Source organism: Nesoenas mayeri (assembly GCF_963082525.1).
Source record: "Nesoenas mayeri genome assembly, chromosome: 1".
NCBI classification, from domain to species: domain Eukaryota; kingdom Metazoa; phylum Chordata; class Aves; order Columbiformes; family Columbidae; genus Nesoenas; species Nesoenas mayeri.
Genome location: NC_137541.1, coordinates 54,162,099 through 54,450,456, shown reverse-complemented (window position 1 = coordinate 54,450,456; position 288,358 = coordinate 54,162,099). Strand labels below are relative to the sequence as shown.

Below are 288,358 nucleotides of genomic sequence, written 5' to 3'. Positions count from 1 at the left end.
TTAATAAAAAACGCGGGAGAAGGCAGCTCAGGGTGAATGAGTCATAAATAAGGGAAGGTTTGAAGCAGGACAGGGCAAAAATAATGTGTTCAAAAGATCTGGACCCGCAGAACTTCAGTGAGCTGACTTCAGTGTTTCCGGTCCCTGAGGTGGCAATAGCCCAGGTTAATAGAGGAAGGGAGCTATGGTGAGTTCCTCTGTCCTGCTACTCAGACGGAATTGCATCACTCTATCCTTCATTTTAGGATTATTGTTGAGCCCTTCATTCATTCCCATCCTTCTCATCAACAGGCATAAAAGACCCGCAGCAGTACAAGCAGTGTGCTTTGCTGCATGCATGTACCACACAAAACAGTGGTCCTGTGCTCAGTGGGGAGACATTACAGCATGACCACATAAAACATCCTTAGAAGCAGGACTTACATCTGTACTGCTCCCCTGGCCAACCCCCTCCTTCCAGAGTGGAGGCTGGGGCACAAACTGCAAGGACTACAGTCCACCAGTTCTCATAGAACCACATGATTTCTACATGAAATTATGTATTACTTACTGTTTTCTGAACTGCAAGAAGTAGGTAGTGATGCAAGGTGAGGCTTCCTTCACTACACCTTATGTAGAATTTCAGTCTATGCAAGTTCACAGGTAAATCCTGTGTTAGGACTAAACCAAGGATTGATCACCATTATGCCCTTATCTGGTACTTCCACTTCCTGCATTGCTCACTTGAGTTTCTGACAAATTATCAAAATTGGCTACAGGCATGATTCATGTGCTGTAACACAACCTGATTAATCAGTCAAAAAGGATATAGTGATTTTTCACTAAAACAATTTTTTCTAATTGGGTCATAGTCTTTTTAATTTTTTTTTTTCTCTACATGATGTGTTATGAAAAAAGTTCCAATCAGTTTAAAATTCTTCATCCTGGAAAACTGACCTACCTCCTAAAATTATTTTCATGCAAGTTACAATACAGAAACCAAAACCAAACCAAACAAAAAATAACAGTGAAACAGAGATCTTTTGCATAAGTTTGTCTTAAATGTAGATGTGATTTTTTGGCACTCCTGGGTGTGACATCAACTTTAAGCTTCATTTGGGCCCTTGTCATAGCATAAAATGCTCCATAGTCCTGACTTCCTATGAAGAGCAGCTTCTCTTAATTCATTGTTTTTTGGATCATATACATGCATACACAACTGAAGATTTTGCTGCATTTATGGGACTGATGAAAATCAGAAGCTATAAGTCAAGCAGACACGAAAAGGTGCAGTTTAGGGTAAAATCTGAAGTTTTCTTCAAAAGTTAACTGTACCCAGATGTCAGCTCTGGATTAAAGAATGTGTGCTACCAACTGGAAAATGTACATCCTCACATTCCTGAAAGATAGGTATATATAAAAGGAAACACTTTTTTGCCACAGAGTTAATTGCAGATGCTTCCAACCAGGTTGAAATACCTGTGTAGCCAACACACCAGCTAGCATCCTGAATCAGGCAAAGCAGCTAGTTAGCTCGGGGGACCCTTTGTCAGAGAAGCTATACGGGTCGTGACTCCAGTGCAAATATATTTAGAGTTACTCCAGGTGCCTTTGTAGAGGTGGATGCAGTTGTAATACCAGCTAGTGATCTTGCAGTGCAGTGTAATTTGGAGTAGTCATGGGTTACAGACACCCAGCCTGCTATTGTGAGAGAGGTCCATTGCACTACTACACTGGTCAGTGTAAACCTACTCCTTAAGGATCATCTCCTGCAAAAGCAGAGTCCAGATGATAGACTGAATAACTTCAGAAAGAATTTTATCCAAATGTTTTAGTATACCACAATAAGATCACTTAAAACCCTGCTGGAAAACAAGGAAAGAGTATTTCTGAGATGGGGATGCTCAGCTGTTGCAGGATTTTGGACAGTTTCACATTAGTCCCTAGTCCTACTTACACATTAGCTCAGGCAACAACCCCCTTTTTGATACTGGTTCCTTACTGCATATGTGTGCATCATGTTTAGGTTATGTTAATTAAATATTTAATGAAGCTTTAGTATTTCTGGAGAAAGGAGGCAAACTAGTTCTTTACCTGTTGAATACCTAGTTTTTGGGTAGATTTTTGCCCTTTCCTGAAGTACTGAAGATTTGTCACAGAGAAAGGATAGAGAAAATGAGGTGCACAATTACTCTTCAGTATTACGGCTTCAGGAGTATTTTTCCAGCATGTTTTGTTTATTATTATTGTCAGTTTCAGGGTCAGAAGCAAATTTTCCACTAGCTGCTATTGTCAATGACTATTTTTGACTTTCTCTAAAGACAAGGGCTTGGCCTATTTCTAAGGCTTGCTTGATTTCACCCCATATGACTTTCCCTGTATTTTTTCTTTTTCCTGTGACATAAAATAGCTGTGGCTTTTGACTTATACTTTAGGTCTGAGTTGGCCATAGGCTACTAGGAGTGTTTTGGGCAATGATGTGAAGAAGAGATGTTCTGCAGGGCTTTTCATTAGAACATCTGATGCATGGTTGCCTGTGAGGAGAGGAGGAATTCAGGGTTTGTGTATGATGGTTTGTGATAAATTTTCTTCTTCCAAGTGTCTTGTGTGATGCACTTATATCATAAGGTAAAGGGTAGACAAAAGCCACCTTGAACATTTGGCCCAGAACTATTTTGACAAAAAAATGTTGAGTGGGGTCCAGCTCATTAGAAGTCACACCTTTGAGGTGCACTTCAAGCATACTTCACTTTTGTCATAAAGGAGCAAAATCCAGCTAGGACATCCAGTAGAGCTGACAACACCTCACCTATGTGAAAATTTGACTTGTTAACTGTCTCTTTTCCTGTCCTGGTCTCTGTTACTCTGAGGCAGGTTCAAGCAGAGCTCTTTTCTTTGTGGTATGTGAAACATGCACTCCATGCCCCTCAGCGTGGCCCTTGCTCCTCTACAGCAGGAGCCAGCAGCAGCAGGCAGAGCTTCTGGGCTCCTACCTGAAGTGTGTAGATAAGGCAGACGAAGGAAGGGTCTGGGGAGCCCTTGCCATGCTCAGAAAACACCAGGTTTATTGTAATGTGACTGTTGCCATGGTGTATTATTTTCTTTCCCTTTCTTCTCATTCTCTCAGTGCTATTTATTTCTTCTTGCCTCAGAAAAGGCTCTTCTCCTCACTCGTCTTTTCTTCAGAGAAAAGATAAGAGCAAATGAGAGAGGAGGCAGAGAAAACCAGCAAGAAAATGCCAGTAAGCCATGGGAGGGCTGAGAGGAGTCAAACCAACTCCTGTTCCCTCGGTTGTCTGTCTGTATGTATGCAACAGTCCACCAGAGTCCACCAGGCCTGTTTTTGGTTTGTTTGGGTTTTTTTGTTTGTTTGTTGTTGTTGTTGTTGTTGTTGTTTTGTTTTGTTTTGTTTTATTTTGTTTTGTTTTGTTTTTCTGGGTACTTCATGTTCACTTAAGGTTGAAATTTGAATCTGAAATGATAACGAACAAGTTGGTCTGGAAGACTTCATAACTACATCAAAAACATAGTAGTGGAGGAGAGTAAAACAGAGCATCTTCTATTAAATTATAACCTGAGGCTGCTGAATCCCTATAAGACAATATGTGAATCAGTCGAATGAGCCCAAGTGAGTGAAGAGAGAGATTCATTAGCCAAAGAAACAGCCACTATCAAGCTACTGGAAAGCCGTCCTGCCAATGAATGTTATAATGAAGTTTTCAGACTTTTAAATTAATCGAAAATATAAAGTAATGAAGTAAGCAGTGTGCAAAATTCACAAAAGGCAAATTATTAAATGTGCACATGTGAACAAAAACCACATTATTTCTCCATCTTTCACCTTTCCTTTGCTGCTTCACTTTTCTTTTGCCTTCTTTGTGATCTCCTCCCACTGGCTCAAGCCAGTGTCACAATTAACAGAGACTCTTGCTTCGAAATGCTATTGATGGGTATCCCATGACTCCTGGGGACTTGTGTACCCCCTGGGGTTACACTGGCCAGGCTGCACACCCTATAAGACAGGCACTTATTGAAGGGGAAAACCATCACACCACACTTCAGCGCCCATCCTCCACTCCAGCTGAAAGTACCCCATTTCAGAGTAATGTCTTCTAATAGTGTGAATAAAACAATAACTTAATCCTTCCCTCAGGAGAATTACATAAGTATATTCAGCAGTAGTTTACCCTTAGGCAAAAGGATGATAGCACTGAAAAAAAAATAAAATAAAATAAAATCAACGTGAACAAATCAGAGTAACAGTCTCTTATAAGAACATTAACACAAATAGCAAAAAAAAACTCCTACAAATAATTTAGAATATAATTAAGGCCATTAAGGAAACATGCACTATATTAAAGCACATATTTATGCTTCTCCCTACACTCTGTTGTTTTTCTTATTTCTGTAGGGAATACTATCTTTACCTACCCCTTGCATAACGTCTGCTGCCAGAGCTTATGCAAGGGCAGCCAGGGACATGAACGGACTTCAGCTGATGGTATCTTTGTCCCTAATGGAGAAGCAAGAAGCACACCATTCCAGCTTGCTGCTGGCAGCAAAAAGGGCACACCTAGATTTAGATATACATCTTCCTGTCAGTAGAAGATAAGCTCTCTTCTTGCAAAAAGGAAACTTTCTTCCCTAAGCAAATATTATTTAACTTTCTATCAGTCTATAGCACTGTGGAAAATGTTTCATTAAGACAGGCAGTGAATTGTTACTCTCCCTGTGTCAACACAAAGAGAGTTATGCAGCCTGATTCCACAGAGCCCAGATGTGAGCTAAGCATGGATAATTCTGATACAGATACTACAGATGAGCCTGAATAATTTGAGAAGGGAATTTAAAAAACAAGGCCAGTTGCCTGCTTGCCTAGCAGAGACATCTGCCTAGAGCATTAATGGGACAATGATTAGTGTGTGCGAGTGCAGGGCATAAGCAAGCTATGTCACCATTCACAAATGTGAGTTATAACGTATGGGCCATCATCATACAAGAAGGTAGACTTGATGTCTTTGAACTCTGGACACAAAACAGATAACAGGAATAAGCCTGTTATATGCTGATACTCTGTTCCCTGCTATACTGCTGAAGCAAAGCAAGCTGGAGAAATGTTTTTAGTATTAGTTCTCCTCTGTGGCTTGATGGTGGTGCTTCCTGGACTGTAAAAGAGGCAGACCTTGAAAACAAAGAGCAAATAGGTATTTTCACAACTGGAGGAATCACTTTTATCCAGCTTTGATTCTGAGCAACATTAAGAAAAAACTACTACTTTCATTTGGTGCCCAGACTTGGACGGTGATCAAGAAATATCTGATTTCTTCTAGTGACCCTAAAAATTGTAATAGTTTACTGATTTTGCTGAAAGGGCTATTCTGATAGGTCGTGCTTCATTGTCTAGGGACATCCTCAACATTGGTATCAGGAAAACTAATCTCTTCTCCAGTCTGGCAATAGGGAAATACCTGTCAATTTCAGGAAACTCTAAATTGCTAATGGCCACCTAACTGTATTTTATTTTACTACATAGTTACAATTTGGCCTTCCACGTTATTCCTCTAATCAAACACCTTGTGTCCTTGGGCCTGCAAAGTGAGCCTTCAAGAAATCCAGGCAAGTGATAGGAGCACTTCTACATCAGCAACCAAGTGGGATTTACATCTTTAACAGATGCAGAAGCAAACCCAGAAGTATCAAATAACTGCCGGAAGAAAAAGGGATGGCAAACATGAAGTTGCCTCTGGCTCAGAAATGGCATATTTACATACCGTCGCAGCAGTGTGAAAAACAATGAGGATCAGGATCCTTTCTGTTGTTCAGAGAGACTTGGGGCAGTGAGGGTTGTAGAAGTGAAACTCCAATGGCACAGCACAGCAACATGTTCTGGGTCCTGGCACAAGGAACTCTTAGGTCACAGGTCTTGTAAACAGCAGTAGGAGACTGAGCACTTAATGGACTGGTAAGTCACTCATCACATATATTGACAGCATTGACTTTATTGAAGATCACTTTATGTATGGGTTTCTTTTGCCCAAGGCATTAGGATGCACCGGACTCAGGGTTTAACTAGTTATTAATTTATTTCTAACAGTGATTTTGGTTCTGACTGACTATTATTTCTTAAACTTTGAAATTGGCACCACTTTTGGATCTTCAACTTCCTTTAAAAAAGGCTTGTTTTGTTGGCATCACAATACATTTTTCAGTATTTCTCCTTCTGTGAGGAGTAGAATACACCTTAACTCACTTCTGGATGCACTCCGTCAGTGTTCTTTGGTTGAAGCGTGAAAAGAATTTAAGCCATTATCAGTTTTGCTGCAGAGAAAGCAAGCATCTGACAGGCATTTTATTCCATACTCAATTTAGAGCATTAGCACAACAAATAAATGACTGATAAAAATAAGCAATTCTACAAAACCGATACAGGGTCATATTTACTCATTCTGCACAGTTTATTTTTCTACAGGAATACAGAGAGTATCTCTTTTAACTGCTTTTCCAGATTAGGCAGGTCATCACTGTATTACTTATAAATAAAAACTTGCTCAGCTTTCCATTTCTTTCTTTATTTCTAATTTTTGCTGAGTAGAACTGTAGTAATTGGATTCTTTCATTCCTCCTCCTACATCATCCTGGGTCAAACAAACTCAGTGATTAAAGTGAAATGGAGCAAGTAATGGATGAAGCATCGGATTCAGCACAAACCTACTGATTTGAACTCCTTTGCTGTACAGTGTATCCCTCCCACCACTGCAGGAGGGCTTGAAGTTTGCTGTTGTACAGAACAGCTATGAAATTTGGCTCCTGAGACAATTACACTTCACCGTGTTTATAATTTATCCACCACGGGCAATAACATCCACACGCAAGCTAAGGGCTTATCCACTTGAGAAATGAGGTGAATTGCAATGTCCAAGGCACTTTGTTTGAAAAAACCTTTAAAGTTCCCAAAAGGTCTTCTTAATCTACCCTTCACTACAATGGCAGATTGTTTCTCCCTGTGGTGGTGTTCAGTCTCCGGAAGTAAAAATCTCACTTATACTGGGACACTGGAGAAGTTCTCTTGCACAGGTTTGGATTCTTACGTTCCAGGCAGAGCATGCCTTCACAAATACTGTGTAAGAGGTTCATTTAAGACAATGTGTAAAAAAATGTAAAAATAATGGGTTCAGATTATGCTATTTTTGCAGGAGATTTTGCAGCTTCCTGCCTACTTGTATTGGATGCTTTAGAGAAGGGCAGGCTGCAGCATCAGCAGCTGGAACGGATGGGCTCTGAGCAACCTGATCTAGTTGAAGATGTCCCTGATCATTGTAGAGGGTTGGACTAGATGGCATTTGAAGGTCCCTTCCAACTCAAACTGTTCTATGATTCTATGATTCAGAGGCCCTTCAGGGTGCTCCAGCTGTCACGTTCCCCAGCAGTCGTAGACATCAGTTGGTGAATTAGGGAGTTTCCACAGTAACAATCTGGGAGTAACACAAATGTCACAGGTCCTTTCCCTTCTCTGTACAGAAATTGTTCATGTCACAATTCCTTGAGTTATGTACAGCTGCTCTAGCCCCAGAGCCTGGCCAGGAGAAGTACCATGTCTGAAGGCTTAAGGATGGTGGGGAAATAAAAACATAGGAATACTGTGATGCAAGTCTGCTTTTGTGCTATTTCTTTCTTATTCTTCCATCTCTGTACAGCTCTGTTGGATACACAGGATAGAATCTCTGTCTCAGTATTTATTGCTATCTCACCTCTTCCACAAAACAAAACAAAAGGAAAAGAACATAACAACAACAAAAACAAACAAACAAAAACAACAACAGAAGATGAACTCTCAATTTGCCCCTGGTTTCTTAACTGTAGGAAAACAGCTGCTTATGGATTTAGTCTTTAGTTCTTTTGGTCCACTAACAGGATCTTTCCAGGACACATGCCAGCTCTTCTCTATCTGCATTCTGCTATTTGTGAGAGCCCTGTGACCTTGGATGCTACAGGACTGAGAGTACTTCTGTGAAAACTTCACCTTTTTCAAGTACTTTACCAACTCTGGATATCGAATAACATAACAAAGTGCCCAAAATAGCATACATCCCAGATCAGAGCCAGCATTTACTAACGGCTCAACACAATTAAGAATTTGAGTGACGTCCTTTGATAAATGATTTTCTTTTGATGCAGTACCCAGAAAATGCAATGAATGACAGTACATTGTAAGGGGGCCTTTGCTGCTCAAAAAGTTACATTATCTGTATTTTAGCTATTTGTTTTTCTCCCACAGGAAAAGGTATAAACACTAATGAATGAGGATTGTCAGCTGCAAGAAACCCAAGTCCTATTTTTGGATGAGCAGGTCAAAGCTCTTCTCCAAAAGCTCAAAACATTGCATGTTATAAACTTATTTCTCACCAAAAAGGTAGTTGGGGAGCTCTAGATATCTCTCTTTTCAAAAAAAAAGAAATCCTTAGGTGCCCAAAGGTCTAAGCATATCCAGAAACACCTCAGTGCTGAAGGATTTTGTCTTCAAAGTACTGAAAAAATACTTTTATTCAGTCATTACTAAATATAAAGCTCATAAACATTAATAGGAGCAGGCACTGAAGCCCAGGTCTCATCACTTCCAAATGAGTGCCCAAACCACAAGGATAAAAAGCTACTTTCCCCCTTGCTTTTTGTCTCCAGTGCATCCACACACATGATGTACAGTAATCCACCATACATGAAGCAATTAACAGGAGGGAAATCCTGAGAGAAGCCTGTGATGTTGCGGTTACAGAGTGCTTTTGGAAGGCGGTAAACATGAGACTGAATCCTAATGCACAAAAAAACCCTAATGGAAATCCAGTCTCCCACGTTCCACTGTCATGACTACTGACCAGTTAGTTCCTAAAGAATCATCACCAGTTTGGAGGAAAAAGCCTTAGGAACCCAATTGCGTCATGTCTTATGAATCTTGAATGAAGTGCCAGAATAAGGGCCCTTATATTGAATAATACTAAGATCCACTTCTCTCCTCATATTTCCTCCTCTCTGGTTAATGCAGCTCTGCACTTCTATGCTGGCTACCCCCTGCAGGGACAGGCACCCCAGCTCAGCAGGGGCCATGGGTGCTGGTGCACGGCCAAGTGCCTAAAATATGGATGCTGCAACACAAAGTAATGCCAGCTCCATTCTGCTTAATGGGTAGAGCTCTGAGGCACAAATCCTAGATCCCCAGATATTTCAGCACCTTAACAATTCAAGCAGTACGTCTCAGCATTGACACCAGTGCGGCAATTGTAAAGGAATTTTTCTTCAGGGGAAGAGAAGTTACCTCACATTTGTCAGGGGTGTCACATAGAAGAAGTGAGGGTACAATAAGTGTTAGTGGGAGCTTGTTACCGTAGAGTAACTGATTTGTATCTGAAAGGTTTGATTTTAGAGTTTTCAACAGAGATCAAAAAGGCTTAGTCACAGAGTTATTTATTTTCCATTTTCAGGGAAAGCACACAAAGTGAGAACCTTCAATGCTGCTACCAATGCAGCCTAAGAATTCAATCTTAAGAATAAATGACTTTCCAAATTTATTATTGCACAGAGAGTTTTCACATTATTGATTCCAATGAATCTGGAAGTTTTTGGAAAGCATGTTGACTTTTATCAGTTTTCATCACTAGGGAAAGCAAAAGAAATCTAAACTTTGAGATTTTTTTTTTATTTAATATCACTAAAGAGTGACTAAATTCTGTTTTCTGTCCATGGCCTGAATTGTCCACCACTTTTGTACTATATTCAGCTTTTTATTATTGTTTATGATATTATTTTAGGGGAAAATATCTGAAAAAAAAGCATACTATAAAAATATTTTAATAGGTATCTACTTTTTCTTAAGTACATTTGTGTCTTTGCAGAGATTTAAACATGTATGCATAGTTATACTGTTGATGTTCAAGTAATAAATACATACAATCACATTGAGTATTATGTATCAGTCAGTATTTAGAAGAAATGGTGTTTGATTTTGGCAACATTTTCTGTTTATCCAGGTGAGAATGACAATTGCGTGCTAGGTTAAGCAAAGTAAACATGTTTCCTTAGACTATTTTGCTCTCCAGACTTCATTAAAATTGAGTTAATAAACATATGTGAGAACAGTGTCCCTTCTTCAGATCAAGGGAGACTATGGGCATTGTCAGATACATGTCATGGAGACTCAGTTTTCCACGAGCGCCCAGCTGAGCCCTCCCTTGCTCACCCCACCACAGTAGAGGTCCCAGCACATCCATGAAGCTTCCAGCTTCTTCAACAATCCAGACCAGCTCTGGAGAGGGGTATAGAGCTGCCAGGTATTTGCACATAGGTCCTCTGCAGCAGCCAAGCCAAAGGAAGGACCGACCCTGTCATTCAAAGAAATGCACAATCACAGCAAAGACCTCTCCATAGCAGGAAACCTAACACTGCTCAACCTGAAGCCAGAGGAATGTTTCCAAAGCAGCTGCTGTCCCAGCCTTAGTGGGTTGAATTGTGGCACCAGATCACCATCACCACCTCCTGAGGGCTCTTGTGACACTCCAAGAGATAAGACAAGAAAGGAGAAGAAAACTTTGATTTTCCATTCTTTCATCTCAAATCTACTTCTTGCTTTTCTCTCTCTTCTTTTACTTTTGAAATTAAACTCTTCTGACATGCAAGGTGGGTACCTTTTATTGCTACATCACTGAAAGTTTTATGATTCAGGTTTCTGAACCCAGTTTGTGTCTCCTTCTGAGAGAGGTATTACTAGCCTTTGTGATAACTGAAGGACAGATCTTCACAGGGAAAGGAATATAAAATATTTACAGCATTGTGCTCTTTTTTATTTTTTCCTCAAAAAATAATGAAACTAATGACTTGCAATTTAAAAAAAAAAAAAAAAAAAAGTTAGCACTCAGCATTCCTAGCCATACTGATGGAGATGAATTAATACTTCTTTTAGAGCCTAGCTTCCATCTGTTACATCTGTTCGTGTCTCTTCTGCAGAGGGTTATTAAAATCAATGTTATTACACTTTATTTTACTTTGTTTTCCCTCCAGTTATTTATTGTCTGGAGTAAGTGTGCTTAAGAATCATCAAAAGAGAAATAACCAAGAAGGTTTATCTTTGTCTGATAGTACCCTAATAGAACGTGTCTGCAGCTCTATGAAATTCAACTGAGTTTTGCTGAACTTTGTGAATGGAAAATTCAGTGTTGACTTTGGCACAAAATATTCCAGCATCCCCTTTATCATCATCACCATGTCTAACATCACATCATCACAGGATCTCCCTTCTTCCACTCCTGCTCTGTATACCATTGGATTTTAGTTAAAGATCATGCATTTAATAGCAAAGAGATCAAATATATTCACACCCAAAGTAAGCTGAAACTAGTGATACTATAATATAAAAGCAGTTTTAAGGAGTGAATTCTGGTTTATGTTCTGTTGTATTAATAAACTATGGTTGATATGAGATGGTACACAAGCAGTAAGTGATCTAGCTAAACAAATTACATTATGCAGTCTAAATCGTTAAAGGAAAATGTAGCTATTTGCATCACTTAAAAAGTTATCTGCTACTATGTTTCATTTCTGTGACAGGAAGATATTTATACGCTTTACTGATGCAAGCTAGTTTTCCATTCCCCTAAAATGTAAAGAGGCTCCAAAATGTGACAATCAACCACTGTACCTGGATAATTATTAAAACAATGACTGTTTTTAATTTCCCCAGTTGTACAGGATGTCATTTCCAACCAGCTAACTAAGCTTATACTAATGAGGTCAACTTAGAGGTAGGACACTGTAAGGGTACAGATTCACTATTAGCCTCTGTGTACAGCATTGGAAAGGGCGAGCACTGGAAAGCAATACTGTGGGTGTTCTAGCTCCTGAAACACAAGTGAGAAAATAAGGCCCTTACTGGATGTACTGAGAGCAATAATTATTTTACAGTTTTGCTCCATTTCAGGAGTCCTTCCAAAATTTGTTACAGGCCATTTACCAGTAATATGCAGAACTAAGAAACATATTTTAAAATACTGTCAGGCACAACTAAGAGGATAACACCTGTGAGCTGAATCTAAACAAGAGACCTTGGCTGACTAACCTTAGACATTTAGACACAGATCTCAGACCTTTATAGCACCTCTGCCAGGTTCTGACAAGCCAGAAACATGCGTTCACCAGGGAGTCGTTAAGGATCTACTCTAGGTGAACCTGCTTTAGCAGGTGGGTTGGACTAGATGATCTCCAGAGGCCCATTCCAAACCCAACCATTCTGTGACTCTGTGATTCTGTGAACACACCAGTTACTTGGTATTGCAAAGTGTCTTAATGTTCCTCCCAGACAGCTTTAAGAAGAAAAACTAACTCCTTGTCAAATTTTTAAAATGGGATTTTTATTTGTCTTTTTTTTAACTCCGGCAAACAGTTCAACACTGTTGCTCCCAAAGAAATGGAAAAGACAAGATCATTTTCTGCAAGTGCTTGTGACTTGAATGGCTAAAGAGCAGGGAAAACATTCAAATGCTCTGACATCTCCATAAACACTCGCCAGTTGCCTTCTCCAGCAGCTGGATTTTGTGAATCTCAGTTTATGTACCCTTACAGTTGACTTTCTAAGCTCTGAATTGTCAGTGCTGCTAGATGGCTACAAAGCTAAAAGATGCTATGTTATGATACGTTGCAACACCCACATCTTCTTTATGGATCCTCTGTGATTTCTGTCACAGTCTTCAAGTGGTCCAACAGCTCTACTTGGACAACACAAACCCCTCAGTTTAGGAGGGTATTTCCATGCTTGTTGGCAGAGACTCTTCTGTCAGCCTCTGTTCTCTGTGTTGAACTGCTCCTGTCTCCTCTGTCATCTGGGCACTGCCTCCACACAACGAAATTTATTAGCAACCTTAACATGTGCTCATTGTGAAGCAGTCACATATGTCATTGGCCTGTTAGCTAGTTCAGCTTACGAGTCTATCTGACTGGAGAATCACAGTAGTGTTGAGAAGGCCATAATACATATTGTTAATATATGGGAAAGTTTCCTGATGGAGAGAAAATAATTAATGTGGCAATTACTCTTGAATTCACCTTTCTTTTTTTTTTGTGTGAACTAATTGTGCTGACTGATCTAATGTGGACTTAGTAAGAACTTTCCTCTCGACTGCTTCTTGGAAGCAATCACCATTAGAGGAGCAACACTAGCACTGTGAAAGCACAAGTACAACCTGCTCCACTGTTTTGACGTCCCTTCCATAAAGAACCAAAACATATAAATATTATTTCCCAAAAAGGAATTCAGCTGTCACAGAAGAGTAGGGAAGATACAAGGGAAATTTAAAAGGGCATAGTGAGAACTAAGGAAAGAAAACTGAGGCAAGAGTCTACTCAGAATACTTTTTGGAATTCAAGGACAAGTCAAGAGCCTAAATAGATCTTTGGATCTCGGCCCTAGAGTACTGAAAACAAAGGTGAGAATGAAGATAGGATTGTAAATGGGCAAGTTGAATACAGAAGCCTTATTTTGATGTACAATATGCAAGAGCATGCTTGCAGGCAGTGGGACAAGAGCCAGCAGAGTTGAAGGTGAGGCTGAGATAATGAGAACAAAAGGAGGAAAGAAAGCTTGAGATAGCAGGGACTGAAGGAGTGAGAGGCAGATAATAGTCTTCAGACCTCAGAATAAGAGACAGGCTGTGACAGGGAAGGAGAAATTAATGGTGGGGCAGCAAAAGGATGGAGAGGGCAGAAAGTCTAGTTGGACTCATTTTCGTAAGAGATGACGAAGAAATATGAGGGGGAGGCAATACAGTCTAGCAGCAATGATAGGAATATTGTCAGCAAAGCAATAGAGCGAATTTGTCAGAGAAGATATTTTCTTATAATTTACAGTATCAATATATAATCTCTATCATAATCATTAGAAACAACAGTAGAAAACAATTCACCTCTAAATATCTGACAGTCAAATTAATTCTTGATGAAGATGTGCCCAGAGACAGTTACATACACAATGAATTCCAATGTTTTCTTGCCGTTAGGAAAGAATGACATTAACTGAAACACAAAAATTACTGTTTGACTGGCAACACCTGCAGCTTTTTTTGCAATTCTACATTTCAAATTGTTATACATTTTAATGTCATTTCAGAATTAAATTTTAATTCCATAAAGGAGAAGTGGCGGCTGCAATCAGAAAAAAGAAAGGGATCATATAGACAGTATAGGTCATCATAGCATGCACATCAGACTGGATTGTGGTAAAGGAGGGGAAGAAGAAAATCTGAGGGTGTGGGGTTTTTTTCCCTCCGTAAGTAAAAACTATACCTGAAAGTTCATTAAATGAAACTACTTTTGAGAATCCTTATAGAAAAATAGGTTGAAGGTATTCACAGCTATATACTCAAATAAAAATTTTAAAAATAACTGTTACTCATTTGGGAAAAGGGCAAATTTTCTCTTAAAGAAGGAGGTAGATTTTCAGGCAGCACTGTGTAATCACTTCTGGGGAGGAAAAATGGAAAAACAGATGTCTTTCTGGAGTTATCACACCCAAAATCACCAATTCCAATCAAATGTCATACAGTCCCAGGTCAAGGCTATGGTCTCAAAGGAGGATGTGCTGCAAGCTTCACTCACTCAGCTGCACATAGGGGTATTAAGAAATCAACTGGAAAAGCCAGGGTGACAGCACTGCCCAAGCAATGGACTTTCCACTGAAGGTGGAGCTTCATTCTCATTGTTCCTTGCTCCCTGCTCCTTTGGCTTCTTCCCCAGCCCAACTAACCTCCTGAAACACAGAAAGCTCCTTCAGTTCTTCCCAGCGGTCTGTAGGACCTCAGCTTCCTCGGCACAGACATATCATCTTCCAGGCTAAATTGTCACATGCAAAGCTCCATTTTTTTCTGACTAATCCTCCTCTGCTTCAAAGGACCACTAGGGGTGGAGAAATGGTGTGAATAACAAGCAACACAGTCCCCCTCATTGTCCACATTTCAGGACAGTAGCAAAGCCATTGCTGTTCATTTTCATGAAGGAAGGAAGATTAACACAAACCTGCAAGATCTGCCTCATATTTACATGCAGAGATTTCAGAAGACAGCCTCTCTTATCATACATCAAGGTTTATTTTCCATTCAGAACACTACAATTACAGAACATGATCATAAAATGATTGTGCTTAGGTATGATTCAAGCAGGAATCTCTTTTACATTATATTCTGTGATCAGATGTGAGCTGAAGACGTATTCCCACGCACTGAAAGTAGGAAGCACAAGGGATTTTTTATCTTCGGATTTACATGCTGCACAAAAGCAGTCTCCATACGAAGTGAGACATTGCTTGTCATCACCATCCCAGTAAGTTTTCTCAAGCTCAAGTTTTTGTCACCAGAATTTATGCAAGCTTTAATTGTTTACTATTACCTTTCTATCTGTTCCTCCTCTATCTGCTCCCTACTCTCCTACTTCCAGATCTTTCATCTCTCTGTCTCATTACACACCTCCACAATTTGCCCTCTGGTCTTACTGTTACCAGCCCAAGTTATTTCATCCAGTGTTGTTTTTCAGTAGGAAATTCCCCCCAAAGTGCCTTGGGGTGACTGCAAAGAACTCTTGGTCATATTAAGACCTTAGTAGATGACCGGGTTGTTTTGATAATCCCATAACCTACTTGTCTGCATTTAGTCTAAATATCTCATTACAAACCCAGGAGCATACAGGCACATCTGTCCCAAGAAATTCGCTGTGTCATGGAGTCATGTCACCCTTACCAAGATGAAGTTGATTTGATAAATGCACTCTTAACAGGGCAACTCCATTCAGGAATATGACCACAGGCCCTGGGGACAGTATCATCCCCTGAGCATGACACTCCACCAGGATCTAGCGTAGCAGTGCCACCTCCTGCCTGAGACACCCTGCCTGATGCTGGGTCAGGGGTGACTGCCCAGTGCTGCCTCACACCAGGCATGCTTCCCAAATCATCATTTGAAGTCAGTAGCACTCAGGTTTATAATTCACTCAGGCATTTCAGAAAACCTTATGTCCTCTTCTTTGTCCATCAATATTCACATTATGATGCCTGTAAATATAGTTGAAAACACTCAGTTCTCTTTTGTTCATATTTGATGTCTTTAAGGACAAAAATTTGTCCACTGACTAAAGTGCAGACTTCACTTCCTTAAAACACAGAAAATTGCACCAAAGAAAAAAGAGGGTCTCTCTCTTCTCTTTGCCCCTCCTACCCCAAGAATTGCCTTCTCCCAGGCATGGAGGCATTTAAACTTCTCAGTTAAATGGATGTAAATTTAATATTTTTTTTCTTAACATAAAACGAACTAATATTTTTTTCCTTTCTTCCCTCATGAGATATTAACTGTGCTTCTCTGACCTTTTACCAAAAAGGATGAATAGTAATAGTTTTTAAAATCCAGAAGACACTTTATATGGAAGATTTGAACACAAACTGCTAAAGTCTGGTGAAATTGTAAACCATCAAAAAGAACATTAACAACTTAAAGCATAGATTAGATTTTTTCCAGATTCAGTGTCATGGTCCTAAATGAGACCATGGTAACTAAATGAGCTTCCAGAAGCTCAAGAGAAATATAACTCTTGAAGGTCACAAGCCTGAGGAAAGCAAGGCTTACACACAAAAGATCCATCAGGAAAGCTTGGGAACTATGTTAAAAGGCAGAGTTCCTCTAGCTGTGAATATACTGTGGAATGAGAGAGGAAAAAAATAAAAACAAAACAAAACCAAGCAAACAAACAAACACACACACACACACACACCCCCTGCACAAAAAAAAAAAAAAAGGAGGAACGTAACAGTTTTAACATAGACCAGGGATAAAAACACTGGAGGTGAAATCCTGGCTCCTGTCAGGTTGGATATTGACTTCAGTGACTTGAGGCTTCATTCTGCATCTGCACCACAAGGAAGGGAAAGAAGCATCTGCTTGATTCCTTGAACTGTTCTCCTTCAAGCTGTGTTTTGTTTGCTTCTGCTTTGATCTTTGCATCAATTGCATGTTCAATGGAAGCTGCTTCTCCTTTGTTTCATTTCATAATCAGCAGTACCCAGTCGCTGCAGAGCTCAGCAGAGAGGGAGAGAGCGAGGCCAGCAGTTGGGCGCCTGCTCCTCCTGGGCTCTTTGGAGAGCTCAGAAAAGCTTTTGAGGTTGCTGTAGCCCTGTGGAATAAAGATAAACATTAGGCAACTGTTATCGTAGAGGAAGGGGCTTGAGGAGATTATGAAGAACAAATAACATAACACAGCGTTACTTCAAAAAATGCAAACCCAAAGTGCAGCTCCCAGTGCAGCACCCGTACAAGAAAGCCTTTTTTGTCTTGAGGTGTGCAGGCAGCGCAGGAGCTGTGCTATCATCTCATACCACCTTGCATGGAAGAAATGGAAGGCTGTAAGTCCCAGCTGCCCTTACACAGAGTTGCAGGGTAGCTGGGGGCTCCCTGGGAGGGAGGGCGCTACACCCAGAAGGTGCAAAGAGCTACATGCTGGCTCTTCCCAGGTCTGGCAACGTGCACAAGGTGGGCAGCCTCAATGGCCAGAGTGCTTCAGCACTGTGCTCCCCAGACCCCAGCAGCAGCAGGTTGGGGTGAGGTGCTGGTACCCATGCACAGTTGGGTGGTGCCAATTGAGGGTAAACAACAAGAGTGGGGTAGGAAGGAGTGAAACGTGCACTTTTCATTTCTAAAAGCAAGACTAGGAGGAAGCTGAAAAGGGTTATATCAAGCTTATACATCAGGAAGAGCCTTTAGACAATAATGGTGATTGGTGTAATGATTTCTCTGGGAGAGCAGTTGCAGCCCACTTGCTAGAGACCATTAAAAAGTGGCATGGGGCCACTTGCATGTAGTTTAAAGTAATGGGTGAGATGGCTCCAGAAGGGTTTGTACCTACATGAGCAGCGGCCTGGGTGGACTCTGGCCTCTGAAAGTCACTGAAAAGTTGTTATACACTTCTACAGATCCCAGTCCCACCACAGTAACCTCTACTAATAACATCAGTATAACGTCCCAATATCTATTTAGTCTTTACATGATAATGAGCCTAAACAGGCAACCTGGTATTTACCCAAAAGTCCCACTGATTTCAGTAGCAGCTGGGATTGCTCAGCAGCTCTGAAAATCAGGCTACTTACACTTAGCTATTTAAATATGGAGTTAGAAACCTAATTTTAGATGTTAAAATGTGAAAATTTTGGCCCTAATAGTCTGTCTCAATTCTTTTTCCACCACTTTCAGCAAAATTTTGAGGAAAATACGAATATTATGAAAAAATTGTGAGATTATCTTTTTCTTCTCAGATGATTGTATTCAAGTATCTCTTTGATGACTTCTTAAAATAGCTGTAACTTCCAAATTGGTGCATTCAAATTAACTTTAACCATATACAACTGGTTATATTAAGGAAAAAACAATCAGTATGCAAAGGGTTTTTTCACCAAGTTTAATCTCAGAAAGTTTTATTTTATTTTATGGAGAAGAAAAGTTTGACCAGGGCTCCAGGCAATGAAAGTATATCTATTAACTTTCAAAAAGGAAATGTACCATTATCATTTCTTTTTTCCAGAAGTTATAAGACCAGTCACACTGTGATGCAGGTACTTGGTCTAATTATCCTTTTATTTTTTTTTTTCCTCTGGTAACTTAACTTTATTACATGTCAGAAGATATTTTTAACACAATAATCCAACTGAATTGTTGAGGCCCACTTCTTCACCCCTGCAGCTTGACAGAAATTACATATAAATACCCTGAAAGAGTGATACCCTTTATTAAATGAATCATCTGTGCTACAGTACAATTTTTACTTGATGTTCCTGTGCTTGTGGTCCCAGTCAAGAAGCACCTTGTTTATGTGGCTGGAACACCTCACCTGACCGAACAGACATATGACTCCCTGAAAATCCTCTGAGTTGTTGTGGCTTTTGTGAGTGAGCTGTGACAGTGCAAAACATTCTTTAACATCTCTTGGTCCTCTGCTAGAGATTCCCACAGTGCCAGCTGGTGAGACTGTGTACATGAACCCTACCTGCTGGACCCACAGCTTTATGACTGTTCATGGGGCCTGTCTATTTTATTGGTCATGTACGTGAACCACTTTTTCTTTACTTACTGTGTGTAGGGACCCTGTATGCTTTAGTGAGAAGTCAGGCAGCTAAGCTTAAGCTTATCATTATGGGCAGTCAAACTCAGGCTGCTCAATGGCCAAAGGGGAGAGGGGTGCCCATTGCTGTTCTCCCTACTCTGCTCTGCTGGGGGAAGCTGGGCTGGGTGACTTCCAACAGAAGCTGGTAACGTGCAGACCTCAGGCAATAAGGTTTTAAACCACCACAGCTGCTTGGTATGTAAACACATCATACTGATGCCTTTAATAAAGGAACAACTACCACCAATCAGAAGCCTTATATCTTTTTCCTTTGGTCTTTCTACCTCTTTCAAATTTGCTATTCCCCCTACAGCGATTGTTGTTTCTTTATTCTTTTTTTGTTCTCTTTCCTGTTTTTCTCCCGTGATGTCTCATCAATCAACAATTCTTTCCCTGTAGATCCTTCACCTTCTTCCTCTCTCTCAAATGGATTTTCCATTTCATCATACCTCTTATTCATCTAAGTCTAACATTACTCTAGGGCTTCCTTATGCAAGAAGCATGAAAGCTACACTCCCTGATCGACTTTCTTTAAAAATTATACATTTTCAGCCTGAGACTACCCTGGCTATGTACCCCAGGGTATCTTTGTAAACTGAATGCTGATCAGAGCCTTTCATACAGCTGCGTATATATGATCAGTCACACAGTAGCACTGGTGCAAGTAGTGCATGGATCCAGAATGGGAGAGCTGCACATGGCCGGGGATGAGCTGGGAAGGGAAGGAGGGAAGGAGGAAGGAATGGAGAGATGTGGTTTGTATTTTAAGAATCTTTGTTGCCCATTCAAAGAAGCAGGATAACCTAAAGTCTTTCTTGTGAGACAGAAAGGAAGAAAAGCATAGGTGGGATGAAGCAGGCAAAGATACATTTCAGCTATATATCCAAATACACGTAGATCTTTACCTAAATTAAACAGAGGCCAAGGATCCTCAGTAGTTCCCGAGTCACTCCAGTTATCAGTTGAATATTTCCAAGGTCACATTTGAAAGAATATTTTCTGTGGTGGGGCAGTCGGAGAGCAGCTTACATTTTAAATTAAATTCCTCCACATGCAGTTTTTTTGGGAAGCTGAGCTTTTTATTAGCAACTCTGGTTTTTTGCCAAACAAAATACTTTTCATTGTATTTTTCTAACTTCCTTTCTCTCTCACTGCCTTTCTCCTGTTTTCTGCCTTGCAATAATTGTTCAGGATCTCTGACACTAATTTGTTTAACAAATAGAGACAGCTCTGACCTGTCTGCTTAGCATATTTAAGCGATAATATCCATAAAAATTTGGCACAGGAAGTAAAGTTATGCAAAAGCTGTTTATGCTGAAATCAAACTGCAAGAGGTACAGATTTCATGCTTATATTTTGCACTGAGAACATACAGAACAATTAGGAAAGGTCATGTAACTGTTTCCCAAGCACATTGAATATGGGATTGCCACCGGTAGAAAAGAGAGCCCAATGTGATTCCTTTTCTCAGGGAAAGATTTTTTTTTAATATTTGACAACTGTTGTTTTTTGTTCAAATATGTATTTAGGGAATATGCATGATTGTGTATTTTTTAATGAAACAAAATAGAATTTATGTGAAGCTGCTCTACTTTGATGGATATAAATGCTATCATTTATGGGAACTAGACAAAGTATTCACACAGTATGAGATGGTTTGCACTGTAGGCCTATTGGATACAAATTGTGAAAGAGTATATATAAAAGGACAAGACTTCTGGCTGCCCACAGGAGTGAAATTGATAGCAGACCTGCAGGTTCCTTGTACTGGAGCTATAGGACTGCTCAAAGGCCTCAATTATTCCTTTTCTATTTACAGAAAACCAAAGTCATCCACTTAACCAATCCCTACAGTATCCTCTGTCTTATTCAAGCTGCCAGATGTCAGCAAACTACCAGTATGATAAGAAACAAGAGCTCAACCTTAGGCCAAACTCAGCCTGTGAGTTTCCCAGATGTACTGACTGCGGTCACAAAGCTTCAGTTGTTTTAGACTCACGAAGTGTTGCAAGTGCAACAAGTACCACTCTGCCACTCATCCACCCCTTCATCCCCACCAGCATCCATCAAAGTTTTATTCATACCCATCTCCAACATAACGCTGAACGAATGTGGAACAGAACAACTCCATTTGATATCACCAGACATGCTGTAGTCTCACTTCTTCAACATTGTCATAGAGGTACTCAGTAAGTGAAGCCAGATTCGGTGACCTGGTTGTTAACTCAGGAACCGCCTCTGGTCTCTCTCAATTCAAAGGTGATCAGGTCTTGAAAGAGCAAACATGGGGATGATGATAACCTGGTATGGTATTGAAAGTGCAGAAGCATCTCTTGCTAAACAGTAGCCCTGAAGCCCGGAGAGTTCCATAGGGGAGAGATATATGTGTACAGAGATAAACAAAATTTATTTGGGGACAGGATTATCAGAAAAATTTAACTCAAGCTCTTATTAAACAACCTGTAAACCTGCCTATTTACAAAGCAGGCTTTTAAAAACAGAAAGCAGAAATGCAAAATGTAACCACCAAACCTCCAAAAGTATTTTCCTCAATGACAAATTGCTTTAGACCATTCCTCCTTTTATAACCCAGCAAGCAATATACAGAAAAATTCGAATTGTAGCCCTTGATGCCAGAGCAGTATCCTGCCAGGTAGCATCCTGCATTCCTTTGCTGTCTACCCAGCAGAGTTGCTGACAATTGCCTTAAAATGTTTCAGAGGCATTTTGGCACAGGCAGGCTTTTTTACAGGAGAAGATGAGACCAGAGGTGGAGTAGCACCATCCTTCCAAAGACTTCTAGCCAGCAGCTGTTCCTCTTTGGAACGAAAAGGGGATGGTTTGCTGACAAGCCAAATGATGGCTGCGGTGGCTGCTGCCTGAAGCCCTTACAATAGGATTAATTGTGTGCAGTGAAAAGGGTTTGAATGTGAGCAGATAGGAGTGAACATGCATAAGAATGCTGGTGTTATGCTTTCTGCTATTGAAACAGCAGCTAGTGAGGAGCAGCTGTGGTTATCTAAAAACACTCGTGCATGGAAGAATAATTTTTCTTCCAAAATCTGAAAGAAACTAATGATGAATCATAGGTCGGGCTATAAATAAAACATGACTATGGATTTGCAGACCCAGAAACATTCTCATTAGAGAACGTTGTTTTTAGGGCCAAATTGCCTCGTTTCTTATTTTTTTTTTTAGTCTATCAGAATCATTTTGGAATAATTACTTCCATGATGTCAAATCCTTCGTAATGCGCAGCAGAGTTTGTTGCATGACATGTGACAAGTATTAAGGATAAGCAAATGAGCCTGGCTAAGTATCTGCTAATCAGCATGACTCACCAGCCTGATATACATTCACAAGTTTACATCCTCTTTCTATAGATAATAAATGAGAGAAGGGAAGAACTGCCAGTTCTCAGCTTTCCTTGTGCTGAAGAGCTGAACCTCGTCTTCCAGACTGAAAGGACAAAGGTGCTTTCTGTGTCTGGTGAACAAGAAAGATAGGGAAAAAACTTAACAATACACTAATGACTACTAGTAATAATTATTGGTAGTTATAGTTAACAATAGCACATATTCTGACTACAGAACACCAAATTATGTGAAAAAAACTCTGAAATATATGGGAATAATTACAAAGATTGGGATAGATGGAACCTGAAATTCATCATACTTTGTAGAATGTGGTACCTAGATGGTAAATGACTGAAATCCCGTCCACTGCATGCATGCTCGTCTTGTACGGGACTCGGAAGCAAGGGACTCAGAAACAATTTAATAATATTTTGAAGATAGGCCCTGATAATTGTATTGTACCATAATTTGTATAGACATCTTATTGCCCTCAAAGGGCCACTGAATTCCACGAGACAGCATATATGTATGGGTATCTGCATATTCAGGTCTTACTGCAGCACAGGATGGTTGCAAATAAAAAGATGTGTTCAGACATCACATTTTATTTGAATGTACAAATTTAAGCCTCAAAATAAAGTTCAGTTGGTTCTCAATTTCTTTGGTATTCCAGTCTTGCTTCAATGGGTTCCATCGGTTGTGGCATGTAGCAGTAAAAGCACATCAGTTTATAAAATCAGCAGCCTTTCCTATGTTTTTGCAGGTGAGCACAACTACGCTTTTTTCCTGAGAAGTTCTTTAATGTCATATTCAGCCCTTCATCTTTTCCCAGTTCCAAATATGCCTTTGTCTATAAAAGAGATTAATAAGGGATTATTAAACTGAACTGAAAATTTGGGTGTCCTCAGGAGTGTTAATATATAAACTATTTACATGTAATTGGGCAGTTCACCAAATGTGCAGTTACACATGCTTATTTAGTTAAGAAATATTAAAACTAGCTCTTCCTATTATTACATTCTCTTTGCTTTTATTATATTTTTAAACGTGTAATATTTTTCAACACTTCATATGTCAACAAGTAAATTAGATTAATTGAACTTGTCAGCAGCCTCTTGCAATTAAGCTTCAATTAAAATGAAGATATTTCATATTGATACATTCACTTCATTTGTTTACAAACATCATAGCCTCACTACGCTACATTTCAAAGGGTATGGAGATTTTCTGGTTTGAAATTAATGGTGAAACCCTCTTTTGAGTTTTCTTCATAGATAAAATTGACTGCTTCACAGTTCTCCCATACCATAAGACTACTGGGCAGGCATCCTTCTGTTCAAACAGTGTAATCCCTGTGCCACAGCAGGTAATACATTCTCAACTACAACCTTTCTTTTATGCGTGGACTATCTCCATTGAGAAGAGCCTGCAGCTCAGGAGCAGCAACCAGCACATGAGCTGAATGTTTAAGCTCCTGTGAGGGATGAAAACGTGAGAGATGTGCTTATTCTGATTCAAAAATCCTCTGTACCTGGATGGTCTTCCTATCTTATTAAAGAAATTTTGTGTCCTCAGTAGAATTCCCACAGACTGACATGGACTTTTTGGCACAGTGGGATTCTGTTGTCCATTAGTGCTAAAACAGGACTCTTCAGTTAACAAATTATTGCTAGGTGTCTGGGCACATGCAATAATTGCAGTTTTCTCTTAGTCAGCTATTAAATTTTGCTGTTTATCAAAACTGCTTTACTGGGGTTTGCACGTCTCTTTTTTTTTTCCTATTCTTCTTTTGTATTTATTCAAACCCTCACTCAGAGAGCTTCCTAACTCCCTGCGTAGTTTGTGTTTCCTCATATCACTCCCTTTCTCTTTGATTATTTGCACCTACTACCGGAAGCTGATGGCATAAAACCACTTATGTTGTCATCTGAAGCGTAAGTGAGATATATAGCATAGACTCTCTGAGTCAAAAAAATACGAGGTTTGCTCCACTGGGATCCTATACAGCATTCAGATTCAATCTACTAGCTTGCCATATGGATAAGCCCTGCTTAAAGAGATACCATCTGTCTAACTATATCCAGACATGTGTTCATACTTTCTATTTTAAGCATTTTCTCCTAATTTTTAATGCTGTTCCTCTTTCAGCATTAAATTGGTCACCTGATCAGTTATAGTAGGTTTTATGAATTAGCCAGACCCTGGGTGTGTTTTGCCAATAATGCTGCTGCACACTGATGGCAGAAACCCTTCTTGAAAGGTGCAGGCAGCTACCATCCCTCTGTCTACTGACCACTCTGCAGCTGCAACTCTCCTGATTTAGGTGAGTCAGGAGAAGATGAGATTAGTGGTCTAAGTTCAGAATTCATATTCCATGAGCCAAAGTGAATGTTTCGAAGGTAGACAGGAGGCAGCCTCTCTCTCCTACAGTTTGTGAGATTAATTTGTTTTTTAAAATAAATGTATTAATTTATTCCCCCTTTTTACTTTTACAAAATATATTAGAGAGTATTTTTGTTGAGTAGTAAATTACTTTCAAATCACCAAAATGAATAAAATTATTGTGAGTGATCCACATCATGGATTGGTTTGGAGTCCTGAAGCCATATGCCACACCTTCTCAGTATAGAGTTGTCCCTTGAGAGAAACGCTGACCTCTATTGTGAAACTCCCAATGATTTCAAATGAAGCCAGCATTTTACCTGCTATTCCATCAGAATTTGCCAGACAAAATACTGGCCTTTTACTGTTTTAAAAGTATAATTTAATTCAGTTTCCACATGTCCCATGACAGTATTTCTATTACACTGCAGGCTGAGCAGGGCTTCCTAACAGAGTTTAAGACAAGCCTTTCATGCTTTTTCATGTTGTTTTTAGAGAACAGACTGTAAACAGGGAGTTTTCATTTTATCAGTCAGTCTTTGAGAAGGCAGTCAATGGAAGAATTGATGATCATGACATAAATTCAAAGATAATGAAATGGTAAAGAACAGAATTTGGCTTGATAGACATGTTTCACTGCCATCGGCGGAAAGACAAAACACAGGATTTGTATTATAAAGAGCAAAATCTAGGTTGGATGGGCACAGACAGCAGCACTACAGAGATCTCCAGGAACAAACACATACACTGAGCAAGACTGGCGACTTGTTAAAAAAATTCCAATCAGATTTCTTCAGTGAGAAAATAAAAATAAAACACATGCATACTTGTATCTTAATAGCTGCATAGACATATCTAAACATATAGAAATTGTCTGAAATCATCCATATTGCACTGAATTTTAAGTAACTTAATTCTGAATGTGTTCAGATACTTCAGAGGACAGCAATGCTGCTAGAATAATGGTGGGTAACTAACAGCATAGCAATTGTCTTTTTAGGATGAACATGGGTTTGGTGATGGAGTAGCAGAGATCTTTAGGAACCTACATGGAAGAGAAACAAAATATCCACAGGTCAGTTTAAATGTTAAAATGCATTTAAGATCTTCTAAGTAATAGGATTACTTTCTAACTCACCTAAACTGAGTGAAATCTTTAGGTCATCTATCAGCTTGAATATTACCAGAAGAAAGACAGAAAACTGTTCTTTATTTTTAATTTCAGGTGTTTGTGTTAAATTTTTTTAAACTCAAAAACTTTGTATTTTCCAGCCATTAGTCTACATTTTAAAAATCTTTTAAGGAATCAAACAACATCTTAAAAATTCTGGGGCTCGGCAGTAATTTAGAGGGAAGAAAAATAAAAATAATGTGAGAGCACATATATTGACTTTGTTTCCATCTCTTTGAACTATTGTGTTTGGAGTATCTTGTTAAATCTTTCAAAAGCAGATAAACCAGTGATCTCACACTTTGGTGTTCAGATGTTTTGCTATACACATCTCATCATCTTTATACAAAAAATTCCAACAGAGATCATTGAAGTTAATAAAAGGCATAGAGACTTTGTGATTAACTCCAATATGCAATATGGTATCAAAATGCTACCACCAAATAAGACTATTGCATCTATATTTCTGAGAGTAAAAAGTATCAAGACACTGACAAATGTTATACACAGCTCCATTAATTAAAACACGATAATTTTGCCTGGATAGAATAATGATGATGATGGGTGGAATTAAGTGTGTGATTAAGAATCAATTTCCTTACACTTGAGAAGTCTCAGACAGGCACTTAAGCTCCAGAAGTCATTTACAGTGCAAAGAAACCCGCCTGTGCACCGAATGGGTGACCATTTGCCCTGTTGCACCTCAGCCTGGTACCAACAACTAGACAGGTTCTCCGCAGCCCATCAAGAGAGAGTGCAAACAGACCCTAGAGGATTCTGAATTCTGATTTCAGGGACAGATCTGGCATTCTAATGATTTACTAGGCTGGAATTTTGTAAAGCACGTTTGGGGCATAGTCGTCCTGTCTGTGTATCTTTACCTCAGTGCAGCTATACCATGTAGATAGCTGCCTCATGATTATGTATCTGAAATATTTCAAAAAAATGAACACATTCCTAAACTGTTCCACAGTGTGAAATCTTGCAGGCTGCAAAAAGACATTTGCCCAGACCACAGGGAGATGATGCAGAAGACATGAATATATTCTAGGCTTGAACCCTACTCCTGGATTCCTTGACCTTTTGAGATGCACACACCTGTTGCCATGGTTTTCAGCACCAGTTGCATCTTTGCCTCATATTTGTCTTTTTCAGGTATATCTTTTGTATAACTGGATTCTGGATCCTTGTTCTGGACAGAGTTGTGGGTTCTAGAAAGTTGCTTGGACTCTTCCCCAACCACACTTGGCCAACTAAATTTGATCCTAGCAAGTGTTCTGCACACAACAATGCTATATTTTTAGCAGTGTTGTTGACACCGAAATACTTTACTGAAATGGTAAATTTTACATCAGGACAGATCCGTCTGAAGCAGAATGTAAAATTCATTGGCCCTTGTCAAAAATACACACCTTGCCTGAGCCCACCATGCCACCTCATCTCTTTGTTACAGAATCCATGAAAAAAAGCATAGAGTAGAATGTCTTTTTTCTCCTTCTGAATTACTTCATCTTATATCACTAATTAAAAACTTACAGTGAGTCAAACCATCATTTTTTTTTGCCTTAAGAATTTTCTGCATTAACTTCACAGAGAATTAGGCAAGACAAATATCAAGATTTATTGGCAAAGAGATCTCAGCCTATGAATTCTCACTGAACAGATCACAAATCTTCCAGTTCACCAGGAAGATCTCAGATTCCTTATAGTTACACTCAGTGTAAGCAAGGTCAAAATTTAGCTGACTCCCTTTTCCAGTTCTTTTTTGAAAATCGTTATAAATTAGAAATTAAATTACAAGTCTCATAAATATGTTATTTACCTGCTGACAGGTAGTTTAGTCAGGATTTGCTATATTGCATTAAGATATTACTAATTCAGGAATTAGAGCTACAAAAATATGAGTGGCTAGGAACTCAACATCATCAGTTAGTCTCCAGACGTGGAAGAAATGTAACTACTTCTACATTCATACAGTCTTAAAATTCCATTCAGCTCTTTGAAGGCAACCACGAGGCCAACGAGGCACCCAATGAAAAAGACTTTGACACTCCTGTTGTAAGAGAAGGGTCAAATATCTAAAAGACAATTCAGCAACTTATCTGATATGTTCACACTCAAGAGAAAACTGATTTCATATGTACATAGTGATCTGCTGTGAAACTGAAATGACTCATTTACATGCAAAGATTGCAAAGTTCTAGGGGTGTGCCAAAACCTTTCTCTGAATTCATCATTGGAGTCGATAAGGAGGGCTGTAGTCTTCTGAACAAATAGAAATGTGAGCAGGCCAAAGGAACAGAAAAAAAAAAAGGGGGGGGGGGGTGGGGCGGGAAGGCACACCATATTCTGAATCCCTGTCAAAACAGGCATTCTTTCAGGGCATGTTAACTTATTTGGTTGATCAGATATTTTTGATTGACAGGACTGAAATAAAAAGCCTGAAGTGTTGTTGATACTTTTTGCAGTAAAACAGCTGTATTAAATTATGTTTCCTTCTTTTTGTCAACAAGTTGGCAGGGTGTACGCAACATGTCAGCTCTGTAATGACAGTACTACTTTAAACCGCAGTTGGAAGAACCTAGTATGAGTGCTTAGTTTTGTGAACAGGTATGTCTAATAAGGAAAAATATAACCAGTTGTGAAGATGGTGGGTAATGTGTGTCAAAATGATACTTCAGTCTTATAATAGTCAATGTCTAGCTCTATCCAGATATTAGCTGGTAAGGAGGCACATCCACCGTCTGAGTCATAAACTCCTGCACTTAGGTGTTAACAGAGATCCCATTCCCGCAATGTTTTCAAGTAGGCACCTTGTTCCCTGCCACCTGGCTGTTAATGATGGAAACAGTATATGCACCATACGCTTGCTGAGGCACTTCAGAATAACTCTGTTGGTCCTGGCCCAAAACAAGGAATCAAAAGCCATGACAGAAATGTAGAAGAGCAACCAAAAACTTTGTTTTAAAAGAAGCTTGACTTTAGTACAATTTACTTTTGAGGAAAGTTTTTGAGCTGGGTCTTATGAAATCATTTTGTGTCTCCTACTCAGATAGTTTTGTCCATTTTACTCTATCCTAATGCCTACAGAACTGCTTTCAGCTCTCAGGAGTACCCAGTTACAACTATACCTAACCTAATGGTTTCTAGGCTTTGAAAATTATGTTCTCAGACACTATTTGCAAGACCCAACTCTTAAGCTGCAGTCCCATAGGCTAAATACCTCTTTTGAACCCAATGATGTGACTCTCTGCAAGATGTTGCTGGTCTCAAAACCACATATCAGGATTAACACTTAAGAGAATGGCAGAGCAAGGGACTTTGCTCATTCTCAGTGAGAAGAGGGTGAGGGAGCTCACAAGCAATACAGCCCTGCCATTCTGGTGGCAGCCCAGGTAGAAAGTACAATAGTGGCAGCTGAACAGTGAGCATGAAGGATGAACACCGGTTTTGCCACACAACCATAGTGACAACAGAGAAGGTGTCTGCTGTGACACCAATGCAGAAGGTTGCTGTATCTGTTTCTGAAGAGAAAACCTTCTCCACCATCGATGGCATAGAGGAGTTAAAGAAAAGGATGGCATGAGATAAACAGTCTGCCAGTCAGAATATTTTAGTCAGAATTTTTTTTTCCTAGGTAAGTAGTATTCACACCCACAGTGAAATGTTTTTAGTATGTGTCAGTATTGACAGCCTTTCATTTAGGAAAAAAAATCTTGTGATATAGAAATGCCCGGTTTTAACATTTTTAAAAAACAATGTTGAAAAGCTGTTTTAAAGTAAAAATTAATATAATCATACTTTCATGAAAAGGTGAAATTTGAAATGGAATGTTTTATCTCCCCAAATCAAACCCAAACAGTCTAGCTCATTTAATACAGTTTTTGGGATGGTTGTTGCTCTTCTCCTACTTCAGAACAAGTGAAACATTCAGAAAACTAGAATTTTGAATGGAAATACATTCCAAATTCAATTATTCAGCTTACAATGCAAATCTGACAACCACTTGCATTTGTGCATACATTAGCATAGGTTTGCACATATTCCACACATATATCTGGAAATATTTTGATATTGCTAAAGTAATTTTATCTTCTGATAGACTATTCTAATCTTCCTTCCTGAATTATTTGGGAATAGGAAATATTATGTCATTATCTGAATTTTCTCATTAAATGTATATCCCATGTTTTAGATAATGCATTTGGAATTTTGCTGTACTTTTCAAAGCAACTGTGTACACCAGGGTCTCTTTATTTTTTTCCCTAGAAAAGGCACAAGTTAATTTATAATAATAGAGGGTAAATGTGCCTATGGCGGGTTAGCCTTGGCTGACACCTAAACACCCATCCAGGCACTCACCCCACCTCTTCATGAGGTGGGGGAGAAAATAAGAAAAACAAGAGCAAGAAAACTCATCAGTCAAGATAAACACAGGGAGTTAACTTATCAATTACTATCAAAGCAGACTCAACTTGGGGAAAATTAATTTAATTTGTTTCCAACAAAAATAAAAATGTAATTACTAATTCAGGTAATGGGAAGCGAAAAAAACAAACATCAAAAAAAACAAGTTTATTTCCTCCTTTTTCAGATCTAGGTTCACTTCTCCCTCCCTTGCTGTAACCAGCATGGATCTAGGGTATTTTGGTCAGTACACAGAAGTTTCTCTCTGCTATTCCTTCCTTCTCATACTTTTCCTCTGCTCCAGTACAGATGGAGCTGTACAGATACTGCAAGGGGTATCTCCTCTGGCAGTACGTCTAACATATAGCTGGAAAAACACACAATACACTGGGTGAGCAACTGGCTGATGATCTGGGCTCAAAGGGTTCTAGAAAATGGGATCATGTCAGGCTGAAGAACTGTCACTAGAGGGATTCTGCAGGGATCCATCTTAGGGCCAGCATTCTTCAATGTCTTCATAAATTACTTGGACCCAGGACTTGAGGAAATACTAAGAAAGTTTGCTGATGACTCAAAACTGGGAGGACCTGTCAACACATTCAAGGGCAGAGAGGCCCTACAGAGGGATTTGGACAAAACAGAGAACTGGGCAATTCACAGCGGCATGAAGTTTAACAATAGCAAGTGCTGGATTTTGTACCTGGGACGCAGCAACCAGGGAGGACAAGATGCTGGAAAGCAGCTCTGCAGAGAGGGATCTGGGGGTTCTGGTCAACATCAAGTTGAATATGAGCCAACAGTCTCCTGGCAGCAAAGAGGACCAACCATGTCCTGGGCTGCAACAAGCACAGCATTGCCAGAGAGGGAGGTGATTGTCCTGCTCTGTTCTGCACTGGTGCAACCTCACCTGGAGCACTGGGCGCAGTTCTGGGTGCTACAGTACAAAAAAGATATAAAGCTACTGGAAAGTGTCCAGAAGAGGGCTATGAAGCTGGTGAAGGGTTTGGAGAGGAAGCCATATGGGGAGCAGCTAAAGTCACTTGTTTTGTTCAGCCTGGAGTAGAGGAGACTGAGTCAAGACATCATCATGGTCTACAGCTTCCTCACAAGGGAAGCAGGAAGAGTAGGCACTGATCTCTTCTCTGTGGTTACCAGACTGATGATCAGAGCAAATGTTCTGCCCATGCTCCATTTTTCCCCAACCAAGCTCCCTATTTGAGGAATCAGGAAGCTCTCCCCAGGGGAAACACCATAAATAACCATCTGACTGTTGGTCAGCTCTAAGAAAATGGATTACAGGTATTTGTGGTGCATTTCTATACTGCTGTGCTAAGAACAGCTGATTTAAATGTGCACTGAAGCTCCCACTTGTAGACATGTTCCCTCAGGTAAACTAAATCCTATTTTTCTGTTTCATTCCAATATCTAGCATTGCTTTTGAAGGTCCTGATGGATTCTTCCTTCTTCTTCATTCTCAGTCTACCAAGTTCAGAAAATCTATAAACTTTTGAAGTCTAGGTTTTATTTCCTCTTTCAGTGACTTTGGTCTCTTTAGTGACCAATGACAGAACCTGAGGGAGTGGCAGGAAGATGTGCCAGGGGAGGTTTAGGTTGGACATGAGGAAAAGGTTCTTCCCCCAGAGGGTGGTGTAGCACTGGAACAGCCTCCCCAGGGAGGTGTCATGGCCCCAAGCCTGACACTGTTCAAGATGAGACTGAACAACACCCTCAGACACATGATGTGAACTGTGGGGTTGTCATATGCAGGGACAGGAGCTGGACTTGATGACCCTTGTGGGTCCCTTCTAACTGGACATTCTATGATTCTACCTGGAGCACCTCCTCCTATGACCTCCATTGTTCCCTCCACTTTTTCCCACTATTTTTGTTGCCTTCTTCTCTCTAAATAGCATTCTGCCCTCTCTTAAATATTTTTTCCCAGAGGCACCACCAGCTTGACTGACAGGCTCAGCCATGTCCTGCCAGCAGGTTCATTGGAGGCAACTGCAACCACCTGTGTCCAGCATGGGGTAGCCCCTTGTCTCTTCTCACAAAGGCCACCACACCTGCAGCTCCCCTGGTGCAAGCACCTTGGCACCTACTCCCAATACGGTACCTCATTTCAATCTGAGTTGTCGTATCAGTGAGATCCAGCTCACTTTAACCATTTAGAAGTTTGTCTGCAGAAAATACTCTTCTTTATTATGATAATAACATCTTCAGAGGACAATCCACTCCATCTTTCTGAAGTGTTTCAGGATGGTACATCCCAGCTTCTGGAGCTACCTGTTTCTTGAGATGAAGAAATCACAGAGGCCAAACCTTTTTTCACTGTTGGTTGAGAAGAGCCTCCTCCCTCACCACAGCTGTCCAGCCTCTCCCTCTCTCCAGGAAACAACTTATAAAGAGCAGTTCTGGCCTCCAAATGTAGAAATTATTTCATTTCATCTGGGGAATTATCTTATTATCAACCGTCAAAAGCTCAGACGTGATGGAAGCTAGTCAACTCATCTACTCTACAGCTGATGGAGGAGAATCAGGCACTTTGAAGAACAATGTGACCTACAAACTTTAAACCCTTTTCTTTAGATGGAAGATTTCACTCTCCTGAACTATGAACTCTTTCCCTTGCCTGTAGAGGGGATATTGGTGACTGATATGATTAAACACCTCTTCTTCAGCCATCTTATCCTAAATAACCTTCAAGACCATATGCTGAAATTAATGCATGTGTCTCTTTCTGTATCAGTCTTTGTAGTTGTACCTGAATGCTGTTATTTACAGAAGAGTCTGACAGGCAAAGAAGAAAAGTATTAAATAGAAGAAAAAACAAAACAAAAAAAAAACAAAACACTATAACAAACAGAGAAGGAAAGCCAGTTAAATAACCTGTAGTCTGCAGGTTATAGACTCACAGCAAGCCCCTCTGCCTTCCTGCAAGTCCCTGCCATCATGCAAGAAATACAGATTAGAGCAGGCCCTCTTCAAATCTGACGTTTTGTGCCTAATGCAAAAACTCAGTCTGGAGAACTCAAAAAATTCACATATTGTACCTCTGTGTTTGCTTAATCACTGGTCTTTATATGTAACAGTTAAATTTATTCAGCAGTTTACAGTTTAGATATCCTATCATCCTCTTGTAGTCTGTTGAATATGCTTGACTGAAGCTGGAGCGATACACAATCTTAAATAAAACTATTGACGTGTATCAGAGCATCTGGAAGACCTTTGCAAGGGATGCACTACTTAAAAAGATGTAAAATCTATGGCTGAGTCTCTTTCTCCACCTATATACATATTCTACTGTCATTTTTAATAACCTGGATTTTGACGAAGGAGGGCATTAAATACTCCAAAGCTCTCCTGTCAGTGTACATTAAGGCTCTGCATTGTGTTAACCCAATACCTGATGACACAGCTTTCACAGTTTCAGAGAAAAGTGTTGAGTTGCCCCAATTTCAATTACAGCTGATAATGATAAATGGCAATGGAGTTGTTTCCAAATGCTCCATTTTTTCTGAAGAGATAAATTCACAAAGCTTGTCATCCCAACTGCTGCTCAGTTAGCTTTCAGCTTTTCAGTATTTCAAGGCAAATTCACATGAATTGGCTTTCAACATGTTTACTTACAATGTATCCTGAGAAATGTATTCATTTTTAGTGAAGTTCCTGTTATTCCCATCAGGTTTAATACTATATTTTGTAACTTAAATCTCTCATGATTAGCAAGAGCTACAATTTTCACAATTCAAAATGCATTGCATTTCTCTATACCTACATATTAGCCCACCTGTAAGATACCAGCAGTATTTTCTCTATTGTTCTGTAAATATCTCTCCCACTATACATCTGAAGTAGTCAAATGTTTAAACTATAATAAGCTTTGCCCACCTAGCAGGCCCAACTAATAGTCTTGATGTTCCTCCTGTGCTCTTATTCTAGTCAAACACAAACAAGAATATTGATCAGTATATTTTAAACAACAAAAAATGAAAATCACTTCAGCAGGTGTGTAACTTCTACAGGTTTGTGTAATTTATCCTCTGCAATTTATTCTCTGCGGTTTCTTGTGGTTGTCACCAGCTGCCCCAAGTGGTGAAATCAGTGTTCCCCCATAGGTATCTGCTTTTGAAAAAACACCCACAGGCTCTACCCCTTTTAAAAATACCTTCTATTCAGCAGCCAAAGAATGTGTCACTTCTCAAAATCTTGGCTTATGCATTAGTTTTTTTGGGTTATGTAAATTACAGTTCCCCACAGAGATTGCTCAGGGTGGTTCCTGTGCCTTAGTGCACTGTGCCTGCTGGTGACCAGCAGAACTACACAAATCATGGGTGGAAACTTAGTGACTGCTGCTTTCCCACCTGATTCTGTCTAGTGGTGACCCACAGGACTGTACAAGTAAAGGGTGAAAGCCCAATGACTGGTTTTTTTGTGGTTTTTTGTGGTTTTTTTTCCCTGATGGTGTTACTTCTTGATTCACACTGTGGTTTCACTCAGATGCACAATCTCTTCTTATTTCTTATTACACAGCATTTCTGTAGGCCGATAGCAGCTGCTGGGTATTTTCTATGCCAAAGAGGATCATAGCACTGATGGGAAGAGTGTGATTCTTACAAAATAAATGAGACATTACATAAATAAAATGCTTTTAAAGCCTCCAGGCTGTAAGGTGCTATCCAAATGAGACAGTATCGCCTACTGCCTCATGTGCTGCTTAAAAAAATCCGGGTTAAGTGTCAGTTTAGATGTGCATTTCAATTAGGGTTAATAGTTCCACAGTCTATGACTCATGCAAAAACATTTGTCTGGGGGCGAGGCAAGACACACGTGAATTTTGCCTACAAGAGAGATGTGTTTGAGGGGAGTATTTTGCTTGAACAAAAGGACTTAGAAATTCTTTGCCTGTTTGAATAACTTACTTACTCAAGCACCTAAAAGTTATTTTTCAGAGTTCTTCCAAAGTACAATTAAAATAAGGTGGTAAAAACTGTAGCTCTAGTTAGAAGATTAGGCTTGGGATCCACTATTTTTCCTTTGGACCTGCATGTTATGTGTTCTTTCTTAAATCCTTCAGGTTTACTTTTTTGTTGTTGATGGTCATGGTTTTGATTTTTTTGTTCTCACTGAATGGCTTTCTCATTCTCATGTCAGGAGTTTACTTTGATGTGTGTAAACCCCTTGATTACTGTACTTCAATAGTAAGTGATCAGGGAGACAGAACTGCCAAAGAATGGGGCACCAGAGCAAACAGCAGTGCTTATCTCCCTCTGAAAATAATTTTGTAGTATAGGCATTAAAGATGCTGTGTGAGAATTTAGAGACAGATCCTGGAAACCTCGGTCAAGCATTTAAACATATCTAAATATGTGGGCCTTGGTGCTGTTTCTTAGGTACCAGCAACATGTGTTGTTTTAAACTTTGTAAGTGTAATGAAGAAATCCTGTACTTTGAAGGACAGGCAAGAGGTGACACTGTCAGGAGGAGGTGCTGAGTGCTGGGTGCCAGCTGAGCAACTACTATGACAAAAGCATTTATTTCCTTTCCCTGACTAATACAATCAGGTTGTCATTATGATGGAAGACTTAAATATACCTAACATTTTATGAAGAGATGTCCATGGTAGCAATAGCCTTCAAAGTGGGTTGATATTTCTATCATCTTCAAAGGAATCTAAAGTAAAATAGCATTCATTTCTGTGAATTACACAAAGTGGAACCATGAAGTACAGTAAAAATGAAAGTCTGTGGGTAAATGAAAAAGCACAGGGGCTGTGTTAAGGAAGATTATTGTTAAAGCAGTCATGAGCCAGAAGCAAAAACAAACCTGTGTTCAGCCTGATCTCAGGGCTGCTACTGATCCAAGAAGAGGCCAGGAGAAATGCTCACTCAGTAGAAAAAGGCTGTAAGAATTAATTAGCAAGGAAAGCTTTTGTTATTGATGTTTTTTTGGTGGAAATGTATGGGACAGAGACCTGAAAGGGCTCTCACGGCATTTTGTCCTGCTGTCGCAAACAACTGCATGACTTTGCTTCCAGGAAGGTGCTCTCATTAACAGCAAGCGGTAGTGGGGCTGTTGGCATTTCCCCCAGGAAGAATATAAGCCAGTCAATTCTTTTTTTGCTAAGGAAGTATTTGGGTTTCTGCAAAACGTGCTTCTTTTCACTCAGCTGGAAAGTAGCTTTGCAGAAAAGGACCTGGGGGTCACGGTGAACACCAAGCTGAACATGAGTCAGCAACATACCCCTCCTGCAAAGGCAGTTAATAGTGTCCTGGTCTTCATTAGGAGGAGTGTTGACAGCAAATTGAGGGAGGTGATCCTTCCCCTCTACTCACTACTGGAGAGACTAAACCTGGAGTGTCAGGTCTAGTTCTTGCCTCTCGGTAAACAAGAGTCTAACAAAGGGTCAAAAAGACGATTAAGGGACTGAAGTATCTCTCCCATGAGGAAAGACTGAGACAGCTGATTCAGCCTGAAGAGGAGAAGGTTCAGGAGGATCTTGTTGATGTGTGTAAATACCTGATGAGGAGTAAGTAAACAGGGCAGAGCCAGACTCTGTGGTGCTCAGTAACAGGACAAGAAGCAACAAGCACAGAGTGAAACATAGGAGGTTCCCTTTGAACATCAGGAAACATTTTTATACTGTGAGGGTAACAGAGCACTGGCACAGGTTGCCCAGAGATTGTGGAGTCTCAATCCTAGGAGATATTCAAAAGCCATTTGGAGATGGTCCTGGGCAACCAGCTCTAGGTGGTTCTGCTTGAGCATGGGAGTTGAAGGAGATGACTTCCAGAGGTCCATTCCAACTTCAACCATTCTGTGATTCAATTAAAATGTAAGGTAAAAAAGAATTCAAAGCATTGCCTAATTTTATAAAAGAGGAAAGTTGTTTTTCATCTGGCAGTAGTGATTACATCTTGATTTTTACCTTCTTCACATAATCTCCACAGGACTTCAGCACAACATATCTACCCTCTGCCTCCGCCAGCATGCAACATCTGTTGCAAAAACTTAACACAACACTTAAACAACCCTAGAATGACAAACAACTGACAACTAAATAGATGCATCCAAATCCCATGTACTTCATAACAACACTACTGCAGTTTTGGGGAGAACTGAAAAATACCCTTTTCCTTAATGTATTATGAAAAAAAAAAAAAAAATAGAATTATCTGACTGAAAGCCTCTAATTTCCGTGGAAAGATAGAGGGAGGCAGGTATGACCATGTGAAGGAGTCAATCATTTTGGCAAGGATATTAAGTATTATGGAGCAGGTCTGAAATATAGAAGCAAAGTGAATCCCCAGGTTACATTAGGGCAACATATTTAGTGTGCCAGTCTGGACTCTAGTGCACCAGCTCTCTGGTGCTGTTACATCAGCTCACAGTTTCAAAGTAAAAAAACCCATACATAATTTTCCAGGTTGCTCACAGCAGCACAGACACATCAAAGGATGCTTTTAATCTGTTCTGGTGTTTGCTACTCCTGGGAGAAGAAACCACTTCATTCAGAGTTAGAAAATATGGCTGGAACCAAGTGGCTTCATTGTGCGGTTCTCCAGAACGATTGCTATTGCAGCTTGTTAGACAGTGACCCTAATTTCCAGGAAAAGGAACAAGAGTGTAGAAGATTCATGCAGTACTGTATTGATCTGCCTTGCAAATTTGAATTTCCCTTCTCATCACTTCATTTACATTCCCCATGTCTTCTGGTGCCTTGATTCATTAATGCTCCAGTATAGACCTGTCCATTCTTAAGGAAAACTGACAGTACAGGCTGGATTTAATTCACTCAGTAGCGACAGAAAAAAAAAAAAAAAAGTCATAAATCCTTCATAACAGGCTTCTTCCCACACTTTTAACTGTATTCTAACAATGTAAATCATTATTGCATATATCAGCTGAGGTTTTGTTGGTTTGTTTGTTTGTTTTAATTGAATTTTAGTGAGAAACTTGCAATTCAAATAGATTGATGAATATTTAGAAATGTACACAAACCACAAACAAAAATTTAACTCTCTCTCCCTTGGCATTCCAGCTTGGGTTTCTAAACTGGCACCAGCAACCTGCTTCAAACACTTCAGCAGTACTTGATTGCCTCCTTCTTTTTAGTAAAAATAGCAAACCTGAAGTTTTTAATAATATTTGTTTCATCTAGACATCACATTATTTTGCATTGCATTTTATCTACTTAAAACCACTTAAAATTAACCAACCAAAGACTTTTGGCAGTAGAATTTTTATGAGCAACACCAACTCCATCCACATCAAGTATTATTAAACTTATGTATTATTCTATTTGATTTTAAAAGTTTGGTTAGGTGGCAAATTCATTTACCAAAATTTTAAGTCAAAGTACTTTGAGTTAGAATTAATTACATTCAAGACAGCACGTCTAACACTGAAGAGAAAAGCCCAGATAGAGCAATGAAGTGACATTTAATAATTAAATCAAAATAATTCCATTCCATTCCATTGTCTGCTAAAAGGAAAGATTTTCCACTTTTATTCTGGGGTGGTTTTACCTGGTATAGTTAAAGAAAAAAAGTTAGTTCATATCCTGCTGCTATGACCTATCACTGTTTAACTGCAGGGCAACAATAAACTGTGGCAGATGCTCTCTGTTAGCCTTCTCCTTACCCCCCTCCCCCCCATCCCTCCCACCGAGGAAAGGTAATAGGAAGAAAAGAGAAAGGGACTTGCAAGTTGGAAAAAGTTTAAAATGTTTTACTAATGGTAATAATAAAATAGAGAAAATAATACAAAATATACAAAACCAACCTTGAATTTCCCGTCTCTGCACTACTTCAGCAGCTGCAAGGCAGGCATCCAGAAGTCCTGGACTGAACTCTGAAGTCAGCTGGAATGGGATTTGGGATTCACTGGAACCAGGCCTCAGATTGCAGGGACGTCAGGCAGGGTCCTCTTCAGATGCCAGCCATAGTCGAAGAGAGTGAGAGTCTCATGATCTCCCACTTTTATAGGATGTATGACGAGTATGGGATGGAATACTCAGTTTGTCAATTTTAGTCACCTGTTCTGTTCACCCCTCCTTGAAATTACATCCCTCTCACTTATGGGACGTGCAAAATTTATCAGCAACCTTGTATACCATTGCTTCTGTTTACAAAAACATGTAGCCAACTTCAGAAAAGTGCAGTTACTTAGAAGAACTTTGGTGAAAGGCAAATTCATTAAAAGATAAACTGGTCTTGTTCTTAACAAAACCAGGACACTACCCAAAGCAAAGTAATGCTTGATACAGCCTGCCTTCAAAGAGACAATGTAATTTTGTGCAAGGTTCTCTTTTTGGAAAGGAGAGTTATGTCTGACAGTGTTGGAAAATATCAAAAAATACTTGCTCAGTGTAATTCAATGTTATGATTCCATATTGCCACTGGTCAGGTTGTTGAACAGCAAAGCAAACTATGTCAATGTTCTGGTTGAATTGCCTTATCTTGCCATGAGAAATGTTTTCTTTTTTGAAGCACTTATCCTCAGCATAGTTAAAGTCTGACAACACTGATAGTTACAGTAAGTATTACCTTCTACTGGTGAAACCACCTACTGTGCCTGAAGCAACAGTATGGAGTTTGGGAGGCTTTTCTTTCATTAAAACATTTTGGCCAAGAGAGCCACATCGATCATTCTGGAGGTTCTTCAGCCAACACTGTGGCCTTTCTTCAACATCAGACCAGATATGCATTTGTAGGCTAGTTGAATACAGACAATCCCCATTACAAAGGCAGAGAATTCTTGCTTTAAATGAGACAAAACACATAAAAATTAGAAAAAAAAAAATCTAGAGGCCTTACTATTTTTACTGCTTATGTAAGTGATCGTGCAGCCTGGGTGTCTATTTTCCTGCTCTGTGTGTGGTTTGGGAAGTTCCAAGAACTTCTGTAGCCAACTTCAAAACACAAATCAGGGGGAAAAGGCCATCAACATTGTCCAACATAAAAGTTTTGGGACCTCAAAGGGTTCAGGATTCAAAAGCTGTTGAACAATGCAGGTGCTAGAAGTAGGATGACATTTCAGGCCTGCTTACTGCCTTCTTCTACCACAGCAGCCGTACTGAAAAATTTGGCAATTCTTTGCTAATGGGACTTTTCTGGCAACTGTAACCATATTTGCAGGTAGCAGAAATCAGTAATCTCCTGGAAGGAAGGCAACTGGCCCTAGGACTTGTTGGGAAGGTTTGATAACAACCTGTTCTAACTATTCAGTTAATTAAGTGAATGAAGAAAGATCTCTGTAGATTATCATCTCCACAGATTTTGGTGCAGAGAATACTTATGGAATAAATAGAATATATTTTTCTATTTTATTTAAAATTCTTTCTGACTTGGTCTTTGCCATTGTAGCTGACATTAAAATCCACTCTGCATAAAGTCTTCCACAGAGGTCATATTTCAGTTACAACAATGCATTTGATACCCATAGATGAAACCATATAGTTGTGTTTCATTAACTGACATGCAACATTAAATTCCACAGAACAATAATTTCTGTATAAGAACAGGGCACAATGACAAAATATCAAAGGTCTGACACATATCATAGAGCAATGTAGTCTTTCAACTGCACTGCAGTGAATGATTTATTAATTAATGTATCGAAATGTTACACCTGCTACATATCATCTTTATTATCCTTCAGTTTCTACAAATGATGTTTCATAGAGATCGCAGAATCAACCACTCCTGTATCAGTATTATTAAGAATAAGTATTGTTATTATTATTGATATCATATTGATAAAGAATTTTACACACTTTTCAGTTTATTTGGATTTGCTTTTACAGAGGGACAGAAATCTCACCAGACCTCGCAACTGGGAAAATTAATAAAATAAAAGGGCATTTTCTTAACGTGTTCCCTTCAAATTTGCTGCTAAAATAAAAATTTGAATTTGAGAACATTTGAGCCATCAGGCATAAGGATATTGCTTGCTTGGTAGTATTCAGAAGCAGCTTTTTCAGTTTTGAAAACACAGGCTTTTACATAGGAACACTAGATTTCAGTAGAAAGCCAATTCTTTCCTGACGCTGCCTTGTTTTTTTTTTCCTGTGTAGATTTTGTTTCTCCTAATTATCTCAGTCTTTTTGGTTTTATTTATTTCAAAGTAATTGTCCTTTCATCTTCAAAACTGCTCTCCTCCATGTGTGTTTCCGTGAAAGCCCATTTACTCTCATCAAACTCCACAGGAACTTTACTACACTTCCATATCACTGTGAGTTTTTCTTTTTGCTTTATTATCCCTTTTTTTGTCTCACAGTACTTCGCTTTCTCTCCTCATGTCTCAGTTACTCTGTAGGTAAGTCTTCCCAACAGCTTGTCATTGTTTAGCAAATGCTATGTTAATGCACTTTATTTTTGACATCACTGATTCTCCAGATTTTGTTTCCCCACTGCAGTTGTGAATAACTGTGAATCCATGAAGAGATCTCTTTCTGATCCACTTTCTGATACGAGAGCTATACCACCCTTGTACAGCCTTGTTCACTCTTCAGAAAGAGACCATAAAATATAGTTTGCTCAAGAGAAAAAAGGTGGGTGATCTGGTTAAGTTGCTGCTTCCCCAATTAGACTAATCTTCCAGGATCCAAAATAAGCATTTGCATTTAGAAGCCCTATAGCCTGCAGCTTTAGTTTAATCAAATAAGAGCTGCTCCTGCCATTTGTTTCCACTCTAGAAAGTGTTTTACTCCTCAAAAAAATGCAGGAATATTAATCTGTGTCATTCTACAAGGGTGGCTTGCAGTCAGTTTCTAAGCATTGGTTAACACAAGTTCTGTCATTCACTGGGGAATGCACATTTCCAGCTTGTCATACAGATGAGCCAAAGGTGAAAAGAAAATAGCAGAAAAATTACACTGCCATAACAGAAAATTATGATGCATGACCAGAAGAGATAAAAAATTGCAGACTAAAACTAAAAAGTCTTTTCAAAGTAGTTGCAATTAGCTGAACTTAATTGCTGCATGTGAACACCAGACATCAGCCTTGTGTTAATAATACCGGGTTTCAGTCACCATCAGGAAGGGAATTTTAGCTTATTATTTTCCTCAAATATATGAATGGTGCACATTAACCCTTTATATTTTGTTTTCTGATATTAATAGTACTATTAAAATAACACCTGCATTAGCCTATTGGATGCCATCTATTCCTCTGCTTGAATAACAATCTAACTCGGAGTACTATATGATTTCATTGTGCTTCAGCATGAGGAAAAAAAACTCATTTGTTCTCAGTTTCACCACCCAGGAAAAACAAAAAATGTATTTAAATAATTTGTGTTAGCCCTGCATTTAAAAACTGTGCCCAATGTCTGTGTTTTTATACCACTCCCAAGCCTACCCTATCAAGATGCCCTTGTACAACTCAATGACAATCATCTCTCATGTGGTGGTAGTGCCAATACAGAAGTATCTTGAGTCAGAGCAGTAAGATGGGAATCTGTGTTTCTGAGAAAGAGACTTTGATTGTGAACATCAGAAAAAACAGTGACTTCAATATCATGGATCAAAACTTAATGAAGATGTATGCTAGAATTAAATCAGATTTCATTATGGCTTTTTGAGCTGTTCCTCTAGAGACTACTGCTGTGGTTGTCACTCATCTTGTTTCTGACAGATGAAGCATATCAGAAAACTCTTGTGTTGTTAGAGATTGTTTTGATGATGGCAGTGAAGACATCTAACTTGGTGGAGAGTAATCTGGTTGGCAAGTTTGATTCCAGAAAAGAGAAAGAAGATGTAAACTGAACCCTAGGGCAATGATACACTCAAATCACTTATGGAGAAAGAAGGACTTAGAATTGTTCTTCCACAATCTCAAGACTAAACAAAGGAGAAATTTCACCAAAACATTTCAGAAGCATCTTCCAAAAGAAGAACAGACAACCATCAGTTAAATACTTGCAGATCACCTTGGAACCTAATGAACTTCAGGAAAAAATACATACATCCTTGCTAAATTATTCTGACTGCAATATGAAAGTTGTGATAAAATGCTATATTTCAGGAATCCAACCTTAAAATACTATCTTGTAAGGAAACAAACTTCAGCTCACAATAGAAAAACCTCTGACGTGTCACCAATGACTATTTATTAACTTAAACATATAGGTAGATATACAGACCCTCTCTCTGTTGTAGCATTATACTATGTCTGAATATTTTGGGTGTTTTCTGGTAATTCTTGCTTCTGAAATAATGCAAATAACCACAAACTCCATTTTATCATCTAGCCTTCCTTGCTGCAAAGAAAACCTGGAAAATCCATGAGTGTTTAAATAGCTAGGGAAAAATTAGAAGCTAATGCATTTATTGTTTTGAAATCCTATTTTTTAAGACATCCTTAAATTGATTTGGATTCTGATAGATTAGTTCTGAATATCTGGCTTATTTAACCCCAGTACTAATACATACCTTGATGTAGCAATAGACAACAATGATTTAAAATGTTATCACTCCTCTCTGACGTATGTTTTATTCCAGCAGGACAGTCGGCAGTAGAAAAGATATATGATCACTCCTTTAGCAAAGTCAAACACCTCAGAGGACAACTCAGGCCATCAGAGTCTGCACAGAAATGATTGACAAGTGCTCGCATGGCCACAGACTGCGCTGCAGGCACAATAAGCACCATCAGAGGAACAGGAATAAGCAGCTGCAGGGTGCAAGTGTCAGAAAGCACCTCTTTGCTGTGTTGATGCTGTTGTAAGCCCAAAATGAAGCACGAAAATATGCACAGAAATAAAACCAAGGTACCAGGATTTGCATGAGGTTTGTTTATCTTGGTGCTGACCTGCTTATCTTTAACTTGCTTAAGGATATAGAAAGCAATATTCAGAAGAGAGCTTATTTCTGAGAATAATGTGGTTTTATGTGCTCCTCCAGTTAATGACATTCCTGTTTAATGCTATGTACAATGCCATGAAAACTACGTAGTGGTAAAGAAGCCTAAATCTCTGAATGCTGATAAAGGAAACAGTGGAAATTTTAATATCTGAACTTGTACTGAGCAATTTCACTAGTCCAAGCTGCATTTCAATGCTGGACAGCAAAGTTGCTTCTGCTACCAAAAAGTCATCTTTCTATTCTTGTTCAAAAAAATCATTGACTGCATGATTGAAAAAATTTATTGGAAAACATTTAATACCTCCTTAGGTATTTATATTGTCATTTTCAGACAGTTTGGCAAGACTGATTTCTCAGTGGAGTAGGACAAGAGGCATTTTCCTCCAATAAACTCTCTGCAGGAGCTGAAAATAAAGACACTAAAAGGTGTGAAGAGCTCATCAGTACAGACAGATTAACTTGCATGACAGAATTAAACAGTTGGGCATAGCAGGCATGGGAAACTCTTTGCCATTGTCTGCTTGTCTTCAGTATCACTGCCCTAAGTAGTCAGTGGCTGATTCAGTTTTGAAGTGTTTTCCATGTATGTAATGAACTGTAGTGATGGTTAATGAAGTTGGACACCTAACTGTCACCATCAAAAAGTCAGACATCTGGTCTAAGGTACACATGTCTGCTCTCTAAATTCAATTAAATCACATGTAAAAGCAGATCATCCTGTTTAGCTTAGACTCTTACCTTAGGGAAGGAGTGTATTACCCACAAGAGATGTCTATCTCCATAAAGTCTAAGGAAAGTCTTAATAAATGGGCAAGGCATTACACTTTCTTTTTCATTTTCTAGTATTATTTAACTCATTATTATGGATTGGCTTACTTTCATGGCTTTCAATATTCAAGCTTGGTAACTTGCTTGAGGTTTTTTGTTTGGTGGTTGTTGTTTGTTTGTTTGTTTGTTTGAAAGGAACGTATTTAAGGTGTCCTTTACTTCAAAATTCACAGTTAAATTTTGCTGAAACTGGATATAATGATGTCCTTCATTGATGGGAAACACTTTCTCCAATAGATAGCAATGTAATATGACTTAAGTGCCTGCTTAAACAAAAAGGACTGAAAAATGGCTGTAATCAGTTGACCTTCATTGCCATTATTTTGATTTTTGACCAAATCTAGATAAAACTTACTAAGGGAATGAGGAAACAGGTGAAAGGAACACTTAACTATAACAATCAGCTTAACATTGAGATGAAAAGTAATACAAAAATCAGGATTATAAAGTTCAGAATAAGAACCGCCAACTACCTTGTATTTTGTCATTTAGAAGAACGGTTCTGCAACACCGTCATGTTTCAAGAACCATAACTCAGTCAGGAGAAGCCTGCCCAAGTTTGACATAGATTTAAAATGCAGAGGCATCATTTCACAGCTTGACTTGAAATTTGGTAAACTGCAGAAGCAATCTGTCATATTCCTTCTTGTCATAGACGTTTTTGCTGGGATTTCATAAGCATGATGAATGCTTGAAGAGTAATGAAGGGAAGGATTTACTTTGTAGCCACTCCCGTTCAGACTTGACTTAGTAGATTCTCAAAACCAGTGTATTTTCAGTAGGCTGCATGTATAAGCTATATAATAAACACCCCTAACTCCCTCCCTACCTTCTCTTCAGCCTTCATAAATGCTTCTTTTCACCCTAGAAAACTTGACATTTCCTCTCCCAAATAAATTGCTACACCTTATGTATGTGTTCAGCAAAGCTGGCAAAAAGGACAGCAGCTGGATAACAGACTGTGAGCTATGTATGCTATGCAAAAGCGACTACACAAAAGGGAATGTAAGTACAGAGGCACAAGTGAAGATCTTTGACTGTGCTCTTTCTGCAATAAGAAGAAGCCTGTGAGAAGGGAACCCTGCAGACCCCAGGCAGAGAACAGCCCTCTGGCCAGGACAGTTGGCCAGAGCAGTGACCATCACAGTGACTAAGGCTCTGCTTGCCCACATCTCATGGGTGCTCCATCCTACAAACCTTAGCCCAGACAGGCTGTAGGTTGGCTTCTCTTCATGCTGAAACAGCTCCCAGTTGTGATAATGGTACCTAGTTGAAAACATGGAGTTTGGAACAAATTCTCCCAATTGGAATTTCACTGGGCAGACAACCTTGATGGAAAAATAACCCCCTGAAATACCAATGTCCATGTTCCTAAATAGTGTAAACAAAATGTGTAGGAATCAGCTATGACTCTTCATACGGTTCGTGACCTTTCCTGTGACGTGTGCTTGGAAACCAATAGTTGCTGCTAGCTATAAAATAAAACTTTTTGAGTTTTTCAGAAGGTAAAAGTGATTCATTTTACTAAGTCTAGTTTTGTCTTTTTTATTTTATAGTTATGATTCCATCTTGAAAGATATAAACTTTGAAAAGTTCAGCTAATTTGTTTTCAACCGGCAACCATATTTTACATTTGAAACCCACTGGCTTGTTGTGACTTGTCAATGAAATAATGTGTAATACTCTTTCTTCATAAAAGTTTAATATGGACTGTTTATCATGACAGTCTGTATTCTGCTTAACGGCACCCAGATGAGTGAGGGCTCCCAATCTAGACATTAAAAATAACAAGGTTTTTCTGTGACTTTGTTTCTTTAAGTGGTCCCAAAAGTCTCACTGTGAAATTAGAAACTATAGATCTAGTAAGAAGCTCAATTTGAACTCCGGCTTTTTCCACGTGTAAAAGAATTCAAATAACATTAGTTCATGGTTTCCAAAATCAAATGACTGCAGAAGATATGCTATTATCTAAGGTATCCCCATGCTGACACCTGGAAGATAGTGAAGCTGAGGACTCCGACTGTGCTCTCACAAGGTAGTAGCTCACTAGTTTTTTGCAGGTTTTTTGCAAGTTTGCATTTGACCTAACACTAACTGGTATTACCTCTTTCAAAAAAAAAAAAAACATCCTGAATCTTACATGAAAGTTTTCCTCATAACATCTTAAAGCAGTTTACAAAGGGGATCAAAATCAATATCTCTATTTTATACAGATATAGTAAATTAAGGCCTGAGATACCTAGGCTGTGTAACTGGACAGCTCAAGGTCGACACAGACTTCCTGAGCATTCAAGTTCTGGTTAGACAAACCTGAAAAGCAGAGTTAGCAGTGTTACAAATTACCACCCCTTGGCTGGAAATCCACAACTCTCACCTGAGGCACTGGATCTGTCTATACTTTGCCCACAGCCCATTTCCATGCTTGATAAAACAGGTTAAATAGCTGGCAGTTAGGATGGCTGGGGCACGGAGAATCATAACTTTCAGCTGAGGAGGCAGAAAGTTGACTAAAAGCAGTAACTCCATGACTTGGTGCTTCTTGGCCTTCCTGTGCTCCAGATGTCCCATGGTTTCAGCATGCACCCAGAGCACTGCCTGCCCCACACACTCTGCCCCCAGCTCTGCCCCGGCATGGATGGCACAGTCCACCTCCAGCTCCCTGGGTTGTTGGTTTTTTTTCTATTAACACTTCAAGGTCTGGGTTGTATGCAGTGTCTTGGGTAACAACAAATCCCTTCCTTTTCCTAGACAGGCTTTTCTGACAAGATTCAGCTCCAGGCACATAAATACATGTATCTATATGTAAGCTAGGTGTCTTAGCTCCCAGGATAGCCAGTGAAGAAAAGACAGTCAATGGATCCTATGTTGTAGGGCACCTTTTCAGATGGGTTTAACTGCTGCAACTTAACCTTCTGGTGTCATCAGAGATGTCCTTTTGTGGCTGCCTTGCCTTCAGCAGCCACTACAGGGGACCTGATGTCCCTTTTAGCTTCTGTGACATATCTGATAGTCCCACAGAGATGTCTAGGTTCCTCAAAGGCGTTGTAAGTGACATTTGAATCATGCCCTTGGTTTCCTTTGGAGAGAACTGAATCATTCTCTAGGCTCCACTTACTGCTGACTAGCTCCTAATCAAGTAGCGTAGGAGTCCCAACACCCCGCTCATATGCAAATGCCATGTGAAACCCAGCTTTCTTCTACCTTTTCTAACTCTCACTGCTCTGTTATCTTTACTGAGTCACATACTTGGACTTTGTTTCATTTATTCTTCTGCTGTGTTAGGTGAGTCAAATATGGCTGCTTTATTTTGAAAGAAATTTCAAGCTTCTTGAAAATATTTTTTCCAAAGGTTAATAGGACCTCATAGAAGCTATTTGAAGTTATGACAATAGCTTGCTAGGACTTCATTTACAGTGTTCATATTTCCTTCTTAGGTAAAGGCTTTGTCTCCTGGTCTCTTGGTTCAAGATGTCTGCTTCTTCTGTTGAGCTGTAACACTCTGCTTTCCAAGCCTAATGCTTTTAACTCCCACCATTTTGTTTGTTTGGTTGGTTTGTTGGTTTTATTTTGTCTTGTTTTTTTCACAGTGAAAAGATGAAACTCTTTGTACTGCCTGTAGGAGTACATTCAGAAAGCTTATGTAACTCCTTACCATACCCTGTTCCTGGGTCAGGATGCTATTGCTTACACCAGTGCTCCAGTCTTTTTTTGAAACACTGAGAGAAATGCAGTGTGGGACCCTTATCACCATTTTAGCTCATCCTGAAGCTTAGCTCCATGTCAGAGTATTGATCACAGGAACGGGGACTGTTTCACTGCAGCTGGACAACCAGAGCCAAGGTAGAGCCAAGAGCTGTTGATGTTGACAATCTGTCCCACCTCTAGGTTGAGTGGTTTTCTCCTGACAAACTTTGCAGCAGAGTTCTTTTTTTTGTTTTTCAGCTAAGTTGTTTACTTTCCTTAATTTTAAAGCAATGTTTTCTTCCCTGACTGACTTTAGTGTCTGTTAGCAGTAGAAAACCTGGAAATAGATGACCATGACAGCAGGGTGTGTTATGTGCTATGTCCCAGGCCCCAGAAGAATTTATGCATCTGAGAATCCAGCACTCATGCTCGGTCCTTGATCTCTGGCTCTGAATCCTGAGATAACATCAGGAACACATCTCTTATTAAAAACAAACAAACAAAAAAAAAACCCACAAAAATGTCGTTTAGTCATTGCAGCTTCAAGGAGAATAGTTTAGACACATAATCCCCATGTAATCAATACAGGAATCTAAGTCAAGCCAAAGGCAGGTCAAACCTCCAGCTAGAGAGAGCACCAAAAGGAGAGGAGGAGCGATTACCCCATTTCTCCTGCTGCATCCACTTCCTGCATATGGGTAGCATTTCTGAAAATATAAATTGACCCTTACAACTGGGAAATCATCCTCCCTGCTCCACCTTTCCAGCTCCAAAGAGAAAGCCCCAAAGTGGAGGTGGTCAGCAACACTAAGGCAGGGCTGAAGTGTCCAAAAAAGGGGGCAAAACTCTTACTGTGGCAACAGCAGTTCATTCAAACCGTAGTTGAATGAGGATGTCCTGTTTGAGGCTGGTTATGCTCCCCATCCTCGGTTCCTCAAGGGACTCTCTGAGTAATGGGGAAGCTTTTCTTTCTTTGTCTTTTACTCCTCTCTGCTCTTTATTCAGGGAAGTAGAAAGACACTGAGCTGTGAGCAGGCATCCCTGTTATACCTAAGGGCCCAAATCTGCCAATATGGCCCAGGTAGGAAGCACAAAAGGGACATTCTGCCAGCATGAAATATTCACGCTCGTCAGAAGAGATGTTCAATGCCAAACCCAGTCCCTTGGGGTCCCCAAGCACTCTCTCAACAGAAAAGTCTCTGTGTGGAAAGAAAAGGACAAGAGTTTGGGTTCAGTACTAAAAGGCACTGCAAAGCTACTCTTGTCTCCCTATAAGGAGTAAGGACTTCTACTGCACCTTTCATGGGCAAACAGGAACCTTTATCTCTGCAAGAGGCACCTCTGCTACCCAGAACCTCTAGGGACACTTGACCTGCTCCTGAGCTGAATTACAGAGTCTGAGGTGGTACAAAGAGATTTTCAAAGTTAGCTAAGAAGCTAGAAGCACTTGCCCTCAAGCACAAGCAAATCTCCCCTATCCTTCTTGAGTACCAGATTTTCACTTATACCAATACTGCTATTTTCAGAGGACAGACAGAGCACATTAAAACCAGCTCTGTCACTCTGAAGGAGGAAAGGGGTTGTACGGAGGGTTTTGGAGAGAGGGAGGTCTGAAGAGTCAGAGGGGATCAGAACATGTGTTGTGGCTACATCTTTGGTCTGTCTCTCTGCCTTCTCATGGTGGAGAGAGGGAGGGATTTTCAGAAATCCCTCTGGATATGACTTGCAACTCATCATCCTTAAGCTCATAAATGAGTATTCAGAAAGCTTCCATTTTTTCATGTATTTTTAATAAGATGAGTGAATTATGTTTCTGCAAAAAAATGTGACTTCAGTTAGAGGTCCTTAATTCCAGTATCAACAGATTTTCCTTTAAAATCATTGGACAGACTCCTTGTGATTTTTGGACCTGTAACCTGCAGCATATTTTTTACTCTTCCTTCACCAAAGAAGTAGGTAAGAACTGACTCTGTGGCTAGAGGTGGGAATGCAGAGTTTAACGGCAGGTTGGGTTTCCTGTGATATACTCTGTGCGAGCCCTGTTATTGTTCTTAATTATTACTCAACACAATTTAGAAGATAAATGACAGTAATCTACATTTCCTCTAAAACTATTATCATTCTACTATGGCACTAAAATTCAGCTGCCCTCAAGAAATGTTTCAATAGGAACCTCCATATATAATACATGTGTTCAATTTATTATTAATTTACTTCAATCTGAATCGCAAATTCAACATGATGTCTGAATATTTTCATACTCATTCTGTTCTGTGTCAGCTCTTATAACATGTTCATCATCATAGCATCTGAGCAACAGACAGAGAGCACATTAAGCAATGGACTTCAAAAATCAGTCACACACTGTTTAGCTTCTCAGCTTTGCCCCAGAGGTAGAGTCTGGACCATGTGGAACATTCAGTTTTGATAGCGTTTTGGTTTTTTTTTTTTTTAGTTTGGTCTGATGTGGGTGTTCTTTTTATATATTTGTATTTGCACCAGTCAAAGCAATGATTCTTAACATCAGAGCATGTAATGGTCAGGTTCCTGCACAACCGTCTTGGCTCAGCCATCAGGAAAGGTCCGTGCCCACAATAGACAAGCCTCACTTCTGTGACAGAGAAAGCACCAGTCATCCCTTGGCAGTTATCAGTGTTGGTCTTGATCCCAGCATGTCAGAATGTTTTGTAGATATTGTGGGTGAAGTTTTGAAATAAAGATTAAAGTCTAGCAATTAGGTCCTATGACCTAATCTCATCTGCATGCTGAGCTGCGGCAGTGGTACCCTGAGCCTGGCTGCAGAGCAGGATTGGCAGAGCAGCAGGTGAACTGTATGCTGCTCACATAAAAGTGTTTCACCTTAGGTTACCCAACAGCCAGGACTGGGGAACATCCACAGATGAGGGATCCTGTAGTGATGACAGTGTCCCAAATATGATCACTCCATATAGAACCCCAGGAGACACACAGCATGCTGTTAGCAACTTGTCTGCATCCCTCTTTCAGACAGCCAGGCACTATCTCATGGGCACACAGCAAAAGCCAGACTCCATCAGGCTAATACCAGTCCTCAAGTGTCTTTCGTCTGATGAGCCAGCATCAGACAGTTTTGGTTGGAAAGTTAAGCTTTCTCACCAGGCGAAACTGTTTCTAAAGCCCCTTGAGTCCCTTCCCAGCACTACCCATTTGCTCCTGAGGAAAAGAGTTCTAATAACCCCTTTACCACCTGGTGGGGATAACGACTGTGCCACTGGGCATGCAGAGCCAGCGGGACCATTAAGCTCAGATCACTGGGATTTCAACAAGACTCTTTGGGAAGTTGAGAACAGGAGGAAATGAAGCCAGAAGCAACTCAGATGCCACATAGTGTCATTTCGCTTTGCAGAAGTCTAAAGAGGAGCTACCAGGAAGTGTAGATTTTAGAAGTGGTTAGTTCTTTCTGGGAGCACAGGGTATTTTGCTGTTAATGTAAATACTCCATTTACGACTGTCATCTTGTTATCCAGGTCCTGCATGTTGTTCAAAGGCACCCTTCAGTATACTTCCTCAGGCAGTCAGTAAAATACTGAAAATCCCACAAGCCAAGTTATGATTTACTACAAAAGCACAGACACTATATGCTATACACCAGCTGGAAGAAGTCCATAAGTACATCAAAGCATTCTTTTTGAAGTTATTTCTGAATATGAATGGCAAGCTAGTAATGCAATGATACTACTGAACAACTTCACATCCAACCATGGCAATGTGAGATTGCTTTACTTGAAAGGAACAATCTAGCCAAATTATCTTTCAAACCTCTGAAAAGAAAAAAAATATTTCATGTGAGTAAGCATTTCAGAAGAATGAGGCTGAGCCAAATAATCATCATGCCGACATTCATAAAATTCACTTTAATAAAGACCTCAGTGCATATTACAATATTAATGCAGCTATTAGAACTGGGAAACAGGCTGAGCCTAACATCTCCCAGCAAATCAGAAGCAGCATGAGAAGCCAATTCAAGTGCTCTGACTTGCAGGCTTCCTTTGCATCAGGTCATATCTCCTCTTCTAAAGACCTCCGTTACCATTTGTGCAGTATATCCCAAGGTGCTCCAAAGTGTGTTGCAAGCCCCAGAAACCAAAGAGAGGAAAGAACAGTAGTTTGCACCATAAGAGGCTGATCATGCAAGCAAGACGTGTATCTCTTTCTGCACGGTAGAGCAGCCAGGTTTCATCTGCCAGAAACCTCCCAGAACCAAGTCCTGGCCTGCATACCCTAAGTCAAGATCTCACCTGAGGCACAGCATCAGAAACAGATAGGAAGTGAAACTGAGAAGGGAGGAAAGAAGAATATGCTATTAGGAAGATAGTAATGCATTCTTTGCCACAGTGAACTGAGAATGGGTATATAGGAAAGCAGGTCTTGCTGAACAGCTGTTTGATAAATGCTAGAAAAAGAGTAAATTTTAAGAGACTATATTCCATGAAGAGGGTTTAATTCAGAAGGGTACTCTGCACAAGGCAGAGAAAGCACAGCAACAGCTTTTAGCTGCTGTAAAAATGAAGTTTGTCAGGAAAGAGATGGATCAGTGATCACAGCAGCAAACCAGAGACCCTGCAAGTTTCCCTTATGCCTGTCTGTGAGTAACAGGCTTTCCATGCCCGTGAATCCCCTGTGCCAGACAGTCAGCCATTCCCCAAAATAGGCCAGCCTGCTGATCACTTCTTTTCTACAAGCTGAATTTCTCTTTGTGGAAGCCAGCTGTCACTCAGGTGTTCTTAGTAAATTTGTAGTTCAGAGTGGTCTGAGTGTTTTAAAAATTTACTAATGCTCCATTTGTGTGAAATAGCTCTATGATTTCTAAGGAATTATATGGTAACTTATAAATATTTGATTAATGTGTTTGCTAAAATATTACCTCATCAGCTATTCTCTATGCTACACCCATACCAAGGTTTTAAGATCAAAGCAGGTGGAGGTTGCAAGGCCCTGATTTCAAAAGCATAATGTGGGGACAAGGAAGCTCAGGAAATGCTGAGGGGATGGGTGTTCGAGGGTATGTGTGACCCACTTTCATGTGCATAGAGACATCTTATTGCCCTTGAGATTTAACTGTACCTCCATCCCCAGAGCCGAGTGCATGAAGTCACCATTGCAAAATTGGGGAAGGGCTGAAACCTCCCACCTGTTGATCCACTCAAGACAGGGAAAGCAGCCGGCGTGCCTGAGGCAACTGTGTGGGCAGTCGTGGGGATTTACTGCTGGTTCCGGAATAAATAGACCCTCAGGCAACACTAACTAGTGTCTTGGAGGCTCTGGGGATTGGATGTAAGTGCTGATGGTGAAGTGGGTGAGTCAGGTGAGTACCTGAGTCTTTCTGTACACTGAGCTAAAACTGAGACCAGAAAGTGGTATGGAACAACACCCCAGAGCTGTGGGTTTTATAATTCATGTATAAAGGTATGAGATTTCCCAAGGGAAAAAATCTTACTGGACAGAACAGTACATACAATTATGCTAATGAATAACCCAAAGTTATGGGTTAATGCAGTCTCCAGAGCCATTAAACATTTAATACTGCTATTTCCAGGTTAATTTATGCTTGTTTCTTTTTTTTTCTTTTTTTTTTTTCTCCTACTCTCTGATTATTAGTAAGCAGAAGTGACAGTTGCCCTTGAAAGAAAGATTCAGTTTGAAGCTGCTAGAATTTTCCTGAACTGATTTAACATTTCCAGCAGATTTTTGTGAATGATCAGAAGGTGCTGAGTCACCTTACTGAAGAATTAGAAAAGGAAACAATCTTTAAGCAATATCTCTCAGAAATACCTTACAAGACCTTTATCTGTTCAAAAGGCACTATTTTGCAGTCTTTTGATCATAAAGGTGATTCACTAAGACACTTAAAGACATGGTTTAAATGCATCTAAAGTCAATGGGTCTTACACAAGTGCTTGCATATGAGTATACTTAACCACTCTACTGGAAAGGAATCTTTTCTCAGAATGAAGATTTTAGATATTATCCCTGACATTCTTCTAGGTGGTCGGCAATCATGACCAAGTGTTTCTGGCAGAAACATGAACTGTGTAAAGGACTTTTACATTCAACCTCAGAAACAGTTTGCTTCGAGTCAGAGCCAGTTAAACAATGAGCACGGCAAAATTTTAAGCTAAAAGATGAAGCAGACAACTTCCATATTCCTTGTCTGTGAGTAACTGAGGAGCAACATAGGGTCAGGAGCGCTGTGGACAAAGACAAAATCCATAGTGGAAAAATATAGAGGTTAAAATAGCCCTAAAAGACAAAAATATCTAGAAACACTTCACTACAATTTCCCAAGTGAGGAAAGATGCCAGAGGCTCTAAAGAGAGAGCTGAGTTATTTGAGGCTGATCTCCTTGCCCATATCAGCAGTGTAAGAGCAAATACTAGGGAGAGGCATTTGGTGGATTGGGGCGAAAGTCCAAGCAAAAGCTCAAGAAGTTGAAGGAGTCTCAAAGTTTTATGACAACAGAAAATAATGGTGAAAACTACAGGGTAGAAGAAGTTACAGTAAGAGGCTGGAGGAAACGTAACTGCATTATCTAAGTCCCCTGAACCACCTCATAGACCCATGTTGACTGATTTTATGAGATCTTTTGAGTGCCAGATAGACCTTTTAGCACTCACATGTGATTTGTAGATATACTATAAGTTCTCCATGGAGAGCTTGGCAACATTCACAACACTTAGTACAACTGGAGTTCAGCATCTTCCCAAGTACTGAAACATACGGATAACAAAGAGCTTTACTCATCAAATAAAAAATGCTGAGACATTTTCTAGGAAACCAGTATTACCAGGAAATGACCAAAGCATTGTCTGTTCCAAAGGGTAGGACCAGCTCCTGCACCTCCAGACACGTGGGAGCAGGAAATCCAAGAGGGGATCAGTGGTCACAGACACATCCATAACTCACGTGCAGCAAAAAAGGGCCACCACAAGACTGTCTCTACTGTCTGGTAAAAAGTGTACCAGAGCTCAACTAGTGAGTGCGGCTAAGGGTGAGGCTGACAGAAGGAAATTAAAGCAATTAGCACCCCCCTGAGATGCTACCCCAGGCATGTTCTCAGCCCCTCACATCAATGAGAGCTCTCAGTAGTGGAAGTTTTTTTGACTTTTTTTCTAGAAACAGAATGGTGCATCACTCTTAAATGCTTACAGAAAAAAATGCATTTAAAAAGCTATGTAAGGGTCATTCAGGGATTGAAACATTTCAGAGGTGAAATAGAGACTTTATAGATTGACCTCAGATGAACTGTGGCATTATGGAAAGTCTAAAGGTTTGTCATATGTGCCAAAGTACAAGACAAGTCAAGTGAAACAGCTCATGTTGATAGCACAGAAAAGGGAAGAACTTGCTGCCTGGAGCAAAGTAGGCATAATTTTTTTTTAATCTGGTAAAAAAAAATAAATACTTCTTGTTTAAATATAGCTTTAGAAACTAGCAGAATCTCCTTGCTAGGTCTCTTTTCATTTATTTTTTGAATGCATTTATTACAGTCATATCCATAAGAGTTGTTTGGTTTTGTTTTCAACAAATACTTCTGTGGTTGAATCTTAGTGGCACCTCAGTTTGAGTTAAATCAATTTTTGTGCAGATTGTGATATGAATTCAATGCACTATTTCAATCATCACAATAAGAACAAGCAAATTTAAGGAAAATGAATATTTACTGCACTGGCCTTTCAAGCAAAATGCAAAGTTGTGGATGCTTGTGGCTGTGGAAAAATCAACTTTTAATTGACATGTAGTAATGTTTATTCCAGAAATGTTAATCCACTAAGGGCCTGGGACAATGAAAGAAAAAATACCCTAGGATGTGATTGTTACAATCAATCACAGATTACCACAGGGATCACTCACAGATCCCATGGTCTCTACACTCACAATAAGCCACATTCAGATCTGCTTTCTTGTGTTAGGCAGTATTTCCTAATGACATCAATATGAACATTTTTAGAGCAGGAGCAAACTTACAAGAATAAGAATATGCTACAGAATGTATGTCAAAGATTTCATCCATAGACTCTAAATACATTAAAAAGTATTTATCTATCATTTTTTTCCCCAGGTTTATTCCAGGAAATCATTTTCTATATCTGTTTATATCCCCAAGAGCAGTAAGAAAGGATTAACTTCCAAGCTGAATTTTTAGCCTGAATTATTAGCTTTTTATTTATTGCTTTACTGTTTTTCACTTTCCAATCTGGACAGGTAATCTAGATTTTCTTTCATAGTTACATTTCTAGAACATTAATCTTCTCAGGGGCAGACTTTGGATGAGTGGATTACATTAAAACTTTGAGACTCAGCATGTTATTTTTCTCTTGCATCTTTTCTGGGTTTTAGGGATTTTTTTTTGGTTTTTTGGGGTTTTTTTCCTGCTCTGCACAAGGATACATTCATACTTCAAAGTTGCCTGACTCTTGGCACACTGTATATTAACTGATTGCTTCTGATATCTGCACGTGACAGCATTCACTAATGCTTTTTCCTGCAATTCTATTTTTTTTTATCTTTAGCTGCAGTCTTCTATTATAAGTAATAGATATTTACTTCATCTTGCATTAATATTCTTCATGTCTTTGCAATTTGAAAAGAAAATTTCACTGGGCCACTCTGTTTTGAAAATGTGAAAGCAGCTGCCATTTTGATGCTGTTTTGAGGAACAGAACAAAAACATGGTTGAGACCAACCTGCAAGCTGGTGTGTACTTTCACATGAGGTTTCTAGAGAAGTGACATTTCTAAACTTATCTTTCTGCTGCTGAGGAATATGGGAAATCTGGGCAACCCCTCAGTCTAACTGACGCTTTCAAAGCCATTTACACCCTTCTTCTAGTGGCCAAGAAAGCTATAGTTGCATAAAGTTTCCATGCTGAGAGGCAGAGTGAGACACAAAACCACATAAACTGATAAAGGATTGTTGTTCATATACTTCTTTTCTTTATTTCTTAGTTGTTCCTCCTGCAATTCAACTTTGTCGTGACCATGAGTATGATGGCAAGAATGTGAATCTTCTCACATCTGCAGTTAGAGGGCAAAGAGGGAAGTGAACCATGAGCATCCCATGCCGAAGGCAGGGACACTGTCTGGGTGGACCTTGATCTAATGTATTTATGCTGGTCCTCAAACTTTGCATTCAATGGAACAGTGTCAGCTCTCTACACTGGTCATGAGGTACCAAGTTTTGTTTTCATCAAACTGTAAATGAACTCTTGATGTAGCCAATTTGCATGAGGTATTGTTTATAAAGCTCTGAGAACAAACTGCACTGAGGTTTGGCAAATCTTTATCATCTTTTTCACAGGTAGATGGCTGAGTCTTTTCTTTTTTGCCCCTAGAATGCACAGGTAGCTTTGTCAACATTGCTGCATAACATCCTGACTGGGAAACAGCCCCAAATACGGTTGATCTGGGCTCTCTGTCCTGCCCTGCCAAGCACCCCGTCATCTCTCATCCCTTCTGTCAGTGTGTGATGAGCAAACACTGTATGTTTTCATAGAGCTAATACCACTTTCATCAGTACATTTCAATTCCTTATCTTGGAAAGGTGCTTCTAATCCTACATGGCAGGAAAAAATGTCTTCCCTAAAAAAAATGTTGACTATGATGTGAATAGAGTAACATATGAGACATTCAGTATTGGTGTCAGTTAGGAGTGCTTGAATAGTGTTCATATCAGTTAGGATTATTAGAATATTTTAATGACTACTGTAGGTTTTTTTGAAAAATGTTTGTGTGTGTCATACACTTGCAGCAGAGCAGAGCTCATCTCTCCACAGCACTCATAGTCTGCTCAGATCCAGCCTGTGCAGAGGGTCAGTGTGACAAGCAGGAGCATGTGAACCTTGAACTCCATGATCCTGAGGGTCTCTTCCAACCTAAATGATTCTATGAACCTCTGCACAGTTAAAGTAGGACCAATGTATGGAGCACTGCACTCTTCCTCTTCAGAACAATGCATGTGTCCCAATTGATGAGTCAAGGCTGACACACCAGAAACAGATTCAGCAAATATTTAGTGATATTAATGACAGCCGAACACAGTCTCAACCAAAAATACATACAGCATCTGAAAATAACTTTGTTGAAATGGAAGTTTGATGAAGACTTTTTATGTACTACTTTCAGCTTGCCATCATAGCTTCTTAAAAAGAGTTTGTGTTTATACCACCTTATAATGGCTTTCACTAAGTGTTTGATACACGAGGGAGGGAAGCAAAAAGGTTTAGAACCCATAACTCTGGAACCACCCACACAACACGGTTGCTACCATTGCCTTTTTCATTATTGCCCATTAAAACATTGTGTTATTGCTTCTTTACTTGCGAGGAATTTTTTAGGGAAATCTATATCTCTCCAATGTATAGCAGCCTCTGTATTCCACAAAGGAAAGACATATTTCTTGACAGTGTCAAATATTAAAAGAAAGTAAAAGTTTGGGGTTTTTTTCTAGTTTTTATTTAAAGGGGAAAAAAAAAAAAACACCTGAGTGTGATCGTGTGATCAAGATGACAAAAATACAATATCAGATATTTGGGATTATTATTGAAAAGGATTACTTTCGTTATTATTGCAGTTTGATTGTTTATAAAGAGTACATAGGAATATCTCTGGTGAAAGACTCAGGAGACTAAAACTAAAGAAGTGCACTAATGGACATCCATTAGATTAAGTGAATTTTGCTTCTTTAGGTTATTTTTCTGGGATTTCCTTGTCAAAGTAATTTTTGGACAGCCATTATATTAAGCAGTGTTCCAAAGCTGCACAGTACTGCTTTGCAAGTATAGAATCTTTTTGCCCTTGCTTCTTTTTCTCTAGTAAAAAATAAAATTAAAAAAAAAAGTGCTGGGAAATTCATTTGTAATCCTGGTCCACAGAGGAGGTCTTCCAAAGGCAGAATAAGTTTGTCTGAATTAAAGCTGGTAGCTGGTAGTGAAGTGCCCATATGCTGAGGGCATGGAATCTGTAGGGTGCTGCCCAAGAGCCAACACATTGAGAGAGTATGTCCTGAACTGCAAATGCCTTTCCCCAGCAGGAGGAGATGTCCCCTACCATGGCTTCACTGGCTTGGGGCTCCAAGTAGTCTGATTTGGTGGCTCCAGCTGCCAGGCAGGGTTTTGCCTTCCCCATGCTTTCCAGGCAGCTGTGTATGATGTGATGGAAACCCATGACAAAACACACTAGACCAGACAGCTCTAAAAGTTCAGTGCTAAACTCTGAAATGTGCAGTTCATTTGCTTATGCACCTAAGCACATATGAGAATCCAGCACTCATGCTCAGTCCTTGATCTCTGATTTTGAATCCTGAGATGACATCAGGATCACATCTCTTATCAAAAAAAAAAAAAAAAAAAAAGGCAAATATTCTTATTAGTAGCATTAGTAAAACATTTTTCATTTTTTCCAACTCTCTTCTCTCTGTCCTTCTTTTCCTCCCGATCACCTGTCCTTAGTGGGAAGGGGGGGAGAGGGAAGGAGGGAGGAGAGGAGGAGAGGAGGTTAACAATACATCTGCCAGGGTTTTATTGTCATCCCACAATCTAAACCCTCGACAAGCACTCACGCTCAGTCCTTGATCTCTGGTTCTGAATCTTGAGATTACATCAGGAACACATCTCTTATTAAAAACAAAAAAACAAACAAAAAAAAGACAAATACACAAAAATGTGGTTTAGTCATTGCAGCTTCAAGGAAAGGAGTTTAGACACATAATCCTCATGTAATCAATACAGGAATCTAAGTCAAGCCAAAGGCAGGTCAAACCTCCAGCTAGAGAGAGCACCAAAAGGAGAAGAGGAGCGATTACCCCATTTCTCCTGCTGCTTCCACTTCCTGCATATGGGTAGCATTTCTGAAACTATAAATTGACCCTTACAACTGGGAAATCATCCTCCCTGCTCCACCTTTCCAGCTCCAAAGAGAAAGCCCCAAAGTGGAGGTGGTCAGCAACACTAAGGCAGGGCTGAAGTGTCCAAGAAAGAGGAGGCAAAACTCTTACTGTGGCAACAGCAGTTCATTCAACCATAGTTGAATGAGGATGTCCTGTTTGAGGCTGGTTATGCTCCCCATGCTCAGTTCCTCAAGGGACTCTCTGAGTGATGGGGCAACTTCTCTTTCTTTGTCTTTTTTGCTCCTCTCTGCACTATATTTAGGGAAATAGAAAGACACTGAGCTGTGAGCAGACATCCCTGTTATACCTAAGGGCCCAAATCTGCCAATATGGCCCAGGTAGGAAGCACAAAAGGGACATTCTGCCAGCATGAAATATTGTACCACTTGTTGCAATGTCTGATTAGGTGAATAAAAATTTCCTTTTTGAGGGGTCAGAGTTTCATTTTATTGCATGTCAGTGCATTGTGACAGAGGAACCAGAGGTCCCTGGAGCACCTGAGCCCTGACAGTGCCTCAGTGCTCACAGTCTCACTGCAGCCTTCTTGTCTGCAGCTCGTTGTGTAGCAATGTCAGGGAGGTTATCAGCCACCCTCCCGAGTGACCTGTGACCAAAGAGACAAGCAACTTCTTCACAAAGTTGTGTTTGACATGTGTACAAGGAAGGGCTTTTTCCAATTCTTGTCTTATCATCTTTTAATCCCATGTTCAACACGAGACTGAGAGGAAGCAGATGAGTGATATCCCCTTTTTTAAGACAAAAACAAGAAAAAGAAGAAAACAGAGACCCAGTCACTCAGCAGTCAAGCTAAGACAATGCAACAATTTAGTGGCTGGACTAACAGAGCTCTGCTTCCCATGTCCAGAGAAGATCCATTCAATCTGTCAGATACAGAGATATTTAGGAGCTTAAATGTCATTGATTTCAGTGAATCCCAGGGTCCTAATTGCTAGGTTCTCAGCTTTTATCTGTTGCTCTGTGCTGTTTCCTTTTCCTTTTCCTTAGCTAAAGAACAGACTAGCCTGATGTTTCCACCTGAGTGAACCCATGTGGACCTCCAGTAGGGCAGAACCTTGTAGGACAGTGCTGAAAATCCCCACTATAGCCAGGTACCACCTTTCTCCGGGGAGCTGGGACTTCTGAAGCAAAAGAAACGTGAAGTCAAACACTGGTAGGAGGGACAGCTCCTGAGCTTCTTCCTTGCACATTTGACAATAAGTCTGTTGTCCATAAAACATGTTACCTGAGATCCACAATGCAAATGAAAAGACAGAATTCCTCCTTTGCTTATATTCTGTTTGAATCCTTCGGGGGGGGGGAGGTGTTCAGTTATATTATTTTAGGGTGATTGTTAACAGAAACCTGTTTAAAGTTTAGGGTGATTGTTAACAGAAACCTGTTAAAGTTACGTAAAATTAATTCAGAAACATTGGTAGCCTTGTAATCCTGATGAGGCTAAAGACCACATATAGGTGTGAAACTGTGAACCAGCACTTACATTTCAACTTCAGCTGCCATACTTTTGATGTTTGCTTGAAACCGCCTCAAATTGGTCTTGAAAGAGAAAATGATGTTGCAAAAAAAAAAAAAAAAAAAAAAGGAAAAAAAATTCCTATTCAGAAGCTAAATTGGGTATTTAATACTGAGTAACTGGAGGCAGAAGCATCCAAGCAAATAAGCAAACCCTGCTATCACTTCAAAAGAAGTGCTATCACAACCAAAAGAAGCGGGTTCTGCAGAATATGTAAAAGTAGGAAAACTCATGGCTTTTGATATAGACTACTTAATAAGTAAAACGAGAAACAATAACAAAAAAAAAAACCCACAAACAAACAAACAAACAAACAAAACAGAAAAGCAAGTCGTTCAAAACTCCCCAAAAACTGATCACTACCATCTGACTGATGCCCAGCCAGACCCTGAGCAACAGCAACCCCAGTAGTCCCTCCCTTTCAGTTTTTTTCTGCTGAGCATGATATCACACAGTATGGAATACCCCTTTGCTCAGCTGGTTCAGCTGTTCTAGCTGTGTCTCTTCCCAGCTTCTTGTGCACTCCCAGTCTACTGGCTGGCAGGGTGGTGTAAGAAATGGAAAATGCATCGATCTTGTGTAAGCACTGGTCAGCGATAACTAAAACATCAGTGTGTTGCCAACACTATTTTGGTCACAAATCCAAAAAGTACCCCATATGAGCTGTTATGAAAAAAAGTTAACTCTATCCCAGAGAAAAAGAGTACAATTCCTTGTGCAAAATGCATAACAACTGTATAGGTAAGGGTCTAGAGTCCAGATCTAGCTCGCAGAGCCATTTAAAAAACCTTGGTCTTATGCTTGACCATACTGTTTTGGGGCTGGATATGGTGAACGATGTACTTGGTGTCACTTTCATGATGACACTACATTACATAGAGCATCAGTGAGTGTCAATGTTTACTGCAGGATGACAATAAACCATGGCAGATGCTCTCTGATAACCTCCTCCCTCCCCCCCAACCCTCCCCACTAAGGAAAGGCAATAGGAGGAAAAAGAGAGAGAGACTTGCAAGTTGAAAAAAGTTAAAAATGCTTTATTTATGCTACTAATAAAATAAAGAAAATAATACAAAATATACAAAACCAATCTTGAATTTCCCAGGGCAGCACAGCATTGCCCAGCGGAGCTGGCGTTGCTCCAGCAGCTGCAGAGCAGGCACCTGGAAGTCCTGGGCTGGATTCTGAAGTAAACCAGAACTGGATTCAGGGATTCAGGGTCTGGAACCTTGCCTCGGATAGCAGGCATGACAGGCAGGGTTTCTTTAGATGCCGGCCATAGTTGAAGAGAGCGAGACTCTCGTGATCTCCAACTTTGTAAGGTATACGATGTGTATGGGAAGGGATACTTAGCCAGTCAATTTTAGTCACCTGTTCTGTTCACTCCTCCTTGCAAATACAACCCTCTCACTTATGGGAGGTGCATTTTTATCAGTAAACTTGCATACTGTTTCTACGTTATCAGCTCCTGTCGGCAAAAACATGCAGCCAAACTCAGAAAAGTGCAGTTACTTAGAGGAACTTAGCTGAAAGAAAAATTCACTAGAAGAGAACCTGGTCTTGTTTTCAACAAAACCAGGACAGAAGAGAAGAAAAAAACCTCATCAAGGCTGGAAGTGCACAGTGTTTTCTCATTTTCCAGCTGTTAGGGATGCACAGAGGTGGGCAAGATGGGCCAAAAGAAGGCTGCAAGGCACCCAGGAGAGGGGGATCTCCCCCTACCCAGGGTACCCAAAGAATAAATATTTTCTAAATATTTTCTGTGCCAACATCCTGGGGGATGCTCTGTGTTTTCCCTTGATCTGTAGGAGCCCGATCAAGCCCTAAAACAGAAAATGTGATGACCAGGGAGGAATGAGGTACAGCTTTGTGGCAAAGGGCCCGATGCCTCTGGCTTTGAGTGGGAGGTGACACACAGTGGGCAAAGGTGCCTGCATCGCCCCATGCCTGTACCAAGGTCCCAGTGGCAGCTCTCGTCACTGACCTGCAGCTGCCTACCTCCTTCTCCAGCACAGCTCACTCACCCCCCATACACAACCAGAGCCCAGAGGGATGAGGACCAGCAGGATTTGGTCACTGAGACTGATTTGGACCGCTCACAGCATGTTCCATCTCCAACAGGTCCCTTGGATCTTGGTCCCGGCAGGCCAGAGCATAGACACAGGGACTATCCAGTGTACATTTGTCTCCCATCTCCACTTTCAGGGACAGGTGTGACCCTCCAACTCCACCCACCCACCCAATGGACAAAAACACAAATTCTTTTTCTACCTCTGGAAAAAAGAAGTCTATGACATTATCACTCACAGCTGAACTCCCAATGACACACTCCTGCAGGGAGATTTGGAGAAGATCCCCTTCCTCTCACCGCATTGTGCCACACAGTACAATTTACAGTTTATACTGAGCACATGATATTATAAAACATTGATATGTAGCATTATTCAAACATTCTTGGGATGATCTGACTATCTTGCAGAGGTGGAGGGGAGAGGGTTGCAAAGTGTTTGACCCTCACCACACAACTCTGCTTCCTTGCTTACATCTCTGCAAGGGAAGCCCACCACGGTGAGGAAAACACGCTCATTAAATCCTTGGGGCAAGAGGACACAGACCAGTGCTGCAACAGCATTGTGGCTGTTGCATAACACTGATTCTTGGTCATACAGCACATTCCAGATGACTTGCTAAAACTTCTGCTAGGGATCGCTCAGTTTAGCACGAGAGTTTGATGCTGTTACATGTAACCCACACAATGTTTCTGGGTCTCAAACAAGGCATTCAGCTGCAGGGGTGAAATCAGATCCAGGACCCAAGAGGGTGTCAGCAAAGCAAGTCTAACACCAGAGCTGTGCCCATGAGAGAATGTCCACGCTGCTCAGCAGGCTGGGATGGGATTTTTAGGGAGGCAGGGAATTAAATCCCAGTGCCAGCCATAGAGAGATGCTGACACCTCTCAGCTCTGCATGCTGAAACTTTATGGGGAGGCAAGGCCAGCCTCAGAGATCACCCCAAGGGCCTGCTGTGAAGTACAGACCATTAACCTGGAGCATCTCTGTCACTAAGCACATGTCTATCTGTACAAAACATCTCACCTTTCCATTTGGGCAAAGCATGTCACATGGTTTGTCTAGTGTTTTTAAATAGACATGGGCAACACAGGAATGACCGAATTGAAAAACTACCAGTTACTGCCTAAAGATTCAAATACAGATGAATGAAATGGGATTCCCAGTAATAAAGACAGTAGAAGTTTAGAAATTATTGCATATTTGAAGGGTACTGAGGACTATGAATAAAACCTAATGAACAGCTTTTTCTAAGACTAACATATAAAAACATTTTTTAAATTAAATTCTTCTAGTTATCTTTGAGGATTGTATATTCCGTTATATTAATATAGCTAATGCACCTATTTTCATTGTATTTATTTTCAGGTCTGAAGGAAATTTGGTATTACAGTAGGCTTTAAAAAAAAAGGGCAGAAAGAACCATGTCAGTATTTGTCATTATTTTTGATAAATTATGATATATTCAGCACTCCAGCCATTCTGCTCAGTACTATTATATTGATTGATAAATCAATAGTTCAGTGAATATGTGGATGGAAAATCTAATTTCTGAATTTGGTCTCTAAGCAATCATCTCCATCTGTTTTTTGGCATGTCCCTCTGCAGTGTCCCTGGCACTGGCCATATTCCGGTTGCAAACTGCTCTTCACTGACAGCTGTGCTGCTTTCAGACAGCACTTTGTGCTTCCAATATTTAATGTTCTCAACTGTGGTGGCCATACAAAACGAGCTACAGAGAATTGCAAATTCATTCCAAACTGGGCTGGATCAAACTGTATAAGGCAACTTCTTTAACAAGGTTTGGCCAGCTTCATGGGGAGACATAGTGTTGTACTCCTCTACTCTTGTGATTAAGGTCCAAATTCACTTACCTCTTCCCTTCCCAGCAGCTCTCATGCAGGTTACAGCTTCACTGTAATGAAGAGGCAGGCAAAGGAGGCAGATGGGTAAGTCCTGAACATAGGATGAGCAGGTTTGAAGCTAGGAAAGCTGCAGATAGTGGAAAGCAGTGAAGGTTTGTGCAAAGAAACCAAGGGGCATGATGTATATAGTGTGTTCAGAAGACTGCAGAAGGAAAAAAGGAGCAAAGGAGTAGCATGAACTCTGCTTAAAGCTTCTCAGATAGCCAAATGCTTTTCGAAGCATTTATTCTTAAAGTGCACCTGGAACACACATGATAGGATGCTTTCAGTCAAAGATGTATTTCTTGGAATAGAAAAAAAAAAAAAATAGAAGAAAGCTTGGGCACCAGTGTCAGGACATGTCAGTTCTACATTCATACCTGAGCATGAGCCACCTCCTGGGCAGCTTCTGATTGCACACTCGCTTCCTCTTCTGGGAAGAACAGAAGTGCTGAAAAAGTAACTGTTTCTGGGGAAGTGATTAGGAAATGTTAATGAAAGAGCCTTGTCAAGGCACATCTCCAAGAGCAAGTAAAGCACCTGGAGAAGCAGGCACTGGGGCAGGGGCACATTGTCTCTTTGCTGAGCCTCTGCCTCTGAGCCAGGGTGGACACAGGTCCAGCCACTTTTTCTGTCAACAGGCACAGAGATCAGTTTGATCCGTACTGAAAGAGGTATATCTCCTATATGGGTAAAAATCACTTTCTGGATGTCCTTGATCTACCTTCTTTACCTCTGGAGAAAGACAAGTGGTTTGCTTGGAGGATGCACCAGGCATGCATGGGATGAAGGTATTGCTGCACACCCCATGGGTGAGTTGGGTGCAGAGGTGACAATCACCTTCTCCTCCTCACCTTTGTATTGGGGGAGGAGGCTGGACCTTCCAGATGCAGCCTGAAGCCCCAGGCACTGGCACAGGCTGTTCTGCTGCAACAGCCACCGGAGGAGGGTGGAGAAAAGGTGAATGGGGCACAGATAAAAACTGTGGCTGCATATACTTATAGCTACTTGTATTCAAACCAGAAATAGTGACCACTGAGATGAAGCATGGGCAATTAATTTGTTGTTATTATTAACATCGTTATAATTGTTATCATAATTATCATTATTATTTCAGCTGAAATATGTTTGAATACTAAGATGTTAGTGATATATGTCCTGGAAACGTCCACAACATGAACCAGTTACTTCCCAAGACCTATTCTCACTTAACTAAGCCAAGGACAGTTTTGCCGTTCATTTCAGTGACGCCATTTCGTGCTGTGAACTTTTTCAGATAACGTACTGTACTGAGAAGACTCTTCAATAATTACAGATGGACCTATTAATTTTGCGTATAAGTTCTTCTCTGAGCTCAGTCATGGTGCTGTTAAGCTCTATAATTCTTCCATTATTCACAGATTTAAAGAAAACTTATGTAGGGTTAAGAAGGAGTTATAAACAACAGTAAATACATAAATTTTGTTGCTGTTATTTCCAACCAAAACTATGAAGAGGAATTTCAGAACTGGAAATGTTACAGTCAATGTCAAAACACTGACAGAGAGAAAGCTGCATATTTTTATTTGTGTGGTTGCAGTCACATGTGACCAATTTCCGTAAGAGTTAAAGAAAACTGCATCCTTCAGTGTTCCCTCTACCCCCTTTTCCAGTGTTCCAGTTCAGAAGAAACCTGGTTTATCATGTTGTCAATATGCAAAAAAGAAAAAAGAAAAAAAAGTGCTATTAAACAATGACATTGTTTTAAGAGTTTCAGAGTGACAAACACTGCATTGTACCAACAACATTCATAGGCATAGAGAAAATAAGATTTTCATAAAACCCTTGTGCTGTATTTAGCCACAAAGCAAGGAAATCCCTGTAAGAAACTGAAAATCTGTTCTATATTTAGTATCAGCCTAATAGGATAATGTGGCTACGGTTTATAATTCTCCACATTGATGAAGTTTCGCATTTCTTCACAGCAAAGGCCAGCCTTCTTAAATAAGTCTGATCTTGCTGCTTTTAAAAATAAGCTGTCTGAAGGTCAAGGGAAACAACTTTCACTTTCTTCATTATGTTCATTATCTTATGCAGGTCTAATGCTGCTTTGAGGATGCCAACACAAAATTGTCTGCTTTCTGTGTTTTAAAGAAAGGGTGCCTGTACCATTCTGCAAGACAAAGATAGATTACAGCTATCTATTACAGTCTCAGTATTTCCCAAGCAATATATTCGTATTACAGTTCATGTTTACAGTCCTATAGGAGTCACAACCATTCTATAGAGAAAACATGTAACTTAAAATAGTACTCTCTGACTTGCTCTAGCATCTTATCTCCAAATCCCATTTGGGAAGAAAACTGAGAGCTTCATGTGATAGTAAAATGCAGCAATGCTCTAAACAGATGAATAATATAGAATGAATATATCCTGAAAGTTTTAGTATAGGCTAGATGTGGCTCTGGTTTTAAACTGCTTTCTAGTCTTCCACCTGCAAATACTTCAGGAAATGTTAAATGAAATGCATAGCATTTTGGTGCTAAATTTTCAAAAATTGTCCACCTCCATTTTCTTTTTTTAAAATACGGTGGAATATTGCCACGTGTGAATATGAAGCTGTGAAAGTATGAATCTGAAATCTGTCAGCTGTTCATCAACATGCTCATGAGAAAAAAAATGCAAGCAACAGAAGGCTGGGTTTTGAGCAGGAGATTGCAGAGGGTGGGGAAAGCACATCTATTTTTCCAGAAGGCAGTGAGATGCTGCACTTAGACAACAGCTCAGGGTGCTTCTGCAGGTTGTGCCATGGAGCCGGGAGCTCTTCACCAATCACACCTCGCTGGGGTACACCATGGAGTTCCTTGTGGATCTGGTGTGTGACAGGCCTGCATCCCTGGGGCCAGGAATCAGGCACCTCTGTCATTTTAATGTGTCCCATGGATATTTAGTTAAGTAGGAGGGAAATGCTGGTAGTGGCAGAGCAGCTCAGTACTCAACGCCTAACACTAAGATCTCAGTATTTGACTGAGCCAACTCTCACCTTCAAGACACACTACTTTTTTTTTAAATAACTTGTTTCTTTAGAAATTAAATAACTAACAACTATTTCCAAGGGGGGGAAAAATCTATTATAAAATTATTAATATTTCTGATAACGTAAAACTGATAGAAACTTTTGTGCCTTTTTTTTTGTAATTTCTTCTCACTCGGTTAATATTCAAAGGATCTGTTATGGAATCGTTCAAACCACTGCTTGTAATACAGCATATTAATATATTCATTTTCTCTTTCTAGTAGCAGTTTTCCATTTCAATTTCCTTTATCTGACTTCTGCGTGATTTATTCTGATGATAAAATGTCCTCCTCTTTCATATGGTTTAATTCATTCATGACTTTGAAAATTCATATCTTCATATGAAATATGCTGGTAAGTTTGCTCATTTCAGATTGGCCCCTTCCCCCTCTAGTTTTCAATAACTCATCTGCACAGAAGCTTCCTTAAATTTCCTTCTCTTTTAACAGTTTTAATTTAATCCAGACGTTTTGTAAGAGAACTTTTAGGAACAATAATTGTTTCACACATGAAAAAGCACCCTGACACACAGCATAGTATTAATTATCATCAGCTGCATGTTGCTTAGCAACTCTGGCACCAGTTTACAGTACACACCTATAACACTTGTAATACAGTGTCTCAGCATTCACTGGAACAGCAAAGTTTTCTCAGTGCTGAAGGAGACCCAATAAGACCAACAACTACATTCAAAGTCCAAAGTTCACACAATGTGCTCATCTCCACAATATATCACAGATTTTGATCTCTGCACCCATCCTGCTGTTGCATGAGTTTATCTTTCAAAAAGATGCTCATTTTTGACATTTTGACATTATAACTTTAACAGGCAATCAAGCCTTTGGCCAATAGTCTTAATAGATGCATTGCTTCTAAACTCATTGCTTAACGCCTTATAGTTTTGACTTCTAACCCTCAAGTCTTACTTATACAAGGATTAAGTAAGGTTTTTTATTCTTAAAGCAGGCCCAGATATTCCCACAACTTCACCTCGGTGAGTATTTTACCTACAGAATACCCACACTCACACAAGTATCTTCCTCCTTGACCCAAAACTCCTTCCTCCAGGAACAGTTTTGCTTCTGCAGGGCTGGAGGCCTCTGGGTGCTCAGGTATATCTGCTCTGTGTAAGTACATCACACTGTGAGGACCCTTTTTATGAAAGACCATTACTTCTACTTATTTTTAAAGGATGATCAAAAAAAGAAGTGAATCTAAATGTGCTGTCTATCCTTCACATAATATCTGAGACCTAAGAACTGCCTTACCCTGAAGAGTGAAATCTAGGTTCAAAGTCTTTCTCAGTCTGAGAAAATTAAATCTGGGTGACCTACCTCCTATGAAAATTCACTTTCACCCCTTCTTGGGCCCTAAAGCAGAAGAACAGGAGGGGCAGCCTTTGAGGACTGGTGGTTAAGCCACCTCTTCCTCTTAGAACAACCGTGTTTGAGTGGTAGTCCCAAGACAAGTGAATAGTTAATGGGCTCACTATCAGATTGTGCTTCAGACGTGTTTTAAAAGAAAGCATTTAAGCATGGTGTTGGTTCTCTAGGGGAAAAAATAAGAGGCTGCAATCGGAACATTCTGGACTCAAGACGCTGTGTCTGTGGAGGTCCATCCAGGTTTAAATTCCTTACCATTCAGAGACAGTAGAAAATGTCAGACACCATCTGGCTGCCAGTGTTTTCTACAGCCTTGCACAGCACCCCACATCACATTGTCTGCATCCCATCTTGGGGTCCTCACTGTCTCCATGTAGCACTGAGGAAAGCCAGACACCTTCCCCTGGGTGCTTGGGGGGCAGACATCAGACCTGCATGATGGCAGTTAGCTATGAGCTTTGTCCTGCTTGACCACCACAACTCTTCTTCATGTGGATACTGCTCACAGGTCACAGTCCAATCAACTTTTAACCTTTGGGCAAAGTCAGCACCTTGCTATGTCACTATAACATATTTTCCAAAATTTGAATACCTCTTCATCCTGTTTTCTGGAATCTTTCTTACTTTCTAGCACCTTTTCCAGAATACTGTGGTAAGGGCCTCTCAGATCACGTAAACAGCTGTACTAGCTCGCTCACCCCTCTCAGACACTCTGCTCATGCATTCAGGAATTTCACTGGTTGCTCCAGATACAGTATTGGATTAGGAGTTTTAACCAACCATTTATCACCTCCTGTTCAGGTTGACTTCACACCAGGATGCAGTGAAACTGCTGGATGCAATAGAACTGCCTTGAGTCTGACAATATCTAGCCCAATCACAATTTCCGCATGAGGTTATTAAAAAGAAGGAAGATTTTCAATTGTTTTAGAAACCAGCTTATGCTAGTCTTTGAATTAGCTCCTCATGTACCCCGGTAAACTGGTTTGAGAACTGGGATGGCCAGTGGCAGGCAGGAGACCGATATAGCTAAAGAAAGCGCATGAGCCACTTTAGAAGTTATGTTCCAAGTTCCTCCCCAGGTCTTTTACCTTTTATTCTCCAATTCAGGTATTACATTTCCACTGGTTTCCACCAGGATCGTGCATGCACCTTGACATGTTCACAGAAGTTCCACGATACAGAGTTTCACAACTGGGACAGGTCCCTACAATCGGGACACCAGGGTGACAAAATAGATACTGGAGAATTTCCCGCTGAATAGGATGGAGAGAACATAATTACCACATCGTAGCACTACAATGCCTCCTAAACATAGAATAGACTAGATCCATTTACCACAAAAATCACAGAAAGTAACTAATTAAAGAATATCTCTTTTATGTAAAATATACATTTGTAGGATATAATTTTAATACATTTTTATATTTATTGATGTTGAGTTTGCAACACTGAATTAAAAAATCAAAAATAAAACCAAAATAGTCTTGCTGCCAGAATTTTATTTCTTCTTATGCTTATAGTTTGAGGTAACAATGAAAGAAGACTGTGTGCTGTGAGCAGTCAGTGATGTTTGTCTGCAGTCACATTTCTGTTATCAAAGTGAAAAGTAAACTTAAAACTTGGCATGTACACCAGAATTCATACAAATATAGATCATGGCAAACTGAGAAAGCAAGGACTTACGCAAACCTATTCTGTTGATATTTGTGACCTTTGCAAAATATACCATTATTATGCCAGAAGTCAAGACAGATGTAGTTTACATCACTATCATTATTAAATGTGTGTCTTTGATCCACAGCACAACTTACTGCAGGAACCAGGAAGAATATACACAGGGGTGTGGGTCTTTGCATGGAGGCTTAGCAATGATGACTTGAATTCAGCTTTTTTTTATATAGATAAAAACTGATATTCCATGCACATACATTTTATTTACAGCTGACTCATCAACAGTGACTAATCACCCCTTCCTCTGGCAGCAGTAATTACGAGCAGTCTTTAGTCTTCTTTAACAAGTTCTACTTCCCGTGTAAAGTCTCAGTGACCTCCTCAAGGCATGAGGTGTTTATCAGGGCCCATTCAGCAGCAGCAGTCTCTTTCCAGTACAGTCCTTGGTATGGCTAAATTCCATTGTCCCTTTTTCAGCAGTCAAAAATCCATGATAAATTCTGTACAACACTGTAGTTAATATAACAGCAGCACCAGATATTATATTAATTCCTTTGCTAAAAGCTGTTTGCAATTATCTCTCTATTGACAATATTTTACCAAAACTAAATCAATGTACATCTCTCAATATCATAAATGTATACTTTGATAAATACATTATTTTACAAGAATTCTGACATGCAGGTCATGCTATTGGGCTAGGCTATATACACAAGAACATGTTACATGGTCAACAATAAGTTATATTTCTTTTCCTAACAAAAAAAATAAAACATGACATTCAGGGATTATTCAAAAATATCAAGCATCTCTTAAGAATTAGGTTGTTATGGTCTTCCCCACATAGTTCTAAAACTCTACATTTTAGGGTAATTTTCCCTCACCAGCCCAGAACATCAAATCTGCCACTGCATTTGTCCTTTTGCATAAACAGAGGCTAATATTGAATGAAAAAGCCACTAGAGGAGATACAGTTTCAAAACTGTAATGAATGCTGGTTGCTAGGAGGAAGATTGATGCAACAGGCAACCGGTCAGTACTGTAAAGCCCCTACTAAATCCCACTTGAAAAATCTTCAGAGTGCTCACGAGTTAGTCTAGAGGACACTAACTTGCACTTCAAAAATATATATATTTGTATCTATACACATAAGTATAGTCCATATGAAAAAAGAGAAAAGGAGAAAAAAGTCCTTAGTTAACCTTAAAAGGGGGGCATTTTAACAGTATCTCTGTGCTTTATGGAGACAGATGGAGAATACAGTAGACAGGTTGCAAAACAGACAGACAAACAACATATAGGACAAAGCACCTCAAAAAACATTGACTGAAAAAATTTTTGAAGTTCATAAGCCAGAGGTATAAGGCTGGTCAAAAACCCAACTTGAGAAATACCGCCCTCTTACAGTGGTACAAAAAAAAAACGCCCCCAATAATCTTCTCAGTTTTACTTGGTAATCAACCTTTGAAAATGTTGAAGAACCCTGCAGTAGAGAAATTACTACAGTACCAAACAGCACTTGCTAGCTTAAAATTGCAAGTCTGGATGGCGTTTACCTTTCTTGCATGTTTTGTGCCTTCCCCAAGCCATTAAGAAAGAGATCTGGCTTCTGCTTGCGTGTAACCAGTAATGACAACCTCTTTGCAGTTATCTGTGTGCAAACAACCGGAGACATTCAGAACTCTGATACAACAATCCCATACCAAGGTCAGTTAATCACAAAATAAAGCCATTTATAAACAAGTAGATCGTTAAAAAATAAAAGAAAAAGGTTAAACAAAGAAAAACAATCCCACATGCAGACCAGTTTATCAGTGCTTTCATCTCAGCAGGATGGTACAATGTGAGAACACATATCCAGAGCCCTCTGTGGTCTCCGTGACTGGCAACACGGCTTCTCAGGTGATGGAGACAGGATGGTCCATGCAAATGAGCAGACCCAAGTCACATTGTTCACAATCAAGACACGATTCCAGACATCTTCAGAATGGATTAGAGTCACAAGAAATGGAGGTTCAATGGAGTGACTGATAATTAATTGGAAGCACATTATTTTAAGTAAATCTCCCTGAAAATATGCTTATTTATTGAATATACTGGCCAACGGCATCCACTACCTGTCCTTTTATTGCCACAGGAAAGTAAGACAATATAGTAGATAAAAAGAGAAGCACTACCTTAGGTAATCCTTAGAAGCCAAGATAAAAATCTTCAGCTACCCAAGTGGCATTGCTTACTACTGACAGTTATACCATGCAGGAGTTATACCATATTTGTGGAGCCTATGGTTAATGCTACATTTATTTCCCATATGTGGTAAACAGTATTTGAATTAATACTATGTAGCCGATTGATGCCATCTGGTTTACAAGATGGAAGGGATGGGAGACCGAGAGCGCCTTAGTGGACAAGGTGAGCTGTAGGGTGATGTTACTGGAGACAGTCGCAGAGCATTGCCTGTCAAGCCAGCTATGTTGTTTAAGCTTCGAGATTTTTCGTAGCCTTGTATGAGAAAATGCACAGACATCAGTTGAATTCAGCCAAAAAAAAAAAAAAAACAACAGACAAAGACAAACAATACAATGTCATGTAATCTAAGGAGCTATCTGGGCCTCACAGAGAATCTGCCTGCAAAATAACTCAGTGCTGAGACACATTACTACTGAAATATATTAATAAATAAAAATATTTACAAATTAATGTAGCTATTCTTTTCCAGAAAATTAAACAGACCACCATACGAGAGGTCTGAACTGCTCTTCCACTTTCCATCTTGCACTCAGTGCTGCTCTGTTGGCTTCAGCAGCATTGTACGGGGTGCAAGATAAAGAATCCCAACACAATTACTGGGTGAGCTGTCTGGTTAAGCATAATCAAAACCCCATTAAAACAGGCTATCAAAACACTTAGAATTACATAATCTCTGCTAAATCAAATCACTAATAAAGGATAATTTTTCTTTAAAAATAAATAAAACAAAAACAAGATAAAATTTCATACAGTATCTGTAAATCTCTTCTGCAGAGTGAATGATACTATGGGGAAGAAGCTCCATCTTCAGAAATATTAACCCTTAAGACTTTGTGGCTAATATTGAAGTATAATAAGACAGCAGATTTTGACATATTTGCAAATGCCTCCTGATTGACAAATTTAAAACACTGTATTTGTGCTCATTCTCCAGCTGACTAAAATGAAATAAACAGTATTAATCCACATATGCAAATAGTAAACAATTAATCATTAAGTGAGGCAACCACATATTGCTTCACAATTTGGAGGGAACATTGCACTTGCAGACATTTCTATTCACATACACTGTGAGCTTTAGCTACCTACTTTTTGCTACAGATATGTAGATTGTGTTCACTGTGTAGAGGCTATGCTATAAAAATATGTTATTCACTGCCTCACTGTCTCAATACTCAAATATTTTCAATAGAACCCAAATAATCCCACTTATGAAGAAAAGCATCAATCCATCAATCTGGAGAGAGATTTCGGAAAGGAAATACAATGAAGATGAAGCTGGACAGAACCTCCCTCCTCCAGTATGCAAATACGTGCTTCACTGTGAGCACGAGAAGTCCCATTGATTTCCATGGCACTACCTATTTCCTTGGAAACAAGTGTGTGCCTGAGTGTTTGTCAGGTTAAGACATTCCGGTATAATTTGCCTACAACAAAATACTAAGACTTTTCTTTCAGAAGCTATAAAATGTCAGTGACAATACAGCTAAACATTATATAGGATGTCACAAGGCCTTTTTTTTGGTCCTACTGAAACAGTTAACTGGCTCAAATTCCAGATGCCCAGATAATAGGCAGTTAACGGACAGTTGTTAGTATCTTCAGGAAAAACCATATCTTAGGTTCACTCCAAACAACAATTAACATATTTCTTACCTATTGAGAATTCTATACTATAAAACTATATTTAAAGGAAATGTATAACTTCATGTCTGCTAAAACTATGTACAATGTTATCTCCAGATTGCAAGGGCAGGCTACACTGCGATGCTTCACAGACTTTTGATACATTTCAAAAACAGCCTCCAGTTTCTGATTTTCTATCAGTATTTACACAGATTAGAGAGAATCATGCTTGAAAGGGGAATAAAAGGAAAGCACAAGGCTGGTGTATATATTTAACCTCCCCTGTAAACATAAAGCTTAAAAAAAAATAATAATCAGGTAGCTTTTTTTTCCATACAGAAACTAGAAAAAATTTTTTTTAAATATTTTTCCTTCTACTTTTGTAACGATGAAAACAAAGAACTGATAGAGGAAGATGGTAAAGATGATAAAGAAAGCAGGAACTTCTGAAAAATGAAAACCAGATACACAAAATGAATAGAGAGATGATCCAAAATCAGCACTTTCTAAGTATTTCCGTGGGATCTGGATCACCTCTGAATCAGTATCATTTTAGAGATGGACATAAGCTATTAACACAAAAAAGCTTAGAATAAATGATCATTGAACACAACAAAGAACCAATCTAGGAATGAACCAAACAAGAAGAACGTACCAAAACAATGAAAGGGAAAAAATAAAATTAAAAAGTAATAGACTTGATGTTTGAATTAAATTCAAGTATTCAAGACCATTTGGATGCTACTTGAAAATGTTTCCTGCTTATGAGCTAAGTTCCCTGCTCTGTATAAAATAAACTTCAAAGTCAGTGGCTAAAATATTCTAACCTAGACTAAGGTTATCACCAGAGCCAGCCAAAGAGCATATTTGTCATTGAGAAACTGTCAGTTCTGAACTCAAGACTCATTTTTCTAGTAAAAACTATGAAACATTTTTTTATTGAACTTACATTTTGAACTTAAAATGTCCACATGGTCTCAGCATAAAACAGGTTTTATTTTTATATGAATACGTCTTTAGTAGCTAATAGGTAACTTTTTTATTACTTCTGATCTAATTATGATTACTGCTAAGTGAACAGCACTCAAATGTTTATACTAAGATTTCTAAAAGAAGTCAAGAACCTTATCTTGCAAGATACCATGGTAATCTGCCTTATTCAGGTGTTTCTGACCTTCTCAAAAGACTGGACCTTTACCAGTAGAGATAATGTAAATAATCCTAGTCATTGAGAAGACAGTGAGATATACACTCAGAGGAAAGTGCCTTAAATCTGTGCAAAAACATGCTTGCAATGAAGTCCTATGCAATCTAAACATTATTTACAAATACCACACACATTTAACTCTGGTTGCATATCTGCCTTCACAGGTTCCATCTACTGAGCTCATGCTTTTGAAATGTAAAAAGACCATTCGCAGAATAACCCAAGAGAAGTCTTTTAATGTCTGTGGCTGGCTGGGACATCTATGTTTATGATACACAAAGCAAGAAATAAATAAATAAATAAATAAGGGCAGAAAAATCTCAGCCAAAAATGTTTGTCCAGTGTCACATGGCTACTGCAAATGAACTCTGAGGTGAACTGCACTTCAGCACTCAGGAATGTGAAAGCTGTTAGAATGATACAATTTGCAGAGAAACCAAAGCAATTCCTACCTAACGAAACAGCAAGACTACCACTGACATTGCTGATTTTGGATCTATGTCCTGAAGTTAGGTTTCCAGCTGCACCCAGATGTGGCCTAATGGGATAGCCCCACCATCAGTCACCTGGGTGATCCATATAATGACAGAAGCTTTGGCAAACTCTGCCTGGGAAATCCAATCCTGCTGAACAGTGAGTAATCAGATTTGAAGAGGCTGAGTAACTAGAAAGTCATTTTTAGCACCTGGCAAGATCAAGCATTGTTTATTGTATTTTAATTCTAGTTGGAGAAGACAGTCACTTTTTAGCATTAGTGGTGTGCTATAAAGAGGAAGTATTTTCTGGCATTTTAAACTCAAACTTTTATTTGAAATAAATCTAAATCTCATTATGTGCTGTCTTATGTTCAGAACTAAAAATGTTGCTTACTTGACATTTCAACCTTTTAATTGTAATTTATTCAGCTGTAATTTTTAACTAAGTTATTAAGTGCAGAACAAAGCTAATAAGTAATTAGGCTTTTAGAATGACAAATGATATTGAGTGATGAGTGGTTGAATAAGTGAGGTCTGAATTGCAGGCTTTTCCAATACAGGTAAAAGACAAATGTAGTCACAAGTGAAATGATGGTCCAACATCAAGCACATTTTTGTGAAGGCTAAAGGAGATGAGTGTTTCTAAGAGGAAATAAAGGAATAAAGAAAAAAAGATACATTGTGAGTACAGTGTTTCCTCTAAGAACATTGTGTACAACATTTTACTCTAAGTTTGCTTTTCACAAGCACATTGCTGAGTAAGCTTTTATGATCTAATGAAAGACATCCATACCTTTCCTGATCCCTCCATCAGTAGCACACGTGTAATCACCTGTTGTCAGTAGGAAACATGTTCCCCCTCTTCTGTTTTTGTCTCTGGTACTAGAGCGTCTGATTGGAGGGAGCCTTTCCCCAGGTGAGAGTGGCTGCTCACTTCCTGCACTGTCTTCACCTGATAACACTGGTTAAAGCACCATGCCCATTTACAGACAAGAATGAATGAGGAAATGAGACATCACAAAGAGCTTATGCTGAATGCTGGGTTTTCCCATCACTCAAAAAATAATTATAAGGTAAATCATTAGAAGAAAACAAGATTTCAGTTCACCATTAATCAGTACAAAATGACAAAAAGTATATTTTTTACTCAAGAACAAATGATATTTTGACTTTTCTGTTCTTTTAAATCTCATATAAAGTTATATTAAGCTAACATGAAATAAGAAATAATCAAATCGAGGCTCAGTTCGTTGCCTATTATGGACTGTAACTTTTCAGAGTACAGCCAGCCTTGGATATTTAAAACAAGTATTTATTTATTTTGGTTATCCTTTTTGTAAACAAGAGGTCAGTCATGTTAGTTATTGTTGCTTATAAATTGTCATTTAGCATATTTTAAAGACAACTCTGCCCCCAGAAGGGTCAAATTTTCAACTTTTGGCACTAAAACCTGTTTAATAACACACTTAGCTTTCATTTCTATACTTATCACACTTGCACGGCTTGTCATCATAAGTACCAAACATTAATGGTGTCTTTGGTCTGTGTAGTTTATTTTGTCAAACAGTGAAACTCTCACCTCTCTTGATTTGATACTCTCAAAGGAATCTCTTTTAAAATTATTTACTATTTCATATTCAGGCCACACTTAAAGAAAAAAAATCTCTGCTCAGTACAGCATATAAGAGGTAATGGCATGTTATTAACTTCAGATTTACCTTTGCATTTAAACCTAAGCATGTGTTTTTCTGAAGTGTTAATGCAATGGGCTGTATTCAGACTTGTTTTGCACAAAATTCCTCGTGATTCTAATAGCATTCTCTACCAGAAACAAAGCTACAATGCACAGTGTGAGCAGTGACACTACTGAAGAGAAAGGTAACATCTTAAAATGGCTCCTGTTGGCATATTCTAATGCAAGGATTTTGCCCTTTCTAACGTCAAGGATTATAGCACTTTGTAAATAAAGCTGCAGACACAGAAAAGTGTCTCTCTGCTCTGATCACACTGAGCCTCTTCCATTCTGGAGTATCTTTAGCAGGACCTGATACCATGAAAAAGCTGTTAGCATTAACACTTTAAAGATGTTGTCTAAAAGTGAGTATCAGTCAAAGCACTGTAAAACTATATTCCATCCTCAGTGTGCTCAGTGTGAGTCCTTTCGAGGGTTTCCATCCTCTTAAATATATTTAGGATGTTCAATAAGCTGTGTCAACTTTGTGAACACTCGGAGGCTGAAACTGAGCTTATTTGAACATAAATACTATTCAGTAACAGAGCAGCAGATAAAAGACTGATATTGTTCAGAGACTGACTTTCAAAACTCTTATTTTTAAAAAATAAACTTCAATTACTGAATGACACCAGTCATGTTGGTTTTGATGTTATTTTTTAGCAACTTTCCAACAGGAGTCTCATGACTGGTATGTGAGCTTTGTAACTAGACTGTGCTTGGTTTAAGAATAAACAACTTTAAGAAATAAACAAAAAATCCTTGCTGCTAAAAAAATAATTTTAGTTATACTGAAAGGTAAATTTTACTCTTTAATTTGAAGATACATGGGATATGGGGCATTGGCTTGGAAGGGCAGAGGCTGTCATTTGACATGCATTTTCACATTGATTAGCACAAAATACTCTCTATCCACCATCTGGAACTCTAACAAATAAGGTAATATAAATCATAAAAATCAACACTAATAACAATGATGTTGCTAGGGGCTGTCATTTTCATTTTTCTTGCCAAACTTTACATCATCTATTCTATTATCATTCAAATAATAGTAAATATCATGCAATGTTTCATCTAACACAGACGAAGGAGGTTCTTCTAGCCAGGGAAGCAGAATGCCAAATGGAAAGAAAACTAGAAAGATAATTTCTTCTTATTTCCTTTGAGTGCTGGGCTTTTGATGTAAAGCACCTGCTCCTTTTAAATGACTGCTTCTTTGTAGGATCTTGCTTAACAGGCCACGATGTGACACAGGCAAAGCTGACACGAGAGACAGACACTGAGGCAAAACACCATGGAGTCCAACAGGGTGGGACACGGTGGCTGCTCAAATAGTCACAGTCATGCAGAAAAACAAGAAACATCCATACGACGCAACAAACAACAGGCAAAAGAAAAGGTTGATATCATCAGCAGGAAAGCATTCTCAACAGAGCAAGCAAAACTGTATAGACCAGCTACATAGAGGTTTGGGAACATTGCTATACCTATTTTGTCCTCTATGAGACTGACACACGCAAACACTGGAGGGGAGAAGGGTGGGAGCTACGTCTTCTCCTGGCAGAAAGACTGGCTGCTTTCTGATCTCTACCAAACATACTGGTCTATAAAGTGTTTTCAGAGTACATGCATTTCCAGTGGGGTCCTACCTGATGATCTGTTGTGCTCCATCATCTGGTTTTCCTTGCCCAGGCAGATGTCACCCTGTGTGCTATTGCAGGCCATGTTCAAGTCTGTCTTGCAGAAGGTGGGTGAGCTGGCTTGAGGAGCAGGAGGGATGTGCTTCTTCCGCTTCCTTGGCAGTTTCTGCTTTGCCATGGCCAGGGAGTAGTACATCCCAAAATTGTTAACTATCACAGGCACAGGCATGGCTATGGTGAGTACCCCTGCCAGCGCACACAGAGCTCCCACCAGCATGCCTGACCAAGTCCGTGGATACATGTCCCCATATCCCAGGGTGGTCATGGTGACTACAGCCCACCAGAAGCCTATAGGGATATTTTTGAACTGTGTGTGCTCACTTGCTGATGGGTCATTAGGCTGGGCTCCCACCCTCTCTGCGTAGTAGATCATGGTGGCAAATATCAAAACACCGAGTGCCAGGAATATTATCAGCAGCAAAAATTCATTGGTGCTGGCTCGCAGAGTGTGGCCCAGCACCCTGAGTCCCACAAAGTGCCGAGTGAGCTTGAAGATTCGCAGGATCCTGACAAACCTTACCACCCTGAGGAAACCAAGCACATCCTTAGCAGCTTTGGACGAGAGCCCACTCAGGCCCACTTCTAGGTAAAAGGGCAGGATGGCCACAAAGTCAATGATATTCAAGAGGTTTTTGACGAATTCAAGTTTGTTGGGGGAAAAAATAACACGTACTAAAAATTCAAATGTAAACCACACCACGCAGACTCCTTCCACGTACGTCAGGGCAGGATCTGTCTCAATTTCGTACTGTAGCACAGTTTCTGTCCCATTGACAACCTGCTCAGTTTTGTTTATGATAGTATTGAAAGCCTCATGTGTTTCCAGGCAAAAGGTTGTGATCGAAACTAGAATGAAGAATAAAGAGGCAAAGGCGATGAACTGAAACAAAAAGAGGGAAAAGAGACATCAGAACCACACAGCTCTTCACATTAATTCTAACAACGCCAGTGATCATTGTAAGTCTTTTACTGATTCATCCCCAAATGATTCACAAATTCATATACATAAAACTTTGTACCTGAGCCAGAGGAGAGCAGCAGGCAGCTCACACACATAGGCCAGGAGTGTGGGAGCAGGGAATATCATGATTGTGGACACCGCGACAGGTTGCAACTCATTCAGAAAGTGGCACCGAATTCTTAAATCTGTTCTCAATCACCTGAATATCCTTCAGTTGACAAGGTACCTTACAAACAGCCCCCATACATACCAGCCACAGCAAAATTTAAGGCTCTCCACCTCTCACATAAAGAAGAGTGGAAAACCGCGCTGACCCTAATTGTCTTGAGATTATGGTTCAGGAACTCACACCTAGCCTGAAGGGCATCTCCAAAGGTCCTGGGAACAGATCCAAACAAAAGCTTTCATTTGGCTTTTCAATGATTCACAAAACAGTATATTCACTGATAGAAAATTCCTTCCATGTTACAGGTAGAGCTGATTGCACAGCTTTTTATGTTTGTGGCCATCCACCACTCATGTTCTCAGACAGGGCTCAAGAGTAAACCTAGTAGAACCTCTCTCACTGTGGTGAGAGTTGAAAATCCAGGATGATCTGAACAAACGAGGAGATACAAATGCATCTCTAGCAGGGGCACATGAACAGATAAAAATCAGTTAAATAACCTGCAGACAACCCTCACGAAGGATCATTAAGGACTTAAAAAAACATTTACTGCCTGATATTTAACTCAGTCATCCTAGTTAAACATTGAAGAAAACAGAACATCCAGGACAGGATCTCATAAGAATTAACACTGAGCCAAACAACTGGAGGGGGAGATAAACATTCTTATACCAAATAAAACACACTGAAAGAAGAAGTGTTTTGAGGGCAGTTGTTCCTTTGCTACAGCGCTTAACTTCTTTTAAACAACAGTACTGTACCACCATGTTAGCACTTTAACAGCGGTGGCTGGTACATGAATAGAGGATGTGCTTAAATGCCAGCGTTTATAATATATTATCAATGTGTTTGTTATTCTAGATTTTCAGCTTAATAGCCATTTTATAGCCAGTATTATTATACACGGGAGACAGAATAGCAGCCATAAGCAAGGATGCCTCTGTTTTGTCACTTTAATCCAGGCTACAACATTGCAGCAAAACTGGTTTTTTGTACTTCAGGTTTAAATGATCAAATTTCATATTAGCACTCAAATTTAGTATTCTGCACCACAGTAGTTCATTTGGACTGGTACAATACTGAATAGTTTCATTTTTCTAACACAGAACATTAGTTAGACAGCAAAATGTTGTCTCTGCAACTGGTAGAGAGAATTGCTTTTATTCTGAGAAACGAGTTTAAATTTGCAACGCGGTCCTGGCAAATTTATTTATATTCAGACTCACAAGATATATCTATCAAAAACCCCCATATATCTACCTATATCAGAGTTTTGAAGCTTGTTCATGGCTGCTTCTCCTCAATCAATGAAACAAAGTTATTATACCAAGCCCCTCCATTTCAAACGCTCTAATTCTGTTATCTTTCAGAAAGGACTGACTCAGGAACTCAACTGAACACTTATTATCCAGTTTGAACTTCTAGTCACGACCTAAGCAAACAGTCTTATGCTGTCTGGCTGATTTTTACCAAACAGGCTTTTCTGCCTTTGCCTTAACTACAAAATTGCTGCACGTTCATTACTCATTTCTCCCTGGCACCTGACACCAACATACTCCAAAAAACCTCAGTCTTGTGTGAGACAACTGGAGTCAGCAAATACAATCAGATTTATATTACCTAAGTGAATTAATCTCAGTAGACTGTTACAAAACCTCTCTGTAACATGGACAGAAAATTTATCAGATTCTAACCCACCAGTGGGCTAAGAATGACACTTGGGATGCTACTAGGTCAACCTACAGCATCTTTCTACACAGTGAAGGAGTGAAAAAGCAAACAAATCTGGGGAGTTTGAGGATCACTGGACCTAAGTCAGCACTATAGTTTGCAGTCTGTGTGGGAACTTTTGGGCAACCTCTCCGCTGAATTCAGGCAACTGTGAATGTTTTTTTTCTGAAAAGAACAGAAAATTACACTCAAACTAGACAAACTAAATTTTACCAACAACTCAGACATAATAGGGATTAAATGTGCATTCAATGGTGCAATTAATCTAATACTATCTAAATAATTAGCAGCTGTTTCTGGGCTGTATTTCAGAAAGAGAATCCATTCTGGTTCAAATCCTTTCTAAAAACATGCCAAATACCAAGGGATTAACTACAGGTAGAACTGCCTGACAAGCTATTTATTACTGCTTTGCTTAACATAAACACTGTGAAAGGCCACAGTGCACTTGGCACTCAGCACTTGGCAAAGCAGCTCAAGATTTTTAACTGTGCACCTACATTCAATGGTGCTTTATTATCCCTAAAGGAAAAAGACATTCAGTCATTTCCAAAATCTGCTGAGTATGCTACTCTTTTATCCAAAAGGCAATCACAAAGACAAGAAAAAAATATTAATCTGGTGACAGTTTTCTTGATGATCCTGCAATTTCCATTCATAGCAATGTAAAACAATGAGATGTACGCTTTTCATCATGCACATAATAGCGCATACATCACTGATTTTGGGAAAAGACACTTATTCCTTTTTTCTGTTGTCACATTTTGTTTTAAACTATAAACGCCTAGGATCAGGGCATTCTGGACAGAGTTTGCACAGCACCTAGCACAATGAAATTGCAAATTGAGCAATCTGTGGATTAACAGAAATTCTGTGCATCCAATGCCAGGTTTTACGTTGTACTTAGCTCTTTAAATGCCTTAAGAAATTAAAGCCACTTTAAAAGTAATGGCTGCAAATGACCTGAGAACAGTCTCATAGGCCATGTCTGGATTTCACAGTAGGAAAATGTACCTGGTCAGAGGATGCTGTGGTTACATCTCGTCTGCCTGCCCAAGTTCCCTCTCCAATGGAAACCAAGACATAGGATGGAGCCAGGGCCTGACTTCAGTTATTCTGAGGCTTACCAGCTTAGACACAGCCCAAATTAAACAGCAGCAGAGACAGAAATTGATCCCCATTCTCAGGTGTGTTATTCATATTCATAACAAGTTCAGACTCATACTACTCCATATTTAATATATACTTATTCTGTCCAACCCACATCCTTAAAACAGGCTATTTCTACATATTATTTAGTATTCCAACATGGACAGGTCATTGTCAGTGAACAGGCTAATACACAGTGAATTGCTGGTAGTCAAAGTCACCTTTACTTCTGGTTTCATGGTTAAGTTTTGAATAAAATCTCTCACAATATTTCAGTATTTTCCCAGAAAGAGCCTGTATCCTATCTGGATGCAACTTGTTCTGGGGTTGGATCTCAACACATCCTCCTTCAACTCCCCTCATTGTATAACGCATATTTTCTAACCTGAGTATTCAATAGCAACTTTTAAGGTTCAGTTAGTTCATTTGTGTTTCATTCCAGGACTTAGAAGGATTGCCCTTGACACGTTTGACTACAGAAAAAGAAAACTACTGAATATTTAATAAGCCCTTGGAAATACAACATTTAATATTCTCTAATGCAGGTACAGAAGTGCCTTTAAAGAAAAAAGACAACAATGATGCTTTAAATAAATATCTTCCTATGCATATTATGAAACTAGATACCTGCATGTTGCTGGAATTTAAAACAATTTAAAAAATAATCCTCACATCACATTTAGACTAAAAATACAACAATAGGAAGATGGGGACAGAAAAGAGATTGTGTGTTATTTCTTAAAACAGCTTTGACAGCTTGTCTGCTATTGAAACCAAAATCCTGGTTTCGTTACAAAAGATACGAGTTTACTGAACAACTGTTAACTTTTCCTGACAAAAACAAGAGAGGAGAAATTTCCAGAGTCATGAGTTCCTTGCTTTCCCATCAGACCATTTGTGCTAAGCAGAATCCTCAAAATAGAATAACTTTTCTGTTGGATGGCAAAATACTTAAAAGGGAAGCGGTATTTGTTTTTCTTAATATCATACTCAATTTGAAAAATAAAAAATAAATTTCCATACTTTGGAGCTGTAAAAAGCATTTCAAGTGACATGTGTTCACATCAGTTAGTTTAAGCTTCATCTTTCCATAGTTCAGAATATGATACAAATTATTTGAAAAAATAACTGATTCAGTTTCTTCCTCCTACTAAAAGCCTCTAACCACATAAGTAAGCTCATCTATGCATTAAAAATATCCACTCTCACTGACTGCAAAAATTTAGTTATATATATTTATTACAAAACTGTATTTTACAATTTTGATTCATATGTACTCTAAGACTCATTGATCAACACTATTCCTTAGAATAAGACAGTTACAAGTGGTTATATGAAAACTAAATATTCCCAACATAAACACTATAATCTGATATTGACTATTTTTCTCTCAAGGTTCAGGAGATAAACGTCTTTGTTCCTGTAAACCTTTCACATATTTGCCTTGTAATATTCTCCATAAGTCTTTCTTATTCTTCCAAGAATTCAAACACCCATTTACTTTCTAAATCTCCCTAGTTCTGTAGGAGTGGGACTCAGCCAAACAGGAAACAAAGCCAACGTCATGTACTGCTTCTAATCCGTCACAACTTGCAATGCTGATTTTTTTAATATAATTTTATAGCTGTTTAGTCATGTAAAACCAAAGTCTTAAAAAAAAAATCCCATAAAAATTCCAATAAATTTGAGGGATTTGGACATTCAATGAAACTATGACTCGACTATGGATGTTACTTAAGCAGAAAAAGAAACTATACTTGTAAAGTACACAGCATGCTTCACTTTAATGAGTATCAATTAACACTGGAATGAAATCACAGAATTAGACACCACTTCCAACTTTAAACAGAGTTATCTCTGAATTTAGATTTGACAGATTGCCCTCATGTATGGTTTTAACATGATGGATTTTTTCCCCTCTGTTTAATTTCATCTGGCTATCAAGAGACTGCAGAAGTCATAATGCGATTTCAGAATGAGCTCTTGTGATAATCAAACAGATCATCGGTCTCTTCATGACTCTATTCCTCAAAGTTGCTATTCTTCCTTAGCGATAACCTCCCCTTGGAAAATTATCATTTCATAGGAAAAAAAAAAAAAAAAAAAAAAAGAAGAAAAGGAAACTTCACATATGTTTTTATGGTGTAATGCCTTTTGAATGCATTGCGTTGGGGTATACTGAGTAAGAAACCAAATACCATTGTAGCTACTAACCAAACTACTGGCACTTGAAATATAAACTCAAGGCAAATATACCATCAGTTTTCTTCAACACTCATAAATCATAATCTCTCACATTATCACTCTCCAAAGATTAAAAAATATATTTTAAGTTAATCTTCAAGGGAAAAATAGGAATACGATACAAGAAGTGTCAGACATTAAAAAATTACCAATGCAATGTCTCTAAAAATCTGTAACTCATCCTCCTTCTGGGGAATAAGGTGGAATGTCAGCATTAAACATTTTTTATAATGCCTACATAAAGATTTAACAGCTCAACTTTAACATCCCAACTGAGAAACTCTATCCATTATAATTTCTCAAACATCAAGCCACAGTTGGTGGAATTCTCGCCAGTATTTTAGTTTTCATCTGAAAGACAAGTCTCCTGTTGTCAAATTCCCAGTACAGTTCCTCCTCATTTGTACTCTTTCATGATGACATTATTTCACACTCAGTTTAACCATTAACATTCTGCTACTACAACTCTAGTCACATTTGAATTAAAAAAATATATATATCAAAACACTTTTATTGGTATACTGTTTAAGAACAGCCTGTAAGTAATATGATAACATTATTTCACACTCAGTTTAACCATTAACATTCTGTTGCTACAACTCTAAACAGTCACATTTAAATGAAAAAATCTATATATCAATACACTTTTATTGGTATACTGTTTAAGAACAGCCTATAAGTAATATACTACACATAGATTTATAGTGAGGGAGTATCTACAGCTCAGAATGGCTACCATCTGTAGTAGTAGTTGTGGGAGCACAAATGTTTTCTTGCTTGCTCATTCTTTTCCCATTTGTTATAGTCTTACAAAGCAATTGTCTTTCATTACCAGTTGGAGCACCAATGAAGAGGTTATGAATGCCACTTTTCATATTCAGAAACACAGGTCCACAATTAAGTCTCTCTAACTCATCTGTCAGGTAAATCAGCAGTTTCACACCTTTTTAACCCAGATATATGTCTGACTCAACAGTTCTTAGGCATATCTACATTTTAAAGCAGATCACAGAGAAAACAAGAGTTACAAATGATGTTGTATTTTAATTGCATTTAAGTGAAGTATATCATCCCAAAGGATTCAAAACTGATTTACAAACCTACCCTGATACAGACACATGTTCTGCAGTTCAGCATGGAAATCTTTGCCTCTGCTAAGCAACTGGAGAGCATAGAATCATTTAGATTGGAAAAGATTATCGAGTCCAACTGTTAACCTAGCACTGCCAAGTCCTTCATTAATCCGTGTCCCTAAGTGCCACATCTGTGCATCTTTTAAACACCTCCAGGGATGACAACTCAACCACTTCCCTGGGAAGTCTGTTCCAATGTCTGACAACTCTTTCCATGAAAAAATATTTCCTAATATCCAATCTAAACCTCCTCTAACACAACTTGAGGCCATTTTCTCTCATCATACCACTTGCTACTTGGGAGAAGAGACCAACAAACTACAAACTCCTACTCCTTTCAGGTAGTTGTAGACAGTGATAAGGTCTCCCCTCAGCCTCCTTACTCCAGGCTAAACAGCCCCAGTTCCCTCAGCTGCTCCTCATTAGACTTGTGCTCCAGATCCCTCACCAGCTTTGTTGCCCTTCTCTGAACTCTCTCCAGCACCTCAATGTCTTTCTTGTAGTGAGGGGCCCAAAACTGAGCAAATTCATCTGATTTTGTTGTTCCCTTGAGCATCCAAGTCAAACATGTCACAACAACACACAAAATACATCCTACCACCTGTTTTTCACTCCTGAAGAGTCAGCAGAACTGCCTGAAAAGCAATTATGCTGCCTCCAAAAATTTCCTTTTCCCATCCATGTGAATTTATCAAGTTTGCTTTACTTGTGATCTTTCTGAGCTGTTGCTATCCCAACAATATTTTAAGTTTTACAGCCAGCTGTGCTGACTTGGCATTTATATTCTAGCAATCATTTTTTAAAAAGGAATCAGCAAGGCTCATTTTGACCCGGATTTATCAAAAAGATCTGCATGGTTACACAGACTGATAAGCAAACCATTGCCACTCATTCATTAAACATTGCTACAAATCTGTGCATTGAAACAGGCAAAATATTTCTAGTGGCTGCAAAAATGCAAAGGAAGCTCTTCCTGGAGTCAAGGCAAAGGTGAGAAAAATAGGAATTCTCAGTCCATATTCTGGGTCTAGTATCAGATATTTAGAGGCTTCTTATTACTAGAGAGTATCTTCCAAAAGGAAGCTGAAGTTCTCATGAGGGCTGAAGAAAGAAGATTTTGAAGGATCCATTTTAGCCAATGCCAAATTAACATGCTGAGTCAAATTAGCCTCTCTGTATGGTTTGTTTCCCTTTCTTAGGCTACATGCTGTTCACACCATTACAGCAGAGATTAGGCTCTGGGACCTGGCAACTTGAAATACTACACAGGCAGCCTCTTTCCTTCTGCACTTGATTTATCATGAAAAGGTTTCATTTGGCTCAGAGGGTCAAAACTGGAAAAAAAAATCTTCAGAATAATATTATTTATTATTAATAGACTTTCATATCCATGCAGACAAATGGAGAAAAGAGAGAAATTCTTAAAAAGACAAATTAATGAAAATTCTATTATTCTATTTGCCTAGTACATAAATCTCCTGTCCATTAAAATTACAGAAACATTTTCAGCCTTATCATCTCTGTCTCGCTTAAGCACTCAGGCTCATTTATGTCTACTTTTTCTCTCACTCAAACTAAGTGTGATGGCCTAATTTAGAATTACACTTGGGTGAATTTAGAAAACTTTATAATTTTGAGGCTTGGCATCCATTAAGATTTCTAATAGAGCCCATCTTATCTTTCACCAGAGGAAACTTATAACAAAACCATGTAACATGGTTTTTGTCATTCACAAACTATTCAAAACATACCGGAATTATTTACAAGTTTTCTGGGCTTATGTCTTTCCTGTACGACAGAACAAGACTTCTACTGCAAGTGCTGGAATAGAAATTGCCAAACTACTTCTTAAAAATTGAAGGGACACAGCCATTTACAAGGTATTTCAAAGTGTATGTAGACCCTTTAAAGAGCTGATTACTGGGTTTCTTTTGACTGGAAGCTCTCCCTTACCCTAATTAAGCAACATTAGTTTAATTTTTCATACCTACCCCACAGTAATATAATATAGTTGATATTAACGGTTACTCTTATTTCATCATTGTGAATTAGTTACAGGAAAACAAAACCACAAGTAATATACTACCTAGACTATGGCATTGTCTAAATCTTATTTTCTTGGTGTGGTAGTCTTAATGATGAGCTTCCAGCACAGCAGGTTTTGTGGAGTAACCTAGATTTAATAAAGGCAAATTATGAACCCAGAAAATTCATCCTATGGTTTATTACCAGAACTCTCACAGTTGCAATCTAGTAGACAAAACTTCTCTGCCATTTGCACTAACAGAGTAGCCAACAACAGGACTGGTTTAATCAACTCATAATACAGCACACAATGCAAGACTTGGCAGTCTCAAACTCCCTGGTTCTGAAGTGAAAAGCCTCTAGGGAGTAGAAATTTTTTTCCCCTTGTGTCCACAACTTGTTCCTTTCTGCATTTCCAGGGTGCCCCTGCCCTGGTATTGTCTCTTCCCTATCCTATACTCGTTTTCTCAGCCCCAGCTCTACGCCTCAGCTTTACAGTTGAATTCCAGACTTTCCTTCCTTCTTGTTCTGAGCAGCTTGTTCTTACCTTTTTGTATATCCATGTCATGTTTTCCAGTCACTCCTTATTTTCATATGCAGGTCTCTCTCCAGACTTGAGGTGCCTCCTCTCCTCCTGGGTCTTCCTCCAGCCTCAGCCTCCACTTCACATCCTACTCTGGCTCTTTGTCCCAGGCTGTTTGCTTAGCCAATTTTTCTTCCAGTCTCAGTCTCTGTATCTTTCTACCTCCCTCCACATTTCTAGAGAATATTCAAGCTCTGCTTCTCTGACTTAAATCACAACCAGCTCCCTTTTTCCCATCTCCAGAAGTAACTTCATCTTCCTTCTCCTCCAGCACTGATACCATCCCATAATCTCTGTTCCAGCCATTCTCAGGTATCTTTTCTGCTTCCATTCACCACCTCATCAGGATTTTTATGACAGCATACTCTCCCTTTACGGAGGACAGTATACTGTGTGAAGGGCACATATGCCTGCAAACTCATCTGTTTTTCCAACTGAATTACTGGTCTAATGAAAGATACTATTTCCTCCTTCAAACCTGGCCACACTTTGAGGCTGAAGGCTTCCTCCCACACATCAGCTAGATACCAGGAAGGCATAAGAGAGCCTGGGATAAATGCTGACCTTAATTAAACAAACCTACCATCTAATAAAATTAAAACAGTTCTTCTTCAAAGGAAGAGTTATGCCTTTCTATAGACAAAGGACTGGACAGTCTATAAAATAAAAACTTTTCCTAGACTAGGCAAGACAGTGTCCTTGCAATTTCTCCATGATTTCACAGGAGTCTCTGAAAAGCCTTTTAAGATTAAAAAAAAAAAAAAAAAAGAGAAATATCTAAACTGATGAACTGTGTACCCTAACACCCTGGTACAGCTGCAAGAGTGATGCACCTGGAGAACAGTTGGAGGTTAGAAGGGAGAGGGGGAAGGGTAAGGCTGTTAAAGCTCCTATGCATGATGTATGTGAGTACATTTCAAGCTCACAACACAATCACATAGATCAAAGCTAAATTTAGAGACAGTGAATTATTCATTGAAACAGTAGTCAGCTAAACTTATCTGAACTCTCAGGAACTGAATGCATCATCCCAGACAAGAGTAGTTCATACATACATATTGTTTTTTCAGATCCATCTTTTGGCTTCATGGTGCAAAAAAATCATATTGGTCAACTAGTTGCCCAGAATCTTGTTGAAGGTTTTCCTAAAGATGATAGGTAAAAAACTATACATAGCTTGCTTGCAGTTTTAATACATTAAAATTGAATTTACCCCTGTCTCCAGGGCTGCAGAAGTGACAGTTCAATTGGACTGAGAAAGGGAAGTTAAGAAAGAGAAAATCCACCAGTACGACAGTTATTAGGATACTCAGACATCTGTGACATTCAGATTTCATTCCTGCCCTGTTCAAAGCAGACACTTGAACTGAGATGAAAGATAGTTCAAGTCCTTTCACTAGATTCTGGGAGAAGCATGTTCAAGCATATGAAAAAGATTACACAAGTTTATGAGAGGGATTATATGACACTGGGCCTGTGATAATGCAGAATTGGACTGAAAGACCCAAGAGGCTCCTCCAGCCCTCTGTCCCCATGAATATTTCCAAATCCAATTTACACATTTATTTAATACATAGATTATGTTCTAAGCTATCACCATTGCAAGCATTAGCATTGAAGCCACGTATAGCACCGTTTCAAATGTATTCCTATTATTTAAAAGCATTTGCATTGCCAACTTTATTTAGCTTAAACATTTTCTTAGAGGGTTATCACCAGTTTGCCCTAGGGACTGACACTAATCCTTATACTCAGGGAAGGACTAATTAGCACAGCGACAAATACCAGTGCTGATGTGCACAGACCATCTTCCTGCTGAAGATTCCATTATCCAAGAGCTTGTTACTGATGAGAGGGAGCTTGTGAGCAGCACAAGGGAACCATATTGGTTTTGCCTTGTGACCTTAGGAGAAACAAGGAATGAATTCTTGTGTCTAATCTGTCAGTTCCCCATAGCGCATAGATCTTCAGAATGAATTGCTGAGATGGACAAGAGCATCCACCCCAAACCAGCAGGCTTCAGAAGCAGAAGCAACCTTCCTAACTTGCTGGGTAAATCTGCTGTCTGTCTGCTGCACTTTTGTTTTGTAGAACAACTACGTCTCTTTCAGAGGTATAATAGTTATTCAGAAAATAAATTCCTGTATCCTTTTCCTTGTGATTCTAAAACCCGTTTATCTATTTTTTAACTTACATTAATAGCTTACTTTTGAAAAATCAATAGCAGAATACACACAGTGGACCCATTCCAGGATCTTTTTGATTAAATTCTCCACACAAAGGGGCGTGGGAAGAAATATAAACCTGTGATAAACATTTGGATGTCTTGGATGGCTAAAATTCATCTGCAGGAAAGCAGCCACCAGTGTACTTTAATTATCATTTACATGTCAGAGTCAATACACCATTGAGTTGGTTGGGGCAGCTCTTGCTCCGTGCAACTAGGATTTTGAGCTATCTGAAGGAAAATAACCGCGTTGATTACAGTTTGGCTTGTTATCTTTACAACAATCCTCACAACATTGAAAGGCAATGGTTGTAACATGCAGTGGAAACTTTGCATTAAGGGAATACAATTCTCCAGAGGCAGTTTCTGTGGTGAAGATTAGAGTCAGGAAATCATGCAGTAAAGCAGGCCTTTGACATGACTTGAGATCTTGCTGCTCATTACACACAGAGTGGGAACTCTGGGGGAATGAATTGCCACCGCTGCCACTACCAGCCAGACTATATTCCTTGGAGACTGTTTGTGAATGTAATTTGCAAAAGGGGTGGCACACAATGCTGCACAGAGGCACGTTTGGCAGTTTCTATTTCCTGGTTAAAGTCTGCATGGGATATTTAGTGCTGGCATATGCCTTTCAAGACTTGGTTATGCCCATCTGTGTATGTTTCTTAAATAAGGAGCAAGTTGCTTGTACATGGATTTACAAGTGTTGTCACTGCTGAAATATGCATGTGACATACTAGCAGAGGTCAGTAACTGGTGATGTTTATGAAGTAACAAACTGGGCTTTGGGGAACTCTGTGTTTTTTATTTAGGGCTTTGAAGTCCTGATTTAAAAGGTAAGAAGTTATATTTGTTTACACATCACTGGCAGTCATACAACATCTTGACAATATGATGCATGCCAATAAAAACAACTTTATTTAACTATACAAGCAGAGAAGTCAGGTGGCAGGCTCAGCCTTCATTTCCAGCTTGTTTCTTCAGCTCTTTTTCATCAGTTCATCTACTTGCTTTTCTCTAACTATTCTTCAGTTTGAGACGTAGAATATGAAGATAAGCCATTTCATCACAAATTTTCCAGATGATTTGCTTCTTCAGGGTTTGAATGAAAGACTACTTCCCTGGTGTCTAATGAAATTCTCCCTGGTAACTTCTGGGGAAATGGAGAACAAAATGAAAAAATTAGCAGGATGTTTGTGGCAACTGTGTTCCTTACAGCTCCTAATTTGTAACAAAAACACTGTTACTCACTAACAACTCTTAGCGATTAAGACTCTCTGTCCCGTAAGAATTATAATAACTGCATTAAAATATCAGTCTTTATTCAAATAGGGTTGATATGGTTTTTTTGAAGGGACTTCAATTTGTTGGACTGAAGCTACTAGGGAAGATGATGTTCACTAAAATAGTCCAATATAAAGTTATCCCTTGCAGCATGCAGGATTACTTTGCCAAGGAAGAGCAAGAGACACATTAAGAGACTGGATCTGACAAATGTGGAAGACTGATGGAAAGAGAAGCAAACTCAGCAGGACATGGCAGAAAGAGGTCTTCTTTCTCCTCCATTTTAGAAATAAAAGGCTGCTTCTTCATTTAGTAAAGGATAGGCTATCATATAAATGTTATCCCAGCCAGTCAGGTATTTCCTTTGCCCTCAAGAGCTCAGAAAAGTATAATTCATGAGCAGGGTTTACCATGTCTGCTAAGTTTACCATATGTGTTATGCTTATAATGTATGATATTTCCAGTTAAAATACAGATTGCTTACACGTTATCATGTTTGACTTGCAGTTTTATAACAGGCACCTTTGGTGCATGTGTCTTAGTGCAATTATGAATTTGGTCCCTAGGGAGAGACAGGGAGCGACTGGAGTCAGATGAGCATGCTGCAGGACTCATATGAGGTACCAAGGTTCGGAGCAACATGTCCACTCAACAAACACAATAATGTTGGTACAAAGGAGATTTTTAGCATTACAGTAAACTACAGTAATCTTATTTCACAACAGCAGCAGTGACTACTGTCTGCAAATCCACTCACCCTCTTCCCTAGAGGAAACCAATGAAAAGCGAAGCTACTTACTAAATTAAAATTAATAATAAAGAAACTCACCTGTACAGGATATTTTTCATCCAACCAGCTCAAGTGCTCCAGAATGATCTGTGATACCATCTGTACTGCATGGGCTAGAATTTTGGATTCCAGGTGTCTCCAGTGCATCCTGATCCTGAGCTCAATGTCGTTTCACCACGGCAAGGGCAGGCGGCTCCAAGGCCACAATGCCGACCCAGACATCCCAGTGCCAAAAAAAGAGGACTATTTCTAGCTTCCTTATGTACAACAGAGGTGAAAATCATTGAAGTTCAGACAGAAATAACCTGTCTCTCACATGCTTCAAGGAGGATGGGTGCTTTCCAGACCTTCAGACCTCTCATTTTTCTGTTATTCCTCAATGCAATGAAAAATTCCTATACAGTGAATCCAGTTACAAGTCAGGATTTTTGGGTAAGTCTGTTGTGCTTTGCTTTGTTTTTACCTCTTGGTCCAAATATGCCCAGTTGTGCTTGTTGCGTTCACGTGAAGTTGAACCCTTGATTGAGGGCACGCTATCGGCACTGATACCACATACAGCAGTCCACAAAATCGGCGACCGATAACACTCCTTAGGAACTGCAAAACATGTCTATATTACTGAGAGCATTTGGAAGGATGGCATAGTGCATAGCACTTGAATCGGCAAATTCTTGTGTGGAAACAAAGCCCCCGTCTCAGGCCATGTGAGGGCCCACAACTACTACTACAGATGGTAGCCATTCTGAGCTGTAGATACTCCCTCACTATAAATCTATGTAGTAGGATTCAGGTTACCTGAGGGCAACCAGAGGCCCTCCAAACCTACACACTTGCATACAAAGAACACATTTCCATTACTATCTTCCTTTATGCTGAATGTGAATATTATGTTACCCTGTTTATAAAAATTAGTCTTAATACATGGATATGGCTCTTGTGTCTTTTAAAACTTTCCATGGCAGTCAATCTTCCAAGAACACTGAAAACTGTCAAACTTCTTCATTCTGTAAGTCTCAATATATTTCTGGCTGGGAGGACATAAAGGGGTGTTACACAAATTCTGGAAATGTTTCAGTTTGAAAAATCATAATATCTGGTCAGCTCTCTTCGTTCTAGCACACAATTTGCATGTTGTTATTTTAATTTCTAAAATAATGCAATCCAAGAGGTGAAAAGTTGCAGCTATTCACAGAAAAACTCTTCATGAAATTTTTATTAGGAACTCCAGTCTCTTCAAGTGAAAATATAATTTCTGCTCTCCCCTGCCTCTCTCCCACAAAAGAGGTTACCTACCAAAAGAGCCAGCAGCTGGGGGTTAAAACTCTCACATGTGAGGTGAAAAACATGTTAAATTGTCTAAGAAGTCAATGCATGCCACTAAATACAGCTTTAGATTGATGTGGAGTCCACCTTTTCTTGCCTTCCAAAGGGCTACACAACAGACTTCAAACCTCCAAAATTTCATGACATTTTTCTTCTCCAGTCATCCGTAACCATGATTTTATCACAGTTCCTAGTGGGTAACATTTTCTAACTGTAACACCCAAACATACTCTCTTTCCCTCTTTCTTTTCCTCTCCATCTCTTCTTTCTGCATCAAGTGCCGTCTGAAGTGACAGACAGGCAGACAATGTATCAGCATTTCCAAACCCTGCTGGGAAACACACTTGAAAGAAAAGTATCAAAACAGTCCAAAACCACACACAAAATATAATGACATGCAATTAATTAACCTGTCAAGAGAGAAGCAGACATTATTGTTCTGATGAGCTTTTTAGACTGGGTTGCTTCCTCTTGCCAGGTGCAGCTGCAGTGATAGCAGGGGTTGGAGGGGGAGCTTACAAAAATACTACACTGCCAACCCAGAACAAAAACTGGCCTTCAGACAAATGGCCTGGCCACACGCTCACTGAATGCAACAGCTTCTCTCCAGAAGAAATCAGACACAGAATGAGACAAAGCAATGGTGGGATGCTTTTTGGGGGGTTTTGGTGTGGTTTGGGTTTTTTGGGTTTTGGTGGTGGTGGTGGTGGTGGTTTTTTTTCGTTTTGCAGAGCAGGCATCAATACTATTTCTATTAAAAAAAAAAAAAAAAAAAAAAAAAAGTAATAAAAAGAGTGGCTGGAGCTCAACCAGAACCAAATATATGGATTTTTCAGGCTCAATCCTATGAAATACTGAGCACCTCCTGCAGTGACAACTGAGGATACTCAAAAGAGGGAGAGTGAAGCAGAACATAGGACTAGTCCAGTGGGGGCTGTTTACCCAGGGTCCCTGTAGGAAACATAAATACGAGAATCTGACTAAGCTGTTTAGCTTTATGGAAAATAAAAACCAGTAGAAATCTCAGTTTGTACATGCTGTTTCATCTGACACTCTTGGGCTTTTATCTGCATTTCTGTATGAGATTTATCCAAATTTTATGTTAGTGTTTCCAGAGCTCATGCCTTGCTGTCAGAGTTTTCTAGAACTTTTTTCATTTGATTAACGTTTCATCTACTGTTTCTTTGGTTATATAATATCCTAGTGAAGCTCTAACAGTTACCCACACTGCCAGTAACAGCTTTGTCTTTTGGCCCAATCTTTAAAAATTTTCTGGGATTCAGAAAATTCGCAATTAAATTGCTACCAATATTAGGAGGGCTTGTTGAACAGTTGCCATTGCACAAGTCTTCTTATTTTGGGGCCTTTCTTGTTCATAAGTTTACTGTAGTTTATTCATAAGGTAAATAAGTAGGAAATAGATAATCCTTCAGGTACAGATAATTGTAGTGCAACCATGGGAGGTTCTCTGAAATAAAAGATATTTATATATTATTCTTTTTTTTGTTTTTTATTTCAGATTTCATCCTTGAAATTTCAGCTGAATTTCAACAGGCATTTTGTGGAACAGATACACATTATAACCTGGGATCATAGTGTCAAAGTTAGATTCTGAAATTATGGATAGCAAGAATTTGGGAAGCAATAAATATTGTTTCTCTTAGAACACTACCAATATGAAACAGGTCTTGAGAGTACTTCTGTTAAAAAACAGGGTTATGGACACTTATGACCCCACCTGAAGGAAGTGAAGTCAGCTGAGATGGAATTTTGCTCACTGGGAATAGATCTATGTTTAAAATATAAAAAAAGCTTTATTGCTCATGTCGCTAGTAGGGCTTTCATTAAACATTTCAACTACTAGCACACTATTAACAGATATAATGCTCCAGATATGAAGTGATGAGCAACAGTGTGAAAATCTAAGTTTCACAGCTTCATATTCATTAACCGTTTTTTTTTCAAATGTATGAAAAATTATGCTGGATATGATCAGAAAAATAGTACTCCAATGACTATTATAAAATTCCTTTTTATCTACCACTTGCTAATGATCCCTGAGCATGAAGCAAGCTGAGAAGGTTTTTGTGCATTTGTAGATAGACCTGTGCCCACCCTAGAAGGACTGACTACTGATATATTACATTACTTGTTGTCACAAAACTATGACCCCATCGGATAACCAGAACAGGAAAATAGGAAGTCACTACCTATATCAGTTGAGTTAAAGTACTTTTCTTGGTTTATTTTATTTATCTGATAATAGTACTATGTGAAAATATGACTATATTTGTTTTCTACGGTTCTGTGTTATTGAAATATACACGTTGTAAGAAGCTAAAAAGGCTAGAATGTGACATTGCCATAACTGGTTTGGCATACAAGTTTCTTGCATTTTCCAAGGAAAGAATATAGGGTAGGTAAAAAACTTCCTTTTGAAAGTAAAATGAGACAAAATTCTGTGTAAATACAGCCAGACATTAAAACATTAGGAGGTTTGTTTGTTTGTTTGTTTGTTCTGCAGAAATGACAATTCATAAAATGGGTTGATGCAAGACATGGTCATATAAGATTTACACATATCAACAAATGCACACGGAGATCAGAAGCAGCCCATTCGAAAATTTAGGCCCATGAAAGATAATAGAAGGCAATAAGGCAATCCACATGCAACAGCAAGAGAAGAACATTTATCAGTTGAATGTGCACTTACAAGGTGCACTAGGGAGGCAGTAGGCCATTATATAAGACTTAATGTGGTACAGATGCACCCATCTGTGTGATAGAGCACAAGAAAAGATGTTTTTTCCCTCATTTCATTCAGATCCAGGCTGCCTGCAATGCTAGCTGGTATCAATGACACTCTTCCAAAAATATAAGCTGATTCAGGCTTGTACTCCCTTCAGTGGCTGATCATCACCAAACAAGACCTGATTACAAGTGCAGCTGCACTGGTGTAATGCTAGAATAACTTAGTATGACACAATGGAGTTTCATGCTGTTAGAATTGAGACCAGAAACAAACTCAGTGTTATAGAACTAGGGAAATCGGAGATTAAGTCAAAAATATGTAACCCAGCCTGGCAATGTCAGACCATCTAAGATGGTGACTGTGCAATTCTTTTGAAATCAATGTGAAGACACAGAGGTTTCAATGGGGCACGTGCTTAAGAATCTTGCTGATCCAGGAATAAACACATTGATTTTGGTAATATGATGTTGACTTTGTGTCTCCTGTGTGTTTGTGTAAACTCACTCAATGTTCACAGACTGCTGCTCTACCGTTCTGCAGCTACTAGGTGCAACAAATTTATAGAGAAGCAATAAAATAAACTCTGAAATCCACTGTTACATGATGCAAGACTTGGCTTGGGACAGGGACCTTAAGATCTTTCTTTTACAGAAATCTGGAAAGGCTCATGTAATTTAAAAGTGCCCAACAAATAAATCCACTGCAGGTTTGTAAGATATGCAGACATGCAGCAAGATGCTGGTCTATTAATCATAGATTAATATTCTCTCACACAATTACCCCAGAAGTAAACTTGAAATTAAGTTCATAATGGGGAAAGTGTATATGAAAAAGGCCCATTTCTCCTGTATGCCTGCTAAATTTCTCTATGAAGTTATTGGCACAGTAAAAATGTTGCTTAAACTAAATCTGAATTATATATATGCATCAAGTCATCAGCAACTCTTCATATACCAAACCAGTCAAATTGAAAGTCCTCAGTTGTCACTGTAAACCAGGCATGTATGGACAGGTTGGTATAAGGTCAGTAAAATTACCCAAAGTAATTCTAAGACTATGACACTGCCATTTTTAAAATTACCAGCTGGAATGACTTATAAAGTTGTTGCTATTTCCGAACTTCAGTTTCACAAAGGGACTCCTAATTTCTAATAATAGTTATATAATAGTTAATAATTACAGCAAATAAAGTAGCTGAGTACAAAAGAAGAAGTAAACAGAGCCTTATTCAACCTCTGGTAATATTCTTTTCTTAGATGCAAGCTAAATCAATGAAATGCCAGCAGAAATGTTTTGAATTAATGGCAGTCATCTGATTAGAAGCTTAATTTTGATCTTCAGCATGAATCTACTCTAAACCTCAGGCTAGATTTAAAAGCTTCCTATCATATGTGTGCTAACTAGCTCACAGAGGAGACAGGAGGAATTCCCAGGTTAGGAGGGAAAGGAAGGCTCACATACTGGATACAGAAAAATAAAACATTTTTTCAATAGTATCCTACTATTTTTTTTTTGCTAAATAAGTTACCTGCAAGTAAGGCAGTTTGATTTCATTCAAAGGCTTGCTGCCACCATGCAGTACTGAGGGAACACTTCTTCAGAATTTCCTTTTTCTCCAACACATGCAATTTGTACAGTTGGTTTAAGTCATGGATAAGAACACCATGAGATACAGGTTTAAATTTTCTTAAGTTCTTCCAGTCCTGGATGTGTAAGTGTTCTTGTGTGTGCATGTTTGTATATTCTGTGCAGTTCTTACATGTTTTACATTTTCAGCCCATTGTTAATCCAGAGAAAGCTCAGAGAAAATGTAATAACCCATTCTATGTTTTGACTACTGTAACAGAGATTTACTCAAAATCACTGAATGAGGAAATAAATCCTAGGCTTCAAAAGTTTGTTTATTTTCTTAACTTGGCAGGCTGAGAATGAAGTAAAGAAGAAGGAAGAATCTATCAGGACCTTCAAAAGCAATGCTAGATATTGGAATGAAACAGGAAAATAGGATTCAGGTTACCTGAGGAAACATGTCTGCGAGTGGGATCTGCAGTGCACCTTTAAATTAGCTGTTCTTAGCACAGCTGTATAGAAATGCACCACAAATAGCTGTAATCCATTTTCTTAGAGCTGACCTACAGTCAGATGGCTATTTATGGTGTTTCCCCTGGGAGGAGCACCCTGATTCCTCAAGTAGGCAGCTTGGTTGGGGAAAAATCGGACAGGGGTAGAATATTCGCTCTGATTATCAGTACCTATTTAACATAACGTGTTTTGGCAGTCATTCACGCCGCAGTCAAAAACAAGTTTTCCATAAACAGCTGCCACCTCCCACAGACAGACTAGGATGAGACATGTAGTTTAGACCCAGGCCACTAACCATACATACATCAGATCAGAGGCTTGTACCATTGCACAGGCATCTCCAAAGGTGGTGAGTGGCTGAAAATCTGTGAGGAAAGAGCTTGTCATAATTAGCATAGCTGAAGAACATGAAATGAAACAAGAGTTTCCTTCTGTCAGTGCAACGGCTTTGGGAATTGCTCTTGTACACTCAGCAAAAAAGGAAAGAGGGAAAGAGCTGCTGTTTAGAAGATGGGATCCTCCCCGGGCAAATATACATAGCTGAAAATATGCCATTGCTACTGGCTCCTCTGCAACTTCCACAGCATGCTAGTTCCTCTATTTAGGATGTTTTAAGAGTACATATAAAGAGAGACAATATTTTCACTAGGAACAATTAAAAAAATACATCTTCTTATCTTTAACCTGACCATGCCATAGGCAATTAATTTGTTTGCTTTCATAAAGAAAAGGTAAATAAACATGACATAAATATTTAATCTGAAATCTTTCCCACTTGCCAATATGTGGTTGGTTTCTCATAGCAACAACAGCCGTGCCATTGTCAACAATGGGCCACTTGAGTTACTGTGAGCCTGGACTAATTCCACGGAATGCAACAGTCCTACATCTGTCCTTCATCATAGCTGTTCCCCTGGTGCCAGCTGGAAAGGCTTGCTCATGGTACTTCTGTGAGCCAAGGGTCAGCAAACAGCCCTAATCACGACAATCCCTCCCACCTCCCCTGGCTCATCTCCCTTGGATGCTTTTCCTGCAGGGATGCAGGAACAAGTGGTGATGAACACAGATAGCTGTGTGCCCTCCAGAAAGCATTGAGCGGAAATAGCTCTGCGACAGTGAAAAACAGGGGGAACAGAAACCCAAGCTGCTTCAGCAATTTCAGAAGTTAGTCTAGATTCAAAGTGGTGTGTCAGGAGCAGCATCTGACCCACCATCTTCTCACTGTGTTGATATTATATCTTTTATCTTGTAGCCCCTACTGCATTTTCTCTTTTGGTAATCGGTCACGCAAAGTCACTGGTTTCATTCTGTGGATGCTCACGCCATTTATCAGTGAATCAATTTTCCACACATGACCTTCTCCTTAATATCTATTTGGCCTTGGTTAAACTCGAAATTAAAGATTCTTCCTTTATCAGTAATCTTTTTATATGCCACTTTTTTAGCATAATAGCACATAGTTAAGATGCCAGAAGTCAGTAAAAGCAGGTTTCACGCTCCATACTAGGTAGCTGTTTGTTTCTCAAGCTGACTTTAAATTTCACAGCTCAACTAATAATGCATGAGAACCGCTAAATGTGAGGAAAATTATAACAAACCGAACTATAATAGCTCATTATTGCAATTTATGTTGCCAGTGTCTGGGATCCTGTAAATATTACTGATCAAATCACTATTATTGCAAATAATTGCATGTAACACAGTGGATTATTCTCTCTTAATATTCAACTGCAAAAGAAACTGTCTATATAAATTATCCAGAGCATTCCAGGAGACAAGGATTTAATCAGAAATCAATCAGCATATATGCACTTTGAATTTAATAAAAAGAAACTGTCAGTGTAGGTAGAAAATTTCCCAAGTTAGATTTCACCATAGTTACTAGCCTTTTATAGGAATATGAAATATGATCTTAAAAATCCCGGTGACCAATTGAGTACATGTGTTGACTTGCCTTGAAAGATTAACTTAATTATGAGGAAAGGGGGGAAAAGAGCTGGTAGGATTGGTAGGATTTAAAACTCTTTGATGTATGTTTCTTAAGTGCTGAGATAGGGCAGTTGAAGCCACATATAATACTGTGAAAATGTGCTGTTTAATGCAAATGTCATGCACACATAATCTTTGAATAGAAAGTGTTATGAAATCCTTGACCAGGCTGGAAGTTATCTCAAAGAGGTCTTATTAAAATATGTTTTCTTACATCTTGTTATTATAGAATTAAAAAAAATCTCATCAAAGTTAGTGGAAATAAGCTCATGGGGAAAATGTATCACTTGCTCTTTTTTTTTTTTAAATGACACCTATGCATTTTCTATTTCTTCTTAGCTAATAAACTCCACTTCTCTTGGTCTCCAGGTTCATGAGACCACATTTAGAGGCCTTAGATACCACATGTGACTTACAATCCCCAAGCCCACCAAAAGTACAGTCTAAAAAACCTTCCTTATCTGTCACCGGAGCTTGGAGGTGCTCAAAGTTACCAGCAGACTTCCTAGTGTTTCTTCATATTTTTCTGGATAGCAGGAGATGTGTATTAAATCTGCCCTACCCAGAACAGCCCCATTTAGGGAATTTTAAGGGCTCTGTCCTGTTTAAGCTGACTGAGGCTCCAGAAAATATATATTCTCTCACATTTATAACGTGTCCTCATCGAACTCCTACCTTCTAGTCTCTTTTTATAGTTCACAGAGAAAATCAGGCAATTTAAAGCTACCAGTCATCTGACCCGTAAAGATGTCTCTTTTAGAACTGAACCACAGGACATTAAAGTGGGCATTTGCCTCCACTGATTATGAAAGGAAAACAGCGTGACTGAACTGTGTGGACACCAATGTTTGAGCAGGTGCCTCTCATCTTCACTTCTAATGCACTCAGAATACTAATACCATTGAAACAACTTGCAGATACTTTATGCATAGAGACTAGATTTCATAAAACAGTAGATTCGACAGTGATGGCAATTCTGGTCAGATCGGTTTCACATCACATGAGGAAAGCCTGAAATGCTGAATATGAGGTTTTACTTTAGAGAGAAAATTCAGAATTTTTAAATGTTTACTGCATTCTAAAATTTCACTAAAAAAACAAAACAAAACAAAAGTGAGGAGATAATTTCCCCCCTGAAATATTTGCTTATGGCTACACGGCATCACAGTTTTTACATGTCCCTGAATGTCCACTACATTTTTTTACTTTGAAATTAAAATGCTCATCTTGGATTCCAAAGCACAACAGAATAGTTTGTGCTTGTTGCATCTCAGGTCATTTGTAGCTGTAAAATTGTGTCATAAGAAAGAATTCTGCTAAGTCAGGAATTTAAAGGTATTGCAAAACAAGGGCATGTTTTAAAAGAGTTTTTCAAATGTATTGTTAAAGCCAGATCAGGAAATTTCTTAATTTTTAAAACATGTAAAAATGAGGAAGTGTGCTGTGATGATTTGCTAATGTTTGTAAGAAACACATTGTGGCCCAAGAAGAAAGTTTGCTATGTTGTTAAAAATTAAGAAACTGACAATTAATGGTGTCAAATGAGTTTACTTATAGGAGGTCAGAGTGATATTAATAGTTTCCCTCCCACCCTATGCTGTGGTTCCACAGCTATGTGTAGTATCCTCACTTGAAATTTATGTTACTTTTCAGAAGAATGACTCTAACTTACCAATACTGGCATCACATTTTCTGGTTTACCCAAACAGAGTTTAATCTGGTTACTTCCCACTCTGACTACTGAGCTACTAATGAAACCTAATCCAGCTCTGTGTAAATGTCACTGAATTCAAAGGTAAGAAGAGGAACTATAGACCATACAATTACTTTTATGAGGAAAAAAAAAAAAAAAAAAAAAGCTAAAAGCTCTCTCTTTCAAAGAGCTTTTTCATGTTTTCTCCGTCATATCAATGCTTTGAAAATATACGTTACACAGCTGCTATTACAACTACTGTATCTGAAAACAAGCTACTCAGGTTATCATAGAAAAAACTGATTCACAAAAAAACCTAAAGCACAATACTCCAGTCCTATAAAAAACACACTCTTGTATGTATTTATGAAATAGGTTCCCAAAATATATACACATAACTGGGATACAGAGTGGCTGACTGAGGCGGCTCATTAATATTCCACTTCATAATATTTGATGAATGAATCAAAAATATTCACAACCAACCTCCTGTTTTCTAGATGTGCCACCGTTGCTACATTTTCCTAAGCTAGATATATTTTACTGTGACATATTTTACATTTCTTGTTTCAGTTAAATAAGACACTATATGGTTCTAACAACGGAAAAAATAAACACATGAATGGAAAAGTGTCACCTCTTTTATATACTTACAACAGATGCATGATTACTGTGCTGTTTGGTGAACTCTAATATGTAAGAAATAGCAGAGCAGTATAAACTAAAATGACCAGATTCATAAGCATTAGAGATAGGCTTTAGGTGAAATATTGTCCCTATGGAGTGAAAAATTAAGTTTTCGAATTGCTGACCTTTAGAATTTCTGATAACGACATCTGTTCATACCTCTAGGTTTATAGCATATGAAAGAGAACTTTGACTTGTTGCCTGGCACATGCACCTTTAGCATCTATATTCTCTTTTTCATTCTGGAACAAACGAAATAAAAGAATAATAATTCAAGTTCAAAAGAAGTAGACCATTCATTGTAAATAGCTCTTTAAATCTTCAAAGCTTAGAAGTTATTATCGATTAGGAATCAGAAGCATTTAAATAATAAAATTCAAGTTAAAATTTTATATTTTTGCCAGCTTTTGAAGGCATTAGTTAACTTAATTATCTAATATTTAAATATGTTTTTCATATAATTAAAAAGGATCTGTGATAGTTTCCCTTTTATTTTTACATCCTCAGTCTATGCATACACAGACTGCATCTTCCTATGGAGTTATAGATGCAAGACAAAGCAAAGCAAAGAAAAACAAAAATACAATAAATGTTTCTTGCCTTGAAAGAGGAAAATCAAAGCAAAATTCAGTACCTGATGAACTCCCTTCCCTATTGCTTCAAAAGTAAGAGCACATCATGGAAGAAAGGGCTCTGTTTTCTCCTCTAATTCAGTCAGTAAGCCTCTCAAGAGGAAAGGATGTCTGACTTACGAACTAATGTCTCAGGAGTTCTCAGAATTCTTAAAGCATTTAGACACTTTCCTCTCTTTGTCCCATATCCCTGAACATCACATAATAAGGTTAAAAAACAGGCTGAATCTTGACAGGCAGGTTTATGTGTCAGTTAAACTGCTATGCCTTTCATTTCTTGCTTTTTGCATGGCAAAGGGGAATTAATTATCTATATCTTTAACGGTGTTAAAATGTGGTTAGAAACAATATGTGAAAAAATCAGCCAGAAGATAACATCAAGAATGCTTCTGTTCAGTGTTTTTAATTTTGCAATGTAAAAATGCTTGCTGTAGAGACCTAGAAGTGACTTCATTTTGGGGTTATATTTTTGTAGCACAATGGTGCAACATTGTTTGGTTTGACTTTTAAATTTGCTTTCAGGTATTGAAAAATTTTAAAGTTTAGTGGTATTAATTTTCATTTTAACTGTAAAGTTAATTTCCACTACATTTATCATAATTCCATGAAATTTCTTTCTAGGGAGGCTTTTCTTTACCTCCCATGTATAGATTGTCTTCACATGCTTACAAATATTCAACAACAATCAATAGACATAAGAAGGCTACGTGCCTTCCTTTCTTCAGAAAATAAATGTGCAAAACATGTTTTTGCCCTTTGAGACACCAAGAAGGCTTTATGAGCATGCTAAATGAACTAAGATCAGAAACATTCAGCTTAAATTTCCCATGAAGAGCTACTACATTCGCAACCCCTTTTTATTATCCTATTCTCACCTTTCTCAAGATTCATGAGGTTGAAGGTAGCATTTCTGACTGATCATCAAAAACAGTAGGGAGCCAATGGAAGTCTCTGTACTAGGAAGTCTCTGTACCTCACTATTCAAAGCTAAGAAGATGATCAAGAGAATGACCTCCCTGAACCTTCTCAGTTATTTTCAACTCTGCAAGTCAAAGGGGCAAATTTATTAGTTGGCAGACAGGTTATTTCTCCTCACCTTCAGGCACTTCCTTCTTAAAATGTAGTGGGGGTGGGGGGCAAGAGGGAAAAAGTAACTGTTTTCCTGACATTCAGCAAACACCTGTGTTTTACACAGTCCTCTCCATAACCATGTTGTCCTTGAATGTCTTCTCAATGAAACAGGGATAGTTGGTAGGTCAAAGAACTGCAAAGAGTAAAAGAAGGTCAGAAAAGCCAGGAACACGAAAAATTACAGCAAAAGGAGCACTGTCATGGAGAAGCAGGGTCTACCGAACAGAACAAGCTGTTCATGAGTGACTGTCATTAAAAAGTTAATCTAATGAGCAGCCTGTGCGCATGAGTGAAAAGCACATCTCATGAAACAAGTACATAGGATATGTGGGGCACATTTCAGCCCTTAAAACGCCTACATGAATGCCCATTGCATGCTTGCATCTGGCCCTCAGAGTACATTACTACAGTTGAATAAGATAATTCATAACTAACATTACTACTTCACAGTGCTTCACAGCATAGATGTGACATGGGCAAGATACTGTGACACCAACTGGAATACCTGACGTGAGAGACCACTGAGGTAGAGAAGTTGCCAGTCTAGGAACATACACTCCAGTAAGAGGCTGAAACTGAAGTTAGATGGACAACATAAATGAAAGATAAAATCAAAAGGAGGCAGGGAAACATTTCTAGCATTAACTATGGAGGTTACATACAAGGTACCATTTAGAGAGAGCTCCAAATGACAACAGATGGTGTTTACACAATTTCAATCCTACTTGACTCTTTTATGGATATATCACTTATCTATTGCTCCATTTGCCACGTAAACAAAGAATAAAGGAAGAAGTTTAAATACTTGCTTTGACTGTGCATTTTCTTTTTGGTATTGAAATGGTTGCTTTATGTAATTTTATACTTCAGTTGACTCACTATGATACTCATTATGGAATAATAAAACTATGAAAAAATTATTTATATAAAACATATAATACATTTATGCAACAGTCCCTTAAGACTCATACTTGGGGTTAGATATAAAATAAAATCATCTTTCTGTTTAGAAGGCTTTGGCAGAATTGTATTAAAGTCGTATAATTTCTTCTAAACTGTTTATTACTGCATCAATACACATGAAATCACAAAGGTTAAAATAGTATGTTTCTATTCTTTCCCCATACCCTCTGTTGAAAATTCTATAATGTGTATGTGAAAAAAATCATTTCAAATTACCATCTGTATATAGGCATATATGCATGCACATTTCAAATTTCCAGGAAAACTTGTTATATATGTTCTGGTATAATAAAATTTGCAATTCTACAACAGTTTTCTATATGAAGCAATTTTCCCTCTTTGCCTCTACCGTATTAGGACAGATCCCACAGTTTAAAATAAATGAATAAATAAATAAATAAATAAAAATAAAATAAACAACATGAAGACAGAAGAAGAAATGCTGCTTGCTGATATGAAATTACCAAAGAACATTGACTAAGATGGACCCATCTTAGTAGGATCCTAGTAGGATCACTTACTAGGGAGTTTCTGTGTATCCTCTGCAACATATACAGATAAAGGCAGTCTTCCTTCCCAGCAACTGATATCATAACATGTCAAAAAGTCTGATAATTGATTATGGAGAAGAAAATAAATAGGAATCTGGACAGGTTTCTTCACCTTCTTCTGTCGACGTGGAGAGAGTTGAATCCATGGGCTCTCTGCTGTGCTTCCAACAGGGAAGGGCGCATTCATCATCCCCTCACCTTGGACAGCAGCTCAAAGCCACGGTTTATTTTTAAACACTTTAATAATAGAAGGCTGAAATAACCTTCTGAGGTTTGAACGGGTCAGATCCAGCGCACACATCTGACAGCATGATAACTAACATGGCCTGCGCAGCTAGTAACCGTCAGAGATACTTTGAAGTAAACTTGATTGAAGCAGAGCAGCTGAGTGCTAGGTGCCTTTTGAAGGCAATCCCTCAGGCTGCGGCATCTCCCTCCTCCTCTGCCCAAAGCACCGTCTCAGAGAGCGGGCTCTGAAGCAGCTGCAGCTGAAGCACAGTTACTGTTAATTGTGGACAGAAAAGGCCATTTCTAGTGCCAGGGGAAGAGGAAAATCTCTGAAGTATCAGGCATGGGGAGCTGCTAAAGGGGAAACATAAAATAGCTTTAAGCCATGTTATTTCCTCTCATAAAGCACAAAAAGAGCAGACAGCGGTGAGTGTAAAATGGGTAACTGCAAGAAAATAAAACATTTTTCACTCATGACATTGATAACACCTTGGTTTGCAAAAAAAAATGCATGACCCTATATATTCTGTGAGCACAGGAAGGCTTCTTAAAACAAAATCAATCTTTAATTCCACAAAGCAGGGCAATTTAGAGATAGGCGTCCTCTGAAAATGTAATTTTATAAGCCACTTTCACAGCAGTCAACTTCCAGCCAGTTCCCTCTGTAGTGACAGGACCACTATCAAGGAATCACTTTTTCTCTCCATTTACTACATAAGGCTCCTCAGAAGACTAGCCCCAGTGTTTGACTGTGTTTTCATGACAAGCACCACCATTCTGAATTAAAAAGGATCTGAGCTGGGAAAATTTACGTCATCCATTCTCAAATCCAATTCACAGCACAGGTGCACAAAACTTTGTGGCAAAAGAGCAAAGGGAACAATGCAGGAGGAAAAATGTTGAGTGGGTGGCAGAACAGGACTACTCCAGGCCAATATCACACTATGGCTTTGTCTGATAAAAACCTTGGCTGTGGCTGGTTAAAGAAACACCTGAATTTGGGTGATGAAATCTCTCTTCGCCCATTCCACATCTTAGTGGTTAGGGGTGACAAATAACACAGCAAGCCCCAGGGCAAAGAGGAGTCCTGCATTAGGAACCTGCCCTGCTCTCACTGCAGCCAGCCTGTGGCTTTTCACAGAGACCTACATCCTGAAACACCCAGTAAAAAAAAAAAAAATCAAAACAAACCTGAACAATCATATTTCAGTAATCTTTACTCGAATAATCAATCTGCCAAAGAATTATTAATACTGCTGTGCAAAATACTCAGCATGTTACATTCCTATACTGGCTGGCAGGGGTGGTAAACACTGTGTTTGCCCCTACAACAAGCACCTACATCCTGTGAGAAATAATTGTCAAAAAGGATATCATGGAGAAGGGTGCATGAACAAACAAATGTAACAGACTCTTCTTCCCTCCAGATATGACTGTGACCAGGAGTCACAGAGGTCTTAGTCCTGATTAAGGACTAAGCACAGTGAAAGCATCATCATCACGCTGCCAGGCTCTAAGAAGAAGAGATGGAAGGACAGAAAGTCACAAACAAAATCTCTCTGAAAACCACGTGGGGCATCACATGGTGATTCACAAAAGACGATTCTCTTTCCCACTGCTTCGTGCAAGGCATCTTTCACTATGCTTAGGTGCAGGGAGATAATGAACACTCACACAGCTCCTTGGGGTTTCAGTGCTAGCTGCCAACACAACATATTCAAAATTGAGGTCTTCTATTTGGAAATGGACAACTAAAGCTGCACCTTTTTTCACTTCATACCACTTCCACCATCTAAGGTATCACCTTAGAGGCTGTTGACTTCCCTTAGGTTTACAACTGGAGATGGGAGAAAGGAAAGAGGGACTATACTTTTCCTTGCTAATCAAATTCAGTAAGGCCTTAATTTGCATCAAAACAACATTTCATTGATGAATAAAGAGGGAACACTTAAACACAGAAACAATCCAGCTCAAACAGCTTATCTCAGCAATGGAAAGTGACAACATATGCACACATATAATCACATGGGAAATAATAATAGTACATCCCAGTGCACTGCGTAGCATAAGAAAGCCAACTGCCCAAGGGATATGTCAAGAATGATTTATTTGTATACTGGGCTCTCTTTCCATGTGTCACTGCCTGATTTCTTCAATGGAATTACCAAAACCTCAGTGGAAAAACAACTATAGCTTCCTTCCCTTACCTTATCTCTTGTCATTTGAAAATAACTACAATAATCCTTTAAAAGAAATATAGGATCTTTCTCAGTAGCTGAAAAATCAGAGGAAGTTGTTTAAAAATACCTTGCTCCTAACTTACATTGACACACACATAAGCAGATGAAATGTTTAGATTTTACTGAAAATATAAGTATTTTTATCTGGAAAACACATTGTTAATTCAAAACTAACTGATGGGTTTTCTTGCCTCTTCCTCTAGAAGCTATCTCGTATAACCTTCTGTCTCAGTAATGTCCAGCTTTTACAATGCATTTGTTTTGCTTCTATATATCCATTATATTATTTCAAACTAGTCAGATGTACAGGTAATGTATTAACAGACGCTGGTCACAAAGTTACTGTCTTCTCCTCAAAAGACTACTCTCTTCTTATTGTTTACTATCTTCTTTTACCTCTTCATGTCCCACATCCTCCACTGCAGCTTCCCTGGAAAGATTAAAGGAATCAGTGTGTACCTGATAAGGAACTGGAAAAGAGACAACATAAATGACTAGTGGTATCATCAGGCTTCCCCGTAAGGATTGCTTCTGGAATAGGGCAGTTAGTCAGAACTTTGCCAAAGATTTAGCAACGCTGTCTGTAGCACAAGTTTTATCCAGTGCAAAGGAGCAAGCTGAGTACGAAATAATGCTGCCTCATCCAGTGGCCTGACAGATGAGTGGATATTGTTTGGTTTTTTTAATATCTACTACTATTAACAGTTAAGAAAACAGAATTCCACCAAAGGCAAAGGCAGTACTTCTGAAAAGGACCCTAACTGTTCCCTCTGCTGTAGGACTTCAACAGCTAGTTAGACCATCCTCCCCTTCATCTTCCTGTGTTCTACCTGCCACCAAAGCCCTTAATGACACAATCTTGTTTCTCAGCCTATTTCTAGACTTACTGGAAATTTGAAAAAATGCAAGTTCTTACAAGATTTCCAGGTGACTTTTGAAGATCAGTGAGCTTCAACTGTACCCTGGCAGTGTTTTGGAAAAGTTAACAAAAATATTATGAAGCAAGACCACGTATTACATAAAAATAGTGAGATGGGACACCATTATGGTGAAACAGAACACTTTACAAGAAGATAAAGTAGATTTCAGCATAGTAGGTTAAAGTAGGTCTATATGAAACACATCTATCAGTAACATTGAATGGCATAGATGACAAATGCATTAAACAGCTTCATTTTCACTGATTTTCTTGTTACTGTCAAAGGAAATAAGGACAGAAATTAAACACAGACTCATAAAATGACATGACATTGACCACATTTTGACCTAGTCAAATAATCTAGATGAATGGAAAAGTTTAGTATCTGATACAACACAACATTTTTAAACAGGATGCATTTGATATTCCTGTAGATGATCTACCTGCATTGTGCCAGAGATAAAAGCGAATTGTTGCTATTGTTTGCCTGACAGCATCAAAATTGTCATCAAAGCAGTCCTTTGGCAACAGGCAGCAGCAAATCTGATGAGAGGAGCTGCAGGTGTTAAGCATGTGTCTGAGTCAAAGAGAAGGAGAAATAGTGCCTCTCTATGAAGTGAGACAGGTGGGCACATGAGAAGCTACAGCCCAGGTCCCACACAGTGAGTACATGAGGTATACACTGCAGCACATAGTGTAGCTCAGCTGCATGGGAGCTGGAGTGTTTCCTGGTTCCCAGCACACAATTTCAAGGCTTGTTCAGCAAGGTAGGGGGTGGGATGTACCAGAAAATACAAAGGCAGGAGAAACCCAGCAAACAGAGGAAGACAGTGCCATGGCATTCATTATTCAGAAAGGCAGTGAAGAGACAGAGCTCCTTGGATGTGAAACATGCTGAAAGGTAGAGGTGGGAGTTTCTACATAAGCACCCACATCCAAAGTACTTCTAACATAACTTTAACAGTGTATTTGACAGAGTATGATTAGGTAGTGACAGATTTATTTCAGCAGTAACAATTAGTGCCAATCTCCATGCTAAACCACAGAAAAGAAACCAAAGATATAAACATTCAGTCAGGTTCACTGATGAGCCAGAGTTATACAGGATACAGGATTTCATGTCTTATATATTTTCAGTTTGCCTACAGAAAAAAATACTGCATTCATCTATTATCAGCCAATTTGCATAAAGGAGAACAAAAGCATAAACAATCACCAAGCACTTTTATTTTTAAAATGTTGCAGCCACGAGCCTCTCTTGCAAATTTCATAACCTGAGTTATTTTCCACCCATATTAGATAAGCAAGACAGTGATGATTATGCATTATACAAATTGCATTAGACAAACCTCTAGAACAAACTATACAATCTGAGCTAATGCCTTTTAATCACAGACCTGCATCAGCAACTAGAAAAAGTCACCCAGCTGGAGAGAATGGGTTATGTGTCAGGACACTCAGTTCCCAAGAGTCACCTTGTCCCCTGGACTGCAGAGGCTGAGCTGAAGAGGGTGGAAAAACCTTCCCTGAGCCCCTCAAAATGTGTGAGCTGCTGAGGCCAGCAGCAATTCATTTCTGCAAGTTTCCTGGTGCTCTGTAGATCCACAACAATCAGCCTGGAGTCAGTTTTGTCTCCTCCCCTCTACATATCCCCAAATAACCTGAAAAGGTTACCTGAAAGGCTGCAAATAAAACTGATGCGTGCAGCTCTCCAAAACACGCATATGCCACAGACATTATGCCAAGGGCTAGCTAGCACTAAAAATGTACCAGAGTCAGGATGCAGTCAGGAACAGGTTTGCTTTATTCAAAGGAGAACTGCATCACCTCACTGTGCAAATGTGAATCTATGCTGAAGACAGAAGTAGTTTGGGCAGCATTAGTTAAGCTTAATAAGCCATTTCCCCTGCTACTTGAGATCTTTTTAAGAAGCCTGGGAGAGTCATCTGTTCATTTTGTTATTTGACTGCTGCTCAGCAGACAATAAGGACTTGTAAATACTCCATAATACTCATAAACATTGCAGTTATCATTTCCTCTAAATACAGTTATGAATTGCCACCAATTTAGTACAGAAGACTTCAGAACCTTCTACTCAATTACCTAAGTATCAAGTTCTTTCTGTCCATAACTACCAGAACTCATTCAAATACAAAGCCATGTAAACCTAGATCGTTTCCTAAACAATCTCTAGGCTTTAACTAATTTTGTTTGTCTGGTTTTAATATATACTGTTCTTGCATTTAGAAGAGCTTTTTTTTTCCCTGATAAACATGAAATATTTCACATAAGGAAGAAAATGACATTACTTCAGAAACAAGCAAATGTATGAATCTTACAGTTTTACAATACCCTGTATTACAAAGGAAGATTCAAATTAACATGTCATGTTAGTGAAGTACATGCAGAAGTAAAAAAGGGAAATGTCCAGTTTTTAAGAGAATACTAATAATATTTTTTGTATTCAGAAGAAATAAAGCAGAACCCTCCATAAATTATTTAATGCACATCCTACATATACGAAATTAAAAGACTCGTATCTTCTGCAGTTAACTCAATTGTGGTAGCACCAAAACCTTCATCTTCAATGAGAGCATAATTTCACACACTGAAGTGACAAGTCCCTGCCTCAGAGATTTTCTACCATAATTTGAATCCATGAAATCAGTAATAGCTTAATTGCTTCAAAATTTTAGATGAAGAATATAACTATCTATTTGATGAACGCATGGAAGAAATTTCTGAATAAGTATAGGGAAAATGCTATTTAATTCATTAAAAGAATAGCTTTGTGTATAGTTATTTCTACTGGCATCAACTGGGATAGCAAACAAGCTTTAATTAGTTGCAATTTTGACAGAGCATGATCTTCAGGGACAGTGAAGTCATTTTATATTACAGCAATTAATCTGTTAAGCCCTGTAGCTGGATGCTCAAAAGGTACAAACATATTTATTACTCATGCAGAATGGAAGTAGATTGCATAGATTATATGAAAATGAAACAGATACACAGTGGCTGATTCTTTCTCTATATATAAAATAGATACATTAAAATTATGTATGTAAATATATATGCATTATATTTTATAAGCTCTAAATATAAATATATGTAGTATATAGAATTCATACATAGGCCTAGAACCTGTTTAAACAACAGCTGGAATTATGGACACTCGCATCTCAGCTACATAAAAGTCAGCTTGCTCTGCAGTCAGGTAAAACAAGACTCTGCACAGTGCTCTAACACAGCATTTCACCAATAAGTCCTGCCAATCCATTTCTTCCTTTTCATCCTTAGATCTCGTCAATCAAATGATACTAGAATAGTAAATCTGGAAAAATTACTCTCTCCTTTATTTTTATGGCTGATTCCTCAATTTCTGTGGATCACTGGGTTATTCTAAATGGAATCCAAAAAGAAGACAACTAGCATATGCAGCATTATGGCAGTACTAATGATAAAATGTAGATGCCTGTAACATAGACATCTAAATTTAGGTTCCCATCATAGAGAGCAGAGAGAAATAAGCATTTTTAAGAGAAACAGCACCTCAGTTGGGCATGAGATATTGATCCTGGAACACATAAAATGTTTGATGTACTCAGTTCCACAGAGAAAAGCTGGGAGACGTGAGAAGCTTTGCTGGAAATGTGGTTCTCTGCACATGAAAGGTACATAAAGAAAAATGCGAAAAGAAGCAGACATGATGGACCAAACCGAATTGGCTGCAGGGGAGAGATTCACAAACTCACACCCACAGAAGCACTGGAAAATGTAAAGCACAATCTAGGTCCAGGATGATTTCTCTTCATCAGCTGCAGAAGTTCTTCTCTGTCTCCTCAAAGGAAAATGCAATAGAAATACCAGTAACAACCAGACAACTCACATACTAGAAGGAACTGAGGATTATATGGATGATAAAGAAGCAGGATGCATTAGCATTTCCTTTCAGTTTCTAGTAGATGGAGTTTCTGGTGTTTGCTGTGTTCCAGACAGGATCAGACAAGCTCAACAAGGAGAGTAATTCCACAACTCTCCTGTCACCAAGTAATAAAAACAGGAACTATTTTGCCTTTTAATTCACCCTCAGGATTACTCTATATAGCCATGATATCTGAGTGATATGCACTTTGGGTGCTGATATTAACATTAGCTTCCTTATTTTTATGGACTGTGTTGCTAAGAGTCGCCCATGTGCAACTTTTACTCTAAGGTTACAATTCTTTTTCTTTCACTTTTTAGTGAATTTTCTGCGAGTCCTCATTTGCCATGGGGCCTGTGCCATAAACTTCAGTGCTGATCCTGAACTTCAAGGCCCATGAGGTAAACAATTTTTGTCTGGAGGCTTCTCTATTTCATGTGACTTTAAAGAAAACAACAACAACAACAAACACACACACACAAAGAAACACAAAAACAAACAACAGACATTTTAATAAAGTATCAGTTTTAAGAATTAATTTGCTGAAACTTTTAACTTTGTTCCTTTAAGGAGACCAATGAAGACAGGAACATACACAGATGTTGTGCATTACAATTCAGGGTGAAATGCTCAAAATCAATAGGTAAGCATGGAATGGTTTCCACATTCATTTATTAGTCTGAAAATAAATGACTGAAGGTCAGTTATACTTTTCTTATGCCATACTGAAGAGGGCAAGTACACTTTTGAGCTCAGAGAGCTAGTTTAGCTTCCTGTTGGATACACTGCATGTCTGTTTCCGAAAGAAACAGAAAATGATTGTTGTTAACACGTGGAAGTGTTCATGGTCCTGTCTTTTTCCACAACATGTGCTTTAGACTGGGCCAAGGGGAGAAAATTATTTGCTAATTCCTTCAGGATTTTGTCTACAGACTAGAAACATTGTCACTAAACTCAACTAAGATTACTCAAATCCTGTGTATTTTCTTAGTGATTTTTCTCCCCGGCCAACAAATAGTCAGACCCATGGAAACTTCATGTTGTTAATGCCTCCTACCAGGAGCAGCAACATAACCAAATCAGACATTTGCATGGGCTATGACTAAAACTATCATTGAAGTGTTTTTCCAAATTGATTGTATATATGTCTGCTGCTTCAATTCCTACATCTTTTCAGGTTGTCTGACTAGTACTTGTTTTTGCACCAGTACTCCACTCTGAAACACCAATTATTTTTCAAAAGGCCTGAGACTGGGTGAGCCTCCAGAGAGAAGGACATAGATGCTAATAAATCCTCAATGAAATAATTCCTAGAAATTTGACTTTAAAGTGTGTTCTTAGGAACAAAAGCAGCTGCAATGCAAATTATAAACCCTGCATTCATACATTTTTAATAGATCTTCCCAATTCAACATCAGTGTTTAGACATTTAGATGAGATAAATCTGTGTCATGAAATTTACATAGTCTATAGGCTTATGTGAGGTGAACTAAATGTTTGGCATGGCAGACAGCCTCAGAAATATTAAAATGATTATTCGCACATGACATTTACAGCTCAATAAAATAACATCTACAGAAGAGAGTGAAAGTCACAGGTTCCATGTATAGCCCAAGCCCGAGCCTTAGAGCAGAATTCGTGCTAAAAGTAGCACTATCCTGCCAGTCCTTGTTTTCTTATTAGAAGGATTTTCTAGCTAGCAGAAATCCCACACATCATGTATTTTTGCTTTAAGCTCACATTTTCACAGGCAACATCTCACTTTGAGTCTAACTTTAGCCAAGGGTTACCTTCCTTGTGTTCTAGTCAATCTTAGGTTTGTCACCACAATGGCTGCAGGCACCATCGCCCCTCCAGCACTCATTGTCCTTATCAAGCATAGACAATTAACATTTGCTTAAAGGACTCCAAGACAGCACTCAGTTGCTCTTTTCCCAGTAGACTGCAGTTTGGTTAAATATCAGTCCTCAGAAAACTTTAATGAAAGTAAATCCTAATTAGAACTTTTTTTCAGCAGAAAAAAACAAAAACAAACAAACAAACAAACAAAAACCCCACAAAAAATAAAAACAAAAAAACACAAACAAAAAAACAAACAAAAAAAAACCAAAACACAAAACTGCTTTGGTTTACAGGTTTAATGGTGTATTAAAGAAGAAGAATTCTCTATCTGATTATTAAAATGCTCCTGCCTACTAAAGCTTTAGCTCAACTTGGAGCTGGGAGTTTTTCTGAGCTCATGGGTCCAGGAATTTGTTTTGACTTGTTCTGAAACTGTGCTGTGGTCAAGACTCAGACACGCAACAGTTTCCTCTCTTCCCTCCTCCAGGAGGTTTCCCCAGGAAGGAAAGGCAGGCATGCAAATCTGGGAGTCCTGTGAGGATCTGGCAGACCCAGGATTTCTTCAGGCAGTTGTTCAGCTTCAACACAGCCTGAGGCACCCACCCAGCTCGCCGGGAAGAATTATTTAAATCTTGCCCACAGCTGTAATTATCATACTTCCAGCATAAAAAACTCCCTTTTTCCTCTGTAGTAGTAACTTCAGATTCTCTGGGATCCTAATATTCATATATTTTTAAAGAGTTTGTTCTTCTCAAAAAAAAAAAAAAAAGTAAACCTGCTGAAAGGTTCTTGCGTTTTTTTAAGGTACCCAAAAGTGCAGTAGCACTGGCTACCTTAGGAACACCTATTATCTGTAAAATGTTTGTAACGTTGTGCATTGTGTGAACAATGCAGTTACAAGAGGAGAAGACAGAGCAAATAAATAGTGTGAAACAAAGATGAAGGGAAGTGCCTGAAGAGGGGGTTAGCAGAGGCTGGAATGACTAGCAGACAACTAAGGATCTGGCAGATAACTGGTGTTGAAGACAGGCGGCTGAGAAGAAACTAAAAAAACCCCATACTCGCTGCAGATAGGCTTCATTTTGAAAGAATAGGGTCTACACCTTAGGTGGAAGACATGTCTAGTTCTTCCAGCTAAGGAGTCATGCATATACCAGAGTGACTGACCTGATCTGGACAGGTTTGCAGGTGGGGGTACACTGGGTGACAGGATGGATTTGGGTCCAAGAGGCTGAAGAACCATAACAACTGAGCCCAAATCAGAACAAAAGTAGGAAAGAAGATACTGTAGGTTTATATTTTTTCACAGTACAAATCCAAATAAGGCTAATATATCTTGTCCATTTTAATATAGATCTGGTTGTGCATAATACTGGATGCATGTGATATTTCAATGAACATACCTGCCTCTGTCAACTAAACAAGTGTAGAGCTTCAGGGATAGTACTTGGGAGTTGCAATGGGGGGTAGAACATGATCAAAACGTCTTAAGGACAAAAGTCAGTTTATTTTGTTTTCTTGGAGGTATGATTAAATTCAGTAAGGTTCTTCAGACTTTCAGCTACCTGATTAAATGTTGTTTCCTACTCAAGTACAGACTCTAATACTAAACCTGGTCATGCTTCACCTACTGGTTAAGCACAACTAAATCAGGTCTGTATGGGACTCTATTGGAACCCTATTCAAGGTAGGCAGAAGACTTTCTCAGGGAAGTTCTTTCTGAAAGTTTCATGGGTTTCAGAGGCACAATAAAAAATTCAGTATATATTTCTGTTTATTTTCTAAGATGAATCTTCATCCTGGAGATTCTGGGAGAGCTGGTAACTCCTACTAGAATCCAGGTTGCTTAAACTTTTAAAAGCCAAACATATCCTGTTTCCCTATGGAGTTAACAGAAACACGGTGAGGTCACTGATTCTCCAGCACAGGCAATTACCCCATTTATTGAGCTAGGGTCATGACGTTGTTCAACTTATTAGGTACAAAAAAGGAAGAAAGATAATTGAAAGTCCAGTTGTCTTTCAAGCTCAGTGTGAATCCATTATCCTAGATCTGGATGAGTAGGTGAAAGATGTTTTACAAATCTGACATAAATTGCTAAGAATAATCCCACTCCCATTCATAAAAAAATCTTGAATTCTATTTCCAACTGTCACCCAGATATATGCCTCTTTTAACTTTTATATTTAAACAGTGGGGGGAAAGAGAAAAAAAAATTATGAGAAGGATTAAAATCTTCTCCTGATAGATTTCGTCTGAATTTCTCTAGAAATACATAAAAAAACATGGCTATAGGCAACAGCCTGTGAGTTTAAATCGTCATTCAGCTAACTTTCTGTGCACATTCGTACTACATAGTGTATATGGTGTTTCAAACCTCTCTTCCTGCATAGTCTTCTACAGTTTAATGCAGCACAATATAAAATCAGTCTGGATTCACCTACACTTCAGAGCTACCATTTTTAAGATCAGGGTGCGTACAAAACATTTTAATTTGTATGATTTTCCCCTCGAGTCATTGTTTTTAAAATAAATTCAGTATAAGAAACCACATATTACTAGCTAATAGAAATGGTTCTAGTCAGACAAAGAACTCTATGTGCAGACAAGGGCCTTTATGTGCAAATAATACTTTTTTTTTTTTTCTTTCAGGAGCTATAACTTTTCAAAGTATCATTTTGAAAAGCCAATTTGAAGTTCACTTGTTTTGATTCTTCTCCAAATTACATATCCATTATTTTCAAGTCACTACTAAACAGGACAGAAATAAACATTTTTAAAGCTAGGGTTTAGGTAATTAACATTCTTCCAGTATAAATTTTTAAGACATTTCCCTCTTTTGCACAGTTAGCTTTAAAGGTATAAGAAAGTAAATCACTTAGTCCAACTACTTTTTACATAAATGAAATTAATATCCACAGTTCTAAGAGCTGAAAGAACAGAGACAATGAAATATTGTGTATTTATTAAGCCAGAGAGCTATAAAAACCACCAGCTTAAGCCTATTACTTACACTGTGAATCTTTATTTGATTCTGCCTTAGCTGCAGCTACTTAGCTCTCATAAGACAGTTTTTTGCATCTATTAAGCAATTGCTTTATCTGGCCAGTACACTGAAATAGCTTTTGAAGATGCAATGCAAAAACTGTACGTAACAACAAACAAAGTATGTAAGATGTTAACAAAACAAATGGCTAGGGAAAAGCACCAGATATACTTGATAATTTTTTCCTTTAAGTGTTGACAATGTTGAGATATAGCAAACTACACACACACAGGAATGCCTTGTGAAGGACTGAGATTACCATCTCAAAACTCCAGATGTGACATTCAAATTCATATCATCTTTTCTTGGATAAAAATAAAAAGCTTGGCACAATTCACCCTGCTTATCACCATGAGGCTGGGCCAATTCTCTGTACTGATACACTCCTATTCTATACAGTGTAAGGGGTGTGGATCGTGTAACCTAAAACTCATTCAAAGTTACTGCTAGGGATGAGGCTTCCTTTCTTATATAAAGGCAGATTATCAAAAGGTGGAATCAGTTTAGTTACTACCTCTTCTTGAAATCTACACTGGGATTTTGTATTCAGAAGGCCTGCACTTTGAGAGGTTGCTCATTCTTCTCTCATATATATTTCCTTGCAATCAAGTGCCTCAGGTTCTTGCAGACTTGAAAAGAAATGTTGAAAGAGTTTCCTTCTGGATGTCAAATAACTTCATCCTTTCACCAGCTTTACATATCTGTATTTTTTAGCATAGCAAAATTAGTAGCTATAATAAACCGTATGTTAGGGATAAAATTTTCATATATACAGTATTTACTTAACTCAATAAAAGCTTATTATTTAAATAGAAGAAGGTTAATCCTGATACTTCGAGTACTTTTTCCTAAATAAAGAACCAGTTTGGCTTCAGATTTTTCTCCTTTGTATTTGTTCCCTGGAAGGTTACTCATGGCAAAGACAGTATCTTCCTACTGGCTGATATTCCACCAGGAAAATACACACAGAATTTCATTTTCTTTTCACTGAGGCAATAAACCCTTAGAGACACTTTAGTACGTAAAATGCATCTCATTCATTAATTATTCAATTATTTTTAGCTGTTTGTTTCATTTGCACAGTCTGGCTCTTAAATATTTCATCATGGGACAATAAGTGTTCTGATCCACAGTAAATAAAAAACAATAGCATGCTCAATCTTAATGGAATGGATATTTTAAAACATAAAGTTGTTTTCCAATAGAAAAATTACTTAATTGAAGACACTTCTATTGAAGCATATTTACTACCTAACACTCTAATGTGAAATTAAACCAGAGTCAAATTTCAAAGCCAAACACTTTGTTTCAACCATCTCAGACAAAGTACCTCCAAAGAATTTCAGTGCTCTGTTTCCTCAAGGAACAAGACCTCTGGAGAACTCTAAAAGCACTTTCAAAATTAGATAGATTGGATGGCCAGGAAGGGACAGACTATCCATCAAAAACCTATGCAAGTTAGTTGAACTCAAGGGTTTCTCAATAAGCTTTTCAAGTTTGAGTAATCAGAAGTTCCAGATTTTGCTTTATTTGAAAATCTATTATCATTTCCTTTCTCTAGATAATGCCTGAGCATTATTGTTGTTGCATATTCCTGATAGAAATTCAAAATTATTTCAGAGTTGGAATAAACTAAACAGAGACTAACCAAGTTGTCTCTGTTGTATGATGTGAAAATGAGATTCGTTTCTAGCTCTTCCACCATTTTTTTCTGCTATTACTCTGATATACATGAGCTACTCAATAGTGTGCTTTGTGCTCTAGACAAAAAATTAATTAGCATGATAAACAAGTTAATTTAAATAAGGTAAATTCTCATATTTAATTAAGTTACAGTTGTTTCCATCTGACAGATCCACAGATCTCTTTGCAGCCTTGCATTAGCTTAGCTTTCCTCTACACCTTTATCATGCCATTTTACAGACATGGAAACAATGACGTTAAAAAAAAAGGTTAAATAATTTCCTAAAGCTTCTACCAGAGCTAGAAACAAAGACCATGCCTCACTGTTAGTTCTTTGATTTAATGATAAGCTATTTCCTTTTTCCTCTAAAATACTTTTTTTCATAAATACAAGTTCTAACATTTTCAAAATGTTCTGCCTTATCTCTCATTCATTGACAACACTGCAGTTCAGCACTAGTTGTAGCATTTCTGTCTTCTGGAAGACAGGAAAAAAACAACACAATTACTTGATTTTAAAAAATGAGCCTGAAAGTGCAGTAGTCTCATCAAAACCTGACAAATCGGTGATAAAGGCATTGAAAATATATCGGCTTAGTATGCAGAGGAAAAAATGGTTCATGAACATAAATTTAAGTATTTTAATATAGCTTGTATTTGCAGATTTAATGTTACTGTATGTCTTTACTAACTGACTAGTGCTAGAGGCAATTAGCACATGTCAAATCTATCAATTTCACCTGCCACTTACATCTAAAATCAATTCTATCACTATAAATCTGTTTAGACTATTTCACCTTATCACGAAAATCCACTACAGTAGTATTTTTAACTACTTCATTGCCTTTCACTTTACATAAAGTAATCTGCAAGAAACGCAAATGTCCAAAAGCGCCTATTTGAAACCATTACATTGAAACTACCTGACTCTACATGGATAAAAACAATGACATACATTCCCTCTTTTTTGAGGTCACATTTAACAATGTATTAGCTTTATTTCATTAGAGAAAAAGACCTCATTCTCCAAGTCCAGAACGCTTCTACACCACTGAAACCAAAGGCAAAGGCTGGTCTGTGTGTTAGAAGAAGCAGGTTGTTCTCAATTAAAACACAGAAACCAGATTATTGTTATTGTTATTGTTATTGTAATGATGATGATGATGATGATGATGATAATAATAATAATAATAATAATAGTAATAATAATAATACAAAGGTTTAATTGTAGCCTTGTTAGAGCCTAATTTAGAAAATAAAAAGGGCATGTTACAATAGCCATTGCAGGACATAGCTTCTTTAAATGGCACATGTACCTCAGCCTCCACAACACAAAGGAAAAGCTCGTGAATTTAAACCTGTAATAGTCCTGTTTAGTGTATTTTTAGCTCACCTCATACACTCCAGAGAGGGCTTAAACTATCCCGGGTTTAAACCTTTATGTGTCCGTACTATACCAGAGTCACTTTGTTGGACTGGAAAACCATGATACATGAAGTTAAGACTCCATCCCCACAAATTATCCCTATGTTTTTAAAGAAATATGTTTCTTTTCTGTATGGAAATAAAATATTTTTAATAGATTACATTTAAATATTGGCAGACAGGGCACTGTTCACACGTAATTTTTCTTTCAGCTACGGCAGCATGTAAAAATGCTACCCAAAGACCAAAACACTATTACTTTATGTACCATATAGGCATTTGAGTGCAGAAGCTTGCTTAGATAGACAAGAGAGATCTTTTCTAGATATAAGTCATAGCCAAAAAAGGATACCTATTGTCAAGGCAAAGCAGCAGCAATAAAACAAAAATCTTGCATTTCTATTTGGCTAAAAAGCTCAATACCAATAAACATTAGTGAAGAACTTCATTCATATTTACATCATCAAATCTCTTAACTACTAAAGGAAACACCCTGAAGAAAGGAAGCTGACTGAGCAATTATATGCGCTGTAATGAACAAGCAGAAGGGGGGAGGTGAATTTGCGTGGGCTGCTTGAACTTTTGCATGCCCTGACTTTTGAAGTGTGCAAGCCTCATGACTTCCTTCTGCAATCACACGCAGCAGTAAGTCTGAGCATCCCCCTAGGCTTTGTGCATCCCTTTGAAGCATCAGAGACCTTCTTTACGCATGGTGCTATTAATAGTTATCTCTGAACAACCTTAAAAATCTCAGTGCATCTCCAATGCTGAGAATTGAAAATAAGCTATCTGCTGTTATGCATAGGCATTTTTACAACAACCTGTTGAGCTCCAACAAATTTCATCATGCAGATGAAGATGATGACAAGAGCTCACTCTTTCACTAATCTGAGCTTGTTAAGAGTTGCCCTTCTGGTATGTGGTCAGGCTTTGTCTCCAGCTCAGCACCAGTGTGGGGAAGCTCTCCTTGAAAAGCATCTGTGAAAATATTCTTGCAGAAGGGGATTAAAGCTGAAGCAGAGAGTAGATTTGTTAGGAAAGTGTTCCTCACAGTTGATACCTTTAGCTGCATAGTATTTTGCTGTAGTTGTTCTTCCATTTTTTCTGCCATTAACAAAATCTATTTAAAAAAAAAAAGTCTGCCACAGGGGAAAAAAGTTTGTTTCCTTATTTTACCTATGCTACTTGATGATATAGCATGAATTTTTGTAGTTAAAAGCTCATAGTTAAACTTTCTGTATGGATTCAGAAAACAAAGCAGAAAGCCTCCCTTCTCCTCACCTGAAAGGATTTTAATTCAGCCTAGATGGCTTGTATCAAAGGTTTTCAGACATAATATGAAATATCACCTGCTTATGCAGTTTTTACAAGCCACTTTGAAGAGGATTTCATACCACTAGTTATATGCTTTCCATAGTTGGGAACCCTGAACCTACACTAACAAAGATCACTGAAAACACTATTTGTTACTTTTCCCATCTAAAAATAACAACCTCTTACCATCACAAAATTTGCACTTCTTAGGGAAAAAAAAAAAAAAAAAAAAAAAAAAAAAATTCTTCAAATATCTGTATTTGCATCTTTGCAACTCCTGTGTATTTTTGAATTTTGTTATATTTCATGCATATAACTTTATTCTCAATTAAGCATAAAACTTTTAGAGGTACAGTTCCTCTTTGCGAGGGAAAGAGATCTACTTGATAAACTTCCCCTTCTGTATACTGCAAATTATAACAGTGCCTACTGGTATTAACTGATTTTGGCAAAAATATAAGCAACTGGAAAAAGGGATTTGTAATGAAAAATAAAAAGTCATAGAACTGCAGGTAACAGCTACGGGTTTCTTTGATTCCTACTCTGTTCAGAGAAACTGAAATGATCCTCTGTGTTCAGAGAAACTATCATCATTGCTAAATGAAAAGAAGGCATTAGAAAAGGCTGCAATGAGAAAATACTAAAATAATTGGAGGTGTTGCTGACCAGAAAAAGGGGAAGAGCTAATTATGGAATATTGACCTGAGTAGATCTTCAGATCTTCTGTTCTAGATTTTATCTGTCTGTTCTATCTTTTTATTTTGTAATTGAAAAATATTAATTGCAATTTCTAAACGATGGATGGAGAAGCTGTGAGAATGAAAACTGACATGTAGCTGACTTACCAGAACTGACTAAAAAGGAAAGAAGATGCAACTCTTCTATCCAAGTACTCTCCTGCTGGCAATCTAAACAAAACTGTCTTATCTCATGACTTTTCCAGTTCAATGGTACATATCATGGCTGAGATGGGAGGAAATGAGAGCAAGTACAGAACATCATATACATTACTGTCAAATTCCAAACTCCAATATTCTGGCTCTTGAGAGGAAAAAATACATAATTCCATCATATAGGGACATCCATGGAAATAGTATACTGAATTTGACACAAAATAGAAGTTTTAAGTCAGTTTCCAAGTTTTTCTGTTCAAAAGTTCATAGAAGTCTGAATACAAGCAGCAGAAATATTCTCTTTTCTCTCTCAGAATTAAGTAAAAATTCTCTCTACAAACTGTCCATAAAGAGTTTTAAAATTATAAATCATTGCAACATTATTTTCAAATATGCTATGCACAGCTGAAGAGAAAGGATTTGAATAAAATGTCTATATCAGCTTTAATTACAGTGTTATTTCCTCGAAGCTGTAATAAGGTTCATTTCCGCAAAGCGGTTTTCCATTTTTCTCCTTGCTTATTTTATCTCAGCAGCAAATGCAAGAATAAAAAATTCTTAGAGGCAGAACAAATGCACTGTACTACTGAAAGGTTTAACAAATATTAATCAGTTTACAGGTGAAAATTAAGAGGGAAAAAATAAAAAGAAAACAAATAGTTCCACTGTAAATGTTGGAACAAAATAAATGCTATTGGTTCATTTTAAATACTGGAAACATATTTTTTTCCTAACTATAAATGTTACAAAATCAGCTGAAGATACTTGGGTATTTGTCACACAAGGACAGCTAATAACATTAGCAGATCACAAATGGTCTACACATCCATTTCACCTGTTTCTTCCACCTTTTTATCTTAAATCCCCTCCAAACAGCAAGTGAAAAACACTTTGAACAGGCTAGAAATACTCTGGACACTTCATGAACCATTGTGCTCATGTTTTGGTTGAAGGTTCTCCATGAAGCAGAAAAACCCTTTTCCAGCCAGGGAATATCCCTAGGAGTCTGGCTCTTTTCTCGTGCCAAGAGAAAAGGACTGCACCCTTTGAAACAAAATTAGTAAGCAAAGACAATACAGAACTTGAGTCTGTGTGCAAACTGAAACTCCAAGCTAGCACAATTAAAGAGACTGCAAAACATAGGCACTACAGTATAGACACAAAATATATTACACTCAATATGATCATAGAACCATAGAACAGCTTGGGTTGGAAGGGACATTCAAAGGTCATCTAGCCAAACTCTCCACAAAAAGTAGGAAGGTCCTCAACTAGATCGGGTTGCTCAGAGCCACATCCAGCCCGGCCTTGAATGTTTCCAGGGTTGGCGCATCTACCACCTCTCTGGGCAACCTGTTCTTGTATTTTACCACCCTCATTGTAAAAAATTTCTTCCTCATGGTGGTTTAGATCAATTACTGTCAGAGTCAAGTCACCAACTGACAAAAATACAAGTAGCCTTTTTCCTTGAAGCTGATTTCTTGAGTTTGGAAAGTAAAAGAAGTTTGCAGGAAGTACAGAGAATGTAAATATAGCTGACTTCTAGCCTTCTGCCTCCTAGTGAAGGCAAAAGCTGAGAAAAGTAGACTGTCTAAGTAGTTTAAAAAGAACCAGAAGAAAGGCTTAGCAGCAAAACATAAATAATGAAGGAGTGAGGAGGGGAGGCCTTGTGTCACTTTGTTAAAAACAGATAGAAGGTTAAGGAGGCATCCAGGTTTGGGGAAAAACCTATAGCTCTTTGCTGGTGTGTAGTACAGAACTGACCACAGTGTAGAAACTGGAAGTGCTGTGGGTTGATACTGGGAATTACTGGATTGTATGCACTGTAACAAAACACTCCTTCAGTTCTGCTCCAGACAGCCAGCTTTATAAACCCTGCACTGTAATCCTTCCAAATTCCTTGGTGTAAAATCTGCAATCCCAGGTAACTGAGACCAAGAGTAAACTGCAATGAAAAACATTGTTCATTTTGATATGTTGAGTATTTGATGAGTAGTGCTAAAAAAATAATAATAATTAAAATTGACTGTTTCCTGCATTTATCACATCTGGCCATGAACTGTTCAGTTCTATTACTTAATAAAATTGAAAAGAGCTAACTTTTTCTAAAGTACAGTGTTGCATAGTAGTTAATAAACATAACAAAACTGCAGGAAACCTAATTTGTTACTCCAGGGGGAAAAAAGTCACACACAACAAATATTTTTACATGGATGGTTATTTTCTATTCAAGTCTTGACTTAATGCACTAATCACGTTATAAATGGACTGTGATCAAGAGCAGGATGTATCATATTGCATCACTGTCAACATGGAGAGGTAAACCCCCAGCATGCACAAAATTTAATACCCGCTTGTCTTCTGCCCTGTATGTGCGCTGCAGCATCATTCAGAGTGGCATCATCAGTCTGAAATGCCTCTAAGATTTATAGGACATGAGGACCAAGGGAGCTGTAGCCTCCATTAACCTCAACAAGAAGCATCTTCAGGTGCCATGATTTGGAAGTCACCATGCAGCTCAGTCACCCCCCTCTTCCTTCCTTCTCCTCCACCTTCCCTCCACCACCACAGGAGAGCCCTGCCGCAGGATCCACAAACTCACAGCAGCCAAGAAACCTGGCACCTAGGAGGAAGGTCCTTATTAAAGGCCTGTTTAGTCACCTTAAGCTAACATGAGGAGATGTTTTCATTAATAGGGTGTTTATTTCATATTTTATTGTAGCTTGTGGTACTGCTCCTGTTTAGAAATAAGTATATATACACATAAATATATATATATGCGCTCTCTCTCCTCCTGAAATTAAAAAGGGTATTTTCAATATATATTTTCAATCAAGGATTATAGTGTATCAATAATTCTGACTGACAATTTTCAACATTACAACAACACAAGGCCTGTGAACAACACAAATCCTTTCTGTTGTAGGAGTTTTCTCAGCTGGAGATTACTGCAGTATTAGTGTATACTGGCCAATGTGGAATATTTCCCTGCTGGGTTTAAACTAGTGCTAACCTAGCTGCAACATAAAAAGAAGGAGATAAATCTGGGAAAAAAAAAAAAAAAAAAAAGGCACCTGAACAGCAAAGAGATTTGCATAGCAATTTGTAACTATCATAAGGGGGGTTTTTTAATATATTTAACTGGAATTTTCTCAAACATAATTTCTTACTAACTAGACAACAATAACATATCTTCAGATAAACATTTCCAAACTATGCTATATTGCAAAGCAGAAAACAGTTCTATCATCCTATTTCAGATTAGTCATTACTCTTTTCCTTCTATTCTGGCCACAGCAGTCTTTCATTACTTATTTCCAAGCGTGTTGGCTGCGGAATTTGAGAGCTGCATGGCTGAAAAAGCAATAACCAGGTTGTCCAACTTTTTTTCTCAAATTTAACACTGCCATTCACAGCAAATGTGATACAGAAGCCACCACGGTCAGTGGCAGCATTTGAAATTTTTTACATTATTAGCTTAATTCTTCACTGCTGAATGCTTATTTGGGAGCACAGTACCAGACACAAGGCAGGCATGACGCTCAGCCAAGGCACACAATGTGTTCAGTTTTGGTCCCTGCTATATAAAAAAAGATGTGGACAGGCTGGGGAGGGTCCAGACAAGGGCCACAAAGATGATCAAAGGGCTGGGAAGGTGCCATATGAGGAAAGGCTGAGAAAACCAGGTTTCTTCAGCCATGAGAAAAGAAGGCTTAGGGAAGACCTCATCACCATGTTCCAGTATTTAAAAGGTGACTACAAAGAAGATGGAGGTTCCCTTTTTACAAGAAGTCACATGGAAAAGATGAGGGTAATGTCTACAAGTTACTCCTGGGAAGATTTCAACTGGACAAAAGAGAGAAATTTTTCATGATGAGAACAAGCAGCCATTGGGATAATCTCCACAAGGAAGTGGTGGACTCCCCAATATTGGACACTTTTAAGATTCAGTTGGACAGGGTGCTGGGCCATCTTGTCTAGACTGTGCATTTTGCCAAGAAAGATTGGACCAGATGAACCTCGTGGTCTCTTCCAAGCTGGTATTTTATGATTCAATTTAATCTGAAAGCAAATCACTGCAACAAATGCAAAAGGAAGAAGTTGAGTCTACAATGAGACATTCATTCCAGCCTTGCTGTAGCTCAGCCCAGTCCAGTGGTCGATATTCAGCAGAGCTCTTCTGCTTTTTATTCAGACAGTGCCCATTTCTGACAGACGGTGGTTTACATAATGATGACAAATGTGAGTGAGCAGCTGTCATCAGCGTTCATCATTTATGCATCATGCAGTATTGGCAGCCAAACACTCCTCTTTTGAAGGGGAAAAAAAATGTTTTCAAACCACCAAAATCAACATCTAAAATCACTCTCCATGGCATAAAAATAGCAAGAGGAAACAATAATTACCACAAAGTAGTGACTGGAGAGTTAGAGAAGATATATCCTTGGCTATTTTGGAAGCTACCAGATTGGCTCAGTGTTACCACCCTTTCCCAAATGGCTTGTTACTTGTCCTCTCCTACAACTTACCAGTTCCATAGAAAAAAAAAAAAATGTGCAAGCATCCTTATTTCATTTTGGAGCAAAGCTTTTCATCTTAGATCTAAATACCTTCCTAGAGCATTTTGGAAGACCTGAATGACAACTGGATAAATAATTTTTCCTTGCAGCTTGTATCCTTTGGTCATAATAACCTCCCTTCCAGTGATAACACACAGGTAGCTGTAATGTCATCTTTGATATCTGCAGAAAAAGGAATCTGCCTTTGCCCATAGCAGTGCAGGAAGCCATTTGTCATTCAGGCTCCATCTTAACAACCAGACTCCAGCATTTGTTGCAGCTCTGCAATCACACTGAGATCTATGCACTGGCACTAGTATATATAAAAGCATATTTTGGCTCATCTTTTTAGTTTCTGACTCTACCACACCAAGAAAAAGAGCTATAAAAATAATTAACTGATTTGTTAATACATACTACTTATTCTTCTCTTTACATATAGTTTCTTTTTAGTAAGTCACCTCTATGGCCACAAACTCTTCATGCTCACCAGAAACTCAAAGTAATTTGAAAGATTAATTCTCCTATCTTAATTATTGCCTTTTTCTACATTACCAGATACCTTGCAAATAGTTTCTTGTACTTTTAGGCTAGTATTATGAAACAGGGTCTTTCAAAGCAAGACTTTTAAAGAATCTTCCATGAAACTTTGTCTAGCTATAAAATATACATACATACATATATATATATATATATATGAGAAGCCCATCTCCTGTCTGTGAATAATATAAATAAAGATAAGCAATGGCCAAATAACACACCTGTCATCTGCTGCTTCCTATAATTTCCAGTTCATTCCTTTTAAATCAAAAAAGATTCATTGAAGCTTTATATTCCAACTCTCAGAACATAAAAAATGGAATTTCAACAAATAGACATTTCAAGCCAAATTAGGTTCTGATTAAATGCAGTCTGAAAAACTTAAAGTGGTGCCAATACACTTCACATATTTCCCTCATTTTCAACTTTCATCATCCACTTGCATGCCATATGAAACTCTTACTTTCTAATTATCATTATATTTCTCAGCAAATAGTTGTTTCTGTTATGAAGTTCCATGAAAGAGCACATTCTTTTAGCTGAGAAAAAGTATTTTGGTCTAAATTTATAACTATTCATGTTTTGTTGTTTAAAACCTGATCTGATTCCAGATGGCAGATTTTCCAGATGAAAACCACAATGGAGAACAGGTGTACTTGAAAGTATAGTTAGCAAATTGAAGCAATTGTAGTCCATCTACGCAGCTACACACTGTGTAGTATCCAGCCCACCTACATAGCCATTAGCTCATTTGTCCATTAAAATGTAGGAACTTAATAAACTATAATTTTGCATAATTCATGAGCAAACAAATTCCATTTGGTTTACCTTCAGAGTCAAGTGTTGATTAGGGGGCACAAATACAACAAAGTAACAAATGCTCAGTGGTACTCTACTGGTATAAACATATGCTGAGAGAAAAGCCTAAAGGCTTTGAAGACTTGCAATAGTTTCAAGCTTATGTGCAAAAAGAGCAATAAGGACTTGAAAAACTGAAGAAGGACTTGGGGAGTTCCAGCACATCTTGCGATGTTATGCCACAGCACTTAATCCTCACGGCCATCCTTCCAAGAAAGGGGAACATGTAGTAACTTTACATCTCTGTAAGTGCTCATCTTTATTGATTGGTCTGCAAAGCAAAGTTCCTCCAAAGGAGGCAAGCCCAGACCTGTTTGTACAGCTATCTTTTTAGATCATGTGAACTGAAAGAAAGGCAGCAGGCTCCCAATCTTCTGATCCTGGTACAGTTCAACAATATATTATCTCTTTAATAGACTGTGACAAAACCTTCTCTCCTCCAACTGTTGTATGTGTAAACATACACATTTTATTACACACAAGTCACAAATGATCCTGAAGTTTCCTTAAGTATACAGTAAATGGTGTTTCAAATCCTCAGTTTCAAATGAGGAGCTATGGATATTATACATATTTTCTACATGTTTTAGCTTATCCCTTCTTCTGATCTAGAGTGATAAAATGCTTAGAATACTATTGTACATTTTAGGATTTACAGAAATAAAGCACAGACTTATGAAAAATCTTTAGCTGGTGTCAACTGCCTCTTTTCCATCAGTTTCTGCTCCCTCCCACCAGACGTGAATTGCTCAGGTGCTCTTGGCTGTCCTCTTGCATCTGTGTTCTGCTCCAAGGGATCATTTAGGAATTTGATTACCAGTTACTAGCATTTCCAATTTTTAAAAAAGACAGTTATTCAGTTGCTGGCCCTTTATAGAAGGTCTTCTGGACACCTCAGTACTACAGCTGCAGAATGATTGTCTGGTTTCAGCAACTGTACTAAATAAATGTTGGCAGCTGCTGAAGGTTTTCCTTTCTGCTGCATCCAACTACAATATATACATATCATTTATTTACTTCTGTTCTAGATGCCATGCATGTGATATGACATCTGGGGAACTTGTACTGGCATGTTCAGTTAACTTCTCTGACATATTGCCACAGAAAAGAGAACTCTCTGATTAATGTAGAAAAAATGAGAGTGAGTTGTAAGCTAAGCAGGTTTATGAGGAAGGGAGGAAAGTAAGGGAGGGAGGAAGAAAGGGAGGGAGAGAGGAGAGGGGGAAGAAGAGAAGGAAGGAGGGAAGGAAGGAGGGAAGGAGAGAAGGAGGGAAGGAGAGAAGGAGGGAAGGAGGGAGGGAAGGAGACAGAAGCTCTAAAGTATCCTTGGTAGGAGTGAGCCATAAAACAATATTCTAAAACTGTATTATAATAATTTCAACAGATCGCCTTCAACAAGCAGTAAAAGAAATTCCAGCATGGCAACAAAATCATTGCCCAGACAAAAATGATCATGCATTGCCCCTAACATACCCGTAGACTTGAAGGAATTTCTGTATGTCAGCAAGTTTTAGCAGCCTAAGCCTTGCCTCATCCAGATCAAACAATGTGATCCATCACAACAGTGGACTCTGAACCCCAGGTAGGAAGAATCTTTTTCTCTGAGTTGTCTAGGTGATCTACATAATTAAATTCATAGCAGCCATCTTCAACCTGTACTATCTCTTTTTTTTCTGTTTCGCATCCAAACAGGGGCTTACACAGCCAAAGTCTTGCATATTTCTTCCTATGACTTCTGATCTAAGAAAAGGTATTGTTTCTAGCTATAAATCATATTTCTCTTCCATCTTTTCACTAGCTGCATTACAGCAGCCTGACTACCAGACTAAGACAAATACCCCCTATAGGGTGGCTGGTTTCTCTTCAGCTAGTTGCTGTGTCAGAAATCCCTTTTCCCAAAGTCCCAGGTTTCTGCTTCTATATTCAGCTCAGAAGGTTACAGAATTTTACAGTTCCCAGCATCGGGAAGGGTTCAAACTATATTTTAATTTTTACATTCAGCATTATCATTTCAGAACTATTTTTTCATTCTCTCTCTTCTGTTTCTTTTTCCTTCATAGACTGCCCCAAGACTAAAGAAACAGTCGTGATCTGCTGCTTAGCTTAATTCTTCACTAAGGGAACCTCCAGCTGATGAGGTCTGCCCTCAACAATGAGTACTACTAAGCTGATGGGAATAATTTTAGAAGGTTTGTGGGAGATGAAAGGCTGATTCAGCCATATGAAAACAAAACCAAAACAACAAAAAAGGAATAAACAAAATAAAAAATGTAAGTCTTGCATGTTCGCTCCATGGTTACTTTTCATCTCACAGAATAAAATATTCATGAACTTTCCAACACGAGCTGCCTACTGCTCAGGAAAAACTGTTAAATATGTAGTAGGATGATATGCTGTGTGAGCTTTATACATTTAGACATTCAATTTTTTATATGATGCTTTTAGGATTTTCATGTATTTCACAGTTTTATGCACCCAAGTTCCTTGCCAATGCTTCTCACAAAAGGCATTATATGACATGGAAAATAGGCAAAGAAAGTTGGAGAATTTTCTCTCTTTTTCCAATTCAGGCAGAAACACTGTTAAAAAGGCAGAATTTGTGTCAGACAGCAGGGCAAAATGCAACTAAAGAAAGCATCTCTTTAAAAGAGAATAAATATAGTGAAGGAAAAAAAAAATCACTGGAGGAAATTTAAGCGGAGAAGAAAAGTTTAGCAACCCTTTAGAATGCAAAACTTAGAGAATTAAATATCTTCATCTTACTTCTGATGAGAATTTCAATTGTAAAAGAAACACAGCAGAAAACCGTGCTTCTCATGTCTCACAATACCTATCAATATATATCAATATATGGTAAATACTTTCAATAAACTGGTTATCCTATCGATGTCCAGATTGATCTCTACCACAGAGAAGAACCAGCCTCGAAATTCATCTCAAGATGTTTGCATGTACAACCCTTGTGAATTCAGGTCATATCACAGTACACTTCTTTTTCAGCCCAAGAGCTACTGTGATGCCATCTCCTTCTCCCTTGACAGCATGGAAGACTGTGGATTGCAGGGGTTCTATAGCTGGAAGTTAGACAGTATGGTAGGTAATTAGATAATACTCTAAACTTTCTGAAGGTAGCAGCTTTATTTTCAAACACAGACTTGGCCAGTGTTCCATTCAGAAGGTTTTGAAGGAGTTTTTCATGTCTTTTGAAACAAGAAAATGTGTTTATATAATAAGCACTCCTATAGTTCACAGACAATTGATAAATATCATGTGGGTAAATTATTCCATCACTGTTGTACATGAAAGAGCAATCATTAATCAAATCCTCTTAACAGATGCAGCCCATGTACTGGCAACAGAAGTTCAAAATTCTCATTAGACACAGAAATCTGTTAATATATTTGAATACAAGACTTATTGAGTGAGAAGGTGCAATATTTGTGTATCATCTTGGCACAAAGTAAATTTGCAAATATTTAAAAAGGACTGAATATTAAATCAATTTAATTTATAGAGATTCACCTTTTTGAGAGTGATCTGCCTTAGGACTAAAAACATTTTTTGAGGGATTAATTTCATGAGTGACTGGAATGTAGCTAATGAAACAACTGTTGAAGCAGATGCCTGTTTCTTTTATAGTTTGGTTTCTTTGAATGTAAAACCAAAGGTAAATTCTTCATATTTCAAAATCATTACTGCCTGATAAATACATTGATACGAGGTGAAACTGCAAGAGTAAAAAATACAAATACTCCATGGTGATGGAAAAAGTACCTTTTGTATCATTTTTGTAGATATTTCCTACATGTGAAAGTTGGAGTTTTTTATGATTGAAAAGAATGAGTTACTTGTCTAATCAATGTATTTCAAAAAAACAATTTGCATAAAGCAATATTTTGTATTACATACTAAACTCATAAGGAAGTACATTAAAAGTGGTTTTTTGGTCATAAAAACCAAAGACTCAGAAGCTGGAAATGCCAGGCTCAGTTGCTCAGCCCCTGTCACAAGAACAGAGCACATTACCAATATCATCAAGCCTAACCCCTCACAGAGCAAGCAGGCAAATATTCTTAATACAGGCAATAGATTCTTATTTTAATTTAATTTTTAAAGAAGTGACTCCACATTGCTGCTAACAAGCACTTCACAACACCTTATTTAAAACAAAACACTATCACCCCTAACCCCAAAGATTAAATTTCTGTCTTAAAGAGACCTAAATCACAGAATCACAGAATGTAAGGGATTGGAAGGGACCTCAAAAGATCATCCAGTCCAATCCCCCTGCCAGAGCAGGAACACCTGGATGAGGTTACACAGGAATGTGTCCAGGCGGGTTTTGAATGTCTCCAGAGAAGGAGACTCCACAACCTCTCTGGGCAGCCTGTTCCAGTGTTCTGTTACCCTCACTGAGAAGAAGTTTCTCCTCAAATTTAAGTGGAACCTCTTGTGTTCCAGTTTGAACCCATTACCCCTTGTCTTACCATTGGTTGTCACCGAGAAGAGCCTGGCTCCATCCTCGTGACACTCACCCTTTATATATTTATAAACATTAATGAGGTCACCCCTCTTCTCTTAGCTAAAGAGACACAGCTCCCTCAGCCTTTCCACTCCCTTAATCATCTTCGTTGCCCTGCACTGGACTCTCTCCATCAGTTCCCTGTCCTTCTTGAACTGAGAGGCCCAACTGAAATTATAACCAACCCCCCAACTAACTAACCCACCCCTGACTTCCAAACCCAGGTGAGAATCCTCCCCCAGATGCAAGTCTGGTGACAGGGCTGCACAGGTGAACATGACAAACCATGCAGAGATTGACGACTTAATACTTCTCATTGCATCTGCAGATTCCACCAGTTTCTCCTGCCTATTTACTTGCAGCCACTCTTGTATGCTTTAAACAGGAAAAAACAAACAAACAAACAAAAACCCACCACACCACCTCCTGAGAACACAGGATATACAATGGAAGGTCAGGGCACAATTCCAGTAAGCTGTGTGCAGCTATTCATACAAAAAAGGTACAAATGAACACTGCCAACATCAATCACATCTCCTTGGGGCATACCACCAAGCTGAACACCCACAGACTCACACTAATTGGTTCGATTTCTAACAACCTTGTCATCCAGTTCCATTCATAAATTTACCAAGCTCTACCTTAAACAAGTTTCAAATCTTTGTTTTTGGATAGCATGGTTTCTTCTAGTTCCAGCAAAGCCTGGTCTAGCCTACAGCAACATTGATTTCCCACTAGAGCCCATAAAAAACGTAGAAGGCATAACGGCTGTGGTCAAATGAAGGAAGACTGGAATATAAGTTTTCTCCTTGTACCCACACTTCCTGAGCTTTATTCCCTTGAGCACTATGAGCCATGGCTGTCCTCTTCATGAAAGATCCCCAGGTGCTCACAGATGAGCAGATACTCAGGGAGTGCTTAGTTATGTTTACATTTCTTTGTAAACAGAAAATTTTTGTTCCCCCCTAAGCATATACACACATAAAGATACAGTCCTGAACAGACCTACGGGAGCATATCTTGAAGTATAAGGGCAGTTTTCAACCTGCTTCTGACACCTCTGCCCTCAGGAGCTGAAGTCCTAACAGAAAGGCATAATCGAACTGCAGGCAGTCTAAAGGGCCAGATTTTCAGGCTCTGCAATCAGACTTGTTATAATCCAAGACAATGCTCTGTGATATATTCTGCAGATGTTGAAGAGACGGGAGTTTTAGTTCCCAAAAGCATTGCAATTATTCTCCACTAGCAAAGTCTACAGACCTCTTGCAGGATAACAACTGCAGAAGCTAATGTCTTATTGCTTTAACTCTTGGACAGTCCGAGTGTACATGTTCTTCTCAAGGAGTAGTAACCTCAAGGCACATATGTCCCATTAGGGCAGCAAAAAATTATTTATACAGAGCATCATGTCCTTATACAAATCTGCAGCCTTAAAATGAGCAGACAATGATACTGGAAATCAGTCTTCTACCTAATCTTCCTTTTTCCTGTTTATGTGGTAATCAAATTATGTTTTCTACTTATTTTAAAAAGTCATACAGGGATTTTATTCATCGTGATGTTGGAGCTATAGAAGACCCATTTCATGAATAAACATTTTTTCTTTGACAGAGAAGATAAACTGGCCAAATCAGTAAACCTTGTGTTTACATGTCTTAATGACAAAACTGTTTACTTTCCACAAAACCAGGTTCAAATTTCACATTTAGTACAGATTAAATTAAAGCTACTGTTCTATCCTAAGCACACACAGGAGAAAAGCCCTCATAGCAGCCTTTTATCCCCTCACTATAATGCAAGGTTTTCCAGAGGAGAGGTGATGCCAGGAAGGCTTGGGTGATGCAACACAGTAATCTGTGGGAAGCATGCAGACCTTGTACCTGAGCCAAACCCAATCTCTCCCACTCTCAAGAGCTTTCCATTAAAACAAATGAATTACAATCAAATCTTGTTGCTAACATACCTTGTCATTCATATTTCAGAGCAGAAAGTACTTATTTAGTGTAGTTGCATCCTGAAAACCATGCCTTATGATGCAAGTACTGACACACCCTAAATTGTTTGAGGCCACAAGTAGCACTGTGATAGCTGAGTGTACTTTCAAGCACTGTTTCAATAAATTGTGAAGAATGGTGATTAAGAGTTCATAATGCCACACAGAAAAAGACTGAGCAGACAATATGATTTTCCTAAGGTCACGGAGAACATCAAACGTGGGACATCAAGAGATGCGAGCTTTGGCAAGCACCTCTTGCAGTCTCTGAACTCAGTCCACTTCAAATCAGTGACAGAATTGTCTATATAATGGGGAAATATCTCAGCACTGAAGAAACTATAAACATAAACACTTCTTATTAATTCAAGCTGGGTTTCTATTGCTAGCGTGCTGTACTCATACTTCACAGAGATTTATTGAAATATTTGCTGCTGTGAAACAGGTGATTTCACATGCATTGCTCAGACAATACACAATCATGAGCCCATGAGGGCTACACAAGTTTTAGCAGAGAAAAATGGTTTCACCTTTTGGCATGGTAGGTGAGCTTAATAAGATTCTTCCCTGAGTGAAGTAAATATCTGGACTTTTCTGTGCTGTTATTCTTCCTTGCTGAAAAGTAAAATACCCCACTCCCACTGGCTGAAAACTAAATCCAGCTGCTTGCCTTGTACATGTTAAACAGTATATTCACCTGTAAATAACAATGCAATCATTTAAGCCCTCACTACAAGAAAGACATTGAGGTGCTGGAGAGAGCTCAGAGAAGGGCAATGAAGCTGGTGAGGGGTCTGGAGCACAAGTCTGATGAGGAGCAGCTGAGGGAACTGGGGCTGTTTAGCCTGGAGAAAAGGAGGTTGAGGGGAGACCTTATCACTGTCTACAACTACCTGAAAGGAGGTTGTGGCATGGAGGATCTTGGTCTCTTCTCCCAAGTAACAAGTGGTATGATGAGAGGAAATGGCCTCAAGTTACACCAGGGGAGGTTTAGATTGGGTATTAGGAAAAATTTCTTCCCAGAAAGGGTTGTCAGGCACTGACAGGGAAAGGGTGGCGTCACCATCCCTGGTGGTCTTTGTAAGACATGTAGATGTGGTGTTCAGGGACATGGTTTATTGGCAGACTTGGAAATGTGAGGTTAATGGTTGGACTCAGTGATCTTAAAGGTCTTTTCCAACGTAAGTGATTCTATGATTAAAGGCCTATACTGTGTTACCAATTTTTTCGGCAACAAAATTGACACTGTAAACGTAAATTGGTTTATAAATGCATATTAATTTTATTCACTGAGCTGGACTTCTGATAAACAGGAAAGATGCTGTTTCCTTTGAAACAGATATTTACTTTCCTGTATAGTCAATGTTTGGGGTTTTTTAATCAAATGAGCAGTAGTTTAGTCTAAATAATGAAACTCATAAAATGCAACACTAATAAATCCCATCAAATGGAATACTAAGGATGCAGTTTTCCTATATAGTCTTAGAATAATCTAGAAGATCTGTGTCTTAATGCTTTAAGCCTCTCCACACAATTTGATGTAGGTACATCATGATGATTCAAATCAAGTTTATGGCTGACCTGGCTTACCCATGTACCAGTGAAAGTGCAGTAACCTCCTAACATGACTATTCTTGGAGAAAACTCTTCTCAGATGTGCCCAGAGACAGAAGAAGAGGAACTGGCACAAATTGGAATATGGAAAATGACATTTAAATGCAAGAAAAATGTGTTTTACTGCAAGGATGCTCAAGTACTGGCAGAGGTTGCCCAGAGAGGTTGTGGAGTCTCCATCCTTGGAGATAATAAAAACCCAACTGGACACATTCCTGAGCAACTGGCTCTAGGTGGCCCTGCTTGAGCATGGTGTTGGACTGGACAATTTCCAGAGCCCTCTTCCTACCTCAACCATTCTGTGAGTCTACTAGAATTTCTTGGGAGCACTGATGATCTAATATATCATGTTATTATCTTCTGTATATGTGCCATCACCTCAGCTCTTGTTCTAGGCCAAATAACCAAGCCAATAAACAAACCTTTTGGCTTGAATCCAACTTAGAAGCACCTTCATGCTTTTCACTAGGTCAGAACTGTAAATAGGGCTTTGTTACATGAGGGAAATGAAAATAAATGTGACTTGGACTTCTAACTACACGTAAGGAGAAGAAAAAATAGTATAGCAAAAGATTTATCATCAAATCTCACAGGGAACTATCAAGCTAACAAGAAAGAGCATGAAATCAAAATTCTAATCAGATCTAGGAAATATTTCCATCAGTTTTGACAGTGACATTTAACAGGAAGTTGAAACTAAACCTAGAATTGTTCAGAGTCTCAGAAACAGGATTATATTTTGCTTTTCTTTCTATATTAAATTAATTTATAAATCTTTCCAGATATGCCCAACAGAGCCTCATGTCAAACTCTTAAAGAACTGTTTCTCGTGCACTTATTTTGTTGTAATATAAAATAATAATTTCCTTTTTCCTCACAAAATTAAAATATTCTCTCAAGCCATTTTTCCATGGAGCAACCAACAGAAGCAAATACTTTTCAATGTCTGGTCAACAAGCATAAAACTAAGGATGTGAATATTAAAAGTAAAGTCACAGAATTCTCACATACAAAAAACTGAGACTTTTTTCCTACTTGATAAATAATACTGAAACTGAGAAACAAAATCCAAAAATAAATCCAAAATAGCGATAATAGTTTTCTGATGTATCCAGTAAAACAAAACAAAAAAATTGTGCTTCTATTGTGTTATAAATGAGAGTTGCTCCACTGAACTACACCAGTATTCATTAAACCCAGTCTACGGCAGTTTACAAGATGGGTGATATATTTGACTATTGACATCTGTCAGGCAGGATTTGCAAAGCAGTTTAACAAGTTGAAACATTATTGGCATGTAATACAACTTGGCACATAGTTTTTCCTCCTTTGAAAACTACAGCTCTGAGCCATGGAGAACTTCAGCAAGAGGAAGACAGAGTATAATTTAATTCTTCTTTTGGAATAAAAGAAGTGGCACATGATAACAGTTTTATTCATTGCATGAAGGATTAAGACATTCAGACAGTACTTCTCTTAACTCCAGGACTGTGATGCAGCTAGATCCACAGCTTCCCTCCTCAGATGTATCCTTCTTAAACATTTCAGTGTTGAATAAAAGTAAATTTGTTCTCAGTATATACATCTGATCCAGAGCTAATTTATACAACTACTACAGAAAAAAAAAAAAATGAAATATAACAAGGGCAAGTGTAGAATCTTGCATCAGGGGAGGAACAACCCCACGTTCCAGTATAAGTTGGGGAGCAACCTGTTAGAGAGCAGTGTAGGGGAAAAGGACCTGGGGGTCCTGGTGGACATCAGGATGACCATGAGCCAGCACTGTGCCCTTGTGGCCAGGAAGGCCAATGGCATCGTGGGGTGTATTAGAAGGAGGGTGGTTAGTAGGTCAAGGGAGGTTCTCCTCCCCCTCTACTCCGCCCTGGTGAGACCACATCTGGAATATTGTGTCCAGTTCTGGGTCCCTCAGTTCAAGAAGGACAGGGAACTGCTGGAGAGGGTCCAGTGCAGAGCCACAAAGATGATGGAGTGGAGCATCTATCTCCCTTATGAGGAAGGGCTGAGGGAGTTGGCCTCTTTGGCTTGGAGAAGAGGATACTGAGGGGTGACCTCATTAATGTTTACAAATACATAAAGGGTGAGTGTCACAAAGATGGAGCCAGGCTCTTCTCAGTGACAACCAATGATAAGACAAGGGGCAATGGGTACAAACTGGAACACAGGAGGTTCCACTTAAATTTGAGAAGAAACTTTTTCACAGTGAGGGTGACAGAACACTGGAACAGGGAGGTTGTGGAGTCTCCTTCTCTGGAGACATTCAAAACCCGCCTGGACACATTCCTGTGTAACCTCATCTAAGTGTTCCTGCTCTGGCAGGGGGATTGGACTAGATGATCTTTCGAGGTCCCTTCCAATCCCTAACACTCTGTGATTCTGTGAAATCAGAAAGTCATGTTTTCCAGAACACAAGCAAATAAAACATGAGAATCATAATGTGACCCGTCCTGCAATTTCACTGGGTGTGGTATTTTTTCACACATTTCACAGGCCTAAGACTAATTTCAAAATGCATATGAGGAAGATCAAAATATTCACTCAACATCAACAGGAGGCATTCAGGACTCCTCTGTTTGGACCTAATTGCACTCCTTGCCTGCTAATGGAAACTTAATAGGCTCTGGCCTTGAATACAGTGATTAATATCACAAATTTACAAAAAAAGGGTTTCTCCTGTTCTTTTATCCATTCTAGTGCTCCCATTGGCTTCAACATGTCAGATGTTCTTGCTTTGCCTCATCAACCTCTGTGGCATCCCATCTGACCAGCAACACATTCAAATGTCACAGTTTTAATTTTCAGTTGTTTCCTGAGACACTCTGCATTTACCATTTCCACAAGGGAAAAAAAGGCTCTGTGTGACTGATCAAATCTATCATGTCACAGCAACTTGCATTTCAATGTGTCTCTCTTCCAGTGACACTTCACCTGCTATTAAAAAAAATAATAATGATTTGGAATTCCCCAAACGCCTGATCTGTTATGGTGGAAGTTTAATTAGACCTAAAACTAATTTGAAAGTGTCAGCAATATCTTTTCTGAAGAGCATTTAGATATACTCCATTTAATAATAACATGACATGAAGTAAGTAATGAAATTATTACTGTAGGAGTGAAAATTGTTCTAAAAGAAAGACTATTATTCATAGTGAATACCACATGTTTAAGTGACTGGCATTGCATTAGTAATTATAGTAGTTATCACTCTCCACTGAAGAGAAAATATATTCAGATTACTAGCTCTATTATACTGTAGCAAAAAGAAAAAGAAGACAGATTTAACAAATGTTATTGCTGAGATGGGGTAGTCATTTGCCAAATTCTATTCCCATTATTAGTAGCCAATTTGTTTTGAAGTCACTGAAAATCTGGGAAGAAACATATATTACTGATAGAAAGCACAGAGTGAATTAAAATAATGTGGGGTTTAATCTCTTTTTGTTTTCTTCACCTTATTCTATCTGTCCTGAATAGAAAAAAATGTTAAGAAAAATAAAAAACTTATTCTAGTTTCCATTGTTTTATGACAAGTAGAGTTTATACGTAGGAGAGATGGACATAAAAAATGCTCTTTCAAGTTCTCTTTTCTATCACAAATAGTTAGATAAGCTAGAAGTGCCTTTAACTTAGCAGACTTCTTCAAGTAACCATTTCCTGCAAGGACCACCCTGGTTTACCTGGGATTGGAAGATACCTCCAGTGCTTCTCCCACTTGCCCATAAGGCTGCATGGTATTCTTCAAATAGTTATAATGCCAGTAGGTCACAATCAAAAGAATGGCTGGCTTGGATACGTGCTGAAATTACATATGGAGCAAAACACCATCTCTACTTAACAACAACAACAACAAACACTCACTATTGTCTAAAAGATATCAATATTCACTGATATAAAACCAGATTCTTTCAAAAAAAGAGCTAGTTCATCATTGTACTAGAAATGCTATGAAGTGTATTCAGTGTATCACTCCTAACAAATCTATCTGAAACTGCTTTTTACTCCTGAGACAGACAGAAGGGAGAGCAGAGGTGTCTGTTTCACCCTTTTAACCACACATATGCATTTTGTAACTACCCTTCATGCCTCTTTCCTCACCAAAGGTACTATAGCCATTTGTCCACTGAAGAAATAAGTCTCCTTAACATAGAACACAACTTTGAGGTTCTTTTTGCCCTAAAAATCCTGTCATGATGCATTTTCTGGAGAGTCAGTTCAAAAGGTCCTTGTGTGGGTCACTCCTCACCTCCCTCACTACTGTGCATTCAAATGGATTCAGTATACCTGGCCATTTTCCTGGCCAGTTAGTAATTTCTAAGGCAGAGGAATCAGTGAGGAAAAGAGGACACAGGACCATGTTTGAAAGCCTCAAGCAGAAGACCATGAGCTGAATGATCACACTGGAGCCAAGGTGCCCACTTCTGCATAGCTACCAAAATAATCCCAGCGCCGCTCAAACTTGAGGCTGATTTGAGAAATCACCATATCCAGTCACATAGTTACCAGAGTAGGTTTGGTATTTTCAGGGGTTTTTTTTCCCCCATCTTTGGATAGAATTATTTGCTGCTTTGTTCATTCAAATAACTTTTTAACCTCAAATATTCAAGATACACACTTTCACTATTTTAGCATTTCTTTCTCCCTTTAGCAACATTGCTCTGAAAGGAAAGAGTTCTGTAACATTGCGAGTGCCAGAGAAACACACTGATGCATCTCTCAGATGAAAACCTTCCAGCAGCATCAGGAACTTAGCACTCCTGGTGAAATATCTGCTGGAGGCAGCTAACCTTGACAATGCCATGAGCAATAATATTAATAATAAAACCAGCCTACACTGTGGGCATATGTGTCTGCTTAAGTTCCTGTACAAAAGGCCTTCACCTCAAACTCTGTCCATCTTCATTACCATGTCAAACAGATCACTGAAGTGAGTTAACTCATATTTCAACTCATACTGCTGTGACTGGGAAACAGCTTTGAGCATAACGCATGAAAAACAAACAAACAAACAAACAAACAAACAAAACCACACAACACTCTGATAATGCTAGATCAAAATTTTAATATAATTAAGGAATTTTTTTTGGTGGCTACTCTTTCACACAACACACCATTTGTGTCCTAATTATGCAAAAGGACTCCTGTACTTCCGCAGGGAACACACACAGTGGCAGTAAACTCCATTAGCATAAGGCTGCCGGCAAATTGTATAACTTTTCTTTTTCTCCTCGAAAACTTATTTTCCTGCAACCAGTAACTACTCTTGAAAAGAACAGTTCTGGTCTAAATTTCTGTCTAGTTTGTAACTTTTTCATCTTGGTGAGCAATTACCACTTAATGGAAATAGCATTTCTCCTGCTTTGAATTTTCAAAGTGAAGCAGACATTTATACCTTGCAAATGGGATTGGGACTGATTAGCTTCATCAACGGAGTCAAGCCAAAACTGAGTGCTGTGCAAAAGGCTTGATATTATGTGTAAAGATACAGCACATAGGACGCCATTCCCAATCTTCCCATGTATTGAAAAGTCCCTCTCTACATATGAGTAGCTCTACAATGTTCTCTAGAAGAGGAGAAATAGTCACACTGGTCTGCAAGTTGACATCACACCAGCCAGATGGGACTCCACGGAAGAGTCCTGCACCACTGGCACTAGATAACTCAACCCCTGCAGGAAAACTGGTACTCACAGGGTTGGGGACAAACCTACACACTTGTACAACAGCTCAGCATCACTTGAACAACATTTGCATGCACATCTTACAGTGTAAAAGTATCACACAAAATTACAGGAGCATATAAGAAATTTTGAGTAGGCATTCCAGATTTTAATTGCAGAGCAAAAGCAACTGATTTCCACTGCAGAGACGCCTTCTAGTGTTTTGGTTTGGGTTTTTTGTTTTTGGTGGTTTTTTTTCTTTTGTTTTGTTTTTTGGTGGTTTTTTTTTTTTCCAGTGGTGCATCTAAGGATAATACTTTCTTATTTTAAGAGAAAAGTCCTCATACAGTCATATTCCATTAGTTCAGAACAGCTGCTGTTATAATAAGGTGAACTATTGTGATTTCCTCACGTCGAAGCCTCTATCGCTCTTCTCCACTTGCTATTTTGTTATAATAAAATTTAAAAGTAATCTCAATTGACAATATTTATTTATACCTTGTCAACAAAGACATTTTGTTCCACTTCTGCTGGTAATTGGCCCATTTCTATTACAATTCACTTATTAATTAAGTAGAACAAAGCTCACCTTAATAAGTTATGCACATTAATAACAGCCTATTACCCATGTTGCCTTCTTACAAATCGATTAAGTCTAATGTCCAAACTTTAAAATGAGCAGAAGAGACATATTTCTGCATAATGAACTTTATTAAAAAGCCAAGAAATTTTCATAAAGAATCACTACCTCTATCTGCATAGGCTTTTCATAGAAGGTATTCATGTTCCTATATGAAATCTTATCTACTACATTGGCCTCTACATGGGCCTGAGATTTAATGAACTCACCCAGACCACCAAGCTTACCAGTTTGGGTTCTTTTTTCTTTTTTAACTCCTTGCACACTTCTTCTACTGAAACATTGAGCTATGACTTCCATTTTACCTCTCACTGAACAACTATTATTCTGAAATTAATGAACCTTCTCCAGACAACTGCTATCAGAGCACATATGGCTCAGATGTACCAGTACACGTCTCAGGCAGTCTGAGCACACAGCACCTATTTCTGTGACCTGAGCAGTCTCTCTGTTTTGCTTTGGGTGTTTCACATCCAGACTGTTTTGTCCTTTAATGTTGCTATTGTAAGACTCCTACAGAGGGCTCTAAATTCTGTCTGTTTTCTTCTTGCTTCCTCAGAAAGCCTTAAATGCCAAACCAAGGGCAGCCCCTTGAGGGATTAAAATAGGCTTCTCAGTTTAAGGAACACACTGATATACTAATTTTTAATATATATCAGTCCATAATGGACATTTTTCTGTATTTTCAGGGGAATTTTTTTTTGCTCAATTATGAAATATTTAGATCTATCTTATTTTTTTTCCTGATTTTTAATGAGATTCCTACTGAAAATGATGTTTCAAAATTAACAGCTGATTAAAAAAAAAATCAGTACCTCAACAATATTGCCCCTTCCCATTATTTCTCCTTCCCCACATCTAAACTATCCAACAACAATAACAACCAAAAAATGAATACTTTCCATGTCCTCTAAGCTGCAATCTGGATAAATTTATTACTGGCTAAGTGATAAATACTGCCCAGCATTTCAGCTGCTTTTCATGCATTTGAACAGACTTCCACATATGAAACATACACCACTGGAAAAAATCACAGCCCTGACTCAGAAAAGCACGCAAGTCCATTAAACAGGTGCTTATCTGCATAAGCACAAACATGAGAAGTCACAACATCAGAAGGCATCACAAATTTGGAAGAAGGAACAGTTAAACAAATGTAAAATATATGTATGAGAAAATCTGGTTGAATTCAAGGTTTTGGGGGTTATTGCAGAACTTTTTCAAAAGCTTTTTTTAGATCTGTTTCAAGTAGAAATTTTGCTACCATTTTCCATGAAAAACATAGGTTTCTCAATAAAGATGAAGTATTTTTGGCACAAGCATACACTGCAAATGTTTCTATGCACTTATTTAGATACCTCAGTGGATTATTTATAAAGCAGTATTAGTCTTTCACATGGAGTGTAGATACAGAGGTACAAATTGGCTCTCATCTTCTTTATGTAGAAGAGCTTGTAAATCTTGATTTATCTGACAGAAACCATAAATGACGACTCTGGATTTGATGTGGCCAAAACAATAGGATCTTCCACCTCCTTAATCACCTTTCAGAGTCTACTTGTAAAAAACCTCAAGCTTGCTTCATGACTCCAACAATAAACTGCAGAGCAGATATTCATGACTGCAAACAGGGGCTGTAGAGCAAAAATGATCCAACTTCCCAGCCAGCTCTTTCTGACGGACTAATGCTCTCTTCATAATTTAAAATGCATCCCTCCCACTGTTGTTACACAACGATTTCAATACGAATGCAAAATAGCTTCAGTCTGCATTGCCTGACTTCACAATTCTCTTAGCTCCCAACAGACTTGTCATAGGGAGCTAGTTTTTCACTTGGTGTTTTTAGCAGCTACACACAATGACAACATGGAGTAAGAACATATGCAAAAAAAAAGGCAAAAAAAATGCATGCAAAAAGTCAATCGGGACTACACAAAGCCTTAATCTATAATCTGAGTCCACTCTCTTGTTCTACAAGTCAGTCTTTACTATCCAACAGCAAATACACATTTCCAAAAATTTTATAACAGGAAATATATAATCTCCTCAATATTAACAATTTCTACTACTTTAAAGACTCCTACCGAGTAGTATTGCAATTAAGAATAAAACATAAAACAAGAATGGATAAAGTGTGGATGATCTCATCCAAGGCAATTGCTTCTTAATTTCTAATTCTCCAGCTGCAGAAATACAGTTTGAACTTTAAATCCTATAGACTGTTGGCAATCCCATAGAATTTGGAAAGATGCAATGAGACAGGAGCAAAGTAAGGTTTGATTGTTTCATGCTTTTGGCTTCAGCTCAATCTTATCAGAATCTGTTCTGGCCTATCTAAAGTACTGAACTGAACTAAAACTAAACTAAATCTATAATAAATCTTTCCACCTCCACTTTAATCTTATAGTGTTTTGGTCTCTCTAGTGTGGACACTGGAAAAGCTTGCTATTTTCTTTGTAGCAGCCTATTTGAAATCCCCTATGTCTTTCTATAGTATCCTATTCTCCAACACAAACAACCTTAGGTCCCTTATTCTTTCCTATAGTCTATCATTTCTAAATCTCTGATTACTTGGTGATCCAGATTGTCTCCATTAGTCCACATCTTTCTATCTCTGTTCTTTTTTGATAAAATTAAAATCTCATGCTTACAGGAACAACAGGTTATGAGAAAAAAGCTACACCCCCATATCCAGAAGATTTGATCACAGTAAGTCACTACCTTCCTTCCTAATTTTCAGTCTTTCCCTAAACATGTTGTTATCACTCTACTAGTTCAGAGCAGTTAGGGACACCTGAGAATTTGACCAAGACAACCAATGAAGATAATGCTCAATGGGAACTTATGCAGCAAATGGAAGACGCAATGAGTTTGGGTTACCCATTCATGCAGACACCTTGGGAAGAAAAGCAGCATTGCCTATTTCTGTTGCTGGATGACAGCCACTAACTCATCTCGAGCTGGGAATTTGCTTCTGGCCCCACTGGAAGAGCCTTTCAGAAAGTACACCAGGAGGAGGATGGCAGCAGCGTGCTGGTAAAACTCAGGCTGCAGAGGTTTGGGTAAACTCAGGAGGGAGGCATACTGCTGTGTGTTTAGGACCCTGGCTAATATTAGCAAGTTGGTTTGGTTAGGTTTGGGGTTTTTTTTTCAATGTTTGTGCCTATGTTCTAGGTATTGTAGAAAGAGAGTTATTTGGAAATATTTATACAGCCGTTCAGCTGCAGTGGAACATACAGCTTCTGTGCCTAAGAATAAGACCATGTTTAATTAAAAAAAAAAAAAAAAAAAAAAAATAGACAAAAACCTGAACAACTACAACACAGAATTCATATAAGCTCTATAAGGTTGTCTTCATAACATTAGAATTTCACAATTCTAATTAATGAAAATACCATGTATTACAATATCAGTCTACCTGAACATCTGGTTTTAGTCTCAGTCCTTAAGCTACAATGTTTTCAAGTTAATAGACTTCACATCTTTTTAACAGGATTACATAAATAACCAGAAAAATAAGAGGGTTTTAATGTGCTTATCAGATAATGGGTTAATAATGTTGCCATTCATATGGTCAGAATTTGGCTTCAGCATCCACTAAAGTAAATGAGAAAGCTCATGCCTCTTCACAGTATTGTTTATTTTGCCTGGCTCCAGACATTACTTTGGATCCAAAACCAAACCTAAAGTCTGCAATATCCAAACCATGGAATTCTGTATGTCCTCAGAAGTTAAAATCATGAAACATTAATGTCTCTGCTAAGTCAGACCTTACAGTGGTTATAAACCTTTGAAAACATAATAAATCCTACTACATTTAGGAACAAACTTAATTGAAGAAATCTATTAGCATGAGGTAACACACCATATAGGCATCTACCAGTCAGTAAAGCTGCAAAACTTCTGGTTCTCCCAACCTTTCCCATTTGCTGGAAACTACAATACAAGAATGAAACAAAATACATTGAAGTGATACCCAGCAGCCACACTTTACTGGGTTAGAGTCCCACCGGCAAGAACTGTTTTGAAATTTAAAGGAAGTTTTCTTCACATTTATGATCTTTCCAATGACATTTGGTCAAACAATCAATCTCTTTCTGGTGCAGTACAAGACAGTTTCCTCTGAAATGGGAGAAGCCATTAGCTGCAGTCAAACAAATAGAGTGAAAAGAAAGTCTTCTGGACAAACAAAATCACAGCTGTCCTTCAGAAGCCATTTTTCATACTGCCTTGTTTATTGTGGCAATATTCAGAAGGGAGCTCTTGGCCTTTGACAGAAAGTCTGTATTTGTTCTCTAGCCTACACTACACTACACTGCACTAAACTCTCCAGTCAGACCAGTGCATAAGTGAGCCATCCTGAACTGAAAGTCAGCTTGGATGGATGCCAATCACAGTAATATCCACAGCAGTGTTGAGAAGGTAGCTTAGCATGTAATGAGGAAGCCAATATGGTCTTTACAGCATCACCATGCTATCCTTCATTTAATCTCTGAATCTATTTCTTTCAAATACACCATATAAAAATAACATCCTTCTGAATGACTTTCAAAGTTACAAAAATATTGTCGTTTCTCCCAGAAGTCAAATAGATGCAATCCAAAGAAAGGGAAACCCTCCTAGCACAAAACAAAACATAGTAGTCCTGAATGAATGCAGTTCTCAGTCCACACTAGAATCCTTGCTTGTGATTACATCAGATTGGCTGTTCTATAGATATTGAATTCAATACACTCATTACAAGATTTTCAAGGAATATAAGGACATCATAAACTAATAACTATCTACCAGCATGTCTATATAATGCAATGGAGTTTGGTGTACAAACTGTGGAGGCAGCAACAGCCCTCATTGACTAGGAGAACAGTGTCATGCAGAACTATGATCTTGCATCTGAAATACATACATAAGGATGATGTTACAACTAAATGCTGAATTTTAATGTTCCCTAATTCAGGGTGCTAATTGTACAATTCTAATAGATGTCTTTTACTGTAATTTCTGCATTTAGATGCAATATATCAGGTATGAAAGTATTTCTCCCCCAAGAAAGTACGGGTCTATTATCTACAATGACAAAAATATCTTGAAAAAGGTTGGTGTTTCTGTTCCGTAGCCAGACACAGACTGAGTAAATTCTATAAAAGTTGCAACATATAACCTTCTACCCCACTCAACAGAGTCCTGCATTCATTCCCTCAAAATGAATAGGGACATGTATCACAGAGAGGAGACATTTAATGAAGATGACAACAGCCAAAATTCAGTCCAAATAGTTTATTCTCCTATCAAAAATTAAAACAGAAAAACTAGATTTACAGTTATGGGATTTGTCCAGCTTCAAAAAGTAAAAACAGACTAAACAGAGCTACCGTGATGCTGCACAGGCACATCATGCTTTCTACTTGAACATCAGTGGAGCATTTCTGAGCAGGTGGATGCCAGCTGCAGCCTCATCTGAGGCTTCCTGCTGAGCCTGTGTTTTAATTTCCCACCTAACAGAAACTGTTTACACACCTCTTAAAATGAAAATATGCTGGCCTCCATTTTGATTGTGATTGCCATCTATTGCTTCATGTAGAAAAACAGCTTTTAACGTTGCTGATGTTCTGATGTGTCTTGTATTCTATCACCAAATGAGGCCTGAAAGATAAAAACACTGCACCTGCATGGACCTCCACAGGTTTATCCAGGCAGCTGCCCATGCCAGCGCCTTGGGCACTGCTCTCACTGCCTCACACAGCAGAGGACAAACAGACTTCACCCTTTGATCCTTCTGCATGCAACCTACCACAAAAACACAAGACCACCATTTAGCACAAGAATTTCTCTGAGCACATCTTAGCCTTACATTTATCCTCCCATGCAGTGCAGTCAACCCAGCCTCTGCTCCCCAGCTTGGAAGGGCAGAAACTGGGGTGTGCTGGGGAGAATAGAAATCACTAATGTTGAATTAACAGATTTACAGCACGGCCTCAACAGGGTTCCTGCAGCCACAGTATGTTCCACAAGCATGCAATAGTTCTGTTGTTTGTTTGAGGTGCATGGCAACCAAGGAGGAAATTCAGCACAAATGTAAAGAATGAAAAAAATATCCCTTGCTGGTTATGTGATGTTATAAATTGCAATAAAGTATGTTGGCAGCTGTCACAGTTCTTTCCCATTGACAATAATAAGACATGCTAGAATGGAATTAAGATTATTTCACTGACTTCCTAAAAAAAATTTTTTAAAAAAAGTAAAATATCAAGCTCTCTATTAATGAGGTCACAAATGTGACAGCAAGTTGCTTTGGGAACTCATTACTATCTCTATTGCAATAACAACTAGGGAAGCCCCTAACTGATACCAGGACTCCTGCCATGCAATCCAAAAAATGCACAAGTGAAATATGTGTGTACGTATGGAAACAAGAGTCTGTCCTTATACAGGATCTAGAGCTGAAAGAGACCAAGGCCAGAAGTAGGAGCAGAAAAGTACTAAACACAGGGAGCGAGTGGTTTGGAAGCAAGTATCTGAGTAGTCGAGTCTCAGTTCAATCTGATTTCACTCAAACACTTTAATTTCAAAGAAAAGCATTGTATATTGAAAGCAAGCATATTTTAGACATATCAGTCATTCTGGAGCAAAACTGATAGCTTTAGGCATACAGCAGTGGTTTCCTAGAACAGGTCACGAGAGTCTGAACACCTTAATATCACAAGTGGCCTATACAGAAATCACACAGAAATTGCACCAATTTAGCTAAGCTGTTTTGCAAATTGACTTATTTACATTGGAGCTAGCCTCTGGTGCATTCTGTTAAGTATAGGAAAATTGGTTTGGAAGCCAAACTAAGCTAAATGAGCACTGGGCACTCTTTACCTGATTGAACCACAGTCATACAAGCTTGCTACACTGATTTAGGCAAATCGGCTTTAGCAAACAATTTAGTTAAGTCAGTGACAATTCTGTATTTAGGCCACAACTATGATTCATTCTTTTTCTACTTTTCACATTGCTTATTTATCTGTACTACAGCTTACATGAAAACAAATGTGTCACAATGAAATAGAGAACAAAAGTGCCTGTTTCACTCACATATATGGCAGAATTATACATAAAACACAGAAGGGGATTTACTCTGTCCAAATGTATTTATCTCTCTTCACTACTTTTAATCATCTAAGCCTATATCTCTAACTATTAAGAAGATGACGAACTTAGATTCCTAAATTTAGGTACTCTGAATTGCACCTCCTGGTGGTCTACCTGAAAAATCATATACCAAAACATCTGAGAATTTTTCAAGCAGAAATTGTGTAGAGGATATTGTAACACATACATGTGTATGTATATATGTATGTGTTACAATACATACCTATGTACACACATGTAATATAATGGATCTGCAGATAGGACAAAAATGTAGGGACAGTTGTCCCAGAAGTTTTACATGTATAAGTCTGACTGTGTTTGAAAACAGAAGAATGTTGCCCATTATATTTAACAATGCTGATCTGTGAGTCTATAGAGGTTTGGTGGATTTTTTTAACATTACCTACTAAAAGGGGAAAAAACGAGTACAGACTCTGTCCTCCTATTCTGTTTTGCAGGATGAGATATCTAAGCTCATAAGATATACCACTAGCTCTACAGATATAAAGACCCACACTTATGGAATGGAGCCTTGCTGATGAATTTTTCTACAGAAGAGCAATGGATTAATTAAATTGAGATGGTCCTCCAAGTAATAAGAAAGAATAAATAGGAAAAACATAAAGAGGAAAGACAAGTTAATTAGAAAAATAGGGAAAAGACAAAAGAAAGTTAGTTTGCTCCAAAAAATAATAAATTTATGAAATAAAGATGATGATGATTCATACACTTGAATTAAATAAATAAATAAATAAATAAACCCCTAAATTTAGTGCAGATCTAGCATTGTCTGACTGTGCACATCTAGGCACAGTTTTTCTTTCTACACAGGTATCAATAAGGCATTCCAAAGTGAACCTCTGATGAAAGGTATCATAAAATCAACATTCACATATACCGATTTTCATATATTTGGTTGTTCCATTTCTTCCTGTTTGTTCCAAAATAATTTCACTTTTCATAAAGTGGTCTGATTATGAAGGCAAACAAAGCAGTCTATCAAGACTGTCTGACACTTTAATTTCCACCATTTATAATTCAGAAAAGAGGTACCACAAATATCTAAATTTCATTTTCAATTTTTACTGCTCTTCCTCTGCCTTTCTGAGTCTTCTTATTTGAATGGATACAAAACAAGTCTCCTAAACCCAGTAATAATAATGTATCCAAGAGGTGAAGCAATACAGTATTTTATTTCAAGTCACTTCTGATCATTTTTGTCTCTCATTCTTCATTTCAAACTAACATTAGCTAATACCATTAACCCTGAGTCATAGAATACCAGGTTGGAAGGGACCACAGGGATCATCTGGTCCAACCTTTCTTGGCAAGACCACAGTCCAGACAAAATGGCCCAGGTTCTTGTCCAGCTGAATTTTAAAGTGTCCGATGTTGGGGAATCCACCACTTCCCTGTGGAGATTATCCCAATGGCTGATTGTTTTCATAGTGAAAAATTTCCCTTTTGTGTCCAATTGGAATCTCCCCAGGAGTAACTTGTACCCATTACCCCTCATGTTTTCCAGGTGACTCCTTGTAAAAAGGGGGTCTCCACCTTCTCTGTAGCCACCCTTTAAATACTGGAACAGGACAATGATGTCTCCCCTAAGCCTTCTCTTCTCAAGGCTGAACAAGCCCTATCTTTAAAGACAGAAAACAGTCAAGGACAATGATGCCACTTTTTTTATGCTATTAACCCTTAGAAGAAAGAGTTCACTGTGAAATTCCCCTTGAAAATAATGTAAGACTCCTACAGCCAAGCAAAGGATTTCCAGTTCTAGTTTACTTACGTTCATGACTTCTTTAACCAGTATCAAAACTAGAGGCACGTTAAGTGAATGATGAAGTAAACTACCTAGTCTTCCATTCTGGGTACATAAAAATACATTATAAATTGTAAGCACTACATATCACAAAAACATTTTATTGCCTTCACAGAAATTTATCACAAAAAGTGGTCTAATAAAAAGAACTCTACTCCAAAGCTTTGGATAGCTTTTAAGACACTGAAAACCAGGAATTAGCTCTAGCTTAGGACTCCAGAGGTCATCACATGTCTGTGTTATAGACAATGTCTGACAGAAAAATTAGTCCTTTCCATTCTACAGAGAAAAAAAAAAAAAAAAATAGAAAGAGGGGTTTGTTGAACGGTTTCTTCTAGACTTTATCTTTTGACTGAAGAAAAAAATGAAATAAGAACAAAAGAGAAATAAGGGCTTAGGAAGCATGTTTGCTAAGCTTCTAATTCATATTTCCCTCTACTAAAAGAGGGGGAATCCCTGCACTGGAAAATGTAGAAAAAATTGATATATTCTTTAAAAAGTTCCTCCCCATCATTTATAGTTGTCTTCAGTTTCTCTCTGCAGAGTAAGACATCAACCATTCTTGACACTACATTCTGTGGTTCTCTTCCAAAAGAACAGAAACCACTACTATCTGATATCACATAAATGTAACTTTTGCAGAAGATTATCCGACAATGGACTACAGCTCACCTATTTCTCTTAGCCTTCAATAACTTTAAAATATTCTCTTTATTTTAAAATGTAGAATCATCACCTAGTATTTAAGGTTCCTGAAAGCCTTATTAGGATTCATTCTTGCTGTTGCAGTACCAGTGTTTTTCCAACAACAGCCCTAAAGAAGGTTTTAAGATGAAGAAAAAGTCTTGATTTGAATATATCAGTTCGGAATATATAGTACACTCTCCATTAGGATAATTTTACTCAAGGCTATTTCATAAAAAGCTAATGAGCTAGAAATAAAGGAAAAAAATCACTTTGTTACTCAGAGGCTTTCCTGAATTTTGAATATTAAACATTTATCTTAGCAATCTCTTCTCTTTAATATGACTTGGTTGTCACTTTCCTATGAACTGAAAAAAAAAAAAAAGAAAAAAAAAAAGTGTTTAGTTTGCTTAAAAGTCACCGTAACATTGATACATATATGTATATACTTAACTCTGTTTTGTATAACAAAGGTACACCTCAGTGCCATATATGTCACATTTTTCCAGCCATTTAACTTCAAATTCACCTATCTAAAAAGCTACAAATATTGCAGAACAAGCACCACTTCTTGAAGAGAGGTTAGGCACAAGCAGTGTCAAGAGTTTGAGATACTGACTCTTGAAAAAGAAAAACCAAATGCATGTACAGGATCACATTCTCAGGCTTACAGACGTACATTGATTTTTTGTCATTTGGTTACAGCTTCAGAGAGATTTGTGGTAAATGGTAAGATTTTATATGTTGCTTTTCAAAATTAAAGAACCAAGTGGATAATTATGCTTAAGATGACTATAGCTCTGTACAAATGAAGATTGAGCCTTCTCTGTCCTTCTCCTTTCCCTTCCCCTCAACAATTCTTCATTCTAATCAGCTGAAGAATTCCCAAGGACCATGATAAATGCAAATATTTTCACCTTACAAAACTGTTAACATGTATTTTTTTCTTCCCCAGGCAGTAGAATAAAACAAATCCAGAAGCAACTATAACCAACAAAACCTACATGTAAGGCCTCTAATTTCCTGACCCTTACTTACTTTGTGATCTTCAAACAAAAATACCCTCCCCAACAAGTCTTTTCTCTCCTTTGGACTTTCTTTTTATTTAATTGCCATTTCAAATGTATCGTTTTTCTTCAGCGTTTCCTGATTATGTTTTTCCTTTAAGACCCTCCCTCCTCAGTGTCTTAATGTATTTTTCTCAGATTGATTTCCTATTTATAGGAGCACTCAAATCCTCTAGCACACTTGGCTTACCAATTTGACAGTCCTCAGTTTGTCAAGGATTCCCTACATATTCTAAGAAATCCTTTCCTGATTCGGAGATTGCCAGACTAATGCAGGGAGTACGGTGTCCTTCTTTTAAGCACAAATACCATTGATTTGAAAGAAAAATACTATGAACGCAAATCATCTTTAAAAAAAAAAAAAGGTATTTAGCTTGATACATTTTGAAAATATTTTAAGATATTAGGGTTTTCACTCTAAGAAATATCACAGCAATGAAAGGGGACCTCTTAATACCTAGTGCCAAATTCAGTTTAAAAAGCACTGCAGTTCTTTATCATGGCTACCAGCTCACAGCTTTTTCAGGGCCAAACTAGTCACCCATGCCACTAATTTGCAATTACCACTAGGAATACAAAAAACTCTTTCTTCATTAATAAAATCTTGTATATTGCTTCAAGATCGGACATGACTCCATGTAAGGAATCATACTGAAATCCAGTCCTGCCTTGTGCAGCTCATAACAACACAGAGAAGAATTTTTTGAATCTCAAAAGGCTCAGAAGAAATCCTGAAAAGGCAGCTTTCTCCTGTCCAGGCTATAGGCAATGCTCATTTCAGGTAGAAAAAGAAACTGAGCTCACTTGTTTATCCTGCACCTCATTCCAAAGTAATTAACTGAATGAAGAAATTCCTTGCCTGTCCACAATCACAACAGAGTTAACACTTGTCAGCTGCCATTTTTTGGAATTAATACAGCCAACATCATCACGTGGTTCAAGGACACCCGCAGATCTTGGCCAGACACAGCTAGATGGTTTTCTTCCAGCACAGAAAAACAGCAGTTAAACTATTAATTAATTTCCCGCAATATTCAGTATAGTTTCCCTGATATTTAAAAGTAATGCAATGCTGAACTAGGAAGGGGTGTTTGTGGGGGAAGAGAGAAAAATCAAAATAATATTGTTGGTGCCTTCAGGCATCTGTAAAAACAGATCTTCAAAACACTTCGGCAATTTTAATGGTAAGGCTCTTGTTCTCCATGGCTTCCACCTTACAGAATAATTCAGGTTTCTGATCAAGTTAGCAAAATGTTTGGCTTTGTTTCACAATAACCTGTAAAACATCTTACTCATGAAAATATATTCACCTATATAGGTAGAAATTAAGTCATCTCTATAGAGACATCTCACAGCTAGAGTTCTTGTATATGAGAAGCAGATGACATGAAGCAGACACAAAGATTAATATTCTTTTAGATTAAGGAACAGGTACTACCTATTCCTTTGGAAAAATCTCTTAGTGCAATTTACAGTAACTCAATTACAACACTGCTGCGTGCTTACCCAATACTGGTCATCTATATAGTTGAGCACAACTAATTAATGTATTAATAAGCAGCAAAGAATAGCAACTAGCTCTCACTAACCAGTGCAAATGCACCTGAAATACAAAATTGAGTGCTACCATAAGCATTGTTCACACTGGGCATTCCTCTGAGATCTTGCTTTTTTTTTTTTTCAACGTTTGATAAAATGTATCTCCTAAAATTACAGCCTGCAAGGTCAACCATTCCCCCCATAGCTGGGGGTTAAGGCTCAGCATCAATCTACACTTCAAAAGCAGCTCCAGAACACAACCCAGAATCAGCATGAGATCATTGAAAACACTTAATAATCTTTCTAATATACTGCAATCAAGTTGGTAGCTGAGCCAACAGTAAAGATTGACCAATATTTCTCATTTTAGGACTTTCTACTCTGTTGTGCCAGAATTTAACTGCACAGGCCAAATGCCAAACGTCTTCGCAAACATTCAGCAATCTGTAAGAAAGATGAAGAATTACATTGTTTCAGGTGTATTAAATTCTAGAAACCTTTTATTTCAGAAATGATAACAGTAACTTTTGGAGGAAAACCTTTTAGATACGGTATTTGTGCCAAAGCCCACCTTAATTCAGTCTCCTTGTGTTTAGGTCCTACAAAGCAATTTTTACTAACTTGACTGAACAACCTCCTCCCGTGTAGACCCTACCTCAGTCTGTTTACAAAATGGAAAAAAGTTTTCCTAACGAATTCAAAGGTCTGGGGTTTTTTTTCCCATATTGTTCAAGTGTGGGATATATGCCTCCTTATCTGAATACAGTCTTCTGACTCTGCTCTGAAAATAAATAAATAAATAAATAAATTTTAAAGTATCAATATGTTATGAGTATTTCCTCTCATGCTCATTACTGCATATATCCAAATGACTACACAGTCCAAGTTTACTCCCACCACAGATCCAATGAATGAAGGAGAGGGAAAAAAAAAAAAAAAAAAGGAAAAAAGGACCATGGGATGATCACATGATCACAAATGCTTAAATCTTTTGTCAGAGAAACCAGCAAATAATCCCCAACCTGCTTTAAAAAGTACCTAAGCTCTCCTTTGCACTATATTTAACAGTCACCAGCTAAAATACAATTCCCCCCTTTTTTTTCACTGCATTGTTTGACCACTGCAAAATTTTTTAAGGGTTTGTTGTTTTGCTTTTTTTTTTTTTTTAAAATTTTCGAAGAATGATTTTGGAAGAGACCTTAAAGATCATCTGGTTCCAACCCCCCAGCCATGGGCTGGGACACCTTCCACTAGACTAGGTTGTTCAAAGTTCCATCCAGCCTGGCATTGAACACTTCCAGGGACGGGGCATCCACAGCTCCTCTGGGCAGCCTATTCCAGTGCCTCACCATCCTCATAGTGAAGAATTTCTTCCTTATATCTATTCTAAATCTACCCTTTTTGAGTTTAAAGCCATTTCCCCTTGTCCTATCACTACATGTCTTTGTAAAAGTCCATCTCTGGCTTTCTTGTAGGCCCCCTTTAGGTGCTGGAACACTAAGATAAGAGAACGTTTTTACCTTCCCAGTTTGCAGATGGGTTGAACCACAGTGTTGTGGTGAACCACAAAAGATGTCACAGCCTAGTGAAGACATAAACCTGGATCTCCAGAATTCCCTGCTAACACTTTAGTCACTGAGTCCTCTTCACTCCATGTCCCTCCTAGCCTGACCAAATGAGTTCATTGTAACACCATCCCTACACCATTCACAGCTTTCCCTGTGACTTTTTGCGTTTGCCATTTAAATGTTGGTTTTATGGTTTTGTGCTTGTCTTTATCCGGTATTCCTCACAAGAAGCACAGATGTATGAACTCAGCTTGAACTTACCCTCCTTTCCTTCCAAAAAAACAACTAGATGAAAAAAAAACAGAGGAATGAATAATAAAAGAAGTTGCAACACTTCAAAGATGAAAAATCATGTTATGTGTTATCAACATGACCCGATTAAAATGATTGCGAAATCCAATTGTGTTTAATATACCACATTACCAAAAGCTGAAGAAGGGAAAGATGCATCCCTGGGAGACATGATTTTCTTAAAAGTGTCATCTTATAAAATAATATAAGGAACGTTTTTATGATGTAAAGATCAGTAGGGTTCCAACACAATTCTAGATAATCTACCAGAAGAACTTTAAGTTTCTATAGGTTTTTAAATCATTCTGTGTAACTCTATAAAAACAATATAAACATATAATTACTTGTATTACAACAAAAACAAAACAAAATGCAATGGAATTACTTGTATTAGGATATTTGAAATAAAATCATAGACATAATAGTCCCCTTGTTTATATTTTTAGGTGCTTTCCATAAAATGGATGCCACAAAATATTGGTTTGCTTTGGAACAAATAAGTGTCATAATGCAGTAGAGGTTGCACAGAATACTGTAAAATCATTCCCATCTTGATTTAGTATTCATTGCACAAAAGACAGAGCTCTCGAGTATGGAAGGATTTCCTTACATCAGTCAAACCCTCTCCCAATCACAACAGGCCTTCAGCCTTTGCTTGTTCTTCTCTTCTGCTCTGTTTCTTTGCTTGTTCCTTCTCCTGTTATGCTTCCTGATGTAACAAGTGTAAATTTAAGTGTTTCCTTGAGAAAATGTGTTCTAAGATGTCAGGACTTCCAAGTGAAAGGCAACTTTAAACTTCACCTTGGTTTGGTTTGTTCTTCTTGGCTTACCGATCCCTCACCTAAGAACTCTGAACCAACTGGCCATTTATAACAAAGTTAGACCAAAGGACAGAGATTTTGGAAACTATTAAATCTCTACAGGACTATGAAAATAAGGGGCTCATTTAGACAGAGAGATCCAAAACCTTCAGCGAGAAAAAGCTGTAACATGAGTTCAGAACTTTCTGATAGGAACAAATCTGCACTCAAGGGAGATTTTGTAATATGCCAAGTGCAGGAAAAAGTTTAGTTGGCCCTGAGAGTCACCCATAAGATATCCATTCACAAAAAACAAGATTTCTTTAATTACATGACTGCTTCAGGTGTTTCTCATTTTTAGTGAAATAACATTTATAAAGAATGGAATGCTAGCTCTATCATCAAGCATGATTAACTAAATACTGTAAACCAATACAGTAATATATAAGTATATCCAGTATGATTGATCTATCATAACCTAACAAAGCAAGATATTTCTACAGTCCACAAAAGTCTACTTGAACAGCAAGGAGCTGAATTTAAAAAACAAACAAACAAACAAACAAAACCACCACAGGAACACTGAATTAAGCCATTAGATCTGGGATGCAGCCTTCTTCATTAAAAAAAAAAGTCCTTACTGTCATGATTCAAGGTTAGGAATATCAATACATGCTTTTGTTTAGAAATTTATATGTGTGTGTGTATAAACATATATGCATATATATATTCACACAAAAAATGCTTGCATCTATATTTATGTATATGGATAATAAGGCCACGTGAACTTTGAAAACAAGGGGACCACAAAAGTTCTCTCTCATCTCAGACTCACCTCTCACCCCTGTTCCTGCAGTTCACACGGTTGTGACACTATACTTGTCTGAGCAGTAGAGTTGCAATGAAAAATTTAGGTCATGCATTTTTCTTTAGCCTTCACTATTGCCAAGACTTTCCCACCCAGAGACAAGCCTTGGGTTTCTGGACGTATGTATGATTAGGAACTGTAACAATTACCTTGTTAATTTAAAATTGCACTGCTAGTAAACAAGTAAAATAAGATGTTTGTTGATTATAATTACTAATACACACCTCCTGATCTATATCTCCAAGGAGTACACAAAATGTAGCAGCACAAGGTTTTAATAATTTTCCTCACACTGTTTTAGAAAGTTAGCTGTTGTTATTTGAACAAAAGTAGACATTATTTCAAAGAGGATTGCCTTCATCTCATGAATCTGTCAGGATTGCAATGCAAAGTAGGTTGCTCCAATGAAATACAAATTCAACGTGAACTACATCTGCACTTCTCCAGAGACTAATGGGCACATTTCTGCTACCAAATACCAAATTTAAATGTCTTTAGCTTTTTGAGAATACAAAATCATTGAAATTTTGCTGGGTTTTCATTTCAATAAGTGATGCATGCCATCACACTTTCAAAGAAAAGCTGCTAACACACCTACAAAACATAGAATTAACAGTAGAGAGGTATCTATAGATATCATTGTACTTCAAGCCATAGCAGAATGGTTAATTGTATTATAAAAATATTGGAAAGGGCACTGATTCAGAAGTATTAGAATAGCCAGTCATTGGCTCAGTGACCATGCAAGATACCAAATGCCACGCAGTAGGGCTGAAGAGTGAGGAAACATAAGCAAGTACCAACTCAGACAGCCCCCTGAGATAGTTTTGGGAGACACTTGAAGCTGTCACAGCTCCTGGATTGAGGCGAAGACCAGCTGCAAGATTGTACCTACCTACAGTAGCCAATTCCATAATGTGATAAACTGAGTCATTAGAGAAGTCATTTTGAGAAGATTAAAGCTCCCTTCTCACTTTAAGATTAAGGAAGTGACAATAGCAGCAAAAATGTAAGTAGATAAATCTTCCGTTTAAAGAAAACCAACTTCTTTCATCCTTAAAGCAATGAACATCTCTCAAAAAAACCCCACACATGCAACACAAAATGCCTTTGCCAGTTATAAGGTTTGCCTGGATATAATGTGATAAACCAAAATAAGAAAAAACATTCTTTGCTTCAATACATAATGGTTCATTTTTCACCAAGACATAATTTTCCCATTTATCAAATACTTTCTCCTTTTTAATTCCCCCAGCTCATTTGTTCTGCTATCAAGGCACCAATTGAACATATGCAATGACTAACCAAGGAGACCCTATAGCTGCAATGCATCAAACTGTTTTTGTTGACCATTCATGGATCACTGCAACATCAACTTCACATGCATGCTTTGGAGACAAATGACAAAAATGACCATTTCTTTCTCCAAGTGGCACAGGTATATCACCTAGGCAAACAGGAAAGTAACTCCAGACTGCTACAAAACTCTCAGCCCTCAAATTCAAAACCGTATTCAAATAGTCTCAAATACAGCCAGTAATAAAATTTACTGGCCAAAGGATGGAGATGCCTAAGGTGCTTAAATCATTTTTTTTTATTATAAAGTATTACCAGATAATGAGCAGAAAATGAATTATACAGCAGAGCTGATGTTCAATACCTGCACCAAAATCCTACATCTCTTGATTTCTACTCAAAAAAATACCTGTGGATGTCATTTATTATATGCCATTTACTACACACACTTTCTTTTTTAAACTATGAAAATATGAAACACTATAATTATTCAGTAAAAGAACTTCATTTTCTGTTGTATGGGAAAAGAAGGTTGGAAGACCAGGACCTATGTATTTATTTAGAACAGAACAGGACCATTTCAGTGGGAAAGGATCTACAATGATCATCTAGTCCAACTACCTGAGCAATTCAGGGCTGAATAAATGTTGAAGGATGTTATTAAGGGCATTGTCCAAATGTCTCTTAAACACAGACAGGCTTCAGGCATCAACCACAACACTAGGAAGCCTGTTTCAGTGTTTGACCACCCTCTAGGTAATGAGATGCTTCTTAATGTCTAAACCTCTCCTAGCAACTCTTCGAACCATCCCCGTGTACCCTGTCACAGGATACCAGGAAGAAGAGCTCAACACCTCCCTCTCTGCTTCTCCTCCTCAAGAAACTGTAGAGATCCAAAACTCAGTTCCTGGTGACTTTTTTTTTGTAATTTGTTTAAATAATTTCCCAGACTAATGTAAGAATATTCAAGATGAAATTCAGATGTGCTTACACATTAATAATATCCTAAAATTCAAATGGAAAACTGAAGATAGATATCAGACCTAGAATTGAAAGTGAAAGAAAACAACTTTCCCAAATGTGATCAGAAACCAAGAAGACAAATAATATTCTTCTCTAAACCAAGAAGACAAATAATATTCTTCTCTAAACCATGAAGACAAATAATATTCTTCTCTAAACCATATCTGGATTAAACTTAAAATACTGCAAAATTACTGTCAGAAAACAAACAAACAAACAAACAAACAAAAACAACACCACCAAAAACACACACAAACAAACAAAAATAAAAACTGCGTAACACTTGGCATGATATAAAAAACATCTAAGTTGACTTTTTCAGTTCCTAACAATCATTATCCTATGGAAATTAAGATACTCCTGAAAGCAGCTATTAAAAATAATTGGCACTTACTAGTTCTTTACCCATACGAATGGCAATGAAGAAGACGAAATAGACAGCTTGCTTGAAAAGTACAGAGAATTTTTGAATACCTTATGTAAAAATAAGGACTAAAAGGTGGGCATCTCCTTTGGTATTGTCTAAGAACTAAAGAAAGTTTATACCCACGTGGTTGCACACTTTAAAAATATCTTTTACATTGTCCTGTAATAATTTTTACCACTAGTGTAAAACAAAACAAAAAAATCCTATTGTTTATATAAAATACTAATTACTACACGCTTGATTACCCTCTAATCTTACAGTAGACAGCATATAAAAGCCTAATATATTTTGTGAATGTTTATGATCTGAGAAATTACATAGGCCAATAGAAATATGATTAGAAGACATAACTCTTCCCTCCGCTTAGGAGCACCCACCAGCAAGGTGATGTTGGGGATGGTTAAGCACTGTCAGTGCCGAAGCAGCCCCCAACCTGGTCACCCTGCAACTCCATCAGGAGCTCAGCCTGCGCTCCTCATTAGTGCAACAAGGTGTACACAGCATTTCACGGCACTGTTCTGCAGTCCTCTTTTTCCTTCTACTGAACGTCATGCAGTTCACTGAAAAAGAATTTTCTCGGCCATTAATTGAGTTTCAGCATTTGATTTCCATTGTTCTAAAATCCCACGTGCTATCAGATCCCTAGTGTTGGAGCAGCCTTGTGCTTTTATCAAAGTGAGCAAGCATTTTAGTGTGGTGGGACTCATTCCTAAAGGAGAATTATTTCTCTTAGGATAAGGATTAAACAGTTAAAGAGAAGATTACCGCTATACAGGTAGCACTCTACAAATTATAAAAACCAAACACATAAATTTCAAGGGATATTTCCCATTTTTCAAAGACTAGGCACAGTTAAAAAAAAATAATAATTTTGCATGCTATACATAATGAAAATGTAAACACTTAAGAAACTATTCTTATTTCATAAATAAAACTAGATTCTATTGTATGGTAAATTTAATGCACGTTAATGAACTTACCACATTGTTCAGCACTGGGGTAAGAGATTTTTCCCCGTTTACAGCATTTTGCAGGAGCATATCAAAGACCCATTATCTAAGGTTCACCTAGAAATACTAAGAAACTACAAAAGACTGTCTGTAACAAGAAAGGACTGAATTATTACACCATTGTAATACCTAACCTGCTGGTAAAAAGACCAAAACCACAGCAACATCTCAGAATTTTCAACTTAAAGGTGGGGAGCCGGGGGGAAACAACACATAATTACAATATATAATTGCATCATTTGTATTTTAAGCTTCAAGTCACCACTTCAGTCAAAAATTCTGTAAAGCAAATCACAAGAAATTGTGTTGTATGTGATTGGATGGCATTCTATTTTTAACACTACTGATTAACAGATGGAAGTGGAGTTTTTTCCTTCAAAAGTGCTTTAGTCATCATAAAGTACCAACAAAGATGTAAATTGAACATTTTTGTAGAACTAAGAAAAATAGGTGTGATTTCATGTTCATTCTCTACAGTTACTTCTACAGCTCTCTCGGACAAAATTACCATTTAGTTATATAAATGTATACATGTGTATGTCAGGATAGAGGAGAAAATGTACCAGGTCTTCACTACAACTAGAACCCCTTTTATCATGCTGATAAATATTGCCAATAATAAGTTTATATTAATATGTCTATACACATTTCCACAATTGTATATTGTGTTCACCACTTGAAATTATTTCTGATGTGCAAAATATCTTCATGCTTCTGCCTTTGCACCAGGAGAAAGGGTCTTTGGGGATAACTGCACACATAAGTAGGAGTGAACATAGCTTCCTTGATTTCTCTCCACATAAAATTCTTGAACGGCTTTCCTTAGTATTGCACCAAAAACTAATTTTTATTCCTATATAACTACTAATTTATACTGGAAAGTATGTGTGCTTGTGAAAGAATGAGTGTATGTAAAGGAACCATATCATTATAAGAAATACACTAAGCAAAATGATAACCTATAGTCTGATATTCCAGATATTACCATATCTAGATTTTATTTTCCTATTTACTTTATTCACAAAAATAAATAAATAAATAAATAAATAAAATCTGTTTGTGGCTGAAAGAAACAGTGTTTGCCCAAGATGAGCCAAGAATCTAAATCACAGGATGAGCAGGAGTAGTCCCTGGAGAAGTTAAGAGCACTGAAACAGAACTTCATAAAAAGAAGCACTTGTTTTTTCCATCTGAAAACTACTGGACAGCACCTCATAAGAGATTATTAAAATATTAAAAATTTATATAGGATGTCTTTCTTCTTCTCTGATCCTTCTACCCCAATTGTAACTTCATAGGAAGAGAACAGTCACTTTCTGCCAGTGTCCACTGAGGGAGAAAAGGACAAGCAAGTTTTACACAAACTTCCCTTAAAATATTTTGAAGTTCCTACAGTGAAGGGAATGAATCAAGGATTCGGGATTAGTCTGAGTTCTGAACTTCTTTGGTTATGACTCAACACAAATTTACCAAAACAAACAAAAATACTGACTTCTTCGCAGGGTATCGATTGATACATTTACCTTGGACTAAGTACCAAACACTTTAAGAATACAGGGACCTCGAAGATACCAGTTTTCTTACATCACTTTTTTTCATATCCTGACTGCATCAAGTGACAATGGCATTGAAACCTATGCAACAGTCACCAGAAGTTGGGAACTATTCCTGCCATCACCATCCTAGCCAGTTTGAAGGTAGGTTCTCATACCCAAAGTAAACCATTTAAGAATTTTACCACTGTAAACAAAAATGGCAGATAGTACATTGTGTATTAACTACATAAATGAAGGGAACAAGATCTGCCAGATTTCTCAACCAAAAAAAAACTCCTCAGACCGTTATCTTCTTGGGCGGTGCGTGTTCAGCAAATTTCCACTTCCAGTTATACCAAAGCAAATTCAGCCTAAGTCCATTAACCAAATTATTTTGGAGTAGTTGGAAGACGAACCTGGCTGTGTGCACATGCACATACGTAACAGCATCTATTTCTGAAACGACAGGACGGATCATCTCTGTGGCATTTATGTCAGAGCCGTGACAAAATGCCTTTCCCAGATGAGCAAGTGACAGCAAGAAGGCTGTTTTTAATGGGAAGAGGAAGCCAAGAGCTGGCTTGTTTCCATGGAAACACTAGCAGCATCAGGCAGAACAGCTGTAGAGGAAAAGGCAGAAGTTCGGGAGGCAGAAATCTTGATGATTTTACCTCACCGATATGTCAGTACCATCAGAGAGCATCTATGTTTAAGGTAGATCAAGCTAGTTTATATTGATTACATCACGTACTAAGCTACAGTTTCCAATTAAGTCTTGTGAAAACCAGCATGCCAGAAGTAAATTAATAACAATTACTTACAATGTGATTTAGTCAGCCCATGTATACATGAAGCTACAGAGTGCATATATATCTCTAACAGTGATGCAATATGATTTTTGACATCAGGAACAAATCTTGTTGTTTCTTTAAAAATGACAGCTCCCACAGGCTAAATGCTTCAAGTATAATGACCAATTTAATCTAATGGACTCTTTTCCCACTTAAAATCAAATTCAGCACTTTGATTACCAACACAGTAAAAGGAATAACCTCTTTGCAGTTTGTTTATTAACCTTTACTGTTTTCTTAGTATCATTTTGAGATGGAAGATGCCAGCACAACTCAAAAATTACTAAATGGGAAGATCTAAAGTAAACATACTTTCCGTGTTGAATAAAAGACAGAGAATAAAGATTTCAACTTAAAAATTAAAGGGCCTTTCTATTTGTTAAGAAAGCAAATAAAATTTGTAATTCACTATTTATCTATAAACATAAACTCTGAGATTAACATATCTTCACAACTCTATTCGTGATATCTTGGACTATCCCAGCAGCGTTGTTTCCACCGAAAATAAAAATTGTCTTGCATCATGAACAGCCAAAGCCCTAAAAATACAACCTACTCCAGATATTCACCATAGCACACAGCAGGTATCTAGGTACCTGGAGAAAACATAAGCAAGCCACCAAATAAAAACATAAGTTATCTTTTATAAGAATGTTCTCCAATACAATTTCTGTAGCTTTGCCCTTTCAAGGGGATCTATAAAATCGTATTTTCTCCCGTCGCACTCATCTCAGCTGATTTTTCCTGCAACCAACACCACTGAATGTTTAAAGCTGATATAGATGTTACGGGACACTGAGTCTCCAACAACATAACTTCACATAAAGCAGTAGATGGGAATTTCTTATTTCCAGCCAACAATACCGCTCACTGCTCAAGTCCAGCTCTTCATGTCACAATGAAGTGGCAGTAGATCAGTATTTTTAAGAACACTTGCAAGGCGTAAGTATCTCAATGCCGAGACTGCAAGGCTTTTGTGGTTTTGTTTGCATTTCAGTGACTTCTCACAACAAACCAATACTTGCTAATTACTTTTTATCCTTCCCTTGTAAAACAAGTTATCATGACCTTTCCTGTAGATAAAGACTGTGCAACAGAGTGTGACCTGCCTCCAGCTGCTGAGGATGGCAGGGGTGTCACAGGCAGCGCCTGCTCGAGTGCCCTGGGCCACACCGGCTCCCACACTGCTGAGCCACCCAATGTCACAGCCGCTGTGCCCTTCTCTGTCACAGATTTACACTCTTCTCAGAAAGTGAAGGATATATAGCGATGAACTTTGTGAATCCCACGGACATTTTTGAGTTCCTGCACTAAGTATGTGAGCAATCCATAATCCTTAGGAAAAATCAATGACAAATACTAATCACTTCTATGAACAGCATCATGTTTCAACTATTATTCAAAAGTAAAAGGCCTTAAAAGCTTAATTAATTTGAAATATTATATCCAAGACTATCACTGACATTCTAGGTCCTGCTGAGCATCTGCAGACACTCTTTTAAACTCAGTGCTCAGTTATGCCTCTTGCACTATTTAGACAAATCTTTGCACTTTACTAAATCATAATGAGTGCTTTGCATTTATAAGCCATCTAAGGATACCAAAATCATTTACAGGTATTAAGTAGTAGATTGCAGAATACACATGCTTGATTCATTTAAGAATCAGGGGTCTGTTTCAGAGATGCTTAAAGCAATGCTCAGAAAGATGTAGTTGCCCAACACTTCCACTCCTATGACAGTATTATATACCAGGAGCTTTCTATATCTAGATAATAACATTCTATCAAATAGCAGTTTGTGAATGACTATTCTATTAAGCCTGGAGTGAAAGGAGTAGCACTGTACTTTTTCATTTCACAGTCTATGAAATCCAAAACAATAAAATGAACACAGAAATAATATTCAGATGCAACTCCGGAACTTGAGAAACAAAGAAAAGTGTTGCAGGTCTTGAAGTAAGTGTATGTACATGGATTACATTTTATAGTTACAAAAAAAAAAAACAACATATGTTTAGGAGATGTCACTGACATCAAACTGCATACACTAAAAATTGAATTTTTTTTAGAATCTCAAATAAAGTAAACCTTCTTGTCAACAAACTAGTTCCACTAGTTATATAACATCACTGGATGGTCTTGCTAGAATAATCTTGTGTGTGCACTATCCCCCAATAGGTTACCATGGCAACTTATATTTGAATTTCTATAAATTTCTATTTTTAGAGATCACAGTTTAGGATAAAGAAAATTCACAAATATTAAGTACCATTTCATTAATAGAAAATATCCCATTTTTATCATCATCATGCTTCCAAGAAAAGACATTGCTGAAGTTAAATCAGGCAGTAATACTAGAAAAATAATTACCACAGTTATTAAGAAAGTTTACCACTAAGCAGCCTCATCATAATTTAAGTGGCGCATGAGTCAGTAGCTAACACTATGAGGCAAAGATTGATGTTCACAGAGTTTCATCTTGATTTCAGTAAGGGCACAATTTCACTTAGATGTTTTTAGAATTACTCATCACTTCAGCTGACACAAAACAAAAGGGCATTTGCCAGAATACTCAGAAAATAGTGTCTTTGTTTCAGATGTGGCAAAATGTTGAATTGACAGTAATGTCTCAGTTCCAAACTAAGGTTACCAACACCTTAAATTACTGTGTTTAAGTGCTTACTAAGTGCATTCTGGTCCTTAAAAACAAATTTACTTAATGCCTCAAAACCTGCCAGCAATTCTCAAAGTTGTCTCCCTACCTGAAAGATCAAGGTACAAAGTAGTAGCCTCAAAGAAAATGAAAACACTGATTTAGATGCTGTTGTTACAGCTCTGATGCTGCCTTAATCTTGCTGCCTGGGGTTGAAATCAGAATATAATGTGTAAAACCAGTTTTTAAGTTATAAAAAGGTAAATACCTTACCTTCTAAGAGATTAATATTGCCATGTCACAATTTTCTACTCTATCATTAATTGCGGCATTCATTTTGCAATCTTGAAATAACTTTACAAGACCCACTGACAATTCAGAAGGTCTAGTAAAGGTGTAAAATTTGGAAAGTAAGTGCCTACAGGCTCTGACAAAGAGTGAACCGAAGTGGACTGAAGACAGAAGTGACAGCTACAACTCCAGGGCACAATTGTAATCAGCATGTCTACCTTCCTATTTCTCCTGGTATCTTCCATTTAACATTTAGTCCGTACTCCTCAGTTCTCCAGAAAAGTTGAGTGGAAAGATTCCCTATCCTAAAAGCAGCAGATTTGACATTGTCAGCAACTTTCCACGAAACAGTAAGTGAAAGACAACCTGCAGGGCAATCACCACATGCAATACTGTTTTCTCAGGTAACTGACAGCCGGATTTTCTTTAGGATTCAGACAGCTAAGATGCCAGCAATGTGGGTGTGTCATTGATGAGCAAAGATAGACACTTCTGATAGTTTTTCTTCAGAACCGATCCTTTATTAAAAATGTATTTCAAGTATCAGCTGGAGCCAGCTGTCAAGGGAAAACATATCGGTGGGCAATGTTCAAAGACATAAACAATGCTGGTGCTCAGCAAGTGACAGTAATAATGATGAGGACTGTTACTTCCTGCTTAACTTACCTCACTGTGCTCAGAGAAGTTGCTAACTTTCACAGAAACTGCATCAGGCCATAGCGTTCAATTCAGGAAGTCACTTAGCCACACGCTTATATTCACATCTATGAGATTGCCAGTGAAATCAGTGGAACTGATCAGAAGAAGACACCCATCATAAATGCACTTTCTACAGGATGAGGCTTAGCTCTGAATACTTCATGGGAATCCTGGTAAATAAGCTGCAAAACACTTATTACCATTTTATAATCAAACATTTCCAATTACAAGTTCTTATTCTTGTATTGCAGGGAGGATTTTCTGGTAGTTGCTTTTCTCGTTGTTAAATTCGAGGCACCACTGTGTATTTCTCTCAAAGGAATTACAATTGTTTGTTTGCTCCAATGCGCTAGGTTAAAAAGCAAGCCCACATCTCAAAGGCAACTAAAGAGGGAATTAAAATCCAAATCATCTTAGAAAGGAGTTGATACCAAAAGTTAAAATCTCTGTCTAAAGAAAGGAAATGTAGTATGATCATTTATCACCTTGTACCCATACCCTCAGTCACAGAGTCAGTCAGGGTCACCCTGAGAAATCAATAGAGGGAGAAACAGGGTGACCCCCTGTCACACTTACTTTGTTGAACCCAGATCACCTCCCAGCGCAGACACAGCAAAGCTGGAAAAAGGCTGAGGTCACTCTCCTGCAACTCAACCCAAACCCAAGACCTCTGATGGCTGGGAGAGGGATGATGGACTCCATGCAGATGGAAAGGTTGAGGGCACTCTGGAGTTGTTCCTACTCACCTCCCCCCACCACATTCACAGATGTTTCCCCCAGTGAATGCACCTCCACACCCCACCCAGACCAGAGGCGTAAGAGCGGATCCTTCGCAGGCTCCTCAGGGCACAGCTCCCATGTCAGCCCATGGGGAGATGCTGGCACAGTGGCGCCCCCCTCACTGCCTGACATCCCTTACAGATGCAGAATGGACACGCTGCACTGCCCCTGGGGGCCAATGTCACCCGCACTCAGTGGCCCATCAAAGCATCACCTCCACACGCCCATCCCAAGTGGGGCAAGCTTCTCCTCAATACACGTGTCGCCCACGCAGGGGACCGTGGCGTGTGCACCCCTGGCCGCCCCTCGGCTTCCCCAGCCGCCCCGGGCGGGAGCGCCGTCCGGCGGCGCTTACCCTGGCTGCCCGAGAGGAGTAGGGATCCTCGAAGAGTGCCCAGACGCGGGGCTGCAGCCGCCGCCAGCGTCCGCCTTTGCCCTCGACGGTCGCCCCCACGTCCTCGATGCCCAGTCTCTTGGCGGCCAGGTCATCATCGTCGCCGTCGGGGGGCGGCTCGCCAGTCAGTAGGTCGGGCGCCTCGAAGATATCGAGGGCCTCCTCGGCGTCGCGGTGCTGGCGATAGGTCATCCAGCAGCAGGGCTCCACGTCGGTCTCGTCGATGCCCCAGAAGGCCAGCTCCTCCTCGAAGAGCGGCCCGCAGACGTCGGCGGGGCAGTGCAGCTTGCCGGTGCGGTAGTAGTTGAGCACATAGGCGAAGACCCCCGGGTGCCGGTCGAAGAAAAACTCGCTGGTGCCGCCGCTGCTTCGGGTGCTACAGCCGCTGCCGGGCTCCGGGCAGCCGCCCGCCGCCGGCGGCGGGTTGCGGGGGGACGGCGGCGGCGGCTCCTCGCCGCCCGGAGACTCGCTCTGGGACTCGCAAGCGAGCAGGGCCAGGCGGGTCCCCGGCAGGGTCTTCAGGGTGCTGCGGTAGGTCTCGTGCCGGGTGCCTCCCACGTTGAGGATCACCCTCTCGTTGTCCTCGAGCTTCCCCATCGCTCCGGGTCGGACATGACTGGGGACGGCGCGGGAGGTGGCAGCGGCGACCGGTCGCTGGGAGGGCGGGCAGCCGGTCGCGGGCAGGTCCGCGGGGAACGAGCTTCTGCCTTAAACGCAATCAGAAAGGAGAAATCGAGGAGAAGCCCCTTAAGCATCACCGGGAGGGGGAGGAAGGGGGGGGGAAGAGGGGCAATTCCCCGCCGTCACCGGCTGCCCAAGCCCCCTCCATCCCACTGTTCGCCCACCGTGATCTCGCCACCCTCCCGGCCCGGCCCGCCCCGCCGCCAGCCCCCGGCCCCTGGGCACCCACCGCCGGCCCTGCCGCCTGCCCGCCCCGGGCTCTCTCCCCGCTTCCCCGAAAGCAGGCTACCGAAATGGCACTGCCGCTTCTCCCGCGTACGGATCCGCCACCGTCCCCACCCCCTTCTCCCTCGCGGGGATGCGTGAACCGAGCTGATGGAATTGAAAGTGTGCGGTTAATTATTTAATGGGCATCTATCTTTTATTATCTTAACAGCTTAACGAGGAGAAAAAAAAAGAAGGATTAGAGGTTTTTCTCTCTCCTTCACCCCCCCCCGCATCCCACCCGCCTCTATTTTGTGAGGGAGGGGTTGCTTTTGGGGAAGAAATACCAAGCTCTCCAGCAAGCTCAGGCAGCAGGCACGCCCTTGGAAAAGCTTTTTGTGTGGAGCTCGGCTTGCTACTTTCGCAAATAAACCATGAACACAAGCGTGCATCTCGGGGAAGAGCCGGTGGAACCAGCGCGGGGACTGCCGTGGGGTTTCTCCGCGGTGCCCCCCGCCAGCCCCTCTTGCGCCCCGCCGCCCCTCCGCTACCTTTGCCAGAGGAGAGGAAGCGACTCCGCTTCTCGGGCGGGCTCCGGTTGTGCGTGGCGGCAGACGCCGATTCCCAGCCGCTGTGTCTGCCTCTCTGCCAGGCAAAGAACTACTTGTTGTCGGGTTTGTTGGTTTGTTGGTTTTTTGGTTTTTTTTTCCGCGATCAGGTAGCTGTTTTACCTCCCTCCATGCTTAACTCCGAAAGGCGCAAAAGCGGCTCCCGCCGCCCGCTCGGAAATGCCGCTCCCTTCATCTTACAAGGGAGACGCCGCCTTTCCACAGTGGGGCTGCGGGCGAGCATCGCAGGCGGGAAGCAGAGCCATGGGCAGCGGGTTGGGGCACCTCGGGGACCGGTGCTGCCGTAATCCCAGCGCCTCTTCGGGAAGGCAAGCCCGAAGGTGAAAACGCACCTCATTTGGGGCTGAAGCTCCTCCCCGGGGCGGGGGCAGGGGAGCCGTTCCTTCGTACCCCTCCACAGCCCCCCATTCCCAGCCCTTTGGGGCGGAGGGAGGCGACAGCAAAAACAAATACCACATCTCTCCGAAAAAGGCAACACCACCTCCGCCCCAGCTACATGTAAATTTAGTTCACTTAAGGAAAACACGCGGGAAGGGATCGGGGCTGAGAGCAGCTATTTTTCGGAGGAACGCAGGCACAGCAGCGCCTAGCTACAGGTGACTGCGGAGAGAAGCTGCTCATCCTCCCCAGAAGTGGCTCCTTCACCTATCAGGTTTGTGTATGCAGCACCCGGATCACGGAGCTTCGCTGTGCGGGCCAGGGGATGCGCACGGTGCTGGGTGACAGCGGCGGCGAGGAGCGACCCGAATTCCGGGGAAAATCCGGAGCTAGGACAGGGCAGGGCAGGAGCCGGGGGAGTCCCAGCCTCCGGGGCTCGGGGAGGGAGGGTTCTAGGAGAGGGGATCCAAGTTTCATGTCAACTGGAAATAAAAAAAGCCAGATACAGTGCAGTGGGTACACTTGGTCCTCGGTACACTTTGTATGTTGGAAGCTGAGGGCCACACGGTGGATGGAAGTCGTAAGTCACCAATTAACATATAAGGAAGACCAATGCCTGTGCCAAAGTCTTTGCTTCCAAGCCAACTGAGTTATTTTCTACAGTCTATTTTACTGATGCTTCCTTTCAGCTGGGTTGGTCAAAGGGAAAGCAGCTCCCATCCTCACAGAGAAGACATACACAAAATGAGAGGTGATCCCTCTTGCTGCTTCCTCAAAAGAAAAGTCTTTCTCCACACAAAGGGTATTCCCTGACATGAAGTAATGAGTGGAATAACGGTAGCTGAAGCATCCCCATTCCGCATCAGAACCTTCAGCTGGGCACTTGCTGGCACTGGGTGGGTAAAGCTCTGCTGGAAGCAACGGTCAGAGGACACTGTGCTTAGACCAGATTGCTTTAACCCAGTTCTGTCTGTATGTGGTATCCATGATGTAAACACAGGCTCCCAAAGCAGCAGCAGCTTTGAGAAATGGGTTTCAAAAGCTCTCTCCAGATGTATGTTTCAAAGTTCCTAAAAGAAATGCAAAATATATCCTGCCCAAGCAGATATAATCAGTTAGTGAAAATTCCCGGGAGCCAAAATTAATATTCAGTTGCATAGTTGTAAATTCAGTGGAAAGGACTCACCCATCCTAAACCAAAGCAACATTGCTCATGCCACACTTGCTTTACTTTGTGGAGGGAATTTTTCTGAAAAGGTGACATAGAGAGGGGGAGAGTAAGACAAAATGAATATTCATTTTCTTCTCTGTGACCTATGAGAGTATTCTGGAAAAATGCAACGCATTGAAGATCTACAGCATTCATCCATTATGGAAAACCATGGGGTGGCAATAGCTGCCAAAAGAAACTGTATCATCACAGAACACCAGGACTTCCCTCTGAACTGTCACTGTCTGCTCAAGTCCCACATCTGTGCTCAAGTTACAACACAAGCACTCTCCTCCACAAAAAACCAACCAACCAACCAACCAACCAATCAAACCCCACAAACCAAAACAAACATAAAATCCCCCCAAACCCACCCACCCCCCCCCCCAAAAAAAACCACCCACAAACCATCCAACAACCTTAGAAACCTAAGAATAACAAAAATGGCATCTCATAAAGAAAAGCTTCATAGCCATACTGTCTAATGCCAATGTCATGAAAAAATGCATGTATTATGAGAAAACTGTTTACATTTCAGACTTCTTAAGCACGAGGTGATTTCTGTTGCATGGGGAAGAACAAGCCACAGAAACCTTTTTTCTAGTTGGTAAGAAAAGGAATGGGCTTTTCCAGAATATAATAGCCCTTCAGTCACATCAAAATGTCCATATTCTACAACATGTCTGTTCCTAAATATAACGCCATTAATTTCTCTGTGTGTCACTCTTCCTTTTATTTTCGGCATGTGTCAGACTTCTCAATAAAGGATGAAGCTATATTAGACATTGACTTTCCAGAGACGACATTTTCTTGAATGGCAATATTCTACATAGCCAACTGCAGTAACATTTATGAATTCATTTCTTCCCTAGAAGAGACTGACCTGAATTTTTGCACTCTTCAGTGCTTCCAGTAGATGTGGAAGCATGAGGCACATGTAAGAGAGAGAAATGTGCCTCCTGAGTGAGTCTTACCATGAAATATATTTGTAAATAATAAAAACCAAACAAAACAAAGCAAAACAAAAAAACCCAGCACCACCACCACCAACAAAACCACCAACAACACAAACCACAAAAAAACCCACCACAACTATTTACACATACTCTCAAACATATTCATGTAAATGTTAAGTGAAGACATTTCTATAGCTCAATATTTGGAATTTTCTTTGAGGAACTGAATGACACTGAGCAATGCACAACCAATTTTCCCTGCTGGGTAAGGTACTATGGAAGGAAAGGTCTTATGCTATTATTTTAAACAACAAAGCAATAAAATTAGATGTGAAGACTGCTATCAGGAATCCAAGCCAAATTAGTATTTTACTTACTACTAGCAATCATTCTCCTCACAAGCTTGAGTGCTGCAATGCAAAGTCATTGGGCTACCAGCTGTTTGACAATAAAAGAGTAAATGGAAGAAAGCACTTGTGGAAAAGAAAAACAAGTTTGAGGACAAACGGAGGATACTCCAGTTACAGTCATACCCTGAATCACCTCTGGAGGAGCCCTGTCCCTGTTGACCAGGGTTCCCTGGGAAAGTTAACCTGCCCAACTATCATCTGCCTTCCTGAGGAGGACATGAGAGACAGAAGCCACCAAGTTTTTCTAGTGTGGGTCACCATTTCATATTTTTCATATGATGTGGTAATCGGGAAACAACAACAAGAAATCAATTTTATAATGGAAAATTGTAATTGAAGACAGTGCAACACAGCCAAAATATGATCAATTTCTATCAGTTTAGTTGATCATTAAGTAAATGAACTAATTATTTTAAATATCCACTGTCATAAAAAAATTATTAAGCTTCTATTTATTTCTTTCACATATTTTTCTGTTCTCCCCTATTACTTATAATAATCTCCACTATTTACAACTGGATGTACTAATTAATTATAGATCTTGCAGAACATGACAGCCACATTATACTGAAGTACATTGATGATAAGTCAGAATCCTATTCTGAAAGTGGGGAAAAAAAAGAATTAATAGATTAAGTAAATGTCTGTGAAATAAAATTGTAAGGAGCCATGATGTAGTTAAATTGGACTAGGCTGGAAACAGAGCCAGCAGAAAGTTGTCATTATTTTTAAATTTGAAGCATGATTGCATTTTTAGTTAATGCAGTTGAAATATAAGCTTGATTTGATCAATATCACAGAGTTGGTGAAAAAAAGGTCTTACTGTAGAAAATACAAACAAAACTAAGATTGGACAAGACAAATGGACAAAATGTGAAAACTGCTTGTATGGTTTCATTGTCTTCTTGATCCTCCAGTCCACCCACAGGTGCTCAAATTATTTCAAAGCAACATTCCTCTTGACAAGCTTCTGATACCATAAGCTACGCCATTTCTTCGACCTTTCCAGGTTCGGGCAGTTCCAGCAGAGAATCTGCCAATTCTCTTTTGGCCACTGAGGTGGAGCTGGGCTCCTTCCATGGGGTGTCCCTCAGATTCCCACCAACAGAGACATTCAAGCTTGTCTCATTCCATGTCCCAGCTCCCTCCAGTGATGCCTTCCTATCTCTTTGTCCGCCCCTCTCCCAAATTCTTCTCACCTTTCCTTGTTTTCAAAAGCTCTCCTTAGCGCTGGAACATGCAAGTTGAGCAACCTTCTTAGCATTGCCTCAGCAACAAAATGCATTCCTTCAAATGCCAACATACCAACTAAGCATATTGGGCGCAGACAGCCAGGTTTGGGCAGTGGGACTGGAAGGTACCTGCAGAAAGGTGGCTGTGGGCTGCCCGGTGCCAGCCCCATCCCTTTCCCGCTGCCTCTGCCCTGCTGTGAGCAGTCCCCTGCCCTCCAGAGCCTCAATCAGCCGGGACCCCCAGCGCTTACCTCCCACGTGGTTAAAATAAATAAAGTAAGTGAAAATTCCCCAGCTCAGGATTGTTCTGCACACGGTGCTACAAGAACACACATATAATGCAAGTGGAACCATCCCAGTCAGTCACCTCCTCCAACCAGCCTCATAAACTTCCAGACCCAAAGTACCTGTTCTCACAGGGGGCAAACCCTTAGAAACCATCACCCTTTGCTTTTCATTCCACTTCTCCTCTAAATCAGGAGTGGATCCCATACATCCTTTGCCCAAATATCAGCCACCCCAGCAACTTTTTCTAGCCACTGCCTTTTTCATTAACGACCCAGGGGTGCCCTTTTGCTCCCCCCCAGTTAGCAATGCCAGAGGTATTAGCAATGCAAGATGGTGGAAAGAAGGATTACTCACCTGTTCCTGCTGTAATTCATTCAAGTAGCTTTGTCAGTACTGATTCACATTTGTTGGAGGCACATTTCTCAAGAGATACAGGATATTACATTCTGCTTATAAAAGGAGGCATTGCCTCAGGCTCTGTCCATACTTACATTTTTAGTGCCCAGTTCTGAGGTAGCCGGAATGAATTTTTGATCTATCCTGAAAATTTGCTTCAATTCCAGTTAAAGGTCAGTGATGTGTCTTTCTCATTCACAACTTGCCACTTCTCAGTGACTGTCACCTGCCAGCAAGACAGTGGCTTTGTAAAGAAAACTGATTAAACAGTGAGAATGGTACTGAGCTCCTCAACAGGCTTTTACTCTTTAGTTCAAGTAGAATGTAAATAGATGGACAGTGCTCCTTCCAGGTTCTCTATACACACACAGAAAACGAAAAAAAAAAAAAAGGTCTTGGAATGACTTAGTCAACCATATAGAGTCCAGAGGAACAGGCAAATAAACACAGTACCTCCAAACTAAATGCAGCTCTTGGGTATAAGCTTCCATCACTCAAAAAGGGTAAATCTTATCACTTGTCATCAGAAAGTGCAGAGAGATGGAAAAATGGGGAAATGCCCAAGCCATATGTCTTCTCTTACAACATGGCTACCTCAGCCAGTAGAGACGAGCCAGCCTCCTCTGACCTTGCTTCTGTTTCCTGGCACAGGAACACAAGGTTCATGAACATTTTGGGAAATGCTGCTCCCAACGTTTCTGCAATTTTCTATTCTTTATCCATCTCATTTATTTTGACTGAAGTTTTTTGACAATACGTTAATAATAAAACTTCATGTCAGCATAAAGAGGGCCTCATCTTGCTGCAAGTCTTAAGCACTCCCATAATATAAATAATCAACAGATTCAGGACAAAGAGTTTTCTTCTGCTATGGAAGAGTATGCACTGAAAGAACTAAATCTATCTAAATGGAAGAGGTGCCTTATTATCTATTCTAGCAATCTCTTCAGGGAAAAAAAAATACAAAACAAAAACAAAACAAAAAAACCCAAAACAAACAATGACAAAGAAAACCCTAGAGACCTTTACATTTTTGTTTTAGTAAATTATATTATCTATCATCCAGCACACACTCTGTCTACTACCTCAATCAATATTCCAACTGTTATTGAACAGCTAGTCTACATTTTTAAAAGAAAGTTCCATTTACTAAAATTTTATGGGAGTAGTTTCATGTTTCACTTAATGCTAGCTTTTACTGATCATCTCCTAAAATCACATCAAATCTGATATATGACCCACATATGATGGTGATTTATCTGGGGAAATCAGTAAACCCTCCATCACATGCCATCGAAATCAATGAAAACACACTAATAGGACTACAAGCATTTTCAGATGATTCTGGCATTATTCCACCTAGTTTCTGTGCTCCACCAAAGTTTAACTGGAAGCCTACTGTATCTATCATTTTCCTCATTTCTGTGGCTAACAAACTCCATTACTTTCATTATTTTTTTAGTAAGAGACCATAATATATCTACCCCAATAAGGCAAGGGATCTGCTTTAATAGGTCATCTTCTGAAGATGTTTGCACTGATGATCTTTGAGGCATTCATGAAGCAGCGGCCATTTAGTTGACCCTTCTGTCAGTGAATGGAAGAGATTTTGTCACAATAGTTCATTCTCTGCTATTGATTCCAAGTTTAATAATTACGTTTTGCGATGGTTTTGTCTGCTCATTGTGAGCAGCTATAGTTTACCTGTTAGAAAGGAAACTCTGAGAGTGCAAGGGGCAGAAGTCTCCCGCAGAGTCTCACTGACTGACACAGGCAGATTTTAAAGCAGATGCCTTAGCTATGCAGGAAGCAAAGAGGTTTCGTCATAGTGTCTGCAGTCTCATACAGCAGACTCAATCTCACCGTATGCAAGCTTGATTAATTTTGACTGCCTCCATTCAACTGCAGTCAAGTTTTTCTCTCCTAATTTTTTTCATGCTACTTTGCAGACAAGATTGCCCGAAATCTGGACTGAGGTGTCTACTGCCATGGAAACAGAACAGTATTCTCAAGAGATAAACACTGCATATCTCCTCTGCTTGTGCTTCAGTCTTGCTTGCAAAAGTTAGAGATGCTGGCACAGATTTCTGCTATAACCTGTAAACTGGACTGTTACCCTACCTGACAGGGGAGAGCCAGATGGGAAATACCAGATCCATTGCTGGCAGCATCATCAGCATTTCCTCCTTAGAGGCAGGGTGCCAGGGAGCCTTAAAGATCTGTGCAAGGTCATGCTGAGGTAGAGAAGTCTTGGCAGAAACAGCCTAACTAACTCTCAGTTAGTAGCCTGTCTTAGTATAAGGAAAATAATATAAGGTTGTAAAACTGCAAGTTGATTTCTTGAGTCTCTGCATGTCTTTGAACAAGTCAGCTTATATACTTAAGTGTAGAGTTAAAACCACTTTCATCACATAGACTGTTACACTTAGTTGTCAAAGAACATGCCATCTCCATGCTAATCTTGTAAACATTTCATCAACATTTTATACCCTTCAGATGTTTTCTCAATTTGTTTTGAACTGCAGTGCTCTTGTTGCTCTGCACCTTCCTTAAAGGAAGAAAAGGGCTAGTTTGGAGCCCCCGGGGGAAGATGTGGTCTCAGGGGCTGCTGTTGCTGCAGATGCTGCTAAGGGGCAGTCTTGCTGAGTACACTTGGGTTCAGGAAAGCAGGTCACACAGCCAACAAGACACCAACCCCTGGCCATGTACCTGTCCCTTACATGTACCGTGCACACAGGATGTAAATGGAACTATCGAAGGATGTGACTGGACCAGAGAAAACAGGGCAGTTAGGGCATCAGCAGCCTTGGAATCATAGAATCATTTTGGCTGGAAAAGATGTTTAAGATCATTGATTCCAGCCGTTAACTTACCACTGTCAAGTCCACCTCTAAACCATGTCGCTAAGATCCTCATCATCTTGTCTAAGGGCTTCTGTACTTTTTGCATTAGGAACTCAGAACAGAGATAGTTGTTAGGTCCAGGACTGATCTGATCTGCCAGAGCACAGAAACAGTAGGGACTGACTTTTAACACCCGTGTTCTGTAGGAAGAGTGAATACCCACCTAACTTTTGCTAGTCAGTTTAGCTATGGTAATTTCCATGTGGTTTTACATATTCATCAGGAGAAAGACACATGCCTTTAAAGGTCTCAGAGACCCATCTTTTTCTGCAGAATAAGCAGACAGCCTAAAGATTATAGCAGCACAACAGAGGTGCCTAAAGCATCTGCTTAAAGTTAAATAGCACACTTCTCGGTGACTAACCGAGACCTTGCCACAACTGCCTGTTGCTCTGTTTCTTGAGACTGGGTTGCGGTAACACCTTCTTCACCCCACAACACCTTGAAAGCATGCAGGGTAAAATGACCTGAGAATTTTATACCTCCCTTAAGAAGATATTTTCACTTCAAGATCATAGTGAGCGCACTGCAGCGTGGGCATGAGGTTACTGGCAGCCTCCAGTGGGAATTCAAGGTGTCAGTTTTGTACCTTTCAGCCTTCTCCTTAGCTGGCAATTCGGCAGTTAGCAGGACTGGCAGAGAAACAGAAGTCAATCTGCCATTGCTGTAGTGAGGAACACCATTTAAGCCTGCAAGACAGCTCCTGGCAAGGCATGTAGGAGGACATCCCTTGCTGCCACTCTGTTCCACTCAGGTTCTCGTCTGCTTTTTCTCAATATGGAAGTTAACGACAACAATACACACACAAAACCACCACCAACAAAATCTTTCCTATTATATTTTTTTAGTAAATGTTGACTGTCAAAATAAAAGAAGCATTCCCGTATCATGTAATAATTATGTCCTATAAAACTTTATGCAGCCAAGAGGCATCACATGGGAGATTCAAAAGACTTTTCTAAAAAGGAACGGATTCTAAAGATCTTCTATTCGGAAGTTGCCTAAACAAAGAAAATCCTCATATTTTAAACTCCTACCCATCTATAGCTCTACCTGAGCATTCCTGCTAACCTGTGCAGAAGATGAAGATTTGCTCTAGCTTTTCTATAATCTTTCAATTCCACAAATCATTATCATTGATACTTGTTAAACAAGAAGCAACCTGAGATGTTTGTGGTTACAGTAAATGTTAGCTGCTTGTATCATTAACATCATATTCCCTGTCTCCCACCCTTATCTCTTCTCTCTCTTATACCTTTTACAACTCAGATTTACATTTTCTGAGGCAAGGATTATATCCCAAAGTAATAGTTTGCATAGTGTCCAGCTCAGCCTGTGGCTCGATTAGTTTTCAGGAGCTTCAAAGCTAGAAAACACATTAATGGAACAGTAATTGACAAATGTCCAGCTCAAAAAGTTTCAGCATCAAAAGGAGAGGCAGAGTGGAAGACAAAATAGATAAAGAGATGCTCTGAGAGCAGAGCTGTCATCTTAAGTGCACCTTTAAGCTTCTCCCACTGCCGTGACTGGAAGATTGCTGCTCCTCCTCCAGAAAGGGAATCTCTGGTTTAAAATCTCACAGTATCATAATTAATGTGAATATTACACTAATCTTGGGGGAAAAAAATATTACTACTTATCAGCTTCATTTACATTTTTTAATAACTCCTTCGCTTAAGCTTTGAATATTAATTTTGAAAATTGCTTTGGAGGTTCCATGTGTCAGGTCCCACTCTACAGCCATCCAGGCAGAAAGTGTTCAGGAATTCAGGCAGGCAAAAGGCTTGTGGTCAATCATCTCTCCTAAAGGACAAACATCATCATTTGCTGTTTTGGCAACAGGACATTCAGCTTCACAGTACAGAACTGACATAGGGCACTTCCAGTGGCACAAAGTTATGTCACCAGACTCCAATTACATTTTGTTAGATCACTAAATAGACATCTATTATGCCAATTTTTGTTTCATGCTTCCAAACATTTTCTGTCAGGTTAGATGTTAGGATCTGGCAATTAAAACTCAGTCTAAACTGAGCACTGCTATGTTACTATCATTCTGGGTAGGTTTTTAAAGTGTCAGAACCATCTTCTACCTTTAAACTGCTCACAGATATGAGTTATGAATGCACAGTCTACATTAACTGCTGCCCTCAAACACTCTCTACAGCCCAAGAGCACAAGTCAATCTAACAAGTTATCAAAAAGACTGTCTTTGAAGTAAAAGTGCAAAGAAACAGCTTGAAGTCCATGATTATTCAGAACTAATACAGCTACTTGTTTTTACTCCTGCTTTCATTTTAGTAAGAGAAAAATGCAATTAAGACAAAAAGAATTCTAACAAGTTAGTAGTCTTGACATAATCCTGACTAGTGTCTAAAGCAAGCTTATAGACTGCTCCTTCATGGCAACAGGTAGCTCATAATTTTATGTATTATTCACAGTAGTTAATTCACTGGGGAGGAGGGGGAAGGCACTGCAGAAATTAATACAGTAGTAAATTAACAAGGGGGCTGAAGAAAAATCTCAGCTGGCAACAGCACTATTTCACTATGTTTTCTGAACAAAACCTTTCAGTTCACCAGGTTAGAGACAGCCTAATTTACATAAAAGAAGGAAAAACAGAACAGCATGGAATAATTGCAGTCTCACAACTTGAACATTGTTGAAGAAAAGCAAGGTTTGGCTTAGGAATTACAGCCAAATAACTGTAGACTGAAGGTGGTTACCAGCACTTCTACACATCAGACAGAAGCAGGGATTAGTACACTTATCAAAATCCAATAAAGATATGTTTCAGCTGAGACTAAAGATTTTCTGTATGACAACAAAAATAAGCAATAATAAAACCTATTCTAATAAATACCTGCATACATTATTATATTACATTACATTTATTAATTGCATAAGAGATCATTTACATACAGTGTCTGAAAAGAGCTGCTGTTAAACTCCTTACATTTTGGTTCAGCTTCCTTTTACCTTCCCCCTGCTCTTAAAAAAATAATATTGATTTTTAAAAGCATTGTTTGGGTCTATTTTATTTTCCATTACATAATTCCAAGCTGAAGCTGTGAATGTCGCTGACATACATCATATGAAGCAAAGCCAGGAAGGGGAAATAATACTGCTAGTCTCAGGTAAAGCTGATGAGAGCATATTAGTAATCTGAAAAGAAACATAAGCACAAAGCTCCCACACAACTGAGACACTCAAGGCCGGGTTTTCCAGCAGGAACATCTCACCGTATCTCATGGTGTGGCAGAGCTTCACTGTTCCTCAAGGGAAATGATGCAGGAAAAAGCAGTTCTCAAGAAGAAAATTTGTAGGTTAAAACTCATCACAACCTCAGCAATACTTTAAACTTAAGGTTTCCACCCAGAAAAACCAACCAACCAACAAGATATAGAGAAACACACTGACAAAATCTGTAAAACAAGTACCTCACTGACAAGAATTTAACCAGAGCACCATGCTTAGCGTAGGGCATCACATTGAGCACAAGAAAGGCACCAACTGGAACTTACAGGAGAATAACGAGAAGGCACTAAACATGCCCAGTCAATGTAATTTTCCTAAACAGTTGTATTTAGCAGACTTCAGATCAAAGGGGATGTAGCAATAGTTTTCAAAGCTATCGCATAAGGAAAGGATGAGATAGTGGAAAGAGTAATCAGCTTAAACTGTAGCAAGAAACATTCAGGTTAATCAGTAGGGAACAACTTCCAACATGAAGCGCAGTGAAGCAACAGAACAGATTACCTGGCAATATGTTTGAGTCTCCATCACAGACAAGAAGAGCGTAAGCACGCTTTTTTTTTCCAGGTAATGTAGGATAATGGAGTAGCCAACCTCATGAAATCTTTTCCAGACTGATATCTTCTGACTGTATGTGAAAGACATACAGAGTTTTTACACAGACCTGTATGACTGGATAGGCTTTTCTTCATGGCTGGCATTCCAGAAGGAAGAGTCAAAAGATATGAATGAACAGAAGATATTAATAAGTAGTGATGTCATCACAAACACCGTTTGCTTTTGCCTGTCCCATCTCCTATTCTCTCCCCCCAGGGATTTTGTTGCTGGATGTTACTTCATATTTTGATTTATTTCAGAAGAGTCTTTAGCATTATGGCTGTTACTGAAGAAGCTAATTTCCAAGAACGATGTTACCAAAATAAGAGAGTTTGGAAGCATATCAAGATAAAATTGGGAAGAGAACTTAGAAATCATGTAGTCTGAAATAAGGGGTAAGGTATCAGAAAACAAACATAAGGAATATGGAAAGTTAATTATCTGGCACTGACAACTGATTCCCTTCTCGCTGTCTTGGTTTTAATAAACAAACAAACAAACTTTTCTGAGTGCTTATTTCCCTGTGGTTACTTGGATCTATGGAACAATAATACCTAGAACAAATATTTCTCAAAAGCATATTAAACCCATAAAGAGAAGAATGTTATAACTTGGTTTAAACTGTGTTGCTATATTGGGCACTTCCAAAACGATGGTTTTAAAGGAAAAAAACCTAAAGTTAAATTGTAGATGTGACCTCTTTTTCTTTTCACTTTGGTCAGGAAACACTTAGAAAGGAGAAGAATTCAAGAATGTCGAGTGGATGAAAACAACGGCAGTGTTCACAACTGAAACCTGCGGTTAATCACTGGCATCTGCAAGGCAAATACTATTGTCAAAAGAAATTACTTCACACGAATAATTTTACCAGTGCAGGGTTTAATTCATGCCAAGACAAATCATCCCAGAATTAGTCAGAGGAGTCATTGTTAAGTGTTCACTTACTTGACAAGAGGGTGTAAGAAAAGGGAATGTCACTTTAGGATCCATCCCCAAAGCTACTATTTTAGCTTCCACTGATTTTATCCTGTGCTTCCCTATAACAGCCTGGGGCTTCCCTACATGAAGTGTAAAGCATGTATCACCCATGGCATGCTCCTTCCCAAGCCAGCTTTGTGAGGGCCTTGGCCATAACTCAAAATAAGAACATGAGCAGAATTACCAACAATCATCCTACAAATGGGATAGGAGATGGGACAGGCAAAAGCAAACGGTATTTGTGATGACATCACTACTTATTAATATCTTCTGTTCATTCATATCTTTTGACTCTTCCTTCTGGAATGCCAGCCATGAAGAAAAGCCTATCCAGTCATATAGGTCTGTGTAAAAACTCTGTATGTCTTTCACATACAGTCAGAAGAGCCCTTTTGAACCTGAATTAATCAGTTCTGCCACGTTTCCCTCCCAACTTACAACCAAATGCGAGAAGTGGTGTAAAATAGAAATATGGGGAAAAGCTGGGGAAGAAGCCCCACAAATCCCTGCTGCTAAGGAGCTCTTCGCTTGTTGTCTTGAAAAATTGCTATAAAGAGCAGCTTTACCGTGAGAGGGACAGTCCTTGTGCCCTAGTTCGGCACACTGATAGGTGACGATCTGCAAGAAGTGTCCTTCCCACAAGCCTCTCCCAACAAGGGCTATGGAAGGAGCCCATCATTGCAGCAGTTACCCCAGAGCCCAGCAGACACCAGCTCTGGGACCAACGCAGGCACCTTCGCCTCCCCCAGCCATGAGGATGGTCCATCTCACCAGAGCTTGTGAGGGGCTCCCTGGGAGGACAACCTTTCAGGTCTTTGTCCACCAAAGGAGTCCACCAAATAGGTTCTTTGAGACTACCTAACGGGCAGTTCAAAAGCAGCGTCAAGTTTCTACAGGGAGAATCCTCACTAGTTGGATACCTAGACAGCACATCTTCTAAATACCATTTCTTCTACCTTTTCCAGAGTCTCCCATGTTCTTTTCTCCTAACACTGGGAGGGGAAATGACAGCAAAAGGTTGGAAGATACGAGCTAAAAAAGACACAAGCCAGCAAAAGATGCTAAAATATTAAACATGTTTCATGAGAAAACATCCTGAAAAAAAAAAATGAAAGCACAAAGAAATGGTTATTACTTTTCTTACTTTGAAGCTGCTTCTCTGGGGATGCCAGACACACAGAATTCTGCCAGTAGCAACAAACACAGAAGTTTCCATGCACAAATCCAATTAATTCTATCCAAACTGTAACACGTGAGAGAGGAGAAAAAAACAACCAACCAACCAACCAAAACAAAACAGAAAACAGGTTCCCAGATACTATAAATTTCACGTAAACACAACAGATGCTACAATAAACATTAATAAACCTGTGATAAGCCTCTAGTTCCCCACAATCAGAAAGGGGTGCAACAAAGGTATAGGAGCCACAAAGCAAAATATTTCATCGGGTCATCATGTAGGCACTGTCTACCACATTTCTTCCCTAAGTACCTTCCAGTTCACTTAATATTTTGAAAAATCCTCTGTGGAAAAAATAGCCTCAATAGGTCTGGAAGGAAATACTACTTGCTTCTTTCATCACTGGAGGTGCCCCATGACTACAACAGAGTCCTTCTGACTCAGCTTCTCAAAGACAAGATGGTTAACAACATGAAAAGCAAGTACAGAATCATCTCAATCTCTAAACTGCTGAGTTTGAAGGTGAGAAAGGATAAATTATTAGAGTTATATCCAGGAAAAAAAAAAAAGGCATGTGATTTTGTGCCTTCCCTTTTTTGGCAGAAACTTACCTGCCTTGTTTTTCTATGGATTTAACAGACCAACACATCAGAAATCAGTTCTAGGCTTGCTCTTTTACTATTTACAGATAGCATACTCTAAAAAAAATCAAAATGAAAAACAACAAAGCCCCCAAACCAACCAACCAACAAGCCACAAACAAAAAACCACAAACAAACGAGAATACCCCACACAACCTGAAACAAAAGTACCCCAACCAACAAACCAAATAGCCAAAGCCAAAAGAAAAAAAAATACCAAAAAAACCACAAACCAACCCCAAAACTAAACAGCACCTCCGTACAAACATGCAATGGTAGATATATTTTTAATATTTTTTTTTTTTTCTGGCCCCGACGATCCACAAAATTTGATCAGCTGGCAGTAACTCTTCTAGAAATGAGTTTGTGGGTGTGAATGGACACTATTATCTTCTCTGAGCAACAAGGCCATCGCAGGTGAGGATTTCTGTATTTCCATTAGCTGACAAAGTGAATCTGCCATAGGTCTGCACAACTGTCTGTATTTTGCTGCTCAAAAAATGCTCTTGAACATTCCAGCTAACATGGCCAGTGCATTTGATGAAGTGGTCATAGACCTTGAGAATGAGGAGTTACATCACTGCATTAATCTCCACTTGTCTTCTGGGAGCGTGCGCATCTAACAGGACAAAATATGTTTGCAGCATAATGCACTTCTGATGGTCTCAATCAGGGCAGGCTGCTAAGACTTTTTAGCAGAAGTGTAAGTCAGGGCAGTGTGAAGACAACTGGTTTTATTAAGCTGCAGGTTTCAGGAAAGAAACCAGCCAGCTCCTCTGAGAACACGTCCTAATGCAGAAAACGGGCAATTCAGGGAAAGTTTGCAAATGTAGAAAAAAGTATTGTTTGAAACACAATTAAAGGCAGCAAGCCCCCGTAGACACCTGCTGAAAGTTTTGAAGCTACAAAGCACTTATCAAAGAAAAAGTTTTAGGTTCATCAAACGTTTACAAGAAGAGCAAATCAGAATGCAGTTAATGAGGGCATTAAGACCGCTGTTAATGAAAAGAAGTCAGGCACTACAGACCCTGGCTTGAATACAGATTCTGTGGGTTTGCACTAACTGTAAGTTCAGTGGGGCAGCTGTGGGCTCAAGTTACTTTGAATTCTTTGTTACCATCTTCAGTTTAGACAGGCGGATGGAAAACTGCTTTTGTGAACTCGATTAAAAATTCATCATAGGCATCACGCTTGATGTTTTGAGGCAGCCACTGGTGCATAACTGACCTCATAGTTAATAGAAAACATAAACCTAGCAGGTTTTACATAATTACCAGACTACCTACTTGTATTTTCAGGAAATTTCTGACCTTTCTTTCCTGTTAAGGATCTGTATCCAGATTAAGAAAAAAATAATGCCTGACTACCAAAGCTACAGAAATAATGTTCTTATGACAGCACATAATTTTAGTGATAAAGAGCAAAATAAAGAATGTTTAATTTGCAGATGTGACCTATGCAGCCTCTGCTGATAAGCAGGCCCACTAAGGATACATCCACTTGTTATCAATTATTCCATTCCATAGGATAATGTAGAATAATCTTCTTAAAAGCAACGCACACAAAAAAATATTATTAAGCATTGCAAAAAGAAATATGTCAGCACCTCATTTCACAATCACATTTATTAAATTGGCCTATTATTTTATACATCGGTGCAACTCTCCTAAGTGAATAACTCTAAACAGGGTAGGTGATTCTTTGAAAAACTAATAAAAATGCCACTTGGTTGTCTTCAGTTATTTGAACAGACACATTAACAAGCATTTCCCTGTAAAACCAGCTAAAGTTGCCCTTCTGAGATTCACCAATTCCAAGAGCACTAATTAAAACCTTTCCAGCAAGAAAAATTCCACAAGGAATGGGTTGTAAGAAAATCATAGTGAGCCACATCAGAATTCTTGCTTAGAATAAGCATTGACAGAGTTTGCCTTTCTCCGTAAACCAATACACGCAGACTTTCACGGCCCCAAAATCCTTCATTTGAGGATTTAGAGCAGAAACTGCAATTCTACTTACAAGTGAGGACAAGGCAGAAACAATCAAAAGATGACAATGCACAAGCTATTAGAACAACAAAGTGCTCTATCCAGAATAACCAGTCGGCCCCACAAGGACCACAGTCCCACATTTCAGGATTCATTTCAGCAATGCCCTTAAATTCCTGTGAAACACAAATTCTGTCTCAGAGAAAGGTTTTGTTAACCACAGACTATAAATTCAAAACCAAGCACAGAGGAAACTAATATATTTTACTTGCATATACTTAAGAAATGCAGTTCAACACACATTTAATTTCGGTGACAGGTATATTGAAAGCAAAGACTGACTATATCTATGTATTTAAAATTAATGATTGTTTTTATTTCTTAACACAAAGAATTTTACAGAATTAACAAGATGTATTACACTGAAAAGCATATCTGGCTGAACATTTCAAGCAGCAATGATTATTTTAATTCATGGTTTAATTTTTGTTGTGACAGAGGTGGTTTTTCTCTGTTTTGTATGTTCAGAGTAGATAGGAAATGCCATGTATCAGTTTCACAAAGAATATCATTGCCAAGTTTTAGGTAAAAAAAATAGCAGCAATAGAAAGTACAGAAACCCAATATTTAAATATAACTTATTTGCTTTGAAAACCAGTTGGTAAAATATAGGAAAGGAAGAAGTGCATTACAAAACATATGTGTGCTTATTTGGGATTCAATGCTCAGTTTTGGGTGGCTGACCAAGATGAAAAAATATCAGTCAAGACAGTCAGCAAGGCAAAGGGCTAATTGGTGTGAACATCTCTGCACTTTCAGTACTGCAGACATCCTACAAATTGGAAAAGGATGACCTGCCCTCCTTCAGGCTAAATACCAGCATAAGAAACAAGACAAAGAATATGACAAGAATAAACATACTGCTTTTATAACAAGAAAACTCTGAAGAAAAGCTACCATTTATATTTATACAGTCAAATCTAAAGCTTTTCACAATGCATCATAAAACTAAATTTTCTTTTGCATATACTCCTTCATACATTTTAGTATTTGAATTCTCTTATTTTAATATAGACCACTTAATCTAATATCAGGTAAATGATGCCTTTTGGTAAGGGGAACAGCATTTATTACTTCAAATGAAAAGGAATGAACAGCTAGAAGTGGTTAGCATAGCTCAACAGATATTTTATGAAATTAGCCATGTATTATTCTGAAATCATCTAAAATTTTCAGTCCCTGAAATCAGTTTAAGACACTAATTGTGAAGTAAGGCATATTAAGACTAAATCCTCCCTCGACTAGTTCACTCCTTGTTTCAAAAACGTCTCTTCTTCATTTTTGTTGTCTCCCACTCTAAATTCCCCAAGGATTCCTTAAGATATTAACAAAAGCATCATCATCCATTATTCCAATACTTAATCCTTCATAGTAACCTTCGAATTCAGAATAGGACACTTCATTGGGATTGCTGCAGGACTCTCCTAATGTTTCTAGAAATGATGACTGAATTTCTTCTTCTGTAGCTTTGCCTGTGAAAGTATATTTTTTGCATTAAATACATTTTCAAGAACAGTGAATATATAGCATTTAATATATTTCAGGCAAGAAACCTCCAAGTTTTAGCTTGCAAATATTTTTTTTCTTGATCAAATTCAATGTTCTGATTTCAGAATTAAGTCTTTGGCTCACTTAATATCAGTTGCAGAAATCATCTTACTTTAATAGCATATGGCAGCATTAAATATCAAGGGAAGCATGAGGCCACAATTCATTTCAATGAATTATGAGATCAGGAAGATTTTTTTCTTCAAATGATAAATAACATACTTGTAAACTAAATTTTGGTAATTCAGAAGTTATCTTGTAATAAAGCCTACATTTAATGTAATACAACTTCAAAGCTGTAGGAAAACCCTAAGATGCAAGTTTGCATTTGAAAAGTGTTCTTCAATTGACACGTACATTCTAGTGACTTCATAAAGACTATACTCAAGAGGACTTCATAGCATTAAGGAAAAAAATGAAAATTATATAGCATTATAACACTGGAAAAAAAACCATGGGTAACATTCCTATACTACTATGTGTCTTCATGTGTTACTGTTAAAATCACTGACAATACAAAAAAAATCCTCTCTTCTACAGGTAAAACAGAAAGGGTCAGGACACTGGGGAGACTCTCGCAATGATTAGTTCGGTACATGCAGATGTTATTCTAGAAACTGACACACAATTATTTAAACTCCTATATTTTCAAGGGTAGAGTTTAAACATTTCTGAGAATCCTGAAAAAATAATGAAGATACTAACATTTCCTCTGCAAAGGATGAAAATCCTGTCTGATAAATAAATTAATAATTTATTCAGAAGGAACTTCAAGTGCTGAGTACATTCAGTGTCATCTGGAAACCTTGATGGAAAACAGCAATATGAAAACAAGAGTATCCTCCTAAGTGAAAATTACTAATATCATATGTGTCACGGATAACTTGCACACCAAAGCTGAAGAATTACTGTTTAAAAGTAGTCCTACACAGGTTGTGAAAGGAACTCCTCTCATATATGCAGTATTTGCAGCTAGATAAAGTATAAAATGGTGTACATGCACTTCACTACTATTTATAGTCATGTTCCAGATAGACACATTACAGGTCACCAGAGGACAAAAAAATTTCCTTAACAGCTCAAGTCTAAGCCAATATGAAAACAGTTTGTATTTGCAGTTTCTGGATCTGCTATCTCTGCTAACAAGATGACTTCAGTAGTTACAGATTTGTTTTGTTTTGTTCAAGTGAATTACCTGACAATACTAGAGGATGTTTCTTTGCACAGTAACATTTTCTGATGTCTACCATAGGCACACTCCCTGTTTTGTTGAAATCTAGTTTCATATAAGCCTGTAAGGGAAAAAGAATTTCATATAAGCATATAAAGAAAAAAGAAACCACAAACAAGTGGAGAGATGTGAAGATGAAATATACTTAAGTACCTTGGACATAGTTTCAGATCTTATGCAACGCATTATATCAACTTACCTATTTTATGTAAGGCATCAGAAATCAGAAAATGATCTTGGATTATGGATGTTCACTATTACTTATCTCCACAGCTTTCACATCAAACATGGTCCCCCCACCGACTCAAAAAATAAAAAATTTCTTCTCTCCAAAATTTCCAGCTCATTCCTTAGAATCAGAAGTTAAGCTGCTTCCGTCCTGCTTCCTCCAGTTACTGAGATTCCTGCATCATTCTGACAGAGGCCTCAGCATAGGCTCTTCAGGACTGCAAACGGCAGCTTCATTTCCATTCCAGTTTACTCAAGCACACAAGCTTGACACAGAAGGCAAGATACTCCATGATTAAAAGTACGAAAGCATATGTCATTTTTCTTTATCTTGATATCTGGTCTCTACTCCATCAGCTAGTTTTTAATCCGTGTTTCGTACTGCAAATGGCTCCACTTTACGTTATAGCCATAGAACAAAAGGCATTTCAAATATAAGAAGTCTCACAAACACAATGACTCTAAGTCTCAAAGTATTATTGCCTGTTATTTCAGACACCAAGGGAAAAAAAAATCTGCACCAGATATAGTGATCTGCCAAAATAAGGAAACAGACTTCTGGAAGAGATAGTTTCAGGGTGCCAGACACTTTATACGCTGGACTGAACCGTAAGAATAGCACACAAATGCACAAACCCATGAAAATAAAGGAAGTAATTGTAGGTTGCAGAGTTCAAAATTAACTAATTCAACAATGGAACAGCATGCAGTCCTCCAATTTACATTTATTTCAATAAACAGATGTGAAAGCTAAAGAAATCAATTACCAGATGTACAATTTAAGAACAACAAAAAACAACGACGACCAAATGGTGATGAATAACTAACTCCACAGTTAGACTGAAAAATATTTACACTTAGAATATCTGCAATAGAACTTACTTTTCTTACAAAGGCTTTCCTATATTCATTCATTTCTCCAAACACAGCACGAGTAAATTCTCCGTAGTCAACCTTATCAGTCTTGCCATCATCAAGAATAAGCCATAAGGATTCAAAGTCCTGCAATTTAAAAATATTTTGCCAAAGTTTTTCACTTTGTCCTAGAATAAAACAATGGCTATAACAGGAAATTACAGTATTCTCACAAAAAAACAACTTCCAAATCCAAACTGACCCAAAGATTTGTCAAAATAATGCAAGTCATCATTGGTCACTAATGACCATAATTCACATTATTTGCAGTTCTGAAAGATCTGGGCTATTTTTAAAACATAGTACATATAATAAAGAAAACAGATAAATAAATAGCATCATCTAAATAATTTCTTAAAGGCAAAAAAAGAAAAAAATATTGCAATCCCACTTGTTTCTTCATGGTGTAAAGAGATTGCATGTTTCTAAATGTATGATATTTTTATTTTTAAGAATTTCACATAGATTTGAATGCAGAAATGCCAACATACCACACGGAAAACACACAAAACCCCACAAAACCAAACAGCAACAACAGAGACACACAAAAGCTATTGAGCTAAGCAAAGAAGTGATTCCATAATTTTAAGTAAGATAATACCCATGATTACAGTTTCAGCTAAACTTACCCCTTTAGGTATCTCCAAATGGAATACTTTTAGAGCTTCTTTAAAGTCTGCCTGAGACAGAAAACCATTTCTGTTCTTGTCTACTTGTCGGAAATACTTTCCTAAGCCGGTTATAACCCGAACTCCTCTTTTACTTAGTGTCTCTCTGAGTATACCTGAGGATTTAGAGAAATAAAGGACACAATGTTTACCTGAAGTTGGCCACTTGCTATGGAGCTGACATGAAAGCGAACAAAACCACAACTACTTATGATACTGCTTGTTAAAATGACACATCCATGCATCCAGGGTCCCTTATCCTTGATCAGAGAATGTCAGTTCAAAATGAAACAATCAGTTACTCAACATTCAAGTATAAATTACACAAAGCAGCAGCAGCAACATCTAAAACAACTTATAAAGAGATCACAGAAGGAAAATAAGAATATTTTCAAATTAGTTGTATCTACAATTATAAAGTAAGATAGGGGGGAGAGTGAAATAAGGTTTTTTCCAGTGAAGTTTAAACTCATACGTATGTTAAAAGATGCCTTGAAATGTATACTTGCAGCTTTCTTCCAGGCCACACCAGCAAACCTTTGATATAGTCAGATAACTGAGAAATCAATTTGTGTCTATTATGTGAGGGGAAAAATTGAATAACTAGAAGACTAAAAAATATCCCTACTTTATTATTCCAACAATTTTCTAAAAGTAAATGTCCAAGTAGATTTTAGTGGCCAAAAAGTGCCTACTTTAAATGGGTTCAGCTAATGACAGTAAATAGTGGACATTCTACATGCTGGAAGCTGTTTAGTTCAACAGCTTTTGTTGGCCACAGGTTACAAAGATAATACACAGCACTGCATAAAAATCTTTCCATAATTTTAAACAAAAAGCTGTGCCTTTGTCCTAAAGACTGTAGGTAGGAAGCTGGTAAATTTATTTACATATTCCAGAATGTACTACTCAATTATACTCACATTTTAATAAGCATAATATTAAAGACTATTAAAAAAACACCTTATCAATGTATAGAAATAATGGCCAAAAGAAGTATCTAGCACAAGATTAACTGAAGCAATGAGATTTTGTTTGTACATTTTCCAATAACTTTTTAAATTAAATGCCAGATTAATATAGGATCAGCATTTTTTTCAGATTATGTCAACATGGAGATTAACATTTTACTGATTACATTCACAATTATTCTGTACTGTCTCCACAATCTTTAGTCAGAGTGTTTATTTAAAGAAAGGGAAGAGACAGTATTCTTATGATTGATTTATGCTGGTATCAGATTCTAATAATATCATAATAAATATCTAACTTTAAAAAAATCATTTATATAAATAAAATGTTTATAACATCATTATTGTTCTTTGCATTGATCTGTAAAGATAAAGAAATTAAAATTAAATGGGTTCTGGTAGACACAAACCTTGAATCTTCTTGAAAACTTTGTTGTCGTCGACCACTTGTTTGGAACACTCTTGCTCAAATTCCACAGAAGAAGCTCTAAATCAATCAAAACTAGTGTTGATTGGTGAAATTACATGAAATATTACAAAAAAAGCTGTAGTAAAAATACATTAAACATTATATTTAACCCTTATAAGCACAGTATCCAATCTTGAGTTTGAGATGGTACACGCGAAAGTCCTTGAAAAGCTGCAGATAATGCAGAAATTCCTTTCTGACAATATTCCATTAGTAGCTTCTCTACTAGGTTATTAATCATGGATAATTCCTCCTGTGCATAAAATCTCCAGAAATTTATTTCAAGACAGTCTTCATCTTCAGATAAGGCCACTGGAAGAGTTGTTAAAGCAACTACACTTAGTTACTAATAGAAAAATAACATGAAGTAGCTACAAATTTCTCTTCAGAAGAGAAATAGCAAGGGTATACATCAAAAACTGGATCAGCATATCTTAGGTATGATCTAGGAATTACGGTTAAATTTTGTGTTTTGCCTAGGAAGCAACTCCCTTCTGAGAAGGGAACTCCCCTCAGAAATTATTGTAGAAGTTGAGAAAAAAAATACTGTGGAAGAATCTACTGGGGGGAGAAAAAAAAACCTCCCATGATCAGAATAGGAAAGCAAAAGGAAAAGCACTGCTCTCAACTTTGAACTGCTTGCTCATTGGTGCTTCTCCATGGAGTATTCCGCCTTCTGCTCTCTGAGGCCAGACTTACCTCTCTGCTGTCTATTAAGTCTTTTCATCACCACTTTGGGTACCTCCTATTCTGAAATACCTAACAGCTTGTCTATGTCAAACCACTTAAACTGGAAAGTAAACAACGACCTACAGAGAACAGAGTACTCTCTCTAACACGCATGTAAAACTAAAGATTCACGGCATGTGACAGCAGGGCAGAGCTGCTCCTGAAAACCTGCAGAAGACCTTTTGGACAGTACATGAGCAGGATTCTCTGAGAGTACAGTAATGGAGGTAAGAGGACTCAATTCAAGAGTTTTGCGCCAGAGAATACTGGGTTCAATAACACCCTCTTTCAGAAGAAAAAGACAGACTTCACAACTTTCTATTAGTGACTAAATTTTAGAACACAGAGGGAGAGTATGAAAAAGAAACAATTTGTTCCACCACAGATAGCAGAAAATCAAAATTTATAACCCAGTGAGCAGGTCTTCCTTCTGGAGCCTTCAGAGGTAACATTGGATCAACTCCAGATTTTTCAGGTATAAGTTTAGCAACAAATGAAAGAAAAAGCTGTTTACCACAACGATAGACTTCTACGATATAAAATGTCTTACATAAACTATGTAAAAGTAAATTATATTGTGTTTTATTTCATGGAAAACTTGCAGAGAGGGAACAATTAGCACTAAGCATCATACAACTATAGATTTCTATAACCAATTACATTTTAATTTACTGTTTTATGTACTGTTAGCTCACTATGGCTCCTTTGCAAAGCTTTCAGTGTAAAGGGACTTTCAATTGAGTATTACTGTAACTGAGAACAAGCTTCATGTGTCTAAACTCTTGCAGAAAGAAAAGTAATAGTCAGTTAAGTTGTGCTAACAAAAGTAGTCTTTAGATCATGAACATAATTAATTGAGATTCTGTTATTGCTGTTCCTAGTCAAGAAGGGATTGAAGCAGCTGATACATGAAGAGAGACTGGGAGAGCTGGGAATATTTAGCCTGGAGAAGGTTTGAGGGATCTTATCAGTGTGTATAAATACCTCGTGGGAGGGAGTAAAGAAGACTGTGACAGGCTCTGCTCAGTGGAGCCCAGTGACAGGATCAGAGGCAATGGGCACAAACTGAAATGCAGGAGGCTCCCTCTGAATATCAGGTAACACTTTTGTACTGTGAGACTGATCAAACACCACAACAGGCTGCTCACAGAGGATGCAGAATCTCCATCCTTGGAGATACTAAAAAACCCAACTGCATGCAGCCCTAAGTAACCTGTTGTAGTGAACCCTGCTCTGAGCAAGGGGATGGACCAGAAACCCTCTTGAGGTCTCTTTCTATGATTCTCCAAGTTTATGAAAATTTATGTCTTGTAACATCTGCTATTGGCAAATACAACTCACCAGAACTTGAGTAATCAAACTTTTTCCAACACTGTTCAGTAACTTCCGTGTTCAGGCAACACAGAAGTGCAATAAATTTTATACCAAGATTTTATTTGTACTAAGAGCCAGTGTACTCACAATAAAGCCAGAAAACCCAGAGAAAGACACTTTATTCCCTAGACTGTTTACTTGTGTACAGATACTGAGATGAGAATATTACCTTAAAAATAATACACACTCAAAGATTAAACATTCACCTAACCATTTGAAAAAGTTCTTAGAAATTCCCATCTTTCAGACTACAGAACAACATAATTTACTAAAACCTATTTTGAAATAATAAGTGCAGAAATTCTTTCCCAGTGCCTGAAATCTTCAACATGTGGCAATATCTGAAATAATGAATGGATAGGGAGAGGAAGGAAAATCAAAATTAAAAAGAAAAAACAGAGAGAGAAACCTCCCCCGTTTGTGTTCTAACACTTACAGTATCATGAGTGACACAAGGGTTTACATCACAAAAGTTTCAGTATGTGCTTTTTACAAAAAGAAGTAAATAAGACACTTTCACAATTTATTTAACTCTTATTATAAAATTATTCCTTATCATTCTACAAAGGTACTGAAATACTGAAACATCCACCCAGATCTGTTACTAATTTCTCCAAACAGCAGCCTCAACACAAATATTGGTTTTTAGCATTATAACTAATAAGATGTTAGAAGCTCTTATTAAAAAAATATTTTTTGCTTAAGGAAGAGAAGGTAATTTGAAAATCAGCTGCACTTACTTTAGAAAATCCATAGCTGCTTCATCAATGCTTATCACACGAAGGGTGAGAACTGGGTTCTGCTTAACACTTTCTGGAAATTTATGATCGACACTTCGAAAAGTTAGGTTAGCTCCCTGTTGGTAAAGGATACAATGAATTAGAAATAGCTGTGTATTTTGTAAAATGCATTCTGCAAGACTTTCAAGAAGCGTGATTGTTAAAAGCCTTGGTATGAAATGATGAATAGATGTAGCCGAGGTTAGTGAATCATCTTAACAGAGCATTTCTAGTACTGAATAAAAAGCTGCATGGTCCAAGATGATACATTGTCCTCTACGTAGAGGTTTGTCTAGTAAAAGGGCCAACTGTTGCCTAATCTACAGCTGAAAAACATGGGACTACAGATTGTTGTTCCCTCAGCCAGGCTCTACTTTTCAATTTTTCTTCTCCCTTCATCCTTATGGGATCCAAAACTCACTGGATCACAAAAGAGAGTCACAGAAGGTGCCACATTGATACCACGAGAGCAAAGTTCTCTCAGACTAGAAAAAGCCCTCCACAGGTACTTTCAATAACCTAATATAATACCTGAGATAAACAAACATCTAAAAAGTAGCCTTCCCAAAGTTCAAATCATTCCTGCAATGTTTAACTATAAAGTCATTCTTTAAAATTGCTATATTTCATTAATAAATATTGAATAAAGCCTTGTTATTAGTAGTAGAGAGCTCTATTACCCGGTATAGTCTCTCCTGAGTATTACAAACTCCCCCTCCTTCCAAGTTGGGGACAGAGGATACACCTCATGTATTCTGCAAAATTAGAGATGCTTTTTCGGTTTGGGAGAAGAGGTAAGGGCAGAGAAAGTAAAACAGCAAACTGAAAACAAAGAATTCTGAGAAGAATAAAAAAAAACCAGTAGCTCCAACTGTAATATCCAACTGTAATATGCAGGCTGAGGTTATAAAGCCTCCAAGACTCATGTATTAGGAAGGAGACAGAGATACTGTTATTGTGGTGCAAGTGTTTCAATCATTTGGACTTTGTGAAAGATTTGTGTGCCTTAATATCGGCACAAAAACCCAGTTTGCAGTTATGGAGATTCACAGATAGGACATAATTCCAAAGAGCTATCAAACTCAGCAGCAGTACATTTTCTGGATGGCTTTAAGATACATCTTTATTCAGAACACATTTCCATCTCCAGGTTGCAAAGATACACATGACAATAAAAAAAAAAAAATCTAAAAATAGCTTCAACCTCCATACCATAAATTCATCTATTTCACCTTGGAAACTCTTATATTGTAGCCACATGTAAACAGTCAGGATTAGGCAGGTGATTAGACAAAACACTCAAAAAATTAATATTGTCTTTTTTACTTTCAATACTTCATTCAAACATGGTCGTTGCTCTAAATTTAAGATTTGCAGGAGGATATGAAGAACTCATTGAAAACACTCTGTACTTGAAAAATTGCTCAAGTATTTATAAACCAGGAACACTTAACCCAGTACAGAAGTAGAGCAGTATGGAAGATGCAATATGATTTGTAGTCACTCATCAGATTAGCTGGTAGATGAAGTTTGCCATTGTTTCAAATACTCTCCCTAAACAGTTGGTGGTAAACATTTTTAAACGTCATGTTGAAACCAATTAATCTGCAATCTCCTCATGTTTAGAAAAATATGTGATCAATGCCTTGTGTCAAAAATACCAGCAGAACTTGCAAAGATCATTAATTTTTAACAAGTACATTGGTTTACATCTTTAGGACTTTTCTTCCCAAACTGTTTGTTTTACCTTCAAAAAGGTCTACACTGTCTGCAGTCTTGTGTCCTCTAGTGGGAAAATTACAAACTACAGCTTAATCTGAACCCAAAAATGGAATATCTAAAGTGTGGAACAATAAAATAATTCAGACTCCTGAAAAATCTTTAATTCGAAAGCATTATCAAAGAGAAAGACTTCTGGTCTTCCCTGAAAACTATATCAGTTTTCAACTGGAATATCTAAATGTTACTTCCAATCCACCAAGAAAAACAACTTACATTCAACAGAATGCTACTTACAATATAGAAATCACTAAGATCATAAGCTTTTCCTTTCTTTTGTCCACACTGATGTTGATAAACTCCCTTCTGAATGAAAGGCAAGGCACTTGTTCTGTGAAATAATTAAAAACCTATATTAAAACAGTTAAATTTATTTAAGTGTCTTAGATACAGTGGAAGATGTTTTCTAAAACCTTTTTAAAAAGTAATTTATCCTACCTATTCTTTCCAAACTGTCGAAATTCATACACAGTAAGGGATCTGTCACATGCAAAAAAAAATCCCATCAACTCTCTACAGGCATCACGACCATTTCTGGGAAGAAAATTGAAAAGCACCTTTATGGTTTTGCATCTGTATAAATCCAATTCAACCCAAACAAAAATAACATTTCTATTTTGGAATATTCATTCTATTTCAAATGTTGCATATTGTACAATCTTTGTCTTTGAAGAGGTCTCCGACCGTTTTCTCTAAACGGAATTCAACTTCTGGATTTGGACACGTACTTTTCTGCAATATTCTGTTCTCCATAATGTTAAAAATACCTTTCAAGGCTTCATGTTTTGGTACACCAATGTAATTTTCACTCATTAACTAAAGGATTGCTTCCACCAGGACTACTGCATTCATTATGGTGTATGAATCTATGTGGCTGAATCCTCAGCTATGTCTAACAAGTAAGCAGCTCACTGCTTCAGGAAAGTGCCACCTTCTGAGCTGAAGAATATGTTCATGTCACCACTACTCAAATTCAGAACAGGTTCAAAGATGCCCTAAAAATGCAAGTTTAACACATAAGGAGCTACAAACGAGACACTAAGTCATCCTTCCCATCCACAGTGGTTGTTGCCATGAGCTAAAACATGGATAATTTTTAATCAACTGAGGTGTAATGGCTAAGAGCACTATTTTACACACCCCTGTGGTAACTGTCCTGCACGGACCTATGGGTATGATGGTAAAGTAACACTCCTGATGTATCTTAACACTGTGCAATAGGACTGTGAAGCCACCATCCATCAGCCATGTCAAAACCTGCATTATACATGTATGCATATATATATATCCACACAGCACATATTTCGTTCTAAACCTAGGGAACGGAAATGTCCAATGCCACTAATTATTTCAAGAAGGTAAAGATCATCATTAATAAATTCATAGAATTGAAAAGCTTCACAAAATTAGCGATTACCTCGATATAATTCTACAATCAAAGCGTAGCTTGTTAGAAAGCATATTTTCAGTTAATCCTGATTTGGTCCTTATTCTGTGAAAACAACGCAGCACGTTAATGATACCTATATGCTCACAGAGAAACGTTACATAAAAATCAACTGCTTCAAAACAGCAAAAAAATGTCAAATACGGTATCCTTGGCAACTGGCTGAGGAGATGATCCCATGTAGTTGAGTTAAAAAGCAACTCAGAGTTGTAATGTGGAAGGTGTTCTGTAATTACATAATATGAGAGTACATTAGCAGAAGGCTTAGATATGAATGGGATATTTTGTTTACATACTCATATCAAGAATTAAACCTCTACCACTTATCTTACATCCACCAATCAATGTGTTTTCTTGCAAAAATATTCAAGATAGGGCTTCTTTACCCACCTAGATATTTCATATTGGCCCATATTACTGGTTCCAGAAATGAAGATTTGTCCCTGTGGTGTGTGTAAGAGATCGAGACTGGTTTTGTTGCCCCTTTTATTTTTTTTTTTTGTAAGAATAAAAAGATGAAATTTGTTGAGAAAGACTTTAGAGAAGGATGTTAAAATGCACAAAGCAGAGATGTTTGCCTGCATGTTGAGAAAGAATAACAGAACAAAACTCAGACCTGCAGATTCATTTCATTCTATAGATCACAGCATTTTCTCAGTTTTTCTTAAGCCCTTGGAGTTACTACTTCAATGCTAACAGGCCAGGAATGACATTTAAACACCAATGTGGTTAATTACTGCAGCAGAAAACAAAACATGAAAGAAAAGTATGATTATATTGTGAAGATCTACATTAGCATTTGCAGATGCATATTTATGCAATTTTATGCACCTCAGGATAGGAATCTCTAAACGGATATGACAAGATTGCAAGAATTCAATAGCTCAGTAAAGGCTGGTAAAACCCTGTGATGAACAATATCAATATAAGCTCAAGAATGTTCTCACAGCTTTTATAAACTCTATGAATCAATCATTATACACAGAGATCCACATAAAAAGGTCCCACTGGGCAATTATAAGCATTGTGAGGCTACATGAAGCTGGTAGAGGATTCAAGCCACAAATAAAACATCTGGAAAGGCAAACGGACTTTGCAGGGCCCAAAATAATAAAAAATACAGCAGAAAATGTATTTCTAAAAAAAAAAAAAAAGACCAAAAAAAGACCACTAGAGAAAACTTACTTCGTTTCATGCAGAGTTCTTTTTCTAAAACGCATTGGTGCTGTCCCAAGTCTCAGAAGTCCATGAGCTTCCTTATAAACATCATCACGCATGGATTGCTCTGGGTCACTTATAACAGCTCTGGCCAGAAAGAGCAGAGGGAAGCCCTCTGACTATTAGTATGTTTGAATTTCAGATCTTACATATTCTTATTCAGGAAAGAAAACACTCAAGAGTAACACAACAATAAAATCTAGGAGTTATCCATTAAGATTGCATAAAACTGTGGGCTTATTTTTTTGTTTTTAAAAATCCTGAAGTCAACTACTCAAAATCAAATACATGCAAAAATATTCCAGCAGTGCACTACTATGTAGTAACTTTGTATATACATATGTATTATTCAAAGTATATTGGATATATCTATATACATTATATACAGATATAGATACATATGTTATATCTATATATCAAATAAATCTTCGGAAACGGTTCATAATCAGAAGGAAAAATAATTTGGCATGGCTAATATAGTTTTATTAACTTTATTAACACATCAAAATGCCTTTGTATTTCCTTTAATAGTTATCATGCAACAGTTTTGAACTAATCTTCCCCAATTAATATCCTGCTCTCTGATACCAATTTGTTTGGCAGTACTGGCGCAGATGTATTTGGAACAAAAACAGAGATGTTTTTAAATTAGAAGTTCATCCTGATGCAGCTGCAGCACTACTGAATATTGTTTTGACATTGTCAACAGAAGGGTATAGTTCGAGAAGGAATACATGGAAAAAATAAGGCAAAGTAGCTGAAGGACGTTAAGCACAGAATAAGCATCCATGATCCAAGATGCACAAACCTGTATGTTTAATCCAGCATCAGTAGGATTCAAACACTTCAACACAACCAGCACATTTTTAAGATAATTTCTGTAATCACTTGCTTTACTTACACTTTCATAGAGGTATGACATGGGACAAGTATTTCTTTGAAAACTGGGGATTTCTGCACTGAACACTCCGTATTTTTAATCCTGCTACAATGACACTTGGAATTCAACGTTGTGTTTCAGTACAATCTTGTTTCCTTCATGCGATTTTTCTGATATCTTTTAAATAGTGTGTAAAAGCACTAACAGACTTTTCAACAATATAGGTCATTTAAACTGAAGTTGGAACGAAAACCAAGAAGAAATAAAATGGTGAAGTGTAACAACATTTCACTCTCAAAGTCTTAAGATCTGATGGGCTATAATATGAGTAGAGATGACTGCAGAGATTGTAAATGAAGTACAGAATGCAACATACTGCAAAGCTACCCACAGATGTTTAGAAAGCATAAGGTAACATGAAACTATATTAAACTAGGTTACACCATCCTATGCTGCCATAACCAGACAACTAGTTAAAATTGAGAAAAAGTATACATGAATAATAATAAGGAAAAATGTTTTTACTATACTGATCTTTACCTGCAAGTTACTTTTGTTCCCCCTTAACATAAAAAGAGATCTTTCTATATTGCTTCTATGCCTTCTCAGACCTAGAGAAACAGCAATGAAGTTACAAGAGCCTTCCTGTACAACCTTGATCAACTTGATTCATATCTGTGCCTTTTCTTCCTACCTGTCCAACATTGGTATGAGACTCCTTTACTCCAGAGGGATGCAGTGTCAATATTAATAAAGGAATATTAATACAACTAAGATTCTCAGAAAATAAAATAAATACTGAAGAAGTGTAATTTGTAACAGCAGGTATCCATATATTTTGCTGAGGTGCAAGAGGGTTATTTCTGAGAGCTAGTGCTATTGGAAAGCCCTTAATTAGGTCCAAGTATGAAATTCAAAATTATTCTCAGAAAAAAAAAAAAATGACCGTACACCTAGCACTTTAAACTGATCTTTTAATTTAAATTAAAAAGATTTTTCACTTAAAAAATTTTTGCAAATAATAATACCACATAAGACTGCACAAGAGTTGGAATGAGATGATCCAAAACATATCCTAGGCAAGAAGAGCCACACACTCGCAGATCTGAATTCTTCTGTAGGGAAAACTGAAATTTTACATTATAAATTCATTTACCTGGATAACTGATCCACCATCACTTGTTCTACTACAGCCTGTTTTCTCCTCTCTGCAGCAACATCCTCCTGCAATGAAAAACTGACTCAGAGCAAATTAAATATATAACACCCGACAGTTCAAATAATAAATTGCCCCTTAAGACAACACTCAGAGGTCACAATCTTACCTATGTCACAATTAATCTTTTTTTTCCTCCATCTTTTTGAAGAGAGTTCTGTTTGCATAACAAATAGACAAATAATATACTCTGCTACACACTCAAATTGTCTATGCATATTAGTTGTCAATAAATATGATAATTCTAGTATTTCTGTTGACAGAGAGCATCCTTATCTCTGCATTGTTTCCAATAAATTCTGTAAGTACAATAGAGCCTGAGGAAACTCACACTATTTCAAGTTTCACGGCTGACACAGATTCCGACTCAGAGAATGAAACTTTACCTCCAGCAATATTTAGTCAAAAAAATTATTTTAAGACTTAGTCTCAACGCACAATTATTATTTGCTGCATGCCACAATAATTTTCTGCTGAGACAGACCAATCTGAGAAACCCTTCAGGAAAGATCATCCTAAAGGGGAAGGGGATTTAAGATGATCTTATTATTCTTTTTATGAAAATAACTCTGAACTATAACTTTGTGCCATTCACTGTAAAGTGCTCAGGTGTTGACCATGATTTGTTTCCTAGAAAGAGAAACCAAAGCACAAGATGTCCCAGGACAACCTGGAGGCCACTGGCAACAACCAGGCCCCAGCATCTCTCTTTATCTTCCAGATTTCTGAACTTTTTCACTGCACTGAAAATTGTCTTTTTTTCCCCCCAAAAATAATCTTTATATATGAGAAATCAGAGACTACTGTTACTTAGGGGGTTTATGCAACCTTTTTGATAACTCTGTATGTATTCTAAAACTGAAGAATTCAGATATTTTTCTGATTGGTTATTTTTCCCCACACAATTCTTGTGTGCAAACCAAATTCTAGATAGATCAAGCTTTCCCATGGCTGAAGAAGAATCGAAAGTTGTTCCCAGACACCAGGTAACTGTAAGGGATAATTCCTAATTCCACAGAGATGTTATGGGTATAAATCATAACCTTCAAGTAAATAGTGATTGGCGCTAGCCCCCCCCCCCCCAACAATCAATCAAACAAACAACAACAAAATAAAAACACCACAAAAAACAAACCACACAACCAAAAAACCACAAATAAATAATGTAACATCAGACTAGTTGGTGTTTATTCCAAATGAATTTTAAGCCTTAAAAGATTTCTGAATTACAGGAGACACAGGGCTTTCCAGTTCACTTTCATGTTTTGTTTTTCACCTATCAGAACTACAGATGCTTTATTCCATATTACTGAATCTTTGCCCATTAACCATCACAATAGATGTATCAAAAAGCATTATGTAAAGGAGGACACACTGATAATACAGAGCAGTGTTTGTTAAAACACAACATATCCCATGGACCCTGTCATACAGAGCCAAACTAGCTAGTATGCTGAAAAGAACCTGACTGTTAAAAATAAGAAAAAAAAAGTTACACTTTGAATTTGAGTTGAATACTAGGTCACTAAATATATTCTTCCATGGAACATCTTCCATTCAGCTCTTGGACAAAAGCTTTACTACGAATTCACAAAATTGCTGATGCAAACATTGAACATGCAGCAGCTCTCACTGCTTAAAAAGTAGTAACTTTGTTCACAAAATACGATTACTCAGAAAAAACTAATCTTTTTTTCCAAAACCCCTTATTTTATTAGATACAGCATCTATTGGCAATCGCACATATACTATAACCTGTCTTGAATAAGGGACTATAGAAAAATAAAGAGATATTCTATTTTAACATTAGAGTTTTTTGTAGTGATTACAACAAAAGAAAATTGTAACATTGTGTATTCTTAAGCAAATTTTTAAAACACCTTAAAATCAAATGCCTGCAATTGAGGCAATGTATGCCAAATGGAATTAATATGTATGTAGTTACTACTTCTGATTCTTTTGCATCATTTCTAGCACTATCAGAAGCTTGAACCTGAGAGAATCCGAGAAATGCTCCTAGAAAGAAACGGCCAGCCCGTGTAACCATGAGTGTTAATCAATAACAAAAGTGCTTCTAAAGGTCTCTGTGACACCTTGCTCACTGCTGGCTTCCTTTTAAAGCATGCCAGCTGCAGTGTACCTGTTATTTTGTGGTCCTGCACTGCTCCCTTCCTCAGTGTTTTCAGCTTATTTCTTTTAGCATTGTGTAGTTACTCTAATGATACTTCAAAACGTTTTTTCCATTGTCTTCACTCTATACCGTAGATTTTTAAACTTATCCTAAAAATAACAAACAGAAAGTTCTTCAAGTTCTTCACAAAATACGTTCTTAGAAGATTTTCTTATCATGAAAATGAATAGTGACCTCAGTAGTACAACATCCATATTCACTTTGACAAGACTAGAAATCAAATAAATGTTTGCAATGATGCAAAATTCAGTGCACAGTGATGAGCAAACAAAATGAATTAAAATTATTGTTTACTTTTACAATCTCATAAAATTCATCATGGCTTAGTATTCCATGAGAAAGTTAGATTGCTAACTCTGCTCAACCATACCTTCAAAAACCAGTTTTGCAAGCAATCATTCTGTACGTGCAAATCCTTAACCATGCAATAGCCAATCTCAAGGTTCTCCATAATTGTAAATAATCCTAAATTCAAGGTTTAGCCTTAGGTAGGCAAGACTTCTATTGTTCAGTCCTAACAAGAGTAAAAATCATGTCTACTTAAGAAATTAAAGAATCATATTTGGTACGTCCATATAAGGGAAGTGAGGCCATACTTGTTTCCAGTTTTCAGGTTTCCCTCCTTCCCAAGATCAATAGGGATGAAGGGAATCTCGAAAAGATCTCACAGAGGATCAGAGTCAAAGCAACTGAAAGGAGAGGCTAAGGGAGCTTGGGTTTGTTTAGTTTGCAGAAGTAACAGCTACGGGGCATTCTGAAAACATCCTACAGCCAAAGGGAAGTTGCAAAGGAAACAGAACCAAATTTTTTTTGACAGTGGCCAACAGTATAACAGAAGGCCAAGGTTACAACTTGAGCCTTGAAAGGCTTGGTATGGGTAATAAGAAGAACTTCTTCACAAGGAGAGTAGTATATCACAGGAAGGTGTTGCCTAGAGATGCTGTAGAAGCTTCATCCTTGGAGCTTGAAGACTCAGTCAAACACAGGTCTGACCTAATATCAGCATCAGAGCCCATGCAGCTTACAAAGCCAGTTCTCATCACATACTCCATTTCAGGAGATAACGCGGGAAACCAGCCTGTTTATCCTAGAAATGAGTAAGGAAGAGCTGACGGAACCATAGAATCCATGGATCATAGAACACAGTCTCAGGTACAAGCTACAGACCAGAGGATATGTAACACTATACTCAGGTTCACTCAACTCACTCAGTTAATCTTAGTTTTATGCATATATTTCTGTTGTTAATTCATAATTTGCATTCTCATTTATATACATTACTACATAAAATACAAGCATCGCAAATAAAATTAAAAAAAATGCTCACTGGATTGCTCAGTTCAGATTGCATGGAAACAAACATTTAAACTCCCATGATTCCAATGGGTGCAATTAAATACTAGAACCAAATCACCGAAGGCCTAACTTCTGTTGAACATCTGGGAAGTCATTCTACAAGTCTAGACAGTTAACAGCATAATACCAGTCAAAATACTTACAGCTTCTGATTTCATTATGTTGTGCTGCATATTATATGGCTTGCTTGTGTAGCACTGTTGCAGGAGAGCTTTCTCATCAAGAGCTGTAAGATCATCATTATGTCCATCTTCAAGCTGGGCACCCTGCACAAAAATACACTCTTTTCATAAATCAAATTTAATTAATTGTAAGAAAAATAAACAAACGAAGCTGCATACATTTTTCCTTGATTTACTTAAAAGCATTTTTCTTTCTTCTTTATTTTAAAGTATCTACTTCTATTAATACTTCATGCTATTTAGAAAAGTATTTTTTAAGCCTAGCTTTCAATAGAAACTGAACTTAAAAATCTTGCTATCTTGTATTTCCTTGTAACTTGAATAATTACCAGCTTTCGACCATATTGAAATAAAATCTCAAAAGTACTATGTTCCTACAAGCTTTGTGAAATATCAGCAGTTAGTCAGAGAAGGCAGACTGTTAGTACCTCTCTGAAGAAGACAAGAGCTCATCATTTCTCTGTTCTGCTGAAAAACAGCCAAGAGAAAGCAGCGGATTTGCAATTATGCATATAGCTCAAATTTCACCATTGCAGAGATGCTGCTTTTTGACCAGCAAATAAGTTAAGTACAGTCTAGACAGGGAAAAGCCAAAGCATACTGCTGAACTGGTCTAACAGACTCGTAAGTCAGTCTGAGAGTATTACAGAAATATCTCCTACATGGAGGATATGAAGAAAACTGATTAAGAGGACTATGTTTACAGAAGTCAGAAAAGAAGGACCATGGGGAAAAAAAAAAACAAGAGTAGGTTTTGTTAGCTACGCTCCTCTAGGAGCAGCTTCTTTTCAGAGAAGAAAAGCTATTGCATGTTCCACTAATCAGATAAAATAATAAGTATCTTGAAACCTAAAGAGTTTTTGATGTATTAATTTAATGAGGTAGTGACACTATCTAACGCAGAAAATTGTTCTACTAAACATTATATTAAGATCTCTCCTAAGAACTGACACACATGGCTTCTAATACTTCGCAAGTAACCTTCTGGAACCCAAAATCACCAGAATAAGCCAGTCCTGCTTTTTCTCTCCCAGTATACTCTTGCCACCTATCTCTTCAGTTTCAGATTAATTTGTCTGCTCCTGTAAATACCCTTTCGATGGCCTTGCAGTACAGCATAGAAAGGAATCAGTCCTTGGAAAACAAAATGACATGATGGCGTCAGACTGGTACATAAGAGCAGAATCATTAAAAAAAAAAAACAACAAAAGTAATACAAAACAAATCTCCAGAACTGACACCACACATAAGCTTTACAAAATAACAGAATTATTTTTTCACTCAACTCTTTTACTCACAGAACGTTTTCTTAAAAGTACTTGCAGGTTCTCCAAGTTTTATCTGAACACTCACTAGAAGTGTGACTATAAGAGAACAAAGTCCCTTTAAAACTATCAATATGTTTAAAACAATAAATATGTGAAACATAATCTTTGACTTATGTAAGCCCTTCCCTTTTCATTCTACTGAACATTAAGCAAGTAAAATCTGTAATCTCATTGTTATTCATCACAAACCTTTCCTCTGAAAAGCAATGAGCACAATATGTTCCCTCAACATCTGCATACTTAACTTTCATTAAGATTCTTAAATGGTCACCTACCCTCAGCACAGTCTGGCATTCAACCAGACCTCACAGCTGTTGCTTACTTTTTTCTCCTGTTCTCTTACACCTAAAACAAAGTATCCTGCTCTGGGCAGCCAGCCTTCTTCACTATCTCTTCCAGAATAAAAGGAAAATTGCCTTTTTTTCACCCCTTTGTTTTCCAGTTTCTCTCCACTGATCTTCCCTTGTTTGCATCTTAGTTTTAATTTAAAAAACACAAAAGAAACTTGGCGAAATTAATGGAGCTTGCAGTCCAACTTTGCAGACCAATTGTACTGGATCTCACACAACGTCAAAGAAAAAAGTACAGATAACATCTTTCATTATTTTAACCCCCATATTCCCTTCCATTTTCAGTGTTAATAGTTCTCTAAGGTACAGATTACATCTTTCGCTTCTTCTTTTTAAGTCCTATATACAGTCATAATTGAATAGAATAATAATTAATATACTTCTATATTTAAAAAATAAAAGAGCTTGAATGCATTTTTATATTTGGTAATAATATTTTACCAAGATCTTCCCGCTGTCTCTCATCTTCTTAGGCTGCAAACTCTTCCCTGTCAAACATGCTATCAACCTTCTCTATCAATCAGGGGGAGACTATTGATGAAGCCTTGTTACTCCAGCTACAAGAAGCATCACACTCACAGGCTCTTGTCGTGATAGGGAATTCTAGCCACCCCAACACCTGCTGGCAAAGTAGCACAGCAAGCTGTAGGCAATCCAAGAGACTCCTCGAGTACATTGAGGATAAATACTTAAGTCAGGTAATAGACAGCCCTGCCAGAGGGGATGCGATACTGGACCTGATGGTCACCAGTGTAAGAGAACTAATTGGTGATGTCAAGACTGGAGGCAGCCTGGGCTGCAGTGGTCACACGCTCCCGGAGTTCACAATCCTGATGGGTGTGAGACAGGCAAAGAGTGAAGTCAGGACCCTGAATTTTAAGAAAGCTGGCTTCCAGCTTTTGAAGAGTTAGTCAACAGGACCCCCTGGGAAACCGCCCTCAGGCACAAAGGAGCAGAACAGAGCTGGCAGATCTTTAAGGATGCTTTTATTGAGCACAAGAGCTCTCAGCCCCCAGGTGTAAGAAATCGGGTAAGCAGGGCAAGAGGCCAGCATGGTTGAGTCAAAACCTGCTGGTGAAACTAAGGGCAAGAAGAAAATGCACAGGCAGCTGAAGCAGCGACAGGGATCCTAGGAAGAGCATAGGGACACTGCCCAGTCATGCAGAGATGAGGTCAGGAAAGCCAAGGCACAGCTGGAGCTGAACTTGGCAAGGGACACAAAGAATAAGAAGGGCTTCTACAGGTATGTCAACCAGAAAAGGAAGGTCAAAGGATATGTGCACTCCCCCACCCCTCCCCAATGAGCAAGACTGGTAAACTGCTAACATACGAGGAGAAGGCTGAGGTACTCAAGAGCTTCTTTGCCTCATCTTCACAGGCAAGCTGTCTTGCCACACTTCTCAAATGGAAAACAAACTGCAAGACAGGGACTAGGGGAAGCAAAGTCCCTCCCACTGTGAGGATCTGGCTCATGACGACTTACAGAAGCTGAACATCCTTAAGCCTATGGGACCTGATGTGATGCATCCCAGAGTCCTGAGGCAATTGGCTGATGTAGTTGCCAAGCCACTCTCAATGATATGTGAGAAGTCATGGCAGTCAGCTGAAGCCCCTGGTGACTGGAAAAAGGGAAACATCACACACATTTTTTAAAAGGGTAGAAAGGAGGACCTCAGGAACCACCAACCTATCAGCCTCACCTCTGTGCCAAGGAATATAATGGAGCAGATCCTCCTAGAAGCTGTGGTAAGGCACATGGAGGACAGGGAGACAATTCAGGACAGCCAGCATGGCTTCACCAAGAGCAAGTCTTGCCTGACCAACCTAGTGGCCTTCTACAGTGGAGTAACTATGTCAGTGGACAAAGGAAGGGCTACAGATGTTGTCTATCTGGACTTCTGTAAAGCCTTTGAGACAGTCCCCCACAACATCCTTCTCTCTAAATTGGAGAGACACGGATTTGATGGGTGGACTGTTCAGTGGATGAGGAACTGGCTGAATGGTCACATCCATAGAGTAGTGGTCAATGACACAATATCTGGATGGACACCGGTAACAAGTGGTATCCCTAATGGGTCCACATTGGGTACCAGTACTGTTTAATATCTTCATCAGTGACACAGACAGTGGGATCATCTGCACCCTCAGCAAGTTTGCAGATGACACCAAGCTGAGTAGTGCAGTTGACACACCTGAGAGACAGGATGCCATCCAGAGGGACGTGGACAAGCTCAAGAAGTTGGCCCATGTAAACCTCATGAGGTTCAACAAGGCCAAGTGCAAGGTCCTGCAGCTCACTTGGGGCAACCCCCAGGATCAACACAGGCTGGGGTATGAAGGGATCGAGAGCAGCCCTGCAGAGGAAGACTTGGGGCTACTGGTGGATGAGAGACTGGACATGAGTTGGTAATGTGCGCTTGCAGCTCAGAAGGCCAGTTGTACCTTGGGCTGCATCAAAAGGAGCATGGCCAGCAGGTGAAGGGAAGTGATTCTGCCCCTCTACTCTGCTCTTGTGAGACCACACCTGGGGTCCTGCATCCAGCTCTGGAGACCTAAGTACAGGAAAGACATGGACCTGCTGGAGACGGGCCAGAGGAGGCCACAGAAATGATCAGAGGGCTGGAACAGCTCTCCTGTGAGGACAGGCTGAGAGAGTTGGGGTTGTTCAGCCTGGAAAAGAGAAGGCTTCAAGGAGACCTTATCAAGGCCTTTCAGTACTTAAAAGAGGACTATGAGAAAGATGGGGACAGATTTTTTAGCAGGGCTTGTTGTGAAAAGACAAGGGGTGATGATTTTAAACTAAAAAGAGGGGAGACTCAGGCCAGACCCGAGGAATACACTTTTTTACAGTAAGGGTGGTAGAATTCTGGCACAGGTTGCCCAGAGAAGTGTTAGATGCCTCATCTAGATGCCCTGGAAACATTCAAGGCCAGGCTTGACAGGGCTCTGAGCAACGTGATCTAGTTGAAGATGTCCCTGATCATTGTAGGTGCTTGGACTAGATGACCTTTGAAGGTCCCTTCCAAGCCAAACTATTCTATGATTCTATGCTATTCTTCATGCTCAGGATAGAGATGCATTTTGAGGGCAAAAGTTACATATCTTACCATAGAATACAAGCACATTTAGATTCTCAGAGGACCTCAGTTTTTCATTCTGAAACAAGCTTCCTATATTTTGTTTCCTATTCATAATTAGACCTAAATCACACATTTTTATTTATTTATGATAAAAACATGCATACATTTGCTATTTAAAAATGCAATTACTTATTTTCCAGCTACCTTTATTGAAGCTTCTGGACATCGGAGGTGTTTTTTCTTTTCTGCAATTCTCTGAGAATACTGCTTATATTCTTCCTTCAGATCTGCTTCATACTGACGATACTTCAGCTTATATCTGTCTGTCGGGGATCGCAGATTTTCTGGTATTGTCTTCTGCTCCAAAACAGAATGCTAAAGCAAAGAATAGTCAATATAAAAGCCTCTGGTTGATCTACTGAATGAGAGCAGCATTATTATAATTCCCATCCAGTGTAACTTCTGAAACTTCTTTACACTATGCTTCACATTAATAATGCAAATATAACTGTATATTCAGGCTTAATTTTCACTGAGTCCTTCGTATGCTGCCATCTTTTAATCTAAAATGTACACAGCCAAATAGTTTTACATCCTTTTTAAGGAGAGAAGCCAAGAAACAGTGGTTCTGTCCTATAAGATGGAAATTCTGACATTTTATTTTGGATGGCTGAAAATGGGCTGATGGATTTTTTTCAATCAGGAGTTCTAATATTTGTGGATGGCAGATGAGTATTAGTACTGGGACTTCTTTCTCTAGAACAGTATCAGCTGAAAAGGCTGTGAAGCCACCTAAGTAACTTCCTAACTTCACGTGCCTTTCACTGCTCTACTCAATGGAGGCTGGATCAGCAGACACAGCAGCAATGACATAAAGCCAAGACTCCATTCTTCTTTCTCTCTGTGAATAACTAACACCTTCAATGTTTAAGTGATATTCCTTCAATGCTAACAAAAGTAAGATCGCTCTATCTGGCATCTCTACCTGACACACCTCATCTTTCAACAATAGTGTAACAGTCTCATTCTAGAAAAATGGTTCTCAAAACCCCAAAATATTTATGTTCTTGAAAGGGCAGCTTTATCATGCAGAAGAGGATCCACATCCCTTCACTAGTTAATTCCTGAATGACAGAGATTGTATTTAAATTATTCTTCCAAAGTGACCTATTTTGGCAAGATTTATTTACACAGTGTGTTACTGAAGAAGCTGGAATATGTCTTGCTAAAGGAATGTTCAGTCAGGACCCCAGAAGCAAGCAATGCAGAAATAAAGGCCACTTAGAGGAATACATTAAAATATATTAGAACCGCTTCAAAATCTTCTCCACAAAAAGATGGGGGGAAAAAAAGTCAGGCAAAAAGAGAGAGAGGGAGAGCAAATGAGGGTAAGTGAACAGAAGATATAATCCTGCACATTCAGCACTTCAGTATTCAAGACATAATGAAGACAGAAAGGTAGTAACATGATAGAAAGGAAAGCAGAGAAGAAAGATCCTGACAAACAGACAAAGCCACACCAGCCTTTCATTAGCCTTCCTGCAGCCAGACAGAACTATATGTAAGAGTGTTATATTTCAACAAAATGATTAAGCAAGTGATGAAATTGTAGGCAGAGACCTACAAGAGTATAGCAACTCAAGTACAGTTGCAGTGTACGCTTACAATGCAGTGCAGAGGAAAAATAAACTTTCTGCAGTTGCATGGTCACAGTCACATCTTAAGACATGCATAAATACCTATGTTGAGCACATAGACATTCTGAGAAGTAATATATTCTTAGCCCATTGCTTAAAAAAAACCCCACAACACTTAACCATTTCAGTTTTTATTTAAATGCCCATTTTTTTCCAAGTTGATAAATCATTTGGTTTATGGGGAAACACAAAACCATGATCTTGGCAGATTCTTCTTGAGCTCCAGCCAATTTGGAGTCCTGCCACACAAGTCACTATATTATTTGTTTCAAAGGCCATAGGTTATGTACAAATTAATAATTGTTTTTGTTTTTTTCCTAGCTACATTTCTGTTTTAAAAACACTCAGAGTACTTCTTAGGTTTACATAAGTTAAATATTTTTGAAAGAATGGATTTTTAAACAGCATATTTCCTAATTCTTCCAAAAAGAGATAACATTGATAAGTTAAGATATTTCCTGCACCCTAACCAAATAAAAATGTACTAATAAGATTTTTACCATTATTATGTATGGTGCACAATTATGAAATAAAATAATTGTGTAGGTAGCATTCCTGAATTAGTTTAAAGCTCTAGATATCTAATCTCTCAAATACATGAAGACTACAAACAGAAGACTCCTGTTTGCAGTGCTTCAGCATTTTCCCTTTAATTATCACATTTTAAACACTCAAACTACTGATGGAATGACAGCACATTTAAAATAGTCTCTCCATTAAGCTAGTTCCTGTCACACAAAATAAGTTAAAACATTACATTTTCAGATCATACACTATGCCACTCTACTACTGAGTTGCTAGTGTTATTTTGTCAGTGTATGTTTTTTCAGCTACTTTACCTCCATTTTCCTCTGACAAGATTTTATAGATACCTTTTCAAACTAAAGGAAAAGAGAAATTAAACATGTACCAATGATCAAATAAAAATGGTCACACTCACTTTTTCAAATTTCATGCAGATATAAGAATTCAAAGGTAATGTTTTCCTACATTCATAGAATAATTGAAATAACTGAGTAATTAAATTCATTCTTAAACTTATTATAGAGGATGTAGATCTTTAACAGTGTTTCACTGTAATATAAACCAGAACGTTGGCATCTGGACTAGTGATTTTCCTTAAAAATCATCTAGGATCAGTGATGATCAAGTTTTTTAAGTCATACAGGGAAAAAAACAGCTGATATGTGATCAAGAAATTTTACAATAGAAGTGCTCTGACAAATTGAACTTAATGCTGAAGTTAACATCACAGTTCTGTTTTAAAGACAAGAGACTTAATAAAACCCTATGAAACAGTTTCACTTAACTCCAAGCCTCCTTTTCACCAACAGTAACAATTTTTCCATATAAACAATACTTACTGTTTATAAATTTATGTTTTTTTCTCCAGATGCTTACTGACTACTACTGATCTTATCTTCATTATTTCTCTAAGTTCCATTTTGTTTACAAAGCTAAACCAAAGCCACACACTACCTCAGAAGTATTACATTTTTCAGTTGCTTCAACAAATTGCTGATAAAGCTAGCTATTAATATACCTCCTCAAAAATAAGTATGATGAAATAGATGAGTGTATCAACCAACAAAAAAGAGCTAAAATACTTAAGAAAATAGGATTTTTAAATTATTCTAAAGTTTTCTCAGTAAAAAGTACTTTGATCAAAATATTCTGGACCAATAGAACTTTGAAATATGAGTTTAACCAAAAGAAACAAAGAGAATTTGTATAATAATGCTAAATATGGTTTTCTAAATTACTGCTAAAGGAGCGTATTTGTAAAAACAGACAGACCTGTTGAGCCTGATGATGCCGTGCATGTGGCATCTGCAATGATCTTCTCCAATCTGAAGATGAATCTAGAGTGCATGTAGGAGGAGAACTTCCACTGTATGGTATGTAAGAGTCTCCATCCTAAAATTACAGAAAAAGAAGAAAAAAGACAAGTAATCATGACTGATTTATATTTACAGTGATATTTTTACAAACTCCTGAAGTACATGAATTCTAAAAACTCTTCAGGACAGAATTAATTTATAATTACCTCTTCATCAGAATCTCCCAGCTTCCCCAGATCTAGACATGGCACCCTGCAGGAAGTTGAAAGTAATTTAATAGTAATACTTCCTCTTATTTTTAAATTACAGTAAAAGCAAACTGTCTATTAGTTATTATTATCAGCTCCTTCACAAAAATTTCTCTGCTAGGAACAGTTTCCCTGCAACTGGAGACAGCCTACTTGGCAAATCTCTAATAGTCTCTTGTGCTTCAGCTCAGAAACTGGCCAGCGAGCTTTTTCCCAAGCGCAGAGCACCCTGGCAGCTGAAAAGGGCCCCTGCAAGGCCCTTCTTCACTCCTAGCATGGCCACCTCAGCTTCTCTTCACTCTCCAGCAGGAGCTGCTGCAACAAGATTATAAATCAGGGATTCCTTAGTACTGTTTTCCACAGCAGGTCTGTGGCAAAATCCCTCTATAATCAGTCAACAGAGAGGCAACAGAGAAGCAACAGCTCCTTGGGATGTAAACCTTCCCACCTTCTTGGAAGAGATTAAGCAGAATGAAATGCTAAAGTACATTTGGCTTCCACTGTGCTAACAAAATGAAAACATCTCCCAATTCATCAAAGTATCTCCATGTCTTCTGCCTTTACTCCAAGTATACTCTGGAATCTTGTTATAACAGGATTGCTTATTGGAATTAGAGAGGTCCTTAGTTTTCAGTCCTTTTTTATTAAAGAATGACTGATGGTACACAGAAATTTATGTTCCTTGACTTCATTACAAACAATCCAAAGCCATGGTCACACATACTTGTAAAATAATGTAGAGATATATTGGCTTTAAGGCATTTCAGTTGCCTATCTGCAGAAATTGCCTATCTGCAGAAGTAACTATAAGGTTTTAAATTTTATAGACACTGCACAAAATTTCCCTTTGCTTGTAAAACCCCTTCACAACTGTTTCTCTATCATTTTTATTTTAATACCTGCAAAGAAGGCTAATAGTTAAAGCAAAACCAAAGTTTTCTCTTTTTGCAGACTACTATATTAAAAATATTGCAGAAAGACTAGGTATAAGCCCTGAATACAGCTCTACCATTAAGCTCAACCAAATGTAAATCAACTTAATTTCAATCCAAACAATGCTTCAAAAATTCTATTCTAAATATAAAATCACAGAAAACAAGCCTATGATGATAGATTTCATGGAACACCAAGTTGCATACCAATACAAATGCAATTGCATTGCGTTAATAATGCACAGTTATACAAACTGATCAGAAATAGAAGCAGACTTACTCTGGTGGGCGAGGACAATGACTAGCCCGTGTATCTGGTCTCCAGCCCTAAAAAAACAACGCATTATTACATACCTACAGGGATTAGGATTAAAATACACAGTTTTCTCTTTCAACTTCTCTGGAATATTTAAAATCAATGACTCAAAGTATGTGTTTGATGTATTTGACCACGATGCTACTAACAAAAGGACAAAACAAAAACTTTTCATTGAGAGTTGATTCTTACAGATCATAAGACTGAAAGACTGGTTATTGATCTTGACAGAAAGATTTCCAGCCATTAAGAAACCATACTCCAGACAGCATCCATGTCAGCTGTTAATAATGCGCTAAAAATAATCCATGCCCCTGAGACTTTGTAGAATCCCTGCTCACAAGGGCTTTGGTCACATGGCCCTTGTTTGCTGGGAACCACCCCCTCAGCCAACCCTCAAACCAAAACAATAGTGACAGCCAGCTGGCTCACGTGGAGCTACTCAGACCCCAAAAAAGCCCTGAGATTTGCTGTAACTGTATCATGAGCTTTAGTATAGCAGCACATGATGATGACTAGGCAGCTTGTGTACTCACACAATTTTGCGTGGCTGTGTACCACACAGATCTCCAAACTCAACTGAGCAAAAACATAGCAAGAAGAAAAAATTCCAGCCAAAGCTCAACCTACCCCCCCTACAGCTTTCTGAAAAGAGACAACAGCAAATCCCTAGGGAAGACAGTTGGTCTGGGGAAAGCACTTGGTAACAATTCCCCCATCTGGCCTCCCAATCTGGAATAAAATGTGGTTTGGGGATGTTCTGAACCAGGGCCAGCATCTTTGTTCTCACCCTCTTCAGCTCAGAGATCTCAGCATCACAGTCTGAACTGTGCAGACATCCTATCTCAGCAGTGCCCTAACACCTCTCACGACTTCAGAGCAGTCACAAAACCGTCACTCCCTTCCTGCCACACACACTTGTCAACTGCCCCTTAAAACGCAGCTCACAGTTCAGCAACACTACCCTCTAGTGCCCTCAAAAACGGCTGTCCAGGTTTAGAAAAATAAGTTTCCTTCCAGTAAGTTCGCACATACTAAATACCACCACCTTGTGGTCAAATATGTTAAAAACCGTTGATATCTAACACAATTCGGTATTATTCTTAAATGTAACGCATTAAATCACAAGCATCTATTTTTTCTGTACTACTTCAACTGTGATAAGGTAAAGAACATACCACATTCTAAACGTTGAAGTATTAATGTAATTCCTTTTCCAGAAGTCATAAGATCACAAAGAAAGCAAGCAAAAAATCATCCTGAAAACTGTCCACATTTACAAGGTAAAGCACACAGTTTCAACGTAATTTTAATCTATGTTTTATTTCCGCAAGCCACCAAGAATCAGATGGACTAAGGAGACTAAATTTCAAAACTGAGAGATACAAGAAAGAGAAGAAAAAAAGAGGTGAGAGATTACAGAAAAATGGATATTTATTTTCTTTTACAACCTACACTCATTTTCACTACTTCTACATTTATACAGTCCTAAAATTATATTCGTCCCTTTGAAGGTAACCACGAGGCTGATGTGGCCTCCGATGAAAATGAGTCTGATACCCCTGACCTACACTAAATACCCCAAATGCTCTTCTTGTATACAGGTATTTAATTCTGAAAAGATTGGTTAAAAGATAACATTATAAAACTGACGTGTATTGTTTACAAAAGGTCCTTTTTCATTCCAAATCAAACAAACAAGGAAAACAGCAACTTGGCAGTCAAACTCCAAGAATTCCTCATGTGGTCATCCAACAAATAAGGAAGTTAAATGGGTTCTTGGGAGCTGAGGGAAGATTACCAATTAACTTTACATCATCGGCATAAAGTACACAATTTCTGTGAGAAAAATCAACTGTTATTAAAAATGTCGATATTTATCTTAGCTATAATAACAACAATGGCCTTCAGAACCCAAGATCGTACTTTTAGTGATCAGGCTTTCAAAAGTTAACCTCAAAGTTTCTGCTACAGTGATCCTGTGAAGGTTGCACACCTACGTTATCTCAAAATAGATTATTATGCAGGGGAATTCTGTTTTCCAGCTATTCCTAATGGATGCAGAGCACTGAGATTCATTTTAGACATCAATGTGAAACTGTGTCTTTGGAAATTATGGTTTAGAAATTGCTTCACTTTCTTGCTGTCTTGTAAAACAAAAACATAGCCACACCTGTTACCAGTTTCACCAACAGCCTGAGACAGCAGCACACAGAACAGGTTCAAGCCTCTGTTGCACTTATTTGCAAGCAGTGGTTTGTTCCCCAGCCATCCACATCCTAGCTAAGTGCCCAGAGCACCAGTTATTTTGGGACTGCTGTTCTTACTGGAAAATCTCTCCTTCATTTGAGAAGCTGTCATACTAAACTATCACTTTCTGACACAAATAACTTCTTTAAAATTTCCTTCTTTACAGAAGGCATTATAACCTCAAACTAAAAACCTTCTGAAGATTTGTAAAAATGTCCAAATACAGAAGGAAAACAACCACACAACATACCATTAACATACCTGACGTTTCTTCCCCATCGATGACAGCTGAGCCTGCCTTCGAGGGGATGCAGCAACTCCTCTAACTTCCAAATCCATGCAAATTCAATTACGATCTTCAGAATAAGCTGGGAAAAAAACACTACAAATAAAACAATGTGTCTTTTATATAAGTACTTCTGTAAATAAATATTGCTTTAGAAAGAATGTGTCTATCACCAGTAATGTGGGTACTGTCTTCAGCAATCTATGAAATGTTGCTGTGTTCCCTATTTCACTACCTCTTAATTTCAGTCTTTCCTTACTAATATTTAACCAGATACCTGTTCAAATTCACCTCTTTGCCTCAAGTTTAACTCCCTCTTTCCCTCATGCTTCTCTTCATACCTTCTCATACCAGCATTACTGATTTGCTACCCCTTGATAACATCCAGCCTTTTTTTACTCCTCACTCCCAGCTGCTGCCTGGCTCTCAGCTGCACCATGCCCTGGGATGAAACATTTTCAGGGAGACATAAGAGTCCCCCTGGCACACAGCAGGCCTTGAGAGCTCCAGAATGACTTGTTACCAGTATACCGTCTTCTGCTCTGCTGCTTTCTCTTTCCATGAAGATAGGTTTGAACCAAAAGCCTATCTTTTAGTTCCCAGGAGTCAGACGCTCAGTTTTCAAATCACCATCCACAAAAGTTGACCCCATTTCTACCTACCATGTTCTATCTCCCAAGTATCCCTTCCTGTACCAAGCAGCAGCACAACCGCAGGGTCTGCTCGGAGATGGCCACACAGCAGCTTGCCAACCCGCCAGCCTCCCAGCCATACCCCCTTCCCCAGGGTGCTTAGAATGAAGAATCACAGAATCATTTTGGTTGGAAGAGACCCTTAAGATCATTGAGTCCAACCATAACGTAACTCTAGCACCAAACCATGTCCCTAAGAGCCTCATCTCTACATCTTTTAAACACCTCCAGGGATGGTGAATCTACCACAGCCCTGGGCAGCCTGTTCCAATGCCTGACAACCTGAGAAGAAACTTTTCCCAATATCCAATCTAAACTTCCCCGGGAGCAACTTGAGGCCATTTCCCCTTGTCCTATCACTTGCTACTTGGGAGAAAAGACCAACACCCTCCACACTACAACCTCCTTTCAGGTAGGTGTAAAGAGCGATAAGGTCTCCCCGCCGTCTTCACACGACTTCAGGCTCTTACTGAAATGTAGCATCCTCCCAAATGAAGGCACGGGAAAAAGTGAGTGTTGTTGTATCTAAGAGTTTATGCACTGAAATAACTTTATCACAAACATCAACGCTGTAAGAGACGAAATAAACATCAGGAGCTCCGACATCTCCACGGAAACGCTGTATTTTCCCGGAAGCGCACTGGGACAGGGCTCAGGGGGTCCCACTGCAGGGCCCGGCCCCGCGCGTCTCCATGGCAACCGCGCCCCGCCGCGCAGTCCGCGCCCTACCTGCCCGCGGCCCGAGGGGCAGGAACCGCTCCCACCTGCGCCTGCGCCCCGCGGCACCGCCCCCGCCTCCGCCTCCGCCTGCCCTACAGCAGCGCGGAGGGGCCAATCTGAGCCAGGCCTCGCACCCAAGTTTCGCAAGATTCCGCCTCAGCTGAGCGGGGAGAGCGAGTTCTCTGCCCCTCCTGAGGCAGCGCCCCGCTCGGGGTGTGGCTGCCCGAGCATCCCTCCCCGCGCCCGCCTGCCAGTGCGCCAGCTCTGCTGCCCCCGCGCACAGCTGCTGCGAGCACCGGGACACTTCGGCGTTGCGCAGGTTCGTGTCCCCGACAGACCGAGACTGCTGGCATCGGGGACTTCAAAATAGCAGCGAAAGGGCTCACGGTGAATGTCCGTAGCGCTTGGTCAGAAATACAGCAATCAGCCACAAGCTGAAAGGCTTCAGGTAGCAGCAGCACCCAAAGACTGGTGAACAGGAAAGCCACAGCGCTGGTGAGGCAGTGAAGTCCTGTGGGTAAGAATGTCACCAGCAACGGTGGCAGCACCTGGAAGACACTTCCCTCTGGGGACCAATGCTAGGACCCGAGGGAATGCCAGAAGATGTGCCAGGAGAGGTTTAGGTCGGACATTAGGAAAAGGTTCTTCCCCCAGAGGGTCATGGAGCACTGGGACAGGCTCCCCAGGGAGGTGTCACGGCCCCAAGCCTGACAGTGTTCAAGAAGAGACTGGACAAGCCCTGAGACACATGGTGTGAACTGTGGGGTTGTCCTGTGCAGGGACAGGAGTTGGACTTGATGATCCTTGTGGGTCCCTTCCAACTCAGGACAGTCTATGGCCCTGTGACTGCTGACCTGCACCCACACCAGAGCAAGCGATGGAGCCACAAACAGCAAACACCATTGTAGTGCAACACACTTGGTTCCCATTCCTTCATTCTTTCTGATCAAAGGCTTGAAAATTAGTTTCTGTTCACTTTATTAACCCTCACTAGTAATCTCAGACTACAGCTTCTATGCAATTACATTTTTTTTTAAACAGTTCCAGTTGTCCTGAATGACCAGACCCACGTCAGTTATTTTTAAAAATCAAATTGTGTCCAAGTACCAGTACTGATTTATCTGTCTTGGGAAAAAAATCTGTCACCTCTTACAAAACCCTTACGTTTGGATCAATTAGTTTTCCACAGGCAAAATCTCACTTACTGTAAAACTAATACACTGATACTAAGGACGCATTTCTAAATGCTGCTCCTCCCAAGCCTGTGTGATCCATTTTTAGAACCAAAGATGTACCATGTTTCCACACACGAATGAACAATTCATTCCGTTTCAGTGAGTGACACAGTAATAGTTTTGGTCCCTTTAACTACAGTACATTTCCCCCAGAAAAACAAATCTACGTGTTATTTTCCTGTAGGAACAAAGATGGCAAAAGAGTTCAGGCATTATAACTGGCCTACTTAAAAGCTGTGCAATTATAAAACAGAAAATTTAACAGCATTGTTCTGTCAGGCCTACCTCTAATATAATTGCTGTTATTAAAGGGTGACAGTTCCAAAGGCATGTGCCTTAAGTGAACAAAAAATAAGTAGAAAATAAAGGTATGGACAACATGAGTCTGGCAAAGTAAAGAATAAAAAAGGCTTTCTTAACACTGACCTACAAAAGCCACTATCAAGTTGGCTTAATGTATTGAAAAAATAAACTCCCAAGCCCCACAGTTCTTCAATGATATATAGCCATACATCTGTTGATACTGATGTAAGAAAAAGTGTACTACAATGAACCAAAAGTCCAGGTTCTATTGTGTTAAAATAAATATGAAACAGGGATATAGTTCTAATGGGTATCAATCAATTATTAGGCAGCTGCTGATTTTAACCAGTGACAGGTGGGGAAGAAATTAAGTGATCCATTGTAATGCATTAAGGTTTAAATTGACACACAAAACTATACAAACGTTTCTTAGGAGACAGCAAACTCGGACATAATTACTTTAAAATAGTTTCTGTCACAAAATTTCTCTCTCCAAATAAAGAAACTTGACTATGAATGCATCTCTAAGACTTAACCCACACTGCTTTTCACTCCCCCCAGAACTAAGTTTTCCACAAAGAGCCAAATTCATCAGTGCATGCTCTTTAATTAACTCAAGAAAGTTATGGTTCAAGTGGCATCGTGCTTACTAGTTACAAAACATTTATGAAACATCTATTCTTTATAGTCTTAATTACAAGATATTCTAATATTTTAGTGAAGCATCAGATATAATTACACTGCATTATATACAGAGTACACTAGTATCTTTACAGGAAAAAATAAATAGAAAAAAATATGTAAACATCCCGAGTAAAATTCTGCTGCCACTGAAGTCAGTTACAGAACTATCAGATAAGAGCACAGACAGTATTTCACCCATCTTTTTAAAGCATACAGCAGTGCACATAACTTCACAGTTTAAAGTGCATACCTTAGAAAAAAATATTTCATAAACTTTTGGAAGTTTTACATATGTAGATTTCATTCATATCTATTACGTCTCCTCAGTCCTATCTCTTCCAATTCAATGGCATCTTTCTTTATAATTTCTTGGTCTTCTATCTCATCTGGCTCAAACTGAAGTATTTCACATTCCTCACATAATTCATGCTCTTCTATTTTGTCATCATTATCAACATCTTCAAGCAAATCTTCATTGCTGTCATCTTCTCTGTCATCCATTTCTTTCCCTTGAGAATGTTCAGCAAATGACTGAATGAGATCTTCAAGTTTCTCGGTACAAATGTGGCTAGCATCTTATAATACAGAAAAAAAAAATCAAAATCAAAGTTTAAATTACTAGAAAGGCTCCAAATTTCAGAGTCAGTTTAGAAGCAGAATATATATATATATTTTTGTTTTCTCTCTTTTATTAAGACTCAACTACTGCAAAAACTTCCCAAATTTCTAAGGAAGCATTCTTAACACTTAAGATTTCTCTTGGACTACTACACAGCTCTTGGAAGTCTCAAGTTGAAACCAACATACTATTTGCTGTTCAGTGTATTATGCAAACCTTACTCAACAGCCTCAAGAGATCTCCATCAGGGATTCCTCAGACTGAAGTTAGACCAGTATCAACAGACTGCTCAGGAGCTTACATTCAAGAAGCCAGTTTTAACAAAGCAGAACATGGCTGTGTGCTCTATCCTAATTCAATGTCTTTTAGCACCTATTCTTAAAAAAAATTATAATGTATCAAAAATTTGAAATTAGATTCACCTCACACAGGAAGAATGGTACTCCTCCAGGATAAAATTAATTCCACACACATTACCCAAGATGCAGGAGCTGAACATTACTATAGTAAGATATGCTTATTCTTTAAACTACTTAGTTATCTATCCTGCTGGAAATCAAAGTACCTTTCATCTTGTTTTCCGACTTATCCAATCCACTTTCCTTCATCAGTCGTCTAATCGATTGAAGCTGTGTCATTATTTCATCTTTCTGCTCACAAGCTAAAGCATTAACACTAGAAATAAAGATAGATGTCAACTGCTGAAAGATTTCCTTGGAAGTGAGTGCTTCATAATAATGCATAAGATTGTAACATCTCCTTCCATGGATAAATACCATGGTGAATTTAGCAACATGTTTATGTCAAGTTTTTCTTTGAGAACTGCCTCTTGAGAAGAGGGGAACCCATCACATACACCTACTGAATAATCTAGTCGCTGAATTCTAACACTGGAGTCCCAATGGCCAAGGTAGAGTAAAGACTACTGAAAGAAACTTTTATTGAAAGTAAACAATGCTTAACATAGAATGTTACAGTTCAGAGGATTTTCTCATTTATTTCAGATTTTGTTTACTCTCTCTCCAGAAATTGGTTAGGCAAATAGGTCAGTGAATTTCTGCTTAATAGTTTCAGCACATATTAAGTTCGGTACACTAAAGGAACAATCATGAAATTCTGCATGTTTTAAACTAGGCTTCATGAAGGACATCAGTCTACAGAAAACAGACTGCATGGATATTTTTATTTCCAGTGGATGGGAAAGGCCTTAGCTTCTTAAGAAAAGAACTTCTTTAAAACTACAAGGAGGTTATATTACTTATTCTCTTGTTATACTACTACAGAGAAGTCATATTTCCCTGATACACACACAATCACTTAAGACAGGGGCGTCAAACTCATTTTCACCGGGGGCCACATCAGCCTCGCGGTTGCCTTCCAAGGGCCAAATGTAATTTTAGGACTGTATAAATGTAAAATTATATTCGGCCTTTGGAAGGCAACCGAGATGCTGATGTGGCCCCTGGTGAAAATGAGTTTGACACTCTTGACTTGACAGGTTCATTTCAAAACACAAAAATAAGCTGCTATACCTTCATCTAGCTTTGTCTTCTAATTGTATCAAAAGTAAGAAACTCCTGCTACCAGAAATCTAATTAATTTTTAAGCCACAGTAACTTGATTGTAAACCTGAGCTTTTGCATATGTTTGGTCAACGAGAGATAGGATGTGCCTGTGGAAAAGATTGCAAATTGCTGAAGAGGTATTACCTGCAAAACACTACAGAAACAAAAAGTAATTAAAGAAGTTTCCTAAACACTGTTCCCTACCTATATATAAGGAACATTTTAAGAACTCTTTGTTAACATTTTGGAGAAATTCAGTTTACAGAAAATAGTAACTGAGATGTTTCAGAAAAACTCACCAGTTTGATAGTGGATCCAACTGAGTCAATAAGGAATTTAACATTTTCTCTGTCTGTGCAAGGTGCTGCTCCAGTTCTAAAAGCTGATGCTCTAACAAAAAAAACAAAAGAAAAAAAAAAAAGGAGGGAGGTGGGGAGCAGGGGCAGGAGAGACAAAACATTATAAGAAATGTATTTACAATACCAAAAGGATATTCATTTTTATTTTTGGTTGAGCAGATTCAAAAATAGGAAGTTTTTTTCTCTATAAAATTCCAGAATATGAAAAGCCAATGATGGGGGTAAGAACAGAAGCCTTACTACATGTGACCAGAAGTCCTTCTCATCTAATAACCTGTCTCCAACTAGGCCCGAACAGAGCACACTTTGGTAAAAACCGTGCAAGAACATGGCTCCCACCTTTCCAGAATCAAAAACTCTGCAGTTACAACACTTCCTGAGGTATAAGTAGTATATTTCTGATTAGCATACTGTCATGAATTTGCCCACTCACATCTTGCAAACATATTCAATGCTTCATGCATTAGAGTAGAGAAGAGTAACTCCTCCAGGAGTACTATTAAACTTTGAATTGAAGAAAGAAGAATGCAACATGCAAGGATGGTGAGCAGGCACTGTAACAAATCATTGCTGAACCTGATTACACATCTGGTGTAGAGAGACACTGAAAGAGGCTGCTAGGTGTTCCATTAACTAAACATTTGTCTATACAAGGGGAAAAAAAATATTAAAACAGCTCAACTTTGATGTGCCATAACGTTTTCTCAAAAGGAAAGCCCACTTCTTGGCACATGCAGAACAGACTGAATCAGACAGTCAAGAGTACTGTGTATCATAAAGAAAAAGATGGTAGTTTATTCTATCTCTTCTATAAACAGTCAATGTTTTTGACAGCTCCCTAATTTGGCCCAGAAATTCAGCAGTCTCTATAATTGTTTACCCATACTGTTCCACCATCAATACAGTTTAATTCTAAAGCAGATCATTATATCCTTTTTAAATAGTCTATTAATTCTAAAGAGTATCATGTCCTATTTAAACATCCTATTGTGCTGAAGAAAACTGAGTGGGTCTTAGGTGACAAAAACATCAGATATTAAAAGGCAGAGAAACATACTATTATTACTGTGGCTGTTTTAAAGAACATTACCATCTGAAGTTTTCAAGTGTTTCAAATATATAAAATAACAAAGTGTTTTCATGTAGGTTCCTAACTGCACATAAGTAGCTTAAAAGATTGTTCTCATTTAGCTAGACTGCATCATCAAAAATGTATAGCTTGTTCCAGCAGGAAATACACATTTTTGGTGAACATATGCATTCTCAAGGGGTATCTTACCTGTTTCCTTTGCCTTGTCTTCTGTACTTTTTTCCTTTTTGGAGGCACTTTCTTCATGTGACTTCATCTTTAACAAACACAATCACATTAAAAGACTTCATCATTATTTGCATATTAAAAAAAAATGCATTCAGAAGTTTACCAAAATTAAACAGCAACATAAAAATGTGCTGCATTAAGGGAACCTTTTTTATGCCATGCCTTCTTCCTATCTTAAACTAACACTTCTGAGAAAAGCATTTGCTATTTCAACTCCAGTTTTCAAAAATGGACAGAAGGAACCTTCTAGGTGACTTGATCCAGTCTCCTACCATTAACTAGGAGGTAAAACTTCTTTCTTAAAGTAATAGAGATGATATTATAAAAATATTTACCTTTCAATACCACAAGCAGAAGTGTAAAATGTTGTAACGCAAAATATTTGGTTTATGATGTTTAAATCTCATTTACAAACTAATTAAATTTATTTATAAAACCAAACTACTCAGCCTCTACCTTCATCTTGGTAAGCTGTTGTATTTTTGTCACGTAGGAGATAATATGAAACTGATTATGGAAATGAAAATACTGTCTCCTGTCCTGTTCAGCTTTAAGGGTTTTTTTCCCTGAAGGCAAGCAACAATGCTCCAGTTGCACTCTCAGCATTGCAAGTGCTGTAATATCTCTTACTACAATTAAGACATATCAAGACTGATATTTAAAAATCGTTGTTTAATTTAGTAATTGTAGAAAACTATCACATTTCATGGATAAGTCTGTGTTGCAGCTGCATCTGCATGACCAAATAAGAAGTCCAAATAAAAGGCCTAGACTACTCACTCTTCTATCTAATTGCTCACCTAATACTATTACTCTGCAGGAATCATCCATCTCCTTCACATACTCAATCTCATTCTGAAGAAGGAAAAGGAAGAGAAGTACTGGTGAGGCTTAAGTTACAGCCTCAGGTAACAGCACTCTTTAGGTTCTCAGATTCTTATTCGAGGGTGGGGGCAAGGTGAGGGGGAGTGTAAGATACTCACTTAAATAAGTGCCTATAAAAAGATAAGTCAGAAGCCTCCATAAGGAAGAATCAAATATGTTATAATTTTAGTTTTGGAGCTCAGATTCAAAGTCAAACCAAGCAAGAAATGGCTTTTGGACAAACATATACATGGGCTCAGAATTGGAAGAAGAAAAAAAACCACAAAAAAACAGTTACATTTCCTTCTACTTTCAATAATTTAATGCTTTTCTTATGACTTACCTTAAGAAATTTGTATGCTGCAAACACTCCCACTCCAAGAGCATACAACGGCATAAGCGTGAAGGCTAACTCTCTACCATTTCCTTTTGTTCTCTCATTCTTTATTTCTTTTTCCATTGCATTTCTCATCTGCTGAATACTCTGATAAGTATAACTATCAGAATTTCCTGGATTCAGGTGAACTTGAGGAACTGTCTGAGGACTACCTTAAAAAATTCAATTCAGAGAAAGAAGATAAAGTCAGAAAGGAAATGAAGAGTCCAACTGGTTTCACAACTGGAATGAAATTGTTTTTGTCTTGTCATTGTTCATCACTGTTCTATGATGCTGTGGTCAGCCCTGCATCCAGATAAAGTTACAAAAAAATAATTAAAAATCCCTCTTTCATTAATAGAATGCAAGGTTAAATGTAGGTAGCAAAGACTCTCAAACTAAGTATCTATGTTTCTTTAAGATTTAAGTTTTCAGTTTCTTCCTTCACAGTAATATTGGCACACCCATAGCAAACCACAGAAAAGTGGATGTAACAAGAAACAACTTAAGCCTTGAAGCATACTCTGAGAAACAATTGATAATGCTGAGAGCAGCTAGAAATTACTATTTTTCCTCTGTAACAAAGAAAGGAGTTAAGTAGGAACTAAATTGTCCAGTCCCAGAAAAAAACAATGTTGAATTACACATGCTGTGTTGCTGCTTTTGTTATTTTGACAGTAAATTCTGTGTTACGTGGATATTCCCACAGGCTTAGAAGTGCTGTACCTCTGCAAATCAAAAACTTAGCAGGAGAAGATTACACAATAGCAAAGAGATGCAACCTTGGAAGTCTGAAATATTTCCACGTGTAATTTGCCTGCCAGAACAGGGAGCAAGTGAAAGAATCGCCAGTGTCACTGCCTGACTTAGGAATTAGGTTATTTGGTAGTTAAATCTGGGGTTCATGAGACACGCACATGAGAAACAGTGCTATCAGCTAAAGAATGCAGAGATGGACAGCAGGTGACTGGAAGGCTGTGAAGTTTTACAGTGACGTCTCAACCGACTGGCTAGACTTATACTTTCAAATACCTTTGAACACTTTGTTAATCATAATCTATTCTATCAGGACTGAGTATGGATAAAACAAGATTCACATTCTACCAAAACTCCCAAACAAAAAAAACATTATGCAAATCACTCATTGTCAATTAATACTGAAACAGTGGCATTTCAAGAATTTATAGTAACATAACTGGAGCGTGCAAGAGACAGCCACAATCAGGTAGAGGAAAAAATTAACATAAGTTACAACTCCCAGTTAACCAACTATTTGACTACTGCTTCTTCCAAATACAAGAGAAAACAGAACATAATTCTGCTAACCTAAGTTGGTACTTTGTGATCTTGAACAGTGTTTTAGAGTTGTCTAAAATGGGTTAGCCAGAAAAGTTTTTCAGATTTTCATGGATTACCCTGACTGCAGCAGCATTTGCTATGGCTCTGCAGTTGTCTCAGGCATTACCGTGACTTCTTCCACATGTAATCGATCAGTTTGAAAAGTGCATTTGAAGTAGATCTTTTATCTGTGTCTTTGCCCATGAAACTTGAAACAGAACCAGACAGTTACACACAAGAATCAATGCTCTAGCTGATACAGGCAGAACTCAAGCTACCTTAATCATTTAACGGAAGTTCAGGCAGACATCCTCTTGTCAAGACAAGCAGGTTTAGACTTACTGAAATATCACTAACTAATCTGGAAATCACATTTTATCTCACATATAGTTTTCCTCCTTTCAGAATGTTTCCCACTGATTACTAAGTTTTAAGTTTGCACTCTTTTTTTCCTTACTTTCAGTTCTTTGTTTTTAATGTAAATGAGGAGATCTACTAATATCTAATATCACAGATGAAAAAAATTCCACAGGTTATAGCTTCCTAGCACAGAGGAACCCTAATAGAGCCCAGGGTCCTGCACTAAGTTTATCCCACAAAAGAAACTGCAGAGTGAGTTACTGGCCAAACAGGAGAAAATAAGAACCCAGAGAGGTGAGAACTGCAAATCTGCCTGAAATTTATTTTACACAGTAAAATACATCAGCAGAATCAGAGGCATGCAAAGGATTACTTTTTTTAAGGTTTGGTTTTAAAAGAATTTGATCTATACAAAATTACAGCTGTCATACAAGTTAATCAAGCAAAACAGGCCAGGTTAGAGCTTACGAAGCACAGTAAATTTGACATCAGCTGGGAAGAACATGATAGCAGCTCAAGCCTCACTCTTTCTGCCTTTGAAAGGTAATCCCAGGGAGAAGCATAGACACATAATTTGGAGGATTACAGCAACTGTCTTGGTTTACAATGCCTTGAAAGCACCATCAATGAATCACAGAACTACCTTAAGAAACCAGGCTTTCTCTTCCGGAAGAAAGTGAACCTTTGAAACTACATCCTCAGCTGACTAAACAGGACATAGTTTAAAATACATGCATTTACACCACTCCAGCTTTAATGGGCAGTAAGCTCTCTTGCCCATTCAGTAATTCACAGAATCACAGAATGTTAGGGATTGGAAGGGATCTCGAAGGATCATCAAGTCCAATCCCCCTGCTGGAGCAGGAACACTAAAATGAGGCTACACAGGAATGTGTCCAGGCAGGTTTTGAATGTCTCCAGAGGAGAAGACTCCACAATCTCCCTGGGCAGCCTGTTCCAGTGTCCTGTCACCCGCACTGTGAAAAAGTTTCTTCTCATATTTATGTGGAACCTCCGATGTTCCAGTTTATACCCATTGCCTGTTGTCCTACCATTGGTTGTCACCTAGAAGAGCCTGGCTCCATCCTCATGACACTCACCCTTTACATATTTATAAACATTAATGAGGTCACCCATCAGTCTCCTCTTCTGCAAGCTGAAGAGCCCCAGTTCCCTCAGCCTTTCTTAATAAGGGAGATGCTCCACTCCCTCATCTTTGTGGCTCTGAGCTGGACACTCTCAAGCAGTTCCCTGTCTTGAACTGCCCGAACTGGACACCATATTCCAGATGTGGTCTCACCAAGGCAGAGCATCTTGGACTTTTTCCAATACACTACCTGATAATTCTCATATGATTCTGTGCTACCGCTTCCTAGCAGTAACACTTGGCTTCCTCGTTGCAATTCTAATAGGGGCAGTGTACTTTTTCCTCTCTGTGACACCTCACAGCTACTCATCTGTTGGAGTTACCCACTGTGCCCCTGCACGCATGATTCACTAAACTGCCCCCATAAGATATGCTTCCAATAACAGGGTGTTACTTGCATTTCAAAGTAATTTTCTTAAGAGAACACTGACTGAAATCAAAACAGCAATGAACTAGAAAAGCAGACTATAAAAGGGCGGGAGGGGGAGGTGGAAGGTTCAGGCAAGGAGCTCCGAGCGCACACACCAGCTCGGAGCCGCCTGACAGGGCCTCCCCGGCAGCAGGCCGTGTACAACACCCAGCAACCCCCGCCAACCGATCCCCAGCCCGCTCCGTTCCTGGGGGCTGCCCTCAAGCCCGCCCGAGCCAGAGGCAGCTCCGAGCAGACCCGCCGGGAACTCCGAACGGCGGCGCGGCCTCTGGCTCCGCCACGGCTCCTACCTCTGCGGTGCTGGCGGGGATCGTAATGGCCGGGGCCGGCCTTGCCGCCCCGCGGAGACCGGCCGGCCCGCCCGCCCCCTCCCCCGAAGATCCTGGGCATGGCGACGAAGACGCAGAGCACCAGCACCACCGAAACCACCGCCTGCTGCACCACCGACAGCACCATGGCCGCCGCCCCCCTGCCAACGAGCCGCCGCCCGGCGGGACGGAGAGGCGCCCGCGCGGCTGCCGCTCCCCGCCCGGCGGCGCAGCGCCCCCCAGCGGGCTCCTCGCGCCGCCGCGGGGCTCGGTTCGCTGGTGGAGAAGTTTCTAGAACAGGCCGGCGTGGGCGGGAAACTCCTTAGGTCCCGGCCGGTGCGGCTATGAGGGTGTGGGTGGCGGCGCTGGCCTTGTGGCCGGTGCTGAGGGCTGCAAGCAAGCCATTACCCCCCTTACCGAAGATCACAGAAAAGAAGTTCATCGAGCTGTGCGTGAGTACGCACAACAAGCTCCGCTCCGAAGTGCAGCCGCCTGCCAGCAACATGCGCTACATGGTAGGGATCGAGGGACAGGAACTGAGGTGCAGGGGTGGCACCATAGCCCTGTCGAAGGGCATGGGACAGTGGCCCAGGGCGCCTTGGGTGGATGGCATCACTGGTTGGTGGTCAAGTGTCAAGTTTGGTTGATGGGAAATACTGCAGTGAGTTGAGTCAGTTGTAGGCAGGTGAGTCTAGAAACACCAGGCGGGCAGGAGGAGGACATTGGACAGGCTGGCTGGAGACAGGATCATTCTGGCTGGAAAAGACCTGTAAAATCATCGAGTCCAACTGTTAACCTAGCACTGTCAAGTCCACCACCAAACCATGTCCCTAAGCACCACATCTGTGTGTCTTTTAAAACACGTCCAGGGATGGTGACTCCACCAGTTTCCTGGGCAGCCTGTTCAGTGCCTGACAACCCTTTTCAGGATGACATTTTTCCTAATGGCCGGTCTAAACCTCCTCTGGCACAACTTGAGGTCATTTGCTTTCGTCTTGCTACTTGGGAGAAAAGATAAACACCCTCCATGCTACAACCTCCTTTCAGGTAGTTGTAGAGAGCAAGGTCTCCCCTCAGCCTCCTTTTCTCCAGGCTAAACAGCCCCAGTTCCCTCAGCTGCTCCTCATCAGACTTGTGCTCCAGACTCGTCACCAGCTTTCTTGCCCTTGTCTGAACTCTCTTCATCACCTTCAATGTCTTTCTGGTAGTGAGGGGCCCAAAACTGAATACAGGATTCAAGGTGGGACCTCACCAGCAGCTAGTACAGGGGCACGATCACTTCCCTAGTCCTGCTTGCCACACTATTCCTGATACAAGCCAGGATGCTGTTGGCCTTTTTGCTACCTGGGCACACTGCTGGCTCATGTTCAGCTGTCTGTCAATCAACACCCCCAGATCCTTTTCCTCCAGGCAGCTTTCCAGCCACTCTTCCCCGAACCTGTAGCTCTGCCTGGGGTTGTTGTGACCCAAGGGCAGGACTCGGCATTTGGCCTTCTTGAACCTCATACAGTTAGTGTCAGCCCATTGATGCTCACATTTCACCCCAAGGAATTTCTCTTTGGGGAGAAACAATGGTCCAGCAGCAGGACTGATCCAGAAGAGTTAAGCTTTCTATAAAAACAAGGGCATGAACTGCAATACTGAGGCTGAAGGGGATTTGTGTGGCAAGGAAGAATCTTTTGCTTGTCATAACCAAAACTAGTTGCATTTGAAATTTTTTCCTGGAAAGGGTTAAACAAAACTGAAGAAGGTGCAGAAAAAGTGGATGTTTGATGTTTAGTCCACTTTGTACCACAAGAGGAGAATGTGAGCATGAGCAGCTAAAGGATACTCTGGATCATGTACATATTTGGATACTGATGGCAAAAATGCCATTTGCTTGGGTGGGTTTGAAGCCAGAATGGCAGATAAGGGAGTGGAAGTGAAGAAGCTTGTCAAAGACACTGTACATAGTTTTAGTACTCAGGAATAGGAAAACCAGGAAAAAATATGAATCAAGGTACACATGTAGAAATATTATTAGAGAAGTACTAAAGGCCTTTAGGGAGAAAATGGTATCAGCAGCCAGTGGAGTTATTGTAAGATCCCCATAGAGACTAAGAGTGAAGTGAAATGTACAAACTCCAATAAACCTAGACAAGAAAACACTGCGTCTTTTACATAGGAGATAAAACTAGGTACTTTAATGATGGAAGAAACTTAATGAAAAACAATCTTGACTGTAAATCAAGTACCAAACATCATTCATGTTCAGGAATCAGAAGCGTTAATGGTGACAGACTACAAAGAAGTAAGAGGTAGCAGATTGAGTTACTGGCCAAACATTGTCATGTTTGCTTCATGAAGCTGTCTTTGCAAAATGCTCTGATTTATATTTAAAGCTTTACTGTATAAGAAGTAAGTTTTGTTTCCAGAGTCTCTCTTGAAAATACTTAAAATATTTATACAGCTGAATCTACAGTATCTGTGCATTTTTAGTTTGGATTAATTTTTATGTACCTAATAGAAATACTTAACAACAACAACAACAATTTCTTGTTCAACAACAAGAAATACAAAAAAAAGTTTAATGTTTAATTAATGTGACACTAATTCCTTATCTGAAGATAAAAGTGCATTTCAGAAATCTTTTCAATTACTAGCAAGTGCTCTTACGAAGTTAATGTTCAACAGTGAAGGGGGAAAAAAACTAGTCTAATGAATTTTTTTCACATTTCTGTACTGCAACAGGAAAAGTCAGTGAAAATATAACATGAGTGCTTGCCTAAATAAGGGAAAGTATGTCTTTATGCAACTCCAGTATCTGATATCTAGCTATACTTTATTGCCTGACTGGTTTTATCTGATTATTGAAGACCCGGTTGTAACTCAACATTGCACAACTGTTTCACCTTTCATGTTTTGCAGACCTGGGATGCAGCTTTGGCAAGGACTGCAAGGGCATGGGGGAAGAAATGCACTGTTCAACATAACATATACTTAGAGAAGAAACATCAGTGCCATCCTAATTTCACATCCGTTGGAGAGAATCTTTGGCTTGGAAATCGTAAAATATTCCATGTTGCTAATGCCATTAAATTGTTCTACGATGAGATCAAATACTATAATTTTTCAACGCAAAAATGTAGTAAGGTTTGCGGTCATTACTTTCAGGTAAGAGTTATCTTCGATAAAACATCCTGTATACTGCTTATCTGATGAATTTCTAGGGGCTGTAAATAATAGAAAGTTGTATATATGTTTTTTAGTGACTGAGAGCTTCCTGTCTTTTGTAATCTCAAGCAATGGTTGTGTTACTGGTTACTCCTGCCCCTGTCCACCTCTTTTTCTTGTATAATAATCCATTATTCTTGTCCACAACATTGGCCTCACTGAAAGCCTCACTTCTTGTTTCATTGTATCAGTACTACATGAACTTCGTAAAAGAATCCTTTCAAGTTCTCTAGCTCTGATGCCACACAGTTCTGAATTCTGTAAGTTTGGAGATGCTCTTTGAAATAATTGTGGTAGATGCAGAATGCCTGTGGAAACTCCTTAGTAGAAATTTTAACAGAAGGAGAAAATCTAGCCAAAGTAAATTATATTCTTTTCAAATATTGTAAAAAAGGGAGAAAAAAAGAGCATCAACAACAAAAGAGGCAATTTATGATATATTTCTGTTTTCTCAGTGGTAGTTCTGAAAATCTTAATTCTGCTGAGAAAGCTTTTATTTGAACATTTATTTTAAATGGATTTATCCATCTTCATGCTTTAAAAGTAAGCCTTGCAGAAGAATTAGTTTCATCTATGGCCCAACACATAATATTTCACTAACCTGAGAAGATAATGCCAAGTCAGATCTTATTTACTAAAAGTGACTCTTTAATCTCAGTATTCAAAGATACTTAGACTACTTTCTGTGCAAAATAGTGTGCAGGATACTTAGAGTGAAACTGTTACCAGACAAAACAGTAGCTGTGAGTTTATTTTTGAGTGGATTTTGGATTGTGAAATGAAAATATTTTGAGTTCCCAGAGTCATTTACAAAGCATTTTCTGTTCGGGGCTTTTTGCACCTCTTGTTATGTATTTTCTCATTTATTTCTCCTCAAGTGTTAAGTCTTATTTGTGCCCTTGGTTCTGCCTGTAACAACCTCAGAATGAAGGCTGGAAGATTTGAGTTTTGCTGTTTATTGGGCAGTAAATCTGAAGATTAGAATTAGACAATATCTCAGGGATGTATTTTTCCTTTTTTTCTCTGGCACAATAAATTATAAGAAGTTCCATAGCAATACACTTCCTAGCATTTTAAAATTTGCTGTTCAACCTTGTCTACATACAATTCTGTAAGTTTTTGCACATTTCTCTTGGAATGATGTTCACTTCTAAGCTTTTTTTCCCCTAATTAAGATTGCTTGTGTTCTTGTTACACAGTTAAGTTGTATCAAAATGTTCATGCATTTGAGGCAAGATTACAACAGAAACTAATCAATAGAAAAACCAAGCAGAGTACATGGGTTAAACAGCAATGAACATGTAAAAGTACATATGTCATCAAAATTGATAAGCAAAGTCCCTGCGTGATCCAGGAACCATCATCGTCTTGAAGGCTCAGACACAAAATTGAAAATGGGTAATATTTGCAAATCATAACTAGGTAGGCTGTGCAGACTTGCTAAGAGAACCACTGCACAGAAATCTCAGAACAGTGGGAATCTCCAAAAAGCATGTGAAACTGTTACATAAAGGCCCCTGAATGAGTCCTTAATTGAGGATTTGGATAATGCCACATTAAACATTAACATCCTTTTCTAAGAGGGGTTATGTCTGCTGAACATAACTGTGTCTTGCAGTTACAATTGAGGAGATGGAACTTTTAGGGATGTTCAAATCAGTTTGTCAGTCTGAGGCCTGTACCCTTTGTACTGGGATGATACCAGGAATAATCCAGTGTGCCTTTAAGTTTTCCAGATGTGGAGTGTATGATCAACAAGATGTTCTAGGTATATAATTGAACATTTTTACCCAAATTCAGTACAGTTTGGTTAGTCATATGCAGAAGGTATAGGAAGAATCTCCCGAGAAAAAGCAAATGCCTAAACTGTGATACTAAACCATAACAAATAATGCTTGTCAGTCTGAAATATGTGATTCTGAAGCTTTCAGACTGAAGTCTACAGTAGTAATCAGCACACAGGAGAAGCCGTTCTTGTAACCTCAGTTACAAGCTGTTGGGTAGTTGCCACTAATTTCCATTTTGTTCCTTGAACTCTAGCCCTGGATCATAAAGTCAGTGACTGCTACTGAAATTGTTCTGTAGAAGATTCTGGAAACTTGCAGCACAGATCACTTTATCTCAAGGGGTGAATATTTAGAAGTTCATCCTAAAAGGCTTGCTCACCAGCAATTTTTTTAAATGTGTAAAAAGATCATATGTTGCAAAATGGAAATAACATGTAAGATCTCTGAAAATAAAGGCAACTTCCTAGATGTTAGACTAGGTTACTGTTGAGTGTAGTTTTAGATTTATTTTGAAACCAATTTTTTTTTTTTAGGTTGTTTGGGACGTTTCATATAAAGTCGGCTGTGCTGCTACTCTATGTCAGCAAGTTTTAGGAATACGAGATGCAGTAATTTTTATTTGCAACTATTCACCACGGTAAGTTGCTGGTTTAAATGTTAAAAAAAAAATGAAAGCATTTGTAATGATGTTTTGTTGAAAGTAAATTGGGTTCTTTATTTATTGGTAGTTTTATAAATGCATTCGGAGAAAACGACGGTTGTCTAATTCAGTTATCAAGAGACCCATGAGCATTAGTACATGTACTTGTTTCGTTTTTTAATCACTTTACTGCTAAAGCACATGCTGTGCCAGTCTTAAGCAACCAACTACCAAACTTAGCTCATGCTCCACATCATTCGTTTATTTTTCATACGAAACAGAAGAAATTACAAAGTTGCTGCAGGCAACTTCAGCCGGAGCTAGAAAACCTCTTAAAGTTTTATACATTTTTAACTGCACTTCAGCTTTGCACACAGTATTTATTTTTTTTTATTCCTTAGAAATTATAGAATAATAGCATAGTTGTTAGATCACTTGCTTTTCCTTTCCGTCTGAGTAAAATAAAATTACATTACCATTTCTTCCCTATTTAATATCTGTGATTATAACAAACATTATTTAAGCATTAGAAGACAGTAAATGATCAATACAAGAAAAAGTGCAACTTGTGATTTTTCATTTAAATTGATAGTCTGAAAAATCACCCACCCCAGATAGTGTTTTTCCTAAAGCAGGAGGAGTTTGAAAACCCAGAGGCAGGTAGTTTAAAATAATAAATTTTGTCTCATAATAATGCACAGTCCATATCAAAGCATGTGCATATGTGCATATCCAATGTTTGTCATTTTAAAACATACAGAGCTTGTGAGCTTGCACGACAGCTATTTTTTCTGGTTGGTTGGTTGTTTTTTTCTAGCAAACTTGGGGCACTATTGGGAAGTTCAATTAGTCTGAACTAAAAAATTCATCTCTCTTCCTGTACCAAAAAACTGGGCTTGTACTTAAGTTGTTATTGTGAAACTTACTGTGGTGTGGAACTTTGTTGTTGTTTGCTTTTTAAAATCTGAACTAAAATGTTTCCAGTTGACAGTGCAGAATAGTGATATCAACAGTGGTCTCTAAAACCTCATCACTTGAGACTTTTCTACTCTGCGACAAGGTACCGTGTTGGTTTGGTGTGCTGGAGAACGGGTAGCTAAACTGAATGGCTGTCTAAGGTGAGGTCTAACATCCCATTGCTCTTCTGTCCATGGCTTGATACCAAGAACGCTGTGGAGTGGAGTTAGAGCAGGCAGACCATTTTCTAACAGCCATTTCCCTTCCTAAACTGTCTGCAAAATAGGTAAACCTTGACCTTGCCACCACACTTCAGATACTGGAACAGCCTCTTCCAGCTTGACCTTCATGACTCTGTTTGGACCCTTAGTGCTCAGGTACTTGCTAGATAGTGGTTTCTTTTCAGAGTTGAGGATGCACCAGTTTAAGGACAACCTTGCCAAAATTACTTTATTCAGTGTAGCAGTTTTACAGTGTAGTCTTTCTATAGACTTTTTCTGAAGGTCTGCTGCTGGGAACATCCATGTCTGTGATACCCAGAGTAATTAATCATACATTGACTTTTAGGGAAACTAGTTTAATTCACGCAAATCAGATAGCCCAGCTGTAAGTCTTCATGCTCAATTTTCTCTCACACATTTAGAAGTTGTATATCAGAATTAGGAGGATGACTGTATGACAAAGTGGTTAGAAATACCAAATACCATCACAGATGAACTGTAGATGTCATTGAAAAGATTTATTCAGTTCTGTTCAGACTGTTTCTTTCGTTTGCACTTCTGTGTAAAGTAGAAACTCTTAGGGATCTTTGTCTTAAGTCTAGCAGAAGGGAAAACCTCTCCTGGTTTTGGAGCTGTAAGTTTCCACTTATTTTAGAGCAAAGGACTTTATAACTGTTTTCTGTTGTGAGTTGATGGTGACACATTCACATCTTACAGCATTAGAACAGCTGCATTTACAGTTTCAGGTTAGGATTTGTAGTGTTTGAGGTTACCTCAACACTCTTAAAAATAATAAAATGCCTTCAAACATCAACATACCTTCTCTCATATCCCTGTCAGTCTGTCGTACAGGTAGTACCTGTATTTTGTGAGTCTTAAGTGCTGTCAATCCAAATGCTGTCACTTCACCTTTTCACATCAGTAGAGGATTCTTTACAGTCCTGGATGTTGGCAGGAACAGCCAGTATTTTCCTGTTTGGCAGCAACAGCCAATGTTATCCTGTTTGGCAGATAGTGACATCCTTGAAACAAGAGATGTGCTGCTGTGGCTTTCAGCAGGTGTGGAAAAATAACCTCCTCGTCCCAGCTTCAGTCAATGCCTCTCAGGTCTTCTGTTACAAGAAAAAAATGATAATCCATGATACTTCTATGCTTTTGGGAATACAGATAACATCTCATTACCTTTTTAGTATTGTACCTTTGCATGAATATGACCTGCCTCGTCTCTACCACCTCTTTAGAAAGATAGGTGACATCCAGTCCCTGATAGGTGGCTGTATCTGGCATTTTTAGGACTCAGTTTTTCCTGAAGAAGCTATGCGAGTTACAATGTTAGAAGACCTCAAGTGGCTGATCAGTAAAGTGGTAAATGAAAATCACTGTAAGTAAATATGAAGTGATACATGGGGGAGAAGGCAATTACCTATAAAAACATGGAAAATGTCAGCGCCATACTCACTAGCTGTCAGAAGCAAATAGAAAAGTAGTTATGAAAAATTAAGTTATTACTCAAGAGTAAAACATAAAATACAATAATGTCACTTTTCATGGAGATAGTCTTTTTGTTTCTGTGGCCTAACCCAGCAAGACAAGTGAAATTAAAGCCTGTATGATAGTCTCCCGTATATTTTACTCCATTTAAATAGCATAGTCTTCAGAAGCCAGCTGAAGTTCCTTGCGGGAGTGACTTTTTTTCTCCCTCCAGAAGTTAATTAGTGCCTTTTTTTCCCATTCCTTACACCTTCTCAGTGAGGCAGGTCTCTACAACCTAGGTCTTAACCAATCTGTAGATTGACAGATAGATAGATTTACTTACTTGTAGCAACAAGGCCTTTTAGAGAACAAGTCAAGGCCTTTCATCTTTCTGGATCTGTGGCTGAGACTTCTATCAGTCCTCTCAAAGAGGATTTCACAGTGGATTGTGAACTTCATGAAGTAATAGTATAATTACCACTCACAGTTGAAGCCTTTGATACCAAGAAAGACTTGCTGAATTACAACTCAGGCAACATCTGTGGCTTCTTTGTGTTGCACTCTTGCGACTGAAATGTGCACGGTCACCCAGTGGGTCTGCTCACACCCTTATTAGGCATTATGCTCTTGCCAAAGCTTCTAGAAGCAATGCTTTGTCCTTCGGTCTTCCTTATTCTGGATTCTGAGACCCTTTTTAAGGTAACTGTGTGGGCTACTGTTTGGAATTACCCATTCTTTGAATGTGTATATGGACAATCACCCAAAAGGTAAGTTATTTAACCTGTAACTTTTTACTTCTTGGATATTTATATATCCATATAAACAACTCTCTCAGCTGCTCTTCTCTGACAGGTTCAAAACTTATGTTCAGTTCTTGGGATCAGAAGATCCCCCTTCTTTTTATAGCTGCCTGAACTGCATGTCTAGGCATGTGGCTGTACTATGCTACTGTAGATGCTGCTCAGATAAAACTTAGGCCAACAGTATACCTGTGGGCAAATGTATATGAAAGATACTTCAAAGAAGAATAGTAGCAAGTAAGTCACAGGTAATGTTTGGGGGTGTTCTCCCTGCATCTTGTACATCAACATTATACCAACTCTTAGGTCTGTATGTGTGGTGGGTAGCTCTTGTTTATAAATACAGGTGATAGAGAGCGTGAATACAGACTTAGAATCCTGAAAAAAATGTCACAGGTCCTGGTGCAAATTATCTCCTTTGAGGAGTGCTCACTGTGGAGGTGAGTAGAGTGACAAATGTAACTATAATAGCCCAGAGTCCTTTAAGAGGACTAAATCTGCCCATGTTCCCCAGATTAGGCTGGGAAACAGTACTGCTTAATCTTTTTTTTTAATGGATGCAGCACAGACTGCGTACTGTGTTTCCCATTACCTAGTAGTATAGTATATAGGCAGCCAGGATGATGGTATCTGCATTATCGTTTTCAGCAGTTACATGTATAAGGAGCCTTTCTAAGAATGTGTAGTGGTGACTACTGTGGGCTGATCTGAATACTTAAACAGTTTGGCTTTGCTTGCGTGAGATATTAAGCATGTAAGGATCCAACTGCCTTCGCTAAGATTGCATACTTGCTCTTAAGACTTTTGCATTTTGTGGAATGAAGATCTTGTTTCTCAAGGTTATAATTCAAGAGTAAGTAGCTCACAGGATTTATTTTTTGCTGAATAGTTTGCTTTAAGCTATATTGGAGTGTGTCACCTTTTAAATTATCCACCTTAAAATCCTCATTTTTCCTTAGTTAAAACCAAGCTTCATCCAGAACATTGTGTTTTAGTAGTCCATATACCAATGTAAAATTTGAATTAAAAGCCCGAGTATTTTCCCATAAGAAAAATACTACCTTTTAAAGATTACTTTATTTCACTGGGACAGAAGAATGAAAATGAAGGAAAGTTATTCTGATGCTTTTAATGAATTGTCAGCAATTTATTGCATTTTTGGTGTATTTACTTCAACAAATGTTTTAATATATTTAACAAATAATTGAAAATTATATGTGAAACTTTTCATTTGTAGTTATGATTTTCCAAGAAATCCATATATAGAAGGAAGATCATGCAGTAATTGTGGAAAAGGGGACACCTGTAAAGATAACCTGTGTAGTAAGTAAAAGCAAATATAAAATGCAATATGTAGAAGGAAATAAGCCAACCACCTAGTTGAACAAGAATGTTACAAGCTTTGTTTTATTCCTCAGTGGTGCTCTCTCATGCCCAATTCCCAAGTAATTTAAAACTGTTCTTAAGACCATGTACATCCAGGAAACAAATAGATAGTCCATGTTTTACCAAATCTGGGCCTCAGTGATCATTATAAAGTCTTTGATTAGAGGCAGGTTGTAGTTATGTGTAGGATTGTTTCTACTGCACTCTGATACTCTGCTGACTTAATCATACCAAAGAAACCAGCATCTATATACAAGCTTGTCAAAGTAGCATGTAGAAGCAACTCTTGAGTAGTTTCATAGGCCTTCAGAACCTGCAGAGCTACTAATCAGTGTATTTAGACTAAAATGTTTAAATTGCAGCTACTGAGTCTTTTGTGACTTTCGCACAGCCACAGCAAAATTACATCTGAGCATCACTATTGCTGATGCTGATACACTCTGTAAGCAGTCACAGTAATTGTGGGGAAGTCATTCTAGGTCTGTAATTCATTCTATAGTTATAAATGGAATTATTATCAGGGGCTCATTGTCTTTCTCACCTGGTTAGTCTATAGGAAAAGGGACTGCATACTGACTTAATTCTCCAGCTATATTTTCCCCATGGTGAATAGGATTCATTCATTAAAGGGGGTATTTCTTTTAACGCTGTTCTTGTCAAGAAAATTAATTAGAGCCATGAATTGCTAATTATGCATCATGTATTGATGGAGGGAAACTTCAAGAGACAGTAGGTCACCTTTCCTCAGAAGGCTCCAGAACTGAAAACTTCCACCTGCTGGGAGGTCACAAGCTATAATAGAAGATTTCTATGGCTAGAGTTTGAACATTTTTATAAGTTTCCTTCAATAAACTGGGAGTAAGACTTGTGTTTTCTGTTCAACAGTTGGTTATTATATTTGCTTAATATATATATTAGTGTAGCTTTAAAAACATCCAGCAATCGTTTAGGTCATAATTTTTAGGTAACAGACACCTCTGAAAAACAGATATGAGGAATACTAGGTCCATTTAGGAAGTAGTCTCTCCAGTTCTCCTCCATAAAATTGAATTTGATAGTATTTACTAGCTCATGCATGTATTTTGAATATCAAACAGTATTTTTAATTTTGAGAAAGACAAAGGAGAGAGATTTCAAACTGAAAATAAAGGGGCTATGTAATATGTCCCTCTCCCCTATTCATGTCACTGTTATATACAATAATAGCTTTATGGAGACTTTAAGATGATTAAATATTGGTTTTAATGTTTATCAAAACATTTTAGCTTTTGTTTTATTTGTAAGGTTTATCAATGGTAATTCTGAGAGTTTTTCAAATTCTGTTGAATGTAAATCTGGTAAGTTTGTTTGAGGTAGCTTGTAAAGATTTAAGGAGAGATAAATCATGGCTGGCTGGTAAAAGTGTTTATTTTTCCCTTTTTCCAGGAAATCCAGAACGTGATAAAATTATCTGTACGTATTACAATTTTACGCTGCTACTTATATCCCTCAGTTACTTTAAATGTAGGTATTCCTAATAATCTTATATTTATATGCTTATTTATAGATTATTCAAGATGGTACCCGCCTTGGGCGTTCACAGTTGTATGCGATGAGGCTTGTATTGCTGTTGTAGTTTTGAGAATATCGCTGACGTTTCTTGCTTTTGTAGCTGTTTACTTTCTCAAAAAACACTTTACAAACATCCATGTGACCATCTAATGGGATTTGAAATACATACTGTCTTCTAAAGATACTTGCTAATGAATTAAGCAGAAAACTCACACTAACATGACTTTAAAGATGACTTCCTTTGACAGTAACTTTGTTGATATTATTTTATGCTCCTTAGAGGAAGCCAACATGCCAAAGAAAGTGAAACTATATCTGCATAAAACCTAAATTGGGAAAATATTAAGATAAAGGTAGTATCTGGTAAGGTTTGGAACCTTGTTTTTAAATACCAAATTTCCCCAAACGGTGACATACTCTGTTCCTGGAATTTGAGGAGAAAAGTATGTGTCAATTGAACAACTGCTACTATTCATACTAAGCCAATATTTGAAATCACAATTGCTTAATTGAGATGCTGAGAGAAAGCTAGCATATTATCTACTCAGTCCTGTTTTCTAGAGTGACAGAATGTTCTGAATAAATTGCATAAAGAAGATTTTACAGAGAGATCGTTCTTCAGAATTTTTGATGTTTGTGAAGTTAGTGCAACTTGGTATTTATAACCTAATGCATTTATTGTTACTCATTCAAAATGTGTAGCTTTAGATTTATTGTTAAGTATTTTGTTTCTAAGTCCCTCTAAACCCTGTGCTTAATTTTAAGGCTTTTTATTCCTTGTTTGAATATGTACCGTTACTTACACGTAGTATATTGCCTGTTTTGTAAGTGTTCTAAAGTTTTAATAATAAATTTTCATAACTTTATCTTGAAACTTGCTCAAGTCCATTTTATCAATACAGATTTTACTCTTCTATATCCAAGACATGAAGTCTTCCATTAATATACTTGCATTAATTTCACTTTCTCCAAAAGACACATGAAATTTTTACAAGAATCTGAAGCTTTTTTTCTTACTAGTATAGGAAACTAGATTTTTTCCTGATTGTATCTTAGCCTTTTCTAGTGAATGCCAATATGACTGTATGAAAGTTCATTATTACTAGGTAATGTTCCACTATTACTGCAAATGAACAAATAAACCCACAAATTCTGCTATTTTCTTAATGATTAGGATGCAAATTGAGCTTAAAGAAAGCTACTGTTATTTTAACTTTAGGAACTGATTTGTCTTATTCTTTCTCTATGTGTGATTGACAATTTAGGTCTGAAACATTCCAGTTTATTATCTTGATCTATATTGATATTTCGATTGATTATATAAAAATAACTTAAAAGTCTCAAAATAAGATAGACTTCTATTGTAGACTAATTTAAAATTAGGCCTGTGACAGCTATTTCTTCTGTAAGTTTTCTGTTCTAAAATTACCAAAATACAGAGCAGACTTTTTAAATACAGGTTTTATTATTTAAAACATTCATTACATTCTGAAATCTAGAAGCCTAATATTATATACCTAAAACCATAAATAGGTGGCTCCTACATGCAAAATTGTGCAGCATGTCAGTTCCAGAGCAGCAGCTATTCCCATTTGTTTACCTGGAAGTTGCTGATATTCACCATGTCTGAAGATAAAAATCATTATTTAGATGCCATATTAGGGCTGAAAAGCTTACTTCAGAGCTAAATTTTAGACACCTGTAAGGAAAAAAAGTTTCCTTAGTACCTGAAATACAACATTTAAATACAATAAAGCTCTTTCAAGCTTTAGTGTGTTAATATTGCATAATTTTAAGATACTGCCTTTTTACAAACAAAATCCCCTGTTTACATTCAGTTATTAAAAATTAAGTTTTTCTACTTGGAGCTGTGAGATAGCCTGGAAGAAATTCCTATCTAACACAGTAATTCCTATGCCTGAGCATAACTGTCCTTCTTGTCATTTGGTGCCTCCATTACAGTTAGGATTGTGACAATCGGAGTGTGCTTTGGAGAGAAGGCAAAGAGCTCTGCAGTCGCCCAAAGCTAAAACCTACTGGCCATATTTATGCCAGGCTGATAAAGCTTTTCATCTGAGATAACAGTGTTTTTCTGAGCTAAGCAGTACAGAGTTTGCAACACTGAATGATGTGCAGATAGTGATGCAATCAGATCTTGTTTCAATAAATTAAGTCATGTTCTCTCCATTAAAACATTTTTTCATTCTGCTTTCCTGAATCTGTGCTCTAAGGTTTCTGTTCTCTGTGCTTGTTCTTGTGGTGACCACAGAAAATACATATAGTTTTCCCCATTTCCCCCAATTTGGTGTCTTAGGGAGGAAATCTAGGAATGGCTGAGAAGATAGTTCATTCCAACATCCCCTTTTTAAAAGCAGCATAGATGTGGATTGTAATGGTTTGTTGTATCTTCTCTTAGAGATTCCCGTGCATTATTCCATAATATTTCATTAAGTATTGTAGCAGTTCTTGAACTTTAACACTTTCATGCTGCTGCCACTAACCATTTCTCGTGTTATCCTGTGAAAACAGGCTTACAATGGACAGCAGAAAAGCCTTCTCATTTTTCACATGCAATGTGAATGCATCATTTCACACAAATGATAGTAATTTAAGTTCATGAAATTTCAATCATGTATGAAGGACAAGTGAGATAACCAGAGATCCTGTCCAGCTAGCCATATATTTGTACCCTGTAACAAGCTTCCTATATCTATGTTGTTGACATCATGCTAAAGCCTTTGTCCTGTACAACCTGCTGAAACTTTGGTCCCATCAAGGAATCGGAATTATTGAGGTTGGAAGGGATCTCTAGAGGGCATCTGCTCTAACCCTCCCACTCAAGCAGCACCACCTGAGCCTGGTTGCCCAGAACCATCTCCAGCCAGCTTCCAAACATCTCTGAGGATGGAGACTCCACAACCTCCTTGAGCAACCTATACTGGTGTTCAGTTACCTTCACAGTAAAAGAAGTGTTCTCTGATGTTCAGAGGGAACCTCCTGTGTTCCAGTTTGTGCCTTTGGCCACTTGTCCTGTCACTGGGGTCCACTGAAAAGAGCCTGGCTCTGTCTTTCATATACCCTCCCTTCAGGTATTTATATGGTCCAAGAGGCTGCTGTCTTCCACAGTGTTGCCACTACCTGTCCATCTCTCCTCCACAATCTTCAGCAGAGTTATCACTGAAGAGAGGAACCTGCTTTGGGTAGGTGGTGAGTGTTTAACACTTCGCTCATACTCTGGTCGAGGGGAGGGAGTCAAACAGGCTGTCTTCAAGGGGCAAAGCAGGTGTTATAACGCATGATAAAGACATGATTCCACTTGATAGGCAGGAGGTAGGCACTACAGGGGAAAAAACACCCTCCAGAACCTTGTGCTTTAGTCTGTGTGACATCCTGGTACTTTGTTCAGAGAACACAGCAAGCAGCGCAGCATGATTTTGCTCAGTTAGTCCAAGGGCCCAGTTGCAGTAAGCAGCACTGTACAGATTCACCTAACCAAAACTACAGTAAAACTTGCTGCAGTCTAACCCCATACTGATGGCCTCCCATCTTAATTGTGAGGCTGTTTGCAACTTCATTATAAAATAATTACAAGATTATTTAGCTTTTAATACAAAATAAATCTTGTGGAAATCCAGTATCCTTTCATTTAATTTGTTTTCTGCCCTGAGGTGAGATTGTGTAATAGAATTACCCATGCATGTCAGAATATTAGTTTATTCACAGGTCTGGAAGGCCAAGTGATCTTGCAGCTGCCTTATCCCACGGACAGAACAAGAAACAAGCTTCAGCAGATCCACCGTTTGTTCAGCCTAACCTAGTAAGTCAAGGACAAGGAGATTCTTTCCCCAACACAAATAACAATAATCTGTAGGGAACTACATTTGAGGACGATATTAAACATAATTTTGCAGATTCCCAGGCATCTTGGATTTCTGTAATAGTTTGTAATCTTCCAGCCTTTTAGTCCTCTGACTGAATCGTACGTTGGGGAAAAACAAGGAATCTTATGTTTCCAGCCATTTTAAATGGAAAACAGGAAGTGAGAAGTGAGAAGTGAGAAAGTGCGATGTAAACATGGGGACTCTTTTCAAAATCGTTGGGATGTACAGCTTCCTGGCCATACCCAGCTTATTGTGCAAAACTTTACTTGAGATCTGTGCAGGAACAGGCAATGCTTGTGTTGTCCAGACAAATACATAATATTGAAATCCTAAAGCTTAATTTGCATCTGCTTTACAAGATCCACTGATTAATGCTGGCAAAGGATTATAACTCTCTTTTTGTGAAAAAATCGGTTCTAGATGTTTGTGAGTGGGCTGGACTTCTGCTTTAATTACAGATAGACTCACTAGATGGAGCCAGAGTCATCTCTGCAGACAAGCATCTCATAACCTGGACTACCCTGGATATGTCAAAATTTCCTCTTTCATAAAGGTCTCAACTCAGTTTCCAACCACAGAATTTAAACTGTACACATATATAACTGCCAGTTCACCGCATTGTTAAATTAATGTTGCAGTTTTAGTGTGATTATAATTTTTGTGCAAATTACATGTAGCTGTAATATAATAATTGCCTAGCTGACCAAAGGCATTGGTTTCTCATAGATTGCATGGGCATTATTAGGAAAAAAAAAAAAAGAAAGAGAGTAAACATACTTATTTTCTAGTTTCAAGGTAAAATTCAGCTGGAGAAAGGTAATAACTAACAGTAAATTCAACTCAGTTGGCCTTGGTTTAGAAAAGAGGCAAGACGACTTTCAAAGGAAGCAAAGCAGTGGACAGGCCTTCTTGCATTCAGATTAGTAGCAGGGGATGAGGCTGTTCACCATCATGATCTAATCTGTTGTGATTTGATCTAAGGAGAGCTCCATTACCTGGTGTTCCACATACATGCCACACTGCCAGTGGCTCCTCAGTGGGCCTTTGTGGGCTTCAGGAGTGCACATAGTGGAGTGGAAGGCACTTTGTAGCCCAGAAGCTGGCAGCTGATGGGAGAGACCAACCTCAGTCCTGTGGCAGGACAGAAGGTAACGGCACCCACAGGAAGAAACCTCTCTCCCAAGATCCCCTTCACCATCCCAGCCTGACTAGCAGTCACCAACACCAGCAAGAGGCCATCCTCCCATAAATTTTAAAATGTCCCACCAGAGCTGAGGGGACTATCACCTTTGCCAATACTTTCACACAGCTTCTGGGACGAGACATGACAGCAGAATAGAAACTACATTTGCTGGACAAGGGACCTTGGCACTGTTATTGGTACACCAGGAGGCAGAATCAGCAGGTGAATCTACTAAACGTAGGTGAGGTCGTGACTATCACATACATGTTCTGGAGGCAGATGGAGCCACGGCCAACCACTGGTAGAGAAAAAGGTAACAGCCAAAGGCTGGGGTTGTGACAGGGTGGGAGCTTCACCTCCTACTTCCTTTCACTTGTCAAAGGAGGTGACTGCCAGTGCCTCATGCATATTTTCTTTAAGGACATGACAGGATCAAAAGCATCTTGTCCCCGGATCACTGTGCCCATGGATCACATGTGCCCATAGATCACTGTGCCCCGGATCACATGTGCCCACTGTGCGCCTCCCACTAACCACTTCAGCTTAGTCTTTTAAAAAAAAAATTATCAGAGAAAAAAAATGGTGATTTTACTAGGAGAGTTTCAAAGCACAGGAAACTATTTTAAAAGAAAAGTGGAAGAAAATATAATACTTATTCATTTGCCTCTCTATCAAGGTCTCTTCTGCCTCTGGGGGCTGCTTATTGGTAAGGGCTGTGTTAAGCCTGTACAACAAGAATAACTGGAAGGCCACTTTCTTTCCCAAAAGATCCAAAACACCAGAACTACACTGTACCAATTTTGTTGCCTTCTGCAGCTGCCCCTTCCCTCATGAAATAGGTCAAAAAATGCTGGCAGGGCTAAGAGGAGGGTGTGGGTTGTTAGTAATGTATGGACATCCATAAACACATGCACACATATAAATATTTATATGTTTCTTGTTAATAGCCGAGATAGGTATAGCTGTGATGGTGTTGGAGGGTTACAGCTCCTTCAGCCTATCTCAATTAGGTGTACGGATTGTTACAAGACTCTGAAGCGACCAAAGGTATCATATAAGAGGGAAAAGGCACGTGCAGACAGAGAAGGCAACATGAGAATGGTAATTCCCGCAAGTGTTCAGCAGGAGAAGGCCTAACCTGCAAAACTGAGCAGGGAATAAGACCCATGAATGCTGTTTACAACCTACAACATATTTTCTCTGTAAACCTACCTAAATCTCCATTACAAGACCTTAGCTCTTAAAACATATAGTCGTTCTTAGGCTCTTGCATACTTCTGTTACATATGAAACCAGGTCAGAAGGTCTGTTCTGTAGCAAACTGCTTATTCAGTAACTTTTTTTTCTTGTGGTGAGGTCAAATTTCAATATATGCAGTTTCCCTAAATCTGTTTATTCCTAGAGTAATTCTGAAATGGAAACAAGGTATTGCAACATAATTGTAATTGAGCTGCTGTGACTAAGCTATACCATAGGAAAATCTGCTGAACAGCAGATTTGTGTTTTGTTTGATGCAGGTTTTAAGAAAGCTGTTCTGCAGCATCTCTTCAGGTAAGACCTACAATCACAGAATGGTTTGGCAGTCAACCAGAATGGAGCACGCTCAAAGAGAAGGCAGAATTATACCTGGGAGTGTTGTTCCTTGCTAATATGCATAGCAGGTGCCAGTTTCATGGTTTAGCAGCTGTGAGGTCACATAGAACTGTAACTTATGAAGCAATTTCACTTCCTCTTGCTTTGACAATTTCAAGTGCTTCCACACCCAAATGACAGCCTCTAAAGAACTGCTTGCCAGTGTTATCTCCACCTAAGAGACTTCTCTTTTAAAAACTTTAAAAAGAAATTACTGAAAGCATTGAAGAATTATGAAAATCACATTTCTCTTTGCAGCGTTATTCTTACTGGATCTCTTCACTTGCTGTCATGCGGATTCACCATATCCCTTGCCTGACATTGGAGATGCAACGTTCATTCAAGACTGTGTGAGAGCTCACAACAAGTTTCGATCCCAAGTGAATCCACCAGCCAGCAATATGTTTCGTATGGTAAGGAGACATTTGTGATCTGTTTGAAAATTAATATAGATTGTGCTGCTGATTTAGACCATCTTATTATTAGTTTTGTGCTTTTCTTTCCCCTTCTGTCAATGATTTTGTATTATATATGTTAGTTCTTCATAGGAAATAGAAAAGACTTTTTACAATCTTGTTCAATTTTAATAATTTGAAGGGAATTCCCTGTTTAGGCATTGATCGCTACTCTAAACTTTAATCAGAGCAAAGGGCTGTATTGAAAAATATCGTGTTAAGTTCTCAGCATTTCATTTACCTCTTTCTAAGAGAGATAGTAATCTATTTTATGGTAGTCCAGATTTCATATAGGGAGGCTGTTTGCTGTTAAAAAACTCCTGAATAGGCAGTGTGCACAACAGGATTCATTGAAAATCTATCATTTCCCCTTGTTTTTTCCAGTCTAGAACATGTGTTGAATAAAGGGGTTTGCCAGGACATCCATTTAGATACCTGATCTTCGTTTGCTGTAGCAGGGTCTGGGGAGTAGGGATACTGATGCCTGGGCTGGAAAGCGGAGCTTCCCATAAATATAGTTGTTATGGATGTGTAATAGTTATGGATAGGTCTCAGCTTGCTTGGTGGAATACATAAGGGAAGAGGGAGATAGACAGAGAGCTGAGAGAGGTAACCCCTGTCATTTCGTGTCATTACTCTGAGCCTTCCAGCAGCACGGTGTAGCTGGAAAGGAAGTTAAAAGCATGCACATGCACAAAATGAATCACTTCTGTGAAAGGAACATTTTAATTTATTGCCATTTTAAAAAACAGTGTTTAATTTAAAATGCTAGCTTGCAGGAGCAAAGTTAGCTGCTCAGACAACACATCCAACAAGCCTGGAATAAGAGTAGGACAAATATACAGAAACCTCTTGAATCAAATGTGTTGCATTGCATTTAAAAGTTTGTGACTTTTCTTGCATGATTTTTTTACAGCCTTGATCTCATGCAAGATTTTATCATCCCTAGCATTGTCTAGCAAGAGCTGCACAGCCTAACCACAAGTCACATGAAAGTACCTTCTTGCTTTTAATTTGTACCTGTTAATTCCTAGCTTTGTCTGATAGTCTCTGGTCTCTGTATTGGAAGGAGCAAGTAACTACTGCTTATTTACCTACTTCACAGAAGATGCCCAGTTGTCTCTGATCAAAGCTGCAGAGTACTCTCTGTTGCTTTAGGAGAGTCCTCCATGCTTGAGGATGATCATCCTCCTCCATGTTGTCTCTGTCCTTTCCAGTTCTAGTGTTCCCTTCTCAAGGTGGGGCCCTGCACAAAGCATTTAACAGGACTTCTACAATGGTGTATAGGGTTTTATTCTCCATTCCTTCTCAAGGAATTCCCCACACTTTGTGTGCTTTTTAGACTGCCACTAAACATTGATTCACAAGTGATAATAGCCATCTCCAAGCCTGTCATTATGAAAATAAAGTCTTATAAAGTGGTGGGGGTTTTTTGTTTTTGTTTTTTGGTTTTTTTTTGTTTTGTTTGGGGGTTTTTTTGTTTGTTTGTTTGTTGTTGTTGTTGTTGTTGTTTTTTCTCACATCCCTTAACTTATATTACTCTGTACTGAATTTTATTGCCTGGTCATTCAGTGGCATAAAATCTTTCTGCAGGTCTCACAGACTGGATTCTCAAAATTATCACTTGTGCCTCTCAGGATGAGAATGGTCCCTCCTCAGCCCAGCAGAGATGAATGAACCTTTTATTTGCTTTGGCCACACGCTGAGGAGGGAGTAGAGCAAAGAGGCAAAAGGGGCTGGGAAAGGGAGCAGCTGTGACTCTTTGCTTCTCCATCCTGGCCAGCAGAACAAAATTCCTATCTAGTCTATTGATAATTGAAAAATGCAAATCCCTGGACAGCCAGCAGCTCCTGGGCATAAGGTCCCTCAAGCCCCTCTAAGGCTGGAGTTTCACCCAGTTACCTCCTCTCAGGCACAGCAGCTTGAAGACAGCAATCGAGCTATAAATATTTAAACAAGTCCAATATCACAGGACAGCAGATAGATACTATGTGTCCTGCAATATCTAACGGAGAAAGAAGAAAAAAAAAATTATATGGGAGTAGAAATGTCAAGTCAGAGAAAGAAACCGATAGGAAGCAGCAAAGAGGAAAATAATCCTTCCAAGTTTCTGTTTAAAACATTGTAATTCAGCTAAGTCACTGCAGTGCATGTTCTATTATGTCTTTTTCCTTTTCTACAGTCCTGGGATACTGCTTTAGCTAAGACTGCCAAAGCATGGGCAAAGAAGTGCAAGTTTAAGCACAATAACTACCTTAAAATGCAGGGGAAGGTGCACCCCACCTTTACTCCCGTTGGAGAAAACATCTGGACTGGCACAGCCACCATCTTCTCCGTGGATGCAGCTCTCAGTGACTGGTTTAATGAAGTCAACAGCTATAATTTCAACACCCGTCAATGTAGTGGCGTCTGTGGTCACTACACCCAGGTGAGCCTTACATGCCAAATGCTTTATAATGCAATGGTTTCACAGAAAAGCCAGGTCCAGAATAGACTGCTTTGAAACAGGAATTACAGCAGGGCTTTTCACCCCCCAGTTTATCGCTGCATGAGATTGGAAATAAATGTTCTGAGCCCCAGGGATACCCGAATCCTTGTCTCAGTAATGTTGGAAAGGGATTATCCCCCAGACAATTTCATGTTTTCAGGGTAGCCAGATAACAAATGCAAACCCACCTATCAATCAGTCATTTGTCTGAACTGCCCATTGGGTTGTTGGTGTTGCTGCTGTGTTGGCTGTTTTAAACTTCCACAAGATGCTTTGCCCTTCAGGTTGTTTGGGCAGAGAGTTACAAAGTTGGCTGTGCAGTTCACTTCTGCGATGCGATTGAAAATTTTCCAGGACTCTCCAAAGCAGCACATTTCGTTTGCAACTATGGACCAGCGTAAGTTAGTTATGGTATTTGGGGCTTAGGGCTCTTTTGTCTGTGTGTTTGTGGGTTTTTTTGTTTGTTTGTTTGTTTGCTTGTTGGTTTTGTTTCGTTGGTTTGTTTTAAAATATCCTATAATCTACCTGGTTATCAGATGCCAACAATGATTTGGGCAGTTATAACAAATTTCAGAAGAAGCTCTGTCTACATGTCACTAGTCCAAGGGAAATTTCCCCCAGCCATTGAAAGCAGAAGCTGCTGGACATAGTTGGAGCTGCAGAAAGTCTCTTCCTAAAAGAGCACACAAACCGATCCTAGCCAAGAGTACTCGGCTTGCCCATAACCAAGAGTGGTGGAATAAGATCTAGTTTGACTTCAGTCTCTGCAGGAAGTGTGGGGAAGGTGCAAGCTTTCCGCTTGAGAAAGATTACATCTTTCTATGGCCCCACCTGAACTTCAAACGATACATTTTAATTGAAGAAATAGAAGGAAGACAGCTCTCTAGTTATCTCATACCTTGCAATTTCTGGATTTACCTTTTACAGATTTCTTTTTAAAATACAGGTGAGTAATGAGAGACTAGAGGCAAATTCTTGTATGCTTACACTGAATGATACAGTATTGTTTGAGAAGTCTAATTAATTTGAAACGGTGAGAGTCACCAGGCAGCTGCACCTCATGCCAGTGAGAGCTTTAATCTGATCTGAAAGAAATTTCAAACAATTGCAATGATCAGTTTTTGGATAAAGGGATCTCTCCCGACAATAGATTTCCATGATAAATTATTCTAACAATCTGATGAAAGCATGTATTTAAATTGCTTTTCAAACAACTGAGCTAATAAAATATTGTTCTTCTGCTTTGCAGGGGAAATTACCCAAGAAAACCATATGAAGCAGGTCAACCATGTAGTGGATGCAGTAATGAGAAGTGTGTAAACAAGCTCTGTGGTAAGACCAAAGTGATGAACTAAGCAAATTGCATAGAAATAAAAGTGACGTAATCATCAGTGGAAATATAACAGCAAGTCAATTTGCACTAAGTACATACTTGGTCTGTAGCCCACCACACAGCAACAGTACCAAACTCTGGTAATGATAGTATAAGAAGGAATTAATTGAAATACTTTGCTGTTGAAGGCTCTCAGAGGTAGAAGCCAGAGTTTATGATGAAGTATAACTTAGACTACTTTCTGCTTTTATCTGATCAGGAAGTCAAATGTAAAACTTTAGCCACAACAAAAATTCATTGTCCAGTTCTTCTTTTCTAGCAAAAATGGTATATTTAATTTCTGCTTTCTTGCTTGCTTACATGTTCTATCACATTTTCCAGAAAACTATAGTTTTAAACCAATAACACAACTATACTGAAAAGCACACTGATTTCTAACTTCTGCAGTTTTTTGAAATACAGCTGTGAGAGCTTGTTTTTCCACAGTAGTTTGGAGCTGTGGACTTTTATGTTACAACACTCGGTCCCAAATTAGGCAGAAATAGTGTTTTAAATAAACAGACATTAAAGGACATGCAACAACGTCTTAAATCAAATATGAATTTTATACAGAGATTTAATGGGGATGATCTCTACTAGGCAAGATCTAGATAGCTTCAGCTGTAGAAATAATTGAGCATTTGTTATTCCTATTTCCTTCTGTGATATCCTGGCTGACTCATCTTGAAGTCTCAGACTGATGCATCACAGGAAAAACAGAAACATCTCTAAGAGGAGGGGGAGGGAGAGAAAGAAGAGAGCTTTTAAAAATTAAGTGCTAGATCCTACAATCTGTTTTACCATATTCTACAGGGCAAATCAACAATTCCAATAGGATGTATGTAGGCAATTCTGCAAATGCATCAAAGCTCTTAGTAAAGGTGTACTTCTGTGATAAATTTAATAGTTATATTTGTCTGTCTGTAACTACTTAACTTTGGTTTGTGTATTCATTTTAAATAAATTCTATGTTTTGGTTTTTATTTGCTATCCCCTCCTCCCCATGACACAAATTCTTCCTAATGCAGCTGTTTCTTTTCTGTTCCTCTTTTAATCCAACAAAAAATATGAGCCCCGCACCAGTTAGGAACCCGCTCTTGTTGGTCGGCTTTCCCCTTGCAGGATGAGGGGGATCTGATTGCATCATGCTATCAGCCAGGTAGCAGCCATGGTTTATCTCTTTACATTAAGAACCACCACTGAATGATATTCACATTTATTTCCTCTTTTGATCTCTTTACAGAAAATACAGAACGTGAGAGGCTGATAGGTACGTATCGAATTGTTCTTAGTTGCTTTCCTCTAAGTGTGCCCAAGTTTGATGGGTCTTAACAGCTGTTTCTTCACTCTTTTTTAGATTATACCTACTGGCACCCAGACTGGGATACACAGCCCCAGCCACCACGGCCCCGTCCCCCCAGGCCTCCCCCACCGCCGGCTGAGCATCCACGTCCCTCTTGTGACCAATACTGTCTTAGTGTTTCTATTTTAAGGCCACTGTTTTTGATATTGACTACTGGTGCTGCCTTTTTAGTACAACAGCGGTATCCAGACATCTTTTTTTATGAGAAATGATCAATTAAGATACTGTATTACTCTCAGAGAATTGCACATACTTAAAAAATCACTTGGTTGTCTCTCCATTATCCTTATGATGTTTATCCAGCATAGAAAGGGCAGCTTCTTCCCTCAAGGCAAGATATAAGTGGCTGTGCATAGAGTTCATATAATCTGTTGGCAGTAGCTGCAACATGCTTCTACGTTTGTAAGAGCATCTTAGCTCTAGCACAGGGGTAGGTTGCTAGAGGGACCACGTAGACTATATATTACTATATATGCTAACAAGCCTGCTGGAAACCTGGAACATCACAAAGCATGTCTGAAGTGGCACACTGTATCCAAAAGAAGAAGCATTAACTCATCTCCATTAACCTTTATTTACTCCAGACATCATTTTCCCCAGGTAATGGAGAATTAACTCCAAAGTATGTATTATTTTTTAAGAACAGAAAGAGTAAAGTTTGTGCTTTACTAGAGTTAGCCTATGTGTATCAGTCTCCATTATAGTTACCGTATTGTCAGCTGTACTATTCTGTTCTTTCAGAGTTAAGCTTTGTCTTCTGTAGCTAGAAGAATACCAGAGAATGTTGATAGAGCAAGAAAAGCAGGGAAGCAGGGAGGAAAAACAGGAGAAGGAAGACTAAATGGGCCCAGCACAGATTCAGCTTCAAAAATGGAAGATCACAGCCTCATTAAAACAAACAAACAAACAAACAAACAAACAAACAAATTGTTAATGGCTTCAGTTTGTTTTTAGAGACATTTAGCCCTCAAAACCTATTGTGCCTGTATACATTTGTTAGTAAGGGAAATAAACACATCTTTCAAGCTAAGAGATACTGTCTGATATTAGCAATGCATAGCTACCCTATCAATATTTAAAGCTGTTTCTCCTGCTTTATCTTAGTCCTAATGTCTGGAGAACACAGTGACTCAAATTCTGAGGCACATTGCAGCTCTGAAGGAGCATCCCACAGAATAAAAATGAGCCCGCAAAGTCTGGGCTTTTGTCATATGCTGCAAAATGTCACCATGTAAGAAGGTATATGTTTAATTTCACAATTGTTAACTCTTGTCTGGTGCCATCTTTTATACGTAGCAACAGCAAGCAGGCCGGGGATGGTCAAGTGGACAAAGGTGGGACAGCTGACCCAAATTGACCAAAGGGATTTTCTATACCATATAACATCATGTTCAGCAAAAGAAAGAAAAAAAGGGGTAGAGGAATAAGAAAGGTGGGGGGGCTCCCTTCCAGGTGGCCTTTGCTCAGAGACTGTCTGGGCATTGGACAGTCATTGAGGGTGGTGAGTGATTGCCTTTCCATCACTCAGGGGTTTTATTTGTTTCCTCTTCTTTCCACAGATATTAAGCTGTCTTTTCCCTGACCCACGATTTTTCTCACTTTTCTTAGTCCTGTTTTCCCCGTGTCCCGGTGGGGAAGGGGAAAGTCAGTGAGTGGCCATGTGGGTGCTTGGCTGCTGGCAGAGGTCAACCCACCACATTATTCTGCTCTAAAAAACGGTCTGTAGGGAAGTTGTGAACATAGTGTTTCTCATCCTCAGAGACACTTTTCGCCTGTAAATAGTCTCCTCTTGAATAGCTGTGGGTGTGTGGCCCAAAGATGTGTGTGTGGTAGGGCTAGTGTTGCAGGCTCACAGTGTGACCCAGACCAGAAACCTGAATGTGGCTTTGCCACCAGCCCCAACACTACAGGACTGCATGGCCAGAAGTGACAACTGAGGGCCCAGGTGTTCAAAGGAGACAGATTCTTAAAACGAGTCCTGGAGTAGGAAGAAACCCAACTTCATTCCCACAGACATGTCCAGGTTGGGACTGTGGGAAAGGGCCTGAACTTGATGGACAGGTAATAGTTATGGGCAGTATGAAGAAGAGTGTGGTGATGGTGGTGGGTCTGAGCAGAGAGTGTTGGGCATCCGAAACAACATGCATGGGACATCAGCTTCCAACTCCTGGCTACATAGGTGCTGGGCACCTGGTATGAGACAGCACCTACCCTCATAGCACTCAGCTCTGTTTGGGGCTTGGGTTGCATGGAATTAATTACAAATTTCTAAAGCATATAGAAGGAGAAATTGATAGCAACACAGATCACAAGCATATGATCACAGGAAAAACACATCAATAACTGCAGCATGTTTAAATTGCATTTCTCAGCCAAACTTAACCCTCCAATAATTCGATGTACAAGCAAAGTGACTGTTCATACTGTAGTAGAAGCCATAGTTCAAATCAATTGCTTCTCACAGCACTTGGGCTCAGGGTAACTGCTGTAACACTAATGCTATTTTCATGAAAAGCAGAAAATGTATCCAAAACTTTAATCCATAGTGATATAGTGATTGCTATGGATGGGATGATGAGGGCCAACAAAACAAAACAAAACAAAACAAACATAAGTCCAAAGGACAGGACTGAAAAAGCTTGCCCATCACAACTAGAGAAGAAAAAATAAGACAACGCTGCCACAGCTCTGAGGTGATTTTGTAGCTTAATTTCCTCATTCTCATAGCCACGCTCCTGCATTATGACTCATTTCCTGTGACTAAAGCCATATTCAGTTACCATGGCTAAGATAAGTCCAGCCCACAAGCCTTCCAAGCAAAACGCTGCTGATAGAGCCAAAACCACTTTGTACAGCTGAAACACTCTGCTCTTAAAAGCTGGAAGACGAGAGGCTGAGAATCATGAGGAGCATATTTTTTGCTTGTGTGCTGGTGTTACTGCAGTTCTGTTGTTCCTCTGACTCCTATCAACCATCAACACTGCCTGATGTTGGAGATCCAAAGTTTATTGAGGAATGTGTGCAAGCTCATAACAGATTCCGGTCTGGAGTGAACCCACCAGCAAGCAACATGCTCTACATGGTAAGGGGATGTTCACGACTTACATGCAAGTGTGTAGCATTGTGATGGTGTTTATGATTCTCAAAGATTGTTTTGTGATCAAGTGCAAAAAAAAAGAAAAAAGAAAAAAGAAACTAACTTCCTGGAGTCATAAGACCTACTTCTTTTTAAAACAGAGAAAAAGGCTCTGATTATCAGATGGCTTTATGCAATCGGGTGTGTGTATACTTCTGTCTGGCTTAATTTCCTCATTTGAACCCCAAGATTTCAATGCTCAACCTAACGCTGTCGTTTTGTGCTGTGAAAAGCCTCCTCGTTCCAAGGCACCACAGCTCAACAGCCCAGGGTGTAATTTATGTGCAGACCCAAGCACAACCTTTCATACTTGAGTCAGCAAAGGCAGAGACCGTTGCCAAACAACGCTGGAGAGCTGTCTCTAAGCTTTCTTTGCAAGGCTCTTGGGGACCGAGCCAACAGAGCAGCTGCTCACAGGTGCTGGGGCTGCAGGGGAAGCCAAAAAGCAACAAGTGCAGCCGGAGCGAGCGCTGGAGGCATCAGGTCCTGCACCGCTCTGCCCTCCTTCCTTCCCCCCAACCTCATCAGGGGCCAATAATATCTGCAGCCACTGTGCAAAAGACAGCCTGGCTCCCCAGGGAAGCAGTCACGGCCCCAAGCCTGACAGTATTAAAGAACAGAGTAGACAATGCCTTCAGACACACGGTGTGAACTGTGGCATTGTCCTACGCAGGGACAGGAGTTGGAGTCGATGATCCTTGTGGGTCCCTTCCAACTCAGGACATTCTATGATTCTGTGATACCCAAACCACTGAAGCGGCCACTTCACATTTCACCGGCTAGGTGGCACGTAGAAAACCCATCAAGGAGGAAGCTGTAAATGCGTGCACAAAGCTGGGCTTATGGCTGAGAAGTCCATCTCTGATTTGTGAGATGTTCAATTCCAGTAGCTTAGGAGCTGCCTCTTGCAACTTCCATCACCTTTTGTGCTTTGATTGGGTAATATTTGAGTTTCCTCCTGCAATAACCTCCACAGATCAATCAAACAGACCACAGCAATTGTCCTAATTCTCATCTCTCTCCTTTTGCTCCTCTTTCTTGCCATCTTACATGGTCATCACCAGAAGAGGACATAACCACATCCATAGTTAGCAACACCTCAATGAAAGTTCAAAAAAAATTAAAAAGTGCATTTTCTATTTCTAGTTGTCAAACACTGAAAGAGAAGCGCCCATCAGGGAAGGGTAGGTGAGCAATGAACAAGCTCAACCTCACAGGAAACTGTGTAGTTTCTCTTTTAGATGTCTTTTACTTCAGCTTTCTTCAGCTGGGTGGTAGGAAGCCTTTCCAGTGTGGATCCTGAACTTCCACTGCATATTGCTCCAGACACTGCTTTCTAGATTGCTTCACTGGCCCCACGCTAACCAAATCTTGCTGTGATGTATTAACAGAACCGTATGCATCTTTTAAAATTAGGGTAATTTTGTGCCTAGTTTTTCCTTTTGAAAAATTAAAGAACTGAAATCTGAGGCGGGGAGGAAGAAAAAATAGATTAAGAAACAAAGAAAGTTTATTACAAAAAAAAGCCCACCAAACCAACAACCAAACCAAACCAAACCAAAACAACAAAAAAAAAAACCAACCTCAAAAACCCTAAACTAATCATAACTTTGTTTTAAAACACTGCAAAACCCCTAGATCTCTTTCAGGAAAAAGAGAAAGAAGTACACTACCTGATAGTATCTATTATGGAAGTAAAAGCATTGCAACTGAAAACAGCATATTTCTTAATTTTTGAATGGTCTTTATAACTTCAAAAATGAGGAAAAGAAGATTACGTCCTTATTTCACAGGGAATTTCTGCTTACTGTAGATAACTGTCCACCAAGATAAATAAAAATGAAGGCTATGAACTCAGGGCATTTCCACCTTTTGGAAAAGGAATTTTTGAAAAAAAAATTCAAGACAGCAACTTCTTTAACTGCAAGTAACAAAAGCCAAGCAATATTGCAATACATTTATTAGAAAATGATAATGTTAATGTAACATTTTTTTACCTGACAAATGTTTCCCCTTTCCCATTCACTCAAAGTGTTGCTTAGGTCTGCTCTAAGGTTCTTCAAAACCAGCAGACAGAGTCTCATCAGCTTCATCAGGGCTCCACAACAATCTCCTTTGACTTACTGCTGCCTCACATCACTTTTCACAAATCATGTGTATTTTCCCTCTCCAAATCACCAAACAACTCGTCTTGGTTATAAAACCAAAACTGAGAAATTGTTCATGGGTTAAAAAAGAGTGTAATTGCTCTTTTCTCAAACAGCAATAATATCTATCTGCAAATCTCCCTGTCTTGCGCATTTTCCCTGTGCAGTTTAGTCCAATCTATTTGCATAAATGCAGTTTCATAAGAAAATAAGGAGTACAATTATAGTTATACTAAAGATCATTCCAGAATATAAATTTCTGCACATTGCTTTTACACCAGTCAGCCAGTTCAAGCAGTCACACAAAAAAGGAAAGTACCTTTAAACTTATTACCTTTAAGCTTATTATTATGTATAGCTTTATGAAACTTTAGACTTATTATTAATACTATTATAGGATGAAGGAGAAAAGAGGGGTGCAGACCCTCAAAAAGCAGAATGTGAAAAACACTGAGGTGCGTCCGCCACTGTCATACATGTTTCAGCAGGGTCTTCTCCTTGTGACCTCGGAGCATCGCCAAGATGTGAACTGCAGCCCCTCAATTTGCAGTAATGCTGGGACTGGAAGAAAACTTTGTACAATACCCAATTTTGTTCATTGTCCTTAGAAGTTACCACCTAAGGAAATATCAACTGCTCACTTGAATTAAGACCCCCCCACCCCAAGTTTACATTTAATATTGGATACACTGTGTTCCTAGGCAAATTATTTATGTGTTAGTTTTTGTGGGCAAATACACACCTCTCCCCCGCCAAATGTTAGCCATAGGAAGAAATGGAAGACATAAGTTACAAAAATCTTTTCAGATCTCAGTAGATGTATTTTGGTATGATCTTGCAATTTTTAATTAGTTATTGGCAACACAAACAATACACAAATTGTTTCAGATTTATCTAAGGTACAAAAAAGTTATATTATGTAAAGCATAGCCATAAAAACTAAAAATCACCTTTTCCTTAGTCACTATTACTGATCCATTCAGAACAATTTCTCTAGTGATTCTATGTTTGCAGATGCAACTGAGATATTTTAATCCATATAGAAAAGGACAAATAAAAGTTGTTTGGTTTTTTTAAAGTCTAATCCAAAGTAGTTCAGCAGTGCTCAACAACTTAATTTACATGGCACAAAGTGTAATTAGAACCAGAGCCATACATTCATGGTACTGCATTTTTTGGGAGGTACATTGTTGTATTTGCTCAATCACATTGTGTGCCAAAGAAAATCTAGCAAAACCAGACACCACCTCCAGTGCAAACAAAAGACGTTTATACAACTCAGTTGCTTAAATAATCACTTTCTGTAGGATTGAAGAGCAAGTGAAAGAGTGATTCCATACATGCAAACTCAATACTGGCATTTGAAGCCACCAAACACAAAGATGCAAACCAAGGGGCTGTCATTGGATGAGTGAGTGCATCTGCCACAGGGGCTGAGTTTAAACTGTCCCAATAAACCCAGAGTGCTTCTGAGCTGACCTGCAAACAGTGGCCTTCATGCATGAGGCTGCCCAAGACTCCAGCCTGATTGGTAAGGTAAGCATATCCCTCAGTCTCCAGATTTCCTGTAAATTCACTGTTTAAATTACATTAACATTCTCTCATGGCTGACACAGCCTGGAAATGCAGATTGCACCCCAAACACTGTTTTTGACTGACATACAGCTCTCGGTGTCCAACCAACCAGTCAACCAAGATCACTCACCACCCTTAAAACTTCCTCAAGTTTTATGAGTAACTAATTTCAAATTATAAATGATCCTACAAGTCCATTTACCATGTAACTCGGTGTATCTCAGCAAAAAACAAACAAACCTGAAGCACATGCAATACTGAGATCCAGCTTCGCCCAAAAATTACTCTAAATAACTGCATTTCTAAGATACCAAAAGTGATTTTTAGTTGTCTTTATTTTGCAGAGCTGGGATCCAGATTTGGCAAAGACAGCGAAAGCTTGGGCAAAGAAATGCCTGTTTAAACATAATACGCACCTCAGAGAACCAGGGCAGGCTCACCCCAAATTTACCCCTGTTGGAGAAAACCTCTGGACTGGCACACTTTCTGGTTTTACTGTGCAAGGAGCCATCTCCTCTTGGTACAAAGAGGTCAGCGCCTACGATTATGCCACCAATAAGTGCAGAGGAGTATGCGGCCACTATACACAGGTAGGCATTGCATTTCTCCATCTAAACCATGAACTGGTATTACCATTTTGATTCAATGAACTGGTTTTCAAGTGCTGCAGTTTTATTTTATGCCTGTGTGCACAAGATGCTCTCATGTTCCCATTTTAGGGAGGAAAAGAGCACTGCATTATTATTTTTATGTCAGTTGCAATTTGCTTCCAGGAAGAAAACAGGACAGCCATCGTGCAGTCAGATTTAGCCAAGCTGTGGCCAAAAACCAGGCAAGGCAATGGCTATGAGCTGCAGTGCGTGGCGGGATGAGGCTCTAGCTCTGGCAGGCAGCATCCACATACCAAGGGCTGGGGAAATACCGGCATGTAAAGAGGTGGCTGCAGCTCTGCAAGCATCATGTGTGCAATTTTTCCCATCCACAACTCCCAAAGAAGCCAAAGTGAGGGAGAGGAGTGTCACTGCCATGCCCTAGTCACTAGCCACAGCTATGGAAGAGCAGGATGGCTTGTAACGGTGACTCTAGGGATTATATTTTAGCCTGAGGCTATTTAATATTTTCTGTGGAGATACACATTTGCATTTAGGACTTGAAGAGATGAGCTGAAGCTGGTGTGGTATCTGAACAACACATGCAACACGTGCAGAGAAGATATTTAGATGCAGGAGCCATGAGGGGTGGTAGCGTGCTGCTTTTTGACCTTGCTCACAAGGACATGGCAGAAGTCAGCATCTGGAAACCACAGTGAAACACACCTCACCTGGCACTAAGGTGCAGTGGTGTTTACCATACTGTTTGTAGAGAAGCAGCTCAGGCAGTTGCATGGGGAAGAATGAGAAAATAAGATTATTCTCACTTGGAGTCAGCAGTGGTAGTGACTGTAGCTAGAAGTTGTATATCTGCCAGCTTTGGGAGCCATCCTTGGGTTTGCACCTCCAGGGAACCCCTTGTTCCTTTTCTCTCTTCCCAGCCATGGAGAAGTTTCCCCCTGGGTACAATTACTGATTACTGTAGATACTAGAACCACATCCCCAACATATGCCTCAGCCAGTGGCCAACTGGGATGGTGAGGATTCTGTGATTTGGTCCTTTACTGTCCTTCGGGATCCAGTTGTCTATGTCTGTCATCAGGAAAGAGCCTCTGCCCTGCTGCTGCACTGAGAACATCCTCAGGAGCCTGAGGGTTGTCCCCTTTTCCCAGAACTGGCACAAACAGAAAGGGCCAGGCCTCACCTTTGAGGCGGTGGAGGTACAACTGTGTTTCTTCACCTCCTGTGCTGCCAGGATCTCTCCACATCTCTCACATAGTTAGTCATGACTGCTGTTGTACCACCATCAGGTACCACTGTGCTCCCATCTCCCCTCTCTCACAGGGTTTGTTTTTCCAGGACTGCAGCATTTGGCGGCACTGAAATCTCTGAGCTGAATATAGGATGCAGGATCAAACCAAATGTCTTCTGGTAGACAGAGAATCAACAGATGGTGTCATGCACTTGCCTCTAGATTTTCTTAGTCATGGCTGTGATGCTAAAAAGCAGGAAAATAGCCCAGACATGCTCCTTCTCCCTGCTCCTTCCAAAACACCAGTGCCTTCCAGCAATCTGTCCATGTTTCCCTGATGGATTTAGTACAGGGGAAATCAGCCCTCTTCAGAGCTGTAGCAGATCATTCAGCCTTTTCTGCACAGATTTGATCTGATCTCCCCCAGCAGGAAAGACAGAAAGCTAATAGATTACCTTGAAGCAAAGGAGATTAACTTCATCTTTGCAAGAAGGGAAAACTACCTGTTACAGCCAGTTATTCCTTCTTTCAGAGTCATTTTTACAAATATCTGGTAAAATGGGCAAAATAACACAGCATTTTTCAGAATAAACTATGATTTCAAGATCCATCAGTGATGCCTTCCGCCATGAAGCTTGCCCAAGGAGTGTTCCTCAGCCAATTTGTTGTTGTGAAACAGAGGAGAGAAGGTTTTCTCTCTAATGCTTCAGATGTTAAAGCAAAGCTTTTGTCACCAATGTACACATCTGTTTTTGCAGATTGTTTGGGCTACAAGCTACAAGGTTGGCTGTGCTGTCCACTTCTGTCCCAAGATGACAGACATCTCCGTAACCAATGCAGCACACTTCATCTGCAACTACGGGCCGGCGTAAGGTTTTTCACTACAAATATTTCACAGGATTTGGGTTCTACTCCTTCTTTCTCACAGGATGCAACTTTATTAGATCAGTCCATCTGTGTTTTTTGAGAGCTCACAGTCTCCACACACACAAATTATCCAGAGTTGAGACTATTTTAATTCCCAGGTTAGCAATACTGCTGTCTCCAGGTTTCTAAACAGGGTGCCCAATTACACTCAACCTCTCCTGCTTTGCTGCCTATCTTGGGCACAGGGCACTCAGACAGGGACTGTCCATCCAAAAACCATCTCCTTATCAACACAAGTGAAACAGAACCCAGGTTAAAAACTAATTAGCAGCAGGTATTAAGGTTCTCATCCCAAGGGTGGTTTGAGAGCAGTGTTACTTTCCTTTGCAGTGGGAATTACCCAGGGCACCCATATAAGACGGGAGCAGCGTGCAGCGAGTGCAACGGCGAGCAGTGTGCCAGCCGGTTGTGTAGTAAGTAGCAGACAACCAGCCCTCCTCCCCAAATACATGTAGAAAGGGAAGAAGCACACTAAAGATACTGGCAGGTGGCAGGCACAGCACTCTCCTGTTCCTAAATATAGTCTGAAAAACTGCAACCAGAAGCCAAGTGAGCAGTGATGCACAAAGAGAGGGGAGGAGGCCACCAAGAGCCTGCTTTCTATTTTGGGGAGTGATGCGTTGGGTTTGCTCTTTGGGTGCTGGACAGTATGATACAGGAGATATAGTGGCTCCAGTTTAAGGTGTCATTATCCCTGCCAGAAGTTACTGCTAACAGAAATGGGAAGCACAGAAGGGAGTCCACGTCCCCTCTCAGGGGTTCCAGTTTGCTACCTGGTGCATGATCTGCAGTGTGAGCTGGTGCAGGTCCAAGCCAGCCTTGCCCATGCTGTGCGCTGTAGGAGAAGAGAGCTGCCATGGTCCTGCCAGAGCTGCTTGCTCCAGTGAACATCAGCAAAGCCATCTGCTTTCCCCTAAGCACCGGGAGAGAGCCAGGCTGACACATAAGAGCCCTTCACAGGGACATGGTGCTCAGCCTGACACCCTGGCAGCCCACCTGATTCTCCTGCACTTGGCTTTGCAGTGGATGGATGGAGTCAAGTGGGGAGGAGACCTTCTGTAATTCCCATAAGAAGGACATGGCACTGTACTGTGGACATCCCTGTGGGGGCTGAGGCTATGGTCACACTTCTGCCTAGCACTTGACCCCAGGTCAACTAATGGAGCAGGAATGTGGTGTTAAAACACTAGCAATGCAGGAACAAGAAAGAGTCCCTGACACACGTGACTGTTTAATGTTAGCTACAGGCCAAGGATCTTAAAGGCAAAGCACTGGGCAAAAGCCAAAATGATTTTGGGAAACACACCTGGGGGAGTGAGTCCTCTCCATGCCAGCCACTGGTGGGAGGAGAAGTCATAGCATCATAGAATCATAGAATCATTTTGGTTGGAAGAGATCCTCAAGATCATTGAGTCCAACCATTAACCAAACTCTGGCACCAAACCATGTCCCTAAGAACCTCGTCTATACATCTTTTAAACACCTCCAGGGATGGTGGCTCAACCACTTCCCTGGGCAGCCTGTTCCAATGCCTGACAACGCTTTCCATGAAGAAATGTTTCCTAATATACAATATGAACTTCCCTTGGTACAACCTGAGGCCAAGTCAACACGATGTGATCAAGAACTCTCCAGCAAAGCCCCAAGAACGACCACAGGGTTCTCCCAAAGTCAGTGGGTCTTTGCTTCTTCCTGAAAAGAAACACAGCTCCCATAGCTGCATTTGTAAGCCTGTCCTGAGGCTTACACTTCATTCCCTTTGGCTTAAGACTCAAATTGTTTATAACATGTAAGTCTGCTTATGTGTACTTCTTTTCTCTCTCTAGGAAATGCAGAACGTGACAAAGTCACTAGTAAGTACCACCAGAATTACTACTTCCATTTGTTGCCCTTGGTGCAGTTATACTTGAAAACAAGTAACTTGTTTTGTTCATAGGTTATTCCAACTGGTACCCAGAGTGGGACAGCAAATCTGCATGTGACAAGTACTGCATCAGCGTTGTTGTTTTAAGGCTGTTACTCCTTATCCTGACAATTCTGGCCACCTGGCTGCTACCAAAACGCTGGCCTGTAGCACCTGCCAGTGAGTGACACACATGCAGAAGACCACGAGAGCCCTTGAATCAACTCATCCCTTCCCTCCAGATAAGTTACTGGCAACACAAAGATTGGTAGAGACATTGTTTGCATCCACAGGTGATTTACAAGTACAGACATACCATCTTGGTTGCAGGCGGCAGCTAGGAGAACTTCCTCATTGCCTAGTAAAGTAACTGGTTTTAAATTACCCATGTGCATTTTCAAAGTGAGTGGTGTGAATGGGATTCGGTGGATACGGGAGCACGCTGCCCAGGCAGCACACCAAGGTGCAGGCAGCTGCCTGCCACACTTGCTCAGGAAGGGCTGCAGGGGTGGCTGAGGCCCCAGGCAGGTCATGCACCTCTTGTTCCTACTGCACTCTTTCCTCAGTCACTCCCCCAGCAAGATGCAGAGTAGCCTTGAGAGGTTTTGCATTTAAGCATTTTTTTTAAAGAATTTATGTACCACTGTGAGCTCTGACATTTGCATCCTGGGGCAGGCAGTGTGTTTCCCAGTCTTGCAGTGTACTGGGGCCATTGGTACTTCTTTTTGCTTGGAATTTGGTTTTAAACACATCACCTGTGCCAAGACATAGTTTCACTTGTGTTTACACATGATTATTTATCACTGCAATCTTTTGTGGTTTGTTTCTTTTATAGGTTTTTGGGTTGTTTTGTTTGTTTGGGGTTTTTTGTGGTTTTGGTTTTGATTTCATGTTTTGTTTTGTTTTGTTTTTCTGGGCATAGAGTTTTTGGATGCTGTTTCAAACAATAAATCATTATTACCTGCTTCCCATGTACAGCAATTGTGTATTTGCTATATGATCTAAAGCTTAACTGCTGGTGCACAAAAAAACCTTCACATTCAGCTCCAACCTGTACAATGCTGAGAAACACAATGCTGGGAAAGATGGCATAAATCTCCAAATAAAATCATGCTGTGCCCATAGTTATGCGTTTGGCTCAACAGCTGCCAGGGGCTGAGTCTCCCAGAACCTGCACATCTGGAGCAGGCAGAAAGCAGCAGGAGGCTGGAAGGAGCAGAGCTGCACAAGCTCACATCTGGACCATAGTGATCTGTATTTATTCAGAGGTGGGTTTAGATGCCCCTGCATCCTGCCCTGCCGCAGAGCACAGGCACACAGTGCTGTAAAGAAGCTGGGGAGTTCCCCTTGATGCTTGTTTCTGCAGTCCTGCCCCTGTGGTAGCTGTCAGTGTTTCTGCATACCCAGTCCCGACCCCACTGCTGGGGGTTTCTGAACTGGAACTGGGACCCAAAGTTTCTCATGTTACTCTTTCAGGTACTTAACTGCTTGCAGTAGAGTCGTCTCAGAACCACAGCATTCCCTGAATAAATAATTTTTCAAAATGCAAATATGGCTGGGGACAAAATTCTGAATTTTGACCTTGATATATCTTTGCTCTTCATATATCTTTAGTTTCTTGGCTACCAGAGCTTCTGTAGCCAAGACATCATACTGGCAGACAGGAGATGAGCAGTTTCTTTTCCACACTTCAGTGACAAGGGTCTCAGTACCCATGCTGACCTACTTATGAGAGAGTCAAGCTCAGGTCTGTCTTCCAAACTAGGCAGATTAGGTTGTTTAAAACAAACAAACACCACAAACAGACAACAAACAAACAAACAAAACCCAGCAAACATTACAAAAGCAAGGCCATAGGTTTATCTGTTAAAAAGGGAGGCTGTTTTCCTCCTCCTTTGTGTTTTCACCGTTCTCTTTTGTGCAAGACCAAAGCCTCAAGCTTCATGTATCATAGAATCATAGAATACCATGTTGGAAGGGACCACAAGGATCATCTGGTCCAACCTTTCTTGGCAAAAGCACATTCTAGACAAGATGACCCAGCGCTCTGTCCAGCTGAATCTTAGAAATGTCCCTTGTTGGGGATTCTACCACTTCCCTGGGGAGATTATCCCAATGGCTGATTGTTCTCACTGTGAAAAATTTCCCTCTTGTGTCCAATCAGAATATCCCCAGGAGTAACTTGTACCCATTACCTCTCATCTTTTCCATCTGAAAATGGGATGGCAAGCGGCACACGGGCAGCAGGACTAACTCTGAGTACGCTCTCTTGCCTAGGGCTGCCACCCCAGCACAGCGTCTGCCCCCCAAGCACAGTGTCTGCCCCCCAAGCACGGCATCTGCCCCATGGCAGCCGTGTGCAGTTAGATCCTACCACTGCAAAGAGAAATGCAGGAGAGAAAAGAGCACACGCTGTTGTGTCCAGGGGCAAAAATGAGCTCAGCAGGAATTCTCCCCTGCTTAGTTTAATCAATGCTTGGTCTCCAGGAGAGCAAACAGAACGAACACAGAGCCCTTAAAGTTCAAAACGTTCACAGCACTGTCATTTAACTGTATACTTCAGCAGCTCTAAGGAAATACCATAGAAAAAGCTTCATTAAAAACTCTGTAAATCACTAGGGCTTAAGGGGAAAAAATCACAAAACTTTACAACACAGTATCTTTCAAACAAAAAAGCCTGGAAGTCAAAAAGTCAAAGCTAAACAACTACTGCATCTCATTTTAAGGACATTCAAAAATCCAGATATTTAACTCCTAATGATCAAACCACTTTGAGCTGTCCACACTTATCTCATGGCATAAATGCCCATGAATTCCATATGATAAATGCAAACCACTGATATATAAATACAGCCTTCGGGGTACTTTTTTGCAGCTCTGTAAACTCTAACATCAGTTTAAGGAGATAATTTGCAATAGTTCAAGCTGTTCTGAAAATACAAAAAAACCCTTTTTCACCCTTCCAAATCCTCTTTGTTTTCTATTCTTTACTTTTTATACAAGTGTTATAACTGTATAGTTATATTATCTGAGATAACAGATGCAAAAAGTACCAACATTGAGTCATGCAGGCAGTCACCAGTCAGATATGGACTCTTAACCAGACAAATCCCTTGGTTTAACTTGCATTCAGGAATATGAGTAGGCTTTCTTGATTTTCCATTTCAAGTAAATAAATGCCCAGCCAACAATCCCTGAGACCTGTCAACCATAACAAGACAAAAAGACTAAACACAATCCAAAGCCTTTTCGCTCCATAACAACAGAAAGACAAGACTCCCTGAAGTTTGTTAAAAGTTTTAGTACAGATAGAGATCTGATGCTAAAGCTATACAGATGCCTCAGCTGTGGGTCCTAAATTTAAAAAGCACAATTAAAGTGTATATATTAATAAAGTAATCATCAAAGTTTGAGTGGCAATCGTCCTCAAAGCCAAGAGTTGACCTGCATAAAGTTTGTATTGGGAACAAGAACTTCTTCACAGTGTCTGACCTGAAGCCCCATACGCAGCACTACTTTGATATGTTTGCAATAAAAACCAACACTAACATGAGCACCATGTATATTGGCACCTTTGCCAGAACAGAGGAGGAGGCTAAACAGAAAACAGTTGAACTGAAGCATAGCAAAGTTACAGATGTATTAATCAAGAGAAAGGGAGCCAAATTTCTATGGTTTGCTCCTGTTTCATCTCACCAAAAAGTCACCTTCTCTGTTCGTTCATGCCTGGATGCTGTTCAGATCCAAGTGAGAAGAGATGGAAAGCTTCTCTTGTCTGTAATGTGGAGGGTGTGCAGCAGTTCCAGCTTTGAGGAAAAGCAAAAGCTCATTAGGCTGAAAGGAAGCAAAAAAGGTGCTTCTCTGCTGAAGGTCCTGTCTACCACAAGGCCCAGCAAGCAGTTGTTTCCTTCCCCTCCTGAAGATACATGAATCAAAACCTTTTACAAACTCCACACATGTTCTTCAGTCACAGTGGCGTGGCTGGGGACACAGGAGAGAAACAAATTCTGCATCTACAAAAGGGAAGTTGGTGACAATTACAATTAAGAGCAGAAGAAAACAGCAGAACCAGTGCTTGGGTCCAGATACAAAGAAGAAATGGGAAAAGGTTCTCTGTAAATATCCACAGCCAGAACGCCCAGAAAGCAGTGACCACAGAGACAACCAAAGGCCTGCAGCCCAGCAAGTCCTACCTGCTGGACATTTACATGATAGGGTACAGTGGACACCCTGTGAAACATCGGAGCAAACTGGTGAAAACGACTAAATTTTGTTAGTGCTCTTCTACACTGAAATATATGGAACCCTGATATGAACATTATCCTTCCAGGTATACAGATTGACTAATTGCACAGCTGAGAAGTTGTGACCTGTATCTGTACTGTATAGAAAAGGTAACGACTTGTATATTTATGTTTACATAAGTAATTGTTTGGAGGAACTGAGGCTGGTGCTCTCTGATAGCATCTGGCAATGGTGTTACCATGTGTCCAGTGACCCATATGTGATGCTCAGTAGAGCTCCAAGGTAGGAGGAAACCCCAAAGGAACTTGCACTCCTTTGCATCCATATTACATGAACTGCTTCTAAATTATTTCATACTTAAAAGGCTGAGATAAATAATTCGTCCACCTTGTTATTCATAAACCAAGCACACAGACATACACTCTTTTTCTTCACATAGATGGTAGGATTTCTGTAAACTGTTTTAAAGAGTCTTGGTTTAAATGTTTATGTTTCTATGATTGTAAACCATTAAGAAATTTTAAAAGGAAGTTTTAAGTTATCAGAAGGTATTCCAGATCTCAAAGCTGTCATGTCATTCAAGTAGTAGTAGCAGATTTTAGACAGGTAGCAAATAGTTATGAATTTGGTAAACTTTGCATAAAAGGTAGGGCTGAAAACTTGGAATCAAAGTTAAAATTCTTATTCTCTCTTTTCTGGTGTTCATAGTGGTGGACTTGAAGAAGTCTACAACCCTTCCAATTGTCCAGATGCAAAGCAATCCTGATTCATAGAATCCCCGAGCATAGATTTTTATGCTACAGGAATAAACAAAGTTGTTATTCGTTGGCAAAACTGTGTTGATTGTAATGGTTCCTATTTTGATGAATAAAGATGTGTTTGAGCCTAGTTCTAATGACTGAAAACGCACAGTCCAATACCACAATTACTTTTGCACCAACCAACTAGCACTCGGAAGCCAGGCAAGGTCTCCTCCAATTAGGTCTGTCTGTTGAGACACTGGAATCGCTCCTCTGAGGCCAGTGGCTTGAAAAAGGAGAGGCCAGAGGAGAGTTTCCCAAGTGCTGCGAGGTAGGACTCCAGTTCTGGAGCAGTGATTGTACTGCGAATGGGAGGAGACTTGCGAAAGAAGAGATTGCAAGGTGCATCTGCGCAATGGAAGAAAAGGGGGAAGAACATGATCTGGTCCAAGGCCCTGAATTACATGAGCGTTCGTGTTTTGGATGACATTTATCTTGAAATCCCCTGAATAAAGCCTGTTACTGACTGTTGTCACTCCTGCTTCCAGCATGATTCCCGTGGTGTGGTACAGATTCCTAGAAGTTATTTTTCAGGGCTTTATTTCTCTTCCCATGTGCTCAGTATGGATAGGATTGTGATGGTATCTGGGGTTAAAGGGAGGAAGCGGGGGAAAGCGTGCAGAGTCCCATGTTGAAGTCTAGTTTTCATCCTTTCACCAAAGGCTGAAAAGAACCAAACCCTATAGCATCTCCTACAGACGCCTGGGCCGAACCCCCGTGGCCCCGCCCCTATGTGGCCTCGCCCCCTCTGTGGCCCCGCCCCTGCCCCGTAGCCCCGCCCCCGCCCCGTGGCTCTGTCCCATGGCCCAGCCCCTGCAATCTGTCTCCGTCCTGTGCCCCCGCCCCTGCCACGCCCCCTTCCCGTGGCCCCGCCCCCTCTGTGCCACCTCTGTGGCCCCGCCCCCGCCCCGTGGCTCTGTCCCATGGTCCAGCCCCTGCAGCCTGTCTCCGCCCTGTGGCCCCGCCCCTGCCACGCCCCCTTCTCGTGGTTCCGCCCACGCCCCGCCCCGTGGCTGAGGCCTTGGGCTCCTTGGCCGCCCGTATTTGGCGCCTGTGCAGTTCCGGCGCTCGGGCTGCGCACTAAATCGTATCCGTTAAGTAACGGCTGCAATTACTTTCAGTCATTGCTGACTCCTAAATAATATTTCTTTTCGGCGACGTGATGGGACCGGCCGCGAGCCGCGAGGAGGACTCACCCCAGCAGGTGCGATACCTGATGCGGAAACACTGGGCAGCGCGTGTTTATTTCAAAGCAGGAACACACGCACACTCACGGCACGAAGGGTCTTTCATTCTCCCCGAGACACCGGGCCGCCCTCAGCGCCCGCACAGCGGTGTCACCTGAGGGCTGGGTTTCTGGTGGGAAATGCACGTCGCAGTGGACCCTCACCAGCCAAACCTGCCACAGGAACAACGCTCACCCGCCAGCTCACACAGAAACAGAAAAGCCGCTCACAGGAGTGTGCACTCCCCTACAAACCAGTTACACACACCTGCTTCAGCCCCGCCCCGGGGGGGGGGCTCCTATACTTTCCTACCCCCGTGACTCTGAAATTTGGTTCCGCCCAACTTTAGCTCCAACCTATGTCACATCGAATCGCTCCCCCAGTGTCCACTCCTTTACTTCCCGCCCCCGTGACCCTGAAATGTGGTTCCATCCAACTTTAGTTCCGATCCGTGTCACATCGAATCCTTTCCCCTGTTTTCCTTCCTTTGCCTTCTTTCCCGCCCCCGTGACCCTGAACTTTGGTTCCGCCCAGCATTGGTTCTGCTTTGTATCACATCGAATCCCTTCTAGCCGTGTCCCCTCCTTTACTTTCTGCCCCGTGACCCTAAACTTTGGTTCTGCCCTGTGTCACATCAAATCCCTTCCCCCCGGTGTCCTCATCGTTTGCCCACCCCCATGACCCCGAGCTTTGGTTCCACCCAACATTGGTACTACCTGGTGTCACATCAAACCCCCCCCCATCCCCCCAGCGTGTTTCCCCCTTTATCTTCCCCCCCACACCCCTGTGACCCTGAACTTTGGTTCCCCCACATTAGCTCCCCCCTCCCAGACACTTGGGTGGCTACCTGGAAGCTGCAGACAACCAGCACTGTGGTTTTTAAGTCATGGTCATCCTCCCTGAAGGGGTTGGTGAGCTGCTTGGGCATCTGTGGCAGGGCCACCTTGTTCCCTGGGCCCCAGCCTGGCCCCAGATCCCCCTCTTGTCCCTGCCTCACCCCACATAGAAGAACTGCAGGAGGGTGAAGACAGGGACCCTCAGGTCCAGCTCATGCCCTGTGTAGCCCTCAGCCAGCTCCAGGAACAGCCATCTGATCAGGCAGGTGACAAAGAAGGTGTAAATAGTGATTGTCACCACGTGGACTTCATCAGATCACACAGAATATGCTTCAGTGGCCTCAGCCACTGGAAAAGAAGACGCAGGTTGTGCAGCAGACGAGTAATTAAAGGACTTAAGAACAATGTATTAAAATAGTTTATTAACATCAAGACAACACACACAAAAATAATCAGCTTTTACAGAAACAAAAGCATAATATAGTAATAAATCTTGCCCTATCTGCAAAAGTTATCACCACAAGTGAGGCTGCATGTGGTTTGGTTGTCTTTCACAGAAGAATTACCTTAAACTTCCACTGAGTTCTCTGATGTTAATATTTAACATCCTGCATACTTCTAAATGTTTCTATTACGAAACCTCTTTAGGCAGATAGATATTATCCAAGTACATGCTCTTATTTTCTCAAACAAGACAGCAGCATAAATTTTCTTCACCACCTTCCGCAATTTTGCACAGCTGCTTCAGGTCCACCTATTAAAACATACTTAGGAAAAGAGAATAATCTTTCTACCCAGTCTTTTCTTGTCCACGTTACACTGACAGCAAGAAGCCTCAAATCTTCCAAGTATGAAAATGTTCATTAATGTAGGAGACAAATGAGCATCTTGGGTGGTGAATTACTTTTTCTTTTTTTTCTTTTCATCTGCTGCCATTTTTAACTTGACTTGTTCCACAGGAAGTGCTCCTAATTTCTTCTTCTTTGCATTCTTTACCTTTTCCTTAATGGCTGCAATATCAATTTTTTTCTCAGTGGAGGCTACATGGTAAAAAAATACAAAGATAACATACATTAATTTTACTTATTCTAAATTTTAACCATCAACAAGATGACTTCATATGTAAACCTAGTAAACTGCATGCTGTGGCATTTTATGTTCACTAATGACTTTATCAACTATTCCAAAAATCAGTTTTGTTGAAACTCGTATTATCCACAAAGCTCTTTCAGCAGAAGTCGAATGAGAACATTCATATAAAAAATCCTATACAACTGCATTTGAACACAGAAGCCACACTCTGCATACACACAAACCATTATCACCCATGCCTCAGACCACAGACATACTCCTCCAAAATTAATACGTACACACTCTCATAGACACAGGCCCTATTGGTTTGGTTGGTGTCATGTGAGAAGAGAAGAAATGAGTTATTAAGTTGGTATAGCCAGAGCAACTTTCATGGCATTTTGTCTTTCTGCAAGTAACTAAGGTGGTAAAATCCCAGACATGCCCGTCCCATCCTTATACTCTCTGCCTGGCCACCCATTAACTGTTGGAAACAGGATGGGGAAGGGTGGGCTGGAGGAATATGATACAGACCTTTGATCCCTACATGAAAACCTTTATAAAAGACTACAGGCAGTGCCAAAGTACTTCAGTTAAACACTTAATGCTGAGCAACATTAATCACCTACTCTTTTGTTCCTCTAGGTGACGGTATTTTGTCTTATGGGACAAGTCACGAGTTCGGATCTAACTCTCCTACCTCACACAGTTAATTTCTACAGCTGGGTACCAGCTGTTCTCTTTGGATCTCATTCCTTCTCTACACATAAACTATTGCTGCCATTTATTCTTGGAAGACTGAAGGATTTCAGGTGAAAACACACAGCAGCTAGAACAGTATTTGAGATACAGTACAGTAAATAGCAGGATTACAAAAAATTTACTGTCATCAAAAAAAGTACTATATCAACACTATAGACCACATGCTTTTCAAAAAACATGTCCTCATAGGAGAGGTGTTCCAGCCCCCTGAGCATTTTGGTGGCCTCCTCTGGACCCTCTCCAACAGGTCCATGTCTTTGCTGTGCTGAGGACTCGAGAGCTGGACGCAGGGCTCCAGGTGGGGTCTCACCAGAGCAGAGAGGCAGAGGGGCAGAATCACCTCCCTCAACCTGATGGCCATGCTCCTTTTGATGCTGCCCAAGATATGATTTGCCTTCTGGGCTGCAAGCACCCGCTGTTGGCTTGTGTCCGATCTTTCTTCCACCAGTACCCCCAAGTCATCCTCCACAGGGCTCCTCTCAATCCCTCCATCCCCCAGCCTGTATTGATAACGAAGGTTGCCCCAATCCACGTGCAGGACCTTGCACTTGGCCTTGTTGAGCCTCATGAGATTCACATGGGACCACTTCTCAAGCTTGTCCAGGTCCCCCTGGATGGCATTTCATCCCTCAGGTGTGTCAACTGCACCACTCAGCTTGGTGTCATCTGCAAACTTGCTGAGGGTGCATGTGAACCCATTATCTATGTCACTGATGAAGATATTAAACAGTACTGGCCCCAATACTGACCCCTGAGGGACACTTGTCACTGCTGTCCATCCAGATGCTGAGCCATTGATCACTACCCTCTGGGTGCAACCATCTGGCTAGTTTCTCATCCAATGAACAGTCCACCCATCAAATCCATGCCTCTCCAATTTAGGGAGAAGGATGTTGTGGGGGGCACTGTCAAAGGCTTTATGGAAGCCCAGATAGATGGCAGGTGCTGTCCTTCCTCCGTCCACTGACACAGTTACTCCATTGTAGAAGGCCATTAGGTTGGTCAGGCAGAACTTGGTGAAGCTATGCTGGCTGTCCTGAATCAGCTCCCTGTCCTCCATGTGCCTTAGCACAGCTCCTAGGATAGGGATGTCAAACATATTTTCTCCAGGGGCCACAGCAGCCTCACAGTTGCTCTCAACTGGTAGAATGCAATTTTAGGCCTGTATAAATGTAACTACTTATACAGTCCTAAAATTGCATTCGACTCTTTGACGGCAGCCACAAGGCTGATGTGGCCCCCTGTTCTAGCAGGACCTGTTCCATGATCTCCCCAGGCATAGAGGTGAGGCTGACAGGTCAGTAGTTCCTGGGGTGCTCCTTTCTATCCTTTTTAAAAATGGGAGTGATGCTTCCCTTTTTCCAGTCACCAGGAACTTTACCTGACTGCTGTGACTTCTCACGTATCACACAGAGTGGCTTGTCAACTACATTAGCCAACTGCCTTGGGCTTGTGGGATGCATCTCATCAGGTCCTATAAACTTATGGATGTTCAGGTTCCTCAGGTGGTCACAAGCCTGAACCTCACAGTGGGAGGGACTTTGCTCCCCCAGTCCCTGTCTTGCGGTCCATCCACATCTTATACCAGTACTTGCTTGTGGTCTAAGTTTTCAAGTAAGTATTAACTTCCGGGTTTCTTTTTCTTATCAGAAAAGCCATTTGAACGCAAAAGTTATGGCAGTTTCACTACAAGACTGAAAGCCAAAAATTGCTGTAGTCAGAACAACCAATTGAGACGGCTGTCCCCAGTATCTCCATCAGGAAAGTGTTCTACAGAGCACTGTCATTTTATTGGTACAGAGTTATGGGCTGCATGATCTTTCTACTGTCCCTGGCAACTCTGGGCATTGATTCAACCACTAGGGTTTTTTTGTATGATCTTTCTTATTTTCTACAGCTGCATCTCTGAAAAATCTGTCAGCCTAGGAATTAACAGCAGGTTTTAGAACAGGAAAAAAAATTACCTTTCTTTGTTTTCACAACTGGCTTTTCCTTTGGTGGGATAAAAGCTTTATTTCTTTCTTCTTGTCTTTTCTTGGTTGCATCTGCTTGCTTTGCCTGAAGTTATCAATAAAAATGTGAATTATCAATAGAGCAGGCCAAAAGGGATAAAAAAAAATCCAAATCAGCAGTGAAATGCTTTTTAATTAAACAGTGGGTTAGAATAACTTTACCTTTATCTCTTCCATTCGCTTTCGTTTCCTCTGTCTTTCTTTCAAGAAGTATTCACCGCTTGCCAATTCTTTATCAATCTGCGCAAGACAAATATGGAGAAGCTTTAGATTATTATACTATTTAAGCCATATGTATAGCATCAGGAAATCAAAACTCGACAGAAAAGGCCTCCCAATCTCTTGTTAGCAAGAATGAGATTTCAAGTCACGCTGTATTCCTGCATAACGAAATAAAGTTTCAGCTGACCTGGCTTTCTGGCTGTGGAGGTGGGAATGGTGTGTACTCCTTCTTAATATTTTTCTTCTTTGGCTCCTTGCGTTTTTTCAAGTTCTTCCGCTTGAACTTGGGCAAAAATCTTTCCCAACTTTGTGATCTCAGTTCAGGATCTTTTGCTAATTCCCTCTTGATCATCAAAGTCTTCAGTAGTTTCAGAGTGTTGCAAATAAGTCATTAAAAAAAGAGTATTATAGTCATAGCCAAGAGCTCCAAACTACAAGATTTAGTAAACTTTTGCACAGTGAATACACTGCATCTGAACCTTCTATCTCTCACTTCGAGTAGAGGGGTTTAATTACAAACAGCAAACCAGACAAATAGATATGTCTCAAAATGGGGACAGAAAGCACTGGAGAAGGTGCCCCAGTTTAAATGAGCAAGTATCAAGCAAATAATCAAATTGAGGAAAGTTTTTATAAATTTTTCCTTTGATGTCTTCTCAGGTAGTGTTAAGGATATAATGGCTCTATATCCTGATGAAATAGAGAATATTAAAGTCAGATTTATTTTTTTTTTTTTTAAAAAGCACACTACACACATTTTCAAAACGTAAATTTTTAACATACAGCTCTCTGAGAAGAAACAGTATTTTCTTGTAAATAAAGATGCACAGTGGACCATGCTAACCTTAATGTTATATATGGGATGTATATTCTTCATGGTGTCCAGAACAACTTTTCTAACCTGTATTTAATTAACAGAAGAAAAAAAAAAAAGAGAACTGAGAACTCAGCAAGTATTTCATATTCCAATCAATTCAAGTACTGGGCATACTACCATGCTTCCTCCTCCCCCATCCCCAAAGCAGGCAGATTTAAAACAGTAATGCATATGACCGACTAGAAGGCAGAGCACTTCACAAATATCAATAATTCTCAGGTTTCTCCAGTATGCCTCACAAACATTACTTTCATGTTACCATGGATTCGACAGTGTTGTAAGAAACTCTTGCTTTTGACAAGCATTTTTCTCCTACATAGTTACGAAAACCACTATATGTTCCTTAAGGCTATAAATCATTATCTCCACAGTATTTTCACTCTTACAACTCTTATCTGAAACTACAAAAATTCTTGCTTAAAAAAAAAAAAAGAGTATTTCATAAATACTTTTTTACTTCAAAGACAGAAAGATCTGAAAGTCTAAACAAAATTAACCAGCAAAGACTATGGACATTTGTGTAAATGTAGCTTACTAACACATGGCTGAAAAGTCAGTAAGATACTCAAGGCTGCCAGGTCTTGCCTCTCGTCTGCCCTCGAGTTGGGCACAAACACTATCCAAACTGCTCATCTGCCTTCCCTTACCTCTTTTAGCCCACTAAAGGGTCCAAGAGCTGAAACAGTGTTGCCTTGCACCATAATATAACAGTTTGTTAACAGTTCCAGGGCCTACACCAAAAAAAAATAAAATAAATTAGTGTAAACTGAAGACTTGGCACAAACTTAGGTTTAAGAATTTTCTGGTTACTGCACCTATACCTTCAGAGTAGATCCTTTTGGCCCGAGAAGTCGTCCTCTTCTTTTTATAAAAGTGTCTCTCTTCCTCACCAGAGAGCCTATTTTAATGATGTCACATGCAACATCATCTTGAAGGATACGAACTGCCTAAAGAGACAAGAAGCAGGCAATATAATCTGAATGCAAATGTATTATTCAGAACAGTCAAGAGAATACTGCATTTTATTATTCTCACTTCACTTTCAGATATATTTACTTTAAATATACACTTTATTTTACTTGACTAACTTGAAAATCCCACATTTTGAAAACGTACTATAAGTATTCTGACAGAATTTGATACAAACTTCCAGGATTTAATACAAACCTGTTCAAATGGAACGCTTCTTGCCAAAAGTTTTATTAAATCTCTAGCCCTGATGATTGCATATGGATCAAAAGTCTTCTTAGTGGTAGTGACAGTCATACTTCCTTCAATTAGATCCAGCGTTGCATTCACATACTGCAACATTTGAAAAGAAATAGTAAAGCAGTCCCTAGATAAGAGCCTCAGAATTCATCTTTGGCAGTAAGAAGTTAAGAAACAGAACACTACACACTGAATATAGATCTGTTTTCCAAAATTTGTAAAGTAATTTTCAGCTTCGTGAAACTCACAGAGAGACACAAACAAAAAAGACTGAATATATGTGTCATAGGGCCCGAAAGACCATCTCCCTGTCTCTTTGAATTCTGGTGCAACAAAGTTGTCAGGATCTGGATGACAAGATGCTGCTGCTCCAAGGAGCTTTGCTGACATCGGTGAAGAACTGCAAGTCTGGCTACATAGACTCTCACCCACTTCAACGCTGATAAAAAAAAGACACTACCACTTCTAAACACAAGCACAGTAGAAATACACACAAATACAGCATCAGAAATGAAACATGCGCTATTTTTATAAGCTTCAGTAACACCTGTATCTCCCAAGAGATAACACATAATATCACAATCAGGAAGTATGCATACATGTTCATCCAAGGCTTTCTGGACAAGTGGCCAGCATTCTTTCAGGTACGCTTCTCTATACTTGGGGAATAATGTTGCAAAACTGCTTTCTTCCAGCAGCCCTTTGGGATTATCTTCTCTTGTAAATGCCGGCTCTTTCCATCCATCTGGCACAGTGAGAAGTTCAGATTCATCAACTGTTTTAAGTATTAAAGAAGAAAAAACAAAAAAGAAAAAAATAAGTTGTTTTTTCCTCCTCTTTCATCAGTGACTGTTACTTCTCCTTTCGGCTTAACAACAAAAGATACAACAACTGAAAGCAGGGACATGAAGTTTTGTTTAATACTCTGTTGAATCTGTTCAGCATCTGACAGTAGAAAAGTTAAGTCTTTAAGCTTTCAAAACCAAAAAATATTTCACGACTAGAATACGCGTCCTGAACAGGCTATAACACAAGAACAAGACACCCCAGGCTGAGGGGAGCACCCACTGCACTGCCAGGCCGGACGCACCACATCCAACACACACCCCTCTCCTACCCCAGCCCTGCAGGCCGGGACACAGCCTGCCCCACCCACGCTGTCTCTCCGCTTATACGAAACCGCGGCCAAGCTCCCCGGCCGCCGGTGGTTTCAGGCAGCCGGAGGGACCCCATGGGCCAGGTCGGAGCAGCAGGCCCACGGCCACAGGGGGGCAATCCTCCGCCCGAGGACTTCCCGGAGAGCCGGCTGCCAACCCTGCACGGACCCTCACTCCGCCTCCCACCTGTCGCCGCTTTCTTTTTGTTCTTATGTTTTTGTTTTTCTTTCTGCTTCGCCCCCGCCGCGGCCGCCTCAGGAGGATCCGCCATGTCCCCCATGCCCGGCGCCGGAAGCGGGTGGTGGCGGGAGGGCGCGGTGCACGCCGGGAGCGGTAGTCCCAGTGGGCGGGGCTTAGGGGAGCGGTGGCGGCTGCTGGGGCTTGGAGGGCGGGTTTTCTCTCTGCGCTCGGAGCAATGGGCGTTCTATGGGGCGGCTGTCCTAGGAGCACAAAGGTGGTGTTGTGTGCTAAGACTTAAGTAAAGCCTTTGTCACTGTTTCCCACGGCATCCTCCTGGAGAAGCTGGCTGCTGATGGCCTGGTCGGGCATCCTCTTTGCTGCGTAAAGATCTGGCTGGAGGGCTGGGCCCAAAGAGCTGTGGTGAACAGAGCCAAATCCAGTTGGTGGCTGGTCACAACTGGTGTTCCCCAGTTCTGTTTAATGTCTTTATCAATGATCTGGATGAGAGGATTGAGTGCACCCTCAGTAAGTTTGCAGATGGCACCAAATTGGATGGGAGTGTTGATCTGCTGGAGGGTAGGAAGGCTCTACAGAGGGATCTGAACTGCCTGGATCAATGGGCTGAGGCCAGTTGTAAGAGGTTCAACAAGGCCAAGAGCTGGGTCCTGCCCTTGGGTCACAACAACCCCAGGCAGCGCTACAGGCTCAGGGAAGAGTGGCTGGAAAGTGTCTGGAGGAAAAGGACCTGGGGGTGTTGGCAGCGGCTGAACATGAGCTAGAAGTGTGCCCAGGTGGGCAAAAAGGCCAACAGCATCCTGGCTTGTATCAGGAATAGTGTGGCCAGCAGGACTAGAGGATTGATCGTGCCCCTATACTAGCTGCTGGTGAGGCCCCACCTTGAATCCTGTATTCAGTTTTGTGCCCCTCACTCCAAGAAAGACATTGAGGTGCTGCAGAGAGTTCAGAGAAGGGCAAGAAAGCTGGTGAGGGGTCTGGAGCACAACTCTGATGAAGAGCAGCTGAGGGAACTGGGGCTGTTTAGCCTGGAGAAAAGGAGGTTGAGGGGAGACCTGATCACTGTCCACACCTACCTGAAAGGAGGTTGTAGCATGGAGGGTGTTGGTCTGTTCTCCCAAGTAAGAAGTTATAGGATGAGAGGAAACAGCCTCGAGTTGCACCAGGGGAAGTTTAGATTGTATGTTAGAAAAAATTACTTAATGGAAGGGGTTGTCAGGCATTGGAACAGGTTGCTCAGGGAAATAGTGGAGTCACCATCCCTGGAGGTGTTTAAAAGACATACAGATGGGGTTCTCAGGGACATGGTTTAGTACTAGAGCTAGGTTTTGGTTGGACTCTATGATCTTGAGGGTCTCTTGCAGCTGGAAAGATTCTGTGATTCTATAAAGCTGGTGCAGGCAGGGCTGCCTGCTCTGCCTCCCAGGCAGGGGCAGTGCTTGCCTTAGTCCCATGGAGCACAGGTGGCTGCACTCAGGAAGCAGGCATTGCACGCCTTGTGTCAGATCCGAACATCTCTTTGGTGCTTGTGAGCATAGAACATTCCCATGGTTCTCCATTGGGGTTGCTGTATGTCAGGGTGTGTCTGTGCCTGGGCAGCAGTGGCTCCTGTGAACACAGCACAGTCTGTCCCCAGCCAACAGGGTCTGGTGGGTGGTTGTGCAGCTGGAGGTTTCACACCCTTCCTGAGGGTGGGTCTGCAGCCCCTTCTTGACTCTGTGTCTCTACTCTGATTACACGCACAGGCTCTTAAGAAATTTAACACTGTAGTTGAGGTGAGAGACATATACCAAATGTCTTCTTTGCTTCCTCCTTTTTCATGTGAAACATCTTTTCTACCCATGTTCTCCAGCTATGAGTTTTCTATCAGTATTATGC

General features: G+C 39.2%; 7 protein-coding genes across 13 annotated transcripts; 3 read left to right on the top strand and 4 right to left on the bottom strand.

Moving 5' to 3' along the window:
- Nucleotides 1-72,781: 72,781 nt before the first annotated feature.
- On the bottom strand, nucleotides 72,782-174,720 carry KCNC2 (potassium voltage-gated channel subfamily C member 2; the record flags this gene model as incomplete). 7 transcript variants are annotated; one of them, XM_080347866.1, is made up of 5 exons in its annotated part: nucleotides 74,747-74,883; nucleotides 78,734-78,901; nucleotides 80,864-80,995; nucleotides 81,322-82,252; nucleotides 174,085-174,720. In XM_080347866.1, the coding sequence occupies 5 exons, from the start codon at nucleotides 174,718-174,720 to the stop codon at nucleotides 74,747-74,749; spliced, it is 2,004 nt and encodes a 667-aa protein (XP_080203992.1). The 7 variants fall into 7 exon arrangements, with proteins under 7 accessions (XP_080203994.1, XP_080203996.1, XP_080203998.1 ...); XM_080347868.1 differs by lacking the exons at nucleotides 74,747-74,883; nucleotides 80,864-80,995 and adding an exon at nucleotides 72,782-72,891; XM_080347870.1 differs by lacking the exons at nucleotides 74,747-74,883; nucleotides 80,864-80,995 and adding an exon at nucleotides 73,754-74,032.
- Nucleotides 174,721-193,405: 18,685 nt separating this feature from the next.
- CAPS2 (calcyphosine 2) lies at nucleotides 193,406-223,671 on the bottom strand (the record flags this gene model as incomplete). Its single annotated transcript, XM_080340589.1, has 18 exons — nucleotides 193,406-193,581; nucleotides 194,853-194,949; nucleotides 195,999-196,118; nucleotides 196,661-196,815; nucleotides 198,081-198,157; nucleotides 200,983-201,098; nucleotides 203,038-203,131; nucleotides 203,239-203,334; nucleotides 204,218-204,292; nucleotides 205,433-205,552; nucleotides 207,502-207,569; nucleotides 211,252-211,374; nucleotides 216,253-216,423; nucleotides 218,585-218,626; nucleotides 219,543-219,662; nucleotides 219,793-219,838; nucleotides 221,047-221,093; nucleotides 223,594-223,671. The coding sequence occupies 18 exons, from the start codon at nucleotides 223,669-223,671 to the stop codon at nucleotides 193,406-193,408; spliced, it is 1,821 nt and encodes a 606-aa protein (XP_080196715.1).
- A 3,496-nt stretch (nucleotides 223,672-227,167) lies between these two features.
- On the bottom strand, nucleotides 227,168-236,113 carry CCDC107 (coiled-coil domain containing 107). Its single transcript, XM_080340651.1, has 6 exons — nucleotides 235,919-236,113; nucleotides 232,321-232,526; nucleotides 231,075-231,141; nucleotides 229,736-229,826; nucleotides 228,437-228,546; nucleotides 227,168-227,827 (listed from the first exon to the last, which is right to left on the bottom strand). The coding sequence occupies exons 1-6, from the start codon at nucleotides 236,082-236,084 to the stop codon at nucleotides 227,553-227,555; spliced, it is 915 nt and encodes a 304-aa protein (XP_080196777.1). The 5' UTR covers nucleotides 236,085-236,113; the 3' UTR covers nucleotides 227,168-227,552.
- Nucleotides 236,114-236,280: 167 nt separating this feature from the next.
- On the top strand, nucleotides 236,281-248,114 carry LOC308037102 (GLIPR1-like protein 1; the record flags this gene model as incomplete). The annotated part of the gene is made up of 6 exons (XM_080338613.1): nucleotides 236,281-236,451; nucleotides 238,844-239,089; nucleotides 241,470-241,573; nucleotides 247,698-247,750; nucleotides 247,839-247,865; nucleotides 247,960-248,114. 6 exons carry the CDS (start codon nucleotides 236,281-236,283, stop codon nucleotides 248,112-248,114), a joined length of 756 nt encoding a protein of 251 aa, XP_080194739.1.
- Nucleotides 248,115-254,785: 6,671 nt separating this feature from the next.
- LOC308038287 (glioma pathogenesis-related protein 1-like) lies at nucleotides 254,786-261,029 on the top strand. The gene is made up of 6 exons (XM_080340663.1): nucleotides 254,786-255,073; nucleotides 257,298-257,543; nucleotides 257,888-258,000; nucleotides 258,853-258,935; nucleotides 260,219-260,245; nucleotides 260,333-261,029. Exons 1-6 carry the CDS (start codon nucleotides 254,894-254,896, stop codon nucleotides 260,548-260,550), a joined length of 867 nt encoding a protein of 288 aa, XP_080196789.1. The 5' UTR covers nucleotides 254,786-254,893; the 3' UTR covers nucleotides 260,551-261,029.
- A 2,185-nt stretch (nucleotides 261,030-263,214) lies between these two features.
- Nucleotides 263,215-272,148, top strand: GLIPR1 (GLI pathogenesis related 1). Its single transcript, XM_080340670.1, has 6 exons — nucleotides 263,215-263,420; nucleotides 267,541-267,786; nucleotides 269,797-269,906; nucleotides 270,296-270,378; nucleotides 271,792-271,818; nucleotides 271,902-272,148. The coding sequence occupies exons 1-6, from the start codon at nucleotides 263,241-263,243 to the stop codon at nucleotides 272,054-272,056; spliced, it is 801 nt and encodes a 266-aa protein (XP_080196796.1). The 5' UTR covers nucleotides 263,215-263,240; the 3' UTR covers nucleotides 272,057-272,148.
- A 7,238-nt stretch (nucleotides 272,149-279,386) lies between these two features.
- On the bottom strand, nucleotides 279,387-286,662 carry KRR1 (KRR1 small subunit processome component homolog). Its single transcript, XM_080340630.1, has 10 exons — nucleotides 286,472-286,662; nucleotides 285,728-285,903; nucleotides 285,087-285,221; nucleotides 284,741-284,866; nucleotides 284,567-284,650; nucleotides 283,887-283,943; nucleotides 283,230-283,400; nucleotides 282,983-283,060; nucleotides 282,773-282,866; nucleotides 279,387-280,015 (listed from the first exon to the last, which is right to left on the bottom strand). The coding sequence occupies exons 1-10, from the start codon at nucleotides 286,563-286,565 to the stop codon at nucleotides 279,876-279,878; spliced, it is 1,155 nt and encodes a 384-aa protein (XP_080196756.1). The 5' UTR covers nucleotides 286,566-286,662; the 3' UTR covers nucleotides 279,387-279,875.
- Between the last annotated feature and the right edge of the window lie 1,696 nt (nucleotides 286,663-288,358).

Coding starts and splice junctions, on each gene's coding strand:
- CCDC107 (XM_080340651.1), bottom strand. CDS start 236,084: ATGGTGCTGTCGGTGGTGCAGCAGGCGGTGGTTTCGGTGGTGCTGGTG. Junction 232,527..235,918: donor TCCCCGCCAGCACCGCAGAG/GTAGGAGCCGTG, acceptor GAATTTTTTAAG/GTAGTCCTCAGACAGTTCCT. Junction 231,142..232,320: donor CAGCATACAAATTTCTTAAG/GTAAGTCATAAG, acceptor TGTTTGTTAAAG/ATGAAGTCACATGAAGAAAG.
- KRR1 (XM_080340630.1), bottom strand. CDS start 286,565: ATGGGGGACATGGCGGATCCTCCTGAGGCGGCCGCGGCGGGGGCGAAG. Junction 283,061..283,229: donor CTCCACAGCCAGAAAGCCAG/GTCAGCTGAAAC, acceptor TGTCTTGCGCAG/ATTGATAAAGAATTGGCAAG. Junction 280,016..282,772: donor AGTTGTGAAAACAAAGAAAG/GTAATTTTTTTT, acceptor TTTACCATGTAG/CCTCCACTGAGAAAAAAATT.
- GLIPR1 (XM_080340670.1), top strand. CDS start 263,241: ATGAGGAGCATATTTTTTGCTTGTGTGCTGGTGTTACTGCAGTTCTGT. Junction 267,787..269,796: donor TATGCGGCCACTATACACAG/GTAGGCATTGCA, acceptor CTGTTTTTGCAG/ATTGTTTGGGCTACAAGCTA. Junction 270,379..271,791: donor GTGTGCCAGCCGGTTGTGTA/GTAAGTAGCAGA, acceptor TTCTCTCTCTAG/GAAATGCAGAACGTGACAAA.
- LOC308038287 (XM_080340663.1), top strand. CDS start 254,894: ATGAAAATCACATTTCTCTTTGCAGCGTTATTCTTACTGGATCTCTTC. Junction 258,001..258,852: donor GTTTGCAACTATGGACCAGC/GTAAGTTAGTTA, acceptor TCTGCTTTGCAG/GGGAAATTACCCAAGAAAAC. Junction 260,246..260,332: donor AGAACGTGAGAGGCTGATAG/GTACGTATCGAA, acceptor ACTCTTTTTTAG/ATTATACCTACTGGCACCCA.